The sequence below is a fragment of the Rhinolophus ferrumequinum genome, chromosome 24 (assembly GCF_004115265.2).
Source record: "Rhinolophus ferrumequinum isolate MPI-CBG mRhiFer1 chromosome 24, mRhiFer1_v1.p, whole genome shotgun sequence".
Taxonomy (NCBI): domain Eukaryota; kingdom Metazoa; phylum Chordata; class Mammalia; order Chiroptera; family Rhinolophidae; genus Rhinolophus; species Rhinolophus ferrumequinum.
The window spans coordinates 23153989-23407467 of record NC_046307.1 but is presented as its reverse complement, the minus strand read 5'-3'; the positions used below and the strand labels follow the sequence as shown (position 1 = coordinate 23407467).

Sequence of the window (253479 nt, the reverse complement as noted above, 5' to 3'; positions counted from 1 at the left end):
ATAAATAAGGGCGACCTACATGGATTCAGCTCCACACTACATTTGGAAGTGTGGGTGACCGGACTATTTGTCACCAGCACTATTGTGTGTCCTTAATAACTCCTCATATTAAGATTTTGCTTCATTGATTTTGCAGCACTTTTTTTTTTGAAATCTCACGTTATGCGTGTACCACCCAGAGTCAGTTCTCCTTCCGTCACCATATATTTGACCCCGTTTACCCTCTTCTAGAAGCAGCATGCTCATGTGGGTTCCGCAATGTTCCCTCTGGTTATAGATGAAGGCACGGAGGGCCAGACAGGGGGAGTGACTCACCCACACCACACAGCTATAGAGGCAGAGCAGAGATTAGAACCCAGGTTCCTTGATTTCACACCCACTGGCCTTTCATCGGTGCCTCAGCTGAGTCCCTATGAGTTTGCTTCTTATACCCACTGTCTCTTTTTACCTCACAGTTGCTGAGGCACCCTCCTCCCCACAGGACCCGACCTTTTGATGGTTTATTACCTCCCATCCCAATCAAAATGGCCAATTTCTGTCTCCTTCCAGCCTCATAGGGGGTCGGAGGGAGCAGAAGGAAATCATGACAGTTCCCAAGGTAAGTGGATCATTAAAAAACATTATCTGCCCTCATGTCCAGTCTCCTTAGAACTCACTGAGTCAGTTCAAGAAAGCCCCTCCCAAACCTCTAGGCTTCAGTTTGCCCATCCGGCCTAGCTGATCCACAAAGCCCTTTCCAGGGGTGATTTCTGGTCAGCACTGCTAGTCCTCATTCCTTCGCTTCCTTCCAAATTTTTCAGGTGCTCAGCATGCACCAGGCACTGAGCCAGGAAGTGGGGAAACAGCCAACATGACCGATGCTGTCCCTGCCCTTATAAACGTGGAAATTACAGTCTTTCACCTCTAGTTCCTGGAGGAGGAGTCTTCTTCTACTGGGAACTTGGAACTGCAGGCCCCAACGTTTGTTCCTCCTTTCTAGGGATTCTCTTTCTGGTTGGTCATGCTTTGGCTGTGTGGCCTTGGGCAAATGACTTAACCTCTCTGGGCTTCTATGTCCTTATTTATAAAGAGGAAAAATAAGGACTTTCTCTAAAGTGAGATGGGAGTTTTAAATGATTATATATTCATGTAGATTATATATATTAATTTAGAGCTTGGGTTCTGGAGTTACACAGATGAAGGTTCAAATCCCAGCTCTGGCACTAACCAGCTCTGTGACTCAGAGAAAATCACATAACCTTTCTGTGACTCTGTTTCCCTGTCAACAGCATGGGGATAATAACAGTAACCACCTCACAGGGTTGTTGAGGACATTAAAGGAGGTAATACTCCTAAAGAGTTTAACTCAGCGCCTGGCATTTTATAAGCCCTCAGGCTTCCTGGTCCTTAGCTCACAGCCCCCTCAAACCCCAGCTTGCCCCCTTTCTTCCTCTTTTAAATTTTAATTGTATTCTATTGATCACTCAAGTAGGTGATTTACACAAAAGCATATATGAAAAATCCTTTCCTATGGGGCCCTGTTCTGTGGCACCTCAGGGGGCTCTCCCTGTGGCTGGGCTCTTAATTCTCGTTCAGAGATTTGTGCGTCTGTGTTTGTGGAAACAAATTTGTTTCCCCATTCTCCCCTTTTTTACACAAATGGTAGCTTTCGATAATACATACTGCTCAGCACTGTGCTTTTTACTTCTCAATACTGTGATATGGAGGCCGTTCCATAGCACAGATAAAAAGCTTTCCCACTCATCCTCTAGCAAGAGCTGCACCATGTTCGTCATGCGGACGCCCCATCGCGATTCTAAACAGCCCGGAGCTAGTGGACAGTTAGGCGGTTCCCAATAATCTTTCCCAGAGAGAGCTACAGGGAATACACTGTCCTTCTGAAATTCCTCTCAGCTGCTCAGCCATGGTCATCCACAAAGAAGGGACACAGCCTGGGAGTTAGACTCAGAGCCCAGAGCCGTCAGAACCCTGCTCTGCCACCTGCTGCTCTGCCGCCTTGGGCCCAGTTCTTATTCTAAGGCTGTGGGGCTGGGTTTGCATCTCTCACAAATTTACGTGGGATGCTGGTGTGGCTACACTGGGATGACCTCTGCTCTAAGCCAGCGAATGGGGGATCTGGTAACCCCCATCTCATAGGCTTACTGTGGGAATTAAGCTACACAGACCCTTAGCGCTGTGCTAGCACCAGACTAAAAACTTGAGACATCTCAGCAATGCTCACTATATCTGCCCCTCAGCACAGAGAGAACAGTGAACCAGACCCGGGATGATGCAGAGCAATCCTCAGAGCCCTGATCCACTCTCCAGAGGGTTAGGGGTGTGCTGGAGTTCCCCCCCAAATCTTCTCTAAGGCCCAAGTCTGGAATGGCTGGGGAACTCTGCTGTGTGCCTGGCTATCAGAAACCTTCATTCTTATGGCAGCTGGGGACGGAGAACTGAGGGGTAGAAGCCCAGTCTGGAACCCCAGCACAGATCACGGTGGTGGATGCTTTTGTGGGTACCATCCTGTGCCAGCTTGCTCCTCCGCGAAGGGGGTTGCACAAGAGGACAGGGAAGGGCCCCATTCCATCCCAGCCCTCACTCATGCCCATCAAAGGGTCCCTGCCATTCTCAAAGCCCTAGCAATTTGCTCTCATTAACTCACTTTGTCCGGGAGACAGATGGGGCAGTGGAGAGCCGGCTGCCCCTGCAGGCCTGGTCATGCCCCTCGCGCTCTCCTTCCTGCCCTGGGAGGGGAAGCCTGGAGTGAAGGCAACGCTTTGCTCCTTCCCACGCCACCCTCTCTGCAGGGAGCTAGGCGCTCAGGAGAGCGGCCCATGGTGAAGGTGTGTGAGTCTGTTAGTCAGAAGAGGGGCACTTGGGAGAGCACGGGAACGCCTGGGTTGGGAGCAGGTGGTCTGGGCTCCAACTGGCTGTGTGACCTTGGGTGATGCCTCTTCCCTCTCTAAGCCTCCCTGACCCCTTCTGTAAAACGAGGCACGCTCGGCTCTGCACCTGGTGCCCTGAGTCCGTGCTGGGTCCCAGAAATCAGAAGCCTGTCGCATTTTCCTTGGGCTCCCCTGTGCCCAGGCCCAGAGAGACACTGACTAACTTCTAGCACGTGCATTGGGGCCTTCTCTGCTGCCTAGCACCCCAACCTGCTGCTCTCCCATCATAGCCTCTTGCCACCCTCCCCAGTTTGCATTCCATTCCCCAGGCTTTGGGAGACACACCACCCTGATGCTGGACCCCTTGCTGGCTATGGGAGCTCAGGCACGTCCCTTAAGCACTCGGAGTCCCCATGTAGGAATAGAAGGAACACCATCAGCCGTGGATGAGCACTGTTCGGAGCATTCGGTGAGCTGATACATGCCGGGTGCTTAGCACGGTGCCAGGCACACGGTAAGCTCTCAGTGACTGGGAGCCACGCTTGTAATTGTTATCACCGTGATGCCTTTAAAAGCTAAGCAGAACGAGGGCTCTGGGGAGACAGCACCCTAACTCTTGAGACTGTATGTCTTTGCTTGATTTTCTGTTTTAACGTTTTACCACTCTCTCCTCTTTCCTCTGTCCCGAACACCTGATTATCTAAAAACACCGTCCACTTATTTTTTGTCAGTGAAGACATAGTTGTATTCCTTCTTTCCTTCAACAAACATCCAAATACTTAGCCCTCTACCACGTCCCAGGCACAACGACCACCAAAACAAAAAAGATGAAGAGGGTCCCTCAAATAGTAGGTTGGTGCAAAAGTAATGGCGGTTTTTACAATTTTTCTTCTTTTTTTTTTTTTTTTAACTTTTAAACTGCAATCACTTTTATACCATCCTAATGAGTTGATGTGTAATTCTAACCTAGAAGTGCTCTCTGGATGGCAGAGGGCGGGGGGAGCTCAGGTATCTTAAACTCAGGTCTTCTGCAGGCGTGGTTTGGCCCATCCGACTGCAGATTGGGACAAAATCAGATACTGCAGGAATGTCCATTGCAAGTGTGCTCAGGTGACTTCAGAGGTAGCCGAGGGTGGGGTCTGAGGAAGGCCGAGCTCAGCTATGACAGCAGCTGCAAGCGGGATTGGCTGAGCGTCTCTGATCTGGTTAGCTTATTTAACAGGGGCAAGAAAACTGACTTTCCTTGGTCCGGGGCAGAGCTGCAGAGTCCTCCCACATGAGAGGACTGTTCATGTGTGCCATTATTTATCCGTGAGAGATTCCCTGAGTGCCTGCTCTGTGCTCTGTACGAGGGGGGAAAGATGAATCCATGGTCACTCCTGCAGGCTCATGGTGACAGCCAGTATTTCCTGAGCTCTTCCCAGGTTTCAGGCCCTTCACTCACATTAAGTCATTTGACTGTCACAAGAGTCTTAGGATGATAGTTATTATTATCCATATTTCACAGACAAAGGAGAGATTAAGTGACTTGCCCCAAGTTCTCAACACTTTGGCTTCAATCACTGCACCTCTGAGGTGGTCTGGGGACCCATGGGGTGTCCAGAGACCCTTGTACATGGTCCAGCAAGTCAAAATGATTTTCATTATTACTAAGAACTCCCTTGCCTCTTTTACTCTCCTTCTCTCTTAAGTGTACAGTGGAGTTTTCCAGAAGCTACATGACTTATGATGTCACAAGAGGGGGCTCGGAGAAGCCAGGTATCTCCTGCAGAGATGTGCATACATGTAGACAATGCCACTCTTCTCACTATGTTTTTCTTCTGAAAATATTTTTCATAAGAGTGTTTTCTGTGACTATGGGATGGGCTTATTGTTGTTTTTAATTGCTAAATAAACATTCAGAAGTTTTCAATTTCTAATAAGATAAAGGGGTGTGGAGACCACAAAGTTTAAGAACCTCTGTATAACGCTAAGCAGAAAGGCTCTCCGGTCGTTGTAACATGAGTTTACTTCTCCAGGAGAGGCCTGGCGGAGGTGGGGTCCGGGCATGGCTTGCAGTGTTGTTGGCACTATTAAGAACGAGATCCCTGCGTCATGCCTCATGGAGTGACCCAGGCGGCAACCAACCCCACCACAAATCAATGCCTGTGATTCGCAGCGTCTGCCCTTGTGACTTGCAATGTGGGAGTTAAATTTTAAATCCCTCTGAGGTTTCTCTTTCTACAGCTTTCTGAGGGCTATGGCACGTCTCTCTTGATCAGACACCCCCTGCAAAATAAGTTTTGTTTCCTGTACAGCCTATATTTCACACAAGGTGTTCACGAACATTCCCTCCAACTTTGGTGACAATCCCTTGAGCCACGTTTGCGTGATATGGAGACACATAGAAACTGAACGATGAAAATGATGATAACGATGAGGAATTTGGTAAACACTGATGACACGGAGACTATCCCAAACCATGGCATATCTGGAGAAAATTTTGTGAAACCTTTTAGAAAATCTGTGTAAGTGTCCATCGCAGGAGAATCTGGCCTTCTGGATAGCATTCTCGATTGAATCTTTCATATTCTCTTCTGAATTGTTCTTTATCTGAAATTCGGCAGGAAGCTTCTTGGAGGAATTCCAAAGGACGTACAAGTATATATTTGAGAAGAATTTCATTCCAGAAACGTTAAGTTACCATCTGAAACCAACATGATTCTAACTTTCCGTGTTTCTATAAAAGTTTCTTCAAGGACGAGACCTGTGTGTTTCAGCCGTATTGGTTAAATTATTATATTTGTGGGAGGAGTGGTGGGGTTACTTCTCTATACAGACTCACCACAGAGCATTCTATATCATTCTTGGCAACTCAGCTTCATTTGGCTCAGCTTTGAACTTTGCAACCCATTCAGAAGCTTGCCTGGGAGCAGATCTTGTTTTGGAAACTCACACTGGCACGAAGTCAAAAGGCATGAGCTTCAGATCTGACCTGAAAGGGTAGTGAGATCGCAGATTTCTGCTCTGCTCCTGAATCGAGATACTTCTGTGATCCTGGCTGACCTGTTAGACACTCTAGAGCTTCAGGTCCTCCGTTGTCAAATGGAAAAAGAAATCTACCCGTCTTACCCGCCTAGCTTTGTTCTGAGGATCAGATTAGGTGAAATACTTTGACAAACAGAAAGCACTTGTTTCTCTCCTGAGGCCTTTGCACACGCTGTTCTCCCTACCTGGAGCCTGCTCTGACCTTTCCCTGTCGCTGTGTAATCCCCGGTGGTTCTAAGGTATGGCTCGCCTGCTCCAGCTATGCTGCTCTACCCCTGCAAGTCCACCGCAGGGCCTTTGCACCTGCCATGCCCTTTGCATGACACTCTTCCCTCAGATATCTGCATGGCTGACTCCCCAATTTCCCTCAGGTCTCTGCTCCAATGCCACCTCCTGAAACAGGGATATGAATCGCTCTGCCCACTTGGGTAGTATGCACAGTAGGAATCCAGGAGACCAAGGAGGCACCCAGGAGAAGCCCAGAGTGAAGCTCCCAGGGTTGAGCAAGTCCCACAGGGTGTGTTTGTCCATTCCTGGGTGAGGACTGGACCCAGAGCCTGGTTCCTGCAAGTGCAGCACTCACTTTGCAATCACACAGCCGCTGTCGGCTCACCACATGCCAAATCGTGGCAGTTACTCATGCCACAGGCTTTGGACCAACCAAGTCAGCGAAGAGGGTGGTTAACAAGGTAAATAATCCAAACGCCCATAGTTATACTGAGGCTTCGCTCTGAAACATGGGGGTGGGAGTTGGGGCAGGAGGGAGCACGGGGTCCCCTCTTCTTTGTTCTCTATGGTCTGAAATCTCTTCCACTCAGCCCACCCTGTTTCTTACTTCACTGATATTTTTTTTTTTTTTTTTTCGGTGGAGGAGGGCATGCGTGCTAGGTTCTGAGCATTAGGATTACAGCAGATCAAAGCAAAGTTCCTGCTCTCCTGGAACTGACATTTTAGTCAGATAATCGGTAAGCAAATAACGACAACACGCATACTTGCTATGAAGTTGCGGGGTAAAGGGAATAGAGAGTTCCTGGGGGTTGCATGTCCATTCACACAGTGTGTTCAGAGAAGGCCTAGCTGCCTGGCCTGGCCTCTGCCTGCCTGGACACCTCACCCCACAGGTCTCTCCTTCTTAGTTTGCTTTAGTCCCACTCATCTTCTACCTACTTTCCTGTACACGTCCTGCTCCAGGCCCTTTGAAAGAGCTGTTCCTCTCATAGGCTCACATTGCTACTTCTTCTTGTCCATGTATCAGCTTATATGAAGGACTGACTGGCTTGTATGACTTTGGGCAAATCCAGGTCTCTGTCTGTATCTCCATTTCCCCATCTGATAAAGGGGTAAATGGATTGTAAGCGCTACATTCCTCTCCAAAACACATGTCTGAGCATTGTACTAGTCATTTAATGAGGTCACAAAAAATTTTGGAGACTATTGGTCACTGAGTTCCATGGGCTAGGTAGATAGTGGTGAAAAAATGAGATGGAAATCCTGCCCTCAAGTGGGGGGGGCGGTTACATTCTAGAAGGAGGAGGCTGACAGACGATTAACATAGAAACAAATAATTTCAGTTACTGGTTAAGTGGTATGACAATAAAAACAAGGGCATGTGATGGAGAGTGAACGATGGGCATGGCTTTGGTTAGAGTGGGTGACTTCGTAGTTGAGACCTGGATGATAATGAGTTGGGACAAACATTCCAAGAAGGAGCAGCAATCACAGGGGCCCAGGGAAAGGAACCGGTGAGTCATCTTTCAGGAGTAGAAAGCCGGCCTGTGTGGAGGGGAGGATGTCCAGCGGACAGGAGATAATGGATGAAGGCCCTGTTCAGGGGCCATGGCACAGAGTGTGTTTTCATGCCAAGGACCCTGGGACATCCATGGAGGGTTTTAGGAGAGTGACTTACACCTTAGAGCAAATCATTCTGGCTGCTCCTTAGAGAACTGACTAGAGAGAGGCAAGAGGGGAGGCAGGAAGAACAGCCACCAGGGGAGAAAAGGTGGCATCTGGGTCAAGGGAGCGGGGCTGTCAAATTCGGGCCGTATATTTTGGAGGTAGAGCCAAGAGCACTCACTGATGGAGTGGATGTGCTCACAAGAAAGACAGAGAGAGAGAGAGAGAGAGAGAGAGAGAGAGAGAGAGAGAGATAGAGAGACAGAGAGAGAGAGAGAGAGAGAGAGAAGTATGTGGGATAGAGTTAACACATGTATGATGAATAAACATGGTTCAGTGATCCCTGCAGGGTGCTAGTTGGCCAACAAGCTCAGCACGGGGATTTGGGCACATCTGAAATGGTAACAGGGCGATCTTTGCATTTCCCACTTGTCATTGCTCTTGAGGGCAGAAGCCATGTGGGTTGTGTCACTTTACCCCTGGCATCTAGCACAATGCCAGGCACAGAGTGCATTCATAACACTTACAAATAGTCCCTTGAGCCTCTGTGTCCCCAGGGACCTCACAGGGAGGCTGGGTGCCTGGGCCAAGAAAGCATCCTGGGCTCACAAGCCACACGCTGTGTCACAGTCCCGTTGATCCCATGATTAACCAATCCCAGTGGGGGAGGCAGCACTGCCACATCGTCACTGTCACCCCCAGGTCACCCAGAGCCCTCTTCCTGGTCTCTGCCCCCTCACTGGCTGCAGAAGCCCAGGCTCCCAATTTTGATGTAATCTGGCTGCTTTCCCAGCTCAAACACATGCCCATTGCTTAAAATCCACCAGCGGTCTGGACCCCATCCCCATTTTCCCCTGTGAGTCACACACATATTCACAGGGGCCTTTGAGAAACCCAGGAATCTGTTTCATACTGAGGGTTGGATGTCAGCTCCCTGGGGAACGGTTAGGGGCAGGGGTACTTTGGGGAGGCAGGGAGGTCTGTATTAATCCAGACTTCTCTCAGCGGAGGGGCACCCCCTCTTTGTCTATGATTAGGGCTGGGACCTTTTTCAGAAGGTCCCCCTAGGATGCCTCCAGAGAGGAAGCGCGCTGCCTCCGAGAGCTTCTCAGGAAAGGCACTCCAGCCCTCACATTCTTGGCTCACCCCAAGTGACTATGCAGGCTTCACCTTGTTCCAGGGCTAATAAGAAAGCACAGCCCCAAGGCACTGGGGCTTTGTATTAAATTTTTAATAGCCATGGTGGGTTTGATCCCACACTCCTGGGAGAATTAGTCACTGCAGGTTCGAGTGAGGAATTTATGGACAGGCCTCAACAATCTGCTTCTAATTTGAGGATGGAAACTTTGATTTTAAGAATCCTGAAAGGCAATATGGTATCAAGAAGAAGGCCTCGGTTCCCGTCATTCAACAAATGTGAGTAACCTAGGTGTCTGTGCTGGTCCAGGCTCTTCTTTCCTGTGAGTCTAAAGCTGTGTGATCTCTGGGCCTCAGGCTCCTGACTTGTGAATGGCGGAGTGGGTGGGGCTCCTCCCAGCTCTGACCCCCTGGGTTTGGGTCTGTGAAGGACAAGCTGCATCTCCAGCTGCCCCTGCGCCCTAGGGGGCCTCCCTTATGGAAAGTTGGCTTTGGAGGCAGAGCAGTTCCTAGAAGCCCAAGCATGCCCTGCCCTGGAAGCCTGCTTGCCCTCCTGCTGCTGGGGGAGGCCTGGAAAGGGTTAAAGTTGGCTCAGCAAGGCAGGAATAGACTCACTCCATCCCCTCCCTCTTTGAGTGCTCAGTGCTTTCTGTTCTCAGGGATTTGCTCAGCTCACTGAGGTTAGGTAAGCCTCCTTGCTGGGCTGGGAGCCATGCCTCTCTGCCTCTCTGCCCTGTGAGAGGGCTGAAGTGTAGCAACTTGCCCTCGCTCTTCCCCCAGGCAAGAAATCTGAAGCTACCACAAAGGGTGGAGAAATCCTGGAACCTGAGACAGTGATTCTAGCTGGAGCCAGAAGTGGCTTTAGAAATGGAGTCCAACGAACGCCTTATGCAGATGGGGAAACTGAGGCCAGGAGAGGGGACTTTTCTGAGGTTCACCTAGCGAGTTAGGGAGAGACTCATGCAGGTCCCCAGATTCCCAGACCAAATCCTTTCTCTTTGGCTGATCTCTGCAGTTCGGGGACGGTCTTTTGGGCTGAAGCAGTCATGAATGGATCACGTTGGGGTAGGGGGAGAGGAGGAAAGCAGAGGAGGGGCATGACTCCAGGAGTCATGGAAGCAGGAAAAAGGGCCTGACTCTTTCTTGATGCTTCTTGGGGCTGACTCGCGTCTTGCTGGCACTCACCCCGGCCTTCACTAAGCTGTTCCAGGCACCCCAAATGTCGACCTCTCCGATCCTCAGATTACAGTTGGCAGGTCTGTTTTTTACCAAGAACCCAACTTGGATGGAGGCACTTTTGTGTAGGGCCCAGTTTTTTTCAAACAGACCTGCCTCGAGCTCCAGCTTTTCTTTTTATTAGCTGTGTGACCCTGGGCAAGTTGTTTAACTTTTCTGAACCTGAGCTAGCCATCTGTGAAATGGGAGTGCTAATAGTACGTTCTTCACAGCATTGCTGAGATGATCGAGATGACAGAGGGCCAGGCCCAAAGTAAGTGCTGGAGAAATGACAGTGTTACCATCACTCCTCCGCCTTGGGGGCTTCCTCATCTTCCTCAGCTAGTTGGTTCTTTCCCTCAGCTTCCTCCTCTTCTCTTTCAGTGCAATGGACCTATTTCTGGGCCTGCCCTCCTCCCAGGGTACTGTGAAGCTCTAAGAAGACAATGGAGGTTAAGGAGCTTCATAAAGGGCTCTGTGGAACCTGTGGTCTCTCTTGGTGGTCCCTCTGGCTAGTTGTCCCACGTCTCCATGGCTCCGGGACTATCCCTAGATTGACCAGTTGTCAGTCAGCTCAGGATGCAGTATAAAGGAAACACCTAGAGCCCAGATACACTGGGATTCATCTTAACCACCTGTGAACTAAATGGCTCTGGGCACATCATTTTACCTAAGACAGCTCTGCCCAATAGAAAATGGGGCCAGAATCCCTGCTTTTCCTAATTTATAGGTCTGTGTTTAAAATTGCAAAGCTCTGTGCCTTCTCTGTATCCATTCTCCCTTCCTCTGTCCATACCTGCTTTTCGTGAGGGATCCAGTCCACCCTAATCTTCCATTTTAACCAGTAGTTTGGGGGCTGCTAATCCAACCTATACTCCAGTGTTGAGTCTGAGACCCAGTCTTGCCAATCAGAGCCCTGAATTCCCTATGGTCACTGTGATTGGCTCAGCGCTGGGCCTGTTACCCAATCACAGCCAACCAGCATTCATCCTGGAACTTTTGCTTGTAGTCATAGGGAGAAATAACTTACTTGCTTTTCTGCTGGACAAGAGCCTGAGAGAATGAGAGCCTGGAGCTCCCAGGAATCCTTAGGTGGGGAGAATCTACCTGATTATTTAGCAAATGTAAAGGTAAACAGACAAAAAGTGAAGGGCAGTCTTCTGCCAATGTTGTTTGCAGATTTGGCCCCAGACTTACCTAAAGCCAAACTATTCTTGAACTCAGGACTACAAGTCCATTCATTTTTTAAAACATTTCCTTTCCTTGTTTTTCCTGTCAATTCCTCTACCTATTCAATTCTTTATTTTTGCCGAAGCCAGCCTGATTTAGGTTTCCATCATATGCACATGCAATCAAAATTTCCAAATTAAGACCAAAAAAAGAAAAAAAAAAGCATGATAAATAGTTAGTGAAATAAACAATGTTGGCTGCTGACCCAATACGCATTTCCCCTTTGTCCTCACTCACCAAACCCTGGATGGGGAGCGCAGGGAGAGACGGTGGAGGAAGTCCCAGGGGAGATGTTGTGACTGGCCTAATCATAATGTGTCTTGTTTTCCAGGATCCCTTGCACTGACAGTAGCCATGGGACCCAATTCTAGACCATGAAACAAAGAGAAATCTTTCGGGAAAGGAAACCTAGCCAGCATCCCTCTGTCTCCTTCTTCCTGCCTTGAAAGAGGATGTGATGACTTGACCTGCAGCAGACGATTGTGACCATGAGGCAGAGGCCGAAAGAACCGCAGTGACACCGGTCCTGGTCCTGACATTGCTGAGCCACGGCATGCCAACCACCATCACCCCTCGAAACACACGAAAACAAACACCTATTTGTTCAAGTCACTTTTCCTTGGGTTTTTTGTTATTTGCATCTCAAAGCATTCTTTAGGAATGAATCATTTCACTAATGCAGAACTCAAGTAGCTATCCTGAAATGCCATTGATCCAAAACTCAGACAAGAAGAGTAGTTAAGAATAAAACAGTTGACATTTATTGAGGAGTTACTATGGCCAGGCAGTGTTATGTGCTTTAGGTGCATATAACCTTATGTTTAGTTGCAATAACTTTGTGAGACAGATGCTATTCTTAGTCCCATGGTATAGATCAGAAAACAGAGCCGTGGGAAAATCTGTTTTAGGGTCCCATGGCTAATAAATGCGGAACGAAAAGACTTCGAAGTAGCCATGGTGGATTCTACCACGTCTTTCACTCTGAGGGCAGCCCCTTGCTCAGATGACATATTCATCTTCTACACGACGTGGACGTGTAGTTAACAGATTCCCTGTGGTAAAGAATAGCGAGAGAAGGGCCCCTGAAATAAGTGACAGCTGACACTGTCAACGAGCAAATATAAAACATGAAAATGACAAGCCTGGCTCTTTCAGGGTGGGGGCAAATAGTCTAACATATCTTCACAGCCCTTAAGGACACCCCTGTATTAAAACTCAGTTCAATCATGAATCCTTTTAATGGCCCTGAGTCATCAAGTGAAGATGAAATCACGCTTAGCCTTCTTTGAGAAGGCAGGGAAGCGTGTAGTATATCTAGGGAAGGTTCTCACCTGAAAGGCTTAAAAAAAAAAAAGTATTTAGCATGTTAATCAGCAATATAATATGTCTGCCCTCCCCCCTCTGCAACCTAGCTCTCTGGAAAAATCAGCTCACAGAATGCTTCCTCCAGCAAAGCCCCAGAGGCCAAGGTGTTAGAGGACTGAATTTTTCATCACCATTTTCTCAGGAAGTTCCCTTCTCAAGCCTATAAATGTCAACCAGCGTGTTCCTAGCAAAGGTGATCTTAATTACAAAGCCTGGGGGTTACCCAGGGGCACTCACAGCGGGGGACCCAGAAACAGCGTGAAAACTTGGTCGGGACCTCTGCTTACTGCCTGAGCCGGGATCAGGGAAAGTTTCACAAGGAGCAGGAAGGAGAAGGATCTGAGAGAAGAAATTGAAATCGATCCAATGTCTAGATGGGCAGAGGCCACTGAACAAAGGACCTGAAGGTGAAAACCACTATGCTGAGACTGGCTGTGGCCTTTGATGTCGGGAAATCCAACCTGCTCTTTTAACAGATAGGAAAACGGCAGCCCAGAAAGAGGAAGGGACTTACTCAGGTGACACAGCAAGTTACCAAAGAGCTCAGGGCTTTGTTCCCTGACTTTAGACCAGGGCGGAGGGGACACCAAGCAAAAGCCTGAGGGTTAGAGAGGTAACTGAGCTAGGAATGAGGTCAACCAGGCGGCAGTTCCTCTCCCACTCCAGGCCTCCTGTTTGGGACTTCTGGAGCTCCCCAGGGGCCTCTCTGAGATAGTAATTCAACAGATACTAATTGAGGATCTACTATGTCCTCACAATAGTGAGAAAAATCGGAAGTGGGACTGTCCTGAAAGGACTGACGGTCAGAGGTAGGGGTTGACACGACAGGTTCTGGACTCATCTGCCTGGGGCCAAGCTTGGGGGGCCCCTTGCTTTCTGCACTTAGACACACCCTAAGTTACAGTGGCAAAGATGTTCGAACCAACCCCCACCCAGGCATAGGCAGAGCGACCTACACATTCCCACAGACACTGCACACACACATACAGACACAAACACACAGACGTATGTATAGACATGTGTCCATACTGGACACACACACACAAACATGCATACATGTACACACGTGAACACACACGCACACAGCCTTCTTACATTCTTCCCCATAAGCAAACTGCCATCTCAGCAACATGGAGATGACATCCACCTACTCTCTTTCAATAAGAGACTTTTTTAAGGCCGCCTGACCCCAGACCGGGGTGCCTGGGTCCCTCCCCCACACCCCTTCCTGCTGCAGGTATTGGCTGAGTAGAGGCCAGAACCCAGGACAGGAGTCACTCCTGCCTGATTCACTCCGCTCCCGCTCCCGCTCCCGGCTGCAGAACTTCCTCTTTCCTGCTCAGCGCGGCTTCCCAGGGCGCAGCGCCTTGAGTTCTGCCCTGACTCATCCTGCCTTAGCACAATGCAGAGGCCTGCGGTTTGCACAAGTTGGGGCATGACCTAAGGTGGGAATGGGTTATTATCGTGGGAGTGGGGGTGTCACTCTGAGGTAAAGGACCAGGGAGAGGAGTGGGTGTGGGCTGTGTGTCTTGCAGGGGCCCAGGGAATATGTACCAATCAGTCCTGCAGGAAAGCTGGCTGATGGGGGCAGAGCGGGGGATCTAGCAGTAACCCCAGGATGGTCTGCAGTTAGGCTCCCCCTCCCACTGGAGCTACTGGGCCCCACTGTGCCCCTCCTCCTGCTGCATTCTCCCCCTGGGAACAAGAGTCTGTGGAGCCAAGGGTATGGCTCACCCCGAGCCTGTGACCGCATTTCCTGATCACAATCTGGGTACCCAAGATCTTGATTTCCTGCTCACAGGCCCCCAGCCAGCTTCCTAGGCCTGTGCAGCGGGCCTCTGCCAGGTGTCTTCCTCCAAGGGCAGGCTGTGTACACCAGGGGGGCGTGCGGGGGAGCGAGTTGGTGCTGTTTGCTGGGCAGGAGTTAGGGTGGTGTGAGTAGAGCTTGGGCTGAGAGCTTTAAGCACCTTCCTTGTGGGAAGGGAAGGGGGAGGAAGGGAAGGCAGGTGGGCCGCAGCCATGGGGTCCCCCATTTGTACTCTTGCTTGGTGCCCTGCAATACTGGGGTGGACCCGACTGAAGCCAGTCGGTGCTGGCACAAGGACGTGGAAGCTGCCCGAAAGGGATATGCCAGGCTGAATTCCTATTCTAAGGGCAGAAGCATGGCACCGGATGTCAGAGAATCTGGGTTCTGGCCACGTTCTGCCAACAAGTCCCACTGCATAGGAGTGTAGGTTCTGGGATCAGCTACCTGGGTTTCAAAACTCTGGGGATTCCTAGCTGTGGGACCCCAGACAAGATCCCTTCCATGAGCCTCAGTTTTCTTATTTGTCACTGCAGACCAGGAACGGCCTCTACCTCATGTTGAATGGTAAAGTGCTTAGCACAGAGGCTGGTACAGAACAGAGCACGTGATTAACTAGCATGATTATCTGTGACCTTGGTAAGTCCTTTGCTTTCTCAGAGTCTCAACTCCCTTTCAGGGAAGGAAGGATGATGCTAAATTCAACGAAACTGTAAAGTTTTTTCAGACGCTCTTAGAGCAGGATGAGGTCTGAGGGAGATGTCTCTCAGTGTGCTGAAAGCCCCATGGAGAGAGCACGGCAAGCACGCTGCGCCCTCTCCCAGCACCAGTCCTCTTCTCTCACTGATAGTTTAGACCTGGAGATGCTTGTCAAAGTGCTCGAAGAGGAAAACGGTTCTCGGAGAACCATATTCCCTCCCACCCCAGGGCCTTTGCACATGCTGGTTCCTTTGCTGGGAACACTTGTTTTTTCACTTCTCACCAGTTAGCTTCCATTTATGTGTCAGATCCTAAATCAAATATCACTTCCTCAGGAAAGCTCAGATCCTGTTACAGGCGCTCATTGTTCCTTGTATCTATTCCCGTCTATAATTATATACCTACGTAGGTGAGCATTGGATGCCACTTCCTCCGAGAGGCCTTCCTTTCAACGCTGTCGAAGGTTAGTGCCCTCCTGGGATGCTCCCAAAGCTCCCTGCACTTTGCAGTTCACATTTCATCTTTGAGGGGTGGATGAAATGTCACCTTATCATGGAAGCACTAGGTCAAGACAGGCTCCCCTGCTGCAGATTCCCGTAGCAGTCCTCACTCTCCTTTCATAAAACGCATCGCACTTGTCAGACTTGTCATGACTTATTCAATGTCTGTCTTCTCTCACCAGAACAGGAACTTCCCGAGGCAGGAACATACTTGTCTTATCCATAGTTGTATCCCCGGCATTCAGAACAGTGCTTAGCACATTGAAAGAATTAATAGCTAAGTGTCTGTCCTTTTCCCTCTGCAAACACTCACTCACACTCTCTCACAAACCTGCTTTTATCCTCAGTGCCTAAGACAGCGCCAGGCACATGGTAAAATTCTCGGTTAGCACTTGTGAAAGGAACCAATGAATAAGCGAGTCTCCTCTATAGAGCTGAAGCTTGGGAAGGCCAGGGATGTCTTCAAGATGTTGTTTTCCTTTTTTTTTTTTGGTGTGAAAACGGGCTCAAGTGAGGCCCCCAGAGAAATGTTCCTGTTACAGGACCAGATCTGACTTTTCCTGCAGGCAGCTACAGCAGGGTGCCCACATCCACACTTATCAACTGTTTACAACCTGCCTCATTCTCCCATCCAGCCCCAACCGTTCTCGCCCATCATTTTCCACTTCCTCGTGACTTGGGAATAAGCCACGGAGGTCTCCCATGGTCCCCTGAAGCCGCTTCTTTTTCTTCATTGTTCAATAGCCCATGGACAGCCTCATGGAATAAGGGCAGCAGGAGATATGTGCACAAGTTCGGGGGCTAGGAGGAAACTTCATTGAAACACTGACATTTCAGCCCCGTCTTAAAGGGTGGGTATTATCTAGACAGGCTGCAAAGGAGAACACAGCAAGGGAAGAAAGGCATTTCAGACAGAGACAATGGTGAGCAAAAGCTCAAAGCAGAACTGGCTGAAAGTTCTGGCATTGTGTCCACTCCTCGAAAAACACTGGAATCCAGCATTATGGGAATAGCAGAAGGACTACAAGGCCGGAAGACACTATGGACTGGGAGTCGTTTTAGAGAAAGGAAGTAGTGGGATCATCAGCCATAGGAACCCTAAGATGTGGCCATTCCTTTGAAAGAGACCACTGTGCAAACACGCATGGGGCCTTGCCTTTCCTGGACCTCTGTCTCTGGAACTACCAAATGCATGTTTTGGACGAGGTGATCTCTCCAACTCTTTCCAGCTCTGAAGTCCTGTGACTGAAACTAGAGTCTCCCCTTGGCTTCTCGTTCCAGTTTTGGGCCAGCCCCAGGACTTGTGACCAGATATGAGGTCAGTCTTGCAGATTTCAAGACAACTAGGGCTCTATCTGTGCAGCTGGTGCCCATTTCCTGTGCCGGGGTTTTACCCTTATGTGTGGTACGGCTGGCTGTCCCCGTGTCCGTGGTGTCACCTGCCCCTACCAGCCTTTTGTCCACTAGGCTCCAGGAACACCCCCGCAGCTTGGCCAGGGGGAAAGTGACACAGCAGGTCAGGGAGGGGAGGTGGGCGAAAGGGGGCGTATGGAGCCCTGGCAGGGCATTGCGGACACCCTGATGATCGCTGGCTCAATAGCCCAGGCTTCCGTCTTCCTTTCCTATACCCCCATATGTTTCTTGCAGCCAACAATTTTGGAATGAGTCAGACCTGGCTTTGAATTCCCTCCCTGAACTAGCTGTAGGCATTTGACCTAGTTAGTTTACTTGTTTGTTTACTAGTTATTTCATTTGTTCATTAGCTCAACTCGCTCATCGGTTTGTCCGTTATTCAATAGATGTTTATTGAATACCTACTATGTGTCCACACAATGTAGGGGATACAGTGGTTGACAAGCTGCCTTCATCCCTGGTGTCATGATACAGGAGGTGATGGAAGTGTTGGCCTAAGTGTCCCACCTGATAGCCACGAAACCCACATGGCAATCGAGCATTTGAAACCTGGCTACGGTGACTGAGGATCTCTGTTTTGAATTTTATTTAATTTTTATTTGAATTTAAATTTAAAAACAGTACTTGCTTCACTTTTAAGTATGCCTGCAATAACTCGGGGAATGGAGCTACTTTTGCAAATTTTGTGGAATCCACATGCTGATCAAATATTGATGATGAAAATTTAGCAGTTGAGTCAAGATGTGCTGAACATATATAAAAACACATTGGATTTTAAAGTGTTAGGAAAAAAGAATGAAAAATATCTCACTAATAAATGTCTATGTATTGATTATATGTTGGAAATGATAACATTTGGGATATACTGAATTCAATAAAAATATATTACCAGAAGGAATCTCACCTTTGTAATGTGGCTCCTGCAAACTTAAAATCACACAAGTGCCTCACATGATTTTTCTTTTGGACAGTGTCATATTAGGCAGTTAAACAAGCAATTATAATGTGAACTCACAAGACTGTAGCGAGCATTACATGAGATGCTACATATAAAGCGCTTAGTTCAGGGTAAGTAAATACTGTCAATATTAGCTACACCTGAACATTAGACAGTGGGCTGGACCCCAAATCACTCCTTTCCCTCACCTTGACAGTGGTGCGTCTCTTGGGGACATGATCTGGGTCCCTTTGCTGAGGGTGACTTTTTTCCCAGGAGTCTCTTGGGCCTTTTATGCAAATAGGGTCTTCATGTCCTATCTCTCAGTCCTTCAGATATTCCAAGATTCATCTGTGACAACATGGGCCTGGGGGCCCCTCACTACCCCCCTCGATGCACCATCATTGTGTTCTATCTTCCTCTTCCTCCCTAGCAGTGTATACTCTCTGCCCTACCTCAAAATCTGGACTCTCCAGGACTTTCTAAGTCACTTTTGGATTTCACAGATTGATAAAATTTCCCACAATTTTGGGGGCCCAATATAGCACTGGTTTTTTCCAAATAAGGTCATTTAAAAATTTTAATTACTGTCTTCCATCACCTTATTTCAAAGAGAAAGAACTCTTTTAAAAGTGTGACCTATTTTTTTTTTTTTGGCAGAATTTGATAAGCTAATTCTAAAATTCATACGGAAATGCAAGGGAGCCAGAAAAGCCAAAAACAATCTTGCAAAAAGAAGAGCAAAGTTGAAGGACTCATATTTCTTGATTTCAAAACTCTCTACAAAGCTATAGTAATCAAGATAGTGTGGTACTAACATAAGGATAGGCACATAGGTCGATGGAAGAAACAGGAGAGTCCAGAAAAAAACCCTTACATTTATGTTCAATTGATTTTAACAAGGGTGTCAAGATAATTCAACAGGGAAGAAAGAGTCTTCTCAACAAATGGTGCTGGGACAACTGAATATGCAGATGCAAAAGATGAATTTGGACTCCTACTTCATCATGTATAAAACTTAGCTCAATACGGACCATAGATCTAAATCGAAGAGCTATAAACTCTTAGAAAATATAGGACTAAATCTTTGCAACTGTGGATTAGGCAGTGATTTCCTAGATACAACACCTAACGCATAAGCAATAAAATAAAAAAAATTGACAAGTTGGACAGCCTCAAAATTAAAAACTTTTGTGTTTTTAATGACATCAACCAAATGGAAGGACAACCCACAGAATGGGAAAACCTATTTGCAAATTATATATGTGATAAGGAAGTTGTATCCAAAATATATAAAAAACAAACAACCCAATTAAAAAATGGGCAAAGTGTTGAATAGAGGCATTTCTCCAAAGATGATACACAAGTGGTTAACAAGCACATGAAAAGATGCTCAACATCACTGACCATTAGGGAAATGCAAGTCAAAACCACAATGCGATACCATTTTACACCTACTAAGATGGCGATAATCAAGAAGACATAATCACAAGTGTGGGCAAGGAAGTAGAAAATTGGAACCCTCGGACACTGCTGGTGAGATTGTAAATTGGCTGCTTTGGGAGACAGTTTGGCAATTCTTCAAAATGTTAAGGATAGAGTTACCATATGACCCAGCCATTCTACTCCTATGTGTCTACACAAAAGAAATAAAAACACATATCCACAAAAAAACAAACAAGAAAACACCCTCATACACAAATATGCATAGCAGCATTATTCCTAAGAGCTGAAAAACAGAAAAAGCCCAAACGTCCAGCAACTGAGGAATGGATAAACAAAGTGGGGTATACCCACACGATGGAATTTTATTTAGCTATACAAAGGAGTGAAATACTGATACATGCTACCATATGGATGAACCTCAAAAAATATTATGCTCAGTGAAAGAAGCCGGTAACAAAAGAGTACATATCGTATGATTCCATTTATTTGAAACGTCCGGAATAGGCTAATCTACAGAGACAGCAAGTAGACTAGTGGTTGGTAGGGGCAGGAGGTAAGTGATGGGGATTGCGGAGTGACTGCTAGTGGGTGATGAGGTTTCTTTTTGGCATGATGAAAATGTTCTATAATTAGATTTGGCAACTGTTACACAACTCTGTACAGGAACGGAAAGCCATTGACTTACATACTTTAAACCGGTGAACTTAACATTATGTCCATTCTATCTCAATAAAGCTATGAAACATAGAAGTAAGTGGGCCCTAGGACAGACAGCATATTGGTTAAGAGTGCGGAGTTGTATTGTCCCAAGGTCTTCACCGTGAGTCCCGGCTCTGCTGCTTTCCAGCTGTGGGACCTCAGACAAAGCTGCTGACTGCGCTGAGCCTCAGTTTCCTAAACTATGTGGGGACGTTGTGAGGACCCAACAAGAACATCTGTGTAAGGTGTCGGGATGTAGTGAGTGCTGAAAAATCACCAAGCATCTTTACTGTTAGATAGGTTGTCATCTCTGATTCAAGGACAGTCCTTTACATGGAACAAAGTGAGCTTTATGAAAAGTCCCACTGGCTTGTACTTCTTTTTCTCACTTTGTAAAAACTAGCAAACGCTTCTTAATGGGCCAGCATCCCCTCCAAGGCAGCAGGGAGCTGCCCACCCACCATCCCTCCTGAAGAGAAGGAGACTGACAGCTAAGACTAGAAAATTTTTAGGGATCAGCTACTCCAGTCCTTTCCAAACACATTTTAGGAGTAGAATCAGTCTTCACATGAAATTAAAATACTAATAATCATAATAACGGCTAATGACTATTGAGCCTTTACCATAAGCCCAGTACTATGTTAAGCATCTCACGCGCATTATCTCCTTCGTAACCCGCCAGGCACTCTAGGCTCCAGTGTTAGGGAGCAACGGAGCCTGCAAGAGCCTGTCAGGTTAATACAAAACAGCTGTACTCTTAATCAAAGGAGGGTTAAAAGTGACGATTCAGGGACCTGACTGCAAGCATCCCAGCTCAGAGCCTAGATCAGTTATTTAATAGCTCAGCGCCTCGGTTTCCTCAACTGTGAAATCGAGATACAAGTAGTACTCGGGTTATTGCACTAAGCACTTCGCGTGCATCACCACGTGTAATCCACCCAATAATCTGTGAGGGCTCAGCGTCTCTTTTCATTATCACTACACATTAGCACCTGCTTCTGAAGAAGTCCAGAGTGTGAAACAGCTCCCAGTAGGGCCATTCTGGTTGAAAAGAGTGGGGTCTCACTTCTATCTGTCTTGTCTACCTTCTGCTGCCCCTTCCCCCAAAGCAGCCCCTAAGAACCCCTCTTTGAGACTGTAGGGCTCCTGGAAGCGTAGTTGGAAACCACTCTTTGGCCCATCCTCATTCACTGCACAGAGGAAACTGAGGCAGAGAGAGGGGAGGATACCTGGCCAAGGTCACCCAGCCACTCAGGGGCACAGAGAGGCCTAGAACCCTGGCACCCTGACTCCTGACCTGACTGTTGCTGCCATAGTTGGGGTCCCCAGGTCTCCCCGTTGCCTCAGAGGAGGTTGTGCTGCTGCCAGAACTCCCAGGTTGGGCTCCCTCCCCTCCCCCAGTCTCGGGATAATCCTTTAATGAATTAAGTGGAGCAATTATGGCGGGAGAGAAGGAGGCTTTGTTACTTTTTGGTAACCAACTGGCATCTTGCAGTCTCATTTACTGTCAGTTGAGTATTTAGAGATAAATGCTCATACTTTCCACATCTTCACCAGAATTTCCTCCCCTACCGCTTTCCCCCTTAATCCGCGCCAACACGCCCTGTTGGGCAACGCGGGTAACGTGGTGAACAAGACCAGCACAGCGCCCCCTCTCGGGGAGCATCCGTCCAGTACAGCAAACAGCCACCAGCTAAGCAAAAACCAGAACAAACCCAAAAAGATAAATACCTCAAGCTATCTTCCCGGCTGGCGTTCTCTCGGCGCAGAGTGGAGTAAACGGTTGGGGCTTGGACGGAGCACGGAGCACAGAACACGGCCTGGCAGCTGCTCTTCCTTCTGCCTGCAATGTTTCTTCTCGGGCCTGTGTGGCTGGCTCCCTCTCACTCAGGGTCCCCTCATGGGGTCATCTGCTCAGCTGGCCTTCTCTGACCACCCTACTGGAGCAGTTGCAAGCTACTCTGACCCTCTCTCGGCTTTATTTTCTTTAGAGAACACAGCTTGCTCATATCATCCGATTGATTGACCTGCTGATGTTTCTGTTCTGCCTCCTGCCCCCAGTGGAAGTTCTGGAAGGCAGGGGCTGGGGCTTGCTCACCACTGCACTCCGGTCACCCAGAGCAGTGCTTGGCCTCTGAAAGGGGCTCCACCGTGTTTGCTGACTGAGCAAGTGAAGGACCGGATGGAAGAGTAAAATGCAAAGAAGTGGAAGCTGGAAAAGGATTCTAGTTCCACTGCTGTCACTACTTGCACTACCTTGCCCTGGGACCTTGGACAGGTTGCTCACCCTCTTTGGTTAACCTCATTTTCTTCTATAGCAAAATTAAAAAATTAGAGTTAGCATCTTTTCGTCTGTGTGTTCACATCTCCCCATGATGATTTCACACTGAAATACAAATTCGTCTTTAGACCTTTGTCTCAGGCACTGAGCGATAAAGCCGCACAGGTGCTTCCAAGGAGCAGCCAGGGCGGAGCACAACTGTTCTCAGCAGCCCTGGGGTTCTGTGGGTGCTGAGCGGGGCTACTTCTCCTGCACAGCCCGCATGGCTCCATGCCTGGGACTTCAGCTTAGGCGTTAGGGTGGCCTCCATCTGGGCAGCAGCCAGGTGGGAGGAGAAACAAGAACCACTTATCTCCATTAGGCGTCCCTTATCCCTGGGTTTTCAAGGATCCCAGTAGCAGCCTGGTGAAAGCTGGAGGGCTTAGCTGGAAATCCTCAGGCAATTGGAGGGGCTCGTGTCTGGGATCTGCTGAGGAGTCTGAAATCTCCAAGCCTAGGGCCATGGAGAGGTCATTGGGGCCATTTCCTTGCCCCTGGGCAGGAGGCTCTGGCAGGGACCCTGGAATAGGCAGCAGGAGAGCCGGGTTCAAGTCTCAACTGTGCTGGACTCCAACCAGTGAACTTGGGCAAACAACGGCTGCAAAATGAAGATATTGATTGCACAGTCACTGGGGGCATGGCACCGAGCTGGGTATCCTCAACCTGGGCACATCCAAGAACGCTGATTCAGAGGACAGAAGTGAGACCCCAGAATCTGCATTGCTCAGGGGGCATCCAAGTGCGTCTGATATCTGTGGGCTCTGGATATTGCCCCTGAGCCTGAGATAGCGAGGCGAGTCTGAAGAGGGAAGCAGAGCTGAGCACCACAGCAGAAGGTGCTGTGTCAGGGAGGAGTGAGTGGCATGCCTTGGATGGTGAGACAAAAGTGAGTAAGCCCGACACCGACCTCAGGCAGCCCCCAAACATCAGGCCCTCAGTTTGCTCAGCCGAGACTTGATGAAGTAGGACCTACTGTTGCGTAATATGAAGTCCAGCGCCTACATCCACTCCTCTACCCGTCACTCTTAAATACCAGTTCGGAGTCTCGTGCATTGTCTTATTAGTGTGTATCTAGGACAGAGGAGTCCTGTAGATTTTCTTATAGCCACTGTCCTCTGACAACTTTATGCAGAGCTCTCGCTCATGTATTTCAGGCAATTCTCATGATTTCCTGGGCAAGGTGGCTGGCTAGACTGATCACCCCTGTTTTCAGCACAAAGCCTTATGGTTACATGGCCAGTAAGAGTCAGCAAGCAAAAGGGCCCCAAACCAAACTGGGACATCTGACCCTAAATCCAATAATCCTGGACCAAGAGCATCTGTCTGTCTCCCTGCTTGCCTATCCATCCGTCCATCATCCAACCATCTACCCATCCGTGTGTCCATCCATGCATTGCTAACTTACTTTCATACGTTTATTTCTATCTGTTATCTGTTTAACACATACTCATCATGATTTTGTCTCTGTAACAATCTGTCTATTCAAAGTAGCAAGCATTTGTTCAGAGCCTGCCGTGTGTCACGTGCTCTCCCGTGTCACTCCTGCTTCCACTCTCCAGACACCTCGTCTTCCTACTGATGCTTTCTCCTCTGACCTCTTTGCAGGACCCTTAGTCTGTGTGACCCCGATCTGCACTTGCCTCGCTCCTTACTCACACTCTTCCCTGGTCGCTTGGGAATGAGCCCTCATCCTCTCTCGATGGCCTCGACCTGGTTCCATTTCTGCTCCATGCTAGACTCCAGGGGAATATTGATTGAATGAGTGACTAGCCCCCCCAGTGAGGCTGTTTACAACTCAAAGGCAAGGACTCTGTCTTTTCTAGGGTTCCATCCCCCTTAGTTCCCAGTCTAGAGCCATGCACATAGTAGGAAGCATTTTGTTCCCTCGGGTTGACTTGAATTCGCAGTCCTTGAGAGTTGGAACAGACTTTCCAACTTTTATTCATTCAATAAATCTTGCATAGATTTGCTCGCTAGATGCTCTTTCCAAGCATAGAAACTGTGTTTCCCTGAAAATAAGACCTAGCCAGACAATCAGCTCTAATGCATCTTTGGAGCAAAAATTAATATAAGACCTAGTCTTATTTTACTATAAGACCGGGTCTTCCTTTTATAGTTCCTAAGTGTGATGATTGGGTGTTCACGCTCTTGTGCGAGATGTGCCTCCCACAAACCTTGTTACGACATCGGCACATTACCCGTCTGATGTGAAAAACAACAAACAAACAAACAAACAACAGACTGGGTCTTATATAATAAAATATAAGACTGAGTCTTATATAAGACTGGGTCGTATATAAGACCCGGTATAATGTAACGTAATATAATAGAATAGAATAGAATAGAATAGAATAGAATAGAATACAATAGAATATAATACAATAGAATATAATATAATAATATAATACCAGGTCTTACATTAATTTTTGCTCCAGAAGATGCATTAGAGCTGATTGTCTGGCTAGGTCTTATTTTCAGAAAACATGGAATTAATGCGTACAACCTTGCTTTACAGATAGGAGAAGGAAGCCCTGAGAAGGGCTTGCTCGAGGTCCCGCATCTGTGGCAGAGCCTTGAGGACAGTGAAGAGAATGTCAGTGCTCTGGACCCAGACAGCTCCTGAGCTCCCCATGGAGCCAGGTGGTATGCGCTTCAAGGTCCCCAGAGAAGAGGGCCTGGGAAACTACGGGCTGCCTCACCAAGTCAAACCAGTCAGGCCCCAGCAAGAGCCAAGGGGAGCTGTCTCTGGGTGTAGGAAGAGCCTGAGTCAGCCTCGCCTGCACAGATGACATCAGGGTGACCAGGGGCTGGCAGGAGAGGGAGCGAATGGCCCTGAGAGTTCTAAGGGAAGGGAAGTGGGGGCCCCTGGCTGGAGCCCAGAGGACCACACGCTTGATAGGGAATAGCTGAGCAGTAGAGTCCAGCTGCCACTGCCAAGGATGCTCCAATTAGGCCATACAGGCCCTCATCGTTGGGAAATATCCTGCTGGCCCTGCCCCTAACGTGTGTTAAAATCAGACCCATAACATGCGATGTCAGAAGCCTTTACGTGAGTGAGCCCCGGAATGACCCAGGGAGCTGGAAGCAGAGAGTGGACTCCATGAAAAACCCTGAGACGCACTGTTGAGTGAAAATTTGCAGAATGACACGAAAGATACTTTTTAACAACCACCCCTCACCAAACAAACAAAAAACCTGAATGCTATATATTTCCTACTGGTATATTTATATATGAATATAAATATCTAGAAAGGTTACACACCTAAATGATTACATTGGTTGCCTTTGGGGAAGATATTGGTGGTGGCGGCAAATAGGGCTTTAGCCTTAAATGTAATGTTTTATTATTTCATAAGGAAAATGTATCACGTATTATTTGTGTAAATATAAAATTTAAATAAAAAGATTTCTCCAGAATGTTCACCCATTTTATCTGGTTGGAAGTTTGAAAATCTTGATTTCAGCAAAGTTTTGGGGGGCTTCTGTGGAGCTGATCCATGAACTGCACTTTGAGAAAAGCTGGTCAAGTCCACCATTGTACAGATGAGTAATTTGAGAGTCAGAGAGGGTAAGGAACTTGCCTAAGGTCACACAGCAGGGTAGTGACTGAGTTGGGACTTGAGCCCAGGATGTTGTACACAGTGACACAAAAAGGAAGTCCACTAGGAGAGCGGAGAAGGAGGGGGGGTAGATGGCTGTCCAGAGCCAGAGTGTGAGAGGCTGAGACTCCGTGTATCATTGCGTTAGGCCTGTCAGCAGCCTCTGTGAGAGGAAGCTCAAGGGGGGTGGGGGTGGGGTTGAGGGGTGGTGGGAGATGAACAGGCAAATATTGCCTGTCTTTCAAACCTTCTTTGAGCTGCTTTGTTTTCAGCCCTTTTCCCTTCCTGGACTCCCCTGCCTTTGCGCAGTTTGCCTCCAAGCCCCTCCTGTTTCCCGCTGTGGCTCCCTTAGGACTGCTCTGTTGCAGGGTGATGGTGAGCAAACCCTTCCCTCTCTTGACTTCAGCGTCCCTATCTATCATCTATACAATGGATTGAATCAGTGGCTCCCAAATCTGGTTTTGCACCCTCTTGGAGGCTCATTTAAAAATGCAGTCCTGGGCCCCTCCATGATGGGGGGTGGGGCTTAGAATGTGCATTTTTAACACCCCACTCCCCCCTCCCACCAGAGGATCCTCACAAAGTCTGAAGTTAGACAATTACTGGACCACTAGTCTTTTTTCCCTGAGCAACCTTTGCTGAGCCCGAGGCCTGGCCTTAGAGGAGAGCTTGGGGTGCTGAGGAATCCGGAGAGGCCAGCAATCCCTGCTCCCAGGAGACCCTGGCCTCTCTCCCTGTGGCCCTTGTCTAGGCAGAGGTTCTGGGGTTTCCTCCCTCAGGGCCAGCCTCTTTCTAGCCAGGGCAGAATGTCTGGAATGTGGCTGTCGAGGGAGACAGGACTGGTAGGGCTGCCAGGGCTGCCTCCGGAATTCAGGCAGCAGAAAGCAGACCTCTGTCCCTGAGGACCGCTGCCCTGCTGGCCCTGAAGTGACCCAGCAGGACCCACGTACCGAGGGAGGGAAGGCGGGCGGGCTATGGGGTCCTGAATCGGCCAGCAAATCTCACTAGGCCTCAGTTTCTTCATCTGTAAAATCACATCCGACTTCTCCACACGCGTGATATTGTGACACTTGCAAAGCAATTTGGCATCTATCCACCCTCTGCACCTATTACATGAAGAGCTACAGAAAATTCATAGATGAATTAGACTCCAAACTGAACCAGAAAACTACAATGTTTTTGCCTCAGGCATAGTGCTTAGTGTTTTACTGATTTGTCACCATTTTTAATCATGACAATCCCTGCAAGATAAGAACTGTTACCACCTTCATTTGGCAGATGAGGAAACTGTTTCCCAGAGGGATTAAGTAACTTTCCAAGGCCACACAGCTGCAAGATGGGTTTGAATCCAGCTGTCTAACTTCAAGTCCAACCCTCACCCTGTACTCCACCCCGCCCCCCCCCAGGACCACCCAGTGATATCCTGCCCTGACCTCCCGGTGAGACTGGAACAGAGCAACCTGAGCTCTGCAAGGGCAGAGAATCCCCAGCAGGTCATAGGGAGGCACGCTGGGGGAGACGAGCAGACACTCCTGAGCAGGTAACCTTGTGAGGGGCCAGGTAGGTGTGGGTCAGATGGCAGTCGGGTAGAGACCCGGCATGAGCGGGGGCTGGGGGGCAGTAGGCCAGCGGGTCTGCAGCGGTAGAACCGGCTACATCACCTGAGGTCCCAGGGCAAAATGACAATGTGGGAACCTGACTCAGAAGTTAGATTTGCAAGACAGAGACAGCAGAGCATTAAATCGTGTGCAAGGCCTTTCCAATTGCACCTGGTATGCTCCTGGATCCAAATCCTGTGATCTGGTTGGAGGGTAACATTAGGGTGGGGGCTAAACGTGCAGGTTTTGGAGATAGATAAACTTGGTCCACATCCTGGCTCTGCATCCGAAGGGTAGGATGACCTTGGACCTCTCTGACTCTCAGTTCCTTCCTCGGCAAAATGACAATGATAATAAGCATACCTCATCAGGGCATCTATTTGAGGACTAAGTGAAATGATGCTTAGCCTAGATCTTCAATTGTAACAAATGTTAGTTATGACTACAATTGTCATTGTTGTTACTATGCAATAGGGAGAAATGGGAGATGACACTAGAAATGTAGCCCGTGGTTGTGGAGAAGGGGACCTGGGAGGGGTACTGGTTCCCTGGACCAGGGCTTCATCAAAGCCCCAAGTCTAGGGGCAGTTATGGGGGGATAACATCAGATGTTCTGTTTGGCTTCCCATCTCGCAGGCTTCCTGCTGGGGTGACCTAACCAAGGCCATTGAACCGGCCAGCCTGGCTCCTGGAGCTCTCAGCACCAGAGCCCCACCCACCAGCACCAGCCTGGGGCAGGCGGACTTCAGGCTGGATGAGCTCATGCTCACCGGCCTGGCCAACACGGCCGGACGCTTCTCCTGGCAGGAGCCTGTCAGAACTGCCAGCTGGGGGTCAGGATGAGCTGGAGGGCCCGGTGGTGCCCAGATGCCCATGGCCAGCAGGTCTGCTGAGTGTTTGATCACATTCCCGGGCACCCCAGGCAACACCCAGGCTGGCTGTTCCCACTCCTGCTGGGTCCCGGCTGTCAGCCGCGGAGCTGACATCCCAGGCTCAGCCCACACGCCCCACCTGCTTTCCACCTTCTGTTTCTCCCTCTCGGCTGCAGGCTGCAGCCCTCGCGGAGCCAGGTGGCCTCAGACACCGATGACTTCATCCTCCTTAAAGGTATCATGTCCCTTTGACAGCCGCGCCTCTGGAACCTTCCCTGTCCGGTCCACAGACCAGAACCCAGGGTCTCCACTCTGTACCGGTCTCCCAGCTTCACTCCCATCGTGCTGTGTGACCCTCCCTGGGGACAACGCAGTATGACAGAGGGACTACGGCCCTGGAAATGACAGTTTGCATTTCATGTTCATTGAGCATATTGTCTCAGTGTAACCAGTCCATCAACCAACTGTTCCTATGAGCAGAATCTTCTCTCAAGACCTGTCTTCCACGAGGAACCACGCTCACCCAGCACCTCCTCTGGGTCTGCAGCACGTGTGGCAGCAGTCCCCGCCACTCAGATGACTGGCTGTCCCCCTTGCCCTGGGACCATGCCGGTTATAGCACCGGAAGTCCCATGTCCCGGGAAACCCCTCGGTCCTGGGCCAACCCTGCACATGCAGCTGTCGCTGAGGATTTGTGTCTATAATTTTCACCGAACAAACCTGAGCCTTTAGCCTGCCCCGGAAGGGATCAAAGGGGTTCAGTCTGTTAAAAATGAAAATAATACTATCTAGACTCCATGGGCCCCCTGAAATGTGCCACCTGGCTAGAGTTTTCATCACTCGGGCTCGTCATTTACACTCTCTACTCCAGGGTGAATGTAGGGAAACCTAGGTGGGAGGGAGAAAGAGCCAGTCCACAGAGGAGAATACAGCTGTCCTCAGGCAAGCAGGGGGAGTGAACAGTGACTCTTTGCTAGATCTTTCTTTAGAAGCCTACAGCATCCTTGTGAAAAATATCAGAACTTGAGAACAGCAGAGCTGGATGTTAAAGATCAGAGTTCAGTGCCTACTTCATTGAGCTAGGGAAGCAGAATCAAATTCTTTTTCGTGCCTACACTGTGCCTGTACCACAGATGTGAGGTGGGGGGGCCCACCCCCCAGAGAGTTCTGTGTAACTGTTCTGGGTGGGGCCTGGGCATCAGGATCTATAGAAGCCAACCCCTCCCCTCCGCCCCTGGGGTGGCCATTGTAGAGTCTCGGCTGAGAACCACTGAGTTAGACAGAGATCCATCCCTGAGGAGCTTAAAATAGACTGGGGCGGGACTTGAAGTGAAAAGAGGAGCATACAGAAGTAGGACACAAAGCAGAGGGTCACAGAGGAGGTTCAGCCAGTGTGTGTGTGGGGGGAGAGACCCAGGGCAGTGCAGTCCCGGGGTTAGGTTCAGACAGACTGGGGCTTGAAACTTGGCTTCGTCTAGACCAGCGACCTTAGGCACGTAATTCAAACTTTCCTGAGCTTCAGTTTCTTCATCCGAAAAATAGAAAATGATAACAGCGCCTAATTTAATGCGGTGGTGTTCAGAGAAATGAGATCATCCCCACAGAGTTCTGAGTTCAGTGCCTGACTAGCTATGATTATTATTATTATTATTACTGTCATTACCTTTGCTCAGGGCAGGGCATGGTCACGGGGAGCTCTGAGGGGACCTGGCACACGGGCTGTACCAAGATGAATCCGTACAATGTTAGATGACGGGGAAGCTGTGAGCAGGGACCCAGCAATGAGAAGCCCCCAAGCATGCTTGGGGGACACGTGAGGAGTCTAATTGCCCTGGTGCAGGGGGACGGGGGGCCAGAAGATCCTCCAGTTGGGTCCTGGCGCAGATGAGGAGAAGGCGCAGCGCCTGGTCAGGAGTGGCAGGGGAGCTGGAGAGGAGGGACAGTGTCACTACAATTGCGGGGTTCTGAATCCATCCGGGGACTCCTCTCCCTCTTCCTCCCCCCCCAGGCTGCAGACAGTGCCTGTCCTGGATGGGCGAGAAGCCAGCCTGGGCTCAGATGGGGTCCCAAAGGAAGACAGTCGCCTGCCACTCTGCACATGACCAGTCAAAGGGCTCGTGGGCCACCCAGCCACCCTCCCTCAGGTTAATACCTAATCGGCCCAGACGCAGACTTGGGCGGCAGTCAGCCAAGTGGATAATTGCCAGGGTTGCCCTACCACCGGAGCTAATCACGGTAGCTCCCCTCACGCTGCTAACCCCTAGGCCTCACACCAGGGTTGAGGCAGCCTGTGGGAGGGAGGCCACGGACAGTCTTCCTCGTAGGGAGCACCTCTGGCCAGACTCATGGGCCACACACCACAGCGGCCGGCGTGACACCTGGACTCATCCTCAAAGCTGGGGACAGACTGTCCAGGGCACAGTGGCTGCAGCAGCTCCACTTGTGAAGATCTCCCAAAAGCTGGGAACTAGCCAAGAGCCTGATGAACCTTACCGGTTCGATGTATCCACAGGGTCAGGTCTGAACTTCTAGAAAACCAAGTCCTAACCACAGAACCAGGCCTCAGTCTCTGTCACATGGCAGAGGAAGCAGATCTGTTCTGAGTGGCCCAAGCAGTTGCGAGCCCATTTAATGAATAAGGAAACAGAGACTTTGGAAGTTTAAGTCATTTGCCTCGGGTCACATAGCTCACAGTAACAGTAAAAATAAAGATACGTAGAATTCTCGATTAGTAACCAGGTTCAAGGGTTACTGCTCAGCTGGACATCAGGTGGAATTGCTAAGAGTCAGAAGTGGCTGTTGGGAGAGGTAATGAGCTTCCTGTACTTGGAGATATGCAAGCGAAGACTCACTGATTTGCCAGGAAAGCTGCAGAGGGGCTGCAGGTCCCGGTGGAAGAGAGGGAATTAGGATTGTTACAGAGCCGATTTTAGCTCTGTGGGGCAGGAACTATTCCATTAACCTCTATGTCCTCCCCAGGGTCTGGTCCGGTGCCTGGAAAAGGGGACGTATAGGGCCTCACCTGTGTGTGCTCACAAGAAAGCAGCAAATGAACGCATCTTATAACTAAAAAAATGTGGCAGTGAGAGAGAAAGCACTGAGAGAGGCAGAGAGAGAGCACGCACTAATTCCTGTCCGATTCTTCTGCCCTTCCCTTAAAACATGGGTTCCCAGCACAGGGAGCACATTGGACTATTTGGGGAGCCAGAGCAGAGAGGCACCCCACAAAATGAAATGCATCAAAACTAAGATGGGTTGCTTCCCAGCGAGATGCTTTGCACTTTACACACATTATCTGTCTTATGAAACTGCACAACCTTACAAAGCAGAAATTCTTGTTCCCCCATTTCACAGATGGGGAAGCCAGAGCCCGGAGAGGTTAAGTCACTTAAGGAGGGAGTCACAACGAATAACAATAAGAATTACCTTAGACTTTCTCTGCTAAGTGCCAACAACCTTTATCTCATTTAATCCCCATAACCACCTTGTGTGGTAGGAGTTATTATCTCCACCTTTTCAAAAAAGGAAACTGAGGCTCGCCCAAGGTTACTGAGCAAGGAGGTAGCAGCGCTACCTAGGACTTTGAATCAGCCATGGTGGGAGGCATGACTGGTTGTTACCTCAGATCTGCAGTGTGGAAGAGGACAGTGGAGAGAACACTGTCCCAAGAGCTAAGCGACCGGGGGCCTTTCCCAGTCCCCTCCTGGTCTCTGTGTGGCCACGGGCAAGTCCTACCTGTCTAGGGTCTCAGTTTATCCCTCTGTAAAACCGAGAAGGGAGGTGGAGATGGGCCTGATTTCTCAGCAACTTTCCAGCCGTCATTTTCCATGACTCGATTCCCCACCGTGAGTCTTAGGGCCACAAACCAGTTGGCTCCCTCCGTCCCTCCCTCTCTGTGAGACAGAGAGCTGGCAGGAGGGGATGATCCGCCTCAATTCTCCCACCTCCTTTCTGTTCCTCCTCCTCCTGGGCTGGGACACACCTACTCCAACTTTCTCAGCAGCCTCTTCGTGTGCTGTGCCTTCCTGCTCCTTCTCTGCACTTCCCTCCAGAGCCTGTCAGCCGGGTGCTAGTGAAAGAAGCTCCAGTCGGGCAGCCCGCCGGGGGTGCCCTCCCCTACCTGAAGGGCACAGGTAAGAACTGCTGGAGGATGGGAGGTTGTGGGGGGCTGCAAAGCTAATCCATTCCTGTGCCTTGTCCCAGAGAAGGCAGGCTTTGGGGGCTTTGGGAAATGGGGACAGAACCAGGAGACTGCTGAGGCAGGTATGGGGGGTGGGTAGGACAGGGACACCTGGGCCTTGGATCACCTAGGTACACGGAATGAAGCCCGAGATGCAGCCAGCCTGAGCCTAGGGGCTGGGGATTGGGGCTCAGGAGTGGACAAGGCTAAGACGTTGATTTCACGGAGCAAGGTCATAGTTGCACAAGTGGAAAGTTCGACTCTTGTCCCTGGAAGAATGAAATCCCCTGCTTGGGCTTTCTGGGGATGAGCCTTCAGGGGGATGTGAGGGCCATTTTTTCTGTGGTTTGAGGGGGACGTGCAGGGACGAGGGAATGGAGAGGTGGTGGCTGCTTGTGTGTGTCCGGGGCACAGACAAAACCACCTGGTGAGGAGGAGGGACTCCTGAGAGAGTCAGATAACCTGGCCAGCTCTGGCTCTCTTGCCACTCTTTAGAGGCATCCGGACTAGAACCTCAGTTTTCCTGGCTGTAAAATGGGGTGCTCATGGTCTCTAAAGGTTGTGAAAGGCTGCGAGTGGGCGAGGCACCAGAGGGAGCGCTGGGGTTGGGGACAGGGAGTGGGCAGCTCGGTTCCCCTGTCTTGTGGGAAGCACGAACCCGATGCATATCTTTGGAGGCAGGAGAGCTGGAGTGGAACGCTGAGCAGAGCCACCAGGCCAGAGTTCAGCCCTCCTGTGGGGGACGCGGGAATGCTATCTGCCCCAATATGGGGAGCAGCCAGGCTGTGCCCAGGTTTGCCAAGGGCTCAAAAGGCTGCCTCTGTCGGCAGGCACACGCCGGAGCTGACACCTGGGCTCAGGAGAGAGCAGGGAGGTAGAGAAGCAGGCTCAGGATGAATGCCTCTTGTCCTTCAGCTGGTTTTACAGATGGAGAACTGAGCCTGGGCAGGTTAAGGGTGCCCTGCACAGAATACGCTACTAATAGTTACTATGCTTCCGGGGTTGAGTGACTGGATTGAGTATGCATGGTCATTTGAAAAACATGCGTTTTCATAGCAGGCAGGGTGCGAAAGGAATTTCATTATTCGTGTCTCTGACTCACAGTCTGTGTAGCCCAGGACAGTTATATATCTCTCTGGGCCTATTTCCATATTTATAAAAATAAAGCTGGTTGGAGTATTAAGATCTGTAATTAACCGATTCACCCCAATAAGCCTGTTGGGTAAGCAGAGCAGGAATGATTGTCTGCATTTTGCAGGCGAAGAACCCAAGGGGCTCAATATGCCATGGTCAGTAAGTGGTAGGCTTGGGCTTCCCAGGATCACTGGGTACATGAAACACAGGTTACGCTTCTGGCAGGAAGGTGCTGAGTCCATGATGTAGGCTAGCCTGAAAGAGTGAAACAGAAAGGCCCCCTCTGCCATGAGCTCCCTGGGCCTCAGTTTCCTCATCTGTAAAATGGGGGAAGAACTAGAGAGAGTCAAGGTCTCCCTGGAACTCCCCTCTGATTCCATGCCTCTTAGTGGCTGCCTTAAGGACTCAGAGAACCAGACCCAGAAGGTCACTGATGTTCTCCAGCCTTACATGTCAGCTGTGCCTGTGCTTTCCACGGCAAGGGGCTGCTGGGCTCCCTCGACAACCGTTCTCTGTGAGTGAGGCTGCCACGATATGATCTCTGCACACGCTTCTCAGGGTGCAGTTGAACTCACCGTGGCCTGGAGGTTCTCCTTCCAGCGGCTGCATGACAGGTCATGGAGCCAGCACTGCTGCAGGCCAGGTGGGTCAGGTGGGAAAGAACGTGGGACTGGTGACAAGCCTTCGAGAAAACCAGTGTGTGCCGGGAGCGACAGGGTTGGTACCTTCCTGTCGGGGATCTTTCTGTACCCTCTGGATGGGCTCTGCCTTTTGGGTTCCTTCAGGACTGGATGGGCAGAGCTTCTGGAAGCTTCCTGTACTTCCTGGGTCTGATGCTAGCTCAGAACCTCAATACTATGACTTCTGCAACTAATGGCACTAATGCTTACGTTTACAGTAGGGGTTTCTAGACAGGTGTACAAAGAAAAGTGTGGGTCCAAGTCCTGGATATTATTTGTTGTGTGACCTGGGCCTCAACTTCTCTAAAGCTCAGCCTCCTCATTTGAAAGATGGGGCCAATAATAGTCCTTTTCTCAGAGAATTGATGTGAGAATTACACGATGCAGTAATGCACAGGGCCTTATTGATTTGTTCAGTCATCAATCAAGGTGTCACAGAGCACCTCTCTGCTTTCCCTGGGGTGGAAAGCACCCATAGCTTCCTGAAGGGTTCCTTCCTAAGACAAATCACAATTGTAATGTTAGTTATTTGTGTATCTTTGGTTTGATACTGTCTCTCCTATTAGCTGTTGCGCACAGCTCCGGCACCCACCCAGGTCAAGCCCAGTACCTGGCGCCAACAAAAAGCTTGTTGCATATCTGTTGAGAGAATGAATGAATCTTCATTTCTAATTCATAGATGAGAACCGTCACTTAGAGGGACTAAGCATTAGCCCAACCCAATCACAGATAATAGTCAGGAATGGAAGGGGCCCTAGAGATAATGGAATTAGACAGATGGAGATGCTGGGACCTCACCGGAGAAGGCTGCCGACTTGACCGAGGTCACACAGCAAGTGAGTGGGGAAGGCAGGACTGCTACTCAGATCTTTTCCCTTTCCTCTGCCTCTCTCTGCCTAGTCCAGTTCATGAGACGGTCCTGTTTTCTATGTGGGTGGTCAGTCTTGGAGGCTAGTAAATCACCGCCACGTACATTGGAGACAATTTGGGATCAAGAACAAGCTTGATCCCTAAATTGTAAGCTGCCCCTCAGGGGACAAGGGACATACACCTCATCAATCAGACCCTACCCCCAACACCCACACACATGCACACACATATGTGTGTGCACACGCCATTCCATCATTACTGCCAGCAAGTCAGCAGGTGTCCGTAATTGTACAACTGGACTGACCTTCAGGAGTTCCCTGAAATCTGCCTTCAAGAATTACCAGTCCCATTTGACAGATGACACCATAGATGTCAGCAGGCTAGTATTTTAAAAACCCGTTCACCCCATTTCAACAATTATGTTTCCTCTATACCACCACCAATTCTTGCCTCCCCAGGTTATTTTGAAGCAAATCCCAGATATATAAGTGCTTCTGGAAATACTTCCATGTATAGATTTAAAACATAAGAACTTCAGAAAGTCATCATAGGAGCATGGCTTTTATTTTGTCAATACTGGAGGACGGTGTTGAAAGAGTTGAAGTCAGGCTGCCTTGCTAGGTGTCTAAGGCTGTGGGCGGAGCATGGATTTAAGGAGAGGGGTCCAAGCAGAAGGTTAAGATGTGTTGGCCAATCACAGAGCCTGACAGTCTACCATCACCCACTGATTGACAAATTACCTCCTAAAATCTCTCTCTTCTTGAAAGAGGTGATGCCTGAAGCATTTTCCAGTTTGGAGCCTGCAGAAGAGAGAAATCCCTCCCTCCCTCACTTCCCGTGGAGTCTTTTTCCATTGCTGAGACTGGCGTGTGCCCTGTGAGGTGACAGTGCGGGGGCAGGGCAGCTGTCTGTGCCCTGGCTGGGGGCAGGGAGCCCCGGCTGGAGAATCCTCCAGTTCTCCGTTCCCGTTCAGCTCCAGTGCCCACAGTAGTTGGCCTCGGAGCAGGCTGAGCAGGACTGTACATGCTCACTGTGGGGTAACAGCCGCGTGTGTGTGCGTGTTGGCCCGTGTGTGCTCACATGTCCCAGGTCAGAGCTGCTGGCTGTCTGCCCCTGCAGGCTCCCCTTCCCTCTCCCTCTTGGGTCCTCCCAACAAATACAAGGCTACACGGCACTAAATGCATCAATTTACACATTGAGAAGTTCAGCCTAAGATCCGTGCGGCAGGCCGCATGGCTGAGCACATGCGCTCTGGAGCCAGGGTGCTCGAGAGCCAGTCCTGACTGCTGCTTCCTGTCTCTGTGACCTTGGCACATCATTTCACCTCCCTGAGGGGTACAGGGCTGGATGACGCTCTCTCCTTCTCAGAGCCGCTGTGCGCTGACAGGTGGAAAGTTCTTAGCTTAGTAGTCATCACACATTAAGAGTTCCCGAAACGTTAGCTACTTTTATAGATTTGAGGGCTCCTGAAATGTTGGGAGTTGACTCAGTGAATCACAGCATCTTGAAAAATTCAAATCCTAGAATCTCAAACTCTTGGAAGCCAACAATTAGAAGAAACCTATCACATCCCTAGGATAACGCTCTACGCTGTGCAAAAGTTCCTTGGACAATGTCTCTAACAAGTGGACAGCCTGATTGTTTTTCTTTTTGTAAACATTCAAAAACAGAGTGCATCCACTCAAGTGACAGCTTGATGAATTTTCACAAAGTGCACACAAACAGTGGCTAACCAGCAGTGAGAGCAAAAGGCAGATGTCACCGGCCCCTCCGCCCCCACGAGCCCTCCTGATACCCCCTTACCAGTCACTACCCCAGCCCAAGTGTAGCGATTACCCAGCCAGCCGGGCCGTTCTCCAATCCTTTCTTGTGGGAGGTGTACCATCATTAGGGGAACTCTAATTATTAGAGAGTCTCAGTGAGTTAATTTGGAAGTAGCTAAATTAAACGTAACCTTTAAATTGTTTTGTTTTCACTGTCATATTTCCGCGGCAGGCTAGTTGAGGGCTGAGCTTCCCAAATGCCTAGGGCTGTTATTAAAAAAAATACAGATTTCTCAGCTCCATCCTAGGTCTACAAAACTAGAATGTGGAGGACTCTGCATTTCTACCAGCTCCAAGGGAACTCCCGGTGAGGTCCAGTTGGGTTTGGGAACCACTGGACTAGTGGTTCAGAGCTCAGACTCAACTCCGATAGACCATTTGCTCCAATCCGTGCTCCACATGTACTGGCCATTGACCTGTGACAAGGCCTTAGGACTTTCTGACCCTCAGTTTTTTTTCATATGTAAAACGGGGATGAAATAATACTACTTCCTTGGGTCCATCCACAGGGAATGTGCTCACTAAGCGACCGGTGCTATAACCAGCATGGCTATTCCTGAGACCAACCCATCTGTGGTGTAGCCAAGGAAGTATTGGATTTGGCGTCTGAAGCCTTGTGTTTGAGTCCTGACTGGGCCACTTGCTAGCAGTATGACCTTGGACAAGTCTTTTGACCTCCACCCCCCCCCCCAGGCCTCAACTGTCCCATCTATAAGATAGAAATACTCCTCTCTTCCTTCATTGGGTCTTTGAGAGGATCGAACAAGAAAATGGGCCAGAAAACCTCTCTGAGGACATAAAAATGCTGCATGAACTAAACCCCAATGAACTGGAACTCAGCTGAACCTGGGAACCCAGAGGAAAGTGGGCTCACCATTGTGCTTGCGGTCCTGTGGAGGGCGGGGCCGGTGGGGGTGGGGAAAGGGAACTGCTGAGGCTTTGGTTTTCCACAGCGCTGGTGTGTGCCCTGGCATGCCTCCCACGCTTCTTGGGTTTTGAGAACTGTCTCCTTCCTGGTTCCTGGGGCAGGAAGAGTCCAAGATCCCATAGCTATGAAATCCTGCTCAATTTGCCAGTCAGAATGCTTTTATTATTTAAATGTCTGCCCTCGTTATTACAAGTCTTCTTTGAAGTCCAAGACGAGCATTTTTAGGAAACTTTTTCATGAAGAATAATGTGCATACAAAAAAGTGCACAAAGCCTAAGTGTACAGCTCAATGAACTTTCCAAAAACTAACCAGCTGCCAGATAAAGAAACAGAACATGACCACCACTCCATAAACCTCTTGTGTGCCCTCCCTTCTGGTCACTGTGACCCCCTGCCCCACCAAGGGTAACCTCATTCTAACCTAATCCATAGACGAGTTTTGCCTGTTTTTAAACTTTATATATTTGGAATAACACCGCATGTATTCTTTTTTATATGGCGGCTTTCACCCTACTTTATGCGAGTGGGATTCACCTGTGTTGTTGGCCTAGAACAATAGCTCATTTTCTTTGCTGTATAGTATTCCATCACATGACCATACCACAATTTACTTATCCATTCTGCTCTCGATGGACATTGCGGCTATTTTCAACGTGGGGCTATTATAAAGAGTGCCGCTCTGAACATTCTCACGTGGATCTTTTGGTGACACATGCACACACTTCTGTTGTGTGTGGAATTGGAGTGGAATTGCTGGGTCACGAGGTATATGTGGACGGAACACTTTTCGTTTTTTCAGGTTCTATTCATTGCAAGCAGAACATGGTTCATGGGGCTGAATCTCTATGTGGAAGATGGACAGACCTGTCCGCTGGAAGACAAATAGTTGCCTGTGAGGTTTGAGATGCTGATGAACAGATTGATTTGCAGACTCAGAGACTGCCAGCCGAAAGTCAGGTGCAGGTATCAGATCTGCTGCTTTCCCTCTTCTGTCTGCTTTTCTGTTTGACTTCAGAAAGAACCTTGTTTTGCCTACTGGCCAATCACTCGCCCAAGAGTGATCAGTGGACCACTTACAGGGGAAAATGTGCAGTCTGAACCTTACAGCAGCCCTAGTAAATCATAAATCAGACTTCTTGAGAATGAGGCTGTGATTTTTAACACGCTTACATGTGAGAATCGCTTCTCTAGCCTAAAAGCATCATGAAGATTGTGGTCTCCCTAATTCCCCCACCCCCTCTTCACTGGGGCCTCAGAGACGGCCACATGTGGAACATCAACTTTGAAAGGAAGCAAGGCAGAACATAAGAACCTCAAGAAAGAGATCACCTTTTTCACCAGTCACACCAAAAGCACCCTGGAACTTGTTAAACGTCTATTCCTGAGCCCCACCCCTGTGGATTTTGATTCAGTGGCTCTGGGGTGGGGCTGGGAATATGTATTTTTAACCCCCAACCCCTCAGGGAATTCCCAATGGTGGGAACCACTGGTTCATGTCAATGGCCAGCCCTGTCGGTAAGAACACAGCGTGGCCGAGTTCTGTCTGCCAATGGCAGGGTGGGGCAGAGTTACAATGGGTAAGAGGAATCCGTGTGGACAGAGCCCCGGGGGCTTAAATGTGGAACTCAGGGGGCTTGGCCTGGAGCCCATCAGAGGCCCCTCTGCATCTCATTAGTGTGGACTTTGATGCTCCCAAATCGTCCCTAACCCCTGTCTTGCCTCTGGCCCTCAGTCAGGTTCGGCCTGCAAAGCTGCGAGACTGGGGGCCTCAGACAGCGGAACTGCCTGTCTTGCCCCTCGGTTAGAAGCTGCTCCCCACCTGCCCAGACCTGCCCACCTGCTGGCTTTGTGTCGTAAACTGTTCTGCTCAGAGGGGATTGGCCTTGGACAGACAGACAGACAGTATAGCAGGGCAGGGCCAGGCCAGAGGGAAGGCGACCAGGAGGGAGGACTACAGATGAAGCTGACGGTCTGTGTTTGCTGGCATGAGAGGACCCGTGACTGCATGATCTCGGTGTGGGGAAGGGATCACATAACACCCCCCCACACACCACCTCCCACGTGCTCTTTCTAACCCGAGGGCATGAGGAGGCAGGCCAGGGAACTGTTAGAAACACAGGTGATCTGAGTTTTAATCCTGGCTTGGCCACATACCCTGTCTCCCCGAAAATAAGACCTAGCCGGACAATCAGGTCTAATGCGTCTTTTGGAGCAAAAATTAACATAAGACCCGGTCTTATATTATGTTAGATAAAACCCAGTCTTATATTATAGTAAAATAAGACCGGGTCTTATGTTAATTTTTGCTCCAAAAGACACATTAGACCTGATTGGCCGGCTAGGTCTTATTTTCAGGGAAACACGGCACTAGCTGTGTGAATTTGGATGTTAGGTAACCTCTCTGAGTCTCATTTATCCCATCTGCAAAACGAGGATAATTACAGGGTTGCTGTAAGCTAGCTTAAGAGTGATAACGCATGCCAAGGGCTTACCAGAGGGCCTGGCACATAGTAACTGCTCAGTAAACAGCACCTGTGACCAGCGCCTGTGCCCCTGTAAGCACTTCATAGCCCCCACACCTGGCCATCTTCAGGGCATCATTTGACAATAGCTCAGTGGAGGGTTACTCAGTAAGGCAGGAGAGCAGGGACTAGTCCCAATTCCCAGATGGACAAGTGGAGGCCCCATGAAAAGAGGAGGCTGCCCGGGGGCCTCCCGCTGGGTCCCCTGCTGGGGGATCCATGGCACCAAAGCAGTAGGGCCTCCAGTCCCTGAATCACCTTCCTCACAGAGGCTGCTTCATGAGGGCTCACGCGCCAAGCGCTGTGCTGTTCCACGCGGGAAGCCCTGTGCTGTTCCATGCGCCAAGCCCTGTGCTGTTCCACGTGCCAAGCCCTGTGCTGTTCCACGCGCCAAGCCCTGTGCTGTTCCACGCACTTCATCTTCACTCATCCTCACAGCGGCCTCATGATTATCTCCCTCAGGCTCTATATGAAGAGACCGAGGCTCAGTCAGGGCCTGTGATTTGTTCAAGGCCAGACAGCCAGCCATGGGCCGAGGCAGGACTCAAACGCAGGCCGTCTTGCTCAGAGCCTGAGCAGGTGGCTGCCAGGGGATGTGGCCCTGATTAGAGCGTCCCCAGCCCCTGGGGGGACTGAGTTAGAGGCAGAGCTGGCTAGGAGTGGCCACAGGTGGCTGACGGTCTCATGCACGAGGACCTAGGAGAGGTTTTGATACCAGCAGCTGCTCACAGCCGGCTACGTGGAACAGGGTTCCCCTCACTGGTGGCCACAGGGCCTGCTAGCTCCTGGGAAGGCAGTGCATTGTATTCTGGATAGAGAGGCCTCATTTTACAAATCACAGAAGATGGGGCCCAGAGCAGTCACCCCAACACGTCAGTGGCAGAATAAAAGAGATCAGGAACCCCATGTTGTGGTGGGGTGTCCAAACATTCTCTACCTCGTGTTTTCACTGCCCACACTCTTCTGCCCACTTCACACCCACCCTCCAACTTTTCAAACTTGGAATGAAATCCTATCTGTGACCTTTCTGTACCCACGATGGAAAAAAAAAACGTTAACAGGGGTAGAAATTATTCTTATTTTAATGCTGCTCAAGTTGTGGCTTGAGCTTTGCCACAAATAGGTGAGAGAAAGAATGTCACAAAGACCCACAGGTGTGTGTGTGTGTGTGTGTGTGTGTGACTTGTACAAAGGGGCTCCTGCAAGGGGCTCCTGTGGCATGGGCAGGGGTTAGTACTTATACAGAGAATAATTCCCTCATTCCACACATATTTTTGAACACCTACTGTAATAATAATAACATTACTATAATTATTATAATAGTAATAGTAGTAACTAATAATAGTAATAATGTTAACTACTTTCTGTGTGCTTGGCACTCTGCTAAATGCTTTCCATGCATAAGCTCATTAAATCCTCCAGTGAGGTAAGCATTGTTAGCCCCATTTCACAAATGGGGAAACTGAGGCTCAGATAGAGGAAGCCAGGCCCCTAGACAAAAGCAGAGGCAGAACTGAGGGCAGGTCACCCCAAAGCCTGGCTCCTTTCCCCCTGTGCTCTTCTCCTGGCTAATGAGTAGGAGGCCCACAGCTGTGTGGGTGCCTGACGTGTCCCCAGGTTGGGAGAGGAGCTGGGTAGGGGGTAGCCATTTGGCCAGTGCAAAGCACCGGGGACGAGGAGCCTGGGTTCTGATGCTAGTTGTGTACTGATTCTAGTTGTGCTCTGTGACTTAAGACAGAGCCCAGTGTGACTTCCCTTCTCTGGGCATAGTAGTTTTCCCATGTTTACAAAACAGAGATAGACTCCTAGTACTTTCCAGCTGTGCCCACAGGAGGCTTGGGAATCTCGCAGAGATGCCTCAGAAGGCGGAGGCAGCCACGAATGGGAACTGGCTCCGGTGACCCAGTCATAGCTGTCACAGCAGCTTTGTTTCAATCCATTTTACATAATAATGATGACGTCAGTAAAATAACAACTGGCATTTATTAAGTGGTTGCTAGGTGCCAGGCACGGTGTTAAATGTTTTATACAAACCAGCTAGTCGAAACTTCAGAAGGAGGATCTGAGGTTCAGTTAGGATCTCTCTTTTAAACGTAAGAAAAAAGAGAGGCTCAGAATTTAAGTTAGACGTCCAAGGTCACTCAAGTTGGAACTTGACGCCTATATGTCTGAAAACCTTTGCAAAGGATTTCATTGGCTCAGGGAGTTGCAAGAAGCACAGAATAGCAAGCACCCCACCAGACAAGGCCCATGCAGCCGGGACCTTCCGGCCTCTGCAATTTGTTCTAGTCTCTGAAGAAGCTTTCCAGTCCTCTGGGGGAGTCTATCTTGTGACTTCAAGACACCGCCCTCCTCTCTCCAGAGAGCCACCCCCGAACCCCAACCTTCAGTAGGACAGCCCTTCTCCCCACGCCTGCTTCCACCTTGTCCCTTCCAGGCCGGAGGATTCTTATTCTGGGATGCTACTCGAATCTACCACCTGCCAGGTGGGTGAACCTGGGAAGAGCCTTGAGATGATCTGAGCCTCAGTTTCTCATTTATAAAATGAGAGTGATTATAAGTGACATAATAAGGTTGGTTGGTGCAACCAGATGCGGTGGGTGCAGTAACTGACCTGTCCTGAGTGTGTTCCGGAGCTGTGTGATTGCCCCGTGATGACTCATGCAGCCTTCTCTGCAACTCCACGAGATTGGTGCTATCATCATTTCCCTTTTTCTGGGACCAGAGAAGTTAAACAGCTGTGCAACGTCACACAGTTGGCGAGTGGTAGAGCTGGGGTCTCTCTGAAACAAGGTCTATCTGTCTCCAGAGCCCACTTTCGTATTATTAATTCTACCCAGTACTGTGCCTCCTACCCAAAGACCAAGTGAAATCATGCAGGAAGATGTTTTTTGAAGACTTATAGATGACCATACGGATATAAGACAGTATCATTTTTGTCATCAAATAATAATCAGAATACTGATAAAGAAGGGGACCCCAGTCCCAGCTCCCTTTCCCCCATGTCCTAGATGAGGACTTCCTCTTCAGTCATTTCTCTTCCCTCTAATTCTAGGCGTCCCTCGCTGAGACGGCCTCTCAGTCTGCTGGAGGTTTGGCTACCACTTACCAAGACATTATTGGTTCTAATAAGGTGTTATTCTGTGTCTTTCCTCCCTGTGCTTTCACCTATCGTATTATCTATCTTCCTTGCAGCCCTGGGAAGTAGGTAGGAGTAGCTATTATTATTTCCATTTTACAGACAGGTAAATTGAGGCTCAGAAGAGGTTCCATGGCCTTCCCAAGGTCATATATCCCAACAAGGGCTCAAGCCACTGGCCTTTTTCCTGCTCATATCCAGCTCATTGACTTGATTTTTCACATGACAACCCAGTCGTGGGCACCTACAAACAAGCAAATGACTCTAGTGTTCATCCAAGTTTCTTGGAAGCAAATCAAGCTTCCTTACCCATAGTGAATTCCAACTGGACTCAACCGATAGAGCTGGTGTTCAAGCCCAGTCCACACCAGAGTGGGGGACTTCAGTGGGAAACCCCCCTTTTTGATCTGATGTCAGAGTTCTCTTCCCAGCATGTAGTTCTGTTCTGGCCCCGCTTCTTCTCAAAAACCTTCCATGGCTCCATACTTCTGAGGGGAAAAATGATTTCAGTAGCTAAAGATCTCCTCTCTAGCAGGTACCTGGAATGTCACCTGTCTTTCACTTACAGTTTTAATTCTGATTCAAAGGCAATTTCTCCTAATCCCACCCCCTCCCCACCTTTAAGATTTCGTGACGAACATACTATGTTTAGGATTCTTTCTTGAGAGCCACAGAGTCAGCCCTAACACTGGATGCCTGAGGCAGATGAAGTGCTGGGGAGGGGACTGGGGTCAGAAAATACATACTGAGCTACCTAAATCCACGGTAATTTTACATTTAGATTTGGTGGGGGGGCGAAGGGGGGGAGTGTGGACCTTCTCCAACCCAGAGGAAGGAATCCAGTGGCTCTTTCTTTCATGAACATCTCTCCAAACTTTAGAACACATCTTATTGCCTTTCGCCACAGCTTAGGAAATCCAGAGCACCCAGGTTCAGAAAACCTGGCTGGCTGTTTTCACTTCAGCCACCACCTTCCTGGGTGGCCTTGGGTGTGCCATGCAAATCTCAGTTTCCCTTATCTTAGACATGGGAGTAAAAAGGCAGATGTGTTTCCTAGGAGTACTATGTGTGCTAGTAATTAATGTCTGTGTCATGCCTAAGAAAAGGGACGGTGCGGCGCCCTAAGGGGGAACGTCATCGTTGACCCATGCCTGGGTACTTCTGGAGTGGTGGGGAGGAATGTCAGAAACAAAGCCTGACATTTTGAACAAATCTGCTCGGAGCTTCTTTAGTGAAAGTGTTTTGGCTCTGGGTTCCTCCAAGTACCTGTGGGTCCCCACGGAAGGGGCAGAATTAGTCAGAGTCGTAGACTCAGAACTAAAATATATGCATCGCTGCATCGCTGCGCAGGGCCCATTACAGACACAGGTCATTGAGCATTAGAAACATAGCATATCCAACCATATGCCTTAGAATGTTTTATGACAGGACCCAGAACGTTGGAACAGCAGAACCCCAATTGGTCAGATCTGGAGGGGCTCTTAGAGGTCACCTGGTCCAGCGTTTTAAACCTGTGCTTCCCAGGGCGGGTGCTCCCCAGCGGCATGAGGGACAAGCCCGTGGGCAGGGTCCTAGGCCTCCACCCGCTTCTCCTAGTGCAGCTCTGTTTCTGTCTCTTTATAGACTGTGCTTCCAGGCATGGTTTCATTAGGAACACAGAGATTCTGCCCCTGAAAACAACAGAGGGGCTTGAAATCACTGACGCATCCCAGCTCCCTCGCCAACACCCACAGGTCATTACAGATGAGGAAAGAGGTCCACAGGGGTTGGGTGCTGACTTGACCAAGGCCACATAGGGAAGAGTGACTTTGGATCCAGGTCTCCCAAAAGCCAGGTCAGCTGATCACACTGACCAATGAACAGGCATCGATTGGCGAGTGTGCAGCCCTGCTCCACAGCCAGAGGAAATCCCTTCGGTGCCTTTGAGGGCGCACTTAGGGTCTCACAGAGACCACAGGCCTGCACCGGCCAAAGACCCATCCCTGCGGGAGTTGGAAGGGACTTTCGAGCTCTTCTGGTCTCCCTCAAGGGCAAATATCCCCCTAGAGCGGCACCTCCTTCCAAGTGGCCATCTAGACTCTGCTGGGGTGCCCCCGGTGATGGGGAGCTCGCTCCATATTCTGAGATGACTCATTCCAGGATCACACGTGAGATCCATCACTAACCAAGAAAATGAGCACAGATCTCAGAGCGCTGCTCCTCCCAGCTGTGCTCAGACTTTTATCAAGGACTTGGTTAAAGACATGATGTTACAACCACCACGTTTCTGAATGTCAGAATCAAGATTCTGAGAAGCTGGAACAGTGAGCCGAAACACAGGGTGACACGCATCTCAGTCTCGTTAAAGTCAGACGGCATTTAGTTGCAGAAAATCAGCCTACACAAGAACAGACTGGGGGTGACATCAGAATATATCTGAGAGCTCTCATTACCCAGAAAACTCAACAGTCAATAGTAGGAGCCATCTGCTAAAAAGTTTTAGGACTCGGTAATATTTGTTGAAAACTGTGTCATATACTATGTTCAGCATTTAGGTACATTAACTAATTTCATTCTCCAAAAGGCTTTATGACGTAGGGAAACAGGATCAGAGAAGGTAAGCCATTTGCCCACGGTCACCCAGCCAGGACCTGTGTGCTTTGAACCACCCCCTCGATGTAACAAGGCTGGGAGTTACAAGGAGGTGGAGTTTGAGTCACGCGTGTATCCTAAAAAGGTCCATTCATGAACCCCCACCACTGTACTTGCTCACACATGGGCAGACGCAAGCCCCACAGCTACCAGTTTATTTACTTACATCATAGCCATTCTGTCAAGCAGGCACGCACAACTGATGTACCCACACAATTATTCCAAAATGCCTCCTAAGTCTGTATGTGTGCTCTCTTGCAAACGTGCACATTCACCCACATGCAGATCTCTCTCTGGGCCTGGGGAGCCAAAAGCGTGAGGCCCCACCCCAGACAAGTGCCTGCTCGCAGATCCCCAGAACAGCCTGTGGCTGGGCCAGCAAGCTTAGACTCGACCAGCAACCAGCGGCTTCCTGCTGCACAGGGGCACAGGCTGGACCTTCTCCAGAGGGTTCAGGGGACCCCACCCTCACCCCAACCTCAGGCTTTGATTCTGCCTTGCCTTTGAAAACTAATAATGACTAATATTTACTGAGTGTTTTTCTATGGGTCCGTCACTGTGCTATGTCTTCATAAAATCCCACGAAAGCAGTACTTAATAGCCCCATCTTACAGGTGAGAAAACTAAGGTCCGGAGATGTGGGGTAACTTAGCCAAGGTAATAAAGTTAGCAAGCGGCGGAGCTGGGACTTGAACCCAAACAGTCAGATTCATAAGTGACCACAGCTTCTCCTTCTGGCAGCATGGTGGGGAGGAAAGCACCTGGCTCTAGCTCTCACCATGTGACCTTGGGCAAGTCCCTTTCTTTCTTTAAGACTATTTTCCAGCTTCAAAAAGTAAGGGATGATCACTAAAGTTTCTTTCAGCTTTCATTCTGTCAGTGTCTTTCCTAAATCCAGACACTTCCATTTTTCCACTGGTATTTACGTGGCCGGCACTGATCTAGGCGCTGGGAATTCATTCATGAATAAGATACACAAAACTCCTATCTTCATGGAGCCCCATGTCTAGTGCAGGAGACAGTCAGTAAACAAAAAAACAACATATTGTGTGGTGATAAGTGTCATGGAGAAAATGGGGTGACGTGATAAAGAAGGGTGTTAGGAAGGACGCTACATCAACCTGGGGGTTAGGAAGTGACATTTGAGCTGAGAACTGGATAACAACAAGGAGGCAACCATGAGAAAACCTTCAGTAGAGGGGAAACAGCAAGTGCAAAGGCCCTGAGGCAGGTCCCAGTTTGTTGTGTTTGCAGAGGAGAAAGGACCTATGTGGCTGCGGCTTGGTGAACAATGGGGAGAGTGCTGGGAGGTATCATTGGAGAAGCGGGCAGGGCCCAGCAAGTGTGGGCCCTTCCAGGGCATGGTAAGCAGTTCGTACTTTAATCCAAATGCTATGGGAAGCCACTGGAGAAACTTAAGCAGGAAAGTGATACAAATTGATGTATATTTTCACAAGATGTTTCAAAATAGTGGTCCTAGGTGGTGTAGGCCGGAAGGGTGGCTCAGGGAGCCCAACGTGCCTCTGCACCCTGCAAACCTGTTCACTTGCCCAGACCTGGTGCCAGGAAATAAATGTCCAGACACAGGTCCTTCCCTCAGCAAACAGTCACCAGGTCTTCAGGTCCTACAGCTTGAGCACCAACCTCCCACCCAAGGGTGCATTCTCTTTGCATCTTCTCCCCCTCCAGGGAGACCCCACCCCTGCTCCCTTCCCTAAAGTTCATCGTAACAGCTCCCGCTCTGCAAGCTGCCTGTGCAGCTGCTAAGCAGTGTGTCTTGTTGGGGCCTGCCTGACACCTGTGCTGACCTGGTGAACAGGAAGCTTTCCACAAAGCCGGGCAGCTAGCGCTGGGAGGCTGCGTGCACCCTGGGCTTGCTGGGCTGTGTGCAGAGTGAGTGGACCTGGGATTGGGGTAAGGACTCATTTCCCCCCTATTTCAACTTCAAGAAACAATAACATCCTGGGGGGAGGGGTCGGGATCCAAATGCCTTGGGGATCTCCTCGTGCTTGCAGGGACACAGTGAGTATGGCTTTTGCCTCAGGCTGGCTCCACTAAGGGGTGGTAGTAAGTAAGGGGTGAGAGTAGGGGAGTGGGTGGGGGGAACAGACGATGTCTCTTTCTGTCACTGGCTTTAGGACACCAAGTGTAGAATCTGCCTCCATCCTGCCCTCTCTCTCTCCCGAGGTGCCTGGGCTTAGGGCACCACCCACAGGATCTCAAGCTGGGGATGGTGGTAGGGAGGCCAGAAGGATGGGGCACATTCCAGTTCTGTCCTGTCACAGGCTTTCAGATGCCACATTAGGCAACCTTTTCCATTCTTGCCTCCATCCTGCCTCCCATGTCGGGAAGCTACCTGCACGACCTTAGAGAACCTGCATTGAGTTCCCTCAGGACTCTGGAAAGACAGGAGCCAGGCCTCTTTCCCCCACCCCCACCCCAAACCCTGCTCTGGAAGTTTAACTCTTCCTTGCCTTTGAAGAGCAAGGCAACTAGAAAAACAAGTCATGCCTGTTTCATCCAGGAATGCTTGGCACATCTGGCTGGCAGCCACCAGCTCCTTGGAGCCGACTCCCATGAGCAGGCCAGGCACCCTTCTCGGAGGCCCAGTTTGGCAATCAACTCTACCCTCCTCCCTGCCCCATCCATCCTTGGCCCGGATGAGTCTCACATTTTGACCCAGGCTGGTGGCCAGCGACAAGCCCTGTGGGACCCTCTGGGAAACAGCAAAGGAGTGAATGGGGACTGCAGCAGGCCTAAGAGGGCGAAGCATTGGGTTAGTTCAGCAATTCCCAGGGACGAGGTCTCACCTGGCCACCTACCATGTGGCTTGGGGCAAGACCCTTCCCCCTCTGGGGCTCTATTTCCTCAACTGTGCATGAGGAGCAGGGTCAGAACTCCCTCATCTCTAACGTCCACGTCAGCTCTGACTTTCCAGGAGTTGGAGTTTTCTATGCTCGGGTTACAAGGTGAGTCAGTCAGGCCCTGTCCAGAGGGACCTGTGGTGGGACAGGTGTAGGTAAGCCTGGGGTCGGGCAAGCAGCCCTGGCCTGTGACACAGCGGCTCCAGATCTAATTCTCACTTTGCCTAGCTGCCCTGAGCAGGTCCCTTCCCTGAATGAAATATAGTTTCCTATTACTAATAATAGCTAATAGTAAGTTAAAACATACTATGTGCCAGGCACCCTGCGAGGTCATTTACCTTTATTGCTTCACTTAATTTTCACAACCATCCAACGTCACATCCTTACTCCCATTCTATAGAAGAGAAGATCAAGGCTCACAGAGGTTAGATAACCTGCCCAGAAAGCCACCGAGCTAGCAAGTGGTGGAGCCAGTGCTGAGAGTCAGGCAGCCTGATGCCAGGCCTGTGACCTCGGTCCCTTTGCTTTTCTGCAGCCCCTGCAGTGCACTCAGCTCTCTTTGGCTGGAGCTCAGGCCTGATGGCCAGCCCTTGCAGGAAGTACTTAGATTGCAAAGCTTGAGTACCTGGTTGAAACAATGTTGCCACTGAAGGTTTTTGGGGAAAGTGGTGAAGTGCTCAGGACTGTGTTGTATCTGCCAGGTACCCTGAGGAGGGCATTGAAACTAGTCAGTTATTCTTCAAACCCAGGGTTTCTCAACCTCGGCATTAATGACATTTGGGGCCGATCTTTCTTTGTTGTGGGGAAAGTCCTGTGCATTGTAGGATGTGTAGTGGCAGCCCTGGCCTCTACCACTAGATGCCAGTAGCAAACCCCCACAAGCTGGGATGGCCAAAAATATCTTCACATATGGCCAATGTCCCCTGAGGGGCAAAATTACCCCCGTTAGAAACTACAGCAATAGGAACCATTTCCTTCCTAACTCGCACACTTTTCTTTTGTCTTTTTTTTTTTGCTCAAGGTTTTGGGAGTTTTTCCACCATGATTATTGCCTCGTTGGGTTTTGTCGTTTTCTTGCTCCATTGTACAACCTGTGAGAAGCCCCTAGAAGGGATCGCCTCCTCCTCCGCCTGGCACTTCACACACCCCCTTTATAATGCAACCATCTATGAGAATTCTGCTCCCAAGACCTACGTGGAGAGCTCCGTGAAAATGGGCATGTACCTTGCCGAGCCCGAGTGGGCAGTGAGGTATCGGATCATATCCGGAGACGTGGCCAATGTGTTTAAAACAGAAGAGTACGTGGTGGGCAACTTCTGCTTCCTGCGGATCAGGACAAAGAGCAGCAACACGGCCCTTCTGAACAGGGAGGTGCAGGACAGCTACACCCTCATCGTCCAAGCCACGGAGAAGACCTGGGAGTTGGAAGCCCTGACCCGCGTGGTGGTCCACATCCTGGACCAGAACGACCTGAAGCCCCTCTTCTCCCCGCCTTCCTACCGCGTCACCATCTCTGAGGACATGCCCCTCAAGAGCCCCATCTGCAAGGTGACCGCCACCGACGCCGATCTGGGCCAGAACGCCGAGTTCTATTACGCCTTCAACACAAGGTCGGAGATATTTGCCATCCACCCCACCAGCGGCGTGGTCACCTTGGCTGGGAAGCTCAACGTCACGTGGCGAGGGAAGTATGAACTCCAGGTTCTCGCTGTGGACCGCATGAGGAAAATCTCAGAGGGCAACGGATTTGGCAATTTGGCGGCACTCACCATCCACGTGGAGCCTGCCCTCAGGAAGCCCCCGGCCATCACCTCGGTGGTGGTGACCCCGCCAGACAGCACTGAGGGTGCCACCTATGCCACTGTAGTGGTAGATGCACATAGCTCAGGCGCTGAGGTGGACTCCCTGGACATTGTGGATGGTGACCCTGGAAAGTACTTCAAAGCCGTTAAGTCTTACGCCCGGAGCAGGGAGTTCAGTTTGGTGTCGGTCAGAGACATTGACTGGCTAGAGCACCTGCACGGATTCAACCTCAGCCTGCAGGCCAGGAGTGGCAGCAGGCCTTTGTCTTCCCAGATCAGGGGCTTTCACCTCCCCCCTTCCCCACTGACTTCCCTCAAATTTGAAAAGGCTATTTACAGAGTGCGGCTTAGCGAGTTCTCCCCTCCCGGCAGCCGCGTGGCGATGGTGAAAGTCACCCAAGCTCTCCCCAACCTCCAGTATGTTCTCAAGCCATCCTCAGAGACTGCAGGGTTTCAACTGAATGCTCGCACGGGGCTCATCACCACCACGAAGCTCCTGGACTTCCACGACCGAGCCCACTACCAGCTACACGTCCGAACCTCCCTGGGCCTGGCCTCCACCACCGTGGCCATCGACATCTTGGACGGAAACAACCATGCCCCCGTCTTCAACAGGCCTTCCTATGCCGGCACCTTTGATGAGAACATCCCCCCTGGGACCAGTGTGTTGACTGTCACCGCCACAGACTGGGATCATGGAGAGAATGGCCATGTCACCTATTCCATCGCTCACCCTAAAACTGTGCCCTTTTCGATCGACCCTTACCTAGGAGTCATCTCCACCGCCAAACCCATGGACTATGAGCTAATGAACAGAATTTATGCCTTCCAGGTACGGGCATCGGACTGGGGATCCCCGTTTCGCCAGGAAAAGGAAGTGTCTGTTTCTCTTAGGCTCAGTAACTTGAATGACAACAAGCCTATGTTTGAGGAAGTCAACTGCACTGGGTCTATCCGTGAAGACTGGCCAGTGGGAAAATCCATAAAAACTGTGTCAGCGATAGATGTGGATGAGCTTCAGAACCTAAGATACGAGTTTGTGTCAGGCAACGAACTAGACTATTTTCATCTAAATCCTTTCTCCGGAGTGATATCTCTCAAACGCTCTTTTAAGAATCATACTGCCGGTTCATCCATCACTTATTCCCTGAAAATGACAGCCTCCGATGGGAAATACTATGCCTCGCCCACAACTTTGAATGTTACTGTCGTGAAGGATCCTCGTTTCGAAGTTCCTATAACATGTGCTAAAACAGGGGTGCTGACACATTTCACAAGGACCATCCTCCACTCTGTCGGTCTTCCGAACCAGGACCCCAACGACGAGGACTTCCCATCCCTAAGCGCCTATCAGATCAACCATCACACCCCCCACTTTGAGGACCACTTCCCGCAGTCCATCGACGTCCTCGAGCGTGTGCCTCTCAACACCTCCCTGGCCCGCCTGGCAGCCACGGACCCTGATCCTGGCTTTAACGGCAAATTGGTCTATGTGATCGCAGAGGGCAATGAAGAGGGCTGCTTTGACATCGAGCTGGAGACAGGGCTGCTCACCGTAGCTGCCCCCTTGGACTACGAAACTACCCGTTTCTATGTCCTCAATATCACAGTGTATGACCTGGGCACGCCCCAGAAGTCCTCCTGGAAGCTTCTGACCGTGAATGTCAAAGACTGCAATGACAACGCGCCCCGGTTTCCTCCTGGCGGGTACCAGATCGCCATCTCAGAGGACACAGAAGTCGGAGCCACAGTGGCAGCGCTGAAAGCCCATGATGCCGATTCAGACGACAACGGGAGGGTTCACTACACCTTGCTGAGCCCCACAGAGAAGTTCTCCCTCCGCCCGCTCACAGGGGAACTGCTTGTCACTGGACGCCTGGACCGGGAAGCAGAACCTCAGTACGTACTCAAGGTGGAGGCCAGGGACCAGCCCAGGCAGGGCCACCAGCTCTTCTCTGTCACTGACCTGACTGTCACCTTGGAAGATGTCAATGACAACTCGCCCCAGTGCATCACAGAAGTCAGTAGCCTGAAGGTCCCAGAGGACTTGCCCCCAGGAACCATCCTAACATTTCTGGATGCCTTTGACCCTGACCTGGGCCCAGCGGGAGACGTTCGATATGTCCTGCTGGACGATGCCCACGAGACCTTCCAGGTGAACCCGATGACTGGCGCACTCAGTCTGGAGAAAGAGCTGGACTTTGAGAGGCAGGCTGGCTATAATCTGAGCCTGTGGGCCAGTGACAGTGGGAGGCCCTTGGCCCGCAGGACCCTCTGCCACGTGAAGGTGATAGTCCTGGATGTGAATGAGAATCTCCACCCTCCCAGCTTTGCCTCCTTTGTGCACCAAGGCCAGGTGCGTGAGAACAGCCCCCCAGGAACCCAGGTGATGGTTGTGGCTGCCCACGATGACGACAGTGGCTTGGACGGGGAGCTTCAATACTTCCTGCGGGCTGGCACCGGTCTTACAACTTTTAGCATCAACCAAGACACAGGTACTGGGAGTGGGGAAGGATGGGAGCGCCGGGTGCAGGCAGAGGAAGGGCCTGAGGGAAACCAGGGACTGTCCTGAGAGAGGTCAGGCTGCAGGATGAAAAGAAAAGCAATAATAGGGCCTCTCCTTCCTGTCCCTTTCATTTTACTTTTAATGTACTTTTATCGTACTGGGGATGTATGTACATATATGCACATGTTTGTGTGTATACATTTAAGTCAAGGCAAATAGCATCTGTGTACAGTATATACATTATACGCACACGTACACACTCATATACATACACACATATAAACACGTATTACATATATTTGCTTATCAAAGTAATGCATTGTGGTTATAAATTTTTTATATATAATTTTAAAATGAGTGTTCCTCTGTGACTCATCTTCCCAGATATAATATTTATTAACAATTTAGTCTATAATCTTCTAAATTTTTCTTATTTGTATCTGGTATATCATTCCTATTCGTGTTATTATTATGAAAACATAATACAATAGACACTAATACTGACACTTATTTTCACATAACATAACCTCAGGATATCTTATATGTCAGTACATATAAATCTTTGTCATTTTTTTTAAATGGCTACATTTTATTCTGCATAAAGGTGTAACATCCTTGTTCATAAACTTTTACTCATATGCATGAGTCTCTATAGGAAAAATTATTAACAATGCAGTTTCTGGGTCAAAGGATAATGCATATTTTCAATGTTAACAGATATTTCCAAATTGCCCTCCAAAAAGGTGCAACCAACTTATTTACTCCTTTTAAGCTTCACAGAAAATAAGTACAATTCAGCAAACACTCATTGAGTCCCCTTGACTTGTGAGGTCCTGAGATAGGCGCCCTGGGGGAGGTCCCAGGTGAATGAAGGCAGGTCACTGCCCTCAAGGAGTTTACAATCTGATGGGTGATTTATTTCCAGGGTAAAAGGCAGGGTGATTGTGGTGGAAAGAGCATTGGATTGAGAGTGAATTCGAGACCCAGCTCTTCCACCTACTTGCTACATGATTTTGGTCAAGTTCGGCTTTCTCTCAGGGCCTAAGTTTCCCCATCTGTCAAAGGAATCAGGTCCCTTCAGCTCTGACAAGCTATGGCTGTGAGCACGGGCCTTGCCCTTTCACACGGGCCCTTCCAGCTGAGTGTGATCCAAGAACAGCAGGGCTCAAGCCTCTTTTGTTCACTGTGGCACTCTCGACCGCTAGAACAGTGCTGGCCCATAGTAAGCAATTGGTGGAGTGAGTGAACTTAGGAACAAAGCTAAGTCTCTAAAATCATGGAGATAATGGAGAGAGGAATAGCAAACTAGTCATCAAATCCCGAACCCTTAAATTGTATCTATAATACCTGAAGTTTGAAGGAACTAGTTTAAGGACAACTGTAAGGAAATCCCTTAGAGAATATGAAATCAATCAATCAACAGGACTTGGGTTGAAATAGTTAGGAGAATGTAGGTCAATTATTACCACTGCTTCTGGGAACGCTGCACATGCCCATATGCCAGAGTCAGGGGCCTATTTTTATCAGAGGAAGTCTCTGAGAGGTTCTACAGTAAGAACATAATTCCTATGTTGAATTTAGCAGCTCTCACACCACATTGACAATAGTTCTCATGGAATACCTGTTACTGTCCTTTCCACGGTACAGTTTGGGCACTGTTAGGTAAGATGATTTCTAACGCTACTTTGAGCTCTGAAATATTCTGTGTTTGGTGATCAACTGTCCCTAGGACTGATTCAGACTCTGGCACCGCTGGACCGGGAATTTGTGTCCTGCTACTGGCTGACGGTGCTAGCAGTAGATCGGGGTTCCATACCCCTCTCTGCTGTAACTGAGGTCTACATCGAGGTTACAGATATCAACGATACCCCACCCCGCATGTCCAGACCCGTGTTCTACCCCTCCGTCCGGGAGGACGCGCCCTTGCGCACTTCTGTGCTTCAGCTGGACGCCTGGGACCTGGACTCCAGCTCCAAAGGGAAGCTGACCTTCAACATCACCAGTGGGAACCACCTGGGATTCTTCGCTATTCATCCTCTCACAGGTAAGGACCTCAGACACCTGGGGGAACAGGGTTCCCTACGCCAGCGCTTCTCAGAGGGTGGTCCTGAGCCAGCGTCATCAGCATCACTTAGGACCTTGTTAAAAAGTGAAATTCTCAGGTCCCACCTACGGAATCAGAACTGAGGTTGGGGCCCAGAAATCTGAATTTGAACAAGATGTCCAGGGAATTCTGATGAGTGCTGAGTTTGAGAACTGTCTCTATGGGAAAATAAGATTATGCCAGTTTTCTTTTCTTGGGACCTAGGGATGCTAGCAGGTTGCCTGGTGGTCAAGCTGGGACTATTGCAGACCTCCAAGGGCTCCCAACTGACCCCTCCTGAGTCACAAGCCACTGGTTGAATTTCCTAACCCTAGTTCCAAGCTGATCTCAAGCCTGCCCATAGAGTGGTAGCAGCAGAGAGCCACTTCAGTAGAGCCAACCATCCTACAAATATCTATCCTTGGCCCGAGGCCATCTGGGGCAAGGATGGCGGGTGGTTTAGAGGAATCCACGGTCACCAACTTGCATCCGTGAGCCAAATGTAGCCCACACAGGTGTTTTATTTGGCTTGCACAGGTTTTAAACAATGATGTTTCAAGTTGTTGCCAACATTTGGAAATGAGGAAATTCCACAGAAACATTCCAGATTTCTTGTTCTTAAAAAACTAGATCTGGCCACACTGACCCCTCCTCCCCCCACTTCCCACCGGGCCACCATTGCCTGGAGGCCACAGCAGCTCCCTATGCACACCAGGCGCGTGTCCTCTGGTCCCCACAGCCCCTCATTTCCTACTGCATGACTCTCAGCCCGCTTCCTGCATTCACGCTGCCTGCCTGGCTCCTGTTGGTGCTGGAATTTGAGAGCCAGTCCCCACTGCTGCGGGTACTCCTCCAAGGGCACACCTTCCTCTTGGAGGATGAACAACAACCCCATTGCCGAGAAGACTGACATTCTTTCCTCTGAACCCATGATCCTATTCCCCAGCTCCCACAGTTCACTCGTGCAAAGACAGAACCCGGGCGAGATTGGAAGATGGGGAAAGAAGGATAGCCGGAGGGCAGTCACCCATCCCTAAGACAAAAAGAGACCAGGAAAGCATGAGCCTGGGGTTCTGAGGCAGACAGTGGGTGAGGGATACAAGTGTCTCCTTGCACAGTGACATTTGTTTGGAACTTTCTTGTTAACCTTTGACCTCAGAGAATGGATTATCTTCCTAGAAGGATACTTTCGCCCTGGAAAACAGGCCTAACTGGCTCTCTACCTGGGTTCACCCTGTCCCTCCCTTTTCAGAAGATGGAAGAGATCTCTCACCTAGAGCATTAGCTTCTCGATGTCTTCCAAATCCCTATTCTATTTACTGTCAACAGTTCCCTGGCATGAGGTCTGGCAAAATGCCCCAGAGGGCAGAGATGTTCTCAGTCTTCCTGCATTGGAGAAGAAAATTGTTACCAGCATAAACATCTAAAAATAAAATAAGCAACGCACGCCCAATCCAGTTTTCTTAACACCACCATTATATTGTCCCACTTCCCTACTTGGACACCCTGGATGGTGTCCCTATGGCCTTGAGATAAAGCCAGGTCTTGCTGTGTCCCACAAACGTGGGCCTGGCCGGCCCCTGCTGACCTTTCTGGCTTCACCTTGCTGCCTCTCACCCTGCCACTCTATGGTTTCAGCCACATGGCCCGCTTCAGTTCATGCCCTCTCCTGGCACCGAGCCTTTGCACACGCTGTTCCTTCTGCCAGGGGTCTCTTTTCTCCTTTTGTCTGGCTGACTCCTGCTCTTCTTTCAGATCCCAGCCCAGCTGTTCTTTCCTTACAGAAGGTTTTCCTGATCCTGTCCTGCATCTCCTAGCACCACCTGCCCGCCTCCTTTTTTAAAACATTTATCACATAGAGCACTACATTCATTTGTGTGAATATTCCATGAATTATCCATGTCCTTCACTAGGCTTCAGAGGCTTTCTAGAAAAGGACCCTTCATTTTTATTATAGTGTTTTTGCCCACTATAATACCTCCAGTGCCTGGCACACCCTAGGACCTCAATACATAATTGGGAAATGAATGAATGAATCTCTGCCACATTCTTTTGTTAAGCCCAAGATTCATTCATTCATTCAGCAAATGTTTAAAGGTGTCTGCCCTTACAAAGCACTGAAACTATGTGCTGTGGACAGATAAGAAGATAAATGCAACACAATTTCCGGCTTGGAGGAATTCATTTCATCAGGAGCATGAAGATCCAAATAGAAAAAACTATGAACCAGGACAAAAGAACACATTGTAAGATACGTGACGGGTCAGAGGAAAGAGGAAGCGGCTCCGTGTGGCAGATCAGCCAGGGCTTCATGAAACGGGGTGGTTACGCTGAGCTGAAGGGCAGGGAGGACTTGACAGGCAGTAGTCTGGGAGGACCCCTGGGCAAGGGGAGTGACATGATAGAAACAATAGCCAGGAGGGAAGAAGCCCTAAGTCTTGTTGAAGACACAGCAAGTAGGTCCGTTTTCCAAAGGCACAGCCATTTCCACCACTTATTAACTGTAGGATCTTGGGAGGGTTACTTAACTGCTCCATGCCTGATGTTTTCACCAGTACAACGAAGGTAACAACAGCTACCTCCTGGGCGGTTGTGCACATTAAATGAGTTCATGGATAGAGATATATATAAAGAGCTCAGAAGAATGTCTGGACATGTAAGAGCTCAGTGGGGGTTGGCCTTTATGATCCTGAGGGAGGGCGGGAGAGGGAGAGGAACTTGGGAAGGTAGTTGGGGTAAGACCTAGACTGTGGTGGGTCAGGGTGAAAGAAGTAGAAGGATCTGGAATCCATCAGAGGTGGAATCAACAGCAGTTGGAAAATGATTGGACGAGAAAAAAGGGGGAAGGAAGGGTTAAAAATGGGCCTAAGAGGAGGTAATGGGGGAAATTTTGTTTGGAGGAGAGAAATGATAAGAGCTGGATTGGCTGATTGCCCACCTTGTGCCAGGAAGAGTCCTTCGTGGCCCCTCACACAGCCCCGTAGCAGGGCTCTGCCATGTCTCCATGCTACACAGGCTCCCTGGGAATTCTGACGCCGAGCTCAGTGGGGGGAAGAGGCTGAAAACAGGGCAATGGCCCAGGAAGCCACAGGCAAGTCCAGGGACACTGGCCCTTAGAAGGTGGGAGGAGGCAGCGGTGAGAGAAAGGCAAAGAAAGAAAAGAAAAAGCAGAGGGGCAGAGAGACGGAAAAAGAGTGTCTGCGATTCAGAGGCCAAGAGGGGGACAGTAGAGACGAAGACCTGGATCGGGAGAGAGGAGGAGGGTGGTGAGGGATAAACAGAGAGAAGAGAGAAGGGGCGAAGCGGAGACAAAGGCAGAGAAGGAGCAAGGGGGAAAGCACGGACTGAGCCAGAAGAAAGCCTTACATGCCAAGGCCCCCTCGTCCCTGCACTCTTCTGGGGTGGGGGTGGCCACATTCTGAGCCCTCCCCATCCGGCCTCTTAGCTTGGGGATGAGCAGGTGGGGTGGCCAGGGACAATATCCTCACTGTCCCAGAGGAATGTGTCATCGTCTCCGACTGGCAGGACCCCTAGCCGTGGGGTTTTCCAGGCGCCTCGTCTGACCCTTCCCTCGCCTGCCTTCCGTCACGGAAGAAAAAGTCAGGATGACTTGCTTCTACTGCACAAGGCAAGAACCTGTCCCCGTCAGAGGCCACTCCTCACGTCACACGTCCATTTCCAGCGCTGGAGGCTCCGCCTCAACGCAGAATCCCCTTTCCCTTCACTTCGTTCCATGACTCCATTATTTAGTTGCCTAAACAGTATCAAGGAACTACTGGAAGACGTCAGACAACCCACTGACCCCATCGAATAGCTCTGCTCTTATTTAAGAACACCCCCTACCGCCTATGGCCTCTCAGTCGCCCCTGGGGCCCCTGATAACCTGTCCTGACTTTCCGGATGCTTGCAGAGCACTGGCACCTTCTCTGCTTTGTGGCCTCAATGTATAGACATAGGGCCTCATAAAACTATAACTAGACTTACAGATCACCAAGTCCCCCTCCTCAATTTACAGGTGAGCCGAGAGGAACCCACCTCTGGCTCATCTGGCTCAGCGGGTCACGGGGAGAACTGGTACCGGGACCCAGGTGAATAATACAATAACAAAGGAGCAAAAGGCCACCACTTTGTGATTTCTCATGAACGGGAGGCAATGACAGTTATAACTCCCGACGAGCTGCCATTTTTACTCAGTAAACTATTGTGCACAACACCCTCCTAGTGGTGAAAGGGGATGTCGGTGGGAACCTCCGTGGGTACCGTCATCTCTGCTGTCCTCTCCCACTTCCTCACTTCCCCTTCTCTTTCCCCTTAATGTTCTTGTTGTCCAAACACCAGAAGAATGCTGATCTGGGATTTGAGTGTAACCCTGAATTTCCCCCCAGTAAAGTGGCTCTAGGAGGCCTAGGAGCCCAGGTCTCCCTCCTACCATCTCTCCCCCAGGTCTGCTGTCCACGGCCCGGCAGCTGGACCGAGAGAACAAGGATGAACACATCCTGGAGGTGAGTAATGGCGGTGAACCCACTCTGGATTCGCAAACCTCCTGAAGGAGGCCAGGCTGGAGCCAAGCGAGGCCTTGGGGCCACATGCATGTCTCCAAGTACTGTGACAGAGGAGGGCGCCAGGCTCAGGGAGGAGCCTTGCTGTGGTTGGTGGTGAAGACCCTTAGGGTCTTTCCCGGCTCTTTAGCACTGCGAAGGGAAAGACTCTGAAACCATATCCAGGCTGAGCAGCAAGCACTGATTGATTAGTAATGCCTGCAACGAGTGCAGGAATAAGGAGTGGTACACATGTGCTATGCACTTGAGTCTGATTTCCAGCCCATCCCCACGATCCAGAGAGAGAGTCACCTAAGGTCAAACACCAGGTCAGTAGCAGAGCCAGGAGGACAACTCAGACCTTTGCCTTATAGATCTTTCTAGGATGTCTCTAAAATCACATCCCTGCCTGGTGCCCATTCCAATGAGAGGCGTCGGTCTTGACCAATCAGAAGGACTCTGGTTATGCCCCCCTCCTGAGCTATCCATAACCAATGAACAGGCATCTGTCTTAAAGACGTCAGGTGGGAGGGACACATACTGCTCATCGGAACTGAAATAAACTTTGCCTTTTATGCTCCTGGGTTCTGCACATTCCCTTTGTAAGAAATGGTATTATATCAGTAAGCAGCGGCTAGAGACTGGCCTAGAGACTGAAGCATTCTCCACACTTCAATGGAGGCATCTATCTTTAAATACCGAAATATTTTAAAACTGCAGAACCATTTAGAGTAGCCATGTCCTGCCTTGTACCCTTGGGGACACTGATGCATGGGACAATGTGCCCCTACATGAACTACTCCCTGATTCTGACATGGTTTCAGTGCCTTTTCTCTCACTCTGGATTTCATTTCATGCATCGAGCCACCTGTCTGACTCAAAAGGTGCCCCCCCCACTCCTTCCTAAACATCTTATCATTTGTTTTTTCTGCCCTCCAGTAGCTTACAGAAGCTGGAGAACAAAGCTTATGAGAATTACGAGCAAATAAAAAGTAAACGGTCTCCGAGAAATGACCTGTAGCCTCCTGAGTAAAGACTGCCAGTTTTTGTCTCGAGCCTCCATGACTTTTTCTTCTTCCAGTTCTTTCTGGTTTCTTTCTCCGTCCTTGCTGGCTCTCCTGTGGGCAGGGTTACCAGAGAGCTGGGTTCCAAATAGGTGAGGTTATGAGAATAAAAATCACGAGCCTATACCCAAGAATGGACTGACACTGACTGATATTTCCAGGCTGTCGAAAGCAGGGGTAAGAATGGTAGGGTTGCATTGGGTGGTGACACATATTTACTGCTTTGCATTTGGCAGCTCATGCTGGATTCTGTCCCCAGGTGGCTGTGCTGGACAACGGGGAACCCCCACTACGGTCCACCTCCAGGGTGGTGGTGTGCATCTTGGACGTCAATGACAACCCCCCCGTGTTCTCCCACAAGCTCTTCAATGTCCGTCTTCCAGAGAGGTTGAGCCTGGTGACCCCTGGGCCTGTGTACAGGCTGGTGGCTTCGGACCTGGATGCGGGTCTCAATGGACGGGTCACCTACAGTATAGAGGAGAGCGACAAGGAGGGCTTCAGTATCGACCCAGTCACGGGCGTGGTGTCATCGAGCAGCACCTTCACAGCCGGAGAGTACAACATCCTAACGGTGAGGGGTGGACGGAGGCCATGGAAGGGGGTTTTCTTAGAGGATACAGGGGAGAGGGACAGGGAGACAGCCACCAGGCATGATGGAGGTGGTACTGCAAGACAGACTGGGAGCCCCAACTTCAGCCAAAGGATCAGAATTCTGGGCCTTTTTCTTTGAAGGCAATAAGGTCCTTGCTGGGGAAATCTGATCTATTCTTAGAGATAAGGATTTTGGTGAGAATAGCAGGGGCTTTGGAATCATGACAAACCTGGGTTCCAATCCTAGCCCTGCCATTTTAAACCTATGGGGCTTGGACAAGTCATTTAACCCCTTGGAGCCTTTGTTTTATCATCCGTAAAATGGGGCCAAGAACATTTTCCTTGTAGAAAGCCATGGTAGCGGTGGCCAGGGCATGGGCTCTCATGTCAAACTGCCTAAATCCAATCCAGCCTCATTGCTCACCAGGCAGACAACCCCAGGCGGGTGAAGTCCTCATTTTTAGCAAAAGGGAGGTGACAATGGTACCTCTCTCGGGGATATGTCATATGGACTAAATTAGATATTGCACACATGGCTCTTAGAGCAGGGTCTGATAATACTGAAGGCTCAATAAATTCTAATTTATTACGTGTATGGTTGTTGGGAAGGGTAAAAGAACCGTGTAGGTAAAGTCTGGTTGCGCGACTAGCACACAGTAAGCCTTTGATTATTTTTTCAGTACTCATGAGGTACTGAGCACAGTTACATATTTTGTTCAGCACTATGCCCACTGCAGCTAGACGGTGCTTGTTTACAGTAAGCCCTCAACTGTACTGAATGAATGAACGAGAGGCCAGCTCAGTCAGTCACAGGGGGCCCTGTTTCTTGGCGGGCCACCTGGGTCTTCTGGTGTCTTGGACCCGACCCTACAGACAAAGCCTCAATTTCAGTTTTGGCCTCTTTTCAGATCAAGGCAACAGACGGCGGGCAGCCTCCACTCTCAGCCAGTGTCCGGCTACACATTGAGTGGATTCCCCAGCCCCGGCCCTCCTCCATCCTGCTGGCCTTTGACGAGCCCCACTACAGCTTTACAGTCATGGAGACAGACCCCGTGAACCACATGGTGGGGGTCATCAGTGTGGAGGGCCGACCTGGCCTCTTCTGGTTCAACATCTCAGGTGAGGCCCCACGCAGGCCAGCCCCTCCCGCCCTTACAGACCAGCCCTCATGCTCACGGTACAATCCTTCTGAGCCCTCTCAAAGTCACGCTCCCCGGAAGCCCCTCTCTTAGCCATGAATGGTGAGGCCTCTTCCCTGGTTCTCTGGGGCAGCGAGTAAGAGGAGCACCACTTCTGCCAAACTTCCCTTCCACACAAGCTGTCATCTCAGGTGGAACCTCCACAGTCTCACTGAGAACCCCAGCCAGAGTTGAGCAGTGCCTCAGCTACCCCAAGTGCCTGGGAGACTTAACAGGGTGGTCCAGGGAGGCCCAGAGGCTTTATGTTTCCTCTTCTGCCTCCATGTGAAAAGCAGGTAGAGCTGATTTCACTGACGATGAGCCTGAGACCAGCTATACCCTGGGGCCATGCTTATGCTCCAGTCCCAGGTCCCTCCTCAAAATCAGGGGAAAGCATCCATTCTCACGCAGGAGACACTTGGGTCCAAGCTCTGATGGCCTTCTCTGAAATTCCTTCCTGACTCTAAACCAAGATTTTGTGAAAACCTCTGGGAGGGGGAGGGATCAGTCATAGATCCCTTTGGGAGTCTGATGAATGCTTCGGCCCTCTTCCCAGAAAGTTGCGCACATGGACACACAAACATAAATGCACATACAAATGTAAGGTTTTCACAGATTCTCTGAAAGCCAGCCAAGAATTCTGGGTGAAGAATCTCTGATCTAAGAGTTTCAGCACCACATGAACCATGGATTCTTATTATAGTTTCCCAGCCTGCATCAGAAATCGCATATGCACGTGTCCTAAGGTTTTCACCTGCTGGATTTATTTCCAGTTCTGATTCACTGTTCCTTTTCATTGCTTGTTGGTTTTTCTTTTATACAAAATTAATACATGTACTCTAAAAAACATTTAGAAAACACAAATGAGTGCAGAGAAGAGAATAAACTCCTACCTCAACCCCCACCAATCAGAAGCTAATCCACTGTTAAAATTTTGATGTGTTTCCTCCTGGTCATTTTTTTGCACACACACACACACACACACATACACACTTAAGGTTATATTACAACATTGTTTCCTAACCTTTAAAAATATATCGTGAACATATTTCCATGTTACTAAAGATTCCTATTTAGTAAACATTTAAATAGATGCATGCTAATTTCTATATTTTGGATTCTTATAGTTCATTAAATGAATTTCCTCTTGCCGACCAGAATTATTTTCAGTTTTCCGGTGTATAGGCGCCTTTAGGTCATGCAGATTGCCTGTATACCATGAAGTAGAGCTCCCTTACTCCTGCCTGTTTCAATCCTAGCAGCAGAATATGTTCTATGACTAATTTTGGTCTTCCTCTGGGACTCTTCAGTCCTTACAAGATTCTTTTATCTGTATCATCGTTTAGAGTTTGATAATATCGTAACAGGATAAATCACAACGTGTTTGGACTCCTGGGAGATAAATTTCAGCCTGTCACCCAGATATCATAGTTTCTGAACAGTCTTGGGACCCCTGATTCAGGTTCTTCCTTGAATGCCCACAGCCCCTCCAACCAACCCTCCTGCCACCTCCTATGACTCTGCCCGCCAAATCCCAGGGGTGCTCCTGCTAAGTCACTGAGGTGACGTGTGCTTCCCCCCAATTGCACTCCAGGTGGGGACCAGGACATGGACTTTGACATCGAGAAGACCACGGGCAGCATCGTCATCGCCAAGCCTCTCGATACGAGGAGGAGGTTGAGTTATAATTTGACCGTGGAGGTGACTGATGGGTCCCACACCATTGCCACCCAGGTTAGAGGCCTCAACTGGGGACCCGCAAAGTGAGGGAAGATGGAAGGCCACTCTGGTTGGGACGAGGCCATGAAAGGCTTTCTGCGAATATGGTGTACTTCAGAGAATGCCGAATGGGAATCCAGGTTCCACGTGCCAGTCTTAGTGGGTCCATTCTCTGCTTCTGTAATCTCGAGAGGGTTCTTGTTCCCACTGTGGATCTCTGTGTGACGAGGGGCTTTGACCAAATTGGCAGTTTTCAATTAAACACAGAGAGGCACAAGGGCTTCCACGGGTTTGAGGAATGATGGTCAGGTAAGTGGGCTTGAATTTTTACTCTGGCTTCAGCCAGAGTTTTATCTGTTTCTTATACTGTGTTTTCCCCGAAAATAAGACCTAGCCAGACCAGCAGCTCTGATGCGTCTTTTGGAGCAAAAATTAATGTAAGACCCAGTTTTATTTTAATATAAGACTGGGTCTTATATAACATCCAGTCTTATATAATATAATATAATACCAGGTCTTATATAGCATCCAGTCCTATAATATAATATAATATAATACCGGGTCTTATATTAATTTTTGCTCCAAAAGACGCATTAGAGCTGATGGTCCAGCTAGGTCTTATTTTCGGGGAAACACGGTATATATTGGGATTTCACACAAAATTGCATTTGTAAAGGACCTTTAGCAAAAATTTTGGTTTTGCAAACCACTAGGCTGCATACTATGTGAAAGCTTTGGGATGTTGAAATTCTATCATTCATTCAACAAATCTTGGTTGAGTGCTGTGCACCAGGCACTGTGCGAGGCCCAGAGGACATGGGGGAGAACGAGACAGACGAGGCTGGCCCTCTGTGGCTCACAGTCCGCATTCTCTCTCACTCGCCTCCCTAGGTCTATATCTTCATGATTGCCAACGTGAACCACCATCGGCCCCAGTTTCTAGAAGCTCACTATGAGGTCAGGGTTCCCCAAGACACACTGCCTGGGGTTGAGCTCGTCCGAGTCCAGGCCACCGATGAAGACAAGGGCAAGGGCCTCATCTACACCATACACGGCAGCCAAGACCCAGAAAGTGCCAGCCTCTTCCAGCTGGACCCAAGCAGTGGTGTTCTGGTGACAGTGGGGAAATTGGACCTGGGCTCAGGGCCCTCCCAGCACATGCTGACAGTCATGGTGAGTCCACTGAGAAATTGGGTGACGAAGTGCTTGCACGCATGGGGGAGGATGCTGGGAGGCATGCTGACAGTCCCCTTTTCCCCGGTGGGACGGGTGTACTGACACTCATAATGATAATCCGGGAGATGAGTTGTGACATTTCACAGCTTGCCAGAGGTACCTTCCAGAAAGGATGTCTGCGACAGCTGCCAAGAAAACTCCCGCAACCTTGGACTCGATTCCAAACATCCCCCAACAGTTCTCTCCCTGTTCTCTCCCATGACCACGATGTGGATTCATGTCGTGTCAGAGTTGGGAAGGCCCCAGAGACCATCCATCCCACCCAGAGCAAACACTAAGGTGAGGCGAGCCAGGGATGGAGGGCACAAAATTTGAGGAGGACTCACTCTCAGGGTCTTGTGCCTGCACTTTGATGACCTGAGAATAAGCACCTCCTTAAATGTAGGCCCTACATGCCTCACTTGCCTCAGTCTAGTCCAAGCCCTGATCCTACCTTTTCTCTTATCTTATACCTGAGGTCCTCAAAGGAAGAAAGATGTGCTCACCATCATAGTTTTTTATGATGGAACCAGAATCAGAGTCCAGCCTTCCTGACTCCAAGTTCATAAACTTATGTGTTAGTTTATCATCCGCTGGGCACATTAATACATATTAAAGGCTCTGAGAAGTCCTGCAGCAAAGAAAACTTTAACTCCACCTAATTCAGTGCTGCCTAAATTTACTTGACCATAGAATGGCTTTTCCCCTGTATAACACGTTCACATCTTGAAGAACTAATATTCTCTGAGACCTAATTTGGAAAAGACTGTTTCCCTGTTTATTTCTGCCTTTCTCCTAACGTGGGATGAGCAGTTAAGATAGCGAAGCCCAGTCATCAATAATTAATAAAAGTATTTGAAAAGAAACAAGAGCGTACACGAGAGCAAAATTGAAAGGAATACAGAGAGTTACAAGTAGGTATATTTTTCGTCAGCATTCTATTTCATTGCACTTAACCTTACCCCGCCCCTTTCCACTCCATTTGCGGCTTATCCATGGCCCCGCTGGGCCCATAGGTCCGAGACCAGGAGATGCCCACCAAGAGGAATTTTGTGTGGGTATCCATTCACGTGGAGGATGGGAACCTCCACCCACCCCACTTCACCCAGCTGCACTACGAGGTGAATATTCCTGACACCACAGCCCTTGGCACGGAGCTGCTCCAAGTCCGAGCCCTGGACGGTGACCGGGGAGCCAACGCTGAGGTCCACTACTCCTTTCTGAAAGGTGAGGGTCCAGAGCAGGGGGGAAGGGGCTTCAGTAATAAGGAAAAGCACCAGACACAGGAATGTGCAAGTTAAGCGGAGGTCAAGTTCTCTAAGCTTTGGCAAGTTATCGCTCTAGAGCATTCCCTGGGCCTATACTGACCTAAGTTAATGCACTTCCAAAGATGATAAGAATAAGAACTCAGGGACTACTCATGTTATGGGAGAATTTACATATATATTATATAAACCCACCAATGACGATACACACAGAGAATGCTTATGAAGTTCATGCAACATTTTAAAATTTGTGCCTCTACGATAGAAGGGACCTATAAATACTTTAAAAGATGGTATGGCATCTTTTAGGAGTAATTTTAATTTTCTGCTAAGGCCACATCATGATTTTGTATCTCTTAGATAGTTTTCTTCATCTCAAAAATGGGATAATATTGCCTGTGCCAGAAAGAGAAACTGTATGTAAACTATAGCGTATTGTACAAATGCCAGAGGTTATTGCTATTATGAATAAGTGTTTAGTACAGGTAATGGATGGAACAAAAATGCTAATATCTAGTATCCAAGTAATCTTAATGATAATTTGTAATGCTTGGTAATTCATACTTAATGATATTTAATAATTATTATCTTTAATAATAATTAATACTTCAGAGAGCTAGGTGATGTGGCAGGACAAAGATGAATATAATTTGCTCCCTGCCTTCATGGAGCATAATGTTCATTTATTATTGCTTGTCAGTATCTTATATCCTTTCAGGAAGTCAGAGCTTTTTACACTTTCTTTTTTTGAAAAAACCTAAATTGTTATACCTTGCCATATGGCAGAAGTCTATTTATCCCTGAAGAATAATACTACACATTATAACCCATTAATTGCTTATTCTTTGTGATTTATGAAGTATAATCACGTCTTTTATCTCATTAGCAACCCCACTGATGGAGGTATTAATTTTATTTTATAGATAAGGTAAGATTTCATTTTAACATATTCTTCTGATTACAAAAGTAACAGGGCCCATTTTGTAAAACATAGAAAGCACAGGAATGTATAAAGAAAGAAATAGCACTCAGCCATCGTTTCTCTAACACTTGCTACTCTTCGTTTTTACCAAAGAAAGAGGATTGGTCTCAGGCTCTGATCCTTTAGCAAGCAATCGATTTTATCCAGATTTTAACGAGACCTTTTTCCATTGACTTGATTTTACAGTAAGCTGATTTGTGGCAAGCAGTGATGGTTTTCTGTTTGAAGTGTCAGTAGAAAGTTGCCTGCTAAAATATTTTAAATTAAAAAAATGAACCAATTTACAGGAAAACATCCATTAAAGAATAGCATAAAATAGTATTGGTAGTGGCGGAATATAGAAAAATTATTAGGTTGGTGCAAAAGCCATTGCGATGATTTTTAACCTGTTAAACTGCAATGACTTTTGCACCAACCTAACGTAGAGGCAGTGTGAGAATGCCTGACGTTGAGAACATTCTGGGGTGGTGGGGAAATGGCATTTGATCAGGAGCCTCAAGATCTGGGGGGTCTATCCAGGCCCTCCTCACTTGATTCCTCGCCACTCACTCCCCAAGCCTGACCACAGACTCCCCACCATAGACCAGGTGAGGAGTAGACAAAGGGGTTTTTAAGTCCCAACCAATTGTGACAATTTATGAGTCCGTATTTACAGTGTTCATCTATCAAGTGTATAACCAAAGCTATTAAGAGGGATGCAAAGGATGGTTAAAAATTCTGTGTCGTGTAACTGAAGTTTCCTATAAAAGGTATCACTGAAATACAGAATGGAGTGTGCTTTTCTAAGTGTTCTGTGACAGCTTCTTTACTGGTCTAGAATGCCTAGGTGGTACCTCCTGTGGATGATGATACACTTCAGTTTGTCTTGTCTTTTGTTTCAGGGAACAGCAAGGGTTTCTTCAACATCGATGCCCTACTAGGCATCCTCACGCTAGCCCAGAAACTCGATCAGGCACACCCTGCCCGGCATACTCTGACAGTGAAGGCAGAAGACCAAGGCTCCCCACGGAGGCATGACCTGGCAACAGTGATCATTCACGTCCACCCTTCAGAGAACAGTGCCCCCATCTTTTCAAAAGCCGAGTACTTTGTAGAGATCCCTGAATCCATCCCTCTTGGTTCCCCAATTCTCCTTGTCTCAGCTACAAGCTCCTCTGAAGTTACCTATGAGTTACGAGAGGGAAACAAGGATGGCGTATTCTCCATGAACTCATATTCTGGCCTCATTTCCACCCAGAAGAACTTGGACCATGAGACAATTTCCTCTTACCAGCTGAAAATCCGAGGCAGCAACATGGCGGGCGCATTTTCTGATGTCATGGTTCTGGTTTACATCATTGATGAAAACGACAACGCCCCCATGTTCTCAAAGTCGACCTTTGTGGGCCAAGTTAGTGAAGCAGCTCCCTTGTACAGCATGATCATGGATGAAAACAACAACCCCTTTGTGATTCGTGCCTCTGACCGCGACGCAGAAGCTAATTCCTTGTTGATCTATGAAATTTTGGAGCAAGAGGCTTTGAAGTTTGTCAAAATTGATCCTAGGATGGGAACGCTAACCGTCATATCAGAGATGGACTACGAGAGCATGACCTCTTTGCAATTCAGCATCTATGTCCATGACCAAGGAAGCCCCATCTTATTTGCACCCAAGTCTGCCCAGGTCATCATCTATATCAGAGACGTAAATGACTCTCCTCCCAGGTTCTCAGACCAGATATATGAAGTAACGATAGTGAAGCCCATCCATCGGGGTATGGATCTCCTCATGGTGTGGGCCAGTGACAATGACTCAGAAGTCAATTATAGCATCAAAACTGGCAATGCTGATGAAGCTGTCGCCATTGATCCCATCAGGGGTCTCATATCTGTGTTGAATCCTGATCTCCTGGGACGCTCTCGGGAGCTCACCATCCGGGCTTCTGATGGCCTGTATCAAGATACCGCACTGGTAAAAATTTCTTTGACACAAGCTCTTAACACAAGCTTACGGTTTGACCAGGATGTCTACAGGGCAACAGTGAAGGAGAATTCTCGGGACAAAAAGGCACTGGTGATTCTTGGCGTCCAGGGAAATCATTTGAATGACACTCTTTACTACTTCCTCTTAAATAGCACAGATATGTTTTGTATGGTCAAGTCAGCAGGCGTGTTGCAGACAAGAGGAGTGGCGTTTGACCGAGAACAGCAGGACACTCATGAGGTAGCAGTGGAATTGAGGGACAATCGGACCCCTCAGCGGGTGGCTCAGGCTCTGGTCAGAATCTCTGTTGAGGATGTCAATGACAATCACCCTGAATTTAACCATCTGCCCTATCACACAATCATCCAAGATGGCACAGAGCCAGGGGATGTCCTCTTTCAAGTGTCTGCCACTGACCAAGATTTGGGAGTAAATGGTGCTGTCACATATGCATTTGCAGAAGATTACACATATTTTCGAATTGACCCCTATCTTGGGGACATATCACTGAAGAAACCCTTTGATTATCAAGCTTTAAATAAGTACCGCCTCAAAGTCATTGCTCGCGATGGAGGAACCCCATCCCTCCAGACTGAGGATGAGGTACTTGTCATCGTCAGAAATAAATCCAACCCACTGTTTCAGAGTCCTTACTATAAAATCAGAGTGCCTGAAAATATCACACTCTATACCCCAATTCTCCACACTCAGGCCCGGAGTCCAGAGGGACTCCGGCTCATCTATAACATTGTGGAGGAAGAACCCTTGATGCTGTTCACCATTGACTTTAAGACCGGTGTCCTAACAGTAACGGGCCCTTTGGACTATGAGTCCAAGACCAAACATGTGTTCACGGTCAGAGCCACAGACACAGCTCTGGGGTCATTCTCTGAAGCCACAGTGGAAGTCCTGGTGGAGGACGTCAATGATAATCCTCCCACCTTCTCGCAGTTGGTCTACACCACTTCAGTCTCAGAAGGTTTGCCCGCTCAGACCCCTGTGATCCAACTGTTGGCTTCTGACCAGGACTCAGGACGCAACCGTGATGTCTCCTATCAGATCGTAGAGGATGGCTCAGATGATTCTAAATTCTTCCAGATCAATGGGAGCACGGGGGAAATGTCCACAGCTCGAGAGCTGGATTATGAAGCCCAACAGCACTTTCATGTGAAGGTCAGGGCCATGGATAGAGGAGAACCCCCGCTCACTGGTGAAACCCTTGTGGTCGTTGGTGTGTCTGACATCAACGACAATCCCCCCGAGTTCAGGCAACCTCAATATGAAGCCAACGTTAGTGAGCTAGCAACCTGTGGACACCTGGTTCTCAAAGTTCAAGCTCTAGACCCCGACAGCAAGGACACCTCCCGCCTGGAGTACCTGATTCTTTCTGGCAATCAGGACCGGCATTTCTCCATGAACAGCTCATCGGGAATCATTTCCATGTTGAACCTTTGCAAAAAGCACCTGGACTCTTCTTACAATTTGAGGGTAGGTGCTTCTGATGGGGTCTTCCTAGCAACTGTGCCTGTGTATATCAACACTACAAACGCCAACAAGTATAGCCCAGAGTTCCAGCAGCATGTTTACGAGGCAGAATTGGCAGAGAATGCACAGGTAGGAACCAAGGTGATTGAGTTGCTAGCCATCGACCAAGACAGTGGTCCCTACGGCACTGTAGATTATACCATCATCAATAAACTGGCAGGGGAGAAGTTCTCCATAAACCCCCGTGGCCAGATCACCACTCTGCAGAAATTGGATCGGGAAAACTCAACAGAAAGAGTCATTGCTATTAAGGTCATGGCTCAGGATGGAGGAGGAAGGGTGGCCTTCTGCACGGTGAAGATCATCCTCACAGATGAAAATGACAACGCTCCACAGTTCAAAGCCTCTGAGTACATCGTGTCCATTCAATCCAATGTCAGTAAGGACTTCCCAGTCATCCAGGTGCTGGCCTATGACGCAGATGAAGGGCGAAATGCAGATGTCACCTACTCCATAGACTCAATCAAGGGCTTGGATAAAAACATCACTGAAATCAACCCCACCACGGGTGTGGTCAAGGTGAAAGAGAGCCTGGTGGGATTGGAAAATCGGGCCTTTGACTTAAGAATCAAAGCCCAAGATGGGGGCCCTCCTCATTGGAACTCTCTGGTGCAGTTACAGCTCTGGGTAGTTGCTAATGAAGCATCCTTGCCCAAATTTTCTGAACCTCTGTATACATTCTCTGCATCTGAAGACCTTCCAGAAGGGTCTGAAATTGGTTCTGTGAGAGCCGTGGCAGCTGAAGATCCAGTCATCTACAGTTTAGTGCAGGGCACCACACCAGAGAGCAACAGGGATGGTGTCTTCTCCTTGGACAAAAACACAGGGGTTCTAAAGCTGAGGAAGACCATGGACTATGAGTCCACCAAGTGGTACCAGATTGATCTGATGGCACACTGTCCCCATAATGACACTTACTTGGTTTCCTTGGTATCTGTCAACATCCAAGTGAAGGATGTCAATGACAATAGGCCTATATTTGAGGCTGATCCATATAAAGCTGTCCTCACTGAGAATATGCCAGTGGGAACCACAGTCATTCAAGTGACGGCCAATGACCAGGACACTGGGAATGATGGCCAGGTGAGTTACAGGCTGCCCGTGGACCCCGACAGCAATATCCATGAGCTCTTTGCCATTGACAGTGAGACTGGCTGGATCACCACACTCCGGGAACTTGATTGTGAGACCCACCAGACCTACCACTTTTATGTGGTGGCCTATGACCATGGCCGGACCACCCAGCTGTCTTCTCAGGTCCTGGTTGAAGTCTCCATTACAGATGAGAATGACAATGCTCCCCAATTTGCTTCTGAAGACTACAGAGGATCTGTGGTTGAGAATAGTGAACCTGGTGAACCTGTGGCCATTCTTAAAACCTTTGATGCTGATATCTCTGAGCAGAACAGACAGGTCACCTGCTATATCACAGGTAAGGGTACCGATCTTGGAATGGAGGCACTGGGGGGTATTGAAAAAAAGTCCAGTAAGAGGTGCCCTAAGACATAGGTTAAAGACTTGGCTCTGCCACTTATTGACCTTGGGTAAATCACTTAACCTCCCAGAACTCAATTTCTCCATCTATAGACTTGTCACGTCTGTTCTCATTCACCTGACAGGGATGCTGGTAAAATCAAATTTGAAAAAGTTCTGAGAGCCCCCGATAAATTGGAAAGTGCTTTGCACAGAGGATCTCTTATTATTTTACGTAGAGTAGACAGAATAGAAGGGAGATACTGTAACTGGGAGATGCAGAAGGCATCAAAAGGTATGTGATCCATGAAAACTCTGTCAGGTGACTGTTCTTGAAGAGTAGTATCTTACCTAGACCAAGTTGTGGATAGCAGAAAATGCTTCTTAGTCAATCATAGGACCTAAGTGTTAGACTGAAAACACTTCTTCCTCAGATATGATTCCAGCCCAATCCCCTCATTTCACAGATGGGAAAACCAAAGCCCAGATAGGGGGTGAAAGTCAACGAAGCTCACACTCCCAGCTTTCATCAGGGTTGGGATTAAAACCACACCCTACAAACTGCTTTCCTCGGTGGACACCTATTGCAAAACTAAATTAACCCAATTCTTGTCCAATGGCTGAACCAGCCTACCAGTGGCCAAAAGAATTCCTTTACTTTTCAGTGTCCCTTTCCCCCTCTGCTGGGTGCCCTGTTGTCCCATTCACATAGACATGGTTCCTTCACTTATCACAGCTCTCTGGAGGAGACTTAAGAAGGCTGAAGTTCCAACCAAGAATCATAGACTCCTGTAGACCTCCGGGATCCGAGCTGCTTGAAATATGGAGTCTTAGGGGAATCGAATCTTATCATCTTATAATATCAGACTCTTAAAAACACAAAAGTCTTGAAATCTCTAAATAATAATGTCACTATATCATCAACTCTTAGAATAGTTGAATGTTGGAGCTCTAGAACCTTAGAATTTCCCAAACCCATCTCCCCTACCAGTGATCGGTGTCAAGGAAGGATGACTGAGAAGCAAACCTAGTGGTCATCTGCCCCTCCACTTAGTGTGTGTCTTCTGTTGTAAAATAAGACCTCAGAGAATTTAGTGTTGCTGATCATTTTCCACCCCTCCACTGTTCAACAGATAGATACTAGAAAGTTCTTGTATAGAATTGAAATGTGCTTCCCTTTAACTTCTTCCAATTCTTTCCAAAGCACAAAAAACAAGAAGCCTGCCCCTAGCCACATATTTTGGAGTGGTGCTTCTTGCAGTGATAATTCCATGTCACAGCAGGTCCTTGAAGTCAGAAGACATGGTTACGCTTCCTAACACCACATAACGGACTCAATGTAGAGTTGTGGGGCCCTAGTTCAGGGAGGACATTTTTGTCTTTCCCAGCAATCCTAGAAGTGTCAGGTTGGCAGCCAGCTGTGGCACAAAGCCTGGTTCATTCCTGTTGCTTGGTTTCTGGACTCTCTGTCTCGTGTTTATAGAGGGAGACCCCTTGGGCCAGTTTGGCATCAGCCAAGATGGAGACGAGTGGAGGATTTTCTCGAGGAAGACCCTCGACCGTGAGCACATAGCCAAGTACTTGCTCAGAATCACAGCTTCTGATGGCAAATTCCAGGCTGCGGTCAATGTGGAGATCTTCGTCCTGGACATCAATGATAACAGCCCTCAGTGCTCACAGGTGAGAGCCTGGGGAGGGGCGGGGTGGGAGCGGAGGCAAGGAAGCTGGAGGGAAGGGCAAGATGAAGGAAAAGGACTCGGGACTGTCTCTGGGGCTGGCCATCCTTGACCACACCTGGCATTGCTTCTTCCCAGCTGGCCTCAGACTAGTGCACCGGGCAGGGGTCCTTCTATGTAATTCTGTGGCTTCCCCCACAGGGATGTCACCAAGCTCTTCAGGACCTATGATCCATATCTCTCCCCCTATACTCCCTACAAAAGACCATTTCTCTACAAAACATACCCAGAAGTAAGTTCACTTCTTCATTCTCCAAACATGGTCTGCCATGACCCATGGGAAATGCCCTCTATGGCTCAGCTTGTCAACATGGATGATTGTTATCAAATACGGCCATAGAGACCTGCCCCCAGAGACACTCGCACTGCCCCCGTGCTCATATATGCCCACATGTGCATGGGTCATACAGACCAATATAGTTACACTCCTCCAGGTTATATGTATTCACAAACATGCAGACTGGGCAGTTACATTTTTGATAAGGCTAAGGGCCTCATATAATTTAACCCTAAATTTCCCGGGGTGTGTGTGTGTGTGTGTGTGTGTGTGTGTGTGTATGTGTGTGTGTGTGTTGTGTGTCCATCTCTCCTCTCCAATCTCTCTCTCTGCTTCTGTTTCCCTCTCTCTGTCACTTTGCCTCTGTCTAGATCTAAGTGTATCTCCCACAACTTCCGTCTTCTTTGTCTTTCATCTCCAGCTTCTCTATACCGGCAAAGTCAATGAAGATATATCTCCAGGACACTTCATTTTGAAAGTTTCTGCAACAGACGTGGACTCTGATATCAATGCTCAGATCACATATTCTCTGCATGGTCCTGGAGCAGATGAATTTAAGCTAGATCCTCATACAGGTGGGTTTCCTGAGCTGCAGGATTGAGCCAAGAACTTATTTACTGACTACCAAGTGCCCAGTACTATGGGGAAAGAAACAGGAATTCACGTATCCATCCATCCATCCATCCATCCATCCATCCATCCATCCATCCATCCACTCAGCAAACATATTGGCACTATGAGCTGAGTATTGCACTAGATGCTGGGGACATAATCAACAGACTAATAAGACAAGACCTGGGTCTTTATAATCTAGCAGGAAAGGCAGTCATTTAATCAGTGGTTTGAAATGTGCTGAGTTAAGAAAAAAATGCAGAGCTTTAAAGGGGAGTTTTGATGGGAAAATTTGATGTAGGCTTGTGAGTGGGATTAAGTAAAACCTCTCTGAAGAAAGGCCATTTTATGTGAGACTTGAGGACATATAGGAGTTAGCTATGGAATAAAGGAGTAGTAAAGTAGTAGGAACAAACATTCAAGGCAGAAGGAGAATCTCTACAAGGACCTCGTTTTGGAAAAGAGCGTGCACATCAGGAGCTGACAGAGGGCCCAAAACTGGTGCACAGAAAGGGAGGAGAGAGAGCAAAGGATGAGACTCTCAGGTCAGGGGGACCAAATCCCTCCTTTAGATCCATTGAAGGATGTAGGCAGGTGAGATCAAGGTCAAAGATAGGATCTCAAGATGTGTATGCTGCAGGCTGGGGATACAACTTCATAGTATTGTTGTAAGGATCAGAGATGAAGTTTGTGGAAGCCTAGCCCAGGTCTGGCACATCATAAGCGTTCAGTAGACGTGGTTGCCATTGTCATTGTCATTAGTTAGGGGACAATGCATGAGTGGGAAGCATCGAGCCCTGCAGGATAGACCGCGAATACCTGGGAGCGGTCGGGCTGTGAGAGTCTGGTGGAGAAGACAGGGTGGGTTTGCTTCCTTTGGAAGAGTAGCCCCCAGAGGTGGAATCCCTGTCCTGCTGCCGTAGGGGAGGGTGAGGGGATGAGCAGCAGAAAAAGCCCCTCTCACGGGAGGCGAGCTGCCAACTTGGCTCGGAACCAGGAGCCTTGGAGATTCCTGAGCAGGCAGGGGCAGGTGACAATGGTGTCCCAGGAAGCTGGATAGACAGGGCATGACATTGTCCTTCCTGCCCCCGCCATGGGCATGCTGAGTCACCCCAGGGGGGTTACCTGATCTCTCTCTGCTCCTGTTTAGCTGCATGAGGATCAGTGAGGTCTTAAAAAAATGGGTGGTTTTTCTGAATATGGGAATAATACATGCTCATTGTACAAAAATTCAAACAGTGTAGTTGTAAAGAATGCAGAAATAATAACCAGCCCCCCCGAAAAAAGTAAGCATTCTTAGTGTATATTCTATCAGACCAGTTTTCCATGCATCTCCAAAATCTCTATATAGAATACTATTTTGTGACTTGCTTTTGTTCACATAATAACATCTTGAGAAATTAGCAAGGTAGTACCTAAAGCTCTGTGATAACTCCTCTGTGATAACTCCTTTTGGTTGTATAGTATTTTACTGTATGGCTAAATCATAATATATTTAACCAGTCCTTTTTAAAAAAAGCATATAGGATATTTTCAGTATGTTGCTATTTATTATAAACAATGCTATAGAGAATATCTTTATTGGGTTGATTATGCTATTGGATGTAGTCCTAGATGTGAAATTGTGGGCCACTGGGTAAACATATTTTATGTGTTGTTAGCAATTGCCCTTTAAAAATGTTGTGCCTCTTTGGAGTTCGTTGGTGTGGATCTCACATTGGTGATGTGGTGCTGGCGTGTGTTGGGGAGAATTAGGGAAGTGAGCGGGGCGGGCGGAGGGGCGGAGAACACAGGCTGAGCCGCTCTCCTAACCATATGTACACAGGACGGACTGCTTTTCTCTGGGGCAAAATTCTGTGTGGCTGGCGTAGATATCTAGAAGGTACGTGCTGAGGTCACGTCGCTCAGGGAGGAAAGCTCACCGATTGTCATTTCTCCGGCCAGGGGAGCTGACCACACTCACAGCCCTAGACCGAGAGAGGAAGGATGTGTACAGCCTTGTTGCCAAGGCAACGGATGGAGGCGGCCAGTCTTGCCAGGCGGACGTGACCCTCCACGTGGAGGACGTGAATGACAACGCCCCCCGGTTCTCCCCCAGCCACTGCGCTGTGGCTGTCTTCGACAACACCACAGTGAACACCCCGGTGGCAGTGGTACTGGCCCGAGATCCCGACCAAGGTGAGAACAAGGATTGACTGGAAACCATTTGCTCCCACGGTCACCCTGGGCAAGGGTTTGGCTCTGGGACTGGGAAGGACTGGACCTCCTCGCTGAGTCTACAGACACAAGTGGGAAAGGGCTGTCCACAAACTACGTACCTACGTGCTGTGTGACAAAAGATTTTGGCCATGTTTTGAGGCCTATCTAGGGCATTTCTGCCTCATTGTTTCTCATTGCCACTTGGACCTGGCACCCTTTCAATTCTGCCTTTTAATCTCAAGGACGTTTTGGATACAAACAGTTAATCTGAAATACACCAATCGGAATTGCTCAACTCTGATTAATTTGCTACAAGAAAGGAATTTTGGGCACAAACTCCATTTAGCCTATTACGTACCTTGATCAATTTTCTATACAACGAAGTGGAATCATTTTCAGTAGTTTATATTTTTATTTTAATGACATCATTTTCATTAGGGTTCATACTTTTCCTTTTAAAATTCATAAGGCAAATTGGATTCATCCAGGAGTAGTTGTTCCATGTTATACCAATGATATCTTCTGGTATCATTAAGTATTTCATTGTGGTTTTACATATATATGTATGTACACACACACACACCATGTATATGTTGTGTGTGTGTGTATGTCCAATTTTCTTGAGTCAAATTTTATAATTGAGGTAGGGTGAAAAATGCCCCTGGTCAAAGTAGCCAGATCAACAGACGATAAGACAATGATAATGATGATGAAAGTGGGATCCAAACTGCCTGCTTTGTTTGACCCCAGCAGAGGAAATTTAAGACTTTCTAGAGGAAGTGTGTTTTAGCTTGGTAATGAAGACTGTGAGAGGTTTTGGAGAGACGCAGGGGTTCCAGGGAGGACAGTCCGTGCAAAAGCATGAAATGACTACAAGGCCCTGTAAATGCCCAATAAGCCAGTGCTCGCTCACCTCTAGGACAGGGAGCTCCCCCACACCCGAGGCAGCCCCTTCCTTCCATGGCACCTCCGATAATTATCAAGTGCTACCTATTTGGAGGAGACAGCCACCAGTCCTGGCCTTGCCGCCTACAGCCACACAGATCTCCTAGACCCTCACCCACCACAGCCCTTCAGAAACTGGGAGGTGGTGACTATCTGCTCCAGCCCCAACCTTCCCTTCTGGGCTGGGGGAGCCCTGGTGTCTCCAATCGTGGGTCTCCAATCCCGCCTCCCTTCTAGGACACATCCTCTGACCTTGCACCAGTTTACCATTACCCCTCCAAACGCCCTGGGTCTCTCCCACAGGCGCCAATGCCCAGGTAGTTTACTCTCTGACGGACTCTGCGGAAGGCCACTTTTCCATCGAGGCCAACACAGGCGTGATTCGGCTGGAGAAGCCGCTGCGGGTCAGGCCGCAGGCGGCACTGCAGCTCACCGTCCGCGCCTCTGACCTGGGCACCCCACTCCCGCTGTCCACGCTGGGCACCGTCACGGTCTCTGTGGTGGGCCTGGAAGACTACCTGCCCATGTTCCTGAACACCGAGCACAGCGTGCAGGTGCCCGAGGACGCCCCACTTGGCACAGAGGTGCTGCAGCTGGCCACCCTCACGCGCCCGGGCGCCGAGAAGACCGGCTACCGCGTGGTCAGTGGCAACGAGCAGGGGCGGTTCCGCCTGGATAGCCGCACAGGTGAGACACTGCCTGAGGCAGCCCCCCATTCCCATATGCGCGTGCGCACATGGACACACAGGGTCTTGAGGAACTTGGGGTTGCTCACTTATGGGGTGTGTCTGTCTGCCCTGCGAAGGCCCTCCCTGGCCGACCTCTTTGGGCTCTTTCTTCACTCTGCATCTCACCAGGTCCAAGGTCCTTTCTGCACCCTGGGGCCAGCTTAGGTGGGAACCACTCTTAATGCACCATCCACGACCCACCCAAGGGCCTCGGCAACCCACTCTCCTCCCACAGTTTGCAGCTTCAAGGTCTCCACTCAGATCCAGCCGTAGCAGGCTGACGCCACTTTCCATCCGTGGCTGCAGAGGTAGAAGCACTTACTAGAATGTGGGGCTTAAACCAGCCCAAGACAGGCTGCCTACTTCTCCCTAGAGCCCTCCCCAAATATCCTGGCACCCCTGAATTTACCCTTGTTCTAATGGAGAGAGGGAGAGAACTAGGAAACCTTCTCTTTTCTTTCCTCCCCCCCAGAGAAGAGTCTACGTCAGACTCACAGAACCTCATGGAGGGCCCCAGGGGCTCCCCAGTTAGACCATGTCCCCTGCAGAGTCACCACACAGCACCCCTGCACTCGTGCTCTCTACCTCATAAAGCAGCCGTCTTCTTTTTTTTAAAGTTTGTATTATGGAGAATTTAAACATAGAAAAAAATAGAGAACAATAGAAACTACCTGTACCCATCATCCAGCTTCAGGAATTATCAACACAGACCAGCCTGGCTTCATCTTTACCTGTCACCCTCCCACATCCACCCATTGCTGAGTTATTTTAAAGCAAATCCCAGACATCATATCGTATTATTTAGAAATACTTCCGTGTGTATCTCTAAATGATAAGGACTCCTTTTATAAACACAACCACAATACCATTATCACATCCAAAAGATAATAAGTCCTTAATCTTGTCTAATACCCACTCAGGTAATTTTTCAGGTTATCTTAAAATGTCTTTTTGAAGTTGGTTTGTCTGTCAACATCCCCCAAATAACGACATACTGCATTTGCTTTAGATGCAACGTCTTACGTCTTTTTAAATCTCTAACGTTTTCCTCTCCCTCTTTATTTCCCCCTGCCATTTATTTAATGAAGAACTTGGGTCATGTGTTGGGGAGAAATGTTTATATTTTGGATGGGCCAGCTGTGTCTTTATGAGGTCCTATAAGATATCCCTCTAGCCCCTATGTGTCTTATCAATGACATTTGGATCCAAGACCTTGATCAGGTTCACGCTCAAGTTTTGGCAACAACACTTTGTAGACGATGCTGGGCGCTCCTTTGCACTATGTCGGAAGGTTGGTTAGTTCTTTTTTCTGAGCTTAAGATTGTTGGCGGGCTCGAAGTTGTCAGCCTGATTCATCCAGTGTTGAGTTCTTCCTCAGTTCTTCTTCTAATGGTCTTAGCAGTCTTTGATGACGATTTCCCAGATATATTATTTCACGTGGAGCTGCAAAGTGGTGATTTTCTAATCCTATCATTCCTCATGCATCTACTAACTGCAATTCTTTTATGAAGAAGAGTTTTCCACCATTAACTATTTGGTTACCCAGAAATGGTAGTAAAAACCTTTGTTTTTTTCCTTTTCCAGTTTTCAGAATAATACATCTATGCTTTAACAATTTGTCAAACAACTTTGGATATTATAAAACTCTTTACAATCTAACTTCTGTCATTTACTGAGCAGAGTGAGCTTGGGCAGGTCACTTAGCTGTTGGGAGCGTAAGTTGACCCACCTATAAAATGGGAATCACTTTTTCCTGCTCCACAGTTATGATCAATCTATATGACACAGACTGAAATACTACAAATTTAAATGAGATTTCAATGAACTATTACAGATATAAATGAGGGAGACACTGCTGTTGAGAACGAGAATAAGGAAAATGAGAGGAAAGTAATGGGGGAGAATAAATAATGAGAAAGATGAAGGAGGAGATGATGGAGGAGATAAAGGAGATGATGGAGGAGATCAACCACTTCCAGCGCTATTGAGCTGCTGCTTGTGGAGTTTTGCTCAAGACGCCTCAGCCCTCTGCCTTTGTGGTTCCAACTGCCTCAATGTTCTCATCAAGAAACAATGTTCTTGTTTCTTCAGGGATCCTGTACATCAACAGGAGCCTAGATTTTGAGACAAGCCCCAAGTACTACCTGTCCATCGAGTGCAGCCGGAAAGGCTCTTCCTCCCTCAGTGACATGACCACAATCGTGATCAACATCACTGATACCAACGAACACCGGCCCAGATTCCCCCAGGCTCTGTACAGCACGCAGGTCTTAGAGAATGCCGTCGTGGGTAAAGTTGTGCTCACAGTAAGAATCTGCAATTTTTCCCTTTGGGGGACATGGACTCCGGGTTGGATTCTTTTCTCCCCCTCCCCCAGTCTTCTATGAGCATGGATTAGTTTATCAATTAATACGTTATAGATTTGACTCTGACTTGTAGCTACTCAGCCAAACTGTCTCTCATGACAAAATGTCTCAGCACATGTTTCATAAGATCTAGATCAAGTATCGATAGAATGGGGCGTGGGAGAGGCCCCAGAAGATGGCTAGAGGCTCCAAAGCCTGGGAAGGGCCTGGTCACAATGCATGACATGGAGTGGCAGTGTGGGAGGGGAGGGCAGAGGGGACACTAAACAGCACCTCTGCATTTAAACATGTAATTGCTCCCAGTTGGATGGAGGGAAACTCTGTATGCCCATTTTCATCCTGCCTTCCAGTCTTATCTCCCTCCACTGCCTGACATGCACCCTATGTTCCAACCACACAGGAAGGTGTGCTTTTTCCCAGACATTCTCTGGACTTTCACACCTCTGGGCTCACAGTGTTTCCTCCGCCTGGAATGAGGGCTCCCCTCCCAGAAGCCCTCCTTATCCTATAAGGCTTCATGAATCCTTTTCTAATTCCAGCTGGAATTTATCACTGCATTTCCTGTGCTCTCATAAAGCTGATCATACTTTGCCGTCACAATAGAATTATCTATAAAATTAGATGTTAAGCTCCCTGTGGGCATATTCATTTTGCCACATTCCTCACCTGCTAGCACAGGACCTAACATCCTGTAAGTATGAGTCAGTGAGTAAAGGAATGAACAGATGGATAAATGAATAAACCATGGCATGCTCAAGTCCATCCTAGGATATAAATGAAGAGATTCCTTTGGCATGGATGACAGTGGGCCACTCACTGGGGTGGGGACATGTCTGTGCCCCCTGCCTTCCCGAGGGCCAGGATTCCTTTCTGGTCCCTCTTGCTTGTCCATTCACAACCATAACCCCCTCCATTGCAGTTGTCAGCTACTGATAAAGATGGACCCCTAAATAGTGACATCACCTACAGCCTGGTAGGAGGGAACCAGCTCGGGCACTTCTACATTCACCCCAAGAAGGGGGAGCTACAGGTGGCCAAGGCCCTGGATTGGGAGCAGGTGAGTCACGTGGGAGGGGCCAGTCTGAGCTCATCAGAGTAGAATACAGCCCCGCCGCAGGTCCAGAGGATGGACTGTTGTCCATGTCCCATCCTGACCTTCTCCACACCTGCCCTCAGTCTCTCCAACTTGTTTTCTCTGTGGCCTGTGAGGCCAGAGGCAGGAGAGGGACTAAGTGACCCTTACCGTCCCGTAGAGGAGCTCAGGCCAGCTTCTCACTATTGACCCGGGATCGTTACAATAAGTGATCATTTGTTAGCACCTGCTCTGGTGCCAGGAACTTTGCTAAGTGCTTTACTACATGATGCCGCTTGGTCTTTAAAATAATCCTAAGAGGTGGGTCCTGATGTCATCCTCACAGCAGTTTAGTCACTTTGCCAAGATCTCACTTTGCTAATCAGTGGGTGAATTGGAAATCAAACCTATTTCTGAACTCCAGAACCTGGGCCCTAAAAATGCTATGGTTGGACGATGGGGGCGGGCACAGGGGAGTGTCTCCATCTTATTTTTCTGAAAACATTAGAGATGATCGGGGGCAGAATGGAGGGGTCTCACTGCTAACTGTCCACTGACATCTTGCTGTAGACTTCTAGCTATTCCCTGAGGCTCCGAGCCACAGACAGCGGGCAGCCCCCCCTGCACGATGACACAGATGTCACTGTCCGCGTGATTGACGTCAATGATAACCCACCGAGATTCTTCCAGCTCAATTACAGCACCTCTGTCCAGGTACGCATGCACTTCCCAAGGTATCATGAACCCATCCTCCGTTCATTTCCCTCCTGGTGGAGGCTGCTCACCACTGGTCTCAGTCCACCTGAAGGGTGGCTACGACCTTGTACTGGTCTAGACTGACGAAGCCAACAACAACTCACAGGTGGGTAGAAAGAGTGAATGCCAGCTCAAAGTGAAGGCAGGCCTGGGAGCAGCCAGAGTGCTGGGGACTCCCCCCAGAGAAGGGGATCCAGAAAGAAGTGAGGGGAAGAACTGGGTCTCATTGTGCTCTTTGATTTCCTGTCACTCTCGGTCTCAGGAGAACTCCCTCATCGGCAGCAAAGTCCTGCAGCTGGTCCTGAGCGATCCAGACTCCCCAGAGAATGGCCCCCCCTACTCATTTCAAATCACCAAGGGGAACGATGGCTCTGCCTTCCGAGTGACCCCAGATGGATGGCTGGTGACCGCCATGGGCCTGAGCAGGAGAGCCCAGGAATGGTATCAGCTTCAGATCCAGGTGAGAGCTGTGTTGGGCCGCCAGTGGTAACCATGGGGACAGCGAATGTGCAGGCGATAGCACTAGGTATGTCTGTTATTAGAAACAAATGTACAGAGCCCTTACTATGTGCCAGGCAGTGGGCTAAGTGATAAACGTGTCGTTGCATGAAATCCTCACAACACGCTTTAGGGCAGGTACAGTTATCACACCCTCCTTTACAGATGTGATACCTGAGGCTCACAGAGTCACTGTGAGGCACACAGTGACTGGCTCAAAGTAATACTTCTAGTAAGTGGCAGAGGTGGGTTGCTTTAAACGAAGCACTCTGACCCCAGAACCCAGGCAGAGCACCCTGGTTCTAACTCCTTGAGTTGGGTCAGGATAGCTCTCTGAACCTCAGATCTCGTTAAAGGCTTACTCCAGGGGTCAAATAAGAGAACACATATACATACGTAGGAGATTACGCCGGTACTGTTAGGAGTTGTATGAGAATTGCCCAATAAAAGTGGCCAAGACGTTGGTCAAACATTTCTCCCTCATTTCATCTCCCCTCCCCCAAATCCCTTTCCTAAATATCAACTCTAGTGAACCCTGCTATTCTGTGAACTTCTCTGGGCTCAGGATGATGTATTTATCCATTCAGCCAGCCAGCTAGTCACTCATTCATTCATTCAGTCTTTCAAGAAATATTTGTTGAGCACTTGGCATATGCCGGGCCCTATGCTGGCTTCTAGTAATACAGCGGAGGGAAAGAAGGGGATGGTTGCTGTCCTCGTTGGTTTTTTATTCTAATTACGGAGATAAACAATAGGTAGATGAAGAAAGAAAGTGACGAGGGGCTCAGAAGGCACCGGGGAGATATATATTCAGTGGGCAGCTGCCCTCATGAAGAGGGGGTATTTTGAGCGGAGACCCAAGGAGCCAACCATGTGAAAATGGGCAGGAGAGTGTCTCAGGCAGGAAGAACAAGATGAGCCAAAGGCTGAAGCTGGGAAAGAGTTTGAAGTGATCTGAGATGTGGCAAACAGGGAGCAGTGGTGGGAATGAGGCTGAAGCGATGGGATGGGCCGATCATGGAGGCCTCAGAGCTTCAGTGGCTGTATTATCTGAAGGCCAAACTGTGATGTTCTTGAGAGTGAGAGAGACACTAAAAATAGTTAATAGGTGATAATTGATCCACAACAGGTAACAATCAAGACTGGCCTGGGACAGCCAGGAAGTATAGTCACCCTAATTCTAAGCCTGGGTAATCCTTTTAGATTCGAATCTAAGTGCAATGAGAAGTGGTCTAAGGGTTTCAGACAGGGAAGTAACCCTTCTTGTGTCCCAGAAGACTCCGTTTTGAATCTCTAGAGAGTGAAGGGAGGGGGCAAGAGTGGTTGAGGAATAACAGAGAAGTCATCCAAACTGGAGGTAGTCACTGAGACCTTGAGGTGGTGCTGAAGATGCAAGAAGTGGATAGATTTGGGACAAGTTTTACATGAAAATAAACACAAGTTAGTGATGGATTGGATATGGGGAGAGAGAGAAAAGAGAAGGATCGGGGATGATTCCCAGGTTCCTGGCTCTAATGAAAACTGGGGGGTTGGGCCATTTATGAGACGGGGAAGACTGTGCGGGTGGAAGAAGGACAGGTCCACAGGGTGAAAGGAAGGCTCCGTTTTGCACAAGTTACCTTCCAGGTGTCCATGAGACATCTCAGTGGAGGTGTGCAATAGGCAGGTGAGAGTGGGAGGGAGTCTGCAGTTCAGAGGACAGGTGTGGGCTAATGTAGAGGGTCTTCAACGCCAAGGGCATGGATGTGATTGCCGAGGGAGAGAGAGAGAGAGAGAGAGAGAGAACAAAAGAGAGAGAGAGAACAGCTTCCTGACCTCTGTATCCTGGCCCAGACAATCAGCAACTATTGATATCATCAGCATTTCTTTAACTTGTCCTGCATTTCCACTTCCATTCACTGGGAGGTACTATAAGCCAGCAAAGAAACAGACTATGGACACAGGTTCAGATTCTGCTCTGGCCTTACCTGCTGTACAACCTTGGGCAAGCTACTTGACCTCTTTGAGCCGCAGTTATATATATCTTTTGTAACACAGGAGACTTCATGGTACCTATCTCATAAGGACAAACAATGATCATGCATTTAAAGCATTTAAAGCACACAGTTTGTATGCAGCTAATGTTAGTTACACATTATACTTAGTAGTAGGATTCATTATTGTTGTTCCCATTGATATTTCATCAGTTTCTGCACAATTCCCAGCAGTCGCTGTAATTTGACACCTTGCTTACCCACTCAAACCATTGGGATGCACGTGAACAAGATATTGCTGCCAGGAAAGTTGTGGAGACCCTTGCTGACAGCTAGGAAAGTGATAACGTCACAGAGAAAGCAAAGCCTCGTCCTTGCTAAGTCTGAGCAGCAAGTTGCAGGGACAGCGTGGTAAAATGTAAAAGGGAAATGAATGTTTTATTTACATTCTTTTCCTTGTTTCAATGAGGTCATGTCACTGCCTTGCTTAAAACCTCCAACGGCTTTTCATGGCTGTGACATGAAATGCAGCCTGGGGCTCCTCAGCCCATCAGTGACGGGGTCCCTGCTTCTCTCTCCCTCACCTCCGGCCTCTGCCCTGCCCACCCCCCCGGAAACAGTGGCCCCTTCCTGTTATGTTGAGCGCACCCTATGCTTTCCCACCTGCAGGCTGATCCCTCTGTCACCTCTTGTCCTCACGTCTTCACAGGACTCAGCTCAAGGGTCCTCTCCTCACAGAGGCCTTCCCTCCCACCTGGTCTAAGTTAAGTCTGTCACTCAGATCTCTCTGTCACACACTCCGAGTATTCCGCCATAGCACTTGATTCAAGGCTGACAGTCTCTGGTTTATTTAGCAAGGTATTTATTGTCTCTTGTCTCCCAATCCTAGCCCAGGGCCTGGCCTGTGGAAAGCACCCAATAAATCTTTGTTGGCTGAGCTAAAGAAGAAATGCCTGCCCCCACCCCGAGCCCAATGACAGGCTACAGGGAAATCCCAAAGAGAACCTCCTTAGGCTGACAGGGGTCACCTAGGACACACATTGGAATCACTAAGAGACATTTGATGACGCACTTAAGGAAAGAGAGAAGTTAAAGAGGAAGGAGGCCTGATTGTTTAGCTGGAGGGGTTTAGGGAGAGGCTCAGAGAGATGGAAAATGAGGAAGTGGAGTGAAGTTTTACCACGTGGTAATTCCCTCCACAAAACCTTTAGTGCTTTTGGGGTTATTGTTTTCTTTCTCGAAAGCGACGACATGCTAAGCCTGCCCTCAAGCAGAGATACATGGCTCCCAAGGAGGCAGGCCTCCTCTGGGCCACAGATAGGTCAATCCTATGGTAATGCCGCGCTTGTCATGCCCACAGGTGTCAGACAGTGGCGTCCCTCCCCTCTCATCTTCCACGTCGGTCAGAGTTCACGTCACAGAGCAGAGCCACTACCCGCCCTCTGCCCTCCCACTGGAGGTCTTCATCACCGTCGGGGAGGAGGAGTTCCAGGGCGGCCTGGTGGGCAAAATCCATGCTACAGACGGAGACCCGCAGGACACGCTGACCTACAGCCTGGCAGCAGAGGGGACCCTGGGGAAGCTCTTCTCAGTGGGCGCATCTGATGGCACGATTATCGCTGCCCGGGGACTGCCTCGTGGCCGCTATACTTTCAACGTCACGGTCAGCGATGGGACCTTCACAACCAGTGCTGGGGTCCACGTCCATGTGTGGCACGTGGGGCGGGAGGCTCTGCAGCAGAGCATGTGGATGGGCTTCCATCAGCTCACCCCAGAGGAGCTGGTGAGCGATCACTGGCGGAACCTGCAGAGGTTCCTCAGCAACAAGCTGGACATCAAACGAGCCAACATCCACCTGGCCAGCCTTCAGCCTACAGAGGCCATGGCTGGGGTGGATGTGCTCCTGGTCTTTGAGGGGCATTCCAGAACCTTCCATAAGATGCAGGAGCTGGCAACCATCATCACTCGCTCAGCCAAGGAGATGGAGCACTCGATGGGAATTCAGATGAGGTCAGCTATGCCTGTGGTGCCCTGCCATGGGCCAAGCTGCCAGGGTCAGCTCTGCCAAGAGACAGTGCAACTGGGCCCCAGGGTCGGGCCCACGTACAGCACCGCCAGGCTCAGCATCCTAACCCCGCGGCACCGCCTGGAGAGAAACTGCTCCTGCAACGGTGAGAAATGGGCCTTCCCCAGGGCAACCGGCACTGTGGGCGCAGCCAGCCTGACTCTAGGGATGGACACCACAGGGAGGCGCTGCAGGGGAGTTAGCGGGAAGTTTGAAGGGCTACCGGCCAGGGACCACCACGGGGCAGGCGTGGCCTCACACAATCTAGGCACAGAAGGGCACCCGAAACCTGGCCACTTTTTGGAATTTTGAAAATAACGGTAAGAATACAAGAGGCCGTTCAGCATCACGGCCAAGATTATCGACCAGCATCAAGCTGCCTGGGCTCCGGTCTCAGCTTTGCCACTTGCCAGCCACATGATCTCAGGAAAATTATTAAACTTCTCTGTGCCTTTGGGCTGTTGTAGGGATTAAATGGGTATCCAATATCAAGTGCTTCCTTAGAAAAGTGCCTGATAGAGAAAGTGGTCGATAAACAAGAATTACTGATACACCCACTATTATTATTATAGCCTGGTGGTTGGTTATAACTTCAAGATTTAGACTAGACAGTTCAGGTTTAAACCCCAGCTCTATTACTTACCGTGTTTCCCCGAAAATAAGACCGAGCCGGACAATCAGCTCTAATGCGTCTTTGGAGCAAAAATTAATATAAGACCCGGTCTTATTTTACTATAATATAAGATCGGGTCTTATATAATATAATATAATGTAATGTAATGTAATGTAATGTAATGTAACATAACATAACATAACATAATATATAATATAATATAATAAATATAAAAGACTGGGTCTTATATTAATTTTTGCTCCAAAAGACACATTAGAGCTGATGGTCCGGCTCGGTCTTATTTTCAGGGAAACACAGTACTAGCTGTGTAACTTCGGGCGGGTTATTAAAATCCTCTGGGCTTCAGTTGCTCATGCATAAAATAATGAAAGTACTATCATTTGCCGCCCGACTTGGTGTGGGGAGTAAATTACCTAATGGACATAACAGCACGTAAGCAGCCCGTCAGCAACGGCTGTCATTTACCTGGTAGCAGTTGCTGCTGCTATAAGGACCCTGCTATGTGCCGGGCTCTGTGCGTAGGTTACCGCCACTCCTTGTCCCCACCACCTTACAAAGCAGGGTCACAGCTCCACCTACAGTTGAAACTGAGGCGTGGGGTTAGAATGTATTGATTTGCCAGCTAAGGGCAGCTTATTCCAGCACCACTCTGAAGCCTGAGCGCTTCAGGAACTCAGTGTTCTGATAGGATTCGCCCCCGCGCCCCTGGCATTCAGACCAATGCACTGGACGAGCTCATGAGCATTGGCACAAAGAGGATAACCTCGCCTCTAGCTTGCCATCGTCCCCTGCCTGGCATGGCCTACCCTTTACGCGCCACCGGCTTTGCATTAGGGACATTTTCTTGGAAGATTTGTGGACTTTCTGGGGAGCAGGGGAATACTGGATTTACTACTCTTGGTGAGCTACTCTTGTGGTGGTCGGGGTAGGGGTTTCCCTTCTTGTGTGTCTTGCCCCGGCATCGGCTGCTGTGATGGCTGAAGGTTCTCTCTTGACCACCTGGCATCGGACAACAGAGTTTCTAAAACTCAAGAGTGTTTGAAATCACCCAGGGAGTATGTTTTTAAAGAGACCTGCTCCTGGGTGTCACCTCCAATTCTTTGTTTAGAAGGTGTTGGGTGAGGCCTGGAACTGGCCTCTTTAACCAGCACCTCAAGCAATTCTGAAGCAGGTGGTCTTCACCAGAAATACTAGATGGGCTGGCTCAGAGATCGCCAGAAACACTTGGACATAAGTTCTGATGAAAAAAAAATTTTTTTAGTGAAATATGACACACAGAAAGATAGATCCGGGTAGCATAAGTGTACATACAGCTCAACAAGTTTTCGCAGACCAAATACACTGGTGTAACCACCTAGATTAAGGATCCAAACACAACCAGCATCTCAGAAACCTCCCTTGAGTTCTCTTCCAGCCATGACACCCATCGTGGGGAGAGTTTTAAAATACAGGTTCCCATGTGCCACCAGAACTACTGAGTGCCATACTTTCTGAGGGTAGAGCCTGGCATTCGGGATTTGAAAAGACTCTCCAGGGAATTCCTGATCTAGATCACCTTCAATATCCCATCCAATTATGAGCTACTACAATAGAATTGCCAGCATCAGAGAGAATCAGACCTATGGTATAACAGGCCTCTTAGGATTTTATAATCCCACGTGCCTCAGGCTTTCTTGCTCCTTTTGGCCTTGTTCCCTGTCTTCAACAATTCTTCTTCCCTAGGTCTCTGGGGCCTGTACCACTAATCCTTTCCCCTGACAACTATAAGCTTATTCATAGGAATTTAATAGCTGAACTCACTACTGGGGAAGGTGGATTTTTTTTTTAATTAAAGTTTATTGGGGTTAGTAGACAATTGTTAGTAAAATTACATAGATTTCAGGTGTATAATTCTGTATTACATCATCTATAAATCCCATTGTGTGTTCACCATCCAGAGTCAGTTCTCCTTCCATCACCATATATTTGATCCCCTTTACCCTCATCTCCCACCCCCCACCCCCCTTACCCTCTGGTAACCACTAAACTATTGTCTGTGTCTATGAGTTTTTGTTTCTCATTTGTTTGTCTTGTTCTTTTGTTGTTTTTGGTTTATATACAACATTTCAGTGAAATCATATGGTTCTCTGCTTTTCAGTCTGACTTATTTCGCTTAGCATTATAATCTCAAGATCCATCCATGTTGTCACAAATGATCCTATTTCATCTTTTCTTACCGCCAAATAGTATTCCATTGTGTATATATACCACAACTTCTTTATCCATTCATCTATTGAAGGACATTTTGGTTGTTTCCATGTCTTGGCCACTGTAAACAAAGCTGCAATGAACATTGGAGCACATTTGTCTTTATGTATAAATGTTTTCAGGTTTTTTGGGTAGATACCCAGGAGAGGGATTGCTGGGTCATATGGTAATTCTATTCGTAATTTTTTGAGGAACCTCCACACTGCCTTCCAGAGCGGCTGCACCAATCTGTATTCCCACCAATAATGTATGAGGATTCCTTTTTTTCCACAGCCTCTCCAACACTTGTTACTATTTGTCTTGTTGATGATAGCCATTCTGACTGGGGTGAGGTGATATCTCATTGTGGTTTTTATATGCATTTTTCTGATGATAAGTGATGTTGAGCATTTTTTCATATGTCTATTTGCCATTTGTATGTCCTCTTTGGAGAAATGTCTCTTCAGGTCCTCTGCCCATTTTTCAATTGGGTTGTTTGTTTTTTTGTTGTTGAGTTGCATGAGTTCCTTGTATAGTTTGGATATTAGCTCCTTATCTGAGGCACTGTTTACAAAAATCTTCTCCCATTCAGTTGGTTGCCTCTTTATTTTGTCAATGGTTTCTTTTGCTGTGCAGAAGCTTTTAAGTTTGATATAGTCCCATTTATTTATTTTAGCTTTTACTTCTGTTGCCTTTGGAGTCAAATTCATAAAATGCTCTTTGAACCCAAGGTCCATGAGTTTAGAACCTATGTTTTCTTCTATGTAGTTTATTGTTTCAGGTCTTATGCTTAAATCTTTGATCCATTTTGAATTAATTTTGGCACATGGTGACAGATAGCAGTCCAGTTTCATTCTTTTGCACGTGGCTTTCCAGTTCCACCAACACCATTTATTGAAGAGGCTGTCTTTTCTCCATTGTATGTTTTTTGCTTCTTTGTCAAAAATTATCTGTCCATATTTATGTGGTTTTATTTCTGGGTTCTCAATTCTATTCCACTGGTCTATGTGTCTGTTTTTCTGCCAATACCATGCTGTTTTGATTATTGTTGCCCTGTAGTACAAGCTAAAGACAGGGAGTGTGATACCTCCAGTATTGTTCTTTTTTCTTAAGATTGCTTTGGCTATTCGGGGTCTTTTGTGGTTCCAAACAAATCTGATGATTTTTTTGTTCTTTAAAAAATGCCATTGGGATTTTGATGGGGATTGCATTAAATCTGTATATTGCTTTGGGTAATACGGCCATTTTAACTATGTTGATTCTTCCAATCTATGAGCACAGAACAGAGGGTGGATTTTTAAACATCTGGAGAGGGTAGCGCTTCATGTAACACAGCATTTCCCAAAAAGGGCTTCCATAGGATGCTACTTCAAGGGCTATGAAAGCGTGAGAAACTCAAGTTTAGGTAATGTGTCAGCTCCCTTATGCAAGTTCACATTAGCAGCTTTGCAGGGGTTGGAGTAGGAGGGTTTTACAGACGTTTTGGCCACATGATCTGACACTACCCCTTCCTTGATCTCGTGGCTTCTCAGCAGCATTTCATCTGAGAATTGCTTATCCTAATGATGACATACCGAATGATGAAGGAGATTCTCGGGGCAAAAACCCACCCCTGCGGTGTTCCTAAAATCACACATATATGTAAACCCCTCTCCCATTCTCCCTCTTTATCCTCCAAGTGATGTCAGAAATAACATGGAAACTATGTAGGACAGGAATTTTGATTTCCACACGTTTGATTGGTTACATTTTTGGCTTGATTTCCTGCTTTCTTAATGGTTTGAACTCATCGTTTCTGCCCCTGGCCGGGACCCAGGGCAGGGGTCCCTGGGGTGAAAGGAAGGTGTGTAAGGTGACGGCCAGGCCAGCTGTGTGACCCTGGACAAGTAACCCCCAGCCTCGTCTCTTCATCTCTAAAATGAGCAATGACTCTGCTTGCCCCCTAAGGGTTGGATGGGACAAAGTCAGTTTGAGGGCTGTGTGGGGACCACTTCACATGGAGGTGACACCTCTCGTTGTTGTTTTCACAGGTACAGCCGCAAGGTTCAGCGGTCAGAGCTTCGGGCGGTACAGTCTCCCAGAGGCTCAGAACTGGCACGTCCGTTTCCGTCTGAAAACACTCCAGTCACAGGCCATGCTCCTGTTCAGCAATGGGACAGTGTGTATCGCCCTGAAGGTAAGGCACTACCAGCCCGAGAGAGTTCACGTGAGTGTACCAGGCTGAGGAGGTGGGGCGGCATGCGCACGACCCAGAAGGCCAATCTGTACAAAGAAATCGGGGCATGGTTTTCAGGGATGCTGGGTGTGACCGTTGGGTCAGGACACAAGACTTTCCAGTCCTGATGGCCACAGCCACCCCACCTAAACACACATATGTTCAAGCACAATAATAAGAGAGAGTCTCTGAAGATAGAAAGAGAGCTGGGGGAGATGACCCAATCCCGGTGCTTTGTATTACTTTGCTGAGTAATAGAACAGCGATTCACAAGAGGGGGGGAAGCTGGCTACCACTGGGGTGCTCAAGATGACAAGCCCAGCGTTAAGCTCCATGGAATTACATGGAAGAAAAGGAATTTCCTTTCGAATGGTCTCCCAGTACTTCTGATTATGTCATCTAGAAAGTCTCAGTTTACCTTCCTGATTTTTACACCTCTAGCACACATACCAATCTCCCACTTTGACAAAGAGAAACAGACTTTGGCAGCTTGTTAATTCATTCAACAAATATTTATTGAACATCTACTATGTGACAGGCACTGTTCTAGTTGCTTGAGTCTCATAAAGGAGTAAGATGAAAATCCCACTGAGAGACTAATGACAAACAGAATAAATCAGAAAATTATTGTTTGTCCAAATATCATCAGTGCTTTGGGTTAAAAGAACATAAAAAAGGTTGAGGGGAATCAGGAGTGTCGGGATTTGCAATTTTAAATAAGGCAGTCAGGGAAGGAGTCATTGAAATCATAATTGAACAATAATTGGAAGGGACAAGGAAGTTAGCTATGTAGACATCTGAGGGAATAGCATTCTAGGTAGAGGAAGTAGTAATTGGCAGGAGATTGCTTAGCATGTTTAAGGAACAACCCAGAGGTCTACCTGGCTTGAGTGAAGTGAGCAAGGGGGACAGTAGTAGCTGGAGCCGAGGTCAGAGATGTAATGTGTTGGAAGTCTATCTATAAAGGTCTCATAGGCCATTGAAGGATGTTGGGTTTTATTCTGAGCAAAATGGAGGGCATTGGAAGGTTTTTGAGCAGAGAATTAACGTATGCAAAAAGGGTCCTCCTGGCTACGGTGTTAAGAACAGATCTTAGAGGAACAAGCATGGAAGGAGAGAGACCCAGCCAAAAGGAAATAATTCAAATGAGAGATATCGGTGGTTTAGATCAAGGTAATGACAGTGGAACTAGGAAGAAGAGGTCAGATCTTGGGCAGATTTTGGAGGGAAAGCCAACAGGGTTTCCTGATGAATTGAATGAGGGCTGGGAGAGAAAGCAAAGAGTAAGAGCAACTAGAATGGATGGAGTTGCCACCAACAGACCTGGGGAAGGATAAGGGCAGAACAGGTCTGGGCGGGAGGAGTTCGGTTTTGCACATGTAAGTGTGAAATACCTATTAGACCTCCAAGTGGGGCTGGGTAAACAAGTCTGGTGTTTGTGAGAAAGGTCTGGGCTAGAGAGGAAGATCACTAAGGAGTGTAAATTAAAAAGCGTAGATCAAGCATTCCTCTTTGAGACACGCTGACATTTAGAGGTCGGGGGAAGAGGAGGAGCCAACAAAGGAGACTGAAAAGGAGCCACCAATGATGCTGGAGGAAAACCAAGAGAATATTTTATCTGGGAAGCCAAATGAAGGGCATGTATCAAGAAGGAAGGAGGGAGTGATCAGCTGTGTGATAAGCTGCTGAGAGGTCCAGATGACACGGGAAGTGACATTAATCACTGGACGTGGCAACACAGAGGTCACTGAATCCCCGGACACCAGCGGTTTCAGTGCTGTGGCGGGCGGGGGTGGAATTTTGCTGCAAAGAGGAGCAAAGAAAAAAGTGATACTTGGCAAGACACGTGGGATCAAGTCAACTTAACAAAAGATTAAAGCAATAACGTTTGTACGACAATTACTGGGATGATCCAGAAGAGAATGAACACAGAGGTAGGAAAGAGGACGGAGAGTCAATGGAAACTTGTCCTTGAGGAAGGAAAAGGCGTGGGATCTAGTACATAAGGTTGGAGAGAGGGGCTTTCACCCGCGCGGACAGACGTGAGAGTGCGAGTGCCTCCACGTTCCCATCTGACTGCTGAGAGTGAGGACGTGAAGCAAGGCATTACGGGTCGGAGGAGAGAGACGTGGTGGAAACAGTTCTCTGGGAGAGTGAATGGACTGAGGAAGACAGTACAATTGTTGGACAGCATGAAGGGCTCATTTCAGATTCAGGCTCATGAAATTAAAGGGAGACCAGCAGGCAAGGCTGCGTGTTTCTCTCCAGCAGGTTCAGCTCCATCATCTTCACAGAGAGTAGGAGGAGAGCTAGGTTTTACCAGATTTGTGGGTTTGCCAAGTGAGTTCTACCAAATAAGAGGGGGATAGGAATGTGGCTATGGAATTTGAGTTGGATAAGGAGAGCAGTTGCTGAGGAGGTGGGAGACAGTGAAAAGATGGTGGGATCAATGGATTTGTGGTCCTGGGTTAAGTCAAAGGAGTGATTTAAGGACAATGTCTTGAGTTGGACTTATTTTTGTCATTCTCTTTTCTTAATGGCAAGATATATTGTTTTTCTATTTACTGTACAATAGTAAGTTTCCTTTTAAAGTCAATAATGATATAGGTGGTATTGAACCAGGGCAAAAATCAGGAAGGTGGCTAACTCCCAATAAACACTGGGTTGGATCTTCAGACTTCAGCCAGAGAAAGCTCTACCTAACCCGGAGTGAGCAAAAATATATTTGACCACAAGTCGTCCTACTTCTTGGGGGTAGGTGAACTAAAACGTTTTAACCCAGGGGTTCTCACACTTTTTGATTTCAGGACTTTTTGACTCTTAAAAATGATTGAAGATCCTAAGGAAGTTTTGTGTACGTGGGTTATAGCTATTGACATTTTCAGGATTAGAAATTAAAACTGGCAAATGTTAAAATCTTTATTTGTGAAGTCATTCAAAAATAATAAGAAACCCATTACATGTTAACATAAATACCCTATTTTTAGGAAAGATAATGACGTTTTCCAAAATAAGAAAAGAGAGGCATAGTTTTACATTTTTGCAAATCTCTCTTCTGTCTGGTTTTGGAAGACAGCTGGCTTTTCATATCTACTTCTGCCCTCATCGGCTGAACTGCTGAATAGGGAGTAAGAGGGAAGTTTTTGGTATCCTTGAAGGCCAATGTTCAGGAATGTAGAACACTGGAGAGACCTGTGAAGAAGAATCTTAAAGACAACAAGGCATCTCTGGGCCTCAGTTTCCTCATCTGTGAAATGGAGATGTCATCCCTGCCCAGAACACCCCAAGGACCACGGGGAGGGCCAAATGAGACCACAGACAGGAAGCTTTTGTACTTTACAAACACAATGTCTAAAACAGCCCTGAAAATCACCTAACACTAGCCCTCGCACCCATGAAAATATCACCAACATTCTTTGCACGGGCAGTCTCTTAGCAGGGCTTTTTATAAGGACTTCTTGGCTTTGCTGATGGCCATCTGGGTTTTCTTTGCAGCTGGTTAATGGAGTGCTCCACCTGGAATACCATTGCCCTGGTGGTTTCTATGGAACTCTTGCCTCCTGGCGCCACGTGAATGACCAAGAGTGGCACTCCATTCTGGTGAAGGAGACGGACACTTCCATTCGCCTGATGGTGGATGGCACAGGCAACGACTCCCTTGTGCTCCCAGAGAACTGCCAGGGTCTGAGGCCTGAGCGAGACCTCTTTCTGGGCGGCCTTGTCCTCTCGCATTCTCCCCCAAATGTCTCTCAGGGCTTCGAAGGCTGCTTGGATGCGGTCATGCTCAACGGAGAGGCACTGGAGCTGCTGGCCCACGGCAGGAAGGCAGCAGGCTTGCTGGAGAGGCAGGCTCTCACCCAGTGCTGCTTCCCCAGTGACGACTGCAGCCAGAACCCCTGTCTCAATGGTGGGACGTGCTCACAGGCCCACGAGAAAGGTAAGGGCTGGGGGGGGGGGGGGTGACGCCTTATTCCAGGAAGCTCTTCAGAGGACCCTGACATGTTGGACTAGCGATCATATGTCACTACAGAGTTTATCAAGTATATTCTTTCACCACAGCCCCATGAGGGAGGGAAGGAGGGAAGAGAGCCATTAAGAGCTCTGTTTTACAGCTCAGGAAACTGCTGGGCTATGTAAAGGAAACCCAGGGAGGTAAAGGAACTCGTTCAAGGTCACCCAGAGGTTAAGTGAGAGAGGCATGCTCGGGGTCCAGATCTCCGTGAAGCAGTCTGCCTCCTGATTCCACATGCCCCTCTCTTTTCCTTACTGCCTGGTGAGTAACAGGTTGGGAGCTGCTAGGTCTACACTAGGGGAAGCCAGGAGTCTTCATCCTTCCTCAATAAGAACTTTCTTTCTCCTTTTTTTTGGATGGGGGAAGGGCATGAATGGGGACCACTGTGTAGAAAATTGTGTTCATCACACATCTTCGTGTCATCATTGGTTCCTGCAAAATTTCTCTTTCTTATTCCTTTTTAATCTATGTTCCACTGCCATCCCTCTTCCCCAAACCCATAAGTAAACACTTAGCGGTGTTAAATGAGATCCTGCAAAATGCCTCTTACTGTTTTTCACACGCTTGCACTTCTAATTTATGTAAGTGATGCATCATCTTTTACACTTCTCCGCCCACGCTGTCACACGTCACTCTTCTTCATCCATTCCTTTTCATGGCAGCTCCACACTCCCAGATGGGCATGCACCCACATTGGCCCTCTCCGCTCTCCCAGCAATGGACACTCTAGTGGCTTCAAAAGCCCACCTCCAATAGCAATGCTGCAGGGAGCAGCCTCGTACCCAGCTTCTTGTGAACCTGCATGAGCACCTCCTTCACACACACACACACACACACACACACACACGCATGGAATTCACATACTCAGAGTATGCAAATCATTATTTTGACTAAATTAGGGTCAAATGACGCTCCAGCATGCCCACAGCATGCTAACACCCACTAACAGTGCATGCGATTCCTGCATCCCTGTCAACAATTGGCAGTATCCTGTTTTCTCATTTTTGTGTGGCTAATACATAGTACTGTCATTGCTACCTCCGAAATGTCCAAGGAGTCCATCGCTTCTCTCTGTCCCCACTGCCATCACTCTGACTCAAACTCCTGTCGTTTCTCACCTTTCCTACTACACCAGCCACCTCCCTTCTCCTACTTGTCTCCCTCCACCTGCATCTTAGGGGAGGAGAGCCAGAGTGATCTTTATACAGCAGGGATAGGAGCATATCACTTTCCCGCTTGGAACCTTGCAGTGGCTTCCCCCTGCTGTTCGCATAGAGTCCCAATTCCTAATTCCTGCATGTGGCTCAAATAGCCAATGCCCTGGTTGCTCCCATATCTGGGGCCTGCAGCTCCCGCTCCCCCTTTTGCAGCAGGCTCACCACCCCTCGTGCTGTTTTAGTTCCCGACACTTGTCACACTCTCCTCCAAGCTTTTGCACACGTTTTCCTCTGCCTGAAATGCCTTCCTCTTTGCCCTTCTATCTTTTTGCCTGGCTAATTTTTATTCATCCTTCGGGTCTCAACTGAAATATCACCTCCTCCGGGAAACCCCCTCCAGGAAAACACTCCCCTTCAATGAAATGAATTTTTATGATAATTACTAATATATTGACATTATACATAACTGTCTAGGTTTGAATCCCAATTTTGCCATTTACTAGCTGTGTCACCATTTGGAAAAGTCATACTGCTCTGTGCCTTATTTCTCACCTGCCATCAACTTGTATCTGTCCCCTGTTCAGGACGATAACAGTAACCAATCTCAGAGTGGTCCTGGAGATCCAATGAGCTCATCCAGGAAGGTTCTTAGGGCACTAGCACTGAATATGTGTTGTCTAGGACATTACCCGTTATTCCTTAAATGCCGTTCTCTACTGGGCAGGACGGTGCCTGCGGGCAGGGATCAAATCTTCTTACCCAGCAGGGCACCAGAGCCCAACGTGGTGTTTGACCCTCAATAAATGTGAACAATGTATCTGCAAACATGCTGAGCCCTCCCCTCCATCCTGGAGGGCCGCTCAGCCAGGGCTGCCTAACTGCTGGGCCAGTGCACTCTCTCACCTCCCTTCTCCTCCTCCCAGGCTATGTCTGCACGTGTCCCCCACAGTTCTCTGGGAAGCACTGTGAACAAAGAAAAGAGAACTGCACTTTGGCACCCTGCCTGGAAGGTGGAACTTGCATCTCCTCCCCTGAGGGAGCCTCCTGTAGCTGCCCTCACCCTTATACGGGAGACAGGTAAGCACCGGAGAGTCCCCCTGCCTTTGGCTCCTCACCCTGGGTGTGACACCATTAGGGAATGACCTCTGCACTCTGACCTCTAGAGAGGCCAGTGGGAGGCGAGGGGCTGAGCGCTCCGGGACCTGGCTTCTCAGCCTTTTCCACGTGGCAAGGCTTCTCCCTCTGACCACTTGCCTCAGAACACTGGGAGACGGAGGTGCTTGTTAATTAGAAAGTTTTCCCAAGCCCTGTTCTGAACCTACTGAATCAGGCTCTCCAGGCTGGGGCCCAGGAATCTGTTCTTCTCACCAGCACCTCAGGCGGTGCTGATCTTTGCTGAAGTCTAAAAATAGCTCCAGTTCTTATTCTCTTGCTCTGGACCATGACTTCCCAGAAAGCGACCTGGGGACAATGGCCCCTTGGTACAGGCACTGCTGTGGGTCTCCAACCCCACTGCAAGCTACCTGTGCCTCATATTACGCTGGCCTGGGGCAGTGGCGGGGGCGGGGCTGTTATAAAGGGAAGGAGAATCATCTGTTGAATCCTAGAGGGCGAGAGGCTTTCACAATTATCTGGTTTTATGGCTCCCCAACTTGCAAGCCTTTAAAAACTCATGAGGGAGACTGGCGAAAAATATAAACCCCTGGACCAACTAAATTGGAATCTCCCAGGAATGAGGCCTGGGATTCTATTTTTTTACAAACTCCCAAGGGAGCCCCTTGCTGTCAGCGTGTACATAAGAGAGCCAGTAGTCCACCCACTCATTTTACAGTTGGGGAAACTGAGGCCCAGAGAAGGAAAGACATTACCCCAAATTCCCCTATGTGTTTATGACCCAAGTCCTTTCTCTCGGCCACTGGCATTTCCGGCCCCACTTCACTCCCGGCTTTGCAGTGCGCAACGCTCTGCATTGTAGATGTGTTGGGAGGATACTTCCCAGCTGAAAGTGGTGTTTGCATTTTCAAAGAGGAATTTGGGGAGGACAGCATTAAACCCCAAAGGACAAACTGTTGGTGAAATTTCAGGCACTGGGAAATGTTTTGGACTCAAGGGGAATGGAGGGAGCCTTTCCCAACATCTTTTCAAAAGTAGATACAGCTGGCTGCAGAAGTCCCCTAAGAGCCTTACACCATGGAACACTAAGCTGAAGGTGCCCTGAGAGGTCATACGGTTCCCGGTGATCTCTCTGAGAAAGCTGCCCAGTGTAAAGTCTGTGCAGGGCCACGCGGGGTTCCCGTGACCTGCTGGTGATGTCCCGTCACCAGTGCTGGGTGACTGCTGCCTTGTGTCTGGAACCCGGACATGATTGCTACAGGACAGCTGGGCCTGTCAGCTGCCTCTATCGCTGTATATGTATGGTTGGAAATCTCATCTCATTGGTGGAGAGTACATCCACTGCCTAGATCTCATGGGTGAAAAGAATGGACGTGCTCAGAGCCGAGATCCCAATGGTCATGAATGAGGGTGTGGCTGAGTCCCATACCTTACTACCGTGTTTCCCCGAAAATAAGACCTAGCCGGACCATCAGCTCTAATGCTTCTTTCGGAGCAAAAGTTAATATAAGACCCGGTTTTATTTTACTATACTGTAAGACCGGGTCTTTAATATGATATGATATGATATAACATAACGTAATAATATAATATAATATAATATAATATAATATAATATAATATAATATAATATAATATAATATAATATAATGTAATATAATATATAATACTGGGTCTTATATTAATTTTTGCTCCAAAAGATGCATTAGAGCTGATTGTCCGGCTGGGTCTTATTTTCGGGGAAACACGGTAGTAGAGGATGCAAAGTTCTGAAGTTGATATGTTGAGGTGTTTGATGATGATGATGATGATGATGATGGTGAAAATTGGAGGGGGCAGGCTTGAGTGCAGGGGTCTCCATCCCATAGACCCTTGTAAGAAGGGACGTGGAAAGGCCAATATAGTGACTCGGCCCTCTGCCTACTTCTCTGTCTCTGCAGGTGTGAAATGGAAGCAAGGGGCTGCTCAGAAGGACATTGCCTCGTCACCCCTGAGATCGAAAGGGGGGACTGGGGCCAGCTGGAGATTCTGATCATCATAGCGGCCCTACTGTTCACCATTATGAGCACCGTGGGGCTTTTCTTCTACTGCCGCCGTTGCAAGTCTCACAAGCCCGTGGCCATGGAAGACCCAGACCTCTTGGCCAGGAGTGTTGGTGTTGACACCCAAGCTATGCCCGCCATTGAGCTCAACCCCCTGAGCACCAGCTCCTGCAACAATCTGAACCAACTGGAGCCCAGCAAGACGTCAGTTCCGAACGAGCTGGTCACTTTTGGACCCAGCTCTAAGCAGCAGCCCGTGGTCTGCAGTGTGCCTCCCAGACTGCCACCAGCCGCAGCCCCTGCCCGCGCTGACAATGAGCCCGTCATTAAGAGGACCTGGTCAGGCGAGGAGATGGGTCAGTATATGCGGAGACCCTTAGCCTGGGGGACTGGTGGGAGGGGGTGGTGAACCCCAAGACTGCATTACCTGACGTGTAAGGGATTGGGGCCACCCTTAGTCCAGTGCCTTGGTGTGGGGTGTGAAGGGATGTGTTCAAAGTCACAGTGCACTCAGACTAGAACGGACGCCAGGACTCAGACTCTGCTGCATCACCTTCCACTGCCCACATTCCAAGGCACTCCAGAGTTTGGATGTCCACATGGACCTAGGGAGCCTGGACGGGGTGGGTAGGATCCGTGCGGTGAAGAGCACACTTGTGCGCTTCCGGGAAGGGAAAGAAAAGCAGTATCCAAGCTTCTGGTCACCCAGTAACCTTGGGTCAGACCTGGCTGGCTGGCTTCACGCCCCTCTCATCTTTGGCTCAAATGGAGTTGAATATGTAAAGACTTTATATTTTCTGTCTTATTCACCAATAGTTAAAACAGGTATTTTCATTAACTTTTTGCCAATAGGGTAGCTAGAGCCTATCATGATGCAGTGACCTTTTCTAACTCACCCAACTGACTATTCAGTAGAAGGGACACAGTTGGGACCAAGGATGACCGGTCTCCAATCTTCTGAGACACATTTCGTTTAGTCACCCTCTGTGATATATGCCATCACACCTACTCTGAAACGTGTGTCTGTTTCCTTCAATTAACAAGACGAAACCCACCAGTGAGACGTGGGATGGAGATGCTGTCTCCAGCCCTCGGGGTGGGCTGCACGGTGCCATCCATAGTCTCTCCTTGTTCACGGGCCCTTCGGCCATGGCACATATTGGCAAGATGGGTGGGCTTTGGGTTAAACCTCTGGCCTTAAACTTGGCCCCACTGGATTCTAGATATCAACCTAAGCTGCCAGAGACACCACACATAGATGGGCCACATACTCACCCTCCTCTTGGGCTGTCTCCACCACATGCTAAGTCATAGATAGTAGCAATCAGGCCAGCTGGAACCTTCATCAGGGAAACTCAACGCTCACCCTATCTTGCTGTTCTCTTTCAGCCTACCCAAGTAGAGTCACGGTCTGGCCCCCTACTTACTCCAGGAACGAACGCTGGGAACACCCCCACTCGGAAGTGACCCAGGGCCCTCTGCCGCCCTCACCTCACCACCACCAGACCCCAGCTGTGATGCCGGAACCCACTGGCCTCTACAGGGGTTTCCCCTTCCCACTGGTGCTGGAAAACAAGCGGGCACCTCTCCCACCCCGTTATAGCAACCAGAACCTGGAAGATCTGATGCCCCCACGGCCCCCCAGTCCCCGGGAGCGCCTGCTGGCACCCTGTCTCAATGAGTACACAGCCATCAGCTACTACCACTCCCAGATCCGGCAGGGAGGGGGAGGGCCCTGTCTGGCAGAGGGGGACTATAAGGGGGTGAGTATGCGCCTCAGCAGGGCCGGACCCTCTTATGCCGACTGCGAGGTGGGGGGTGGGCTTCCCACAGGCCAGGGCCAGCCCCAGGTCCCCCCCAACTACGAGGGCTCTGACATGGTGGAGAGTGATTACGGGAGCTGTGAGGAGGTCATGTTCTAGCTGTCCTCAGAGGGAGGCAGGTGGGAGGCCAGTGACCTGGCCCCTTCCTCCTGTCTTATAGGCCGTGAGTGGAGCGTGGCTGGGAAAGTGGGAGGGAAGCCCCCATGCCCAGGCCAGGCTGCCATACCTTGAAATGTGCTCTTCCAGACCCCTAGCTAGTCCCTGAGGATAGAGGGAAGCTGAGGGTAGAGCTCCAGAAACAGCACTAGGGCCCCCAGCAGAAAGGGGATGCACAGAGCAGTTACCTTGGAAAACTAGGAAAAACTGACTCTTGATAAGGGCAAGAGGCAGCGTGTCTTATTGATCTGTCATCTCTCAGTCCCTAGCGAGGCAGGGCCTGAACTACTGGGTCAGCTGTGTCAGGGTGCATTGTTACACCTGCCCACCGCTCCATTCTGGAGGCAGAGGCAGATTCGTGCCTCACAGGCGGCCATTCCACCCGCTATAGAGAGGAGGTCCTAGGGTCGCTGACCCGGGAGCGCCACAGGGTGTCCTCCTAGGGGCTGGGAGGTGAGCAGCAGGCGAGCAGTTACCAAAAGTCACCTATGCACCCTGCCTCATTCGTACATCCGTTGCAGCATCTGCTCCCTGTCAATCACAGTGCTGGGCACTGGGGATAAGATGATGAATGAAGGCCACAAGGTACCTGAGGAGCATCACTTGGCCTCAGTCTTCGTGAGGTCCTACTCCTCGAATTCAGATTCCAACCAAGCAGCGTGCTCTGCCTCTTTAAGTCACAGGACTTTCTACCAGTCAGGGCCGGCCAGGATTCACGCAGCCCTGGACCTTCTTTGGTAAAGAATTCAGACCTCATGGAACTCTGGGTTCTTCATCCCAAGTTTCTCAAGCACTTTGGGCCAAAGGCAGGAAAGACATAATTCTTCATTTTTAAAATTCTTAGGCACTTTTCAACCTTGCTGTCGGGATGCGTTGCCCCAAGGGGATTTTTCTTCCCTAGACGCAAGGAACTCAGAATGTCCATTCAGGGCAGGGTGGAGACAGGGCGCCACATAGCAGAGTGTTCAGACTGGACACCCAGCCCCTGCCTGCCCTCCCGTCTCAGACACCTGCCAATCTAAGTATTACCTACAGTGACTCCGCCCTATGCATGGAGGGTCAATGTGGGCACGTGTCTACACATGTGGGCGCCTGTGTATAGTGTGTGTGTACACATGTGTAGAACGTATGTAGCCAGGAGTGGCAGGGACCAGAGAATTCCGGTGGCCTCGCCACTCCCTAGCCTGCCAATCCCTCTCTCCGGTCCATTGCCTTTTCATGTGTTGTTTCTGGAGACAAAAGTCAAAAGGAAGAACAAGAGACTCTCACCCACAGGGTTGCTGCTTACAGCGAGAGGGAGCTGTGTGGGTGAGAGCATATTTGTGTGAGTGCTTAGCGGCTGTGTGTGCGCCTGTGAGTGTGAATGACAAATGACGGGGTGCATGGTTTCATGGTCATTTTTTTTTTTTTTTAACAATAAAGTATCTTTTTTTACTGTTACTTTCTGTGTCACTTACCCTGTTTGTGGTTGGGTCAAGGGAAGAGTACAAGGGTCTCTAGGCCCTTCCAAGCTCATGTTCACAGAATTGGGGGGCTGGACGGGAACCTAGAAGTCATCAAGCACCGTGATTCCCGAATCTAGCAAAACGGCTACAACACAAATCCCTGAGTCCTACCTCTGATGTGCAAAACCAGAACCTCTGGGAGTGGGGTCCAGGACACTATTTGGAAAAAACGCCTCCAATTCTGATACAACTGTCCATGGTGAGTCCGTAAGTCCGCTAACCAGCAGGTGAGTGAAAGGCCCAGAATCAGATTTCAGGACTCCTGATCCCAGCCAGAACCGCCTGCAGCACGTGACACTGGTCAGGGAGAGGGGACTTCCTATCGTAGGTATTGGGAAGCCAGCCCCGCCTGATGCCCTGTCAGTGTATGGCCACTGAGGTGGGGCTGACTGTGAACGTCACCAGGGAACTGTGGTCTGTGTAGGACTTGCAGGTAACACCGAACCTGGAATGCCCCGCACTGACTCTGGCAGGTGTGACTTGGCCTCTCGTTTTTCGGTAAAACTAAGATGGTAAATAACAGCTGCTTCATAATACTGAGAAATAAATGTAAAGAGCTTCTAGCAGCATAAACAATAAATGGTGATTATTATGCTAGGAAATAATGCCAGGTGGTATACAGCTAGAACTAACTTATCAGAACTGTTCAGGAAATCACAAATAATCTAGTCTAGTGTTGCCCAAATTGTTGCGCCTTACTGCTTTTACGATTTTTACCCTGATAGAGTACCACCTATACTATTATTTACTTTATATTTTGTGTATTTAGATTTTTTAAATATATATTTTACTCACCTTAAAAACGATAATATCCATAAACTACAGGATTTGAAAGTTAGTATTTCTTCTAGCATTCAGATTTTTTTAAATGACTGTCCAGTGGCCCCCTCAATCATCTTTGAGAAACACTGATCTAGTTCATCTTCATTCCCCATATTCCAGAGGCCAAGAATGTCACTATAATTCTAGGTGGCATGAACAGCCGGGGTGCCGGACTTGGGGAGATGGAATCTGCTCAGCCCTGGACCTCCCCTCCAGGCCACTCCTGGAATCCCGGTTCCAGTTCAGAGGCTGGTTTAAGGCAGACAAGGCGACCTCCAGCATTGCTGGAGGAGCCCACAAAGGAGGAGGGGTTTGTCCAAGGGCCACAGTGACAACTTCACAGAGATGAGATCCACGCTGAGGTCCAACACCCAGCGTGGCAGTCTCCCATGCTGGGAGGGGGGAGCCTCTCCCCACCCAGCCTACCCGTGCCCACCAGGCCCCTCCTTCCCTTTGCCCTCTGGAGCCTGCACCTTCACAGAGGGGCCACCAGAGGGCTCTCTGGAATCGACACAGCCCACTGAGCTGAGGAAAAGCCCATTTTCAGGGAAATGCTCCCTCCGGTGTCAAGCCCCTGGGGCTCCAAACATCCTAAGTCTGACACAGCATAAGAGTGGCAGAGAACGGCAGGGACCCAGGTCTCCTGACTTCCAGGTTGGGCGTTTTTACATTTCACCATACTCCTCCTCACTACCACCTCATACTTGCTATACGTCAGGAACTGGGCAAGGACTTGGCCGGTCTTGTCTCATTTAATCCTCACAAAAACCCCACAAGGTAAGTCCTATCATCTCCATTTGACAGAGGGAGGTGCATCAGCACACACAAATTCAGTAGCTTGGAACTCATGTTAGTAACTTAAAGTGAAGTCACCCAGTTGATGAGTGACACGGCCATGAGTCAGGCCAGAGCTGCGTAACTCCAGATCTATACCTTACATTGGGTTCAGGAAACAAAATAAATAGAGGACATCAGAGGATTGAGGTACAGTAGCAAGAAGTTGGCTCAGTCTCATGATTCAACTGAGTTCAGAGGCCAAGAATGTCACTATAATTCTAGGTGGTATTCACAGCTGGGGTGCCCGGACGTGGGGAGATGGAGTCTGCTCAGCCCTGGGGCTCCACTGCAGGCCACTCCTGGAATCCTGGTTCCAGTTCTGAGGTGGGCCCTTAAGAGAGACACAGCAACCTCGAGCATTGCTAGAGGAGGGTAGCCAGGAAGGAGGTGGGAAGCAGGACTTGAAACCACGTCCTGTGAAGAAAGGCAGCTGGAATTCACCAGGACAAACGCAAAGGAATTGTGAGGCGAACCCTCCTCCAGGTGGCGATGGGGTGAGGGCAGGCCTGCACAACTGCGCCACCTCATGGGGGTTTTCAAGGCCTTAGAGAGAAGGCAAATGTTTCTTCGAGCAGTGTGGGAGGGAGACATAGGAGATTTGGGGGGAGGCGTGAAGCCATGGCTACAACCTTGAAAAATTAGTATTAGAGAGGAGGAAGAAGGGGAGAGCCAAAGACCTCGGGAGGAAAACCGCTATCTTTGGGGTGAATATTATGGAGGGGTGAACAATACAGTCTGTAAAATTTTCAGATTGGAGTGACTGGCCGCGGGCCCACAGCTAAGTCAATATAGACCAGCCAACCCATCTTCCTTGTACCACACGATGCATTGGTGAAATGCCAACCTGAGAGGGCACCAGGCCCACATGCTGAACAATGGCCCACATGGCAGTGTCTAAGGACAGACTTTGGAAGTCCCCGGATGGCCTCTGCCAGTTCTGTCCGGAGAAGAGGCATGGGCTGTCTCACCGAATGAAGAACAGAAACTTTCTCAGGGACCAGGCTGGGTAAAGACAAGCTTTAGAATTTTCTCCAGATCCCTCAACGAATCTCCAGTATCCAACCAAGGAAAGTGCTCCATTAGACTGGTACAAAACTCTAAATAAATATAGTGACACCATCTCCTTCCAGGTCAGTACGACTCCCTCCTGAAGGCAAGCACGCTGAATTTAGTAACCAACCGAATCCAGATACATGATTAGCCCACGGACAGGCAGTGGGAGATAAGCCTGATCTGATCAACGCTTCAAGCAGCTCACGATCTCGGGAAAGAGGCCAAGTGGTTTCGTCTCTCTCGCATAAGCAGGGATGAGGCTAACCAGAGAAGAGACGTTATGCATTGCTGGGGAGGGAGCAATACATTCTGACTGACACAGGTATGGAAAGTTCTAGAAAGCAGAGAAGGCATCTGAGGTGGGTCTTAAAATTGAACTTCGAGTTTAGCACAGAGAGAAGGGCCAGCTAGGCTGAGAGAACAGCCTAAAGTGGAGGCCTAAATGTTTTGGGTATTTAGGCAACGGTGGGCATTTCTGATGGGCTGGCTTGGAATATGGGAGGACTTAAGTGCCCTTCTATATTAGTGAAAGAAGTCAATCAAAAGGATACACACAGTATAATTCAATTTATACATATAACATTCATGAAATAAGGTAATGGAGTTGAATAATGGATTTGTGGTTGCCAGGATTTAGGGGTGTGGGAGGGTGCAGGGGGTGAGTGTGTCTGTAACAGGGTAGCAGGAAGGGGTCTTGTGGTGACAGTACAGTGAAGCATCTCGATTGTAGTGGAGGAAGCTACATATGATAAATTGTTTAGAGCTACATACACATGTACACGCACACAAATGAGTGCACGTGTAACTGGAGAACTTTGAATGAGCTCTATGGATTGTGCCAACGTCCATCTCCTGGTTTTGATAATGCACTATAGTTATGCAAGATGTCGACACTGGGGGAGACGTGGAGAAGGGTGCACTGGACCTCCCTATACATTGCTTTGCACCTTGCTGTGAATCTATAATTACCTCAAAATAAAAAGCTTAAAAAACTTTTTTAAAAACTGAATTTTAAAAGAAGAAAAGTACTGGAATAAATCCTTCACTAAAGAAGATAGACCAATGGCAAATGAGCCCAGGAAAAGATGCAGAATGCCTTAATCATTAGGCAAATGCAAATTAAAACCACGGGTGAGGTACCACTACACATCCCTTAAGATGACTAAAATCAAAAAGACCACAATATGAAGTATTAGTGAGAATACGGAGGAACTTTTAAAAATTGTTGGTAGGAATCCAAAATAGCACAGCCACTTTGGAAAACCGTTTTCCAATTTCTTATAGAGTTAGTATATACTTACCATACAACCCCACAATTCCACTCCTAGGTATTTACCCAAGAGAAATAAAAATGTGTTGACACAAAGATCTGTACAGGAATATTTATGGCAGCTTTATTCATAATAGCCAAAAGCTGGAAGCAACCCAAACAGCAATCAACTGCTAAATAAATAGTATAAGTAAATTATGGTTCATCCATACAATGGAATATTACGCAGCAATAAGAAGAAACAAGCTACTGACACATGTAACAACATGGATGAATTAAAAAAGCATTATGCTACGTGAAAGAAGCACAGAGAAGGGACTATCTACTGTAGGGTTCCATTTATATGACATTCTAGAAAAGACAAAACTAAAGACAGAACAATCAGATCAGTTGTTGCTAAGGGCCGACGGGCGTGGGGATGGGATGGACTGCAAAGGGCACTGGGGAACTTCTCTGTCCTTATGGAAGTGGTGGTCAGATGACTGCATTCATTGGTCAGAACTCCTCAAACCGTACACTTCAAAAAACAGGTCAGTTTTACTACCGGTAGATTACACCCTAATTTTTTCCCAAAAAAGGTGGAGGGAGACCAATGGCTAAGGGTCTGTCTAGCAAAGCACAGTGATTAGACACACGGTTTCTTAGCACACATCTGCCCTGGGCGAGTCTCAGGAAGCCAGCCTACCCAGGAAGAGCCCCAGGCGTACGGTCCAAACTCAGGCCACTGTCACTCAAGTTCGTCTCCAGCAGTGCAGTGGGCTTACCTTGAGGGCCCTGGCTACCCTCTGGTAACCCAGAAGGAGGGCTTACAGCCGTTAGTACGAACATGAGCAGGAATTAAAACGTGAAGAGGTGAACAATCTGAAAAAGTTGAATGCTCTGCACAAAGGAGGCGAACAAGACATGATTATAACGAATGAATAACCAACAATCAAATACAACTGATTCTCTCTGAGTCTCGGTTTCCTTCAATTCAGCTAATATTTCAGAAAATGTTTCAGAAGCCCTTCCTGCGGAACATTTTATAACATTCTCTCTCACCCTCACTACAATCACTGAAGGTGACCTCCTTCCGGAGGCTGAAACCAAGAGGGGAGGCAGCCAGTGCCTCGGGAAGCGCTGGGGTTCTAGAGTCACAGGACTGGCGTGTATATCCCAGTTCTGCCACTTACTGGTCGGAGACTTGGAACAATTACTGAATCCCTTTGACACCCCCAGCTCCAGTAATATTGATAACTGAATATACTCCCTACCTTCCTCTCTTGGTAAAGTGTCATACTTTAAGAGTGTTCCTTGAGTGCTCTGCTTTTAAACAAGAGTAACTCAGTAGCCAACAAAGATTGGTTTTCAAATCTAAAGGTCAGTCAGACAGTCTTGTTTTTCCTCTTCACTGTGACAAAAAGGAAAGGGGCATCATCTCTTCCACTGTCCTGAAACCAATTCCCCCACTTCAAGAAAGTTAAGTGTTACCTCTCGTATCAGTCAGTGCTCTTCAGAGAAACAGAACCAGTAAGATGGAGCTAGCCATCCATCCATCCATCCATCCATCCATCTATCCATCCATCCATCCATCTATAAATACATACAACATAAAGAGAGACAAAGAAACAGAGAGAGACAGAGAGGGGTTTCACGGAATTGGCTCATGTGATTGTGGAGGCTGGCGAGTTGAAAATTCGTAGGGCAGGCTGGCAGGCTGGCAGGCTGGAAAGCCTTGGGCAGGCGCTGATGCTGCAGTCTCGAGGCAGAATTTCTTCTTCCTCAGGGAAACCTGTTTTGTCCTTACGGCCCTTCAATTCACTGGATGACGCCCACCCACATTTTGAGGCAACTCATTGCAGACTTGCACCACATCTACAAAATACCTCCCCAGCGACACTGAGGTTAGTACTTGATTGAATACTAGGTTATTCAATACTGTTGCCCAGCCACGTTGACACATAAAACCAGTCACCACATGGGGTCATGTGATATGCACAGAGAGAGTTGAGAATTCCCACTCAAGTTTTCAAGAGAAGCAGGAGAGACAGGAAGGGCAAGACTGTCTAACAGAAAAATCACTACCTGCCCCCTTTCTCGGGAACTCTCAATTCCATAGATGGTTCTATGTTCATACTACTCCCCATAAACTAGAAACATTTTGAATCTAAGAGCAAGAAAAGGGATCTGAGTGAGTGATGTTAAAAAAAAAAAAAAAGTGAAAACAAAGACACAGACCACAACCTTCAAAAATAAAAAATAAAATTCATTTATTGAAAAGGAAAAGTTTAACACATGATCTGTGTGCAGAACCCAAAAAAAGATGTTCCGTGAGCTCCGGCATGATCCACGTCCCTACACATGCCATGTGGGAATATACATTCATACAGGCACACACATGTACACAGTACTGTCTGGGCATCAAGACCTGCGGGACGGTAGTTTTTCATATTCCTCTTATTCACACATCCGCTGACACATTTTACAAGAGAGTCACATAATTTTATCCTTCACTACAACAAAATAGCTTCCCCAGCGTCACCTGGATTTAAACAAAAGAACACGGCTTATGACAGGCACCCTTCACCCTCATTTCCCACTCCCCTCCCCACTCTGGTAACATGTTGTCAGCACCGTGTATGTCCCCTGGCCAGGGAATGACCCAGTGACACAAAGGACAGAGGAGAAACGCAACAGGCTGATGCTGCCAGAGCAAATAGCCTTGCAACCAGCAGGATTAACTGCCTAAAAGTACCAACCATAATTTCAAAGACAAACCACACCGTCTCCTTTTCCCCTAAGGGTCTTGGAGATGTGCAACGTACTTTGGAAAATTTAATCCTCAGGCAGCCTTGGAGCCGACTCCCGAATCACTAAGTTGTGGCACATGTCCTTTGTGTCTCCACTGGGAGAAGCAGCTCCCACTGTAACCCTTGCTCAGCTACAATACAGACCGCTGCACTGATGCAGACCCCCTTGCTGTGAGGTGTGAATAGAGAAAGCTGTAAACAGACATAAACTGAGATTTGTGCACTTCCAAAAACCATAAGGCAAACATGTAGTGTTAAACAGAGGTGATATTCTACAATCTCCGAAGGGAGAAACTGGAGGAAAGAAAAGTAACAGGAGAACAGGGAGGTGGGGAAGATTTTTCTAACACACATTTGGGACCATCACTTTACGACAACTGCTGAAATGGCAAATTGTACCTTTCATGGGGGTAGAGAGTGAGTAGAGAGCACCAGCCAATGAATCCGGCTGGGGAGGTGAATGATAGAAAGGGAGGGCACAAGCTGCAGGTTCTAAGCTAAGACCTGTCCCACATTCACATGTACCGGCCAGGGTTTGTGCAGATGAAGGACTCCTAGCAGCTGGACAGCAGCACAATATAAATAATACCACTTGTGAAAGCTGACAACTTCTAGGCAAACTGAATAGAAGACGCCAGGTAATGCTCTTCCAGGAAAGCACCTGCATTTCAGGGGAGGTACACTGCCGATGGAGTGTACCTGCTCCCAACAGCAGCGCTTGCAGGAGACAACATGGGGCTCTGAGCAGCTACTTCGGAGCTAATGGAAATCTGGGGCTGCAGTGGGGGGCCTGGAGGAGGGACACAGAGCCTAACAGTCCTGGGCCAGAAAACCATGGTTTGCCTTTGCTTTGGCAGATGCAGGCTCACATTCTAGAAAGCCTTTGCTCCTGATCACACTCCTACTTATGCTGTGGCTTTTTCACCAGGGAGCGGAGCAGTGCACACGGAGAGGCAGGGCAGCCGGCTCCTGACCAGTGATGGGAAGAAACCAGGGAGGGCGCCCCGACTGCAGGGCAGCAGAAGAGGGAGTTTCCCTGAGCTGGCCCAGAGGGCTGCTTCTGGAGGAGAAGGCAGGGCTTCCTCCCTCTCCCGCCTCTGGCTAACCCTTCATTCTACACCTAATTGCGGTGCAACTGCACAACCAGGAAGGTCCACTGCCTGGGTCCGCCTGGCCTGGGTCTCCTGAAGCAGCCATGCGATCAGCCTTTCAAAGTGCAGGCAGGCACACAGGAACGAGATCAAACAGGCTGAAGGTCATGTCAAATTAGCTGCCACAAGCCCCAGAGCCAGAGCCGTCTCTCCTGTACACCCCATTCTCTGGACCAGGGACCCCGAAGCAATAGCCTGTATTTGCTAAGACCCGGGGCCAGAGGACCTCAGTATTGCGCTGTCCCGGCATCACCGCCCCCATGTCACCGCCCACCAGACAGTACTGCCTCTAGCAGCTCCCTGCGTGCGCAGAAGCCTCCACCACAGAAGCTGCAGGCAGGACACATGTCTGACCCCCTCCTATCGGCACGCACCTTCCCACTGCACACAACTCTCAGGACCGCTGTGCAAAGGCTGCCGGAGCCCAGGCTTGCAAACAAGAGATAATAGTTCCTCAACCCACTTTGGTAACTTTAAGGCTGAGGCGTCAGAGGGCAGGGCCGATGCCACCTCCAGCTAGAATCTTGGTCATATAAGCACCTCTCAGTGACCACCAAAGAGCAGAAAGCGAGTCATTCCCCTAAGGGAGACCAAGTCACCACTGATTACTCTTCCTAAGTTAATCAATGGTTAGGTAGCTTAGGAGTCCCTGCAGCGAGTTTGGCTTTGGAACAGAAAACGAAGACAAAGCTGGGGCTGCGGAGGTGGGTCACAGCCCTTATGAGCTGTGGTGACACAAGAGCAAAACCCCTGATAAAACTGTGCTGCTCTCCCAACTTGTGGGATGAACCTGAGCTCCAGGTAAGCAAGAGCCTAGTGAAGGAGTGGGGGCCAGCAGGACCCTACCACATATGTATGAACACACACACACAGAGCTCGAGAGATGGAGAGTTAATGAATGCCGGTCCGAAATACTCCTCACACCGAGAGGGCAGAAGGGGAAGCCAAAAGCAAGGCGATGTACCTTCCTCCGCCTTCTCTGCAGTTTGTTCCCAAATCTGAAGGCTGACCATGAGGTGAGCCGACCCTGAAGCTATTTCTGACCCTCAGGGAGACAGGGGGTGGGGTGGCGGTAGGGATCACGATTAGTGTTTAAAACACAAGGGACCGAAATCCCAACCAAGTGGTTCCTTTAGAGTCCTGGAGGTCGTGGAGGAGCGGGGACAGGGCCCTGTTTCTGCCCCATCCCCCGTTGATTGTAAACAACCAAGCACCATACTTAGTGTCAGACCAGCTGCTACAAATTCTCTTCATTTCTCACTTGTGCACACTGACCTCATTGTCGCACCTCTGGCAACAGCGTGGGTGTCTTCCTGGCATGAGGCAACTGAACGTGCTGTTTGCATGTCAGGGGCTGAGGCTGGCACGCAGGCCTGAATGCACACAGCAACCATCTGATAAGCCTCCCGTGGGCACAAACATACCCCACTCGGCTCTCCTTTCCCTCAACCTAGTGCACTGGCAAATACTTCCTGAGTCCTTCATATCTTCTCAATATGAAATCAGGCTGGTCGACGGGAGGCAAAGTCCATGCCTCCCCGCAGAGCGACACACTTACATGATCCTGATTAAAACCTTTGGCGTACTCAGCCAGGAGAGCTGAGGACCTAAGCAGACATTTTCTGGAGCAAGTTTCTTTTCAGCAGGAGAAGCAAAATACAAGTTTACTAAGGAAGGAACAATTCACAAGAACCCCAGATCTAGAGATAAGTCTAAAAACAAAAGCTAATTTTAAATTAAATATAAATATTTTCAATTGAGGCAACACGATATCTTTCAGGAGCTAAAGCAACTAACAATACAGTATTGTGACCCACACGAGGAATTCGGAAAGGAGAGGTATTGCCGAGGGTCACAGCAAGCCAGAGAGAATCAAGATTAAAAACTCCAGCTTTGGGGGCTGGTTTTAAACTAGTAGGTAGATCCAGACACCTGCTGGAGACTTAAATAGGTAGAATATTGAGGTAAAATATTTGGGAGCGACATGAGAAAGAGATAGGTCTGGCTTTATAAAGAGGGAGATGTCCCACTTATTTAATCTAGGCCTGGATCAGGAAAGGAGAAAACATGATGGGGAAGATGCTAAAATTTTTAAATAAAGTGAGCTGTGCAACAGGAATAATTTTGGGGAGGTGGGTCAGAAGTAAGAAGGCAGATGATAAAAGAGGCATGATGAGGGAAAAGAGTTAAAAAGTTCTGGCTTAAAATAAGTACAAATGAACAATGACAGTACTGCCACTAAAAGTACCTCCTGCGTATCTGCACCCACTGTCCCCACTGCCCTCAGTCCTACCTGGCTCAGGGTACCTAAGTGCCAGGTAGAGGGGTTCCCAGATGGCAACCTTGTTTTCCCCCAGAGCCTGACCCTTCCTGAGGCTCTGGGGCCAGGTGCTAGGGAACACACAGGGGTGGGGAGGTAGGTGCAGGATGGCACCCAGACGGCTATGCAAGGTCACTGGTGGAGTTGATGAAAATGGGAGCATTGCTTGGCTGGATCAGCTCCGAGAGAGCCTGATACGTCCCCACCACAAAGCCCACGAAGCCCAGGGTGCTGATCAGGGCGTCCTTGGCGATGGTGAGCGGGTTCATGCCCTCCGAGTAGTAGGTGGTGATCTCCAGGAGGGGCGGGATGATGAGGGCCAGGGCACTGCTGCTCACGGAGCCCACTAGGGAGATGACCAGGTCCAGGCGGGGGATGAGGATGGCCAAGACGCCTGTGGGAGAGAGGACATGGGTGTTCAAGGCTGCCCAGAACTGGAAGGGACCTGCTCACTTCCGCAAATTTAGCAAGTGTCCCTCTCCGGGAAGGCAGAGCTCTCAGGAGACTTAGACATTTCCAGCCCAATCTTTCAGCCCATAGGTGAGAAAAGAGCTGCTTAGAGAGGGAGAGGAAGCTGGCTCTCGCTGCGCGTTGGGCAGAACCGGGAGTGGAACCCAGATCTCCTGGCTCCAGTCACTTCGCTTTGAGCTTTTCCTACCACAGTACATGACGTCCACCTTCCTGAGGAATAAGAACAAAATTCTATTCCAGGGCAATCTGGTCCCTACCAAAGGAGAGAGAGTGGAGCAGAAAAGGAGGTGGGCCATGTTCTGAGAGACCGTTCCCTTTCTCACCACAGAGGCCACCTCCAACACGAACAGCTTTACTTGACTGACAAGAAACACATAGGGGAAACCAAATCCTCCTGCTTCTGGGATGATGACATGGTGAACCCCATTTCACAGGGCATGTTCACACAGGTAAAGCAGAAGTAGTTCCGTGCACAGGCTGACCTCAGGAGCAAGGCTCCACACAACGACGCCGCTCTGCCGGGACAAGCTAGTGAATGGCTCCAACCCCTGACACTTAGCCACGGGTTTACATGGGGAAGGTGAAGCTGACAAAGATGAATGGGGGCTGCATTAGAAAACGCCGCTGGCTTCCATACCGTACCAACGACTGCAGCACTGCCAGCAGGTCAGACAGTGCTGCTTAAAACCACGGGCACGAAGCCTCCCTGACCGTACCGATCCAGTTCCCGCTGCTCCCACTATTCCCATCCAACTCGGCTTTCTACTGGGGAAGAAGGGCAGTGCTTCCCAGGTTTACGGAGGATTACGGGTTCTGGAATTAGGCGCTTGGGTTTGACTCCTGGGTTTGCCCAAGTGACGAAGTTATGGCTCCTTTCTATTCCCCAGCTTTCTTGTTGGCAAAATGGGGATGCTAACAGCTCCTATGTCACAGATGTCACGATGATCAAGAGGATACACAGGCACATAACAAAAGGCCAGGTGTACAACAGGCATGCAATACAGTCAATATTATCATCGCACATGTATATTTTGTTGCTTATGAGAAGGGCATCATTAGCTTACTGGTAATCTAACATATTTTGATGGATTGTCTTCCCCGCTGCCAGCCTCCAACTGGAGGTCCTCAGCACTGAGACAGTGACCCAGAGCACATCTATTATCTCCCTGAGCCCTGTGAGGGAGTTACCTTTGCCACAGGGGTTCAGTCCAAATTTCATAAAGCAAAACTGTAGTCACACTGCTGTGAGGAAGGCATCACACTGGTGAGATTGCCGAAACATCTCAGTCCAATGAGGCTGATTTTATCCTTCAGATGGACAATCTGAATCGATCGATCGCTGCCTCTTTGGCTGAGATGAAAAGACTGGGTTGCATTTAGACGCCAGGTTTTATGAGAAACACTTACTTTGAAACTGGAATACCACTCCCTGCAGTAAGGGGAGAGGCCTGTGGGAACGGAGATTCACCAGGGGAGGAACAGATAGATTCCTGACTCCTATCTCACACTTATTCTCCCGACTCCTATCTCACACTTACTCTGAGCGGTGCTGTCCAATACCCAGCGTCACTAGCTATTTTAAATTTAAATGAAGTCAGTTCCTCCTTCACACTGCCACATTTCAAGGACTCAGCACCCGCTGTGCTGGACCTGGGCACAGACCTGGGACACTTGCATCATAGCAGAAGGGCGTGTCTAGTAGACAGCAGGGCAAAGCATCTACTCACTGAACCAAATGTGCCTCGGCTCCCGGGTATCTAACTCTGCACCACTATTCCTGGCCTTGTGGACAGAGGCCCAGAGAGGTTACATGAGAGAAAGTGACAGAGTGGGGACTAGGATCGGGGACCTCAAGCCCTTGATACAGTCACATCACTGACTAATGAGTAAGAAAATACAGACGGGGGTCTGGCTTAGCAGCAGGAAGATCCTCTCTATGAAGCACTGAGAAGTCAGCTATCTGTCAGGTTAGCTTTCCCAGGTAGGCACCACGATGGTTTGGCAGACAAGCCAGTCAACAGTCAGCCCTGACCTCTCTCCGCTTTGCAGAGGAAATTAGAGGAGAGTTCCGCAGCCTGATGATGAAAGGGCAGACAGGAGTACCGAGTCTCAGTACCAAGTCTCCGATTTGCCCCTACCAGCGCCCTTACTGTCGTTTCATTGCCCTGGGACAATCCTGTCCTTTCCTTCCTCTAGTGACCAACACCCATTAACACCTTCAGAAAGTCTACCAAAGTGTAGGCTTCTAAGGTTCTCTGGAAGTTAAAAATAGCCTATTTCGGCCCTTGGCTATTTCCAAATAGAGAGTCTGCGACATTCCTCAAACCTTCAGGGTTGAATTAGAGCGAAGCTGGAGGTAAGGTGTTTGTAGGTTGATGAACAAATGGTTCTCATCAAGGATAACCTAATGCTCAATAAGCGTTGATCTCCTGCGTGACCTGGAATAAGACACTTAACTCTCTCCGGGGTCTGGGTCTCCATCTGCCCGATGTCAACCCCATAGGGATGGCTTCAGAAGTTCCAATTTGGGTGAGTAGTGGCGTGGAAACAGCCGTGATGCAGCAGTTAGACCTGCGCCCAGGGAGAGGCTGGTCCAGGAATGTGGTTGGCAGTATAGGCTCCGGACTCAGAACCTGGGCTCCAATCCCAGGTCTACCACTAACCAGCCAGTCGCTTAACCTCTTTAAGACTCATTTCCCTACTGCTAAACAGGGGAGGTCAAATGAGATCATTCATGTAAAGAACTTGGAGGACGAAGCACAGAATAAGTGCTTCATAAATATTAGCTAATATAATTCCCAGCTCCTGCTCAGTAGCAGGCTGGTGACGCAGGGAAAATCAGCTCACCATTCTGAGCCTCCGTGTGTTTACCCATGAAATAAGGTGATTGTATGAATACTGGATGACTCCTGAAGGCTCACCCAGTTCTGAAATTTCAAGGGACTGTACAAGGCAGATTTAGCCACTTAGGAATGTGTTCTGGGATATGTCCCTCAACTCATTGTCAACTGGGAAGCACGGCGTGCTGCTCAGGAGTGACACAGCAGGGCGATGGGACTCCTCCCTTCCAACACGTGGTTGTGCCAAAAACATAGCTTATAGTCCACCTGGTTTTGTACCTTTAAAGGGAGTGTGAGTTACTCCTCTGGTGCCAGCCCCTGGTCCCCACAGATGCTCCAGCCAGCTCAAGAGAAGGGGCCCTTATCAGAGACAATGAGCCCCAGGAGGAGACAAGTCAGATGACCTGCCTGGCCCCTCCCAGCCCCGAGTCTGTCATCCCCTCTCCATCTCTCATACTAACCTGGAGGACAGATGTGCATTCATGATATGAGTTAAGTGAAGTCCGATGTGCTTCATGTACTCTGTGATAAGAATTAAGTGGAAACAGAAACAGAAGCTTGTGCAGTCAGAATCTTTCCTCAGATCAAAGAGAAATGTTCCACTTCATCATGATATTTTAAAAGCAATCTAAAAACTTGTTCTCATTTTTACAACAAAGGATACAAAAGATAAGCATGCTTAACAAAAATATCCTTAATAGAGATTTTTAAAGGGAACAGAACTTTTCTCTTAAAGCCAGGACCAGAGGGCTGTAAATCTTCCTGTCCTAGATGGACCACACCCCACAACTGAACCCTAAATAAAGCCTGACATTGGAGAAACATAATGAGGGGAGAAGGCAAGAAGAGTGAGCCTCCCACGAATATGGTGGGGGATGAGAAAGAGCAGGGGACCCAAACCAAATTAGCATAAAGAGCCCCAAGGGCTCAACATTGGGGATATCTGTTTGCCACCATGCAAAATGTGGCAAATTAGTTTTAACTAATTCCAGAGGCAGGAATAAGGTACTTAGGAAAGATATGGGAGCTACTAAAACCTTTAAGTGTCTTTACTCTACAAGTTAAAGCCCTCTAGAAAGAGAAACTCAAGAAGGTAGGGGTCTCAGGAATCAGACAACTAGGACGATCCTCTCTGCACACCCCCCCACAAAAGAACACCCCACACAAAGAGGAAGACAGCACACTCCCAACTGGCCGTTCCACAGCCCTCTGCAGAGGCTGAGCTGTGCATGTACAGAAAGGCGGGACTGACAACAACTCCACCGGACCACATGATTAGTCAACAGGGCTCCAATGATATTACAAAACACCTTCCCTCTGGGCCAGGGGACGACAAATACGATCTTTCAACGGCTGAAGCAACATGAGGCAAACGGCCATGTTCAGAGAAGGAACTAATTGGGATTCTGGAGTCTGTGGTTTTAGACCAGCAACAGAAAGCTGACTAATGCACACAAAACAGAGGAGAAAGCACTTAAGAGAACACACACACTTACAGAAATACGATCTAAAACCATATACCAACTGAACACTTACAGCTCCTGTGTTGGGAACTTCTTTCTGCTATTTTATTATGATCGATGCCGGGGAAGCCTACCCATGGTATTTTTGAATGTCTAGAAATCTAGCTTTAAAATTAATTATAGCCTTACGATATATAATTTCATTTAGTGGGGGTATAAATAAAAGAAAATACAAAAGTAAGGGAAACAGCCTACATGTCCAACACTAAAGGAGTATTTTCATTCATATGATCTACCTAAATAATGAAATATCATGCAGTCATGAACTTATTGATGAAGGATATGTATATTCATGATACCACATTAAAATACGAAAGACAAAGTTATGTGTATATTATGATTTCAACTATTTCTTACATGCACCCATAAGGATTAACACAGAAGATAAAACGCAAAAGAAATTATTTTGTTAAGTCAGTGGGATATTGGGAATTTCATCTTCAATAACCCCAGATCGAGACATTCTTCAAATGTGTTTACGTTAACTTTCTTTTTCCGAGCAATATTTTAGTCAAAATTTAAAATCAGGCTCAAAGCACTTGTACAGAATCACAGAATTTTATACTTGAGAGAAACCTTAGCGATCAGATACCCTTCATATCTAAGAGGTGAGGAAACCGAGGCCTCGTGGTGATTCGAGGTGGGGTGAGGGCGGGGCACTGGCGCAGCTAATTTATGCTGCTGCCCTTCTTGTCTCCGCAAGACCGCGAAGCGTGAAAGCCCACAAGGTGCTGAGAAGCCAGTGTGTTTGGCCCTGGAAGCTGCATGCTCTAAAGGGAATGACTTACAGCGATGCACTCCAGTCTAAACGGTTCTTAGCTGATGTGCTTCTATGTTATTACATGGTCAACAACAGGTTTCTGAAACTCTCAGACCTAATTGAAGCGAAAGGTTTCACGTGGTAAATGCCACAGAGAATTAGTACCAACCAGCGAAGGACAGGTTAGTGCCTCATGAAATCCACAGAACTATTCTTTCTGCACCTCTAGGCTCCCCAAGTAGAGCCAGCCTCTCCTTCTACACAAGCCCTGGGCGCAAGGTGATCAGCGTTTATAAGCATCTGGGCTGGAAGTAAATACTGTCCTGTATGAAATCATAACAAAATGAGCACCCCTGTCTGACATGCGTGTTTTCCCTGCCACGCCTCCTCAGCAGTCTGAAATTAAGCATCAAAGAGCAGATAGAGCAATCACTGGGGGACAGGGAAAAGTGAGGAGGACGCTGAATTCCAAGTGGAAAAAAAAAATGAGGCTGGTTGCAACTGCCTTGCTCCCCTTGGGGATGGAGGGTGAGGAAGAGGAGACAGGTTGGGAAAAAGACAAGAAAACACCATAAATAGCAACAAAACAAGCTGCCATTAAAATTTATAGGTATAACTGAAAACAATCAGTTATACCAAAGCTCTAAAATCGTGTACCAATTAACCTCGGGCCAAAAGATGGGAAAGCACAAAGAGAGAAAAACCAAGTGAACTCACACAAATACGTTTAAGGTGGTGTTACAGTGAAATGCCTCTCCTGAATCCCACAATTACTTCAAAGTCTCCAGGGAACGTGAGAGAAGCCAGAGTGCTCAGAAATGAAGGGGGCTGCATCTTTCAATAGGATGGCAGTGCAATGCTAAGTCACAAGAGATCACAGGAAAAGGGAAAAACAATTGAATGCACTTGAAGTTCAAAAGCAGCTCGAATCCTTTGAGCATCATGCTGTAGAAGGGAGCCAGAAAAAAGGGAGCAGACAGAGCCAGGAAAAGTGAAGCAAAAACCAAGAGGCATCTAAGGACAACATGAGGTCTGTGAATCAGAGACTGGTGGCTCCTGCAGGGTGCAGCGGAAAGAAACCTGGCAGGAAGCAAGACATATGCTCCTAGAGGCTAAAACCGGGCTTGACAAGGAAATGGGGCAGTGAGAGGCAGCAGGTCCAGCATCACTGCCCCAGCTCCTCAGGCAGGGAAAAGCTGTATCTAGACAGTGACAAAACATTTCACCTGGACGCACCTAGTTTTTCCAGAGGAACCACTTTGAAACAAAGCCAATTATGTGAACTATCCCCCTCATTTCTCCCAATGCCCTCTGGATCCAAGAATTGGGGCCCTGAGAGTTCACATTATAAATAAACACCTGCAGATGGAATCCATCTCCACAGAAGAAACGTACATATCTGAATCGAAGCATCAAGAGGGGCTGACAGAAGACAGGAGTAAAATCTAGAGTCCAAGCATCTTATCTGCACACATTAAGGCAATTTGCTGGAAAAGTAAGATATAACCTTCCTTCCTTTGCAGTAGCTCTGGGGCAGGAGTGAACTGTACACAGTCCCGGCCACCAGATTACCTGCTGAGTGGCTGTTTCTACAGGCTGGACTAGGAGAGGACTGAAGGTCTGCCAAATAAAGGCTACAAGGAGAAGCCAGATTCTTGGTTGCCATCAGCTCTCTGGGGCTAGAAAAATCAAGGTGTCTACCTGCCCAACAACTACCCAGAACCACCCGGCAATAAATCTTCAGAAGGAGTACCACCCAAGATTAAATCAGAAAGTCATGGAAAGGACTTTAATTCCACAGCGCCAGAGCATTTTTTCTACACAGATATCTAGGATGCTAAGCTAAGAACTGCAGGTGGCTCGAGAAGGTCCAGTCTGGGAGAAGCACTAGTCTGTTCCCTTGAGAAGGTCTATTCTGGGATAGGTTCTAGTCTTTCCCTATATTTTGCTTGGGTGGCTGAAAAGGATGGATAGTCTCTTGCTTGTCCTTCTCTGCTAACAGTCAACCAATAAAATCATTTCTGATTTCTCATACAATGAATGCAAACCAGACAACATTCACATATTTCATCCCTAAATACTCAATTCTGGTTCAATTAAAAAATCATACAGACCTACATTTATTCCAAAGATAGAATGACTAATAAGAAAATATCTGGGACAGCCTCAATATAAAAAGCAAGATGTCTTGTTCCAAAAGAATAAATGTTTTTAAAATAAAATAAAAAGCGAAATATAGCAAAAAGTATATGTTTCGAGCATTTCAATTTGGAAAGCAATTACAAATCTCATAGTAATTTAAATTAGATAGTATAGATCAATCTTTGGGGGTCTCTATTGTATCAACTCACATCGTCTGAGAAAAACAGGAATTAATTTTTATGTTTTAAATTTATACCAGTTTCAACCAACAGCAAATAGGGTGATATCTTGTCTCTTAATTTATACCCGTGGGTGTGCGGTCCGGGGAAGAGGAATAGAACACAAAGTGATAAATCAAACACCTAGTTAACCAATAGAAAAACTTCTCAGAAACATATTTATGTAGACCAACATTCAAAGTGTCTAGAAGAGTATCATGCAGTCTCAAAATGAAATCTAAGGAACAGACTGTCACACTACAAAAGTGACTATTTGAAAAAAACCAATAAACATGCACCCGCTATGAAAGTAACCTATATTCATTACAGATATGGGTAAATGGCTCTCTTTTAGGCTGTTCTCATATTTTATATGGAATAACAATTATGCGTCTTTCCTATGACTTTCAACCACCTCTATAGCATTTCACACCATATTGGTACATAAATGACGGTCCCCATTGCCGTGTCCTTTCGAGCACGTATGTCATTGATTCACCTCACCCTCTGGACATGCCTCAACTCTGGAACAGACAGCGTGCCAAGCTTCCTGTTCACCCAGCACTGGCAACTTCACTACAACGCAAGCTCTCCCTCCTGAAAACCCTAGGGGCTGGGTGCCCTGTGGGAGAAAACACACAAGGCAATTCTTTTGTGCTCTACTCACACGTCAGGCCGACCAGCATGGTCCGCACGGACAGGTCGACCACGAGCCCCCAATGCTCAGGCACGCGGGCCACGAAGAAGGGAATGATGATCTCGGCCGGGACGTAGAACTGGAGGGCGTAGGTGAAGAAGATGCCGATGGAGTACAGCAGTTTCACTGACTGGTACAGCCTGCGGAGAGAGCCCAGGTGTGTTCAAACGCCCGCTCGGCACGCTCATACACTAGCAGGGAGAGCGCAAAATGGTCCCCTGCAATTTGGCCACATCTATCCCAGTTACAAATGCATGTGTCCTTTGGATCCAGCAATTTCATACGTAGTGATTTATCTTGCGGATATATTTGCACACGTGCACAAAAGCATTGAAAATCTACCATTGCAGCATTATTTAAGTACAAAGGCTGAAAAGAGTTTAAGTGTTAATCAGTAAGGAACTGGTTATATAAATCATGGTGTCCCCATACAGCAGTTAAAAAGAATGAGGCAGAACTCTTAAGTGCTGACATGGAACTAGCTTGAGGATATACTACCAAGTGAAAAAAGCGTGGAGCAGTACATTTTCTATAGTGTGCTATAATTTGTCGAAAACAGAGAAAAAAAGGGAAAAAGTATTCCCCTTCACCCACACTTCATATGTGACATTTTTACATACACTAAACATCTCCAGAAGGAAACACGAGAAACTGGTTAACATGGTTGCCTCTGAAATGGAAAACTGTAAAACTGGGGATGACGAGAGGTGAGCGGAAACGTAACGTTTTCAGTATCCCCTTTGAACATTTGGAATCTTTACCGGGGCATATATCCTTTCAAAAATGAAAACTATAATTAAAATGTAACAAGCATATTCACCTCCTTCCCACCCAAGTCAGAGCTCCCTGGAATCAGAGGGTGACCATGCAGGACAAGAGGCAGGAGCAGAGTCCGCCCGTCCACTCCACTACAGCTGTCTTCCTACCACTGCTCCCCGTGTAGCTTCTCAGGGAGACCGTTCACTCACCATGGGGCATCTCTATCTTCACCCACGCCTAGGACTGTGCTGAGCAGGAAACAAGTCTTATAAGTACTCATGTACCTGACACGATCACTAACGGAAAGCCACACTGCCCCTAAGCAAAGCTCCACACTGAACGAGACCCTCATGTGTTGAGCAGTGAGGAACGCTGGCCAGCCTCCCTTGTTGGAAATGTATTTAAAAGTGGTGGTTATATTGTATATAGGTGCACTGAATTTCTCTCTGGTGGAACTTAATCCCTAGAAGATGTTCTGATGCTATAAGCAGAACACCCTGGGAGAGACTGAGTTTGACAAAAGGTCATACTTGCTCCAAGAATAGATAATAAAAACTCTGGAAAAATCAGCTGGTAGCTCTATAATTAAACTCGGTGCAGCACCAAAGCTTTCTAGAATGCTGGGAAGTCCGAAATCAGGAGAGTCACCTACAGAGCTGGCCAAATGACTCCCACCCAGATGGAGACAGAAAGGTAGGAGTCGCTGGGTTTGGAATATCAGAGGGAAGAAGACAGACACTCATCTGTGGCTTCAGATTACTGGGCTGCTCCTGCTGCTCCTGACCCATTGATCTTGTTATGCTGAGCTTCCACCCGATGGGGCAGGAACACTGGGAAATCTCAAAGCAGGTATCAGAGGGAGAGAGAAACAAAGACTTTCTGAAAACAATGGTCCATTTCAGGACTACCACTTGGCTGGCCACAAAGCGGACTCAGACCCCTGCTGAGTAAGGGGGTCCTGTGCTAAACACTGATGACACCACAGAATAAACATTTTTCTCAATTTTCTCAATTTGTCTTTGCACAATGCCTCACCGATTAGAGCTCTAAAAAACACAAACAGGCAGATCAACCAGGCCCGCCTGAAAGGTTATTCTGATCCTCAGGGCACTCAACAAGCCGTCTCAGTGTCTACATCCTCACAGCTGTTCCCACAATGAAATTTTAATCTGCAGAATAGAATTGTTGTTGCTTAGAACACACCCTGTGACGTCTGTCTTTTTAGGAAGCATTTCAATATATTTCAGTGTTTCCCTACAATACAGCAACTGAGAGTTAAGGGAAGTGAGACACTGAAAAGCTCCTAACGGTGGTCCAAGGTGGGAGGCCCCCACCTGCACAGCAAGTTGTGACTGCACGGGAGAGACACGCACAGGGTGGGCACCAAGCATATGTGCCCCCCTCTTTCTCCATCTATTTGGAATGTATATACTTGACCGTTCTGGATACTTGACCATTCTGGGCTCGGATTTCCAGGGAGAAATGGTGGATTAGTTAGCTGATCAACCAATCCATTCAGCATAAGGCTCCAGAGGAATTCCTCATCCAAACAAAGAACAAAGCCCATGGCAGCAGCCTACTTCTCAACCGCACCAGCTTACTCATGCATGGCATCTGCTCTGTCTGACACTCCTGGCAGGAAGAAATGACTATTCCTGGTTCCCAGAAGAGGGAACTGAGGCAGCGAGAAGCTGTGATTTGTCCAAGGCCACAGAGCTAGGATGTGGCAGCTCACCTCTGACCTCCATGCCCAGGTCGCTTTCTGATGACATTTCCTCATTTAGAAAAATGCTTCAGTCTCAGGGCTTATTCCCCACTTTTGTGCAAAAACCATTCATTCACTGGGCGATGATCATGCCCCATATCCCAGGCGCCGGGATAAAAAGGGAAGAATGGACAGTTGCTGTCCTCACAGAGCTTACAGCACGGGGAGATCACAGTGCACATATACGGACAATTCCAACCCAATGCAGTGAGAATTAGGATAGCATCCTAACGGGATCCTGAGGGAGCAGAGAAGGGGCATCAGACCCAGACTTGAAGTTGCGGTCGATGAGTCAGCAGAGCACGTTCCTCCCAAAGAGCAACCCCAGACCAAGTCCTCCTCACTGAGTAGGAATTAGGTGGGGGGTGGGGCTGGAGCCTGAAGGCCGGAGGGCACACTCAGGAGAGCAAGGGGAAGCCTTTGAGGAGTTCTCTCAGCAGCGGGGTGCAGGAGTGTTAGGTGGCTCACACGGGTAACCACGGGAAGCACAGAGCCGAGGGAAGAATAAGACGCAGGCAGGGAGAGGGGTTGAAAGGCTTGGCGAGCAGCCAAGGAGGGATGGTGCTGGCGTGGGCAGGATTGGGGGACAGCGGTGGCTAAAGTGAAGCGGGCTGACTTCAGAGGCAGGTAGGAGGAAGAACCCACGTTGTGGCGCATTAGTTTAAAAAAACACGCCGTGCTCCCAGGCTTCCACCCTCCTTCACGTACCAGCAGTTGGGCAGGTTGAGGGTTATGCTGCCTTGGATATCAGTGCCAAATTGCAGGTACCCCAGACACCCCAGGCTGATGTAGAGGGCTGTGATGATGGCCATTCCCGCATACAGGATGACTGGAAATTTCCGAGGATCCTTCATTTTGTTCTCAAGAGGCAGAACCTATGAGAGTAGTGACAGAGAAAAGAAAGCATAGAAAAAAGCAACATTAATAGCCAAGAAAAAATGAAATATTCTCAAAAAAAAAGTTAACTTCTTTAGTCCCAGGATTCCCCCAAAACACATCCGTCCTCTATTACACAAACAAATTCAAGTTGTTTGCTCAGAAGTTCCAGTCGCAGAGCGTAAGGAGACCTAGAGCCTGCTGTGTAAGCTGGGAAGTCCTGAATGGGGAGGGTGGACAGCACCGGAAGCCGAAACTCCTGGTCCGGGCCAGTGCTCTGCCTCCTGCTCTAAGATCCCTGGGGGTGGGGCGTGCTCTTTGACCTCACATTCAGCCACCTGCAACCAGCAGATCCTTCCGCATCATGCCCACCTGGAAGGGATGCTGGTGGTGGCACAGAGCAGCCGTACCTCACCTGAGATCACAGCTCCGCTAACCTGTCCAAAGAACACAAAACACAGGTCAGGGAAAAGTGCCACTTGAGTCCCCAGAACCTGTCGCCTTACCTCAAAAAGGGGCAGGCACCAGCAGTGACAAGCTAAACCTCCAAGTGAGAAAAACTGAGGTGCTGGGATGGCATGACTAAATAGAGGTCTTTGGAGATTCTGGATCACGAAGGTATATAACAAAACCCAGTTTTCAGGCTCCCGTTTCAAACCGTTGACCCTTGCCACCTCCTCCCTCACAGCAGAGGACATTCTTTAACTTCAGCTAAAGCAAAGGAAAGATTAGGAAGACTGGTTCGTTCGGGCATGGGGAAAACACAGGTGTGACTGTGACAATCTTAGCAATCTGCCATCAACTGCACCTGACATGCTGACAAGGAAAAGCAACATAGCAGTAACTACAAACCAACTCTAACCTTGTCGTTACAGCCATTCTCCTCACAGGCCTGCAGCCATGAGGCAGAGCAGGTCTGTGCCAGACACACCCCGCAGACACCATGAGCCAAAGCCCGGTGCTCTGAGGGCACCTGAGGGCCTTTCTCACTGGCCTGCAGCAGCCCCCTCCCCACCAGCTCAAGGGTCCCAAGCTCCAGTTGATCCACATCCGATAAGGATCACTTTCTAAACTTTCCTTCTGTTTCCTCCTCTGGAGAGGGCAGGGAGCCCACGTCCTCCATGTCCGTCCTCCAGGCCTCGGCCAGCAGCACAAAAAGAGAGAGCTCCGTGAGCAAACTGTGAGCAGTGCCACTTTCCCTGGACATGCTTGACAGTCCCCAGATCCAAACTAAGAGTCAAAACAGATTTCTTTCTATTGTAAAAATGGAAAACACAGACAAATCTTGCAGTAACAGGTAACGATGATTACAGAATGACTCCATACCCAGACTCAGCTAATGAAATGAAGCAGGAACAACTTCTGCTCTGTGCTCTTAGGGAAAACTGCTCAACTTAGTACAATGCTCCTTGGGAACCAGGGTCTCGGGCATCCTTCCACACCTACTCAACCTCTTCTTTCCAGTCCTGAGTACTCGTGACCTTTCTCACTGCTGCAATACGGGCCCATTAAGGCCTCTGCCCCAGCAGCCCAGAAACCACTGGCGTTTGTGAACCAAGGTGACACATTCTTCTTGGTCCATGAGAAGCCCCAAGAAAGAGCATAGGGAAATGTTTATAACCTCAGGACAATAACCTACACATGATTGATAACTCAGAAAGCCTCCCTTGTGATGTTAGAGACTTAAACACATTCCATCAACACGACTGGGGCAATTCCTCAGTATTTTGACCAAAAAATCTGTTGTGCTGCCAGGTTTTCTCAAAAGTATATAAGGCGACAGTGAAATCAAACGGGGACAAAAAGGTATTCCATGAAAGGAGAAGTGTCTTCCCATTTCCTAAGCCCTTGGCCAGCAGTGGTAATAATTTTCTTCAGAGAAGAATTCTGGACCTTTATTATGAAAAATACAAATAACAATCAATTTAGGTACAACTGAGAGGCAGATTTGGTGAAATCACCAGTAATGGGAAGCTGAGCCAGGATTGAAGGCTACTCATTTACACCAAGAAAATACTGCACACCAATGATCCAGAGCAGAGAAATTATTCGTATGTTTATGGATTTAATAACAAAATCAACAGTATTATTAATGCAAATAAAAATTATTTAAGGCTCACCATATGTCAGGGACTGTGCAAAGCACTTCACACGTATTTCATTTAATTCTGAAACTACTAATCATTAAGCTCACTTTCCGGAAGCAAACAACAAAGGCTCAGAGAGGTTAAGTTCTTGCACAAGGTCACACAGCTACTCTGTGGCAGGAGGCCTTACACCCAAGTCAGGCTGAATCTAGATCCTCCATTCCTAATAGCCATGTACTATTAATTACTGCACACACAGGAGATGAGTATGCAAAAGACGTCATTTGAATGTAAACATTCTCCAATTACATACAATTTATTTTCAAATGTTGGAGCTGGGGAACTTCAGTGGAATCCCTGAAACACTATTCACAGACTGGCCAGTAAGTCTCAGAAGATTGTTTCTAATAGCATTTCCTCAGCATTCCTTAAAGCAGACCTCCAGGACACTAAGGGTACCAAACAATCACAGTGCAAGTCTTACCATCCCGATGCCTTCGAATGCAAAAATGGCCGTGCCAAAGAACAGAGGGTAGGTCTTCCAGGATGCCACCAAGGGGAGGCGGCTGGGGTTTGGAATCCTCTGAAAGACAGAAGATAAAACAAAGGCTATACAGAGTTCAAGATTTGAACCCCAATATCAGACAGGTCATACCTTTTCCTAAATCCAAGATTCTCAGAAGGGAGAAAGTCTGACACTTGACATGTGATTTGGGGACATTTAGCCTTTGTATTTTTTTCCCTTCAGGCTGAGAAAACCCTACGTGCTTTGGGGAAGGACTAGCCCAATGTACCATAAAAAACTCGAATGCTGGAGCTTGCATACAAATAGTCACCTTCTTTCCCCAGGTAACCCCATCTCCAGAAATTTAATTGAGTTGAAAAAATAATCAAAGTACGAAAAAAGTTGAGCAAAGCTATTTATTAGTAACTAAAAACAACCTAAATGTTCCCAAACAAGTGAACATTCAGCTTACTGCACAACTATACCACAGAATATCATGCACTATTTAAAAAGTAAAAATTGAGATAACTAAGTAGCACATGAAAAACTGCTTATGAAATAATAGTAAAAAAAAATTTTTAATTTACATATTCACTATAATACAACTATATAAACACTCCCCACAGATAAAGCTGGAAGGGAAGGTGGTAAATTTTTAGACAAGCTCTTTTTCTTTTTTTTCTCTAATTTTCCTTCCTATTTTTCTTTCTTTTTTTTTTTTTATTCTTGTGAATGACTTGAGTACTTGGAAAATATTATTGATGGGTACATGACAGGACTATTGGAACATTTGGGAAAAATGAGCAAAAAGAGCATTTAAAAAACAGGCAAATAAAAAAGTCAAGGCAATTGTCAACTGCAGGTACAATGTAAGACTGTACAAGCAAGGAGGTGCAGACACAGAATCCTGCCTGGCTCACCATGGACAGGAGTCCCCAGCGTTGAAGGAATAGGACGTGGAGTGGGTCAGAAGCTGCCGTCGTTTTAGAATTTGGCTTTTTAAACCATGTGCATACATTGCTTAAGTTAAAATAAAAATTGACTTTACAACTGCCTTTTACAATGTTTCAAAACTCACTGCATTGGAAAGTATTTAGATAATATGGGCATGTTCTAACAGTGTGACAGAATAGGATCAGTGAACCAAGGAAGATCTAGTACTAATCTCTGTAATAGGCTTCTCTTTGAAAGGTTTCAAAGTAATTATATGTGGTCTCCCTAAAACACAAAGAATTTAAAAATACTTTTTTTCTGAGCCTCTGCTAAGAAATCAGTTAGATCTCTTTATAAGAAGCATTTCAGTACCTGGGATGAAGACAGACAAATAAATATTTTTGCTCTACGATGAGAAGAGAGGGAGAGTGCTCTGTAATTATTTCTGAGTCACAGTGTAACGTAAGTTCCTGGAAACAGGAGCGATCTGTTGGTTAGTGGATGACTACTGCCCAGGTTCACACATCAGATCAGGCTGAGGCAGCAGAGAGGGAATTTCAGAATACATGTCTGGGGATACTAGAGTGAATGAGACCAGTGGAAGGAATTCATTGTCATTTCTCCAGTACAGCTGTCCATACGTTTTATGACCCAGTGTCTTCCTAGAAACCACATCAGAGGGTAACTGGGTCCCTGCTAAGCAGACTGTGTGAAAATGAGGTAATGTTCACCTCTCAGACTGAGCAAAATTAAAAAGACTAATACAGCCAGTATTGACTAGGGTGGGAAACTTATGTACTGTGGAAGGGAGTTTATATGAAATCAGTAGATTTGTTTTGGAAAAAACAACCTGACAATATAAAAAACTCAAAAGTACATACTCTTCAGCAATTGCATCTCTAGATAAATATCCTGGAAAAATATTCATGACATCAAAAAGGAAAGCATAAAGAAATTCACTGTCATAATACTGAAATAATACTAAAAATTACAAATGACCTGATGGTCCACTGATTGGGGACTAATTAAATAAACTAAGGCACACCTATTCTGAGAGACTATGTAGCAATTGAAAAGAATGAGGCAAAATCAGGGGAATCAACATGGAAAGCTCTCTGAGGCATCGTCAAGGGAAAAAAAGCAAGGTAGACAAAAACTACACATAATAATTTTTAAAATTATGTTAAAAAACAAAGCATATTTTTGTTTTATACATTTCTGTACATACTAATATAGTGTGTAGTGCACTCATAGGACCTAAAAGGAAACAGACCAATCAATCACACCCAGTGGATCCCTGAGAGGAGGAAACTCAGGGTGGTGATACGGGGTTCAACAGGTACTTGTGTTGTCTGCATTTTAATTACTATGTATTGATGAGTTATTTGGGGAATTCGATTTACATGCATTTTTTAAAGTTATGCTTTTATTCCCCTGCTTTCACTCTTTTCCTTTTCTCAAGTTTTGGCAAAATGCATTGTCTTGTCCAGAAACAGCCAGTGTGTAAGGGAACATTTTCCTCAGCCTGATCTACCTATCTATTAATAGATGTCCGTCCCCTCGTGTACTACTCCACAGAGCTGCTCACATGGGCTGTGCAAAAAGGAACAATAACTGGATTTATAATTTTGGCAAATAAATATAAAACTGGAGTGGTAACGGACTATTTTATCTAAACATAGGTTAGAAGAGCTGGTTTTTATTTTCATCTTAATATTTTTCTCTATTTTCTAATCTTACACGATGATCATACATTAACTGTCTAATTGGGAAAAAGTCTAAATCAGTGATCTCAAGGGGGGTGATTTTGCCCCCCAGGAATGTTTGGCAACATCTGGAGACATTGTTGATTGTCACAACTAGCCCCTAGTGGGGAGAGACCAGGGAGGCTGCAAAATATCCCATGATGCACAGGATAGCCCCCCTGGAAAAGAGAGGCATCTTGCCCAAAATGTCAATAGTGCCGAGGTTGAGAACCCCTAAGCTAAATATACCACACAGAAGTAACGTACCCCTAGTTACACTCTAGTTGGTTGTTTTGTTTGTTTCTTTGATTGTTTAACAGGTGGAGGAGGGAGGCTGGGCTCATACCTGGACAATGAACTGATAGATCATGACCAGGCTGACCAGCATGCTGATGTTGGCCAACAGGGAGAAGATGGACAGGACCCTGAGGTTCCTGACAAAGACCAGCAGCACCAGGAAGGGCAGGAAGGTGAGCATGTAGAGTCTCGAGTCCATGGTGGGCGCCAGAATCACCGTCTCGTTGTTGTTGCAGTTGTTGGTGGTCCCATTGGCCGCTTCTATAACCTAGAATGACGGGAAGACAAGAGAAAAAGCTTCTCAATGACAAAGGTCAGTGGACCTCCCACTGGAAGGGGTTCCTGACTAAAGGTTCAGCGTGTGAACAAGGCCGTACAGAAGTCTGTGGTCGGTGAACCATCTTTGGAGATCTTCATAATTACCATAGCAACCCAACCGGATGAGCTGCGTTTGATCATATCGTACTTACAGACAGGAGGACAGACAAGACATCTTCAGGTTTCTCGATGCCCTAGATCTTTCGATGAAATCAAACAAAAGACCCTGTTCTATGTAAGGTGTTCTATGTAAAGAATCTTAATTCTTTTGTTGACCAAAACTGGTTTGGAACGGAATCCTAAACAGAAAGTCCACTCATCTCTTGCCATTCTCTCTCTGTCTCTCTCTCTGTCTCTCTCTCTGTCTCTCTCTGTCTCTCTGTCTCTCTCTCTCTAACCAGGATCCTCCCTACCTGTTTAAAGTTGTCAGCCAGAAAGACAAAATAGACACAGCAGAATCCCAGCTGCGTGACAATCAGGAAGAAGTCCACGATGTGCCTGAAGGTGGAGAGGGAAGGAATACAAAGATCATGACGATAAAAGGCAAGACTCCCAGAGACAGGTGTTTGAACAGTGCTTGTGCCCCAGTCATCACGGACCCTTCCCATCAGGTGACAAGAATGAGTGCACCCTGGTGAGAGGAGGAAATGTGCTAGGTGCCACCAGTCTGGAGCTCTGGAGGAAGGTGAAGGAGGCACTATCGCGTGATTTCTGAGGTATCGCGTGATTTCTGGTTCTTGTCTGGAATGCGGTACGAGGTTAGATAACCCCAAGACTGGAAAGGCCAGAGCTGAGCACACACACCAGGACCGCTGCCCAGCCCCTCCCCATGGCCCGCCTGTCCCATCTCGTTTGTGCTAAAGCTACAGGGAACCCTCAGCATAAGAGCCCAGGAAGTGGACCCCTTCACAGTCTCTTTCTAGAACTCGGACCCAAGAACCAACCTACTCTCACGTAAGTACACAGAAGTAGATATACCCAAACAGACTGCTGGTTGAAGCACTGTTACAACAGCAACAGCTGGTAACAACCTAAGGGGTCATCAAAAGACAATGATTATAGACCATTCTTAAATGGAACAGTATACAGCAGGTAATAAGCATATGCTAACCCGGTGTGTGCTGATAGAGACATGACTGACTTTTAAGGGAAAAAATAAGTTTCCAAACAGTATGCAATATGGTTACTTTGTATAAAAAAACTAAGAACACGTGTGTGTTTGTAGAGAGAGAAATTCCAAAAGTATTCCCATGCCAACTATGACCAGTACACACTTTTATTTTTCACTGTATGTCCTATACTTTGCTCAAAAAAATTTTTTTTACCATGAGTACGCATTAGTTTTATTAAAGGAAAGAAGGGAGGGAGTGAGAGGGCGAGGAAGAAAGGGGCAGGGGGAGCCATGGGGAGAGAGGGAAAGAGGGAGAGAGAGAAAGAGAGGAAGAAGAGAAGGGGGAAGGGAAAGAGGAGAGAGAAGGAGAGAGGGCAGAGGAGGGAGGGAAGAATCAGTCAACGACCAACCCACCAACAGTGGTCACTTGGCAATGTGGCTTCTCCCAATCACAGAAAATGATTTTGCCGAAAGAATTGCATAAAGCTGTTTCACAGGAGGAAGCTGACAATCAGTGAAGGTGAAAATCTCCCTATGACCACAAAAAGGAGTTTTTCTGGAGAACACACTTTTACTGTGGTTCAATTTTAAAAAATAAAAAGGATTTGGCCCTTGATGGTATCAACTTTCTACATCTAAATATGATGTTTCCTCAAACAGAAAACAAAAAGTAGAATATTTCCCTTCCTGCAGCTGATGAGTCACCATAAGGAGAAATTTCCAAATACCCCCCACCTCCAGAAATGTCTCTTTCTCTAATAAACCCATTTGTTCTAGCTCACCTCACTAGCTCATCTCACCTCCTCCTTGAAGCCTTCCTTCTCCCGTCCCTGCCCTTAAAGCACCTGTCATGTGTGCTTCTCATCTGGCACAGCGGACAAGAGAATCTTGAAAGCTCCTCCCCGCTTAGGGCCTAGGATGTATTTCTAGCTCAGGACACTCTCTTCCTACTGGTTTACACTATTCCTGATCTCTTGTTCACCAGCTTCTCATGCACCTTTTTCTTTAGAAAGACTACAAGCCCCTGAATGGACAGGATCACATAATCCACCTCAGAGAATCCCCTCTCTATACCTACAGCTGTCTTGTACCACTCATGAGAGTACTTATATGTGTTGAACAAATGAAGGAATGAAATATAATCACTGGTCATAGACTGTCAAAGTTGAAATGGGTTATAGTGAGCTTTCATGCCGCATATTTTACCAGTGAAGAAACTGAGTCCCTGAGAAGGGAAGAGTCACACAGCCCAACATCACACAGATTCCCACTGAAAGAGCTGAGCTAGAACAAGTCCTGACCCAAATAATGCTTTTTCCACTACTTACAGTCTCTCCCACATGTCACCCACCTCTCTGAAGACCTCCACACTGGGAGGCCATAGCCACAAGGAAAGAGGAAACCAGTTACCTTCCCCAGTGTGCGTGGTTCCGGAGCCAGGAGCTGGGGCTGGATTCCAGTCCGTACATCACTGTCTCCCCATAGTCCACAAAGGGCTTATTCAGTCTGGGCGCGGGGAGAGACAGAGGAAGGGCAGAGTGCGTGGGTTAGACACTGACGAAACAGATGTAGTGCAATGAGACCTGGGTCAACTCCCTATCTGTCATCTTGGAGATACCACTGAGACGTGGACTGAATGCTCTCAAGGAGCAGAAGTGTTAAGTCAATGGGACACTCACTTTCATTATAATTAATGATTTGGCAGAATCATTTCAATGGGTAAATATTACAAAGCACGTAAAATTAGAATGCTCTGTCCATGGGACATAAGTAAACTCAAAAGATGACACGTGCTGAAAAAGAACACAAACTGACGGGGAACGGTATGCTGCACTCCTCAGCAGCCACCTTGGGCTAGCATAGAGAATTCAGAGTGGTCGGTGGAAGTGCTCACTGTCAGGCTTGGTAATGGAACCCAAGAGGACAATGCATCCCTCGAGAGGCCGCTCAGAGGACTCTCACCTTCGGCAGAAGTGGTGAGCACATTTCACCAGGATGCCCATGCAGTGCACGGCCACGATGCCTATCACCAGCAGGCTGAGGGGACCCATCTGGGGACAGATGTGGGAAAGACAGGGAGAGACAAGCAGGGAGAATTAGGAGTGAGCCAACAGAGGCTGGATCTGCAAATGATCACAACGCTACTAAGGCACTTTCCGACGACAGGACTTGTAGCGCAGCGTTAGAAACAGAAATGTGATCACAGAGATCAGCTCAGTGAGGCGGTGCCATCTGAGCCTTAGCATGCCTTCGAGAGAATTTATCTTGTGGAGAAGAACCACACAAGACAAGGCTGTTCCAAGGCTGCTGCCCATCAGCAGAACAGAAGGCTCCTTAGACTGCCTGGGAAGAAGAGATAGGTGAAGAGGTGTGGGGGAGAGGGGAGTTCTCTTTAACGCAATACCGGATCAAGAAAGACTGCCCTTAACTAAGGTCAATCTGCATCTCTGGGCCGTCTCCAACTCTAAAAGAAACCAGAATGGTTTTGGACAGTCTATAGGGGGTGAAGTGTAAAAGGAAAACATTCTCAGAGTCGGCCATTCAGAGCTGGGGTGTGGAAGGACTGTGTAGAAAATGGACAGACTCATGCCACTAATTCATTCGTTACCATTATTGATAGAAACTGCCTGAGACATCTGCCCTACCTGGAAGCGAAGGCAGGAATTTCTGTCTGCTTTATTTACTGGCACACAGAAGGCCCTCAATTAATATCTTTAGACAAATGAACATCTGGATTTTGTTTTCTTCTCAGCTGAATTTTTTTTTAAAAGCTTCCCATTTTACAATGTTTTAAATGAAGTATAATTTTTTAAAAACCCACTGTCTCCCAAAATTTGTCATGATACTTCCCTCCACCAGGCAGACCCTTACCAAGATGCCTGCATTTTTCACTGCCAGGGGCAGCCCCAGGAGTCCTGTGCCGATGTTGCCTTTTAACAGGTGGATCAAGGTCTGGAACCATCTGAAGCAGGAAGAAGGTAGACAAGGGCGTGTTAACAGCAGGTACTAAGCACTTGGCACTATGCCAAGTGTCTTCATGTACCATCACCGCATTCGATTTCCACAACAAGTGTTAACTTCATTTTATGGCTGAGAAAGCAACTTGCTCAAGCTCACACACTTGGTAAAGATTCAAACCTAGGCCACCTGACCCCCAAGCCTGCTCTCCTAGCCACTGGGCTATAAGCTCCTCTCCCCGTGGCATTTCTGAGAACCCCTCTTTCTTGGCGATTAGACCAAAGGGATGGTGGGGTTCTCTCTAGGCACTCTATCCTATCCCAGTGTATCTGGTCCTGATTTTCACCACAGACTGTGAAAAATCAGATCCCAAAAGATGACAAGCTTAACGGTATGGAATAGACACTGGTGTGAGAGAACAGGGGAAATAAAAAAAAGAAGCCCAAAACCCTTAAGAGAAAGTTTTATGCAAAGTGAACAGAGCAAAAGTCATTCAATACCTCAAAAGTCCAGAAGTCCCTGGTGTACTTTGCATTTGAAACAACAAAAAAAGTCAAATGTCATAGAGTCCTACGATTGGAGAAGCCCTCTTCAGACAGTCACCTAGTTTATCCTTCTGCCTGCCGATTTTTCCCTCACCTAATGCATGTTACTCAAAGAGAGACCATATTAAGAACCATCTGCAACTCCTGGAAAGGAATTTTACTTTTGGTAACATTTCTCCTTCTACCTCCAGGAAATCTCTTGAGTTTCCTACTGTTGCCAAGCTTTGCAGGAAAGATCAAGGAAACTGCTTCAAGTCTAAAGAGAAGAAGCTGAGGGCTCTCCTGGACTATCCTGAGCAAACAGCTTAAGGACCGGACCACAAGGGTCCAGGGTGACTCTTTCATTACCGGCAGCCAGTGACCAGGAGGTTATGAGAAGGATGATGGGACAATCAAATGTCTATCTTAGCAAATGTTTAATCCACTTAAGGGCAAAGGTAAGCACTGTACCAAAACCACCTGCCTCCCAGAACCAGCCCCCCGCCCCGCCCCCATTGCTTCTGAGCTGAATTTTATTAATGCTGAGGCCCCTCTAGCCCTGGCTCTGCCACTAACTCCATATGACAATTCCCTTCCTTTCTCTGGACCTGTTGTCTCATCTGTAGCGTGAGGGGACTGGACTAGGACAGCATACTCCCCAATGTCAGCTCTCCAACACCAGGATTCTAGGCGATTGACCAAAATTACTCTTTTTAATCAATGGCCCCAAACTGGGATTAGCCAAAACCATCTGAGTATCACAAAATCAATTCCATGGACTGCAAAGTCTTAACTATGGAATGGGAGGTGTGAGGGAGAAATAAACCTTGTAAATCTTTGCTGTTCTCTTTATGCTCCAAATCAGTAGTTCTCATACTTTTTGGTCTCAGGACCCCTTTATGTCCTTATAAATTATTGAGGATCCCAAATAGCTTTTGCTTATGTGGGTTATGTCTGCTGATATATACTATATTACAAATTAAAACTGAGAAATTGTATATTTATTAATTTAAAATAACAATAAACCAATTACATGCTAATATAAGATGTTTAATGAAAAGTAACTGTATTTTCCAAAAAGTAAAATGTGAGAAGAATGGCACTAGTTTACTTTTTTGCAAACCTCTTTAGTGCCTTGTTTAATAGAAGACAGCTGGATGATGTACTTCTGCATTCACTCTGCTGCTACATGTTGCTTTGGTTGAAATATATAGAAAAATCTGTCCTCACACTGATACGTAGCTGGAAAAGGAAGGCATACTTTCATCACCTCTTCAGAAAATTGTGGTTATTTTTCTTTGATACTACACCAAAACTCAATACGTGGTCATTTCTTGGAAGTTAGTTGTAACATGGAATCTGAACTTTTCATCCTCTATTACATTAAAACCTACTGGTGATATTGCTCGTTGAATGATCTTTTACCCAGGCCCAATTTTCTAACATCACACGTTAGTCATTTGGAAGATATTGGTTCTCTGGGTTATGCAGGTCTTTCAATGCTGGCATATTACCTTATACAATGTTTAAAAAAATCACATTTATTACTATCATCAATGATCTCATCACAGAACCTTTAAGTTGACGGAAGTCATCCAGGTCACAGTACTGGATACAAGTTTTTTTCTAATTTTATTTTGGGCAATAAATACTGTTGATTGTTTTACTTCAGGTGATGGTCTCATTTCTTTCATTTTCAAGAAAACGTCTACCAAGTACTCAGGTCTGAATAACCTGTAGCTTGCAAATTAGTCTTTCTAGTAAAAATAGTGTTCTATGGGAAAAAAAGCTAATTCAGTTTACAACTCAAATAATCACTCAAGTTCTTTTCCTTGAGATAAGTATTGTACCTTGGTATGTAGTAGAAGTGCTTCATGCATATTTACCAGATTGTCACACAGACTATTAACAGACCTGTACTGACGGGTCAAGATTAATGAAATTAGTAATCTGACTGCTTCACCAAGGACATGCTTAGTGAAACTGGCTTATTCTTTGCACATGAATGGCAGTGAGAAACACACTGACAACTAGCGTAATTTGGTACCGCTGCCTTGACTTATACTACGGCGCCAGCAGTTTTACCCACCATTGCTTCTGTACCGTCAGTGCAAATGTCAACACACTGAAAAGGAAAATAACATCTTAGCGTTATTATGAAAATAGTTTTGACTTCTCAGACTTCTTGAAATGGTCTCGGTAACCCCCAGGGTTTGAAGACCACTCTTTGCACACGGCTTCTCCACATAACAGAGAGAAAGCCAGTTCCAGTCAACCGTTTTCTCAGTCTGCCAGCCGGGGGAAGAATGACCGAGGCTCAATCAAAGCTGGTACAGTGTAACTCAATCGGACAAGAAGAAGAAAAATTTGCCCAATGCAGTAAAATGAGGCTGTCGCCAAAGCAGTTAACAGCCTGATAGCATCAAATGTTAGGAAATAACCTCACGAAGCACATCCGCATGGAAGTGTTTGGGTATTTGCACCCGATTCAGGATTTTTACTGAGCCCCTAAACCCCGAGAAGAGCCAGGCGTGTGTGCTCACATATGCGGTAAGCTAAGAGGTACTTCCAGGTACTTTGTCCCTTGGCAAAGCACAGAGACAAGGAATCCAGCTCAAAAACTGGTCTCTAACACTTCTCACAGATGAGAAATTCAGGGGGGCTAACAGGGTCCTGCAACTCAGCTTATACCTTAATCATACCTGGCATGTTTTCTATAATGCTTGTGTGGACTCAGCTCCCAGGAAAGTACTCAACCAATCCTCCAAGTCTCTGGGGAGCACGTTTCCCTGGACCACTTATGATGGGACTGTGATACCTGTGATCACTTACAAATGGCCTTTCCTGGTCAACTATCTTGTATCACAATATCAGGACAGGGTACCCCTCAGAAGAAAGCATACCCTGGAAAACATCCCAATACAATCCCAAGGAAGGTATCTTCTGTCTGCTCAATTTCCAACAAACAAGGGGATATAATATGGGGTGGACTAATGTGAAAAAAAAGAGAGATTCAGAATAACTAACAGGCATGCATTAGCTTCAATGCATATAAAACCCATGAGCTACCTACCATCCTGGAGTTGCTAGCTGGTTGGTTTTGAACTTCAGAGAGGTCCCTTTAAAAATTTAAATCTAGACCATATGGCAAGCATTGCATAGATAAGTTGATGCCTGAGAACAAGGAGCAAAAACTGGAAGGGAAACTATAGAGAGAGAAACTTGGAAGACATATTTCACAACAATGAGTGTAACTTCTGAAGAGAAGCAATCACATGTCATTGGCAGCAATATGGAGTTCCTTCTGCCTGGGGGAAACCAGTAGGTGGAAAAGGTTAAGAGAAGAGAGGGGAAGATGGTCCTCACTGCTGCCAGTTGTGCTCTAAGCAATCGTTTCCATCAGCTAACAATGCAAGCAGATGCATTGCCACAGGAGAAACAAGCTGTCGAGACTGAAGCTCTGTGAGCAGATGTCAGCTAGAGGTGGAGACGGGCTGGTGATGTGGACAGTCCAGATCTAGTTCACCAGGGAAAGTGCCCTGCGCCAGGAGAGACTGCGGCCAGAGGGAGCCTCACCACAATGACTCCAGGAGAAGCTTCCATGGTCTCCTTGGGCAGTCGCAGGGGACAGTGCAAGTCCAGAACATAAAGGATCCCTCAGTAAGTCACACTCAACTCACAAAGGAACGAAGAAAGGGTGACAGCTAAGCTTGAGGAATAAACAGAAGGATGACAAAAGATGGGATCCTGGAACCCCCAGAAAATGTCAGGGGTCTGCTGAGGTTAGGGATCGAGTCAACGAACTCAATCGGATAGAAAATCCTCCCCTGAATCTACTAATTTGAATGTTGAGCACCAGACAGTGAGCGCAGCTTCACAGCAGGGTCAATTTTATCTTACACTTGGGGAAACTGAGGGGGCCCCAGAGAGGGCCAAACTCAGTCTGATGAGCCTTGGGATTCCGTTTCCAGGGATGAGACATAAGCCCTTCTTAGGGAAGGCAAAGCAGATCTCTTGTTTAGCGACTCCTTGAGATTTTTTAAGTGCAGAAGTTATTCCTCCCTCTTCCCACTTCTTCAGCCAAACAAACTCGCCATTATAGGTGACAGGGACAGAAGTCTGGGGGAGGCTTTGCAAAGGAGGCTTCCCTTGGGCTGGCAGGCACTTGAGGTTTTGGCACAGATGACCCATGGTTCTACACTAAGAGAATGTTCTCTCTCTCTGTTTCTCTTATGTTCAGGCTCTACTCAGCACCAGCCTTCTGGGACCAAGACAGCTAAAATGGACAAAGAATAAGAAAGAAACCACAGAGTGGCCGGCCAAGAGGAGCTCGGATCTCAGCCCGGTTAATTGCCCAACCTCCTTATGTCTTCTTCTCGTCTATAAAGTGGGGACTTGATAAAATGGGGGAGCAAAACTAACTCTAAGGGAGACAGTGTTACTGATGCAGAACGTAGGGCCGTGACTCTCCCCCAGGAGGGAACAGCTACTTACGTCGTGCTGCTGCTTTCCCCGAACCGCTGGTAGGAGCCGGAGGAAGAGAAATTGTTCACGCCTTCAGACGGGCTCTCCTCGGGGCTCACGTCGGTGGAGCTGTAGTCGGGGTAGTCCTCGTTCCGAAGTCTCTGTGTGGACATGGTAGCTGGGGAGACAGGGTCAGTGCTAAGACCTCCAGTGGCAGGGGCCGTTAGCTCCAAGCTTGGGGTGGGCTCCGGGGCAGAAGCAGCCATTGTCACAGTAGCTCAGTGATAGCTGCACTATGGATTGAGTACAATGCAAGTACCTGTACTTATGAAAGTAAAAAAGGTGCAAAGTCCACATGTGCAGGCGGAGCTGACTCAGCTTCTGCCTCCCAGCCTTCCCAGTCGGTGCCATACTCGTAAGTTTCTAAATTTGCCACAGCACACCTGGACAGAGCAGGGGTGAGGCACACTTGGGAGCGTGTGGGAAGATACAGACAGACACTTCCGAGAAGCTTCCCCTGTTCCTTAGGTCAGGATTAACTATCCCTTCCTTTGAGTTAATTTCCTGGACTTTGAACGACAGTTAAATTGTCTTTCCACTTCTCTTTCCCAAGAGCAAGCTCTCAGAGGACGGGCACCAGAATATTCCTGACTGCATCCTATTTCTCCTCTGCAGTGATTAGATGGAGAACCTGGCTGCAGTCAAGAAATCCCCTCCAAGTCATCCAGTTTTGCTCAAACTCGCCACCAGGTCCCAGAGCCATGAATGACTTTCTCTTTCTCTCTGCCATGACCTCCGACCTCAGGCCTATCCTGCACTCTTTGCAGCTCATCAGTGACTTTCACCCCCTGACCCTATGACTCTTTTCTTGCAACCCAGCCCGAATACTGAGAAACGGCACCTGAAAGCAGCGGAGAGGAAGACCAGGAGCATGAGAGGGGCTCACCGCTGGCCTTGTTCCAGTGTCTCCCCTCCACAACCCTTCTTCCTTTTAGTTTTTACAGATTTGCCAATTTTTTTCAAGATGGTGAAAGAAGAAGGGTACATTTTGGGAGTCACATAGGCCCCCAGAATCCTAGAAACTGTTGCTAAAAGAGCCTTCAGAGGTCACTCCAGCTGCTCATTTTACAGATGAAGAACCAACCCCCCAAAGATGAAGAGACCTGCTCTGCTACAGCCAGGTAGCTGCAAAGCAATAAACATATATTCTGATGCTTGGCCTGAATTTGGAAACATCTGAATGTAGTGCCAGTTGCACGAGGGAATATTATAATGAAAAAGACTCAACTTCCTGCCATGCAAGAATCTGCAATCAGGAGAGGAAAAAAAGATACATGAACAGTAAAAATGACGAATAGAAACCCTTCTGACACTTCTGACAACTGCCTGCCTACATGGGGCTCTCTCCCAGAATTTGGCTGGATGCCCACCCTGAGTCTCAAAGACCCAGAGAGGAGACAGGACCTCAGAGGGCCATCACAACACCTCTCCACCAGAGCCCCAACACCGGCTGCCAGGGGATAGCTCTGTGCTGAGTGCTCCCACGCCTCTGTCCCGGGTGACGCTTCAGAAACGGGCCCCACCCTGGCACCTGAGTGCTCCAGGATGACCTCGTTTTTTTCCCACCAACTGTAATGGAGGAGGGACCCCATGTACTCTCACGAGGAAACCGCTTGGCAGAAAGCCAGGAAAGAGCTGGGAAGCTCCAGAGAGGATCCCGCCTAGCTTCACCACAGTGACTTGGCTAAATATCTAAGAGGGTGTAATTTACTCACATGCTGGAGGAGTTCAAGAAAGTCATCGGGCTCTCGGACACTTAAGCTCATAAAGGGGCCAGGGGAAAAAATTAAGAAGTAGTTGAAAGCTGCTATTCATGCAAAAGTTAATAAGCTCAGTTTCTATGTACGTCAGAAGGCCTGGGTTCTAAGACTGCCTCTATCACCCGTTTGCTTAGTAACTTGGAACAATTCTCCTTATTTGTCTAGGGTCTGTTTTCAAATGTACAAAAAGGGGAGGGGTGAACTAAACTCTCTCAGCAACTCTCTAGCTGTAATATTCCAAGAACCAATGAATGTACTTATTTATGCAAACAACAGTTAATTTTTAGTTCCGTCCAACATACCAAAAATGTCTGAGGAACACAGCCTTCCAAGTGAATCCTGCATATTATTAAGGGAGAAAGGACAGTAGCAGGGCCTGCCAAGTTCCCCGATCCCTCCCCATCAACCAAGAAACCACTTACTTGATACACATGCTCAACTTACTTCAAACACTATAAAGAGGCCTCTTTATGTTGGGTATAAAAACTGAAGTTAACCCACAGCGGATTATTGCTAAGAAAATTGCTCTGAAAAAGAAGCTGACATCTATAAATCTAAAGTCCAAGAAGCAATGACAGGATGTGGAAGACGTGGCTTGGCAACTGCATGAACGTTGCAAAGGGGAAAAAAAAAAAAAAAGCTCTGTATGGGCATTAGTTGATAATAAGCGCAACAGAAGTCAATGATATCATAACAGATACCAAATAAACTAGTGCAATTCTAGGTTGCACTAGGACGAGACAGACCCCCGGTGGATGATTTATAGTACAGCACAGTTCGGTTTGGCCATGCATCGTATTCTGTTCCAGGCAGCGCACTATAAAAGCAACAACGGCAAACGGTGGTACAGCCAGGGATCAGCACCGGGACCAGGAAAGGGATGGAAACCAACTAAACGAGGAATGGTCGGAAGCACTGAGAAGGCTCAACCTGGAGACCTGGCAACTTGGAAGGTATTAAAACTGCCTTTAAAAGGTGTCCTTGTGGATAAGACTTGTTCTATCTCTGACCTCAAAGATCATTCAGAAATAGGATCGGCAGGGGGAAAGTAAAGGGAGGCAGGTCTTGAGCTAGACAAAAGGAAGCTGTCCAAATGGAATAGTTCGTTCTGGGAGATAGTGTGTTCCCCATCCCTGGAAAAGTCCAAGCAGAAACCCTCCCCAGAGCTATTATTAAACAAGGATTCAAGCACCGTATAGAGTGGGTGCAGTCACTCCCTGGAGTTCCTTCTCTGGCTCCTTCTGGCAACCAAGGCCTCTTCCTCTTGCTCTCTAGCTGTCCCCACAGTGCTAGCCTCAGAGGTCACCCTGGCCCTGGGCTCCCTTTGATGAAACTTGGTTTCCAAGTCTATTGCGGCAATTGCCAATTCTTGCCATGGGGGAAATTTTAATAGAACCTGTTAACTATCAAAATGAGGAGTTGTAATATGTGAGAGTTCAAGACAAGCTTGTCCTTCAGGTTCTTGAGGACAATGAACAGAGTTTATACATTACATGTGGCCCAGCAACACAAAGTCAAAATCTCCTCAAGATATTTAGATCCAAAAGAGTGAACTACTAAGTAAGAAAAGTCTGCATGTTTGGTGGCAAATATACTATACATTTATTTATTTCTTCAAGTGTACATTCAAGCAAAGTTGCATTGAAATATAAACTGTTAATATAACTTTGATAAATTTTCTTTTTCCTTATGTAAACTATTTTTAGTTGTCAATGTTCTCAGTATTTTAAGGTTTTTTCCACTTATTTCATCTCTAATCTTCCTTGAATCTACACAGTGCACATATTAATGATGCTTTGTTTTAATATAATGGTCCATCATTATATAAATATAATGATTTGCTTCACTGGCTTCCAATTATTGGATTTGGGGCTTTTGCTTTTTTTTAATTTTTTTAAATAAATAGCTTATATCACAGCTAAAAAGATTTCATACAAATAGTTTTTAATTTTTGAGTCATATCCTTAGTGTAGAACTAGGTGAATAGACTCATTTTTATGGTTCTTACCATACAAATGATTGAACTAACCTAGTGTCACCAGCAATATATGGACATGACTATCTCTTCATAACCCTGCCAATGTTGGATTTTATCACTTTTATTTTTGCTCTTTTGGATGAGTGGCTCCTTATACTTGTTTTATTTTACATTTCTTAAATTTCTGGCAAAGACCACTGCTAATAAAAACTTTAAGAACATCTTTCCTCTACTTATCAGACTCATACTTTTGAAAATACTAACGTCACTTTTGAAAATACTAAACTGTTCTCAAGATACCTGTTTAAGAATTTACTCATTGGATTCTATTCCAAATTCAGTACACTACACAAGGTCAATTCCAACAAGGTGAGGAGAATCCATTTATACATGCCTGTAGGTCTCTTTCAGGGCACATGGGGAGGTTGGGAAGGAGAAAGAAGAGGAGGTAGGAAGAGGCAGTACTGAAGTGCCAGTTACCAAAAGGTAAACAATACTTTTAAGGGAGACTTGTAAACATATGGAAAATTATCCACTAAAAATTATTAGAACTAATTAAGTTTAGCAAAGTTGCAGGATATAAGCCCAATATACAAAAATCAGTTTTATGTCTATTCACTTGCAATCAACAATCTGAAAATGAAATTGAACAAACAGTTCTATTTACTATAGCATCAGAACCAATGAAATACTTAGGAAGAAATTTAGCCGAGTAGGTATAAGATTTGTACATGAAAACTACAAAACATTGTTGAAAAAAATTAAAGGAGACCTAAATAAATGAAAAAATATCCCAGTACTCATGGATAAAAGATTTAATATTGTTAAAATGGCAATACTTCCGAAATTTATCTACAGATTCAACGGAATCCCTACCAAAATCCCAGCTGCCTTTTTGCAGAAATTGACAAGCTGATTCTAAAATTCGTATAGAAATTCAAAAGGCTCAGATTACCTAAAACAATTTTGGAAAAGAAGAAAACGTTGGAGGACTTCCCAATTTCAAAACTTAGTACAAAGCTACAGTAACCAGGACAATATAGTACTGGCATAGGGACAGACATTATAGATAAATGGAACAGAACTCAGAGTCCAGAAGTAAATTCTCACATCTATGGTCAACTGATTTTTGACAAGGGTGCCAAGAAAATTCACTAGGGAAAAAATAGCCTTTTCAACAAATGGTGCGGGGACAATTGGATACCCATGTGCGAAAGAATGAAATTGGAACTCTACCACACACCATATGCAAAAATTAAAATGGTTCAAAGACTTACATGTAGGAGCTAAAACTATAAAACTCTTAGAAGACAACATAGTAGGCATAAATCTTCGACCTTGGATTAAGCACTTGTTTTTTTACATATGACAACAAAAGCAAAAAAAGAAAAAATAGGTAAATTAGACATCATCAAAATTAAAAATGTTTGTATCTCAAAGGACACCATCAAGAAATAAAAAACAACCCATAGAAGGAGAGAAAATTTCTGCAAATTATATTTCTGATAAAGGACTTGTATCCAGAACATATAAGGAACTATTATAACTCAATAATGAAAAGACAACTCAGTTAAAAATGGACAAAGGATCTGAGTAAGTATTTCGCCAAGATGTAAAAATAGACAATAATCACTGAAAAGATACTCAACATCATTAGCCATCAAGTAAATGCAAACCAAAAACTGCAATAAGATACCACTTCACACCCACCAGGACAGCTAAAAATCAAAGAGATAATACCAAGTGTTGCCAAGGATGTGGAGAAATTGGAACCCTCTCACACTTTTGGTGGGAGTGTAAAACAGTGCAGCCACTTTGGAAAACAGTTTGACAGTTCCTCAAAAGGCTAAACATACTCGTAGTTACCATATGACCCAGCAATTCCACTCCTAGGTACATATTAAAATGAAAACATATGTCCACAGAAAAACTTGTACACAAATGTTCATAGCAGCATTATTCCTACCAGCCAAAAGGCAGAAATAAACCTGATGGATAAATGCAGTGTGGTATATCCATACAATGGAATATTATTCAGCAATAAAAAGAAATGAAATACTGATACATGCTACCACATGAATAAACCTTGAAAAGATTATTTTAAGTGAAAGAAGTCACAGAGCACCACATACTGTGTGATTTCATTCATATGAGAAGTCCAGAATAGGGAACCCTATAGACAGAAAGTAGATTAGTAGTTGCCCAGGGTTTGACGTAGGGAGTTGGGAGGGATTAAGGGGTAATGGGTAAGGGGACAGTTTCTTTTGCGGTGATGAAAATGTTCTAAAATTGATTGTGGCGATGGTTGCACAACTCTGTGATTATATTAAAAAGCAGTGAATTATAGCCTTTAAATGGTTGAACTGTATGCTTATGTGAATTATATCTCAATAAAGCTGTTAAAAAAAAAACACAGATTTCTGAGCCAAATCTGATTCACCCTGAGCATTTTATTTTTAACCAGTCAGATGACCCTGATTTCAGATCGATTTATATAAAGCACTAAAAAATAGTATGATCTTATTATGATGGATACACCCCAGGCCTCACCTCCTACTCGAGTTCATGGGTTGGTGATATATGAGATCTGACAATTAAGTTCACGAACTCATCCTAGAAAAAGTGCCCCATACCTCATTGCTGAATATCACTACGGTCACCTTCCATGTACTCCCCTTGGGAAGCTATGCACGGACGCCAGCACCTAGTCCACCCTTCAAAGCAATTTTGGAACTCTTTTTCTGGAATGGCCATCGTATTACCCTGGATGTCCTGAATGTCATCAAAATGTCTTCCTTTCAATATTTCCTTTATCTTCGGGTAAAGAACTCATTGGGGGTCAGATCAGGTGAGTAGGGAGGGTGTTCCAATACAGTTATTTGTTTACTGGCTAAAAACTCCCTCACAGACAGTGCCGTGTGAGCTGGTGCATTGTCGTGATGCAGAGCCATGAATTGTTGGCGAAAAGTTCATGTTGTTTTCATCTTTTTCACGCAGCCTTTCCAGCACTTCCAAATAGTAAGCTAGGTTAACAGTTTGTCCAGTTGGCACAAATTCACAATGAATAATCTCTCTGATACGGAAAAAGGTTAGCAACGTCATTGCAACAAGTTCACGAACTTAATTGTCAGACCTTTGTATATAACCAACCCATGAATTCTAGTAGGAGGTGAGGCCTGGGGTGTATCCAGTGTAATGAGATCATACTTTTTTTCAGTGCTTTATGTAAATCTACCTGTAATCAGGGTCATCTGACTGGTTAAAAATAAAATGCTCAGGTTGAATCAGATTTGGCTCAGAAACCCGTTCGTTTTTTTTTTAGCAGCTTTATTGAGATATAATTCACAAAAGCATACAGTTCAACCATTTTAAGGGTATAATTCAGTGGTTTTTAATACAAGGTCTGGCAATTAAGTTCACAAACTTGTTGCAACGATGTTGCTAACGTTTTTTGATATCAGAGGGATTATTCATTATGAATTTGTACCAACTGGACAAATGGTTGACCAAGTTTACTATTTGGAAGTGCTGAAAAGGCTGCGTGAAAAAGTTAGATGACCTGAACTCTTTGACAACAACTCATGAGTCTTGCATCACGACAATGCACCAGCTCACACGGCACTGTCTGTGAGGGAGTTTTTAGCCAGTAAATAAATAACTATATTGGAACACCCTCCCTACTCACCTGATCTGGCCCCCAATGACTTCTTTCGTTACCTGAAGATAAAGGAAATATTGAAAGGAAGACATTTTGATGATATTCAGGACAGCAAGGGTAATACGACAGCTCTGATGGCCATTCCAGAAAAAGAGTTCCAAAATTGCTTTGAAGGGTGGACTAGACGCTGGCATCAGTGCATAGCTTCCCAAGGGGAGTGTTTCGAAGGCGACTGTAGTGATATTCAGCAATGAGGTATGGGGCACTTTTTCTACCATGTTTCCCCGAAAATAAGACCGGGTAATTTTGCTCCAAAAGACGCATTAGGGCTTATGTTCGGGGGATGTCATCCTGAAAAATCATGCTAGGGCTTATTTTCCGGTGAGGTCTTATTTTCAGGGAAACACGGTAGAATGAGTTCGTGAACTTAATTGCCAGACCTCATATGCAGACTAAAAGTGCCACCCATTATTCTTAAACAATGACACTGGATTGGACTTTGGAGCGCAGAGAAGTGGCAAATTCTCTAGACGCATTTTCTTTTCTCTGTTGCTGGAATTCACAGACACGAACAAGGACACAGGCTGTGTTGCTAAGTGTGGCCTACATGGAGAAAAGTGAAAATGCCTGACTTTCACATTTGTGTTTAAAGAACATCTGATAGGACTCCACCTAACCTGCCACAGAAGTACACTGCGTAAATTGAGACTCCTGCCTGAAAGAGTCTGGTGGGAAGGCAGCCACAAAACAGCTGCTGACCTCAGCAGGCTCTACACAAGAGGAGAGAAATAGGCAAACACGCTCATTTTTTACCCACCATCACAAAAATCACTAAATGTTAGAGGATCATTTGTGACGTAAAGAAGACTGAGTTCCAGCTTCCCACTTAGAGGTGAGAAAAACAAGGCCCCAACTGGTTAAAGATTTGAGGTTAGAATCCAACACAGATTCCCAATCCAGTGTTCTTTCTACTACACCATAAATGATCTGTCCTCCCTAAAATCTCCCTCAGAACAAAACTGGGGCAAGATTACGTCTGCAGCGGGCATTCTGCATAGCAAAAGGTAAACAAGCTCAGAGCTTAGGTGGGTGACCCTCAGCCAATTAATCTCCCTCTGCCTCAGTCTCCTCATCTGAAAATACGTTAATAACACCTACATCACAATACTGTTTTGAAGATAGAAGGAAAAGGCATTACATACGTGGCTTGGCCCATAATGGACCCTCATTAACGGTAGCAATTGTCATTTTTACTGTAGAGAAGTTCAAGGTCAGGAAGTCAGAAGGTTCACTATACAAATTAAGAACTGCAATACTTCCCCCATTCCAAAACTAGTGTGCTGAGTCATGTCCCCATCTTGAAAATGGTGGTCTATGTGCCATGAGATTCTTGAACTTCATGGAAAAGGGAAGCACAGAGGAGTCTTGCCTACTAGAGCGCGTCATTGAGAACTGGCCCTGAGTGTCAAGGCTTCCAAGAGAAATGTCTGGAAAATAAAAGAAGACACAGCACCAAATGCAGCATTATGTGGTTTCTATTTTGGCATATTCAGAATGTCCCATCCGCTGGATCTCACACCCATTAAACAGAGGCTAGATCTGTGTGCTCAGATCCAGCCAAAGAAGGAAGGTTCAGGATTCCTCTAAGGCCTGGATTCAGTGAAACACACTCAATATGAGTTTCCTCTGTGGGGAAAAAGAGAAAAGCTAGGTGATAGTGGTTACTCAGTCACCCCCTTCTGGAAGGAGTTATCAGGATCACACCAGCAAAAGTCGACAGCAAAGCCTATTCACTCACCCAGCTCTAGGATCTTGCTTCAAGTCAGGGTGTGAAGAAGAAATATATTAACAGCAATGACTCTTCAGTATCCGACCCTCAAAGAGCTATTAAACATGTAAAGATGTACTCACTGGGTGGGGGTTAAAAGAGAAAAAAGAAAAAGCAGGAGTACTTAACATGAGAATAGTTATCTGAAGCAAGGGGGAAAATCAAGCATTCACAAAAGAGGACATCTACTCTACTTTATATCTCACATGTTAATAAGTCCAGTCCTAGTATTGCATAGAATCTCTGAGATGGGAGAAAACTTAAAACTTTATCAAGTCGGGCCGCTAGATGGCTCAGTGGGTTAGAGCGCAAGCGTGAGCTCTCAACAAGGTTGCAGGTTCAATGCCCGCATGGGATGGTGGGCTGCACCCCCTGCAACTATGATTGAAAATGGCAACTGGACTTGGAGCTGAGCTGCACTCTCCACAACTAGATTGAAGGACAACGACTTGGAGCTGATAGGCCCTGGAGAAACACACTGTTCCCCAATATTCTCCAATTAAATAAAAAAAAAAAAATTTTTTTAATTTTTTTTTAAATGTAAAGAGAAATAGGTGAAATTAAGACTTGATCTAGTCCAACCTTCTACCCAACACAATAATCTAATCTACAACAACGAAAAGTAATTGCGCAGTGACAATTAGCTCCAGTGACAGGGACTTCCATGCTCTGTGTTGCAATGTGAGAGTGAGAGAGGGCTAACTCTTTGAAAGTTCTTACACTCACCCAAAAACCACTTCCCTTATGGCACTTCCATCCACTGGTCCTAGCTGTAGCCTCTGGACTATTACGAAAGAAATGGAAACCTCTCCTTTAAAACAGACAAAGACAGCTGAGCACTTCAAGCTGCCACAAGTATGAGTCCAAATAAACAGTCAAGGGAAAATAAGGACCCACGAGCAGGCAATTATAAATGGCACAATCAGAAAACAAAGGGACTTAATATCACCATCAGAGCAGCCTCTGCTACATACAGCCTCCATCCCAGACAAAATCTCAAACTCAGAGCAAACAGCCAAGCCTTCCGTGTCCCTGTACTTCTTGACTTCAAGAAGTCGAAAACGTGCTCTAAATGTGCGAGTTAATTACCGTAGACTAGCCTCTTGACAAGAGTCAAAGAGGGCCTTGATCATATTTAAAGTAAGAAAAGGCAGTCAAAATCGTTTTCTGCTGTCATCACTTCGCTTGGCCATAATACAGAGGTAAGAAGGCACAGGAGAAGGATTTCATGGCAGCCTAGAAATAAGTTGAGTAGGGAAACTGCTTCCTGGACAACTGGAGTAAGTCTTGTTGCAAGGCAGATACTAAATGTTTATTGGAGCGGGAAAAAAAACCCTGGTTAATCAACAGACCCGGATGCGGAGAATGTCAGAGCAGAAGACACCCTTAGGGATGCAAGTCCATCCCTGCACAGCCTGGGAAACCTAAACCCAAGCAAGGATTGGAGTCACCCAAGGCTGCCATGCAAGGGTCAGCGCTAGAACACAATCTCCTCCTTCTCCAGTCTCGGTTCTTGCCGTTTCGCCAGGCTGCTCTCTAATCTCAGCAAGCTTCAGACGACTGCAAGCCACCCATTCAAATAACCAGTAGTCCCCGCATCCGACGCCGCGCTACAGGAAAAACCTAGAGCGACCATCTTGCCGCGCTCCAAGGTAAAGCCAGGGCTCTCCACCACCTCAGCTTGGAGCCACCTGCCCTCCCCGGCGCATATTCCGATTCTTATTTCGTATTTTGGTCTCACTTAACACAAAATTGCAGGACCTCTAGAAACAAAACCTACAGAATGATGAGTTTGCAGAAAAAACCTGAACACTGAAACAGGGAACCACACCCACAGCCAATCCAACCCCGGCAACGGACAACGCAGAGTTGGAAAAAAAAGAGGGGTGAGGGTGGGGGGGGGGGGAGGAATGAAAGAGAGAGGGACAGGAATAGGGTGACTTTTCACATGTCAAGTTTTCTGCAGGAGGCATTGTGGGGAAAAGCAAAGAGCTGCTGGAGCTCACGGAGACTTGGATTCCAGTCGCAGCTCGACGACTAATTCCCTGGGGGGCTGCAGGCAAGCCCCCACGCCTTCCTGGGCCTCGATTTCCCCGACTGTCCTGGGGGCGAGGGGTGCGGGTTGCACCGGAGCTTTCCCGAGGTCCCTGCCGTTCGGGTATCTACGACCCCGAGAGCCCCTATGAGCAAGTCCCCGGCAGGGGTCCCACCGAGGGCCGGGGACTTGCCCGGGACAGCCGAGCCCTTTGGGAAGCGTGTCAGGAGCCCAGGGGGGACGTTTGGGTGATCTTTCCCGTCTCGGACCTCAGTTTCCACACCTGTCCAATAGAACGGGGACGTCAAGGCAGATTACGCGAGGGCCAAAGGAGTCTCCAGTTCGCCCCAGCCCGGGAGGGGTGCCCGCCGGGTACCACAGCTGAGGTGGGGGCGCCAAGGAGACTCGGACCCGCAGTCCAGGCGGGTGGGTGCCCGACCCGGAGCATCCGCGCGTCCCTGAGGAAGGCGACGTGGATCCTGAGGAAGGCGGTGACGGGCGGCCAGTCAGTCACAGCCTGCCAGCGCGCGGACTCACCGTTCGGGTTCCGGCTCCGGCTCCGGCTCCGGCTGCGGCTCCGCTCCGGCTCCGGCTGCGGCTTGGGTGCAGTCCACCCCACCCCGCCTCAGCGCGGACGCCCGGCCATCCCCCTTGCTGCCCGGCAGCTGCTTCCGGACCTCGTCACGTGATCCAGGAGCCCAAGCCGAGGCCCTGGTCACAAGCTCGGGCGAGTCGTAGCTCCTCCCCTCTCGCGGTGCTCCGGGGCGCGGCGCCGCAGCACCCCCTGGCGACCTGCTGCTGCCACTGCGGGAAGGACCGCGTTCCTGGTGACAGAGAGCAGGGAACTGGGCGGGGCGTTGGCCTCGGAGCATGCGCAGTGAGTCCCGAGTCGAAGAGCACTGTCCTGAGTGGGGGCTTATGAGAGACAGGATGTTTGGACCCTCGCTGTGTTTTCTTTAACACGTCTCAATGAGCACGTATTGCTTTTATAATAAAAAAAAATACATCTTTTAAAAAATTATCTTTAATTTTTAGAAGTTTACACTCATTTGTGATTGCTCCTGGAAATGAGACTATGAGGTAAGGCATTTTCTTTTCAATAGAGTTACAAATTTTAAGCCACATTTTGAAATGGACGGTAACATTTCAGTATGTTTGAGGTGTATGTGTTCCCTGTGCTTCTCTTTCCTCCTTCTACTAGCAGGTTTTCCTTTTAAAAATTATGAAACTGCTGAGCCAGAAAAGGGAACTATTGGTACAGGTACAAAATAGATAAATCTCAGAATAATTATGCGAGTGAAAGAAGTCAGAAAAAATATTCCATTTATATAATGTTCTAGAAAATTTTAAATAATGTGCAGTGGCAGAAAACATCAGTGGTTGCCTTGGAATGGATAAGGTCAGGAGCGGAGAGAGTGATTATTAAGGGGCATAAGGAAACTTTCAAGGTGGCAAATATATTCACTATCTTGATTATGGTGATGGTTTCACAGGTGAATATATATATGGTGAAACTTATCCACTTATACATTTTAAATACGTGCAGTTTATTGTATATAAGTTATATTTCAATAAGCTGTTGAAATATTTACTAAAAGTTATATATGTAATACATTAACATATTCTTATTAGGAACATTAGACAATATATTAACAGTGAAAATTTCCCTTCTCCCAAATTTATTTTTCTCTCCAAAGATTTAAAGCTACCACAATATGAGTATTGTTCTTCAAACCTTACACTAGGTGTTTATAGAAATATATACAGAAATGTATAGGCTTGTGGTATTAAAATTGAGAATCCTGAATATCAGTACTCATGGTTTTGCTTAAGACTTTTACTCTTCACTATTTTACTCTTCACTATTCTGTTGAAATTCTTTCATAAACATATATTACTTTACATATGATTAAAACATAATTTTTTTAAAAAAATCTACCCTAGTTGGTTCATTTCGCCAGAGAAAGAAGAGGAATAAAGATTCATGCTCAGTTTAAAATATGAAAGCCAGTGAGTTTATCCCCTCCCTGGAAGAACCTACCAGTTTATTGACTGCTCAGTGTCAGGAACTGCACTTGGAATGCTGCTGAGCAAGTCAATGAATGCACCCTTTAGGTCTTCTCCATGCCTGGAATATCACTGATTCTATGGCTCCTCTTAAAGTCTTACCCAAGAAAACCAGATTTTGTGAGAACCACACAGCTCCCTGTTGGAATTACTGATGCAAGTGGGAATTTGCCTTCCCTAATCTGCTCCTTAGATGCATTGACTATAAATAAGGATTCTTTCTTACAGCTGACAACCACACCCTTATTAGAGAGACCCTTGAAAAAAGGTTACATCATTTTCAGATACTGTTAGGACTCTATCAACCTTATCATCATGCAGCCCTAATTAGAAATTAACATACAATAACACCTCTTTATGGTTCCCAGATAACTTTTCTTAAATACACAAGTCTTCCCACACTTTACTCAGAAATATAAATAGAGTTCTAGTTCAAAATGGATGTGTATATACGTAAGCATTTTGACTCTTTTACTCTAGAAACTATGCAAAAGAAAAAAAGAAAAACACTGCAAATTCTACTTTCAGCAAAGCTAGAAGATAAATAGAATCCACAGATACCAAAATATGTGTAAGGGCTATTAAAAGCAGCTGAAATCAGATAGAAGCTGTGGGGAGAATGGGAAAGGAACTCAGACTAGTAAAGGGACCCAATGGTGGCAGAGCTCAGAGAAGCACCAATAAAGTCTTTTCCTGAAGATGAAGAGCTCACTCAGAACTGCACAGCTGTATCCCTTCTGTTTGCAACAACAGGTGTGGAAACAGTTCAATTCAGCAAGACTATCAACCAAAGGTCCCCCGAGTCTGGTTTGAATCAGGGAACCCAAGAAGATGAGATTGACAGAAAGAATCACGCAAATGAGCCATATTTGCTGGAAGCAATCCATCTGTGGCAACAGAGAAAAAAAGACTGGAAATACACATGTTGGTAAGGAAATCTACATTGGTAGTGGGAGTGTACAATGGTGCAACCACTTTGGAAAACTATTTGACAGTTTTTGATAAAGTTACATACATGTTTATCCTATCCAGCAATTCCACTGCTAGGTATTCACCCAGGGCCTGGCCTAGGGTAAGGCAAGCAAGATGCCTCAGGTGGAGAATTTAATAAGGCAGTCATTCTCAGGATTGTGCAAGTGCAGCATTAGCACTAATAGAAACAAGAGAGTGAGTGCCTGCTTAAATTTTGTGAACTAGGTTTCCTAGCTTGCCTCACTCTAGTCCTGGCTGTGGCCTACACAAAGACTTGTACTCAAATGTTCATAGCAGACAGGTTAGTAAAGCTAAACTCGTAACAACCCAAATATTTATCAATAGGTGAATTGGTAAACTGTGGCATATATCGCGGGAAGGAACTACTGATACACGCAAAATACATGGTGGAATCTCATTATGCTGAGTGGAAGAAACCAGTCACAAAAACTACATACTATATGATTAGATTTATATCAAATCATATTTATACAATGAGCAAAAACTAGTGACAGAAAGGTAATCAGTGGTTGATTGGGATACGTGGGGTGGGGACTGACTGCAGAGGGACACAAGAGAGCTTTCTGGGGTGGTGCTAAACTACATCTTGACTGGAATTGTAGTCATATGGGTTTATACATTTGTCAAAAGCAATTACCTAGACAGTTAAAATATGTGAACCTTATTATATATACCTTATACCTCTGAAGGTTAATTTAAAAATTTTAAGAGATTACCAGACATATGAGAAAAGTCTCTAAGGTAAAAGTTAGAATAGTAATCTAATGCATAGACACATGAAAGGACCTTGGAGGGGGCTGCAACACATCAACACACAAACATATCCTCACAGATATAACCTGTTGCCATCCCGAAATAAGAGCAATGTGCTTTAAAAAATACTTTTTAAAAAAAAGAAATTATTGGAAATTGAAAAATGTAATAATAAAAATGAGGAATCAAATAGAGGAGTAAGAAGATAAGGATGAGGAAATATGTTTGTTTGTTTGTTTTAATTAATAAATATTGAGTATCAATGTGCCAGGCACTGGGAATAGAACAGTGAACAAAAGACAAAAATCCTTGCCCTTGTGAAGCTTACATTTTAGTGAGGGAAGATAGGCAACAAAAATAAATAATAAATAATAATACCTGTCATGTCAGCAGCTGTGTCTGCTATGGAGAAAAAGAAAGCAGGACGGTGGGAAAGGGAGTCTAGGAACAGAAGGGAGGCAATGCTGTATTTTTAAATAGTCCAGGAAGGTGCCACTGAGAAGGTGCTAAACAAAGACCTAAAGTAGATGAGGAAACAGGCCATGTGGATTTCTCTGGGAAGAGTATTCTGGGCAGAGGGAATAGCATGTGCTAAGGCCCTGGGGTGGGACTGTGCCTTGCCTGTTTGAGGAATGGCAAGGAGATCAGTGTGGCTGGAGCAGAGTGTAGCGGAAGAGAAGTAGATTGGGTCAGAACAGTGAGTGGCTGAAATTTGTGTAGAGTTCTGAGAGCCGTTCTAAGGACTTCGGCTTTTACTCTGAGTGGGATGTAATGATGCTGGAGTTCGAGCAGAGGCGTGCCATGATCTGACTTGGGTTTAAAAGGACACTTGGAATGGTTTTGTACATTTATTTTCTTTCTTCTTATAACTAATATAGTGGTAATAATAAATAGGAAATTCCATACACATGTAAAGTTTCATGAAATAAATAGAAAATATACTAAATATGTAAATAAATAAAATGTTTAAAGTGCCGACTGTTGGGTTGCTATACACGCAGGCAAGGGCAGAAACAGGAAGGCCGGCTGGGAGGCAGTTGCAATCATCCAGTATGAGATTATGATGAATTAGTCAAGATTGACAGCAGTGAAGGTGACGAGAAGTGATCAGTTTCTGAAAATATTTTTGTGGCAGATTGGAAAGTTTTAGCAACCCTGCCCTCCCTGAAATCTGGTTACAGCTTCTACGCCACCCACAGACCCTCCCCTAACTTCTTACTCAACCAGCAGCTTCCTTGTTCTCAATGTTGGCAGGAGACGGTGCCAACTGGTAAGTCGTCCTGAAATTAAGGCAAGAGGAGGAATATTCCCAGGATTGAGCCGAGGCACTTTAAGAGATCTAGAGCAAACGCACAAAACCCATCTAGGGGCCGGCAGACCATAGGGTTATCTCGCAATGTTAACAAAGGGCTATGGAAAGCTTATAAGAGAGAAGGGCCACCTGTTGGCACTGAAAAAGCACTGACATAGGAGCCCAGAGGTAAGTGCCGTGGCCAGCGCTGCCTTTTAGTAGCAAGTTCCTTTCACTGTGGGCTTCCGTTTCTCGCTGATGAGAACGACTAGGGGAGGAAGTGCATCTCTCAGATCTCCCAGCACTGTGGTCCTTCTTTTCCCTGCTTCAGCCACATTCCTCCTTCCAAAGATGACGGGGTGGGTCCTAGGTCAGCCGCAGAATCATTATCTCTCACACTTTAGGATTTCTTTGAGGTAGTCTGCTGTACCCCACTCCTTTAATATTTGGGAAACTAAGCGTCAGAGGCAAAGGTATTGGTTCAGGGTCACACTGAGAACAAGTGTGAGAACTTCTGGGTTTTCCTATAATCCCTCACATGGACCTTTGTGTTCTGTGGTCACAATTTTCCATATGAAGGTACAGAGTGGTACCTGCTTAATATGCAAATACATTGTGTCTCAGTTTTCAAAAAATACAATATAACATATCGTTATGGAAGAAAACATACTGTCCACCCTATAAAATAGATGAGTGGTTTATATTCGTTTTCTATTGCTGTGTAATGAATTACCATAAACTTAGTGGCTTAAAATGACACGCATTTATTGTCTCCCCATTTCTGTGGTTTAACTGGGTCCTCTAGTATGCAAATTAGTGGATGTGACGTGAACTGACAGGAGCTGGTGAGCCACCCAGAGAATGGGAAGCTTGAAATAGACACTGAAGGTGCTGCCGTTTTGGGTAGTAACAAGATCAGCGTAGGATGGTGGGGGTGGGGGTCTCAGGTAGCGTGGAGGACACACTGCTTGGAAGCAAAGGTGGTCAAGGGTGTAAGAGGCTGGAGTGCAGATGACTCACTGATGGTGGCTGAAATCGTCAACCACGATCCTAGTGAAATGGTGGAGGGAGGGAGTTAGGGGGAGACAGAGAAATACAGAGAGAACGTGCACTAGGTGAGAGGGGGACTGGCCCGGAGGGCTGTGCATGCTGCAGCAAGCAGAGGCCGTGTGGTCGTCTGCAGGCTCCAGTTCCGAAGGAACCAGCGTTTTTAGAGAGGAGGAGGAAAGCACCAGGAACAAGGAATTCTAGCCCCTTCCTGGCCACATAGTGTGAGAGGTGCAAGGCCAAACATCCCCATCTAGAGGTCTGCAGAGGAAACAGTGACCTCAGGGGGAGCCACATTTAGTTAGATGAGAAGGTGAAGAGAACATGGCCATGCAGGAGACTTCCCTCTTCTCCGGGAAAACCTTTCTGACCCCCATTGCCAGAGTGACTGCTTTTGCTACACACACACAAGCCTCTTACTTTTCCTTCAGAGCATTTATCACGGTTGAAATTTTTTGCTTATGGATGGGAAACTCGGTATAACAGTCATGATTTTCAGCTAAGCTCTTGCAGGCACAAACAGCACTGCCTGGAACCAGTGGGTCCCCAGCACCCAGCAGAGTGCCCGGCACACGGATACTTAAACTGTACGTGAGGCAGGAAGAAAGAAGGGAAAGAACAGGCTGTTAGGGCAACAGTGAGGAGTCTCAGTGTGGGGGCAAGAGAGGCCCATATTTCCATCCATTCGTGCTTTGGGCCTTTTATTCTTCCTAAGGAGCAGAGCCTGTGTCACTCCAGGTGAGGGGGTTGGAGCTGTATGTAAGCTCCTGAGCCGCTAAAGCTCAAGCAGCTGAGAGCTGTCTGTGCCTTGCAGCTCTTCATGCAGAAGTTGTTTCTGCTCAAGTCTCTGCCAAAGCCATGGCCACTCCCAACCCCTCATCCACCCAGTGCATGGAGCTGAATAACCAGGTATCCACCCACCTGGGGCTGGGGGCACCTCGGCCAGCTGCCAGCCCCTGGATGGTGCAGCCCAAGGAATGCCCAACATCCCCCACGGAGGGCCAGCAACTCCTCTCCCTGGGCTCCTGCAGCCGAGAAAAGGCCAGTGGCATCAAGGAAAGGTCCTTTCCTCCCAACAGAAGCTCCTGAGCCTGACGTCTTGTACCTGGAGGCTGTTACAAGAATTTTTTCTTTCGTGCTTCCAGTACCCAAGGAGCTAACTCTGGGCTCTCCTCCATTCTGGACAGACAGGCAAAGAGAGGTGTAGAGAAGTTGTGTTAGTGGCAAGGATAATGCTCCTTGAAGATAATGCTTTGACTCTTAAGTGTAACTCATTAGGGGTCCATTCATTCACCAGGATTGAATACCTGGGCATCGTGGGGCTCCAGCAATGAACACACAGCACCATTATGTCCTTGCCTCTAAGGCTCTCAGCCTAGGGAGGAAGAGAGGTACACACATAACTAAAATTACAGAGAGAACGACACGGGTGGAGTCATGTGGTCTAGAGGGTTCGGAACAGGAAGTGGTATTTCTAGGTGATGAGAGCAGGCAGTGCTTGTGTTAGAGATGGTATCTGATCTAGTCCTTGGAGAAATGGTGTTGCCAGTGAGGACATCCATAAAGCAGTATCAGCTTCCACTGAAGGAGGTAGATCAAGCTTTTGCCAACAAAATCAAAGAGTGCCAGGTTGGACATTGACCTGGGTCAGGAGCACATTGTGGAAATGAGCACTGGCTTGGAGTGACTCACAATTGAGCTCAAATCCCAGCTCTGCCACTCACTAGCTGTGTAACCTGAGACAAGTTACTGGACCTGTCTTCGCTTCAATTTTCTCATCTGTAAGTGGGGATAATAGTAGCTACCTCAGACGATTGTTAAGAATCCGTTGAGATCATCCATGCAGAGCACTGAAAACAATGCCCGACACACAGTCATTGTTCAATAAAAGGTTAGCTAACTCTAGCACGGAGCAAAGTAGCTGCCCAGACTGTGAGCAACCTCAGGACGGGGGCCATCCTCATTGACTTCTGTATCCTCCTGAGCCTAGCACAGAGCCTGAGCACAAAGAGTTCTGTAAAGCTTTGCAAAATGAATGAATAAACAAAGGAGGCGTCTTTTTTTATCAACCTCTTAAATTGCACATGAGGGAAGATTTGGGGAGAAATGAGTATGGTGGGATCTTATAAGGGAGTTCTAAAGAAGGCTGTATACGTGCCAAAGTTCTTTTTAGCAGATAAACTATCATCTGTCCTTGAAGGTTTAAGGGGCCAGTCTGCTTGTCTAGAAGTGTTTGAGCACTAGCTGTAATAGGAAAAATTCAAGCATTTTTTTGGGAGGAAAGAGAATGTTGAACTAAATGGCTTCTGAGTTACAGGACAAGCTGTGGTTAAGACCACATTAAAATACACTCATTCCCATCCCAGCTTTGCTGCTCCCATATTAGCTGTGTGGCCTTGGGCAAAGCTCTGCCATCTCTGAGCCATAGGTAAAATAGTAAGACTAAGCCCTCTTGCTTAGAGTTGTTGAGAGGGTTAAATGAGGTGCTGAGTATTAAGTATCGTGCAGGCAGCACTGATACCCAGGATTTCTCCCTCGGATCCTGGGCAGGGCAGGGCAGGGTCTGACTCTGGTGCTGGCACCCGCGGGTTTTCTGTCACAACTCTACCTATTTCACAAGGAGCTTTCTCCTCGGGAACTCACAGGGCAGCAGAGGGAGGAAATGTTCGTTTCCACTTGTCCCCAGAACACCCCCAAGTGAAGGTCAGGCCTCCTGTCCCGGAGCCCTGGGTGCAGTGGGATCGTTAGCGTCAGTGCTGAGAGAACAAGAAAGAACAAAGGACCTGGGAGAGCCATGGCCTCCCAGACCGCATCAGACTGACTTCTGCTTGGGCCAGCCAGGGCCTGGAGACGCAGCCAGGGGTGTGAGGTGGGGCTGGGCCACCTCTGGCTTCTCCAGCATTGCCTCATCTCCCAGTAAAAACACCTGTTTTTGTGGACTGTTTTTTCTGCTGGGGGATAATATCATGACGTCATAGAAATTGAGAGTCGGAAAGAACTTGGAGGTCATCTTGTCCTGGACATTCCTGCTTCCTAGCACTCAGGGTTTAGGGAAGGAAGCATAAGTGTTTTAGGCAGAAAAATGCCAGAAACGTATATTTCATAAAGGGAATTTGGGGCTTACACGGCCATTAGAAGGGACTCATTCATCCACTTGGCCCATAGCTCCAGGAGAAAGGGGCCCTGCCTATCTTATTCACTGGTCTTGATCCTAGGGCCTTGCACAGCTCCAGACACTCAGAAGCCACTCACTGAATATCTAAAATGAGTTAGTGAATGATTTTCTGAGCAATTCAGGGAAATGAGGAGGCACAGTGGGCACCAGCAGGGGTTGGCACCCATCAGGTCTGCCACGGTTCCTACCATACATCTTTCCATTCAGCCTTGTGTTAGAGAAAAGCCTGTCTTACTCTCTCCCCAGAATATACTTCTGAACCCAAATGAACCCAGAATATACTTCTGTCCCATTTCCTGTCCCGCAGACTCAACAGGCCCTTTATGAACTGTGGGGATCCGTGATGCAGCCGGGATGCCAGCCCTGCACCTGGTTCCAGGAACACGCCCACTAGTGGAGGTACCTTGTCCTCTCCTTGCATGAAATAGGGTCTACGATGGAGGGTCCCAGTGAGGTCCCGGGCGCCTCTAGTCCAGTGTTGATGTCTGTCCCTCTGGGAACACAACCCTAATTAATAATCAGTATTTTTGGATGTCCTAAGACGGTTGTTCTCAAATTGGTCCCCAGTCCAGCTGCATCAGTATCCCCGTGGAACTTGTTAGAAATGCAAATTCTTCAGCCTCATCCCGGACCTACTGAATCACATAAACTCTGGGGGTGGTGCCCAGCAATCTGTATTTTAGCAAGGCATCCGGTGGTTCTGATGCATATGAAAGTTTGAGAAGCACTGCCCTAAAGAAATAACTGTGCGTTGTTACCTACAGATACAGCTCCTAGGAGCAAATGAACACATGCTCGTAGAAAAAGGGACATTTCCTGTGCTTAACTAGAGGATTTTCTTTAATCCTAAAAGGATGACTGCTTTGGGATAACAAGCAGGACTCAAGACTTGCACATGAGTCCAGATGAGCTATTCTAGGTCAGAGCTAGGTGTTTCTAGAATCCAGCTCCCCGAAGTGCAGATGGGGACATTAAGCCTTTAAGACAGGGGGCAATTTGCCCAAAGGTGCGCAGTGAGTCATGACAGGCTGAAAACTCTGAGTCAAGGTGTTGTGTAAATGCAGTCAACCCCTCGTTATCCTGGGAAAGGATGACTCCTGGTTACCCAGAGTGTGGATTAACTGATTGTGGTGGCTGGAGTCTGTGGTCTCAGCAGTCAGGAGGCACTTAGACAGCTGAGTTATGTTGTTTTCTTCACCAGCTCTTCGTCCTCCCCCTTGCCCCACTGTCTGTAGTCCTTGGAAGTCAAAAGATTCCGCAATGAGGCTATATGGGAAACTGATCCCACAGTGTGAAATACATCATTCTCGATTCAGCAGATGCCCTTCTTGGGTAAAACCTTTCCTGGCAGTCATTTCCTAGACATGTATTTTGACGCCACACTTTGTTGTAACTGTGATTTGGAGTACACCGTAAACATCTTTACTCGCTTCTACTGACTGTTAATTGTGGACCTGTCTAGGCGGAAAAAGCGTTAGGTCTAAGGCAAGCTGGGACCGGGGTGTAGGACATGAGCGTTGGTAGACCCTCGAGTTCCAGGGGCTGTAGCATCCAGGGCCAAGAAGCTAGAAGGTGTATGTAAGCAAAAAGGAGCCAGGCTACGGAGACCCCAGGCCAGCCTTAGATGGCTCATGACCCTGAACATAGGGGATGCCAGCCAGCCAGCATGCGGTGACTCAAAGTCAGAGGGACTCTGTACTTTCTAGAAGATCAGCCCATTCACTAGGAAACCAAGTCCCATTTACTCATTAATTCACTCACCCACTCATTGAACAAGTATCCATTTAGTCCCCACTATTGGCCAGGCACCAGGCTAGGTGCTAGAGAGACAGGGGTGAACAAAATAGACACAATCCCTACATTGATGGAGTTTTACAACGTAACAGTGGAGATGGAAAATAAATAAGGAACGAAGTAAATATCTAAGTATGAGTTAGGGTAAGAGCTACAGGAAGTTAGGGAAAGCCTCTCTGAGGAGGTGACGTGTAAGCCAAGACCTGAAGGACATGTAAGAGCCAACCCCTTGCAGGTTGTGGGAAGAACTATTTTAAGGAAGGTTTCAGCAAAGTGCTGTGAAGTGGGGACGACTCAGTCTTCCGGAAACTGGCAAAGCATACAGAATGAGGAGGAAGGGGTGTGGAAGGACAGAATGGGAATGTAGCAGGAGCCAAATCACGGGTTAGAATGTTATTCCAAAAGCGGAGGAAAGCCCCCTCAGGGTTTTAAACAAAGGAAGGGTACGATAGAGTCAATAATTTTTAAAAGACCACTCCGGTTGCTTTGTGCAGCATAGATTGGAGGGTCAAGATGGAAGCAGAGTCATTCCGTGGGGGCCTGGGTGGCCAATTCTGAGCAGTGTTGAGTGTCCAAGTCAAGTCAGTTGGAATTTGCAGACGGGCAGAGCCTTCCTTCTCGAAGCAGATGAGATTGGGCAGCAGATAAGGGGATAAGGAGGCTAAGGCAGGCCCTCTTGACTCCATAACTGCCTGGACACAGCAAAGGTTCTGCCTGGACACATACCTGGACGTGGGTGGAATGAGCCTGCCAGGGTGTTCCTGTTTCTTCTGGAGCTGGAGGAGGTCTGAGGCTGCCACAAGGCGTCCTACCTGCGGCTGTGGGTAGCAAAGCACCCAAGTAAGAGAAGTGAGGCAGGGGCTGATGATGCTAGCACGCCGGGTGCCCCATCTTCTCTCTGCCTCCCCTCTTTTTATAGCAGATCGTATGCTCCTCCCAACGCCCAGGTACATTGTGTTCTGCTGATTGTGGGCCAACGGGGCTTCTGCTATGTGTTCTGTGGGTTTCTGGCAGATAACTGCAAAGAGATAGAGCAGAGCGCTGGAGCAGAAATGCAAGATAGCAAGAGGTGGCCCAGCTTGAGCCTGAGCAGCTCCCTCCAAAGCAAGCACGTGAGTGAAAGCCTCAACAATTCAGCCTTTGCTTTGGGACCTGCAACACCTCAGAGCAGCAACAGCGAAAACTGAGGACACCTTTTCCACTTGAGAATTTTCAAGTTCTCCCTATGGAACAGGATATAGTCTCAGGACCTTAATCTGGCTCAAAAGACCCTGGGTGACCTGGCCACCTCCTACCCTCCAGCCTGTCGTCCCACTTCTCCTCTGTTGCCCTATGCCCCAACATATCTGAGCCACCTACTGTTCCCAGATATATCCAGTCCTTTCCCACCACTGAGCCCCTACTCAGGGTGTTCTTCCCACGTGCAGTGTCCTCCCGCCTCCACTCTGTCAGCTCCGGCCATCTAAATCACTCCCATCCTTCATGCCCACCTCCTCTGGGTATCATTCCCTGATACACACAGTGGAATCACCACCTTATTTTTCCCTTCTCAAGTCAACCCTGTTTTTTACTATGTATACTTTCCCTTGAATACAGTTGTGTATCCATATCTCTGTAATTAGCCAGTGAGCTCACTGAGGCTAGAAAAGTTTCTCTGGAACTATTAAAAACAAAGTAACTGCCCAATAAATAGGTTCAGTGTATATTTTCAGCAAATAGGTCTTCAAACCCTAATGCTAGAAGAAACTCAAGTAGTATAGGCCTTAAAAAAGACTTGCTGCAAAGCACTGTGTACAAATAGGTCTCACTTTTATAAATATATATATTTCCATGTATATACATATCTCTAAATATATATATATATCTACTCTAAAATATTAATAGCAGATTCTGAAGATTCTGAAATGAATCTACAGATATGTATCTTTTATCTTCATTTTTTAAATCTTTACAGTTGATTTTTTTCCCCTTCAGAACACAAAAGCAATATAGCTCTTTCTTAAAGAAAAATCGCACAATAATCTAGTAATTGTCAAGTTACAGCTCCCCATAAATCTCCCCTACTGCAAAAACATACCACTAAAAGTTATGTGAATAGTTTTCCAGGTTTTCTTTCATGAATATTTGAATATGCATATATAATACTCATTTTATTTCAAACTATGATATTGATCTGCCATTTAACTTTTCTTTCTTGCTTAATGACATATTGTGGACTCATTGTACATGATTTATTTCCCAACTCCTTACTGACAGATATTTGAGTTATTTCTATTTTGTTGTATGTTGTTGCTGTTATAAACAATGCTGCAAAGAGAATTTCCAGAGATAATTTGGCTCTCCTGATACTTTCTCTTTGTTTCTTCAGGTCCTCTAAATTTTTGACCATAAATATTTTCTAGCATCATAAAACAAAATCTGTATTAAAAAAAAAAAAAAAGGAAGTGTCTGGCCATCTCTCTGTCTCTGTTCAGAATTTCCCTAAATGCTCTCTTTCAACTCATTCATTTATTCATTCATTCAACAAATAACAGTCATGCCCCACACAACAACGTTTCTGTCAACAACAAACCATATATACAGCAGTGGCTCCATACGATTACATGGAGCAGAAAAATGCCTATCTTGTGATGTGTCAGTGCAATGTGTTACTCGTGTGTTTGTGCTGATGCTGGTGTAAACACACCTGTGCTGCCAGTGGTGTAAAAGTACAGCACGTGCAAGTATGTACACAGTACATCGTACTTGATAATGATAATAAACACGTACGTTACTGGTTTGTGTATTTCCCTTACCGTACTTTTTATCATTATGTTAGCGTGTACGCTTTCTACTTACAAAAACAGTTTGCTGTGAAACAGTATGCTGTGTGACGCCAGCCGCAGCCTCACACATCTCGTGTCTACTGCTCTCTTGACTGCATCACTTTCTCTTGTGCTTGATTTAATCTCGTGTTGTTTTGTTCATCATGGTCCCTAAGCTACTACAAAATCCACTGCTCATGTTGCCCCTAAGAGGCCACATTGAATACTTGTGGAAATGAAATTAAAAGGGATTTCGGGCTACGGAGGTAGAAAAATGGGCTGGGTGCTGTGCTCTCGTTTGGGGGGCATTGTCTCTGAAGGCTGACGAAGGGCGGGTTGGGAGGCAATAGAAATGTTCAGCAGAGGAAACCTCCAGTGTCCTGGTGCTGCTGGGGGCTAAAGGGTGGCAGGAAAGGCTGGAGGACACGGGGACAGGAACTGGCAGCTGAGAGTCACATAATCCTTTCTTATCTGTAGGTGATCAAATCGGCCATGGTTATTGTTCGCCAGTCAGGCATGTCCCAGGCCACTATAGCTACAATCATGAACAGGAATAAAATGACAAAAGTTGTTCAAGGATCTTTTTCAATGAAGGCAACGAGACTAACAAAAATATGAGGAGGGCCTGTATCAGACATGGGGAAACTTCTGCTGACCGGGAACGAAGCCCAGACACAGACGTGTAGCCCTCTCTGCACCATGGCCATCCCCGGCAAAGCAAAACGTTTGTTTGTGGTGTTGAAAGAAAAAGCTAGGCCCAACGACAATGCTGAATTTACTGCTAGCCCTGGATGGTGTAAATGATTCAAGAGTTGTTGTTCGTTACCTAATGGGAAAGTGAGCGGTGAGCCTGTGAGTGCTGATGTGAAAGCAGTTGAAGAATTTTTGGAAACTCTAGATAAACTGATTGTGGAGGAAAATTACTTTCCACAGCAAATACTCAACATGGATGAAACCTCCCTATTCTGGAAACCGACGCCTAAAAGGACTTCCATCCATAAGGAGGCCAACAGAATGCCAGGTTTCAAGGCTTGTAAGAACAAGATAACAGTTTGCTTGGGGGCAGTGTCGCAGGCTACACGTTGAAACCCTTTGTGCTCTGGCACAGGCAGAAACCCAGGGCCTTCAAGCGTTTCCTAAGGACACGCTGTCAGTGCTGCAGGAGCAATAAGAAGGCATGAGCGGCCCAGCTCCTTTTCCCAGGTGCCCTCTGGAATTGCTATGCCAGCAAAACGGTGAAGTACTGTTTGGGAAAGAATACACTTTTGAAGATTCTGCTTATTGTTGATAATGCTCCTGGACATCCTCAGTTTATTGGTGATCTTCACCCCAATATCAGAGTGGTTTCTCTCTCTCCGATGGATCGTGGAGTTAGAGTAGCTTTTGAGGCCTACTCCATGAAGAGGACCTTTGCCTGAAACTGAGGAAAACGCTGTGAAGACCCTAATCCAGTTCTGGAAGGGCTACAACATCTATGACTCCGTCCTGAATCTTGCCGGGGCTTGGGGTGATGTCACCAAGGAGTGCCTGAACGGCATCTGGAAGAAGACACTCCAGAGGTTCGTTCATGAATGCAAAGGGCTTGCTAAGGATAAGAGGTAGCAAAAATCAACCAGGCTGTGCTGAGATGGCCAACAACCTTTCCCTGGATGTGTGTGAGGACCACATGGAGGAGGTCCTAGAGGGGGTTCCTGAGGAACTGAATAATGAGACGTGGTCAGAGCTGGAACAGCAACACGTAGCTGGAGAGGAGGCAAGAGGAAAGGAAACTGCAGGAAAAGGAAGAACGCTCAAGAAAATTCACAGGGAAGGGTTCAGCAGAAGCTTTTACAGATCTCAACAAGCTCCTTAAAAAATTTGTAAACATGGACCCCAATACCGAAAGGCTTTCATTCATATGTTCACAGTGCATTATCTGCTGATAAGCAAATCTGTGATGAAAGAAACAAACCCACCAAGCAAACCACCATGGACGTATTTCTGAAAAGAGGGACAGCTCCTCAGGAAGAGCCTCAGGCAGCTCCTTCAGGAGGGATTCCAGAAGAAGGCCTTGTTATCCTGGGAGACGACAGCTCCCTGCGTGTCCCTGCCCCTGCAGACTTTCCAGTGGGTCGAGATGTGGAGTGGAAGTCAGCCTGCGCTAATGTGTATGCTCGTGTCTTAGTTTTCAACAAAAGGTATAAAAGTTAAAAAAAAAATTTTTAATAGAAAAAAGCAAATAGAGTAAGGATATAAAAAATAATTTGTACCGCTGTACAGTGTGTGTTTGAAGCTAAGTGTCATTACAAAAGTCGAAAAGTTAAAAATGTTCAAGTTTATAAAGTAAAAACGTTACAGTAAGCTAAGGTTAGTTATTATCAAAGAAAAATATGTTTTATAAATTTAGTGGCACCTAAGAGCACAGTGTTTATAAAGTTTACAGCCGTGTACCGGAACGTCCCAGGCCGTCACATTCCTTCACCACTCGCTCACTCACTGACTCACTCAAAGCAACTTCCAGTCCTGCAAGCTCCATTCATGGTAAGTGCCCTGTCCCTGTGTACCTTTTTTTATCGTTTATATTTTTACTGTACCTTTTTGGTGTTTAGATATGTTTAGGTATACAAATGCCATTGGGTTACAAGTGCCTGCAGTATTCAGTACAGTGACATGTTGTATAGGTTTGTAGCCCGGGAGCAATAGGCCCTACCTCTAGCCAGGTGTGTAGCAGGCTGTGCCATCTAGTTTGTGTAAGTGCCCTCTGTGATGTTCGCACAACCACAAAATCGCCTTTTCTCAGAACATACTGATTATCAGCCATGAGCTGGTCACTGTGCTACAATACGGTAATGAGCAAACTAGATAAGTTCCTGCCCTCAGGAAACTTACATTCCAGTGGGGACAATAAACCCTTCGCCATAATCATGCTAGTGAAAAATTACAATCTGTGATAAACCCTACTGAGACATGGGCTGGGTGCTGTGCTCTCGTTTGGGGGGCGTTGTCTCTGAAGGCTGACGAAGGGCGGGTTGGGAGGCAAGGGAAATGTTCGGCAGAGGAAACCTCCAGTGTCCTGGTGGTGCTGGGGGCTGAAGGGTGGCAGGAAAGGCTGGAGGACACGGGACAGGAACTGGCAGCTGAGGGTCACGTAATCCTTTCTTATCTGTAGGTGATCAAATCAGCCGGCGGCTCGAGACTTGAACCCCACCCACCTCGGACTGCAGCATCTGGATGGCGTGGGCCCTGGCCTTCCTGGTGCCACTGTCCCCGCCTTCAGCTCTGTGCTGACCACCGTCCTCAAGATGGGAAGCCTCCCGCCCATCTCACAGCACACCCCCCAGACAAGTTCCCCACCCCAGGCCACTGTCTCAGTAATGATCTCCTCTGGGGAGGGACATTTCAGGTTAGGATGTGTTTTTTTTATATACGTCTGTATTGTTTGACCGACGTACAGGATTGGCACCCAGAAAATTACCTTTCACCGTTTTCCTATTAGACTGTGTATTTTTTTTAATGTCCAAACTTCATAGAATGAATGTCTCTCCCACTGCAACTTCTCTGTATAAAGTTTATATAGGAAACATTTATATTTTATGTTCCCAAACTCAGTACAACAGATTCAACAAAACCATCTATGGGCAATGTCTTGAGACTCTTCTTACATTGTGTCCCATTCCAGACCTAGTCAAATGTTAGAATCCCACACGGGCAGCTGGGAAAGCAGAACAAACGTTCCCGAGGAGGATGTGAAAGGTGTTACTGTAGACCAAGCAACGTTTTGCAACAGCCGCGCTAACCTGCATTCAGTACCACACTGTAAACGTGTGTAGCCTAACAGCACAGGTTGTTCCTGATGTGCAGGTATTTTCCCGCGCCTTAGTTGCGTTTAAAAATTTGAATGTTTTTCAATGTTGGGGTTGATGTGTCATGTGACATAAATTTTTCCTATTCAAAATAACAGGAACTTATGTATCAGTTGGTATGCTTCCACAGGTCATCCCATTTTTAGGTGCAGGTTACTGACAGTAGGAAGGGGTTTTGTTGTTGTTTGTTTCCCAACAAGTAGGTGTTTTGTTATCAGGGGAAACTTGTACGAACTCCGATTCAACTAATGTAAAAGTAATTGGGGAACAAAAGGAAACTGTATGAGAAAGATCCTTGGAACTTTCATGGGACAACCAAGTCCCAAGAAGGGTCCTGAGGCAGTCAGGCTTTGGGAGCAGCACAAACCTGGGAGTCGGGCCACATCAGGGCTTCCTTCCGATACCTGTGCTCAGATTGGCTCTCCATAGGCTCTATTTCTTTCTCTTGATGCAACCAGCTCTGTCCACAGCTCTTGAGTTTTACATTCTATCATTTTAGGCATCAGAAGGAGGCTGAGCTCATGCCTATCTGTCCCAAAAATCCAGGGAAGGAATTCATTGGTTCAGCTTGGGTCAGGTGCCACCCCTGACCCAATCAACTGTAGTTAAGCGAAGCACCTATGGAAATCATAACTGATACAGAGGAGTCAGGTCACGTAAGGAATGAGGGTTGCTGTGTAGCTAATCCCATGGACATCTATGGCAAGCCTTGAAGAAAGGAAAAAGAAATCAGGAGCAAAGACTGAGTGAGTCCACCTCTAGCCTTCAGCTAGCTTTTCAACTCATAAGCCGTGTGACCCTGGGTAAGTCATGCTTTAAAATGGGGCTAATAATTCCTCCTTGTTAGGCCATGTAGTGTAAAACTACTGTTGAGAACACAGTGGTTGTTAGAGAAGAGGTAGAGTGAGTCTAGTGGGTACAAGTATAGAGTCTAGAGTGGTGGTTCTCAATGGAGGGTGATTTGCCCCCCAGGGGACACCTGGCAATGTCTGGAGACATTTTTGGTTGTCAAATCTAGAAGGGGTATGCTACTGGCCACTATAGGACAGAAGACAGGGCTGCTGTTAAACATCCTGCAATGTACAGGACAGCCCTAGATATCAATAGCGCTGAGGATGAGAAACCCTGCTCTAGAGCCAGGTTACCTGACTTCTACTTAGAGCTCCACCATTTCAAACTTTGGTGTTACTTCACTTTTTTGCCTCAGTTTTCCCATCTGGAAAATGGGACTAATACTAGTACCTATCTCCTAAGGCTGTAGTGAGACTCAAACGGATTAATACATGCAAAGTGCTTAGGCCTCTGCCTGGTACATAGTAAGTACTTGCTAAATAGTAAGCTGTTGTCTTCCTCAAACCTGACTGAGCACCAGAATCACCTCGAGACCCTGTTTAATAACAGATCCCCCAGCCCCTGCCTTAGCTGTGCTGGATCTGAATGTTTGGAATTTGGAATCCAGGAATCGGTGGGGTGTTTTGAGTTCCCTGGCTGATTTTGATGATCAACCAAGTATGGGGGTGATGGCCCTGAAGCACTTGCTCTGCAGAGCATGGCCTTCAGATCAGCAGCGTCACCAGCACTTCAGAACAGCATTGCCCAATCTCCAGCGTGCACACACACCACCTAGGGCCTTGTTACAATGCAGGTTCTAATTCAGGAGGTGGGGGAGGGGCGGGCGCCGCGGGGGCGGGGCTGAGGTTCTGCATCCTTCACCCCAAAAGAGGCCCATGCTGCTGTCCTCTGACCACACTGAGTCACAACGCCCCAGAGCACTTTACACAGGCACATTTTAGTTTCCAAGCCCTCAGCAGTGTCAGTGGACCCGGAGCCTGCTGCATGCCAAAGGGTTGAACTGAAATAGTCGCCACTGTTTTTCCTGTTCAAAAGCCAAAAGCAAAGTGAGGAAAAGATACTGCATGTGAACTCCTCAGGTGGTCTCTATCTCCTGAGGGCCCCCTTGCCTAAGCATCACAGGTAACCCCATTCATCTCTTCACCCCCAAGAAAAGGTCGTCCCCTCACTCCTCCCCTGGCTGGGAAAGTGTCTACCTGTTCCCAGAGTAAAGTACTTTCAGAGGCTCTTGGAGACCCATTGGCTGTAGGTAACCTGGAGGTCATCTTGTTTACAAGCGGATGTTAGTGGTGTTCCTTTTCGTGGCTGTTATCTCTTGAAGCATTGTTCTCGAGCTGTCTGTCAGGCCTCACCAGACTCCAGGATTCTGTGTTCTTACAGAGTCAGAGATGGGACCTAAAGTTCATTTCATTCAGGGTTTTTTTAAAGCGTGTTTCCATGCCTCTGATGGTGCAATGATGCAGACAGGAGATGGACAACATTTATGTTCTTGATTATGTGTTTGTATTAATGTGTTCTGTTCATGGCAGCTTAGAATGGCATTGTAATATTTCCTTTTAAAATCAATTTAATTTTAAAATACTGACTTGATGAGAAAACTAATAGAGGTATTCCACCTATATTATTGAGAAATGACTGACGTTTCAAGCATGCTGTTTGAGTTCAATTTCCTCACTTTTTAGAAGGAGAAACTAAGCTAGAGAGCCCTGTGCTTCGATTTTCTTATCCTTGAAATGAAGATAATAATCCCTGCTCTGCAAGGATGTAGTGAGAATGAAATTAAACAGTGCTTTTAAAGCACTTAGCATAAGGCCTGGCCTGTCATGCAGACCTAAGAAATACTAGCTCTTCACATGATCTGTGTTAGAGGAGGAACCTTATTACCGTAATCACTGTGAGTCTTTCTGAGCCTCAGGCTCCCCGTCTATACAATGAAGGTATCAGATCAGAGGGCTAAGCATCTCTGACCATCCAGCTCCCTCATCCTCTAACATGCTAGAGAAAAATATCTAATAGAAAGCTGTGAGATGTTGGGGTAAATCTTCCCTTTTTAGTGGGCCTCATTTATCCATCTGTAAAATGGGAGAACTGAAAACCTCTGTATAACAATCCCTCCAACAAGTCGACCTACTTAAACACCATGGTCTCCACGTTAAAAGTCTGCTGTTGCGTTTGGTGTGCCCTTCATTGGCACATTTGGGTGCTAGAGTTTTTTAATCAAGCATAAGAAAAACTGCTTTAAAAGTCTGCATTAAAAGGGAGCTTAGTAATTGTTTTCAAATACTTTCTTATCCCCTGAATCCTGTGAATGAACTCACAAAAGGAACATAAAGATATTGGCTGTTATTTGTTGTCGTTGCTGCTGGGTTTTGGGTTTTGGTTTTTACAGGAATTCCTAGTTCCCACCAACTTGTCACAGGGTTCTGCGGGAGCTTATGAATTTCTGTTAACATAGAAGCTGCCTTCTTTCGGATAGGTCCCAGTCAGAATCGACCTCATCGGGCAACGGGGCCCCATCCTAGTCATTATTTCTGCCAGGGACCTGAATGAAGCTCTAAACAGCTCCAGTGTCTCAATTTGAAAAAGAAGAGTTTGTAGGAAGCCCTCTAAGGCATTTTCAGTTTGGATGGTGATTCTGGGTGGTATCCCCTTGGAAATTTCTAGGCTCTCCACAGTCTACTCAGAAAGAGATAGTATAAAAATGTGATTTTTCTCTCACTGGCCACCCTGAGTTATTTGAGCAGAAACTTTGGCCAGGAAAGGGTGCATGGCTCAGTCTAAAGTACTCATGTCCAGGTGGTGAGGGCCCAGGGTGGACACATTTCCAAATTTCAAAGAAGCCAGAAATCTTGATTTTGTGCATGTGTAAACAACTTTGCCAATTTTTAAATAGTGGCTGCTAGTTTAGATCGTTTTTTTCATTCAAATTGTGTGGCCTTCAGGTGGCCAAGCCAATTTGCAACCAGAATCTAGATTTCATTCCCAAGGTGTTTCTGAGACTGTTTGAACCTGACTCCTCTCTCTCTCTCTCTCTCTCTCTCTCTCTCTCTCTCTCTCTCTCTCTCTCTCTCTCTCGCACGTGCACAAACTCACACTCTTTACTTAAAGAAAATGCAGTTGCTTAATAAAAGTTTTCTCTGTATCTTTCTGGCTTTATATTTCTTTCTTGGAAGATTTTCCGTGTCCCTTTGTGGCTGTTCAGCAAAATGGCTTCAAGTCTGTAAATGGCAAGAGTGGAATTGCTTATAGTGTGAGGTTGGAATAAGCACTAATGAATGAGAGGTTGAGGGGAACGTATTTTTAAGCTCGATATAACAAACAACTTTCTTATACTGGGTGAGAAGGGGATGGTGAGTGCCTTATCTCTGAAGATACTTAAGCAGAGGCTGGACAACCCCTTATCAAGGAAGGAATAATTCTTCTATATGGCCTATGAGAAGTTTCTTCCAAGTCTGAGAGTCAGTTTGTTTTCCTAATAAGTCAATAAATTAAATATTGGTTATTAAATTATTGAATTTAAAGGATAATGTTTTCATAGCTGCTGTCCAGTGCATTGTAAACAGTAGATTATAGAAGTAGTGACACACATGTTTGCCCTGCAAATATTTACTTTGCATGCAGTAATATACTACCAAGTCCTCCCTCCCATTTCTGTGCTATTTTTGTTGTATATTTAGTTTTATATGTGCTATAAGCCCATAATACCCTGCTATTATTTTTGCTTTAAACCAGAGGTTGTCAAACTTTTTCTTAAAGAGCCAGATAGTAAATATTTTATGCTGTTCCTATAGTCTCTGTTGCAACTACTTAACTCTGCTGTTGTAGCTCAAAAGCAGCCGTAGACACTACATAAACAAATGGGCATAGCTGCGTTCCAACAAAACTATACTCGAAAAAACAGACGGCCAAACCCACAAACTAGAGCTTGCTGATCCCTGCTTTAGATAATCAAATCTCTTTAAGAGCGAATAAAAATAAGGAAGAAAAGCTTTTATATTTACCTTTCTTGTATCCATTTCCAAAGATCTTCATTTCTTTTTGTAGATCCATAGCTGTCTGTTGTCATAGTCCTTCTTCCTGAAGAACTTCATTGTCTTCTGCTTTGCATGATTTCCGATGAGGATATTGTCTGTAAATGTCTTTTTTCCCTGGCTGCCTTAAGATTTTTTTTTCTTTATTTTTGGTTTTCAGTAGTTGGAATATGATGTGTCCAGGTGAGTGTGTGTGTGTGTGTGTGTGTGTGTGTGTGTGTGTGTGTGTGTATGTTCAGGCATGTGTTTATTTCCTATGTGTGGATGGTTGTTTGTAGTTGTATGTATATGTGACTTCTCATTTTTAATAAAACGGGATCAAATAATACTGAGTGTGGTGAGCTCTTCACATTTCACAGTCATGTATCCTGAATATCTCTTCGCATCAGCATATACAGATGTACTTGAATCTTTTGAACAGCTGCAGCAACATTTTACTCAATAGGATTACAATTGCTTATTTAATCTTTATCCCCTCAATATACATGCAGGTCTCCAATCTTTTGCTGAAACAGATCGCACTGTAATAAACAGCCTGGGGTATAGCTGTCAAAAGATCTCCATAGGATAGATGCCTAGAAATTGAATTGCTGAGTTAAAGGGAATGTGCTTTTTAAAGTTTTAATAAATATCACCAAATTAACTTTCAGTGCTCTGCCACTGTTATTTTAGTGTGTTTGTCTTTGATCAGTGGAGAGATCTTACCATGCTGTTCCTTGTGTTATACTCCTGGTACTCAGGTTTTATTTCTTCTGTGTGATGTACATCTGTTTCTGCTGCCCAGCCTCCTTCCTTCCTTCTTCTGGTAATTGTTCCCTAATTTTCCTTGGGAGAAACGCTTCTGCTTTTTTTTCTTCTTCTTTGAAGAAATGACGGTGACATTTTTAAGGTCCTTGCAGAGGAAAATGAGAATTTGGCCATCTCTGCCAGTCCCCCAAATGCCTTTGGAAATTTGATGGATGCATGAAATCCCAAAGTCCTGAACCACATAACTATGGGGTTTGGTTTTGTTTTGGAGTTTCTACCATGCATTGGGCATAGTGGGGGGAAACCGGAATAACGAAACTATAGCTTCAGAGGCTTGGATTCCAATCAGAGCTTTGCCTCGATACTGACTTGGTCACCTTAAAAAGTGAAGTAACCTCTCTGAGCCTGTTTCCTCATTGTTATGGCACACAGACTCAGGGAAAGGCCCTGACACTGAAAATCTCCCTCCACATGCAGAGGGCAGAGAAAGAGGGAAGAAAGAGGCTGGCCACTCCAGTTAGGTAATGGGTAGCGCTGATTAAAGGAAACTTACAAATGAGGTGTGTCTTGGGCGACTTGCAAGGTGAAACGGATGCCCACACCACTTAGCCGGAGCCAGAGAAGTAGGCCCATCCGCTCTCCTGTAGGTGGTCCAGCAAGGCCTGCGGGGTTTTCTGCGGTAGACACAAATCTTCACAAGATAACATTATATCATCAATGAAATGGGCCCATTTCACAGAGGTCGGGAAAGAAAATAGTGACAAATTCTGGGCCACCATTACATGGCATATGGTGGAGCTATGTAGATAGACTTGAGGAAACACCTGAAAAGTCCATTGTTGCCCTTCCCAGGTAAATGCAAATTGATCTTGGGATTCAACAGCCAGGGGTATGTGCCAGGTCTAGCACAAGGTGATAAGTTCCTAAGACCTTAGCCAAAGTATCTCATGTGGTGGCAGTATTAGGCACAGCTGCATGAATAGTTCTCTGTAATCCACTGTCATCCTCCAAGAGCCGTCTGGCTTTTTTACTGGCTACACTAGGCTGTGAAAGGTCCTGTGTGCAGGGCACACAATGCCCACACGGTGGAGTTCTTGCATAATTTTCCGTATTTCCTTGTGTCCTCCCTGTAGTTTTTAGTGTATGACTGTCACCAGTCTGTGGAGGCAGTAAAACGCACAGGTTCACAGTTGGCATTGCCTTTCGGTGCTGGATTAATATTACTCATACTCAAAGGCAGAATTCTCCAGTAGAGGTTTGTAACGTCTGGCTCTGCAAGATGTAAATGCACAGTATGGTGTCTGGGATCCGGAAATGAGGATCTCATAGCCTCCGGGCATGGGGGTGGGCACGGGGCGGGGGAGGGGTAGAGGGGAGAGCCTCCAATTTGCAGAACGAGGTGGACTTTCCTGACCATCCCAGTGTGGCCTCCACAGCCAGGTATATAGCACAAGAGGAGGCCAGAGAATTTCTGAGGATGACCATGTATTAGGGTGCAGGCAGCGCCAGTGTCAACCAAAGCAGTTACCCTGTTTGTTTCTGGGGGAACAAATGAATAGTGAGTTCCATGTGAGGCCTCTGATTGCCGCCTATGGCCCTCAGCTGAGGATGACCTTGGCCTTCATCCTATGCTCTTGGGGGGTGGGAGGCCCCCAGCCAGAGTAGGATGAAATCCCAGGGGGCCCCTCTGATATTAGCGGAATGTCCACTAAGGGGGTGCTGACGGTATCAGCTGGAACTATTGTTCAGGTTTGGAAGTCTTCCATAATCCTCCTAACACTACAGGAGGCTGGCGATCAGTCTTTTCTCTTGAGGTACTTGCAGCAACCAAGTCATGCCACATTCGTTTTTGGGTTATCCTCACAGGCCCTCTTTTACTTGCTGTATTTATTTCTCCCTTTGCTTTCCCTCTGTCCAAGTTCCAGATCCTTCCCATGGCTCAGACATGCTCTCAGGATCAGTCTGTTTCCCCTGGATCTGCAATAGATTGCCTGACATAGATGTCCTGTCCCACCATGGGGCTTCGCATGGACATAAGCGTTCCTGTTCCACGTGCTGCCCGCAATATCTTTGCTTTCGTTCCTGCTGTAAATGTGGCCCGGTCAGGTCCCTAGAACACCAGGGCATAGATGGCTTGGTGCATACGCAGCTCTCTGAAGATTTTTTGTACTCCCTCTACAGCCCTCAGTGGGCCTGTTACCAGTTCAAAGTCTGTCTGCCCGATGCTTCAAAAGGCCTCAAAAGGCCAGCATTCAAAATGTTAGAGTTTGGAAGGTTTTTTTGATTGAAAAGGTGCCAGCTCGAGAAGATGGGGGTGGTGGTGCTTAGGCCTTCCACAAATCCACCTTAAGAGAGGCTTATGCAAGAATTGAGGCTTCTTGTATACCAAGGGAAGGGAGAATGGGTGGGGCAACATCTGGATACCAACAGGAATCCACTGAAGAGCTCAAAATCTCTAAATCTCTTTGTTCCCAATCCATTCACCCCTGCTGATGCTGAATCTGGTCCTGAGGCTCCTGCAAATCTTTGATAAACAATCATTATTTTCGGACACATTTCCCCACCTCTTCTGGAGAGGTACTTTCTGGCAAGGCGCTGTTCCTCCAAAAATTCCAGCCTCAGGAAGAATTCCTCTAGTGATTAGCCTATCTATAGCTGGAGCTGTTAGCCTGAGGGCCGTGGGAAAATGCAGGCTAGAATTAAGATAGAGTCAGAGAGAGGGAGCATTATACTGTGTTACAGTCCCGCTTGCCCGGGAAGATCTCCCTCATTTGGCCAACTCACCCTACAGGGTAGAATGATCCAGTCCGTGAGACGGTGAGCGCCATGAATTCCTCGGACACTATGCAGCTGCTGTTGGAGAGCAGGGTATGTAATGTTACTCATTTTCTCTGATGCCTGACCAGCCAGGGAAATACCATCACCCCACGTGTCTCATAGCCACACTAACTAAGTGGGAACACGTTCTCTGGCCTTTTGCTGAAATTTGGCAAATCTCTCAATTCATTTGGCGGCTCTGTAGTCCCTTATCATTAAAGTTTCTCGCAGGGGAGAGTTGTCTTGCCTGTGGAGGCAGTTGTGTGCTTTTGTGTCGCTCTGACTCAAAGGGCCAACAGCACAGGGTGTGTCATCTGTCTTGCTCTCTATTCCTGTAGTATATGCTTTCTCACTGTCTTCACTTTTCCCTGGGTTCCATTGCTTTGCATCCTGATCTGGCTTCGTCTCAAGTGCTCTGACCTTAGGGCACGGCAGCTTGCACAGGTCGCAAAGCGGCAGGCTTTCTAGTTTAGCTCGTTCCCCAACTCTATCAGCTAGCCCCAGTACTAGCAAAGTTATAGACAGTCTTACATCCTTTTGTAGTTTTAATTCATCTTCCACTTCCCTAACCCTGGCCTCTGCCTCTAGCTGGGCGTCCTAGGCCAGCTGAACGCCTATAATAGAGTCTAGCCTACAGCTGCATCCATGTGCTTTCTTCCTTTCCACAGTGTACAATGCATTTTCCTCAAAGAAGCGTGAGACCAGCCAGTGTTTTCAGCATCCCGGTACTCTCCCGGCGGTCCACATGCATCTGACGCTCCCCACAGAGAAGTAGATGGCCAACCCAGGATTTCCCTGCTGCTGCCTCTTTCCCAAGACCCATTTCATAGCTCTCCTGGCTGGCCCACCAACTGTAACAACACAGAGACCCAGGGAAAGACCTCCAGACTGAAAATCTACTTCCCTAAGCGGTGGACAGGGAAAGACTGAAGAAAGAGGCTGGCCACTCCTGCCTGGTGACTAGTAGGGTTTATTAAGAAGAGATGCTTACAAATGAGGTGTGTCCTGGACATCTGCAAGGTGAAATGGATCCCCACACCACTTAGCAGGAGCCAGACAATGACACCAGGCACGGAGTGGGGGAACGCTTGTGTGTACAAGTATGTGACCGCTACCGGGTACGGGAAATTGCTTTCCATGCTTGACGAGGTCAGGACAACCGGAATGTTTTCCAGACCCAGCCCATACTTGGAGGCAGGGGAGGGGTGCTGGTTTGTGTCAGAACACACGGTGATTCAGATCAAAACAGTCTCCAGGGGAGATCCATGAAGAACACCCCCTTTTTTGGCCCTCGTCCAGCAAATAAGTCAGTCAGCAGTCACACCACGGGGCCGCCTCTCCTCCGCACTCATCTATAAAATAGGTATCATAAGAGTGCCTTCCGTAGTGTGAGATTGTGAGTTATAAGAAATACATTATTTCAGGCGGCCGGGTGGCCCAGTGGTTAGAGCGCAGTGCTCATAACACCAACGTTGCCGGTTTGATTCCCACATGGGCCAGTGAGCCGCGCCCTCCACAGCGACTTGACTTGGAGCTGATGGGTCCTGGAAAAACACACTGTTTCCCAATATTACCCAATAAAAAATTTTAAAAAAAAAGAAAGAAATATATTATTTGGCCATTTGGATGACCAAAATATGTTTCTCGTATATACTTGGTTTTCATCCACAATTCCTGACTCCCAACTCCCAAAACCCTTGGAATTTCCTAAGTGTTGAAAGTGTCTTTTGTTATGTTGCTGAGGTGACTTTTGGGAAGCACCAAAGGATGGGAGCTCGTTAGCAATGAAACCAATCGTCTAATTAGAGGGATGGGACTTTCATTCCCATCCCCCCGACCTCCAGGGGCAGGGGAGGTGAGAGGGGCTAGAGGTTGAATCAATCACCAGTGGCCTATGACGTAATCAATCATGACTATGTAACGAAGCCTCCCTAAACCTCCAAGAGGATGGGGATCAGAGAGCTGCCGGATGGTGGACACGTGAAGATGCCAAGAGATACCTTACCCTGTGCGTCTCTTCCATCTGGCTGCTCCTGAGTTATATGTTTTTATAATAAACCAGTGTGATCTCGTAAGTAACATGTTTCTGAGTTCTGTGAGCTGTTCTAGCAAATGAATCAAACCCAAGGAAGAGATTGTAGGAACTTCTGATTTATAGCCAGTCTATCAGAAGTACAGATAACAACCTGAACTTGTGACTGGCATTCTGAGTTGGAGGGCGTTGGTGGAACCTCCAATTTATAGCCTGTGGGTCAAAAGCATAGGTAAAAACCTGGGTTTTTGGTGGGCATCTGATGTGTGGCAGAAGGGGGACATTCTTATAGGACTACACCCTTCACCTGTGGAATCTGATGCTCTCTCTAGCATGTCTGAATTGAGCTGAATTTTCGGACATCCTGCTGGTGTCTGACAATTGTTTGTTGGTGCGTGGGGACGCCACCTCCCCGCACACGTTGGAATTGGGTCTGGAAACCCCAATTTACTTATGTAAAACACTTAGTCAAGAGCAAGGCTCATAGAATAGACTCAATGTACACGAGTTATTATTATCTAAGCAGGGGGAAGAGTCGCTGTAACCAGCCACAGGCTATGAAGAGCTACCTGGGGGAACAAGGATGGGTGCTGAATTCCCATTTGGGTAGGAGTTTCATTATTGTTTCTGGAGTCTCCAACTTCCAGCCCAAAGGAATTCTTGTGCTCATTTCCACCAGATTACACAACCTCTGGCAAAGCATTTCTCAGCTCTCTGCGTCACTCTCTAATCTATTAAAGACGGGCAATTCTTCCCACCCCATAGAGCAGTGGAACTCAAACTCTAACAGGTATCAGAACCACCAGGGGAACTTGGTGAAAATACGAAGGCCCAGATTCTGCCTACTTCAGGGAATGTGGGTCTCTGTGTGCTTTATTACCTCCTCAGTTGATTCTGATACACACCAACTTTTCAAACGGCCATAAAAGAATGAAAGAAACAATCTTGTCTGCTTGAAAGGTCATAAAGATGATATCATTACTTAAATCCCATGTGTTCCTCCCTCTGTGGAGATGTCAAGTGGATAGGCCGTCCTCACACAAGCTAAATATGCCTCAATCCCAGGGAGGCTGGGCCTACATCTCAGCACCCAGTGGAGATGAAAAGCAGTTCCTGGGCCCTCAGCCCTTCAGAAGTCCCCTACGATCTAATACCCATTTCACAGAGGGGAAAAGAGGAGCAGTACTTTTCCCATGATCACAACAGCATGGAAGAGTCCCAGTGGAACCCAGAGCTACAGATGCCTGGGCCAGTGTTTCGAAGGCCTTATTTTGGAGGTCCCCATCCTGGAAGAACCCCTCTTTCTTGCTGATAGGTGTGCAGCAAGTTGGAGGTCTGCAGGCAGTGCCCCGCAAGTTTCTTTTAGCTGAGAATGGAAAGGGAGGGCCCCAAGCAAATTCCGATATACCAGCAGCCCCGTTTCCCAAAAGTTTGAAGGTTAACTCAGGGTTCTTCTCACAACCTGGAAAGAAAAGCAGGAACTAGCCTCACAGATAAACAGCTCAAGCTCCTTGACAACCTCCTTTACCGATCTTGTTGCCTGAGCAGGAATAAGTCTGTCGGTGGGATGAGCTCTGAGCTTAAAATTAAATTATGGAATTTCGGTGCTGTGAATAAACCGGCCACAGGATGCCGCCTGCTGCCCCACAGACTAGGAATACTGCCGCGTAGTGGTGCCAGTCAAATGACTAAAGGGCATTTCTCAAACCACAGCAAGTGTTTCAGTTGATTCCGGGCAAGAAACTTGAAGGGTGGGGCAAGGATTCAAAACAAGTGGTTTAGGCTGCGGGCTTCAGAGATGGAAAGATCTGCCTCTGCCCAGGATAAGCCGTGACCTTGAGCAAGCTATTCTTTACGTCTCAGCCTCAATTTCCATGATCTGTAAAAACAAAATAGCAATGCTACCCTGAGAAGTAGCCAGGCTTTGTGGAGCCTGAAGCTTATACCCCTGGGGAGGAGGTATGGGGTACCGGTAAGGGGACCTCTTTAAGGAAAATAACACAAAATTACAAATTCAAAATTACATACAGGACCTTGGAAAGGGTCCCATGGAAGGGAGGGGCCCGGGCAAATCTGTCTGGGATGCTACCAGTTAGCATTGAGATACTTAAATAAGGCCCTTGGCACATGAGATCATGGTGCAGGGAGTGGGAAGGCTTGAGTAAAATGCTATAATTTGGAGGGAGGAGAAAATTTTGGCCTATTCATCTGTCACTGAAGCAGAGATGATGACAGAGAAGGGAACAGAGAGAAACCCCCAGGGTCTTCTTTAGCGGCAATGTTCTCTCCTGAAGGACGGGTGACCTTAGGCAAATCACACCCTCTCCTGGCCCAGTGTCCTGCCCAGTGAAATTCGACTGGGGATTGTACAATTTCTGCCTCTCCCCTTTTCCAAAAGAATTTCTACTACTCTCTCCCTGGATGGAGCCTCACAAAAGCTAAGAAGAAGTTAGAGGTGAGTGAGTGATTGCTTCTTTTTTCCCCCAGCAATTTTCCAGAAAAGGGGAGCTCCCAAAAGGACCCCTTACAGTAGAGCTGCAGCCAGTGGGAAGTGGGGCCCCTGCCCTGGGACGAACAGGGAGGTGGGAATGGGTAGGTATTCTCATGGAGGTGAAAAGAGGGTACTGGTTAAAACGCAGGAGGAGTTGGCTTCTGGCCCTACTCGGTCGCTCTCTAGGTAGGTTCCTTTAGTTCAGAGCTTGATCTCATTACTTCATTTATAGGATTAAATGAGAAAATACAGGTAAAGCACTTGGAAGAGTATCTGTCCCTTCGTGAAGTGCTTAATAAATATCAGTTATTGAAATGACCACTATTGCCATCACCGCTACCGTTGCTATTGTTAGGTGAGGGTGGGTGACTCCCTTCCCAAACCCCTCCCCTCTTCTCCTCCTGCCTATCGGCTCCCCTACCAAACTGCTTGCCTGGAGGAGCACCCTCCGGGGAGGTGGGCGGGGCCTCACTCCGGTTTGGCCGGAGCCTGCTAACCAGGCACAAGCCACTGAGTTGGGATTAGCACCTGGCTGACTAGATACATTCTTGCCTCCCTCCTTCTAACGCAGACCTACCTCCTCACCACCCAGAGCCTTCTCCTTCTCAAGCAGTCATGCCCGGGACAAAGAGTGCTGGGGATCCCCAGGGAGCTGTTGACCTCAAACTGGACCTCAGGTCACCTCCCGAAAGTGCCAAGAAGCCGCAGAGCAAGGACTCCAGTCTCTGGAATGGAAGCCCTTCGGAGTTGCCCAACTTGCAGAAGACCAAGGGCATAACGTGAGTGTTCTTGCCTGCCATCCTCCTGTCTGCACTGCAGCCTGGAAGCTTGCATTGGCAAAACCCTGGGGTCAGCGGGGCTGGTGAGGGCGTAAGTCTGACCCCCAATCCACTCTGCAGATGGGGAACCCAAGGTTGGAAAAGGGGCAGTTGTAGGCTGAGTCAAGATGAGAGCTTAAAGGGGCAGGAGTGGAGTCTGTCAGACAGCCCTTAGGATGTAGTGAACGAGCCTCCACATGTGAACTAGCTTCCACAGGAAGGGAAACTGAGGCCCAGTTACCCCAGGCCACACACGGGGTCATTGGCAGGATGGGGATGGGGCTGGAATCCAGTGCTGGTCCTGAAGTCAGTTTTGCTCCTGGCCAATTCTGATAATGTTGGAAAGAAGGGCAGAATCCCCAACTGCTTGGAGGAGATGAGACCTGCCTCTCCTGCAGTTTCCCGGGCGTCCGCTTCAGGTGAGAATTGCAGAGATGACATCCAAAGCACAGTATGTGGAAGAGTCTAGTTTCTTCCACCTCCCTGGGGTGTGTTTTGGAGTTGGAGAGAGAGAGATATCACTCATGAGGCTTTCAAAGCATGTCAAGGAGGGGTCTACTGAAAGTTTAGGCGGGAAGCCAAGCTACAAGGCTCCGGCTCCCTCGCCTCCACCACTCAAGCAGAGTGGCTAGTTCACTTAGGACAAATGGGTGGGGTGGCACAGTGGTGGAGAGTTCTGCTACTGGAAGCAGACAATTCTGACATCATTGGTGTAGTGGAAAGAACATCTGCATTCGAGCTGTGACTCTGCTCCTTCCCTTCTTTAAGACTTTTCCCTTTGGCAAAACAGGGATAAATTGGTAGCCATGTGAATTTAAGGAAGCTACCTGTAGAAATTAAATCTGAAAGGGTGGGAGGAATGCAGAAGGAGGGAAATGATACTATGACGGCCAAGCAAAGCCCATTTTCACTGCCACCCTGCAGGGCAATTTAGGGATGGACTCAATGACTGGCCCCGAGACGTTGCCCCAGGGCTAGTCCGGGGGTTGCTAAGAGTGCCTGACCTGAGGGTGAGCTCTCTAGGCCTTGGGACCATCCACTGCTGAGTAGGGGTATCTCTCAATCAGAGGCATTGGGGGAACCAACTAGCTCTTGTGTCCTGAATTGACATATGGTTTGGTGTCCATTTCAGCTACTTAAGAATCAAAGAGCTAAAACAAGTTTGCACTAGAGGGCCCATCTACTTGGAGGGAATTAGCAAGACAGGTCCCCTAAGCATGGTACCTGTGGGGGTCAGCTGACCTGAGTTCCATTTCCCACTTGGAACAAGCGACAGAACTCTGTGCCCCAGTTTCTCCTCTGTGACATGACAGTGTGCTCCTCCCAGAAGGGCTGCACCGGCGAATTGCCCATAAAGCTCCCAAGTGCAGTGTCCAGAAGTGTTGGCTGTTGTGAATTGGAGCCGTTCCAAAGTCACCAAAGGAATTAGGGCTAAAACCCAGGTTTCCTGCCTCCCAGCCCAGTGTTTTGCACAACTCACCGCACTCTGTTTTGAAGTTGGCTGAGTGGCCCAAAGTTAAATTCTGATTTCCTAAGTCCTTTAGTTAGAAATCTCCAGAGCAACCCGTTGACCCTTTGCTAGTTACACAACACACACATCATTGGAGGGCCACAGGGCACTGTGCTCTGTCAGCAGTGTTGACACCCACAGGGAGAAAGGCATGCAGGCTCTCCACCCGCCTTCTCCCCCAGTTGTCCTCTTTAACCCTTAACAAATCAATGGGCAGATCAGGAAGCTAGATGACTAACAGAGTGAGGGTGTTTGGGGCAGTCATTTCAAAAGGTCATGCCTCCTCACATTTACAGAGACTAAGCAGAGTAGACACATTGCCCAAGATGACACAGCTTGTTAAATAGTGGCCTTGGGTTTTAATCCAGGCTCCTTCCGGAATGTCTCTGCTGCTCTTCACAAGAAGTCTCCTTCCTGGAAGGCTCTCGTGAGGATTTCCAAGGTTTCCAAAGTTGTAGCTGGAAATCCAGTACTCACCTTGGTTTAGCCCGGTGCAGGTACACAGGTGTAAATGGGTTGTTTTGTGATTCATCAAAAGAAAGGGTACCTCCCTGGAACTGGATCATTGGAGGTGTAGACGTCTTCCTCTAGACAACCTTCACATTTATCTTAAAGAAAGGGTCTGAGTGTTTGTTTTTGTTTTTGTTGGGGTGGGAGGAGTCATGCCAGTCCGCAGCTTGATGTCCCAGCCTGAGTGGGGAAGGAAAAAATCCCTCTGAAGCCCAATTCCCAAATGACCCTGTCTCAACACTCGGCGTCTGGGGATCCAAGTCATCTGACCTGTTTATTCAGAAGTCACAATGATTTCTCTTTGCTGCCTGCCCTTTTCCCTTTTCTCTGAGTTCAGTCCTCCCTCTGCTACTAGTTGTATGACCTTGGGCTGTTCGCTGCCCACTCCTGAGCCTCGGTTTCCTTGGTGATGAAACGGGGTGTCCCTTTATTCATCTGTCTCTGCCCGTTTCTGGGAGGCAGCCCAGTAGAAGTGGGGTGAAGAACAGGGACTCTGAAGCAGTCCTAGGTTCAAATCCTGGCTTCCCCGTATGTCCTTGGACAAGTCATTAAAAACACCTCTGTCCTCAGTTTCCTCATCAACTTCTTAGCCTTGATGAGAGGATTAAATGAGATCATACATGTAAGTGCTTAGCAGAGTGTCAGTTGTGTACTAAGTGTTATTGTAGTGGCATAGATTGAGTGTTAGTTGCTAAAACCAGGACAGTTCTGGACAAACCAAAATGGTTGGTTACCCGGCCCCAGACCCTGATGTGCCAGGGCCACGGGGACTGAGAGATGGCCTGGAGCCCACCTAGCCACCTTAAAACTCAAGTGGTGGTATGCTGTGACGGAATGTCTGTTGGACGTTTGAATATCTCAGCTCTTCCTCTTCCTTTTTTCTTTCCCCTTCTTCTGCTGCCCCCCACCCCCACTCCGGTTCAAGCCGTTGTTTCTCAGTCTAGTTGTGTAGGACACAGCTCCCCGGCCCATGCTGGTATTATGAGCCTTGTGCTCCCCCTGGCCAAGGTAGTCTGTCGCCAGTTGTCGGCCAGCCACTCAGCAACCCACAGCAGCTCACGCCAACCTCTGGCTGCTCACAGCAGCCCAGCTCCAGGGAGAGCTATTGTTCACAATCTTAGCTGTAGAGGGCGCAGCTCACTGGCCCACGTGGGAATCGAACCGGCGACCTCAGCATTAGGAGCCTGGCGCTCCAACCACCTGAGCCACCAGGCCAGCCGTCTTCCTCTTGAAGGAATGAAATCAATCAAGAGATGGAAATGTGTGCAGCATGAACAGCAGAAGTTTATTAGTAAAAGAAAGTACACTCCCAGATATGGAGCGGGCTGACCCCAGGGAGGGAAGCAGCCTTGCCTCCCATTGTGTGAAGGCTTTTATTTCTATGACTGTGGGTACAATTGCCTCCGCGTCTCCCTTCTCTTCTCTCTCTGTCTCCTCCTGAGGTGCCTAGTCCTCTGGCATTAAGTAATACATTTCTTTGATTAAGGGGCATGGGTAAACACATCCCCTTGATTTGGGGGGATGAGTAAACACATCCCTTAGGGGTGTATGAAAATCTGGAGTCCTGTGGGCCAGTAAGGTATTGGTGACAAACAGAATGGGTTCCCCCCTTCTCTGACTTTTGACAACACGTCTCTGATTTAGAGGTATGTGTGAGTCTGGAGTCTGGGCCGCTGCCAGGCGCCTTGACCCAGGTAGGAGCTGCAGCAAAGGGCTTTCTAACCGGGGCTGAATTTCTCCTCCTGCTGCCTACCCGGTCACAGACACCCACGTCCTCATGTCTTTTTTCTCTCCTTTAGAGCGTTCCAGACGTTGGTTCACCTGGTGAAAGGCAACATGGGCACGGGGGTGCTGGGACTGCCCCTGGCGGTGAAGAACGCAGGCATCCTGGTGAGGAGCTGCCATGTGGGGCCAGTATGACCGGGTGGTGCAGGGAGCCGAGAAGAGAGGCTCTAAGCGTTTATAATGGCTCGCCATGAGCACTCTTTCTGGGAGGCAGCTTGGGCCAGACTTGGAGTCTAGACACGTAGCTTGGGTCTGAGGTCCGGCTCTGCCGTGGACTTTGAGGGGCCTTTGCATGTCATTTGTCCAGTCTCTGGGCCTCAGTTTCCTCCCTTGGAGAATGCAGGGGTTGGACTTTGACTTTCCAGTTTGCTGTACACAGCAGTTGTTCTCAGGGATGCCTCAGGGGCCACGAAAGGGCAGAATTCTAGGTCCCCTACTCCCACCACAACACCCCACTGTCATTGTTTTATGCGTTTCATTGGAGTACCGCTTGAGATTATATTTGAAAAAATAGCTGTTGCTCAAAAGGGCTTGCAAACCAAGTGTGCTAGAAAGTTCTTTGAGTCCTGAATGAGATCCGCACTGCTACATCCCTCCCCACATTCATTCTCTCCTCTTTTCCCTGCGCCTGGCGCCCCCTTCCCGCAGATGGGCCCACTGAGTCTGCTGGCAATAGGCTTCATCGCGTGCCACTGTATGCACGTCCTGGTCAGGTGCGCCCAGCGTTTCTGCCACAGGTGAGGAAAACTGTGTCCTCCTGTCCCTTCCTTTGGTACTTGGTCCTCAGGGGCGTCCCAGAAACATCTTGCACATAACAAGAGTTTATTTCTTAATTTCCTCCTTAACAAGGTCAAGAAAAAGAGAAAAGCTTTCGGGGTGGGGACGTCAGGTGAGGCTCTGCCACATGACTTATTAGGGGCCCGCAGTCAGGCCGTGTTGCATAGCCGCTTGGCGCCTCTGTGAATTGGGCATAAACAGTCCACGCGTGACCCTGCTTCAGGGACTTGTCATGAGGACCCAGTGGGATCATGGGTAGGAAAACTACCGTACCCGTGCAAGGTGTGTATTATTATCCCTGTTGTGTAGTAACCACTTGATGGGTAAGGAAAACAAGCCACCGAGGAAATACCATCAGGTGTCACAGTCTGACCTCGAGCTTTGGTTACTGCCCCAGTGTTCTTTCCACTCTAGCGGAGTGTCTTCCTGTGGACCTCCTGACTTTTCAGTATCGGATTCTAGTTTAAACTGCCTCTTGGTGACTGTGTATGTACTTTCTCCTGCAGGCTTAACAAGCCCTTTCTGGACTATGGGGACACGGTGATGCACGGACTAGAAGCCAGCCCAAGCGCCTGGCTCCGGGAACACGCCCACTGGGGAAGGTACCTTGTTCTTGCTTTGCCAGAAGTGGGGTGGGGTATAGGAGGAGGAAGTGCGGCTATCAGGGATGCTTTCTTCCCTGGAAAGATGGCTCAGGTAGCCCAGAATGTTGCATTTCCCACATGGAGGGGGTTCATCGGCAACCTTCCTGATCTAGCCCCCTATTTGTATACCTCCAGTGACAGCGTGCTCATTCCTTTGCTATGCGGTTTGAATATTATTCACTTTTTTATTAAACCACATTTATTATGTTGCTACTATGTGCCAGGCCCTGGAAATACCGTGAAGAACAAGGCAAACAAGGCTTTGCCCTCACAGAACAAAGGCCTAGTCCCGTGGGAAAGACAGACATTAGACAGTTAAAAACACTGTTACTTAATAACCGCGAGGATATGTACAATGAAGGAAAGAAGTACTAGTTGCTGCCGAACAGGTAAGGAGATGTGTGTAGGGCGGGCCTCCCAGGATGGAACAGTAGAGGTGAGTTCTGAAGGAAAGTGTTCTTAAGGATGAGGAATTACTACGAGAAAGTGGGCAGGAGCCTGGATGGACGGCCTTCTAGGAAGAAGGAAGAGCAAGGTTTGAAGGTCCTGAAGCAGAAAGGAGTATGTGGCAGTTTCAAGGTATAGAAACACCAGGTAGCTTGAGGGCAGAGAGTCAGGGAGACGAAATTAAAGAAAGATCCAGGGGCTGATCAAGATGTACCTTTTGGCCCGCTGGAAGGTTCTGTTCTTTTCTTAAAAGCAACCAGGAAGCCCTTGGAAACTTTTCATCAAGGAAGTAATCATATTTGCATTGTTTAAAGATCTGTCTGGCTTCTGCAAGGAGAATAGATTGTAAAGGAGCAAGAATAGATTAGTTTGACTCATGAGAATGGTATTGACAATGTCCAGTGAAGTGGCAATGAAGGCTAGGACCACGCTGGTGGCAATGGGGATGGAGAAAAGTGAATTTGGCCATGATTTGGATCCTGGGATTATGGGAAAAGGAAAAGGCCAAGGTTGACTTAGATTTCTGGTGACTTCTGTTTTGGACAAGTTGTGTTTGAGGTGTCTGAGAGATATTCCAATGGAGATGTCAAGTCGGTAGTTGTATGTACGCGTTTGAACTTATCTTCATGCAGGAGATAAACTGCACGAAGTTTAACTGAAGTCATCAGCCATGAAGCCAGGGGGCAGAAGAGGTCTCTTAGGGAGCGAGTTTATAGTGAGATGAAAAGAGAGAAAAAGACCAATATGTTAATGACCCTTTGGTGAGCTGAAGTCTTCCTTTTGTACGACTCCCACCTTTTAGCTTTCAGGGATGACACAGAACAAGTGAACCCCCTCTGTCCTCTGGTACTTGGGACTAAATCTACTCTTTTGTCTTTGTTTTCAGACCTGTCCCCACCCCATGTGTCTACTCTTTTCTGAGCCCTCTTTTCTAGATTGCCAAAGTCTCTTGAGCTGTGATACCCCAAACCACTGCAGCACCTGAGGGGTGCCCTGCCCATGTAACGTAGTCTGCAGAGCACATGAGTCTGGCACCTCCCGTGGTCAAAAGCCCGTTCACATACTGAATTAATAAATTCAGCCGAAGAGCAGACTAGGAAGGCTATGGGATGATAACCCGAATTTTCCCCGTTGTTTCACTGAAGGAGGGTTGGTTTTATTTTTTTGGGTTTTGTTTTGGGTTTTTTTGCCTGTCACAACCCCTGAAATCCTTCTACTCATTGTTAGGCATATAAAGTAGCTTTTCCTGCCTTTTTAGGGAACTTGCTCCATTAATCATCTCCTCTCCTATAACTTGACCATCTTTTTTGAATTCTGGGCTCTTCCTTTCAACACTTAAATGTGTTCACATATCTCTATCTTAAGAAAAATAAAATAATAAAGCTTCTGGGACCTTACACCATCCTCTAGCCACCATCCTATCTCATATTCAACATCTGGTTATTCAACAGGTAACTACCAAATACCTGCAACGTGTCAGGAAGCGCCTTAGGCAGTGGGTCTGCAGTGATGGACAAAATGGGCACTGTCAACACAGGGCTGACACACTAGCTTCGTGGAAGGACAGTCCATCTGACTTTACTTCCGAATATCCCGTTCACACCTCTTTCATGGGGCACCCGGCTTTTTTGTTCTTACACTTCTACTGAAGTTCTTTCCACCAATGTCCTAAAAGACCTCCCTGTTTCCCCTTCTTTGCCCAAGAGAACCGCTGAGCAGCCCTGGGTACAATCGACTATTCTCTTCTTCAAACATTCTTTCTTCACTTGGATTCTATTAAACCCTTTTTGGTCTTAGTTTCCTGCCTACGTCTCCGGTCATTCCTTTGCATTTGTTGTAGGCTTCTTTGTTTCTATCCTTCCTTTAAATTTTGGTGTTCTCTAAGAGTGAAACGCTGCCTTCTCCTTTTCTCACTCTTCCACACTGACCTTCTTTCTCAAGGCTTTATCCATTACCGACAAATCAGCAGTTCCCGACCTTAACATATAACTGTCTCCTGAATGTCTCCTGTAGGAACCTGAAGCTCAAGACTTCAGATACTGAGTATGTCGTTTCTTCCCCTTCCCCTAAAACCTGTTCCTCCTTCTGAGTTTCCCAGTTCATTTGTTTTGTCTCAGCGAACAACCTGTCCATCACCTTAGATCGTTTCGTTTCCCTTTCCCCCACATGTAGGTGGTCAACCAAGTTCTGTAAATTCTAGCTTCCTAGTATCTCTTAAAATGTTTTACTTCTCTCATCCTAATGGCGCCGTCTTTGTCCAGGCTACTGCCGTCTTTCCCCTCCGTTATTGTAAGAGTCTTCTCTCCAGCCTTCCCATCTGTAGTCTTACCCGTCCAGTGTGTTCACGTGGTAGCTAGAGAAATCTGCCCAATCCCGCTGCTGAAACGCTCTTCCCTTACCTCTTTCTCTTCTCCTCCTCCTCTTTCTTCTTTTATCACTCTTTCTTCCCTTTCCCAAGGGACTCTCCTCAGATATTGGTTTTTCTAAGAAGGCTACCCACTCTATAATTTGGGTAAAATGCCCTTTTTACCGTGGTCCTTCACACCATATTAGCTTTGGTCCATCTTGCTGACTAGCCTCTAAACCACTAGAGGAAGGGACCATGTGTTATTTCTCTCTGTACCTTCAGTGCCTAATATGGTGTTTTAAATGTTAATGAAAAACTTTACAATGTTAATGATAGCTAATAAAAACATCGTGCCTACTGCCCTACATTAGTGGTAGTTAGAAGAAATGCCGCAGAGCCAGGTATGGGGAGAGATTCCTGACCGTGAAGAATTGTACCACTGGCTGAGCTGAGAATGTGAAGGTGGTTGAGAAACATTTTTCAAAGAACTATTGTTAACCTCGTTTCTTACTACTGCCCCATTGTTGATTGTGGTGGCATGACCAAGGGTGCCGGTCCAGTCACCAACCCCTGGGGACAGAAATGGAAATGACAAGCTAACTCTTTTTTTTATAACAAGTGTTCTTTCTCTCTCTCTCCTCTCTTCCAGGCGTATGGTGAGCTTCTTCCTTGTATTCACCCAGCTGGGCTTCTGCTGTGTATACATTGTGTTTCTGGCCGATAATTTAAAACAGGTAGAGTCTACTAGGGAAGGTGGGAGTGAAAAAGTCATGGAAAAGAAGCGTCCTCTGCTCATTCAGCAAATGGCTTCAGATTGTTCAGCAAATTGTTCGGATTGACCATGACTTTGTCTTCGATTGTTGGATATTTTGTTTCCCTTTATTTTTATACTATGTTTTTCAACTATTATCTGTACAAGTCTTAGTACACCCTTTTATTTCCTAAGTATGTATTTCTTAAAGTAAAATTACTGGGTCAAAGAGTTTGATTGTTTTGAAAGCTTTTAAAACACATTGCCAGATTGCTACTTGGAAATCAATCTGATATCAGCAGAACTTTATTTATCATCTGTCTAGAAACAAGGCAAGCATTGTCTGGAGGAGTTTGCAGGCTAAGTAGGATGTGTTGTAAAACATAATAAAAAGTTAAATATCGTATGATACTTGGGTGCCAGGTCAGGAAACCACTAACAATACCCTGAGGTCAGGATACTTCATTGTGAACTAAGGGGCAGAAATATACGGGGGCAGGATAGCTCATTGGAGCAAGGGAAGGCTCCCTTGGGAGGTGCATCTGATCTGGGTGTTGAAGGACGTTGGTGGCAGCCCAGGTGGGAGAGTGGAGTAGTGAACACCTGGAGGCAGGTATGTATGTAGGGGACTTGCTCAGGAGATGCAGTACAATAGGTTGCAGAAGAAGGTGTGGGTCTTGGGAGAGGAAGAACCTTCAGGGTTGACTTGGGCCCATTTATGGAGGGCTTTGAGTACCTGGCTCATGTTCCAAGCATTTTTTCGTGCTGTAGTGAGGAATCAGAAAAAAACAAGACTTAATGATTCATTTAAATATTTATGGCGTATTGTTAAATGAAAAGGACATTTCAAAATAAGAGGGTGTGCTATGATTGCAGTCTTATATACATGCCATTTATGATGTTGTATAGAAAAAGTATAGGTGCATTACCATGGTTACCCATGGGTACTAAGATTATTATTGCTTTACATTTTCTTCTTGCCTAACTCTAGTGTCTCATTGTTCTGCAGTGTGTTGTATTGCGTGCACAATAAGACTTTATCAGTTAAGTCATGCTGATTGTAAATGAGGGTGGTACCATCCCTCCCCTGCCCCTGACTTCCAGGGGTGTTTGTCCTACGTGTTCCTGTCTGTCACAATAATTGGGGGATGCTAATAGCTTTTATTGGGTGGGGTCTAGGGATGCTAAATGTCCTGCAATGAATGAATGGTCCAATCCTCGCAGGGAAGAGTTCTCTCACTCAAAATACGAGTATTGGTCTAATTAAGAAACAATAAGTGATGGATTTTTTGTTTGTTTTGTTTTTGTTTTGTTATAAGCAAAAGAATCAGATTCTGGGGAACTTATGTAGAAAATCAGTTTAGTGGAAGAATATTGGTTAACTTCCAAAATGACATAGCGAGCTGAAAAAAAAGGGGGGGGGGAATCTCAGAAAAGAACAGGAACCAGGGCAGTTAGCGGCATGTGGGTAGAACTGATGAGCAGTCTCCTCAGGATCCCTCGTCAGAATTAATTTTTACCCTTTTCTGTTCTGTCCTTGTGTTATTTTGCTAGTTGTTTAGATTCAGATTGACTTACAGTCCTCTAAGATTGTGTTCAGGTGAGGGAGAGAAGTCACCGAAACTAGATCAGAGTCAGGAGGAATGGATGCTGGGTTGCCAAAAGCCAACAAACAGCCACTATCAATCCAGTTATTGATGTTTTATGAAGTTTATGTTTTGTTAAAAGTTACTCGTGCAGCCTCTTTTGAGGAAGTATGGTACAGACGATTTACAATACGAAGTCCTGAAATGCACCCCAACTCACGTGAGGCCTCCCAGCTCTTTGTGAGGGAGCTGGATTGTGGGCCAGGCACTGAGCCAATCACATGGCCAGGAGATTTACTGGCTCTTCCGCTTGCTTTTCCCATTCCTTCCTCAGGTAGTGGAAGCTGTTAATAGCACCACCACCAACTGCCATTCCAACGAGACGGTGGTTCTGACGCCCACCATGGACTCGAGACTCTACATGCTCACCTTCCTGCCCTTCCTGGTGCTGCTGGTCCTTATCCGGAACCTCAGGGTCCTGTCCATCTTTTCCATGTTGGCCAACATCAGCATGCTGGTCAGCCTGGTCATTGTCGCCCAGTACATTGCCCAGGTAGGTACATACCACACACCTGACTCATCCAGAGGGCAGCGCCTTTTAGTAATAATAGACTGATACCTGGCACCCGCCCTGAGGGTAGGTGATTGACCTCATTCTTCAGCCTTGTACCCACCTCCTTGTAGCATTTCTTCCACAAAGACGTCTCCGTGAAATCTCGTTCTTCTGGATGTCTCCTCTTTCATGTTGCTTCTCCATTAAATGTTTGATGTCAAATTATGACTTTTTTTTTCTTTTTTTAAAAAGACTTTGCAAGGAAAACATCTTAATTGGTGAACTATAAATCATTCCTGTAATGGTTGGATAGCAGCAGAAAGCAGATAAAAAGCAGCATCTTCTTATCCAATTACCCATAGTCTTACATCTTCCAGGCAACAATTTCAGGCACCCAAAATTATCCCTAGGGCAGTCAAGAGAAAAAAACACCGCATATTTTATCACAGAGATACAACTAGAGTCTTGAAACACCATAAGCCAACCTGTCATGATGTAAATTATAACCTCTTTGAGGTTGAGTTATGGATATTGATCTTTCCCTCAATTCCCTACTTTTCTATCCTTTCTAATTTTTCTTGTATAACGGACAAGACTACTTACATAGAAATTTAAGTCCCAGAAGCCCCTTGGCATACCTAATATCTTCCGGATGTTCTTGAGAAGTCACAAGGGAAAAAAAGTTATATGGTCCATTGGATTGCATAAAAATAACAAATTAGTCACGTATCTTCGGATAACTATAGGTAAGTCTTATATTGATAAATTCTACAGAATGGAATTTCCCAGTGAGATAGCTACCTTTGATTTATTTTCGGACTATTCCAGAGGTTGCCCAATTAGAGAAACGGTTCTGTAATGATTTTCACATTCTAGGTCACAGGGTACGTAACATTTATGTCTTCTACTTTCCTCCCCTTCAATTTGCAGCTCATTGAAGAAGAGGGAACTTGCCTATTTAATTCGTTCAGGCTCCCTAGATATCACTGAACTGGAGTCACAGTAATTTCTAACACGCATTACCATTGTACAAAGTATTTTTGGGCACTTGAGGCTGGCAGTTCCTGTGGTGTGTAAGATTTTCTTTTGTTGGATTCTGATAGACCAAACTCCTTTGTGAGATACTATTCCTTCAATACTTTGACAATACCTCGGTGTTTTTTCCCTCTGGCTCTTGGTTACAGTGCAGTGTTAAAAATCAACTTTGATTATTGCCTACTGCCTTTTGAACTTTTCTTGACATTCAGTTTTTTTCAAATTCAGGCCCACTTTCAGAATACCCCCCTCTTAAAGGAGTCCAAAAATGCGTTGAGAGTTAATGTCTCACCCTATGTCTCTCTCCCATAGGAAATTCCAGACCCCAGCCGGTTGCCACTGATAGCAAGTTGGAAGACCTACTCTCTCTTCTTTGGAACAGCCATTTTTTCATTTGAAAGCATTGGCGTGGTAAGATTTGAATTGGGGTAGAATTTCCCTGGTGCTCTGGGTGACCTTCTGAGCAGGAGCTGGGAGCTCTGGGTTTCTGTGCACATGGGAGAAAGTAACCTCTGGCCTCAGTTGGGTCAGTTATCACCAGCAGGAGAAAAGTAGGTTACAACAGAGAGGCAGGCAGGGGACAGTTCTAGCCCAGTCCCAGTACATCTATTAAACATTTATCGTCATATCAGCATGTGTTTCCTAATCTTTTAAAATCAAGACAAATGAAGGTGTACAATTTAAATGACAGGGTTTGATGAAACATAAAGAAGTTTTAAACTGGAAAGTACTGTATACTTACCAAGGGCTATTCCATAGTCTCCACTTCCACACTTGAGGAAGGATAGTGCTGTGTGTATCATTTTTAAGTTTACTTTTAATTTATATAGAGTACAATTCGCTTTTATCGAGGCGGGGTGCATTTCTCTAAGTTTTCGCGAACTGCATGGAGTCATAGATGTGTCTCAGTCAGGACACAGAACAATTCCCTCACCACAAAACAAACCCCCTCAGGCTGCCCCCCTTTTTAGTCACCTCTCCTCACCACCACTACTAACCCCTGGCCACCACTGTCTCTGTTGTCCTATTTTTCCAAAATGTCATAAACGGGATGAGACAGTATGTACACTGGTTTCTTTCACTTAGCTGCATTTAAGATCCATCCCGTTGAACGCATCGTTGCTTCCTCTCTGAGCATCCGCTGTAGGGGCAAAATCATAATTTATTTATCAGTTCATCTGCCGAAGGACGTTTAGGTTGCTTCTAGTTTTTGACAATTATGAATAATGCTGCTCTAAGCATTTGTGTGAACGTAAGTTTTTATTTCTCTAGAAGGCGGTTTGCTAGGTCACAGGCAGAAGTCATTGAGTCTTATTTTTTAATCCAAGCAGGCCATCTTTGTCTTTTAATTGGTGTGGTTAGACCATTTGCAATTAACGTAATTATTATGGTTATTAGGTCTGTGTTTTGTTTGTTTTCTGTTTTACCCTTCCTGTGCTTTTCCTTGATTTCCCTTTCTTGTCTCCTTTTCGATTAAATACTTTCTAGTACTCTACTTGAATTTGCCTATTGGATTTTTGACTAGTATATCTCTGTAATATTCTAGTGGTTGCTCTGAGGACAATGATATACATAGATAACTTTGCACAGTTTAGAGTTAACATTTTATCGTTTCTAATACACTGTAGGTTCCTTGACGTTTCCCCCTTTATGTTGTATTGCCCATATGTATTACATCTCAATACATTAAAACACCATCAGACAATATTACAATTTTTGCTTTCAACAGTCATACATAGTCCTTACTTATAACAAACATAGCAGGAGAAAAACAGTCTATTATGTCTATCCAGATAATTACCATTTCTGTTCTCCTTTATTCTTTTTTTTTTTTTTTGTAAGTTTTATTGGGAATATTGGGGAACAGTGTGTTTCTCCAGGGCCTGTCAGCTCCAAATCGTTGTCCTTCAATCTAGTTGCGGAGGGCACAGCTCAGCTCCAACTCCACTTGCCGTTTTCAAACTTTAGTTGCAGGGGGTGCAGCCCACCATCCCATGTGGGACTTGAACCAGCAACCTTGTTGTTCAGAGCTCGCGCTCTAACCAACTGAGCCATCCGGCCATTCCTCCGGCAGCTCGTTGTCTTCAATCTAGTTGTAGAAGGGCAGCTCACTGGCCCATGTGGGAATCGAACCAGCAACCCTGTTGTTCAGAGCTCGCACTCTAACCAACTGAGCCATCTGGCCGCCCCTGTTGCTCTTCATTCTTGAATTCACAAGTTTCTCTCTTGTATCATTTCCCTTCAGTATGAAGAACCTTTATTAGCATTTCTTTTCTGCTAGTGACAAAGTCCCTTCATTTTCTCCATCTTAGAATGTCTTTATTTCTGAAGGATATTTTTTTCACAATACAGAATTCTACATTGACAGTTTTGTTTTGTTTTGGTTTGTTTTGTTTTGATTTTGGCACTTTGAAAATATGGTATCCCTTCCTTTTGCCCTCAGTGGTTCTGATGAGAAATCTGCAAATATTTGAATCATTGTTCCCCTAGATTTAATGTGTTCTTTTCGTCTTAGTACTTTCAAGATTCTTTATTTTAATCTTTCATTTTCAGCAGTTATATTAAAATAGTTATCTCATATATTTGACATAGTTTTATTTGAGTTTCTTCTGTTTGAAATTCTTGAATCTGTAAATGTGGGTCTTTCATCTAATTTGGGACATTTTCAACCATTCTTTTCTCCAAAAAAATTTTCTGCACCAATCTTTCTCTCTTCTCCTTGTGGAACTCAAATAACATGAATGTTAGACTTTTTGATACATGTCCCATGGGTTTCTAAGGCTCTGTTCGGTTTTTTTAAAATATTTTTTCTCTTTTTGGTTCAGATTCAATACTTCCTGTTGATCTGTTTTCAATATCATTGACTCTGTGCCGTCCTCTAAGTTGGGCCCTTCAAGTGAGGTTTTTCAGTTCTAAAATTTTCATTTGGTTCCTTGCTGAGAATTTCTATTTCTCCAGTTATTCAATAAGGTTCTCCCTTACTTCGTGGAGGATGGTTCTAATAGCTGCTTTCAAATCTTTGATAGTTCCAACATTTGAGTCATCTTAAGGTTGGCATCTGTGATCTATTCTCTTGAGACTTGTTGAGATTTTTCTGGTTCTTTATATGTTGAGTGATTTTAGATTGTATTCTGTACATTTTGAATATTGTTTTACGAGACTCTGAAAAAGAGAGGGGGGGAAAATTTTTTTTTAAATAGTAGGGATTTGTCCCAGGGCCAGCTTCGTGGACAAGCAACCTGAGTAGTCGCTGGCTTTGGAAGGATCCCACACTTGGTTTAATGCTCTGCTCTCATCACCTTGACAACCTTCATTTTTGACCAAGAAACCCTGCATTTTCCTTTTGCACTGGACGCATAGATTATTAGCCAGACCTGATGTCCCCCACACTCTGTGGACTCTCAAAGCCCCTTTTCCTAGTTCGTTTGCTCAGAGAGGAGTTTGTCTCAGGCTTTTCGGTGCCTGTGTGACCATCACACGGTCACTGGTCACCAGAATGCTGCTTTATGAGCAGGACTCGCCTTGGGGTATGGCCGGGAGAGTGAAAAAGGAAACAAAAAACCACCGGAATTCTCTCCCTACTCTCTGTCCCACAGGGGTCCCTATTCTACGTCCTCTGGCCAGAAAGAGGGCTCCTCTTGGAGTGTTTTCTGTCTGCATCCACTGCATAGTTCTAGGATTTGGGTTTCCCTTGAGTCTAAACTGAGAGATATGGAAAGAAAAAAAAAACCGAAAACTCACTGCCGTATGGTCATTTTTACTGGTTTTGGTCAATCTACCTGCTATTATATTATACTTTCCAGAGTCCAGGGATAGTTGCTCTATGTATTCTCTCCTGGGCTTTTAGTTTTAATCAGTGAAAGAGATGGTGGAGTATGTGTACACCACATTAATGGAACTGGAAGCGCTCTATGTTTAGAATTGTGGACAGTCGTGGCAAACAGCAGAATACAGGGGTTGAATAAAGGACTTTAGAGGCAGAATGGGTTGCAGTATTACTTTGGCCATGGGCTCCTCTCTGAACCCCAATTCCCCAACTAAATAATGATAATCTGTTGAATATTTATTGAACACCAACTATGTGCTAATGATTATTAATATCAGAGTTCAAATTACCTTTAGAAATCTTCTAGCCCAGTCTCCAGTTTTACAGAAGAGGAGCCCAAGCCCCAAGGAGGGAAAGAGACTTGAGCGAGGTCACCAGCTGGGAACTGCTGCAGCTGTGGCTAAAAGCAAGCACTCCTCACTCCCAGTCCAAGCTCCTTTCCACGTTCCATGAATTATAGAATGATTCCCACAGATATGAAATATAGATAATTCCCACAGAATTATCTACTGTGGGCGGAGAGAGAGAGAGAGTGAGAAAGCTAGCTAGTTAGTGTGATCTGGACTTGTAAAAAGATTATTTTTAGCCTGGAGGATTTCTGCAGCAAACAGGTATTTGAGGGTGGGAAAGCTCCGGGTGGATTGTCTGCTTTCCCTGTAATCCCCAGGACATTTTCCTGAGCACCTGCTGCAACTGGGAACCTGCCCCTACCCCAGAAGGAAGTGGAAAGGCGCTGCAGGGACCCCTACATAGCACGCCCCTCAAGCGTTTTCCATTTGTATTGCTGGGGGAGAGGAGATACATGTAGGACAAAAAAGTCATTAACAGTACAAGGGCATCAGTGCTAAATTCCTACTGAGTGAATCACATACCCAATGCTGTAGGAGTAGAGGCAAGATTGGGGAGAAGCAAGTGCTTGGCCTTTGGAGGGCAACCATAGTCTGCAGCCTGACTGCCACTTTCCAGCTGTATAACTTAGGGTAAATTCCTTCATCTTCAGAGCCTTGTTTTCATCATCTGTAAAATAAGAATTGTACAAGTACCAGCTTCATAGACCTGTGGTCTTCACAGTGTTGGTTCAAAGACAGAAGTGACGTTTGGATGCCCAGCAGGCTCAAGAGGCAGGCTGGTGTCAAGCCGGATTCTCTTGGAGCCAGAGGTGCAGCTGGGATGGAAGGATCCTGAGAACAGGATGTGTGGGGAAATGTGCTCCTGGGGAACCAGGAAGCTCTAATCCCAGCTCTGCCACCAGCGCACGGTGTAGCCTGAGTCTCAGCCTCCCCAGAGAGGGACAAGTGCACTGAAATTGAAAGTCTTAAGCTCCAGTGCCTTTAGGAGGCAATGTGGGTGAAGAGGCCAGATGTATGTCCGTGTGCCTGGAGAGGTGGGCCTGTACATGCGGGAAGAGTGCTGTGCCTAAAAGCATGTCAATTGTCTCCAAGACTACTCTGGCCAGATCAGGCTGCCCCACGGGGCTGCACTCCTTGGTCTGGACAACCTGATGGTCCCTTCCAACTCCGAATGGTCCAGGGTTCATCTTGTGACTCCAGACTCTTCTTCCTTTCTTTTTTTTTAAGTGTGCAGTTCAGTGGCATGACATGCATTCCCATTATCGTGCAGCCGTCACTGCCATCCGTGTCCAGAACCCCTTTCGTCTCACAAAAGTGAAACTCGGTGCCCATTGAGCAATAACTCCTCATTCCCCTACTCCCCAGTCCCTGGAACCGTCGTTCTACTTCTTGACTATGACTTTGACCACTCCAGGTACCTCATATAAATGGAATCATGCAGTATTTGTCCTTTTGTGACTGGCTTATTTCACTCGGCATTGTGTCCTCAAGGTTCACCTGTGTAGTGGAACGTGTCAGAATTTCCTTCCTCTTGAAGGCTGAATATTCCATTGAGTGTATATACCACGTTTCGTTTATCCATTCATCCATCAACAGACACCTGTGTTGCTTCCGCCTTTTGGCTATTGTGAGTCATGCCGCTATGAACATGGGTGTGCAAATACTAGTTCAAGTTCCTGCTTCCAGTTCTTTTGGGTAGAGATTCAGAAATGGCACGGCTTCTTTCTATTCACGTCCTTCTTTCTCCTCCTTCTTCTCACACTGATGTTTCTGTAGGTTCTGCCCCTGGAAAACAAGATGACGGACACCCGCCGCTTCCCAGCCATCCTGACCTTGGGAATGTCCATCATCACTGCCCTGTACATTGGCGTTGGGGTTCTGGGCTACCTGCGGTTTGAAAATGACATCAAGGCCAGCATAACCCTAAACCTGCCCAACTGCTGGTAACTTTATGGGCCCCTAGGTGGTAGGGACTCAGGGCCAGGTGGGAACGTGTGGGTCACTTCTTCTTCCCTCCCGTAGATGGCGAACTGAAGTCTAGGGGGCTTCCACAGGGAAGAGTAGAGCTGTTGCTGGAAACTTGGGCGCTGGGTTCTCTGTCCAGGGAGCTCCTCCTTCGACCACAGCCATCCATGCTGAGCGGGGCCTTGTTAGCTCAGTATAAAGAAGGACAAGACTTAGAGAGGGAAGAAGTGAGAGTCCTTGGTCATGTAAGGAGAGCAGGGAGGTGTCTGGGGGAGGGAAAGAGGAAGAGAGAGGAGTCGGTGGGTGGCAACACTTCCAATTGTATTTACCAAGGCTGTGCTTGCCGCAGCCAATGGTACATACATCCCCATGTCGGAGTAGCTAGGATGAAAAAGTAGGAAAACAAGCCCCAATTAGGGAAGACCACTGTAAAAGTGTTTTGTTCAGAGGCACGCAGTTCACGACAGTTAGCTGAGCCACACTTCAGCAGTGCCGTATTTAAATCAACACATGAACCCATCCTGCATTGTGCAGCATTTTGTCCCACACTGAGGCATTAATTACAGGATGCCTGCCTTTTTATGGGTCACTTGGAGGCTTAATTTGCCTTAAATGGGGCTTCTTTCCCACGTTGATCAATGTCATTCATCAAGCATTTGCTGCATGCTAATTATATGCAGATGTGAGTCCGGTCATATGGGGTGGGGAAGGTACTAGTGTAAGTAGACTAGGAACTTGAACTTCACCACCTTCCTCAGCTCCTGATCCAGTGGGAATGGGGGAGGGATAGAGAGTGTATATACACAGATAGAACAGAAGAGAAAAAGAAGCCTTCTAGAGCAACAAAGAGACCTTGGGGACTTCCAAGGAAAGAAAATACACCAGAATGGGATAACAGAAAATCTTGTTGTCTAACAAGACAACCCTGGCATTCCCGCTCCAGGCCCCAGCTGCAGAACTTTCTAGTTTATGGTCATGCATGACCTACGTAACCTCTCTGACCCTCGGTTTCCTCATCTATAAAGCAAATTCTCTTGAGGATTGAGTTGGGCATGTCTAAAAGCATCTGGCATGTAGTACCTGCTCCAAAGATGGGATTTCAAGAAGTCGGTGGGTTTGGATAGATGGACATGGAGTAAAGTAGTGTTCCAGGCCTCAGGACTAGTGTGAGCAAGAAACAGAAATGTGGGAGTTAGCCTTTTAAGAAATGGCCTAAACACAAACACAGACACACACACACACACACACACACACACACGCGCGCGCGCGCGCGCGCGTACAGGTTTATTAAACACAGAAGATGCATCTACCACATTAGTGGACTAAAGGATAAATGTCACATATCTGTAAGGGAAAAAAGACTGAGAAAACTCAACATTCTCCGTCCCACCCTCTCTCTGCCTCCCTGACTCTCCTTTTACCCCAGCCCCCACACAACCCTGTTTGTAGACTGCCTCTCCCCCAAAGGCTTTTCGGATTCTGTGGCTCTCACCACCTGTAGAAGCATTTGTTGAGGACCTGTTATGCTCCAAGAGACTTGGGGGATCCAGGGAATTCCTAAGGACTGACAGAGATCACAGGGACCAGAGGCTTTTATCTTCACCACTTAGTGCTTGTCTCTCCCTGGGCAGGGTACACAGACTGAGCATCAAGGGCCAGGGCTTTGTGAAGCGGTTATATATACCCGCATTCAAGAGTCTTTGTATTTAGCATGTTGCCGTTCGAATCCATGGTGCTTCCGTCTGTTTTCACTGTGTGCTCTGCTGTGGCTTCCTCTTGGCTCTTAGAAGTCCCCTCATCACCGGTTTCAGACAGGGAAACTGCAGCCTGAGGGACTGTGCCAAGGTCAGAGGGTAATGCTCGGAGGAAGTTGCTGTCGGTGCCCCGTGGCCATAGAAAGCCTCACCCTGTGTTGTCCTGCAGGCTGTACCAGTCAGTCAAGCTCCTGTACATTGCCGGCATCCTGGGCACCTATGCCCTGCAGTTCTATGTCCCTGCAGAAATCATCATCCCGTTAGCCATCTCCCAGGTGTCAAAGCGCTGGGCGCCGCTTCTGGACTTGTCCATCCGCGTCACCATGGTCTGCCTGACATGTGAGTAGAAGGCAGAGCGAAATGTTGCTCTTTTCCTGAGGGCTCTCAGAAATCCGCCAGATGATAAAGGAGAGTCAGGCTAACCAGCCAGTAACTGAGCACTGACTGTATTTCAGGGACTGGAACAGGCTTTGCAAGGAGTAGTTCGTGTAAAGCACAGGGGGAGCCTAATTCTTACACCTACCTGATTAGATTTATTGCCGTCCAGCCTGAGGGAGTGACACACACGGCTTATGGAACAACAATCATAGTAAGACCTGAGAAACACCTTCTGTGTGCCATCCATTGTGCTAAGCTTTTTCGTCCATACTTCATAGAATTTAATTCAGCCCTGCAGGAACTCTTATGAGGTAGGACTGTGACAAACCCTACTTTACAAATGAGAAAATGGACGTAAGGAGTGATAAGTAATTGGCCAACAAGGGCCAGAGGTGGGATGTGAATCCAACTCCTCAGGATCCAGAGCCAGCCCCTTTCCCCTCCAGGACAGAGGTTGAAAATGGAGACCAGTGAGTCTCGTCTGGCAGCAGAGGTGTGTTGTTTGACGCTCACAGTGTTGCATAAATTTGAGCCAACATTAAAAATGTGGGAGATCTCACATACACATCTAAATTTCTGACGTTTTGGGGGTGGGGGGAACTGACATCTAGGGTCACATTCCCCACTGGAAGTACCCAAATGGCCTTGCCCCAGGGCATGCCCTGACACTCTTTGGCTTCAGCTGGACCCACTCACCCCCTGGCAGCTCTGCCCATGATCCCAGGTGCCTTCTTTCTGCGAGGATTTTAGCAGGGGCAGAGGAGATGATAAAGATTGCTGCATTGAGTGTGGCATGGCCCAGCTGTCCCTAAGGCTCCTTTTAGTTGTGATTCTAAGAACCTCCCTCATGCTTCTTGCTGTACTAGACCAGCCCTTATAATTCACTGGATACTGATTTTCTTCCTTTGAAGTGATCTGTTCCCAGTTTACCCTAGCAGGCAGGAACGCTACCATTCAGAATGTTAGAGACGCCAGAGAGATGAAAGAATTTGTCTCAAATATGAAGATAACAACTCCTGAAGCCTAAAACTAGGATTTCTGCATGCATTGCCCCAGTCAGTACATATGAGTAAATAACTTCCCTGAGTGCTTTACATCAAGTAACTTGTTTAAAACTTGAATACCATTTGCAGTGTGAACCATAATACCTAAAAGGATAGGTATCATTTATGCCCATTTTGTAGATGAGGAAACAAGCTGAGAAAGGGGCAGGCCACACAAGGAGAAACCAGAATCCTGCCTTCCAGACCCGTTTTCATTCTGTTATACTGCACTCTTCCTCCACAGGAAGCCTGGAGGAGGCTTCTGGACTTTCTTGGTGAAAACTTTCCATCAAGTAAAATAAAAAATATAAAAGTCCAGGCCTGTAAAATAGGCTACTTAAAAAAATAGAATTTCAAAATCTGTAGCTTGTAGTGTTTCTTTGTTAGATGTTTTCTCACATGTATGGAAAACGTGGAAAAGACCCCTCTAAAGAGACCCTGCAATCTTGTTCTAACTGAAGACCCTTTCTCCTAGAAATAATTTTACATTCATTGTTTGCAAGAGATGCTTTTAGTCATGTTAGTTATTAAAATGTTAGCTGTATGAAGGCAGGGCTGGTTGTTTTTTTCTTTTAATTTTTGTCTGTTTTGTACATTGCTATATCCCAAACAGCTGGGACAGTTCCCAGCACTGTTATTTAGTGTTATTTATTAAGTAAGAGCTTAATCATGAAATATGTAGGGATTGAAAATACACCTTAATGACATAAAAATTATTTTAAGCTAAAAACATTTGAACAAACAGCAGCCATAGAGGGTGGGGATGGGGGTGGACTTTATCTAAACTTCCTTTGCTGAATTAAGCAGGACCTTCTGAAAAGTACAGCCACATAAATCCCCTCTCTGACAGATTTTCAGCCAGAAAGGAGACTAACCATCATCACAGTCTGAGTAATTACGCAAATAAACTTTATCTTTTATACCTTCTACTTTTCTTATGTAGAAGCTCTGACCCCTCCCTTTCCCCTTATGAAATGGGGATATGAACCCCTATCTTTGGCTGTTCCAGGGGCCAATTCATCTGAAGGCTCCCTAGCCCTAAATAAACTTGGTCTTTTCTCCTGTTAACCTGTCTATTGTCAGTTAAATTTGTAGTCCCCCATCACTGAACCTGAGTGGGTAGAGGAAAAGTTTTTCCTCCCAACAGTATGAATGTATATATTTTTTAAATGATTGAAAGGAGACACACCAAATTTTTAATGTGTAACCTCTAGTGAATACGATTGGAGATATTACAGGACTTTGCCTTTTCCTCTATATAACTGAATATATGAGAAACAACTGGTTTATGTTTTAAGAATTTTTTTAAAAACTTTAAAAGCTTGGCTAAGCCTGGGATGCTCTATCCTATATCGTCTCCCGCAGGCGCGTTGGCCATCCTCATCCCCCGCCTGGACCTGGTCCTCTCCCTAGTGGGCTCCGTGAGCAGCAGTGCCCTGGCCCTCATCATCCCGCCCCTCCTGGAGATCACCACCTACTACTCGGAGGGCATGAGCCCGCTCACCATCGCCAAAGACGCCCTGATCAGCATCTTGGGCTTCGTGGGCTTTGTGGTGGGAACCTACCAGGCCCTGGACGAGCTGATGCAGCCAGGACATCCTGCCACCTTTTCCAACTCCACCATTTTTGTTCGGTGAGAGTGGCACTGCTCCTCACCTGACTTTTAATGATATGGAACTCTTGTATATATACATTATCTTTATTTTGCCGCCTTACCTTTTCTCTGGGCCAAGTCATGGTGAAACAAGCAAAGATTCACCAGCTACAAGGTCTAGATGGTAATTAAATTTGTTGTTGTTGTTTATTCTTTTTCTTTCCATCTCTAGCTTCCCACTACATTGAGAGCTCTCCCACAGAAGGCTCTCTATTCCATCCAACTTTTTGGCAATTCACATGGTGCATTTCACACCTTGAGTGGAGCTATGCAAGAAGCAGCTATGCAAGAAGCACTTAGGGGACACCTAAGTGGCAGCAAGTGGCAGAAGGTGTGGCCAGCTAAGGCTGACCCTGATTTGCTAGACAAAGGATTTCCCCTTTTCTGGATCTGTGCAAAGAGCAAAGAGTAGGAGTGGGGACACAATCTGTAAGCCCGCAAAGTGCGCACAGCTCCAGCATCAAGATGGGGAGGGCCCCGAGGTCCACTGAGCCGCAACTCTCAGACAGACAAGAGCCATCATTTTGAAGTCAAGGGCAATAAACTTTCTAAACCACTGGATAAAGTCGTGGCTCAGTTCAAAGTTCCCAACAGTGGGTAGCAGGCATGGAAGCAGATGTGCCAATGGCAGGGGGCGACGCAGTGGGCAATGACAATATTTGGTGTTATTTACCTCTTAAGTCTTACAAGCGTTCTTTTTCTTTTTTCTTTTTTTGTTAATTGTATGGAAACCTTTTTTGTTTTCTTTTCTTTTTTTCTTTTTTAAATTTTATTGGGGAATGTTGGGGAACAGTGTGTTTTTCCAGGGCCCATCAGCTCCAAGTCGTTGTCCTTCGATCTAGTTGTGGAGGGCGCAGCTCAGCTCCAAGTCCAGTGGCCATTTTCAATCTTTAGTTGTAGGGGGCGCAGCCCACCATCCCATAAGGGGATTGGTCCAGCTGCCCACAACAAACATTCTTGATTACCTACTGTGTGCCAAGCACAATTCAAAGCTCTTGTAGATTGCAAAAAATAACCACAAATTCCTCTTGGCAACGTGACTTTTCAGCTTCTCTGTATCAAGAGGTAAAAATCTACCCCTTGAATGTTGTCTTAGTCTTGTGACTTGCTTTGGCCCATGCGTGCCGCCAGACTCAGGCCAAGCCAGTTGAACCACTATGGCTCCGCGGAGGGCTACAGGCTGTTTGCCCAGTGGGCGGGGCTCACTGGGGGGTGGAGGGGGGGGTAAGGCACCCGGCTTTGAGGCCACGTGGAGGGCGGAGCGTGCTTCCCCCCAGGCTGCGGTTGAGCGCTTGCACTTTCCCTGCGCTAGGCTTCCTTGCCAGCCGCACTGCCGCTACACGGATTTGCCAGGCCTCGAGAATGCGTGCACAGGTAACAGAGGCGGCAACTGAAGGCTTGGGAGGCAATGGAGAGGGTAGAGGGGAGTTACAGGGGCACGAGGAGAAGGTGGGGGATGTCAGGAGTGGAGTTCCATAAAACGCCCCCGGACTGAAGGTCGTTGGGAGATAGCTTTTCTTAATCCCTTCAAAATCCTTTTACATCGTCCTTTGAAGATTTTACCTGTTCTCCACTTCCTGGGACTGCTTGCAGAGCGAGGCCCTTATTAATGGTAGATAATCAAGTCCGTGACTACAGGCATAACTGGAGATAATTGCAGTTTCTGTTCCAGACCATGGAAGCAAGTATTGCAAAAAAGCAAGTCTGTAATCTTTTTGCTGGTGGAGGGTCTTGCCTTCAATTTAAAAAAACGAAACACCTGTGAAGTGCTATGAAGCGAAGGGCTATAAGAGGAGGTATGCCTGTACTGCATTGGTTCAGCAGGCTCCTGAAGGTTACTGACGGACGATCCAGTGTTTTCTTAACTGTTGGGCTGGAGAGAAGGGTAGTTAATAAAGCTTTCCTTCTCTTCTGAAAAATTTAATTCTATATTCCTTCAAAAAAAAAAAAGCTCCACATCGTGGAGCTTTCCCTTTGAATGCAAAAATGATTCGACATTCATAAACCCATTACCATAGATGAGGTTTGAAATCAGGGAAGAAAAATGGTCATCGGTAGGTTCTGGGGGGAAAAAGCTCATAGAATTTCACGATCCAGTCCTAATTTTAAAAGAAAACTCTTAATATAAAAATAAAAGAAACAACATGACCTGAGGAGGAGGAGGAAAGTGATCTCAGAGGCCGCATCATAGTTAATAGGGAAACACTAAAAGCTGTTTCAGCAAAGTGTGAAATTAGAAAAGGATGTTTGATGTCACTATGTTATTATTATAACACTATCAAAAGAACCCAAAAAGAGTGAAGAGACTTTGCTAGAAATAAATGGTATTTATTTAAGGGGCTTGTTTATTTATTTAAGGGTTTGCAAACAGAAACACAGCTAGGCAAAACCCCAGAAATGTTCTGAAGAAGAAAGAAAAGTTATGAGTTCTTATAGTAAAACGTGCATTCTTGAAAATAATCAGGTCTGCATTCTTAGCCATAGGATTGGCCCAGGACAGTTATCAGTCAGATGTCAGGCAGTCTGGATAATGGATGCCAGGTGGTGTGAAAGATGGGTGCCAGGAGGTCTGGTCACATCTGGTGGTTTGGATAATGGATATAAGGCGGTCTGGATATGTGAGTCCTTCAGGGCATAATCAGAGAGTTATCTGGAGGTTTGATGTATATCCAGGCATTCATGCAGGACTGTAAAGTTCAAAAGTTTAAGTTGCCAGGCTCATTAAAGCAAGAATAGAATTGTTTCCTTATGCTTCAGCCTACTTTATTTTAGGAATTTAGCAGCTTGACTATCGTGACTCCATTTTATTTCTTTTTTCTTTTCTTTCCCCTTCTTCTGCTCCCCTCCACCCCACTCCGGTACAAGCCATTGTTTCTCAGTCTAGTTGTGTAGGACACAGTTCCCTGGCCCATGCTGGTATTATGAGCCTTGCGCTCCCCCTGGCTGAGGCAGTCTGTCGCGGGTCATCAGTCGGTCATCACAGCACTCATGGCAGCTCTCCCCGACTGCCAGCTGCTCCTGGCAGCACTCAGCAGCTTGCGGCAGCCCACGGCAGCTCACGCTGACCTCTGGCTGCTCACGGCAGCCCAGCTCCCGGGAGAGCTGTTGTTCACAATCTTCACTGTAGAGGGCGCAGCTCACTGGCCCATGTGGGAATCCAACTGGCGACCTCAGCATTAGGAGCACGGTGCTCCAACCACCTGAGCCATCTGGGGGGCGCTCTTTACTTCTTTCTTAACATTAAAAAACAAACAAACAAACAAGAAAAACACGGTATACATTTTGGAAAGAAGAAATATTTGTGGTATGATTACCTGTAAAGTACAGGAGAATGAGCTGCATGCTGTTAGACATAAAAGGAATCAGTGCTGTGGGCAGTAACAAAAGCAAATCACAAAATCATGATCTTTCCCACATACTTATCAGAAAATAAAGGGGGAGGGGGCAGAAATCCCATACCCAGCGGTAGAAAACAAAAGCACCTAGGAACGAATTTTTAAAATGTGCTGTATCTATGTGAAGAAAATAAAAATCTGAGAAACATAAATCAAGATTTGCATAAACAGTGTAATGTGTACTTTAGATGAGGGAACTCATACTGAAAATATGGTCATTTTGTCCAATTTAATCTATCATTTTAACTTCATTTCAATAAACTGCCCAACTAGATTTCCAGGGGCAGGTAGGAATTTGGCAATTCTTACTCTAGAAGAATTAATGTGGGGGGGGGGGGAAGGAAAATTATGATAAAGGTATGGAGAGTGGACCTTTGCATATCAGATATTAAGTATATTACATAATTAAAACAATTTAGCACTACCATTAGAAAAGACAAATCAGTGGAAAAGGAGAATACAAAAACAGATCCAAGTATACAGAGAAATTTTATTAATGAGGGATACCTTTCAAATAAAATGAGGAAAGGATGGATTTTTCAATAAATGGTGCTGGAAAAATTGGCTAGCCATTTAGAAAATGAATTAACAACAATAGTAATATACTTGTTTGGTGCTTACCAGATGCTGAGCACTGTTCTACCGTGTTTACCCGAAAATAAGACCGGGTCTTATATTAATTTTTGTGCCAAAAGACGCATTAGGGCTTATGTTCAGGGGATGTCATCCTGAAAAATCATGCTAGAGCTTATTTTCCGGTTAGGTCTTATTTTGGAAACACGGTAAGTGCTATGTACATATTTACTCATTTACTCTTCCTAACAATCCTCTGACATTGGTATTACTACCAAAGCCATTTTAGAAATGAGGAAAATAAGGCACAGAAAGGTTAATGACTTGGCCAAACCAAACAGCTAGTGAGCAGAGCCAGGATTCTATTAAGAATGGCAGAGCCAGGATTCTATTAAGAATAAAACATTAAATAATAAATTAATATTTTAATTAGTTATATTAATTTTTAATTAACCATTTAAAATTAGACATTTAAAATATTTTAAAACCTCAAGATAGTAAACTCCCTTTGGTATGAAATCAAAAACAAAAGTGAAGAAGATTGAGATATCTAACTCTTAAACATTTAAAATTTTGCATTAAAAAAATAGACGAAAGTAAATGATTTTCAATTGGAATAAATATTTACAGACTATATGAAGGGGTAAATACCTAAATGCAGACACATACAAGCCAATTCCTTAATAATAGCTGCCCCCCCAAAAAAATTTTAAAAACCTAATAGAAAAATAGTCAAAAGCACAAGCAGGGAATTCACAAGAGAATAAATACAAATGTCCAAATTATATAACGTGTTCATTCTCAGTAGTAACCAAAGACTTAGAAATTAAAGCAACAATGAGTCTTTTCTACTTATATCACATTGCTAAACATTTTAAAGATTAATAAAAACTGACATTGGCAGAGTGTAGAAAATTTGACACTCAATTTTTTTTGGTGGTAGTACACATTTGGCACAACTTTTCTGGAAGGGCAATATAAATCAAAATTGAAAATAATATTGTTTGACCCAACAATTCAACTTCTAAAACTTCCTCCTAAGGCAGCAATCAAATGAATGTTCGAAGGCAGATTTATAAGGGCTGCTCATCACAGTGTTGTTTATAAAACTGAAAAATTGGACAGGTCCTGTATATCCAAAAGTAAGGGTTTTATTATTTAAAAAAGGCACAACTGTTGGTAGGATTACAGATTGGTGCAGCCACTATGGAAAACAGTATGGAGGCATCTCAAAAATCTGAAAATGGAACTACCTTATGATCCAGCAATTCCACTCCTAGGTATCTATCTGGAGAAATCTAAAACTCTAATTCAAAAATCTTTATGCACTCCTATGTTTATTGCAGCACTATACACAATAGCCAAGACATGGAAACAATCGAAATGCCCATCGGTAGATGACTAGATTAAGAAAGTGTGGTACATTTATACAATGGAGTATTACGCAGCCATAAAGAAGAAAGAAATCTTACCATTTGCAACAACATGGATTGACCTAGAGAACATTGTGTTATGTGAAATAAGTCAGGCAGAGAAAGACAAATACCATATGATCTCACTTATATGTGGAATCTAAAGAAAAGAATAAGTGAATGAACTAATCAGAAACAGTTTTGGAGACATAGAGGAAAAACTGAGGGTTGCTAGATGGGCGGGGGGGTGGGGATAAGGGGGAAGGTGAGGGGATTAGAAAACAGTCGGTAACCACAAGATGGCCACAGCATTTTGAAAATTAATTTGGGGAATGTAATCAATAATGTTGTAAAGATTTTGTAGGGTATCCGATGGATACTTGTCCCATTTGGGAGACCACCTCAGGGATGATGTAGATGCCTGATCACTGCATTGTACACCTGAAGCTGAAGCTGAACAATAATGAGTGCCAACTATAATTTTATATATATACATATATATGTATACATATATATGTATGTATATACTTACAAGAAGCGGAGTACAGCATTAGGAATAGAGACAGTGGAAATGTAATGGCTCTGTGCGATGTCAGAGGGATAGTGGATGGGGGAGGGGGGTTCACACAGTGTGAGGGATATAAATGATAAACGTCTAAGTATTACTTTCTCTTGTGCACCTGAAACTAATAAAAGAAAAAAGAAAAAAGAAAAAAAGGCACAAAGAAAAAAAATTATGCAAGGAAGCAACTGGAACTCTCAAAAAATTGTTGGTGGCAATGCAAAATGGTGCAGCCATGTTGGAAATTAGGAAGTTTCGTATAAATTTAAAAATGCACAAGCAATCCTACTCCTAAATCCTCACCAGATAAGTAAAAACATTTGACCATAAATGCTTCCCGCAGCTTTACTCATAATCACCCAAAACTGCAAATAATCCAAATGTTCATCACCAGGTGAATGAAGAAGCACATTGTGGTACGTCCATACAACGGAATACTACTCAGCTATAAAAAGGAATACACCGAGGCATTTAACAACATGGATGAATCTTGAAAGATCCATGCTGAGTGAAAGATGCCAGACTTAAACGCTTACATATAACATGATTGTATTTATATAACATTCTGGAAGAGGCTGCACTGTAAGGATGGAACACATCAATAGTGGCCAGAGGCTGGATGTTGGAGAAGATTGACTACAAAGGGGCCCGAGGGAACTTTTTGGAATGATAGAAATGTTACATAGATTGTGTGTTAATTTGTCAAAACTTGTTGAATTGTATACTTTAAAAGGGTGAGTTATTGTGGATGTAAATTACACCTCAATAAACCCCACTTTAAAAATAAAATGCTCTCCAATGATTAAAAATTGTTTCTTATGTTTGGTGAAGTGAAAATAAGTATAACATATATTAAGTGAAAAAAATTGTATTATCATTTCAAAGAGATGTTTCGACACCCTTATTCACAGAAGCATGATTCATGATAACTAAAAGGTAGAAGCAACCCAGATGTCCATTGACAGATGACTAGATAAACAAAATTGGGTATTTACATACAATGGAGTATATTTCAGCCTTATAAAGAAGAGAAGTCCTGACACATGCAAAGCATGGAATAACTTTGAGGACATTATGCTGAGTGAAATAAGCCAGTCACAAAAAGACAAATAATGCATGATTCCAGTTTTATGAAGTACCTAGTAGTCAGATTCATAAATACATAAAGTAGAATAGGGGTAGGGGGTTAGAGAGAGGGGAAAGGGGGATTGTTTAATGGGTATAGAGTTTCAGTTTTGCACGATGAAAAGAGAGTTCTGGAGATTGGTTGTACAACATTGTGGATGTATTTAACACTACTGAACTACACACTTAGAAATGGTTAGGATGGTAAATTTTATGTGTATTTTATAGCAGTTTTTTTTAAGCTGTATTACAGCTCAGGTTGGTGGCAAAATGTGTGTGAGTGCTCACGTGCTCATCAACGAATCACATTATAATGTTCACAGCTGTTCTGTCTGGATGGTGGTGATTCTCACTTCTTTTGCAGTTTTGAGTTTGTTTTGCTTTGTTTTAAAATGAGCATAGCATTTATTATCAATCACTGTCTAACTCATTGTTTACTTGTTTATTGCCGTCTTCCTACTTCCTACTAAGTGTTCACTGCTAAGTTTGCAGTGCCTGCCTAATACAGAGTAGGCATTCACTAGTAAGTATTAAAGCAATGAAGTATTAGATGCAATGGGGAGGGGAAATTATTTGCAACTTGAGAAAAAAATCTTTAGGGCATCAAAGAAGGCGAGATCTCATTTGATACTCAGGGGAAGGGAGAAGCTCATAGAGTTGGTTTGGGGGCAGTACTTAGAGTTGACATGGGGAGCACTTTGACCCCCCCTAATCTTCGTAAGTAATCTGTCCAGACCAGCCCAAATAACCATACAGTCAGAGACAGTGTGCCTGGGTTTGCTGTGCAAAAGCATCTTCAAGACTAGACTTAGTTCATGCTAATCCCATCCTTCCTGTTACCAAAAACAATGGAGCCATCTTTGGCCCCTCTGTTCCCTTTACACCCCACATCGAGTCCATCAGCTCATCCTCTTGGTTTAGCTTTTAAAATATCCCCACTTCAGTCACTTCTCACCATCTCTGTAGCTACCACCCTGGTCTAAACCACTGTTGACTGTCACCTGGGTCATTGCACTCGCCTCCTAGCTTATTGTGGCTGCCTCCTAATTATCTCCCTGCTTTGACCTTCACCCCCCCATTCAACCTGTCCCCGACAAATTAGCCACAGATCTCCTGTTCAAATGCAAGTCAAATGCTGCTCAAAAGTCTCCATGATTTCTCACTTCTCAGAGTAAAAACCAAAGGCCTTTCAGTGGCCTGCAAGCTCCTGCCCACCCTATTCCATCCTTCTTCCATCACTTCCATTTACATTAACTGCGTCTCTGGCGTGACCACGTAATTTATCATTCAAACCAGGAGCAGCAGTGGGTTGGAGCTGCGTAGGCGGAGCCAGCACAGGTGTGGAGGGCCTTTGAAACCTAGCCCCCGCCAGGCACATAGCAAGCATTCTGCATGCACAGTAGCCGTGTTACTACATTTTAGCCAGTGCATAGCATGGAATAAGTTCACAGTGAATACTGGGTGAGTAAATGGATGAAGAAATAACCTAGAACCAGTAAATACCGGTTCCATTGGGGTAGGAGATCGTTTTTTCTTGGGAGGGAATGACCTGGTACCAACAGTAAGACTGCAAGTTGAGAACATTTTTATTAATTTTTTGATTGTTCATGTAAACGCCATGCATTTAGTAGGTCTCAATAAATATTATCTGAATAAATCATGAAAGAAACCATTCGATGAATTCATTCATTAATAAACTGGTACTAGGGAATTACCCAATTTGCAGCAATTATCCACATTAGTCGTTAGAGCTCAGTGTGTGTTAAATATTTGTTGAGCCACCTGAACTAGCAGCAGCTCTGGATCTGATGTTCAGGACAGATCCCGGGAACTGAGAGTTAAACCAGAGTCCACTTCATCTGGGTTTTCCCTCTTTCCAACAGAGGGTGCTGAAGATTCTGGAAGGAGGCTGAGCTTTGGGCCACCCTTCCCTGCCACTAACAGGCCCTCTTATTGCTCTCCCCACACAGGACGATGCAAACCTTGATCCATTTATTGAAACGCAACATTGGCACAGGCCCCCCGGGGCTTCCGCTGCCCATCAAAAATGTTGGCTTCTTGGTAAGAGGGACCTGGTGATGAGAACTAGGTTTCCCCACTTGGGGGAATGGAGCGGCGGGTCCCTGAGGCCTTTGCACTGTTTCTCAATGGGCAATTTGGGGTTACCCTCTGCAAAGGGAAATGTACGTGCAGGCATCAGTCCACAGAAGCCAACCTGGAGCCAAATGGAGTGTGCCTGGGGGGAGAGGGCATTATTCTTTTCCCAGTTGTATTGAGATAGAATTGACGTGCAGCTCTGTATACATTTAAAGTGCACCACATAATGACTTGATATACATCTATTGCAAAATGATGACTGTAACAAGGTTAGTTAACATCCATCTCCTCCTATAGTTATAAAAAAATGTATATATTTTTTACTTGCATTGAGAACTCTTAGGATCTACTCTTTGCAACTTCTAAATATCCCCTGTAGCATTGTTAGCTACAGTCGTCATGCCGTACATTCTATCCCCAGTACCTATTTATCTCATAACCAGAAGTTTGTACCTTTTAACCACCTTCAATTCCCCCACCCCGCCCTGATTCTTCAACACCCACCATCCTCACAAACTGGTACAGAGGTGGCTTGGCCGCAGTATTCCCCACTGCCTAGGACCAGCCAGCCCATATCACGCATTTACGGTAGCAGCCTGGGCCCTGGAGGTGCTTGAGTGCGTGGGTCCTGTTTCAAACCGTTTACTTGATTGTGAGAAAGTGGCTTGGGAGATGAAGATAGTGCCAAGCTTTCCCAATCCCCCACACTCCCTGCTGTCCCAACTCTGTCTCTTCTTGTGCGGTTCCCTTCTCCCTCGTCTGTAAAACAGGACTGTTTCCTATTAATGCCACCTTCACCTTCTGTTTTCCTAGAAATTATATTTACCTCACCTGGAATTCTTACGGCACTTACAAAGATGAGAGATGCCTATTTTTAAATATTCCTACCTTCCTCACTTACCTGAAAGTTCTGAGGGCAGGAACTCTGTGATTTACCTTTACACCTGCCCACAATACCTGCTGTAGAGACTGGCACACAGGAAGTCCCAGTTCACGTCTATTGAATTGAATTGATGCCAAACATATGATTGCCGCTTACCTGAAGCGAATTTCTCCTCTCCAGGCCTAGTAAGTGGCCCCCATGTCTAAAGAAGGCATATCAACACCCTGGCTTCTCCTGACGTGACTTCCAATCCGTAGTTCTAACCTAGAGATGGGACTCTCTTCTATGGAATCTTCAGGGTTCTAGAACTTCCGACGAGTATTATTACCATGTCGCCCTTAGCCAAATTATCTTTGCCAGTATAGCTGTTGCTGCTTAAAATAACTCTTTTATTCTTTGATTTTTTGCTTCCTAAGAGTCCGTAGGTGATTTCTTTACCCTCCATCTTCCACCAGAACCTCTGACCATGATTCATTTGAGAAATATAAATTGTGCACCTATTATGTGCATTTTTAAGCCCTGGAGAGATAGAAGTAAATAAGATTTTTAAAAAGTCTCTGCTGTATAGAGGCTACATTCAAGTGGAATCTAGTAGTGCTCTTGATCTCTCATTTATTTCTATGTGATAGAAAATATTATCTCCGGTCACATCACTAAAGGCATGAGTATTCAGAACAGAGGAGGTAAAGAGAGTCCCTCTTTACTCTGTGCCCTCCGGATCACATCTGGGAGATTATGAGTAATAATGAGCCCTTCTTTTTAATCTCTTCACCCGTACAAAAAAGGGAAAACTATGTGAGGAAAAGATATGTTCGTTAGCTTGACTATAGTAATCCTTTCACTATGTATATGTATACCAAGTCATAATGTTGTATGCCCGAAATACATACGGTATCACTTTTATTTAAAAAAATAAAAGGGATATTGAAAAATTAGATATACTAGAGCAGTGATTTGCCACTGAGGACAATTTTTCACACACACCCTCAATGACATTGACATTCTTGGTTGTCACAAGTTGAACGGGGGAGCATGCCACGGACACCTGGTGAGTGGATGCCAAGGGATGCTGCTAAACATCCTAAAACACACAGGAGAGCCCCCACAACTAAGAAGCCTCTGGCCCAGAATGTTACGAGTGCCGCTTTTGACAACCCTGTACTAGAGGAAGAGAAGCAAGTTCTAAGAGGTGCCTTGGTATTCAGGTAGCTTGGAGGAGCGGAGGTCTGGGGTGTGAAAAAGGGATGAGGGATCTGGAAGGCAGGACTCCAGGCAGATGAGGAAAGGCATGGGCTGTCTGGGGAGGGAGGGAGTGCTCTGTCACTGGAAGTATCCTAGCAGAGACTGGGCAGTCACTTTGCAGCAATGCTAAGAAGGGCCTTCAAGCCAGGCCATCTGGGGGCATAAGGACACTCAGACGAGGGCTTTCATCCCAGAGGCAACTTTGTTACGAGTGGGGCCCCAGCACCCAGGCTGGGAGAGGGCCGGGTGTGGGCACAATCAGCTGGTGGCTCACCGTCCCCACCTCTCCTCTGCCCTGCGGTGGGTCCTATCAGCCTGCTGGCCACTGGGGTCCCCACTGTGCCCTGCAGGGTCATCCTGCTGAACTGTGCTCGTCACCTCAGTCAGAGGTGAGAGTCCTGCTTCTCTCTCACCCCGATACCAAGCCCTAGTTGAGGGTGTGTTGAGTTTTCCTTTAACGACTGACCCAATTAACTGGCCACTTTTTCCGGCCGCCACCCCTGCTGCTCTAGATTCTACAGAGGCGGCGGAGGGGGTGATACAGCACCCCACCTGGAAACTCCTAGGTCCAGGCCCACTGTGTTGCTAACTCACTGGGTGACTTTGTCAAGTTTCTGCACTCCTCGAGCCTAGAAAGATCAAACTGATAAGACATGCAAACATACTCCATAAACCACTGTGTATAGACGAGATACTTAGGGATGTCTTTCCTCTTAATCTCCCCACCCTCACCCTCCCCCATCTCCAAATTACCTTGCAAGGGTAATTTGTTCCAAGTAAACCCTTTGGGGGACAGTTTATTAAAAGTAAAAAATACACCAATGACTTCAGTCATTAAGGAAGAACACGTGCTACTCACTGTTTATATTTTTGAAACTTCAATGCAAAGAAAAGACAATGAAAACCAATGATGCTGAGAGTTTCCTATTTATAAACTAGCAATGCCTGGTGGTTGGTAATTCCTGTTTTCTCACCACCTGGTGGCTCTCTCTTCGCAGCTCCTGAGTCCTGCATGTCCAAACGGGTCCTTGCAGAGGTGCAGAAAACTCTCAAAAGTCCAAGTAGAGATATTAAATGAAACTCCTCATAAAACCAAATGATCAACCCCTAATAGGTGTGTCTGTAACAGGTATCCATCTTACCTAATTTGTGGAGGGCACTTTCCAGCTCACAAAACACTTTTAAGAGCACTTACTCATTCAGCAATTAAATTTATTGCACAATTACACTGTGCCAGGTACGTGGCGAAGGTGTTGCAAGCCTTCTTTCATTTATTCCTTACAGTAAACTTTTATGGCATTATTATTATTCCCATTTTACAGGTGAGTAAACTGAGACTTAGATGAGTTAAATGCCTTGCTCAGGGTCACACACCTAGGAAGTGGTAGAGCCGGTATTCCAAGACCTGTCTGACCCCACTCTAACCATTTTGCAAATCTTGTCTTCCCTCAAGCCTGCTGGAACCATTATAGCACCGAGTAGGCTTTACCTGACTTTTTTTTTTTTTGGATGACTTGTTTTTCATTTATTTGTAGTACAGAGGTTACAGACTTATGACCAAAGAGCTAACTATGGCCTTTAAATATGTTTTGGGGGACTTCCACAGTTTTGCTTTGTTTTGTTTTAGCCTATGTCTAAAAATGTGGAGATTTCATTTAAGGAAAAAAAGATCTCCACCTTCTTGCCAGTGAGGCACTCTGGCACCTCGGGGGCTTCATTCCTCATCATTCAGCTGGAGCCAAGGCCCAGTCACCCCGTCTCAGGGCAGCGTGGGTACCAGAGTATCGGCCGCCGTCTCCACTCTTCCCCATTCCGTCTTAACCCAGCCCATTTCACGATATTCCTGATACCTGTCTGGTCCCCACAGGTTCTGAATTTGTAACCCTCACACTAACATATTTGTCACTCCTATGCAACGTGACCTCCTTTGTATTTGAAATGCCAAGCAAATGAGTAATAATCAAAACAGAAGGGTTTTAGGCACAGACCTGCACTATATGCTCAAAGATCAGAGTGACGCTCCCCAACACGGTGATGTTGGCCAGTGTTGAGAAGATGGACAGCACCTTGAGGTGCTGGATAAACGCTGACAGGATCAGGAAGGGCAGGATGGTCAGCATGTGGAAGCGAATGTCCAGGATGGAGGTCAGCATCGGGATCTTCCTTGGTGGCAGGTGTTTGCGGTCACGTGGGCTTCTGCCACCATCTGAGGAAGAGTGTAATGAAGGGCGGTGCAGTTAGGCTTGCCCAGGTTAAACACAGGACGCCCAGTTAAGTTTCCATTTCAGACAATTAACAGATGACTGTTTAGGAAAAGTATGTCCCAAATAGCACACAGGACACACGCATAGTCATAAAAAACAAAAATTGCTGCTTATCTGAAATTCCAACTTAACTGGATGTCATATATTTTTATTTGCCAAATCTGGTACCCCTAGCTGTAATGCCCATGACAGTGACAACCAGAAAATCTTAGAATCATAAAATCTTAAGGTTGAAGGGTCCTTTTGTCAATCTAGCCCAACCTCTTCTTCCCTACCAAATGGTTTTCTTTCAATCAAAATTTCCAGTTTTGAAAAACACTGAACTTTAGAATCTAAGTATAGACCCGGAGTTGATTACACAAGAATATCTTCTTCCTTACAGTGAGGAAAAAAATGGGCCACTGCAAGTTACCCATTATTACTGCCCCAGGATCTCATCTGATAATCAGAGTGGCCGCTCATCAGGAGATCAGTGACCTCCTGGGAGTCATTCAACAAACAGGTACTGAGTACCTTCTGTGACCCAGGCATTGTGCAAAGGGCTGGGGATTCAATGGGACGTAAAACTGACAGGGTGTCCGCTTTCATGGAGGTTACATTCACTTGGGGGAGATAAACCTGGATCAAATAACCAACAAAAATTATAACAGTGGTACGTGGATACAGGATACAGGGATGATAAGGGAATTTGACTTACCTTGGTTCCAAGTTCTTTACATGCATTAATTCATTGAACCTTCACAATAATACTATTTTGGAAGTAGTACCTTTATCCTCAGTTCACAAACGAGGAAAGTGACAAACAGAAAGTAATTTTTCTATTAATTCTACTCTGTTTGCCTCACAAGCTCATGCTATGCTATCATCGCAGATCCTGAAATTCTACCATTATGGTTTCATGTCTTCGAATGTGAAAGTCATTGTGGTTGTATTAGTTTCCTGTTGCTGCTATAACAAATTACCACAGATTTAGTGGCTTCAAAAAACATACATTTATCTTATAATTCTGGAGGTCTCACTGGACTGAAAATCAAGCTGTCAGCAGGGCTGTATTCTTTCTGGACTCTTGTGGGGAGAATCTGTTTTCCTGTCTTTTGCAGCTCCCAGAGGCTTCCCCACCCATATGCCTTAGCTCATCTTCAAAGCCAACAATGTCAGGCCCAGGCTTTCTCATGCCACCATCTCCCTCTGGTTCTCTTCTGACTCCCTCTTCTCTTTTAAAGACACTTTTGATTACCTTGGGCCCACCCAGGTAATGCAGGATAAGCTCTTTATTTTAAGTTCAGCTGACTAGTAACCTTAATGCAGTCTGAACACTTAATTCTCCCTTGCCATATGTAACGTAACATGTCTTCACAGGTTCTAGGGATAAGGACGTGGACATCTTTGGGGAGTCATTGTTCTGCCCACCCTAAGAATCGATTGCTCTTATTAGATCCGTGATAGCTGCTGTACCCATTAGTAGACTGCACAGCTCTTGAGAGAAGTGATGGGAAAAAGGCTGGAGAACTGGAAAACAGAAGACCCGGATTCTTATCTGGGCTGCCCCACTAACTTAGAGAGTGGCCTCAGGCAATTCCTCTCTCCTTCCTGGGTTCCTGGGTTCCCTACATTTAAAGATGAGAGGGTTCCCGATAACCAAAAGGGGGAAACAACCCAAATGCCCAGGGACTGATGAACGGATAAACAAAAGTTGTAAATACACACAACGGAATGTTATTCGGCCGTCAAAAAGGAATGAAATTCTGACACGTGCTACAACATGGGTCGACGTCAAAGACACCATGCTCAGTGAAATAGCCAGTCGCAAAAAGACAAATATGACTTCGCTCCCATGAAGTACCTAGAATAGTCAAATTCATAGAGACAGCAGAGTAGGGGTGACCAGGGAGCTGGATAATGGGGAGTTATGATTTAATGGGGACCAAGTTTCATTGTGGGATGAAGCAGAGGTTCTGGAAATAGATAGTGGTGATGGCTGCACAACACTTTGAATGTACTTAATGCCACTGAACTGTACACTTAAAAATGGTTAAAAATTGTAAACTTTATGCAGTGTGTATTTTACCACAATAAAAATAAATAACTTTTTAAAAGATGAGAAGGCTGACCAAGCTCTAGATATCTCATAGGTGCTCATAACACGGACTCCTAACACCAGGCAAAGATTTGGGATGATTTCTACGACATGGCAGAGCTGATGCCCTTCTCCTCTTTGCTTTCAGGGGATTCCAGATCCCAGCAGCCTACCTTTGATGGCAAGCTGGGAGACTTTCTTGCTCTTCTTCGGTACAGCCGTCTTCACGTCTGAAGGTGTCAGTATGGTAAGCTTAATGTGAGGTCTGAGTGCGTGGGCCTTAGTGCTTTCTGGGGAAGCCAGGCGTTGTCCCCGATGACTAAATAATCGTATTTATAAAAAGTGTAGACTATGACCTCCTCCTGGTGGAAAGAAAAGTCAGGACCCATGCACAGGGCGCCCACTGCCCCATGCACTACTAAACTTTGAAGACTGCGTGAGAATTTACTCATCAGCCCAGAAGGAGGAGGGCACTCCTGGCAATAGGAAGTGTGGAGGAAAACGAAAGGGGTATGGCCATGTGGAGAAGCCCCTTCCTGACCCCAGGCCACCTGGAGAACGATGTCTGTGCTAGTGGAGAAGCTGCCCCTTTCACAAGGTTCCAATGTCTCTTTCCACCTTTTCTTTCACAACTTCCCTTTACCGCCAGGTTCTGCCTCTCAAACACCAGGTGAAGCCTCCACAGCAGTTTTCTTTGGTTCTGTACGTGGGGATGTCCCTTGTCATCATCCTCTAGTTCTGTGTGGGGACACTCGGGTACATGAAGTTTGGGTCGAACACCCAGGCCAGCACCATGCTCAACTTGCCCAATTGCTGGCACGTCCCTGCCTGCCTGGGGTAGGGAGGGGAGAGCTCTGGGATCTGAGACTCAGCAAGAAAAGGTGGCATTCCCTTGGGTTATCATTAGCAACAAGTAGCAACTGCTAATATCTGGATTATAATAACAGGTCAATTGGATAATCCAGGCACTTGCATGATCTCATTTAATTCTCACAACAGCCCTATGAGCTTGCGTGATAAATATCAATTCCATTTAAAAGATGAGGAATTTGATAATGGGGAGAGATAAGTGTCCCAGCTCACATTGTTTGTGAGAAGCCGAAACTGGAAACTGAATCTGTCTGACTCTGTGATTCAAAGGCCCTAAAACAGGAGTGATCTGGAGTGTTCGAGAAACAGAAACAGCAACAATAAAAAGTATAACTCCTGAGTAATGATTGAGGGTCCTGCAGATGGACCACTACTTGGGCCCCCAATTCCAGAAGTGGACCTCCGCTGCCATGGCTATGTCCTCACTGAAATTTGGTCTGGAGTGCTTGTATTCAATCATTTATTTGTTCATTCATTTATTCATTCATTCATTCATTCATTCATCCAGCAAACATTTTGGGGGCTGGCACATAGTATTCCTTGAGTGTTAGCCATTGTTATCATTCTGGCAGTATTGGGCACATAGGGACGCAGCAGTGAGTGGAGCACAGGTTCTAAAGCGGAGTAATGAGACGTGCATCCAGAGACGTGCATCTTGGTTCTGATGTGATCTTGGACAAGCTACCCAATTTTGCAGACCTTATTTCCATCCTCTGTAAAATGAGGGTAATACTATGGCCTATTTGTATCAGTCACGATAGACTATATTCTAGGAAAAAACAACTCCCAAATATCAATGGCTGAATACACACAAAGGCTTAAAAATATGCTCCTGCTCCATGTCCATTATGGGATGGCTGGGGCTCAGCTCTGCACCTTCCCCGGTCCAGGACCCAGACTGATGGAACAGATGCTCCCTGAAATGTTTCTGGTCGCCATGCAGGGAGCACGTAAATCATGCCGTCTGCCTTGAAGCTGCTAACGTATACATTTCTTCTGTTCACAATTTATCAGTCAGAGCAAACTACATGGCCACATCTCATTCTCAGGGGCAGGGAAGTGAAATTCCACCATGTCCCTGGAAGAACTGGAAACATTCATTGGTTGAACAGCCCAGATGACTTCCATGCTATGTCAGGGAGTGATGGTGAAGATTAATTGGTTTAATGTACATAAAATGCTTAGAAAAGTGTCTGGCACACAGTAAACACTCATTGAAGGTTCGCTATTATCGTGGTTACGTGTCTCCATAGCCTGGGCCTCGTGAGATAAGTAGGATGGTGGGGCATTCATTGCCCACAAGGCCAAAACTGCAAAATGAGAAAAATATCACCAGCCCCACCCTCTTACTATGTTGTGCTAATGACTAGATGGGAGATAATAAATGTGGAATTTCTTAGAAGTTGCAACTTATTTTCCACAAGTCAGATATCATCTTAATAGGCTGTTCTTTTCTGGGCAATTTGAGCTGCAACTAGCTACTTCAGACAGGACGCTTTTCTTCCAGGGGACTCAGCTGGAAAATGTGGGCATCAGGGGCTAGGAGGGCTTCCTGCCTGCTCCGAACTCGGCCAGTCATGAGATTCTCCAGAGGATAAACAGATATCCCTTCCCAATAAGAAAAAGACCCACGACCCAAGAAAAACATGGCCAGGAGCACACAGTTCACAGGCAAACCCCAAAATGACATTTTATATATTTGCAAAGATGCTCTCGGTCTCCCTCACAATAACAGACATGCCAACGTTTAAAAACCCAATGGCAAAGAGCAGCATGTGTTCACACATGCTCTGGCAAGGACGTGGGAAACGAGCCCTCCAAGTGCTGCAACAACACAGTCGCAGTTTTAAATCACATACCCTTTTACCCAGAATTTTTCCATCTAGCAAAAGACTGGGAATAATCTAAATATCCATTAATTGGTGACTAGTATATCCATGCAATTGGACTACCAAGCAGCTATTAAATAGAAGAGCAAGGTCTATGTGTACTGATAGGGAACAAACCTCCAAGAAATATTTAATGAACAAAAATGGAGCTCAGCAGTGTGTAGAGGATGCTGTCGTGTGTGTGTGTCTGTGTGTGTGTGTGTGTGTGTGTGTGTCCGTCCATTCCATCCCTACATTCTGTATAAGCTTGTATATCCACTGATTATTTCAGGAAGGGCTACAAGAAAACTGTTAGAGGGATTGGCTATGGAAAGAACTGGAGACTGTGAATCAGCAGTAGGAAGACGGCTTTTCACTGTATGTCTTTAGCACTGTGAATTTTACCCTATGCACAGACACCACTTTTAAAAACTAAAAGAAAAAAGGCACATGTTTCTGAGCCACAGACTTGTTGACTCAGAATCTCCCATGTGTCTGTGATGGCGGCTCAGGCCTGCATCCATGGAAGTTAGCCAGTTCTGTAACTCAGTGACAAGTGCCAGCTTCTGAACAGTGAGTGAACCCTGCAAGGCTCTGTCACATTTCACGTCCTATCCATCTGTCCGCAGGCTGTACCAGTCGGTCAAGTTGATATACTCTATTGGCATCTTCTTCACCTACGCCCTCCAGTTCCACATCCCAGCTGCAATCATCATCCGTTGCGTCATCCCCCAGGTGTCAGAGAGCTGGGCACTGTTTGCAGACTGGTCTGCCCTCACCACCTTTGTCTGACCTGTGAGTAGGATCACATGGCACTCTTTGCCCAAAGCTGTGGCTGGGAGCCACACTGGCATCAACCCACCATCATTGGCTCTGCCATTTACCTTCTTTATGAGCTTGGGCAACATACTTTACCTCCCTGAACCTCAACTTTCCACCTGAAAATAAGGACTTAACGGACCTACCACATAGTAGATGTTGCAGCAGTCTCTACTGCTTACCCATAGAAAGTATACATTGGCTGGTTTATGGGAGAAAGAAGTATCATTCATTCAATCACATTTCTGTATGTCTCCTGTGTGCCAGGCTCAGTACTGACCCTATCTGATACTCATGACAGCCCAGCAATGTAATATGACCAAGTGAGGAAACTGTGGCGCAGAGAAATTAGGTAACATGCTCAAAGCATATAGCTGCTCAGTGACGGAGCTGGGATGTGAATGTAGCTTGTATAGCACCAAAGTCTGTATTTTCCATTGAGCCATATTCCTTCCTATCATAACTCAAGTTCAAGTTGCCGGTCATAAAGCATTGTTTAACTGTCGAGAAAAACCCCAAGGGGCTGATTTGTTAAGGTCTTGGAGAAGATCATTTTTTGGGGGTGCACTCTTCTGCCTTTCACCCTCCCTCCTTTTCTTCCTTCCCTCATGCTTCCTTCTGTTTATTTATTCACTCATTCATTCTACATTAGGCGCTACAGTAGATGGTTGGGAAACATCATGAACGGGCTTGGGGAATTCTTTCTCTGAAGCCTGTCCAGAGAAAGAAGATCAGAAAAGGTGTCCCATGAGGAATGAGGGAAAGAATTAGGGATGTTTTACCTGGAGAAGTGAGGGCTTGGAGAAATTCTATATCTGTCCTCCACCACCTGTTGGATTATTGTGAAAGAGAAAGCAAATTGAGTCCTAAAGCCTCCACCAGTCAGAGTTTAAAGTTGAGGGAATCTAGTCTCAGTTCGGGGTCAGGAGAAACTGTAACTCTTGGAGCAGTCCCACAGAAGAACATGCTATCAGATGTTACATTTCGCATAAGTGGAGTCCTGTAAGCAGAAACAGCATAACTGTTTGGCTTAAGGTGTTACAGACTTCCCAGTCTGTACCAAGACATAAAGAACCTGTGAATATATTGTTTTGTGATCCTTCCTAATAGATAGAGTGTAAGTTGAAGACAAAAAAACTGAGTAGTTTGGGCCTCCAGGATCAGGGAAGGCATTGCTAGAGACCGCAGATCGAATTACATGTCCAGCTTCTGGTATGTGCTGAGTGAACACTTCCTGCTCCCTTATTCATCTGCCAATTCCGTTACCCTTCATTCATCCAGCAATCATTTGTTGAGTACCTCTTATGCACTTGACCTTGAGCTAGGCACTGGGGACACAATACTAAATAACGAAGACATGGTTCCTGCCCTTATGGGAAATAGATGCAAGAAATTAATTACAGCCCATTGTGATGAACATGAAGATGGTACATAAAGATGTACCATCTGATGATTAAGATCCTAAGAAGAGGATACCCTGAGAGCATAGAACAAGGTCCTCTAACTTAGCCTACCTGCGTCAGGTCAGGGAGTCCTTTCCAGTGAAATGATATTTCAGTGAAGACCTAAAAGATAAACAGAAGGTAGATGGAGGAGTGAAGAGTGTACCATGTGTCGGGAGCAGGCTCTACGCAGATCTGAGGCAGGTATTTACGTCTGGCCTCTTTGGAGAACTAAAAGCAGTGGGGCGTGATAAAACATGAAGCCAGAGGATTTGGCAGGGCCCACGTCCTAAGGGGTCTTAACGCTAAGGAGATCAGGCCATGGGGAGCCATGGAAGCGTTCTGAGCAGTGGGTTGGCATGACCAGGTCTGACCCTTCGCGTGCACTCTCCAGTCTCCCTTGTATTAGAGCTTCCTCGAACGTGTCTTCTCTACCCTGTCACTGTGAGCTCTCCTGGAGGACAGACACTGATTTTTCTCTTTACCTCCTCCTGGAAGGAATTTATTAAACATCTGACGAAGGAATGCTGTGGACGGGATGGACCATCCCATCAGAAGGATGATGGATTCTCAACCGTGAGAGTCTATGAGTCTCTCTCATTCTCTGATTGGATGTGCTGGAGCAATCTCAGAAAGATCCAGCGTACTGGTAAGGGTGCTTTCCAGAACAGGTTTCCCCTAATTTGTTCATAGGAAAATCACATGGTTGTCTAATGTTGAATCACATAAGTTGTATATTTATTCATTCAAGCATTATCAAAATTGGATTCCCCTGGGAAATCCATGACATACGTTCAGATGTATAAAAGATGAAGATTTGAGGGTCTGTAAAAGAGAAGAGATGGGGAGTGAGTAGCCTAATGCTGTCTTTGTGTTTGATGTCCTCCTTAATTATCCATATCCTTCTACGAGTAAGAAAACAAGTGGCTGAGGCTCTGACCGCAGCAAACCATCTCTCTTTTTTAATCCATCCTTGCTTCTGACAGCGGCCATATTATGTATTTAGATTAGTACGAATTCACCATAGATTCAGTGTCTGGGTAAGAGGCAAGCATTGGTTAAGTACCTGTGGGGTACGAAATTCTTTCATTTCATATAAATGGGAGTCAGCACAGTGGAGTGGAAAGAGCATTCCAGTGGATTCTTATCTCAGTTCTGTGTGACCTTGAGTATGTCCAGTTCCCTCTGTTGCTCTAGATTTCCCCATCTCTACAGTGAGGTTATAATAGAGAGGTAGTTAGAGGGGCCTTTCCAGCAAATATATGTGAAAAACCCACTCGATGAACATACAAGGAGAGCATCTATACTGTTGGCTAAAACAGGTGGGAGTCCGGCGCCCCAGTACCTGACCTCCTGCTCAAGTCCTCAGTGGGCTCCTTTCCCACCTCTCCAAAATGGCTTGTCAGGCATCTGTGGAATTATAAGGCTCCAAAGAAATGGTTTTCTTCTGAGCTCCCTTCTTGCGGTACCTTCAGTGACTGTAAATTTCTTCTCTCCGCAGGCGTCTCGGCCATCCTCATCCCCCGCCTGCACCTGGTCCTTTCCCTGCTTGGCTCCGTGAGCGGCAGTGCCCTGGCCCTCATCATCCCGCCCCTCCTGGAGCTCACCACCTTTCACCCTGAAGACATGAGCTGTGTCACCATTGCAAAGGACATCACGATCAGCATCCTGGGCCTTTCGGGGTGTGTATTTGGAGCATACCAAGACCTCTATGAGTTGGTCCAACCCATCAGCCATTCCCTAGCCGACTTCACAGGTATGTAGGCATAATTATCTATTTTTATTCTAATAGTTCTCCCTTCCTCCCATCCCCAGTTTGATTTTTCCTGTGGATGTTATACACATTAATCAAACCCCAACATCTCTGTATTAATCAGTGACTTCTTTATCTTTCCAAGAAAAATGTACATGACACAAGTCAGTGCTGATACCTCTCAGGCGGTGCCTTTTTTTGGTTGTGGATCTTCTTTTTTTGAAGGTTTTTTGTACCTCCAAACAAAAACCACATTTAACCATTCATATTATCAGCCTCATTTAATGGGAAGAGGGATGTCATTTGCCTGTGAGATCCCTGGAAACAGAGATGAAGCATAAATGTAAACGCAAAAGCAATTGTTTTCTCTATTTGTCAGTAGCTGCCCTTAAAGGATCCGATTTAGAAAAGTGTATATTGGAGAAGGGGGGTTTCTATTTAGATATTCTTCTAAGTGGAAGAGTCACAGACAGAACAGAGGTAGAACTTAGCAGTAATTCTGTCCAACCATTTGGCCCTGCAGCTGATTTCCTATGGGACCTTGGCCAAGTTCCTCCCTCTCTCTGTTTAGTTTTCTCATTTGTGAAATGAAGAATTGGACTAATTGGTTATTAAGGGCTCTTCCAGCTCTTACATTCTGAAAGTAAAAAAAAAAAAAACAGAAGAGGGTGGCCGGTCAGCTCAGTTGGTTAGAGCCTGGTGCTGATAACATCAAGGTTGCTGGTTCGATCCGCGCATGGGCCACTGTGAGCTGCGCCCTCCTTAAAAAATAAATTAATAAAAAGGAAATTCATCCTTAACCACATATGTGAAAACTGAAGTGTTTTCCATCAGCAAGTTACCCTGTTGCCTTGGAGATATGGACATAACAGAAGTAGGTTAAGGAATAAAAACAAATCTCTTAGTGATCTTTCATCATTATGGCGACTTCCGTAGCTAGAAGCCATCATTTATCTATCTATTTATCTATCTATTTATCATCTATCATCAATTATCTCTCTCTCTATCTATCTATGTTTTTTCCTTCTCTGATATCATAAGGCCAATTAGAGAGCTGAGTTAGACTGAAGGGGCTGAGAAGTTTGTATGGTCAAAAAAGATTTCATCATGTGCAAGGACTACCGACCGACTTTAAAAAAATAATACTTAGTTTGGGGAAGGGTTTTGAAAAACAGACAATCTTATACTCTGCAGGTGAGGGTATACATGGTTAAGGCTTTTCTGAAGGACAATTTTACAATACATAAGCCTTAAAATGTGTGGCCCTCCGACCCACTAATTTCACTTCTGGCAGTTTATCCTAAGAATTTTTTGTGTTTACAAAAATGTATGCCGAAAGAGAGTTTGTATTGTTTATCATAGTAAGAAGTTGGAAACAAACATCCAACATAAGGTTAAATTATGATTCATCCAGAAAAAAACGCTATGATGCCCCCCAAACATTGCAAAAATGTACCTACTGATATGCAATTGTATTGTGGTTTATCAGTGGAAGAAAACGGCTTAAAAACGCTGCGTGAACCAAAACTAGAGAAAAACATTATAAGAAAATAAAGTTGCAGACCAAAATCCTTCATGAACGTAGATGTAAAACTTCTAAAGAAAATTGCAGCAAACCAAATTCAATAGTATATTAAAAAGATAATACATCATGACCAAGTGGTATTTATCCCAGGAATACAGGGTTGGTTTAATATTTGAAAATCAATGTAATTTTCCATATTAACAAGCTAAAAAAATACATATGATCGTCTCAATAGACACAGAAAAGAATCTGACATAATCCAATACCTTTTCCTAATATAAAGCTCCCAACAATCGGAATAGAAGGGAACTTCCACAATAGGAATAAAGGGCATCTATGAAAAATCAACATCATACTTGATGGGGAAAGACTGAATGTTTTCCCTGTAATATCAGAAACAAAACAGATGCCCAGTCTCCCCGCTTCCAGTGTTCTACCAGATGTCTACACAGTGAAATTAGGCAAGAAAACGAAAAGGCATCTAGATTGGCAAAGAAGAAGTAAAACTCTCTTCATATGACTATGAAATGATTTTCAATGTAGGAAACCCAATGGAATCTACAAAGATACGACTAATTGAATTTACAAAGCTTCAGGATACAAGGTCAATGTGCTAAATCCAATTGTAGTTCTCTATACTAGCTGAGAACAATCAGAAATTGCACTTACAATAGCATCAAAAATATGCAATAATTCGGGATTAATCTGGTGAAAGATATGCAACACCTGCACGCTAAAGACTATAATATATTGCTAAAAGGAATTAAGACCTACAAAAATGGAGAGATACACCTGGTTCATAGCTCAAAAGACTCATGGTTAAGACGTCAATGTCAATCCTTGCCAAATTCAGCTGATATATATATATATATATATATATATATATATGTATATATACACATATATATACACACACACACATACATATATACATATATGTATATATACATATATATATATACATGTATATATGTAATATATATGTAATCAGCTGATTCTCAAATTCATATAGAAATGCAAAGGACTTAGAATAGCCAAAATATCTTTGAGAAAGAACAAAGTTGGAGGGTTAACACTGTCTGATTTCAAGAATTATAACAAAGCTACAGTAATCAAAACTACATGGTGTTGGTGCCAAGATAAACAAGTAGATCAATGGACCGGAAAGAAACTACCCATTTGTGGGCAACTGATTTTTGGCAAAGGTGCAGCAGCAAAGTAATAGAGAAAGGATCACCTTTTCAAGAAATGATCCTGCAAAAGTTTGATATCCATGTGAAAACAAAATAAATCAGATCCATACTTTACATCATATTAAAAAATCAACTCAAAACGGATCTTAGATGTACATGAAAAACCTAAAACCATAAAGCTTTTAGAAGAAAACACAGGAGAGAGTTTTTGTGAGCTCGGGTTAGACAAAGACTTCTTAGATACAAATACCAAAAGCACAGTGTATTTGTGTGCAGTTCCTTTTGTCTTTAGCTTTATAGTATCCCATCAAAATACTGTAACTTAGTTTCTTCTCCATCCCCTTCAATGTGCTGTATTTATTACTCATTGGAAACACAATTAGTTTTTTGTTAGTTTGTATTCCCTACTGAATTCCCCTCATCTCCTGGTTGACTTGAATGTTTTAGATATGAGGAACATTATTGTGGGTCTAAGAGTCAGAGTTATACAAAAAGAAATACTCAGAAGAGTCTCACCCCTTCATTCTTTATATCCTGTTATCATTTACCCCTTCTTTCCGTTATATTGCTTCCTCCCTCTGTAAATAACTAGTCTCATTCGTTTCTGGTTCATCTTTATTTTGTACAAATGAGCAGATACATATATATTTTCTTATACCCTCTTTCTTTCTTGCATGAAAAATAGCACATTACACATTTTTGCACTTAACAGTATATCCTGGAAATAACTATATCAATTCAGAGGTCTTCCTTATTTATTTTATTTTTACAGTTAAATACTGTTTCCCTAAAAATAAGACCTAGCTAGACAATCAGCTCTAATGCATTTTTTGGAGCAAAAATTAAGACCCGGTATTATATTATATTACATTATATTATATTGTATTATATTATAAGACTTGGTCTTACATTATAGTAAAATAAGACTAGGTCTTATATTAATTTTTGCTCCAAAAGACACATTAGAGTTGATTGTTCGGCCAGGTCTTATTTTCGGTGAAACACACTAATACTCTACATGGATATGCCATGGTTTATTCAGTCATTGTCTTATATACGGACATGTATGTTGTTTCCAATTCTCAATCACAATGCAGCAATGAATGAGCTTGTGTACGTGTTATTTTTATATTGTTGGAGATGTAACTTCAAAGGAAATTTCCAGTAGTGGAACGATTGGGTCAAAGCGTAGGCACTTTTGAAGTTTTGTTAGGTACTGACAAATCCCCTCAGGAAGGTTTGTACCAGTTTGCATTCCCACCAGCCTGTGAGAGTGCCTGTTTCCCTACAGCCTTGCCTAACACAATGCAGTGTTGTACTTTTTATTTTTTACCAATCTTAGAGGTGATGTTATCTCAGTATTGCTTCTATTTACATTTCTCTAAACATGGGTGAGTTTGAACATAGGAATATTAACCCTTTGTCTGAGATATGCTGCAAATATTTTCTTCTTGACAAGCATTTTATTTTCATGTAGTTAAATGTATCAATTTTTAAAAATTTTGTATTGGGGAATATTGAGAAACAGTGTGTTTTTCCAGGACCCATCAGCTCCAAGTCAAGTCGTTGTTTTCAGTCTAGTTGTGGAGGGCGCAGCTCACTGGCCCACGTGGGGATCAAACTGGCAACCTTGGTATTAGCACTCTAACCAACTGAGCCAACCAGCCACCCTGTATCAATCTTTTATTACCTCTGGAATTTTCCTCTGTTTTGGTATTTGTATGGTTTTTTGTTTTTTGGGGTTTTTTTTACATTTAGACCAGGGACCCATTTGGAGTTTATTTTTGCATATGGTGTGAAGTAAGGATCTAATTTCAACCTTTTCCAAATGACCTGCCAGTTGACTCAGCACCATTTATTAAAAAGTCTACTTGGCCCTGTGATTTGAGATCTCTCACCGCCTTCCCCACTGAGACCCCGAAGAGCATCTGACCCAAGAGCATGGCATGGCATAAAAAGACTGAGTGAGCCAGAGATTACATTCAAGGATGTGAACTAAAACATGGCTGTGAGAATAAGGCTGAAAATCCAGGAAGGGAACAAAAGCTGGAGAGGTCACATTGTGATGGGAAAGCAAAGGAGCGAACCAAGTTGGATGGTGACGAGGCTGAATGAAGCCGCGATAACAAGCAGCTCGTGAGACAGAAACAAGGGTCAGTCCCTGGCATCGCCTCGGCTCGTCTACACGACTACAGCAAAGCCTTCCAACAGGAACAGCCCACCATAAAAGCTCCTGAAATCCTGAGATGTGATCAATAAAAAAAAAAACACACAGCCAAGGCAAAAGAAGAATTCTCAGCAAGTTAAAAAGATTTACAGTCACGCACTGTATAACGATGGACCAGGTATGAAGGTCAGACCTCGTATGAAGGTCCCATAAGAGTATAATGGAGCTGAAATGCCTGTTGTGTAGTAACATCATAACCATCAGAATGTGCCACACATCCTCATAAGCATGTGAGTATTTTTACTGTATCTCTTCTGTGTTTAGAAATACTACCACTGTGTTACAACTGCCTACAGCATTCAGTACAGTAACGTGCTCTACAGGTTTGTAGCCGAGGAGCAATAGGCTTTGCCACACAGCCGAGGTGTGCAGGAGGCTACCCATCTAGGTTTGTGTAAGGGCCCTCGGTGATGTTTGCACAATGACAGAATTGCCTAACGACACATTTCTCAGAACGTATCCCCGTCATTAAGTGGCACATGACTATATCGCCATTCCAGGCTTTAAATGAGCCCAGAACTCAGAGCTGGTCGGTGGGTCAGTAAGTTGTCATGGAGGACAGGACAATGGACAAACCCAGGCGGCGATCCCACTCCAGAGCAGCTGCTGGCGGGTCCAGTGCTGAGCAAGTGCCACAGTGAGCCCGGGAGCACTCACAGCTCTGAGAGGCCATCTCTATCTTCCCCAGCACTGGCAGGGCCTGCTCCGGGGGTCTGACACTACAGATGTGGCTCTATGGAAGGACATACAGTGCCAGAGGAATTGTCCTGAGACTGAAAAAACATAGCATGCACATTCTTACATGAGAGGTCGCAGACTGGCCACCCTGAGCCAAATTTCCCCACTGACAAGTCTATGTGGCCCTTTTGGCCCACACAGTTTTTTAAAAAATTACTTGCCAATATTTAAACATTGTAAGATTTCATATAAAACTCTGGATTCCAACTTCTCTAAGGAAAAAGAAAAAACAAGAATACTTGGCAAACTGGGCCCACAACATTCTAACTGGCTATATCTAGACAGCAGTGGCCCCTACAAACAGCATGTGCCCGTTCCAACTCACCCCCACCCCCATCATCCCTGATTACATCCCCAAATCGAGACTGGGCACCGGCTGCCTCAGATCAGTGCATATGTGCAGTTATAAAAAGGAAAAAGGGAAGACACATGCATTCCTGGTGGTCCTTGCTGCTCATTTATGTCTCGTGCTTCGCCCTACCGGCACTTGAGTTTGTAAACTGTCTTAAACACAGAGAACATTCTTAAATCTCTCTCCCACCACATGCCCTGCCTCTCCAGGAAGATACACTATGCACCACTGTTAACTGGGCGAATCTAGAAAAGAATACTAACGTAATCACAGACGTTAATGGAGGAATAGACTGAGAACAGACTATGTCAGGCCCTTCATTGTAAGAAAGGGTTGGAGTAAAATGAAAACTGTTAATACACTGTTTTTTTGTTAAAAAGAAAAAAAATTTAATGAAAAAATTATAAAGTTACTTCAGGAGAGCAAGACGGAGTCAACCTGAACCTGGGCTAACAGAACATGTTGGTCCTACCCCCTGATGGTACAGAAAATGAGTTAAGCTGTTAGAAAGAAAGCCCTGGGGGTGAGGAGGAAAATGAAGCGGCCAGCCCAGTAGATGTCCAGGGCTATTGAGAACCGCCAAGCTCGTGCTCCCTTAGGTTAGAGCTGCTTGCCCACACCTCAAATGGAGGTGGCACAAAAAGATTTTCAGCAAGGGTAGTGGCATCACAGTAGAAAGGGGCTCGAAGGGGGATAGGGAATCAGAATTTGGCCTTGGCAAATGCAAGACAGAGGAAAAGGGATGCCTTCCTCAGACCGCTTCATTCTGCTGCAGCTGGTGGCGCATTTTTTGCTAGAGAGACATCGATCTTGAAACAGCCCAGACGTTTCTCGCCGCTGCTCAGGATGTTCTGGATGCGGTAGTTTCCAGTACTGAGCCAGCCGGGCAGGTCCAGCGGGGGCAGGGTGATAACACTCTTGGGCAGGGAGTATGTGCCCTGTGGAAAAGCCAGTGGATCACAGGTCAGTGGAAGTCTACCGACGGGACCCTCCTCCCATTCTCCTAAGGGCCACAGGACATTAGAGATTGCCACAGCACTGTAGAGCATGGAATGTTCTAGCTAAAGGGCACTGAAGGTCACATCGAAATTCAAGCCTCCCATTTCACAGATGAATAAACTGAGCCCCCGCCAAGGCTAAGCAATTCAGCATAGATCACACCAATTTACATCCTTCCATAGACATCCAGCTATGCAGGAGGAAAACCCAAGGACCTTCTCTCTAAACCCCATGCCTTTACCCCAGTTATGGAGGATAACTCTCTCCTTCCCTAAGCACTTACTTCTTTGAAGGGACAGTGGCAGGGAAGCCCATAGGAGTGCAGGGGCTCTGGGCAGGATTCTCCAGGGGGAACGTAAGTGTCAAATGTATTGCACATATCTTCATAGGTACAGCTACCGAATCGTTCCATACACGGGACTTTGACCCAGAAGCCAGCCATTTCCTTCTGCATCGTTAATTCCATCTGGTGAGAAAGAATTTGAGAAAGTGTCAATTGCAAGGCAAAAATACCAGCTCCTCTGCCTCTTTAAAAGGTCAGAATTTTGTTTCAAACACCGACTTTTTAATTCGTTAGGGTCTTGGAGATATTCTGATCCAAAAATGACAATACTGTGGCACGTGTCCAATTTTATCCTGTCCTGTACCCACGGTAGACATTAATAATCAAATGTGATTTGTTTCTCCCCTTCACAGAACCACAGTCTTAGAACTCTTTAGGGAGTCAGCACCCGTTGGTTATATAAATAGCTAGCAATGACTATGTCGTGAGGAGTTAGTTTACAGAAGTCCATTTACACATATATCCAAAAAATGAATATGTATGTTACGTGCACTTGGATGGGGGAACATTCCAAACACTAGCACTTCAAAATCTTCGAAGTGCTTAGTCCTTATCACTAGGGAGAGAGACTTCAGGTCATTTCTTTTATTTTTTCCCCTCATTTTGACCCTTTTTGCATTTTCTAAAGTTGACTACCTATCTCTTGCCAATTGATATGTCTGTTTTATAATGAATAATGTCCACGCTACCAAAACCAAAGTGCCTGAGCGGAGCTGTCAGACAACAGTGAGCACTACGCCGTCCTGTCTGGGAGACGGGAGCACTCCCTGCCAGGGGCGCGGAAATTAGTCATTCGCGTCCTCAGTAAGAAGTTGTTGGGCTGCCATCAGATTCCTTCCCATCCTATGACACTGTGATCCATTTGAACCTGAGGACCCGTCTACCAACCCACACGTCCTTTGCTGCTCTGAGATGCCAGTTCTTCACAGCTTCCTGAGCGTATGTCCCTCAGGGCCCCTGCCAGCTGGCCCAGGGCTCCTTCCCTCCGGCACCTCACCAGTGCCCCCCACCCCGGACTCACCTTCAGAGGAGCATTGATGGGGATACTCGACTGCGTCTCAGCACTGATAGTCACATTTCCAGGCTCTACAATGGGGTGAGGCTCCACAGTCAGGCTTTTGATCAGCACAGGGTCCTTCCCATCATCGCAGTTCTCCCAGGAAAAGCTACTGAACTGAAGTGGCGACGGATAATCATGGCAGCAAGAAAAGAGACAAGTTGGCCAAAGGAACTCTCACAGATCAGAAGAAGCAACAGAACAGGCTCCTGACAGTGTGAGGTTGGGCGAGGTACCTACCCTCTCTGAGCTTCATCTGTAAACCTGGGATAAAACACTGTCCTACTCATCTCATAGGCAGGACTACAGTAAAAGACTCAAAAGACATAATCTCCCAAAAGTGTGCTGAACTATAAAGCACAGTATACCGGACCTTGAGCGTGCAGACAGGAGACTAACCATGTGTGCCTCTGGGGGGTGCCTTCCCGATCTCCTGCCTCTCTGCTCCCCTCCCCTCTCCAGTCAGTCTTGGGGTTTCCTTAGAGGGAAACTCCTGGAGGATTCCCCTTTGCAGCCATGCCCAGGATCTTATTCCCATCACACACCCCACTCCTTCCACCCCAATTCAGGGCCAGGAACAACAGGAAACACAAAACACAGTGGGAAACATAACATGCAAAACCCCACCCTCAAGGGGTGGACAATTAACCCAGGAAGGGACTAGCACACACACACGAAAAGATCCCCGGTAAGCCACTTGTTGATAAAGCATCCCCACTGAATGAACTTGCCCAATCCTAACTAGTGCTTTCATCCTCCCATCCCATTGCTCGTGCCCTGCCCCCCCCGAGCCACCCTCCTCCCCTCTGCTGAGTCACTTCTCACCCCAAGTCTCCTGATTCCACCATCTTGTCCAGCTACACATGACCACTGACTCCGTGCTCCCACGAAACCCTGTCTGCTTGTCTGTGATCAAACTTCCTACACTGTGCAGACTGCCCCCCTGCTCACACCTTTCCCAGCCCCCCCTAAGGCCACCTGTAAGACACAGCGTAGCCACCATGCACATCCCAACTTAAAAGGAAAACCTACCAGTCCCACACTCCCAAGCTGGTCACAGGGATCACGCATCAACACACCGACAGCCAACCAGGCCAAAAGGGCACAACTCACCCAAGCTGCTTAGGTGACAGATGCTCTCTGCCTCTGATTTGGGAAATGAGATGGAGGCAAACCACTCCGGGGACATTGGGGTTTGCATTGTCATTGGGTCATAGCTTTGGGATGGGGCATAGACCCATGACCAAGACAAAGGGACAAGAACTAAGGGCTCTGCTAGGCTATGGAAAAAAGAACAGATGGCGTCACCTCCCCCCGTCCCTACCCCTATCTAAACAGGCAGCGAAGGGCATGGCTTTGGCACGAGATACGGTGTCATCAAGGCTTTAGTCAACAGACGTGGGTTGAAATCATAGCTCAGCCACCAGATCACGTGATTATATAGGCCAGTTTACGCTTTGGAGCCCCAATTGCCACAGTTTTTAAATGAAGGCTTTTATCCTTTCCTGTCAGGGCGGTTGTGAGGTGAGGGCATGAATGTAAAGCCCAGCACAATGCCAGGCCCAAGCATGGGCTGACTCACTAAAGGAACAGCCATTAGACACCCCATCCTCCACTTCTTGCCACCAGGTCCTTGAGATTCCTGTATACCTGGAATAAACGTACCTTTTCCTGAGCTTCTTGGAATGAGTTTCTGTCCCTTGGAATGAAACATTGTGCTAGGACTAAGAAAGGCAGGACAGGGTCCAATTCATCCCTATATTCCCTGGGGCCCCTTACACAGGAGTCAATAAATGCATCCTTTAACATTCATTCCACAAATATTTATGGAGCAATGATCACAGGCCCTGGAATAAGTGCTGTGTTAACAGTGGTAAACAGTTAGAAATGTTCCTGCCCTGTCTTGAGGCGCTTACAGTCTCACGTAAATACATATTACCCACTATAATTTCTAAGTGCCACAGGGAAACAAACAAAAAGTAAGACAGAGAGTAACACAGAAGTCCAGTATTAAATAGGATGGTGAGGAAGCGATACTGAAGCTGGACTCCTGCAGGATGAGGAGTCAGCCCTGTAAGTACCACGAGAAAGAGGGAACACACGCAAAAGCCGTGTGGTAGGAAGCAGCTGAGCTGCTCTGGCACCACAAGGCCAGTGTGTTAGATGCAGTGGACGAGCTGCCCAGACGAGGTTGGAGCGGGGGCAAGGTCATATTATGCAGGGCCTCGTCAGGCGGCTGGATTTTCTGCAAGTGCAATGGACCCCACTGCAGGAGAGTGCCATGCTCTGGTTTATGGCTGAGAACAGCTTGGAGCGGAACAGGTAGCAGTGGGGAGACCAACGAGGAGGCGACCGTCAAATGAGAGTGCCTGGAATTAAGAGTTGGGCTGGAGGATAGATCGGAGGACTAGCCATTTTGAGGGGCTGCCTTCACAGATTCTAAGGGAGCCTGATTCACACTGAGGAATGATTCCAGGCTGGAGGAAGCACCCAGAGTGCCCTTTGGGAAATGAAGAATCCCCTCCCCTCTCCAAAGCTCCCCCTTCCCCAGGCCCTGGGGGAGACGTAACAAGGTTGCTTCCCAATGCATGACCAGAGGCTTCTGTGGCAATCAATGCTGCACCCGGAAAAGGAGGTATAGATTAGCAATGCCCGCTAAGGACCAAGCCTGGCACCAGATACTTGCTATCCCAACATGCAAGAAATGGCAACATGGGGCAACGTAGTGCAGAGGAGAAAGGCACAGTTCTGGAGCCAGAAATATGGGTACAAATCACAGACCTGGGTTCAAATCAGACCTCAGCTGATCTCACTAGCTGAGACCATGGCTAAGTAAACCCCTTTGAAGTTCAGTTTACTCGTCTATCAAATGAGCATAATTTTATCTTCTCACAGGGCTACTGTGTGAGGGAGAAGTTTGTACCATGTTTCCCCGAAAATAAGACCTAGCCAAACCATCAGCTCTAATGCATCTTTTGGAGCAAAAATTAATGTAAGACCTGATATTATATTATATTAGACCCGGTATTTATTATATTATATTATGTTATATTACATAAGACCCGGTCTTATTTTAATATAAGATATAAAATATATATATCTTATATTAAATATATATCTTATATAATATCTTATATCTTTATATCTTATATATTAATTTTTGCTCCAAAAGACACATTAGAGCTGATGATCTGGCTAGGTCTTATTTTCGGGGAAACAGTATACAGAAAGTATAGGTCACAACTCCTCTAAACTGTCAAGCCCATGAAAACACTCAACTGAAAAGCTGTCACAGACCTGTCACAGAGGAGACTGGGAAGACATGACAACAAATGCAATGTGATACCTGGACTGGATCCTGAGACAGAAAGAGGCCATTCCTGGAAAAACCGTCAAATCCCTAAAGTCTAGTGTCCCATTAACAGTAATGTACCAATGCTGGTTTTCCAGTTTTGACATGTGCACCTGGTACATAAGATGTTAACTTCCGAGGACACTGGGTGAGGCGTATATGGGATCTCGGTACTATCAGTATAACTTCTCTGTAAATCTAAAATTACTTCTCCAAGAAAGTTTATTAGGAAAAAGGCACATGACCTAAGACATGGCACATAGGATGTACACAATACATGACAGTCATGATACAGTCTCCGAGTCTGTATGTCCAGCACAAGGCTAGACATTCTCGCCCGTTCTCTAATCCTTACCACAGCCCGGCATCCTGAGAATGGTTAATACGAGAAGAGGAACTGGAACTCAGGGTTCTGGATGCTCAAACACCCCCCTCACCCCAAAGCCTTCATCTGGCCCATGATCTCAGGGACAGGGCTTTGAACCACATGAGTACAGAGAAGAGCTGGATGATAACAGATAAGGATCGAAACTGCCACCTGCTGTGTAATTTTGGGTGAGTACCCTGTCCTCCACTATGGGCCTGAGTGAAGTGGGGGAACTCTATGATGTCTCAAGGCCTCTCCAAAGCTGCCAACCTAAGACCCTCTGGAATGGTCTGGAATAGCATCCATAGCCAAGACATATAGGAAGGAGAACGGGGATGTAGGGCAAATTTGAGCCTTAGCTGAACTCCACCTCATAGTGGTCACACCTGGAGCCAAGAGAAACATTCTCAACCCACACTCAGGGACAAATTGAATCCTCTGGAAAAATAAAGCCAAAGGTCCTGGCTTCTTCATTCAATAGATAAAACAGACTCCTTGTCCCAAAGGCAGGGTAAGGCTGAGCCCACTGGCTAATGTCACATTTTAAGATTTTAGAGCTTTTCCATCCATGAAAGCATTTCTCTTCACCCACAAGAAATGCAGGTTGGCGACATCATGCCCATTTTATAGATGAAGAGACTAGGATGCAAGAAGCCCACAGGCCATGCCCATGGATTAGAGACAGACTGGATCAGAAGCCAAGCCTCCCAGCTCTGTCCTATTCCAGTTCCCTTTATACCAGACTGTTCCTCACTCTCAGACAAATATTTCCAAGGTGGTTGGTCTCTGAATGACAGACCTTCCCTTTCCCAAGGGTCTGGAGCTTGGGTGAGTGAGAAGTAAAAGGGCAAGCTTGGAGGCCAGAGCCTCTCCATGGCTCACAACCAGGACCAGGGCGGGGATCCCTGTCACCAGAGGAACAAGTCTGGACCTTCTGGCTTGGATGCCCTTTCAAACCCACCCACCCATCAGGACAGGCCAAGCCACGGAGAAGTACAGAGAAGGGATGGGTGCCAGGCCTTTTCAAGGGGTGGAAGTGGTGGGCAGGTAAACAGTGCCTTAATCTTCCAATTCTGCACAATTTCACGCAGACGTTTGGAAAGAGGGCAGGAGAGTACATGCGTGAGGTTAAACCTTCCAAACAAGTCTGGAGCCGAATAAGGTCTTATAGACCACCCTCACTGTACAGAAGGGCGAAGGGATTCAGAACAGACTTCCCCAAGATGTGCCACTTTGGCACATTTCCTACATACTTATGTAATTACATTTTGTTATTTTCTCTTGTCCATCATGTCGATTTGATTATTAGACCAACTGACAGAACCTAGAAGGTAGAGGAAAGCTTCTTCCTCCTCTACATGGAGAAACAACCAGGAGAAAGGAAAAGACCCACTGAGAGTCCCAAGTTAGTGACTTTGGGAGGCGCTGCTGCTGCAGAGAAGGAATTCTAGAGACCGGAGTAGCCACCCCCCATATCCCATCAGGACCTGCACGCCCTCAGCGGGCCAAGATGCTGGAAGCAGTCTCCTGACGGCGGCACTTACCTGGTCCAGTAAGACCTTTGCAAGGGCCTCAGGGCCAGCTAGAAGCAAGCCCAGGGCGATCAGGAGCGGAGCCCGCATCAGGGGCATCACTGCAAAAGGTGGGTCTGCGCGAAGATAATTACAAAGTCAGGGGCCAGCAGCGGCGCCTTTAAATGCCTGTCTGCGTCGGTTGTGTAAAGCTGTGCATTGTTATACAAGGCTGAGCTCGGCCACTGTCAGATTCGCCCCGCCGCGTCGGGATCTGCGATTTCAAGGCCGGGAATCGCTCTAGATCTCTCCTCTGTAAGCCCCTCCCACCAGCGTGGGCGTCAAACCCCCACGTTCTGGGGTCGAAGGCCGAGCGGGGAGAGAAAAGGATCGGGGCTGAGGGCTAGAGAAGGTGGCCGGGAGGGAAGGGCGGAACTGAGGGCGGAGAGGGGCGGGTCCGGAGCGCGAGAGAGGGGCGGGGCCGGAGCGCGAGGGAGGGGCGGGGCCGGAGCGCGAGGGAGGGGCGGGGCCGGAGCGCGAGGGAGGGGCGGAGTTGTCGTTTATGAAGTCACGCTGTGATGGTCACCGCTGGAAGGACATTTCTGTTTTCACATCCGAGTCCTTGACAGAAATGTCACTCTTCCTGTCGATATTTTGCGTCTCCATACTGGTGTTACGAATCACTATGTTTTTAAATAATTGTTCTAATCCTAATGAAAATAACATTTAGTGTGTGTTTTAATGCGGGCTAAGCACTGTCAAGCACTTTTGCGGGAACCAATTTTTGCCTCATTTTACCTCTGAGGGAACCTATACACGGTGAAATGAGCTTTGCCAAAGTCCTAGGAAGTGAGAGAGGCAGGATTCTGCTTATAAACCTCATCAGAGAAGATTTCGTTTACTATATTTTGTACTTGAGGTTTGCTTTAAAGAAGCAATCGGGATATTATTCCTGCCAAATTATCACCAGGTTGTAAACCCCACAAGGGATGGGACCGTGACTTTTGGTCATTAATGTGTACCCAGTGCCTGACATGTAACAATCAATCTTTGTTGAATATCTGAGTAGAATTTGAAACTTAACCTAATCATCTTTTTTTAATATATATATTTTTTAATTTTGGAATTAATTTCAGACTGGCAGAAAAGTTGCAAAAATAGTACAGAGCTATCTCTCAGTTTCTCGCATTGTGAACAGTAAGATAGAGTATTTTTATAAAACCTAAGAAAGTGGCATTGGTACATTACTGTTCACTAAGCTCCAGACTTTACCTGTTCTTTTAATATGCTTTTAAAATTGCACATCTTCCTCCCACTCTGATAAGCTCTTCCCTCTCTCATCTACTAACACAATCTCTTCCTTACACACAAGTGCAATTTGAGGCCCCACAAGGAAGAGGACTTGCCCAATTGCCTAATGTCACACAGCAGAAGTGGAACGTTCTAGAACTCACTTCTCCTGAGGCTAATCCCACTGTAGTATGAGTGATGTCCAAGTGGCTGTGCTCCTTGGGGGCTGCGTGGGTGGTGAGTGGGGGAACCGGATGCTGACACTGGTGTGCCCTGGAGCCTCATTGGGAAACAGGAAGGAGACTGCACAGCCTTCCTCCCAGCATCATTCTTTCTCCATCTTTGCACCTGCCAAAGCCCCTCCATCCCATTAGCCCCTAACCCCCCAACTCCTAAATACTCCCTTCTGTCAGCCTCAGGCACACTCCTTCACACGTGATCCTGGGCAGTAAAAGGTTAATGCTCCTTTTACTACCCAAGCAAACTTGGAGGACCTCTCTGTGAGTTGGGCACATTTTTTGGAGATGAGAGTATCTAACATCTCCAGCTGAAGGGCTTTGAAGGAAATTCTGGAAGGCCACAGAGACTGACCTGAAACCAACATCATAACCAAGATGAAAGGGAGAACAGGACAGTGAGTGGTTTGTTCAGAGTACTTGTTCCATGCCAGGCAGCCCCAGGATTGCATCCTCTGAGAGCCTGGGCAGGGGCCTTAACCCCTCTGGCCTCAGTTTCCTTGTTTGCCAAACAAGGGATAATAATAATAATAATAATAATAATAATACAACTAGCTCCCAGTACCAAGCTGTTTACTCATTAAACAAATAGTTATAGAACCAATAGTTGAACAAGATAAAGGCCCTATTCCCATCCGATACCCCACAAAGACTACTGTCTATTTAAGAAGAGTAATCAGCAACTAAAGAAACAAACAAGATATTATCCAGGAGTAATAATACCAGAAAACAAGAAATCAGGTTAAACTCATTCAAAGTACAATGGGTTGTTTTCTTGAGTCTGATAAGAACTATTTTAGAAGGTGGACTTTGACCATCCTTGGGTGAAATGAGAAACATTGGGGGTAGGAGCCAATGTGAAATTTAAACATGGTCAAGACCATCAGGCCATGGTTCCTAGGCAGAGCTACACACAGCAGTCCTCTGGGGAGCTTTTAAAAATCCCAATACCCAGGCCATACTTCAGACCAATTACATCTAAAGCACTGGAGGTGAGAACCAAGCACTGGTTGTTTTGGGTTTTTTTAATCCCAGTTTCTTAAAATGTGTAGCCAAGGTTGACATCCAGTGATATAAAGCATGCAATAGGTACACACATATCCTGCATACATGAAAGAGTCAGAGACCTCACATACATGAGAGGTTCAGAGACAAATAAGAATATGAGGAAAATATGACATTCTGAGCTCAGGATAAGGTCAGGTGCCTGGGGTTCTGAGGCGAAGGAAGATCATTCTCAAGATTAGAAGAGCAGATGTTCAATAATTAAGTGTTTGCCCTGTCCTATAGATAGGTCATAGAAAGTTATTTCTGGTGATAATGCGTATTATGGGCAAGGCTCCAAATTTAAATTCTTTAGGGGAGAGGTAAAAGTTTCTTGTGAGCCCACCGGGTCTCGATTGCCTTCAGCTCAAAATAGTCCACATGTAAATAAAATAACACATCTTGGGGAGGCCTGTTCTGAACCCGTTCAAAGGTGATGCAGTATAGATATAAGAAAACACTTTGTTACCACCTAATCTCTGTGGGGTTTCAACCCAAATATAGTCTGGACATCTGGTTTTAAATCTTGGCTATTCTTTTTATTACAGGCGAATTTTCAAAATGAAGTGTTAAAAAATAAAATACAACCAAGTAAATTTGACAATCTAATGCCTTTATTAAGTGGTTCATAAATTGGGCAGCCTCCCATCTAGCAACCAGAAAGGTTCTCTGCGGCGTTGTACAAAATGATAGGTTTTTATAGGAAAAAGGGTAGGTCAAAGGAGCCATTAAAGGATTATTTTTTAGACCAAGACATCTTCTTTTGGGGGAAAGGGAATGGCAAGGTTTTTATCATGCAGAATGCCTCTTCTTTCTGTGGGAAATGGAGAGGGCCCACATAACAGATTGCTGGTTCTTGACCAGGAAATTTCAGACTGATGAAGACTGTATTTCTAGGAAAGGTTGAACAACAGTTAGGTCAGGTATTAGATCTAGGTTTGGTATCATGGGCTTTAGCACAAGTGACGCCATTTTTGGTCTGTGGTTTTCTCTTTAACAGAAGGCAAAAATCACAGCTCTCATAGATATAAAATGAGCACACATCAGAGATTTAATTTAACTCCTTCAATGAGGGAATATGTGAGATAGTACAAACAGTGTAAAGAAGACTCCAAAGAACAAACATGTTTATAGATCAGGAGTGTTGATAAATGCGCAAATGGAGATAAAATTGGCCATTTCCCTAATAGGGGAGAGAAGTCAATTTAACCTCCACAGGACAAAAATTTACATGTGTATCGGCAAATATTATTTTTCATTCTTATGAATTATCTACTTCAGAGGGAATGGAAGGCACAGAATCCATCACAGAATCAGAAGCAGATACATGGAAGAGTATTCTCTAGACAATGAATCGTTTTCCATTAAAGTTCTTACAAAAACAAAAACAAAAACAGTCAAAATGGAGTCTCTTTTGCCATGCCACCAAACCAAATCTTCATAACTAACCTAAGTGCAGTTTCAGCCTCTTTCAAAAGTGGAATTTTAATCAGCCTGGAATTTCCTAGTCAATAGTATTGAGGTATTTTTGCCTGATAAGACCCCCTGCATTCTCCTAAAGGAAGGTGTCTTTGCCTGAAATAATCCTCTTTTAACTTCCTAGACCCACCCTCTTTTTGCCCATAAAAACCTCCCGTTTTGTACAATCCCTGGGAAGCACCTTTCTACTCACGAGGTAGAATGCTGTCATTTTCATGAATCACTTAATAATGCCAATTAGATATTCAAATTTACTCTGCTAAAGTTTTCTTCTTTAACAAAGCCCAAATTTTTGTTTAAATGGTCATTGTATTTCTGACTTTAGGCAATGCCTTTAACCTCACTGGGCCTCAGTTTCCCTATTTGTAGGAAGTTAAGGTCAAACGAGATGATCCCCAAGGTCCCTTTCAACTTTGAGAATGTGTATATATGGATAAAACTGGAAGGAACACTGAAAGTTATTTCAACCCCCTCTGATTAGCACATTTTAGAGAGCAAGAAACTGAAGCCCAAGGCCACCCAGCAGAGGTAAGATGAGGACCCAGGTTTCTAGTCTCCCAGCTCAGGGCCACATCCCCCAGCATGACTGCAGAGCTAACAGGTGCACCACCCACCTCGCACCTCACCCATCTGAAACCTGAGAGCAGTGGAGCCTGACAGTGCCCTGGGGTACGGGGGCTGGACTGGTATAACAAGACAAACAGGCTGAGGGAAGATGCCCGAGAAGCAGCCTCCCCCACCAGCCTCAGTCTGAGGGCCCAAGCTGGGAGGCCTCAGTGCACGTTTGCATCCCTTTGATTTCCCAAAGAGTTTCATCTTATTGGAGCCTTTGCCTAGCGCGTTGATGCTCAGCGTTATTTTGACATGGGGGTTATTTTGAGCTGAAGGCAATGAAGACCCTGGGGGCTCATAAAAAACTTTTACCTCTCCCTTAAAGAATTTAAATTTGGGGCCTTGGCCACAATAAGAGTTACCACCAGAAATAACTTTTTATGATCTATCTATAGGGTAGGACAAACACCTAATTACTCAACATCTGCTCTTCTTATTGTCCTGTGAATGACTTTTCTCCTCATCTATATGTAATTAAATTTGGTTATTTTGTCTTATTCTGTCTAATGGCAGTTTAATTATTAGACCAGCCAAAAGAACCTAGAAGGGTAGAGGAAAATTTCTTCCGCCCCTACACCCTATAACACATGTTGAGGTGCAATGGATTCCATGATGTCTGAGCATCAGTCCAGATGCAGCATCTTTGATTCCGTAAAGTGTCCAGCTCCACTGAGCTGCCCTAGAGGAGCTGAGTGAATCCAAGCAGGCTGACCAGAATCGTGTTCTTTGAACAGCTCTGCCCTCCTTTTCTTACCCCTTCTCACTCCCACTTCCTTCCCTAACATGCCCCCTCTGCTGGCCTCTAAAGTAGCTCTCAAGGATTATTTCAATTCAACAGACCCTGGCTGTTTTGCTAGTAATTTTCCAACCAAGGACAATCCCGTTGACTTCTCCGGAGGCCCAGAGAACGCCTAAGAGAACATTAATTGTCTGATGACTCCTAAGCCGGATGTGGATGCGAGTGAGGGTATGAGGATCTCGTCCCTTCTCAGGACTTGGGACCTGGATCCCAGGACAGGGGCTAACAGTGCATTAGCCAGATTTCAGCTAGGCAGCACCATCATCAAAACCCTATTCACGGGGCCCTTTACATTTTACAAAGCATTCTGTTAGTTGACTCGTTCGTTCTTTTGCTTGCACATTATTGCCTGCAGGACTGGGCTGAAACGTGAGCGAGGGTGTCGGCTGCCACCTGTAGTATATTCATAATGCCGGCAGGGGGCGGCCGCTACCCAATTCAGGTTCAAATTACCAGACACAATGGCCCGGTGTGGACAGATCTGATTTTCCAAAAGAGATTGGAAATTTAGACTTTTATGTGAATTCTTTAAATCGTTAAAGATGGGCAGCTAATTCAGATCATTATAAAAGACTGCGTGAGCTAAAAATAAGTCTGCCGACAGATGTACTCTAAAGAACCCCAATGGGCAAATTCTGAAGTTCCATCCCAGACTGAGGGATTCACACTTCATTCAAAAATGCCAGAGTTTATACATCATTATTCTAACATCCGCATTTTACATGTTGGGAGACTGAGGTTCAGAGAAAAGAGGGATTTGTCCAGGTTTGTTAGGGCAAGGCCAAGAGTAGGAGCCAGGCGTCCTGACTCCTGGTCTAGGTCTTCTTGAAGTAGGAGGCACTCCCACCAGAACCCTGGGGTCCCCAGTGGGGCCTGATTCTATAGCTCTGAGGGCGTGCCCCAGGGAGCAGGTCCTGCCAAGGGGAGCCCTGACCGGGCTGGGGAGGTCGCCAGAGCCCAAGGGCAGGAGGGGGAGCCGGAGTTTATTTTTAGCTGCTTAGAATGTGCCTCTAAGCCTTATTTAGACATCAGGCGACAGGGTGAGCTGGAGGCAGCAGGGGCGGGGGAGGAGATAGCCCCCTCCCCCTCCCAGGCTTCTGTTACAACTGCTCTTCCCAGCCCGCCCCTTCATCATCCTTTCTGGGGGCTCCGGCGGCTCTAAATAGCACCCTTTGCTGGGTGGGCTCTGGCTGGCTTTCTTTCTCTTCCACCTCCATCCATTTCTCCCCATTCCCCACAGTTCCGCAGACAAATCAAACTCTAGGGCCATATAATGTTTTCTTTTTCACCTGGAGTCACAGATCTCTTTGAGAAGCTGTAGTAATTTATCATCGTGGTTTAGAACTCAGGTTGTGGAGTCTGATGAATCTACCCGGGTTCAAATCCAGCATGTGACCCTAAGCAAGTCCTTACACTCCCAAACCTGAGTTTCCACTTTAGTACAGTGGAATTAGTAGCCCATCCAATATCTTTCATGGTTCCTGAAGATTAAATGTGATAAGGTATGTAACGACCTTAGACTATCATAATCAATCCTCCATAAATTACGGTGATGGTGATTAAAGCTCTAGACCCTCTACACAGAAAAAAAAATTAACTAATTATATGCACACAATTGTGAATGTAATTTTAAGAGGTTTATGTAAACTCTGAAGCCCGCTGATCCCAATCCAACTTCAGACTCAATCCAAGTTATTCATTCATTTGTTCAACAAATCTTTGCTAGTGCTTATTCCATGCCAGGTACTAGATAAAAAGTAGGGTGGGGTGTGAAGTCAGAGAAACATATGTATATGAATTATTCAGGGTCAAAACACAAATCAATAGCGAGCCAAGGATCCGAATGAAAATCTTTTTTAAAAAACAAGGCATAATTGATGTACAAAAACTGTGCCTATTTAATGTATACAATTCAGTGATCTTGGACATACGCATACACCCCTGAAATCATCACCAAAATCAAGGTAATAGACATACCTATGACTTCCAAAAATTTCCTGATACCCCTTTGTTTTGGGTTCTTTTGGTTTTTTGTTTGTTTGTTTGTTTGTTTTGTGGTTAGAACACTTAACATGAGATCCACTCTCTTAACGTGCACAATAAAGTATTGTTAACGATAGGCTCTAGGTGGTACCACAGAGCTCTAGAACCAGCTTTCTATTCTCTGCTCCTGTTTAGATACTGCAGATGAGTGGAATCATGCAGTATTTGTCCTTCTGTGGCTGGTTGATTTCCCTTCGTGTAATGTCCTCCAAGTTCATCCATGTTGTCACAAATGGCAGAATTTTCTTCTTTTTAAAGGCTGAATAATATTCCACTGTATGTATACACCACCTTTTCCTTATCCATTTATCTGTCAGTGGAGATTTGGGTTCTTTCCAGGTCTTGTCTTTTGTGAATAATGTAGCAATGAATACAGGAGTGCAAATCTCTCCTCAAGATCCTGATTTCAATTCTTTGAGCTATCCACCTCGAAGTGGGATTGCTGGGTCCTATTACCATGTTTTTAAGCCTTTGAGGAAACTCCACACTGTTTTCCATTTACATTCCCACCAACCGTGCCCCAGAGAGTAAGTCTCTTGAATCCCAATCTTGACTCCTTTGAGGACTAACTTCTGTCTCTGGAAAGGGACAAGGACCCCTTCCAGTCACAATCAAAATGGATCTAAGCATCCGTTCCCTTAGGACCCCTACCCCAGCAGATCCTTGCATGGTTTTTCCAACATGCCCTACCAACATTAGCTTCTGCTTGCATACCTCCCACAATGAAACACTCAATGCCTGTCAAACTGGGCCCCTGAATCTTGGACCAGTTGGCAGGTCTTTCCTCCCAAGGAGTTGGATCCCACATTCCTGGGAACTTCTACCCACTGCTTCTAGTTTTCCAAGACTTAGAAGACTGATCCTCTCCTTCAAGTGCTCCGAATCCGAAAGTGTCTTGAAGAAGGAAGAGGGGTAATGGAGTGAACTGGAGATTTGATCTCCCTCCAGCCTTGCCCACCTGCCAAGTCCCGCCTGAACTCAGGCCCTCCCAGCAATCTGAGTTCCCGAGGCTCCCTCCCTCTGCAGCTGCTTCTTTAAGAAGCGCCACAGGGGCTGGTCCTGCTACTGTCCTTGGATCCTGTCCAGGGCCCTGATTTAAAAGGTATTGCAACGTTTTTAAAAAACAAACATGTGTTGTAACCCAAGGCCCCGGTAACCACAACACTGCCGGCTGCTAGCTGCCGCCTTCCAAGCAGAGAGGAGAGAAAACTGCTCTCTGCCTATCTCGCAGCTCCTCACCCTCACACTCGCCGTAGTTACTATATTATATCAGGCTGGGAGTTCAGTGAGGGCAGGGCCTGAGCTGGACCTTTGGTCTTTCTGGACCAAAGTGACTTTTGGACCTGCACCAGTTCCCTCAGGAACCATTTCAGTAGATATTTGACGGCTCCAGGAGAGTTCTTTCTGTCCAGCCTCCACCTGCGCCCCAGAGTGACCATGTATAACTTCAATCAATTAGTGCCACTTCCACTGCCCACAGG

The 253479-nt window shown here is 46.6% G+C and overlaps 5 protein-coding genes, 2 long non-coding RNA genes and 1 other non-coding gene across 15 annotated transcripts; 6 read left to right on the top strand and 2 right to left on the bottom strand.

Moving 5' to 3' along the window:
* The first annotated feature begins 8992 nt into the window (after positions 1–8992).
* Positions 8993–11871, top strand: LOC117016414 (uncharacterized). The gene is made up of 3 exons (XR_004421908.1): positions 8993–9203; positions 10524–10591; positions 11701–11871. It is a non-coding gene; the product is annotated as an uncharacterized LOC117016414 (long non-coding RNA).
* A 12785-nt stretch (positions 11872–24656) lies between these two features.
* Positions 24657–24760, top strand: LOC117017163 (small nucleolar RNA U13). Its single transcript, XR_004422035.1, has one exon. It is a non-coding gene; the product is annotated as a small nucleolar RNA U13 (small nucleolar RNA).
* A 7826-nt stretch (positions 24761–32586) lies between these two features.
* Positions 32587–105361, top strand: FAT2 (FAT atypical cadherin 2). The gene is made up of 24 exons (XM_033095600.1): positions 32587–32754; positions 50414–53689; positions 55430–55744; positions 60227–60285; positions 61645–61956; positions 62885–63095; positions 64749–64888; positions 65765–66046; positions 67105–67315; positions 69217–73275; positions 74800–74996; positions 75751–75904; positions 77886–78119; positions 79389–79772; positions 81905–82119; positions 83099–83236; positions 83822–83965; positions 84270–84467; positions 87839–88649; positions 93434–93579; positions 97114–97555; positions 99711–99864; positions 101841–102298; positions 103332–105361. The coding sequence occupies exons 2-24, from the start codon at positions 50434–50436 to the stop codon at positions 103862–103864; spliced, it is 13053 nt and encodes a 4350-aa protein (XP_032951491.1). The 5' UTR covers positions 32587–32754; positions 50414–50433; the 3' UTR covers positions 103865–105361.
* A 6271-nt stretch (positions 105362–111632) lies between these two features.
* On the bottom strand, positions 111633–154635 carry SLC36A1 (solute carrier family 36 member 1). 6 transcript variants are annotated; one of them, XM_033095891.1, is made up of 11 exons: positions 154518–154635; positions 142692–142839; positions 137587–137677; positions 136678–136766; positions 136126–136221; positions 134018–134102; positions 133336–133554; positions 130291–130389; positions 127552–127718; positions 124290–124459; positions 111633–116062 (listed from the first exon to the last, which is right to left on the bottom strand). In XM_033095891.1, exons 2-11 carry the CDS (start codon positions 142832–142834, stop codon positions 115791–115793), a joined length of 1431 nt encoding a protein of 476 aa, XP_032951782.1. In that variant the 5' UTR covers positions 142835–142839; positions 154518–154635; the 3' UTR covers positions 111633–115790. The 6 variants fall into 6 exon arrangements, with proteins under 6 accessions (XP_032951782.1, XP_032951784.1, XP_032951786.1 ...); XM_033095893.1 differs by lacking the exon at positions 154518–154635 and adding an exon at positions 154264–154441; XM_033095895.1 differs by lacking the exon at positions 154518–154635 and adding an exon at positions 144437–147322.
* A 236-nt stretch (positions 154636–154871) lies between these two features.
* Positions 154872–176351, top strand: LOC117016539 (uncharacterized). Its single transcript, XR_004421923.1, has 5 exons — positions 154872–155060; positions 156801–156975; positions 163614–163705; positions 168382–170424; positions 171053–176351. It is a non-coding gene; the product is annotated as an uncharacterized LOC117016539 (long non-coding RNA).
* Positions 176352–184522: 8171 nt separating this feature from the next.
* SLC36A2 (solute carrier family 36 member 2) lies at positions 184523–209242 on the top strand. 3 transcript variants are annotated; one of them, XM_033095590.1, is made up of 11 exons: positions 184523–184680; positions 185288–185495; positions 189354–189444; positions 189988–190076; positions 190623–190718; positions 194204–194288; positions 196226–196444; positions 197792–197890; positions 203432–203598; positions 205544–205713; positions 208161–209241. In XM_033095590.1, the coding sequence occupies exons 2-11, from the start codon at positions 185332–185334 to the stop codon at positions 208430–208432; spliced, it is 1452 nt and encodes a 483-aa protein (XP_032951481.1). In that variant the 5' UTR covers positions 184523–184680; positions 185288–185331; the 3' UTR covers positions 208433–209241. The 3 variants fall into 3 exon arrangements, with proteins under 3 accessions (XP_032951481.1, XP_032951483.1, XP_032951482.1); XM_033095592.1 differs by having other exon boundaries at positions 184543–184680; positions 185309–185495; positions 208161–209242; XM_033095591.1 differs by having other exon boundaries at positions 184593–184679; positions 185284–185495; positions 208161–209242.
* Positions 209243–217490: 8248 nt separating this feature from the next.
* On the top strand, positions 217491–230882 carry LOC117016613 (proton-coupled amino acid transporter 3-like). Its single transcript, XM_033096045.1, is given in 8 exon segments — positions 217491–217576; positions 220038–220127; positions 222447–222504; positions 224228–224326; positions 224729–224895; positions 227447–227595; positions 227598–227612; positions 230580–230882. Coding segments are annotated over 8 exon segments (927 nt in total). The 3' UTR covers positions 230843–230882.
* Positions 230883–237230: 6348 nt separating this feature from the next.
* Positions 237231–244932, bottom strand: GM2A (ganglioside GM2 activator). The gene is made up of 4 exons (XM_033097030.1): positions 244529–244932; positions 239230–239382; positions 238149–238331; positions 237231–237804 (listed from the first exon to the last, which is right to left on the bottom strand). Exons 1-4 carry the CDS (start codon positions 244613–244615, stop codon positions 237628–237630), a joined length of 600 nt encoding a protein of 199 aa, XP_032952921.1. The 5' UTR covers positions 244616–244932; the 3' UTR covers positions 237231–237627.
* Positions 244933–253479: the final 8547 nt, after the last annotated feature.

Bases quoted from the DNA above. Each gene is read 5' to 3' on its own strand.
- FAT2 (XM_033095600.1), top strand. From the start codon at position 50,434: ATGATTATTGCCTCGTTGGGTTTTGTCGTTTTCTTGCTCCATTGTACA. The intron at 53,690-55,429 runs GTACTGGGAGTG...AACTGTCCCTAG, and splicing joins TAGCATCAACCAAGACACAG to GACTGATTCAGACTCTGGCA. The intron at 55,745-60,226 runs GTAAGGACCTCA...TCTCTCCCCCAG, and splicing joins CGCTATTCATCCTCTCACAG to GTCTGCTGTCCACGGCCCGG.
- SLC36A1 (XM_033095890.1), bottom strand. From the start codon at position 142,927: ATGGCTGCTTCTGCCCCGGAGCCCACCCCAAGCTTGGAGCTAACGGCC. The intron at 136,222-136,677 runs GTGAGAGTCCTC...CCCCGCGCCCAG, and splicing joins GCTCACCACTTCTGCCGAAG to ACTGAATAAGCCCTTTGTGG. The intron at 124,460-127,551 runs GTACGTGAAGGA...CTCTCTCCGCAG, and splicing joins CTCAACCTGCCCAACTGCTG to GCTGTACCAGTCAGTGAAAC.
- SLC36A2 (XM_033095592.1), top strand. From the start codon at position 185,332: ATGCCCGGGACAAAGAGTGCTGGGGATCCCCAGGGAGCTGTTGACCTC. The intron at 189,445-189,987 runs GTGAGGAGCTGC...CCCTTCCCGCAG, and splicing joins TGAAGAACGCAGGCATCCTG to ATGGGCCCACTGAGTCTGCT. The intron at 190,719-194,203 runs GTACCTTGTTCT...CCTCTCTTCCAG, and splicing joins GAACACGCCCACTGGGGAAG to GCGTATGGTGAGCTTCTTCC.
- GM2A (XM_033097030.1), bottom strand. From the start codon at position 244,615: ATGCCCCTGATGCGGGCTCCGCTCCTGATCGCCCTGGGCTTGCTTCTA. The intron at 238,332-239,229 runs GTGAGTCCGGGG...CTTTCTCACCAG, and splicing joins CCATCAATGCTCCTCTGAAG to ATGGAATTAACGATGCAGAA. The intron at 237,805-238,148 runs GTAAGTGCTTAG...GCTTTTCCACAG, and splicing joins GCCACTGTCCCTTCAAAGAA to GGCACATACTCCCTGCCCAA.